Source organism: Pelobates fuscus, chromosome 6 (assembly GCF_036172605.1).
Source record: "Pelobates fuscus isolate aPelFus1 chromosome 6, aPelFus1.pri, whole genome shotgun sequence".
Classification (NCBI taxonomy): domain Eukaryota; kingdom Metazoa; phylum Chordata; class Amphibia; order Anura; family Pelobatidae; genus Pelobates; species Pelobates fuscus.
In genome coordinates this window covers 59,621,130-59,838,851 of record NC_086322.1, presented here as the reverse complement: position 1 = coordinate 59,838,851, position 217,722 = coordinate 59,621,130, and the positions used below count along the sequence as shown (strand labels likewise).

Sequence of the window (217,722 nt, the reverse complement as noted above, 5' to 3'; positions counted from 1 at the left end):
GATACAGTATTTGAGTGAGTTATATAATTTATATATTTCCATGTCGGAAATGTGACATTCTGAGGCTTAAAACAACACACATTCAGAAAGAGGGTTCAGAAATACTTTTTTATTTTTTTCTTCCTAAAATTGTATACAATATTCACTGTAATACAATGAGCAAGACTTTGCTTTATTGTCCAGTGGGCTACACAGAATATCTTGAGCCATAAAAATTGTTTCCCTCTCTACAACCTGTGATATTATAACTCGCCGTTTTTTGTTTTGTTTGTTTGTTATTCCTTTAAATGGACACTTCAGACCCCGAAAGAACTTTAGCTTGCTGAAAAGCTTTATGGGTGTTCTCATTATGTTACAAAAATAGAAATTTACACTTGTATAAGTTATATTGGTTACACCCCCCTGGCTGTCAATCAGACAACGGCTTCTGTTACTTCCTGGTTTTGTTAGTTCAGTTGAACTAAACTTAAGAGGCAGCAATTGCCCAGAGCACCTGCCTTGGAAAGACTTATTATTGAGCAGCATTAGGGAGTCTGTGATTGGACAGCCACAGACAGTCGGGGCTGGGGCATAAGGAGAGCCAGGAGTTTTGCCCAGACTGCAGGTAAGTTTAAAGCTATATTTGCTGTATTTAAAGGAGGAAGTTGGGGTGGGAAATAATCAGTAAGGCACAACAGGGCATTTCATTTTTATATGGTTGCATTTTTAAAAAGAGTTGGAGTAACCCTGTAATAAAGCATCTAACTGGCCTAAACGTTTGTGCTTTGAGCGAGAAGAATCGGTCAACATTGACAAATTTCAACCATTTAATCTGAGGATGCTTTTTAAAGTGGCACTGTCACCTATCCCATAAATTGACTGAAAACATCCATTATCACACCAACCATCTGTCAAGGGTTTTGTGTAAGTACACACTGATTGATTGAAAGAAATAGAAGTATAGCAACAAAAAATAACAAATAGCCTAGAGTCTGAAAAATTGTCCACGTATGCCCGAGTCCGCGTGGGGGCAGTTTATCCTATTCCGGTAGTAGAGATCTAGATGAGTTATATTTAAGGAAAAGAAATGCCATGGGTAATGTCAAATTATTACCTGAATTCTGGGCAGACAACCCTCCTGAGTGGCTGAATGAGGAACTGCATTATTCACCGAACTAACCAACTTACTTTAATTGGAATGTTCATAATAAAGCTAAAACTCTGTTCAGTTTAAGAGAGACTCAGTTATACTCCGTAATAAGCATTTGATGAATTCACATTGAACAGTAGAGCAACACTCAGCCCGTCCATGTTGACACCCCAATGATCTCATAAGAGTCTCTTCCCAGCACTAAATTTGACTTTGGCTTCCTCCCAGATCACTTAAGTTCACTGCTTGACGGGAAAATGATAGCAAGTTCTGGGGTACAATGGGAAGATGTTGGTACCTTCTTTACAGTGTGGGAAGTAAAATGAGAATTAAAACAAACAAATTGTTGATGGTATGTCAGCAAGATTCCAGGTACAAAGAAACTCCACTTAAAGGAACACAGGAGGACCAAATACAGCTTAATATAGTGGTTCTGGGTCATATAGCCTGTCCATGCAGATTTAGAAGCGTAAATGCTGCTGTTTCTGAGAAAATGCAGTGTTTAGTAAAGATTGCAGGAGCAATGTTCAGGGTCACCACACTCTGCACAGTCCAATACTCCCCATAGACATTCATTGAAGCAGTCAGGAGATGCTGATTGGCGCAGTGTGGTATTTTGCCGCGAATGTGCACTAATCTCCCAATGCTTCACTAGGGTAAGCATTGGATTGGCTGAAATCATCAAGACTGATAACCTCAGCCAAGGGAGGTGGGGCGACCACATGGATACTGGAACAGTGAGGACTAAGAGGTAAAGACATTTTGTTTTTTTTATCCACACTGTGAAGGGGGCACGTCATATAAATAGTAAGAATTTGATTCCTAAATCTCTAGTGTACCTTTAATTATACAGTCAAGTTGGGCTATGTGTTTTGTTTTTTAAATTGATTTCTCTGTTTGATAACTGGTTGTCATGTGATCGCCACTCTGACAAAATAACAAGTGGATTGACTGGGCAGGGTAAATACAGAGGTCAATATTTAGCTGTAGCAACACGGATCAACACGTCCAACATCAGATCTGCAGTGACACTGCACTTTACAAACCACACACACACAGACAGACAGACACAGACAAAAAAAAACTAATGCATACCATATTTGGTATTTCCAAATCTGGCATTTGGGAAAAGACAAAATGCAATTTTTTTTTTCTTTTTTTAATGTATAATATTGTATTTCCCGCCCTCCCAAGAAACCTTACAATTCATAAATATGTACATATAATATTGTTCATAATAAGATTATACAATATAAACAGACATTCCTCATTTCCTTGAAAAGAAGCTGACACGCCTGAAGCCGTGTGCAGTATGGCTGAGAATAGATGCACATGCTTATTGTGCTTCACACGTCTATATACAGCATGTCTAGAAAATAAATCGAACATACGCATTGCATGTACCTGCTTCAAAGATACACATCATATAAAAAGGTTGAGATTGCATTTGAAAGCTTCTGACGCTTTCTGAAGCGAAAATATAAAAACATGCATATTAGTAGTGGAGAGGCTTACATAATATTAGTATTTATAATGGATAATCCGTTTTAAAAAAAATAACTTTTTTTCTCATTTGTTCTGTAATGCCAAAGATCGGTTTTCTGCAGATATAGACATGGTTACATACATTGTAAACTTTTTTTCTTTTTCCTGACATTGTATTGTATTGATGTGCATTTGGGATAGTCCCCATTTAGCTGACCATATAATAACCTTAGTGGAAAATTGCAGGGATTTACAACAGCCAACGGCAATGCCATTCTAAAGAAAGTCAACTGTCTGTCCTGTTTGTAATGTCCGCGTTGTCACTAGATGATTATTTTAACTCCACAAAAAGAAAAAATTGAAAAAAAATTGGAAAAAAATAATCATTCACTTTTCAAGACATTGTGGTATTATAAATAAAAGTATGTGTGTATAAAAAAAAAACCAAAAAATTCTTATTTTCGCACAAAATATAACTGCAGCTTTTAATTTAAAAATACTCTGTCCTTTTTAGGTAATTACAGCATGCAGGAAAACCTATTTAACACACAGAAATGAAACCGAATAAAAAGAATGCGCATACTGCTTATTTTTCCCCTCGATATTAGTTTGTCAAGATGGTAACTATTGTTACCGACGCATAATTACTGAATTATTTTAAAAAATTTCCATTCTCAATTACAGTGTTTCTGCGGTGTAAGAAATATTTTACCATTTATAACTGCAAATAACTATATTCATATACAGTTGATATTTATATATTCTTTAATTTTGCTGTAAAACAATGATTATATTGTGTCAGCAGCATTTGGTGGGGAAACACAATTTAAGATTTTCTGGATTTCGGCAGGCAAAGTAACCCCATGGTTGAACTGTACACATGCACTTATTTGTTATAACTTTTACTTTTTCTTTTTTTTTCGCTCCCTAAATGACATTTATTATTAACAAATCATTTGGGAGCATCATCTGATATTATGTATATATTAACATGTGTAATTGGAATATGGGTCATGCATGATTGTATTCTCCCAGAAAGTAGTGTTGTAGAATTAATAGACATTAGAATATGATTTGGTTGACGTAAACTTATTTTTTTTTTTTTTAAGTTTCTCTTTTTTTTCTGTTTCTCTGACCTGTCACCAATAAAATGTTAAATACAGATATTACTACATTTAGTTAGATGCAAAATGTTATTGCAAAAAAAAAAAAAAAAGGCCATAAAGCCTTAAAACAAAAACAGGTATCCAAAACGTCATTTGATCCTTCTCTGCCAAAAACCGTAAGACTGACCTACTTGCATATTAATAAATCCCTCTTTGCTGCAAAGTTCTAACACTTCAAAAATAATGTATTCCTTAAACCTAGGATAGGGTAGGTCCTTACACTGTACAATGCAAGGAGTTAAGGAAGAGAAGTATAGCAATCCAACCACCAAGAACATTTCCCACATCGGTCATCGATCCCGATGCCCCTAGGGAGTTCAATGTTTTTCAAATTTGAGAAGATTAATGATAATCCCTAGTGCATGTCTGAGTTCACTTTATCCTGAAATATGTACAGATTGTTTGTCGCGGCAATCGCAATGATGTTCTCGGTTGGGTGCCAGGCAGTGTGTAAGATCTTCTTGGTAAAGTCCAAGCTGTCTACACTAATGTCATCTTTTCTTCTCTTGCCACCTACGCACACCCTTCGGGGTTTCAAGACAGCTCGTGGCTTACTGCTTTCTCTGGAGGCTTCAAGGGTTACGTCTCGTTTAGTGTTCCGGTCAAACATACGAAAGAAGTTATTATATGCCCCAGTCATGATGACACTATAAAGTGAGAAAGAAAAAAACACCATCAATGTGGCATTAAAATGAATGTATACTGAAATAGTTGTAACAAACATCACTTAATTACAGTACTATGTTTGTTTTTTCCTGTTTCAAATATTGAAACTAATGCAAGACAAAATGAATCAATAAAAATGATTAGGTCATTAAAACATTTCAAAATGTTCATATGTAGTGTTCAGTGTTTTTCCAGAGAAAACTATCCTAGCAGTGATTTTACATACTATAATATGAAGGGTCTTGCTTTTTCTTCTGTTTTGATCTGTTCCATATCCTGGAGAAAACTGAGTTTGGACCAAGAGATTAATTTCACACCCTCAAATGGGGATGGAACTGCTCAAGCGTATAAAGCTTATAAAGTAGAGCTAACTTACAGTGTTAACCTTTAACGTGCATACTCTCTTATTTATATATACAGCCTAGTAAGAACACTTTGGATTAGTTTAGTGCCCAGAATCCCACAAATTACAAACGTTATATTAACCCCTTAAGGACACTTTGGAAATTCGGTAATTTCGGAACTTCGGGACCTCGTAAATTCGGCAATTCAGACATTCGGAAGTACCCGAATGTCCGAATTTCCCGAAATTCGTCCGAAATCATATTCGGACCGAAACGAATTGCACATGTCTAGTTTATGGGTTGGTGTTTGCAGATGACAAAATTAGATGAGAAAATACAGTCTGAACATGATATAACTTCTCTACAGAGGAATTTGGATGCATTTGGGAATGGGGTAAGCAGGTGCCAGATAAATGTCATGCATTTTGGAATAAGGAGCGCAAAAGCCACTTACACATGATTGATATATAGATAAATAGATAAGCTAGCTAGAGCTAGTAAAGTACTGGCATGTATAAAAGGGGTTATTTATTTATGTGATCAAAATATAATTTTGCCTTTTTAGAAATCAGTGGTAAGACTCCACCTTGAATATGCTGAGGTGTTTTGGGCCCCAGTTTTAAAGACGAATATTGCAAAACTAGGAAAAGTGCAGAGGAGAACTGCAAGATTATAAAGGTGGATGCATAATATTAGTTAGAAGAAATGCTAAAAAATTGCATTTGTTTTCTTTCGAAAAAATGTGCCTCAGAGGGGATATTATAGCAATATATAAATATAGTGATCAGCCCCAACATTAAAACCACCTGCCTAGTATTGTGTGGGGCTTTCTTGTACTAAACAGCTGTGATGCATTGAAGCAGTGGCTAAGGCCAGTAAGGTACTGTCATGCATGAAAAAGGGCATTCATTCTCGGGATGAGAATATCATTTTGCATCTTTATAAATCACTGGTAAGACCACACATGGAATATGCTGTCCAATTTTGGGCACCTGTTCTAAAGAAGGATATTATGGCACTAGAAAAAGCGCAGAGGCAGGCTACAAAATTAATAAAAGGAATGGAACATATCAGCTATGAAGAACGGTTAACAAATTTAAACCGTTTTTTTTTTTTTTTTAATCTTATTGGATTTCTGTACATAGAGATGCAACTGTATCTTGGCATAGGAATAACATGTTACTGGATAACAAAGATATAAGCAATTGTCTGTCTATATTGTATCGGCAACAACAACATATTTCATACAACAACATATTTAATGCGTGGTACTCTTTGTGTCACTTTTATGTACCCTATAGGGATGCGTTCCGCAAAGGGACTCTTGGTCATTCTCCCCGCATGCTGTGTGGTCTGTCAGGGGGCATTGTCCCTTTGTCTACCGGTGGCTCTGGGTTATCAGTTAGAGGCACCTCAACATAGAATTGTGTGTTTAGCTCTTCTTGTGTGTCTAGTGGTGCTGGTTCATGTAATGTACTTGTCTTATGCGTCGGTCAGCAGCTAGGTAATTTGGTAGTGTGTGTCTTGGCTATTTGTGTGTGAAGTGTTGCGAGTCAGCGGTGAGTGTTGGCCTTGGCCCTGACTTTATGGGTCAGGTTCGGTTCCAGTGTTGTGCCTGTCACCTGTAGGCATTGGAGGAATGCCTCTTGGTCACCCTCTGGGGGCAGTGTGATTGTGTCTTCCCCCCTCTGCACCACCAGTGACCCGTCCGCTTCCCACCTGTACCTGATCTCTGCTTCCCGTAGCTTTCCCGCAACTGGGCATAGCTGCCGTTTTGCCGCTAGCACAGCGAACGGAAGATCTCTATAAATGGCTACCTTGCAGCCCTCAAATTGCACTATTTTTAGTTCTCTCGATCGGGACATAATAGGGGATCTGGCTGCAATGTTCTTAGTGACAGCAATAACATCTCTGGGCGCCTCCGCCGGGGCATAGGCGGCTTGTCGAATCCTGAAGGCGGACGTCAGCATCTCCGAGGCCACTCCGGTTTTGGCTCCCATGTGAGTCAGCAAGCGGTGCAGGAAGGGCAGGAGGTCATCCTCTCCAATCCGTTCCGGTATCCCTATCAGACGGATATTTTTCCTCCTGTGTCTGGACTCCAGCACTGTTACAGTCTTAGTAAGCTTTTGGACCTGTTGGGCAAGGTTTTGCATTTCCTGCTGAGTCGTCAGTAGCTGTGTGTCTCTCTTCGTTCCTGGACTCCACTGCTGTGAGTCTTTTTCCCAGGGTGCTCATCTCTGCCTGTGTCGTCCGCAGATCTGCCTTCCATACCTGCCTCATTTCCATCAGGAGGCTTTTAATGTTTCCTTTTGTAGCTGGAGATGAGTCATCCCCAGATTCGTAGTCGCTGTCAGTGCCGCTGGTTGGGTGATTCTCTGCAGCTTGCTCTCGCTCTGCCTCATGCAATATTTCTGAGGCCTCGTCCTTTAAATTTTCCGCCCCATAGTGTCAGCTGTTGGGGGGGGTGAGACTGTCGGTGCTCGTGGAAGCTGGATTAGGTAAGTTTATCTTTTTGAATTTTAGTCTCTGTTGCGGAGCTCCTCTTAAACGCGTCTTGCCTGTTGCTCCACTAGCCACGCCCCCTCAACCTCTTTAGTTTCGAAAAATGTCGCCTGAGAGATAAATCTAACTGCCATTCTGGGGTCAATAAGGATTTGTTTTCCTAGTTTGTTGCAAAATTGGAAGTGCTTCAAACTGGGTTTTTTGCCTTCTTTTGGATCAACAGCAAAAACATATGCGAGGAAGGCTGAACTTGATGGACGCAAGTCTCTTTTCAGCTATGTAGCTATGTAGCTATGTAACTATGTAACTGTAACTATCAACAATAGAAAATAAACAACATGGGGTCCCTGAAGAACCTGCATCCCCACTGACGATGGAATTTTACAACTCTGAGGAGTATCCAGCAGGCTCCAAAGGGCAGGTTTTACTCCAGTCGTTCAACAGCATGCCTTCACTCGAGCGAGCAGCCGGGCCCAATGCTAGGACTCTCAGGACTGGGCTCTGGGAAGCCACAGCGGGCATTGGCTGACCCTTGCCATAAGCTACGGAATATGCTATCTCCGACACAGAACTCTCCACAAGACCTCCGATACAAGTCTAGTTTGATCTTATTAACGTTTTCATAACTGCCTTACCCCTGATGCCTTTAACGTGTCTACTTATGCATGGTTGAACTGACCTGATCATTTTAGTATTGTTTCCCCAATCTTAAGCCTGTACAAGTTATCAAAATCTCTTTAAACATGTTTAGCTTGTGTTGATTTATTATCACATGCAATGCTATTTCTTGTATTACTCATGATTACTACTGCTGTTGTGGCACAGTGAGTTTGTTTGTTACCTGTAATCTCATGCACGACAAAAATAAAGAATTAAACAAACAAACAAACAAAAAAATCCATAGTACACAAGACTTCCTTTTCATTCCACAATGACACATGGCTCAGTTAAAAAGATAGCTGCAAAACATGATCACAGGATGGGGCTTATACACCCCAATATAGCAACAGAGTTCCCTTGCTCTTCCCTTTTATCCTTTTGTTCTCTTCTATGTTTTGTTCATTAACCATAAAAATGATTGTGCCTACAAACGTGTTGAAAATGTCTATGTCTCTGTTCTTTTTATACAACAACCTTCAATGTATAACTATGCAAACATCATTGTCTTGTCTGCAGTGTTGTGCAACTGCCCAAAATAAATAATTAAAAAAAATAAAGTAATATACCTGTCAGAACCATTCCATGCACATTCAAACTTGTCAAAGATACAGTCATTCTCATACAGTGAACACAGCTTGCTTCTAAGGTAGTCATGGACCTGTATAGAAAAAAAAATCATAAAGAAATTTTAAATTAATAAACATTTCCTTATATCATCAATACAAAATTAATATAATTCATAAACTTTATTTATCTTTTATATTGGGTCAATATTTAAAATTTTATAAGATGTGCAAGAATATATTAACCACTGATGAAATTCCAATAGATTTAATCCTTTTGCAAACATGGCTAGTACGCACTTGATTGCATAAAATTACAGTGGAACAGGAACCGTAGTTTACCTGGTACGTTTCAATGGGTTTGGTTTCCATGTTGAGATCCCAAACTTTGACGGTGAGGTAATCCCGTGTGAGCATATAACGTCCACTGTGGCTAAATTTGACATCCGAAACTGAAGAGATTATTTCAGAAAAAAACGATCTGTTGCTTGGGTCTTCTGGTTCCTCATAAACTGAGAACAGACACAAACAACGAAAAGTCAAAATCAAACAATGCAATGGTATTGATTTATACTAATTCTGCTTCGCTTCAAATAAATGTGTAATTTAGTGCAATTTTACTTCATGTATGGATTTCTCTAGCAATAAACTACCGGTACTTAACTTTATAAGTTGAATTCATATTTCTAAACAAATGGCAATTCATAAAATATTACTCCAGAACACTGTATTCAGAGAAGGATTCAGATCTCACAGGGCCCTCGACAGGTTCACGTTTGGGGCCCTTCCTTCATTCTTTATATAGAGATGGTTAATAAGGCCAAGTAAATTCATGGTTCTGGGTCCACTGTCTAACCTCTGGGCCCTAAATGGCCACCTATGGTTGCCTTATGGTTAATCCTGCTCTGAATGTATTGCTGGGATAGGGGCTGTTTAAGATACTGGAAACTTGCTATATGTAATTTAATGACACAGATGTAATATTAGCCCTGTAACAGCATTATGGTTCTAAACCTTATTTCCAATGTATGGTACCTTTTAGATGTATCTTCTTTTGTTTACTCTTCACCCTATATCAGTTAATGTAAATATGTGTCTGAACCTGCTCTATTTCTTCAGTAGCATATACATAGATTAGGTAAATCGTCTGCAAGGAAGTAATGTGTGTGTTTTCTCTTTACTATGACCTTTCTTGTATGATAGTTCTTACAGCTCTCGCCAGATGCTTTTATTTCTTGCATCGTAGGCTGTTGTATGTATATATAGAAATAGGAAAAAACATTGACCTAAGAGCCTTAAATTTAACCCATAGGTCGGTGTTTAGAAGAAACTCCCCAGTAACTCTTCCCAACGGGGAATAACCCACAAATTAAATAGTAGAAAAGTATGGAACCAAAGGTCCCTAGTGGAAGAGTTGATCAGAAATCCCTAACTTTAATAATCCTAATAGTATAGACGATAAAATAGACAGGAAAAAGGAGACCAGGGTAGAAAGGGTGAATGTGACTGGATACACATAGACCCTGCTATTCCCTTAACAGAAAAGTATGTGTGAGCCTAAAGATTAGGTAACATACAAAGACTGTAAGGAGATAGAGTTAGGTAGAGAGACCAGTAGGTAAATAGGGGAGAACTGAAAAGAGGACCCTCTAAACCAGAGGTATTTGCACACCTCCCTCCAAAACCTAATCCCCTAAGGGTCCACTCGCTAAGAGAGGATCCTATGACTGAGTACCTCGGCACTGTGACCGTCACGAGTGCCTACCTATTACCCTGCTCCCTGCTTGTCTAAGTAGCAAAAAATAAATCAAATCCAATCCATAACGTGCTACCTAATTGTGCAACCAAAATTAAATAAAATGAAACTCGACGCGCGTTTCGGCGTGCTAACACGCCGTCGTCAAGAGTAATGTACTGCAGTGTAACCTTGTTCCTTTTTATACACGTTGTAACAATCATAGTTATCAGCTGTGTGGCCCACGTGTGTAAGCTTCGTCACTTTCCCGTTCGCTGATTGGTTCAGGAAATATCATTATGCCCTGACTGGTGTCCTTCCCGGACCATGTGACCAGGGGGCGTGTTAATAGGTGGAGTGAAGCCCACGTGGGGAAACCGTCAGCTGGAATGGGGGTGGTGGAATACGTCACTAAGTGACGATACTGTCAATCTTAATAGCCGGCCCACTGAATAGGACGGCGCCTGCGTAGAAGAGTTCTGCATACCGAGAAGAGAAGGGGGAGAGGGATTTGTCATGATCCGGTTACCTTAGTGACCTGAAGATCAATCCCTTACAGTCTCCCATATTTTCGAGAGCAGCATAGATGCTCTGTTCAAAGCCTCCTCTAAATGGGTCTAGTACTGTTCTGATGGTATTACCATCCAAAGAGTATTAAGTCCTAATGGGTCTATAATATACTAGCTTTATTAAGGATGTGACATATGTAAAGTCTATGATGTTTCAAAGAAAAAAAGGAAAAATTGAGGAAAAATTCCAAATCATAAAGTGAGGCTAATGGGCCAGTCAGACTAGAGGCATTAGTCCATATTTCCTGTCTATTTTATCGTCTATACTATTAGGATTATTAAAGTTAGGGATTTCTGATCAACTAGGGACCTTTGGTTCCATACTTTTCTACTGTTGTATATATATATATATACTATAAAGCATGCTGCCCCAGTACGTATGAAAGTTCCTTAAGAGGTCTGACAGCGAATCTTTATCATTTTGATCTGTTAGTTCTTGTCAGAGGTAGGAAGACGTTCAACTACTCATAATACCTAATCAAATAAAATGACACCTTACTTGTATAAATAATTTAGCAATTTTTTGTACACTAAAATTCAGCTTTAAGTACATATTAAATATTTTCAGATTTTGGAATTTTTAAATCACAATATTCCGACTTGATATTTTTGTTCTACATTTGCATTGTAAACCCAGTTTAGGTAACACAGTCCCTGTAACAACTTGTAACTCCTTGCCTCTCCATCGAGAATCAAATGGTTCAAACATAAAGTGCGCTGTGCCTTTAAATAACTGTGCGTTCACAAATCTGTGCAAAACACAACACTCATAAAAAGTGCTAAAGTGTCAAATGTGCTAAATACCCAATATTGTGACATATATCATATATACCATCAATTATACAATTTATTTAAAGTGCAAAGAAGAAAAATTATTCTGTTTTTAAGAATAATCCTATTTTAAAAATAAGTGCTAGTTTGTGAATCAGTGTAGTTACTTAGGTATACAAACCCAAATTTGATAAAAATAACTTGATTAAACATGGAGCAGGTAAAGAGACTGCTCAGGCTATCCTCGCTTTCTCACTGTTACACAGTGTCTCCAGGAAATGAACTGCTTACAGATTCCAATGGGGAAAAAACGATTGGGCGGCCGTCAAGTATAAAATAAATTTTATTGGTAAAACATTCCGCAGACTTTTGCAGGTTAGATTTGAGATCGCTCAGACTTCCATTCAAACAAATAGTTAAACATCCGGACACCGGTATCTCTGGATATCATAAAACTTGTCCTTCAGTCTTTCGAGCGTCCAATCTCCCTCACGTCCTGCGTGCTAGCGTGATAATTGATTGATTTATCACGCTAGCACGCAGGACGTGAGGGAGATTGGACGCTCGAAAGACTGAAGGACAAGTTTTATGATATCCAGAGATACCGGTGTCCGGATGTTTAACTATTTGTTTGAATGGAAGTCTGAGCGATCTCAAATCTAACCTGCAAAAGTCTGCGGAATGTTTTACCAATAAAATTTATTTTATACTTGACGGCCGCCCGATCGTTTTTCCCCATTGGAATCTGTAAGCAGTTCATTTCCTGGAGACACTGTGTAACAGTGAGAAAGCGAGGATAGCCTGAGCAGTCTCTTTACCTGCTCCATGTTTAATCAAGTTATTTTTATCAAATTTGGGTTTGTATACCTAAGTAACTACACTGATTCACAAACTAGCACTTATTTTTAAAATAGGATTATTCTTAAAAACAGAATAATTTTTCTTCTTTGCACTTTAAATAAATTGTATAATTGATGGTATATATGATATATGTCACAATATTGGGTATTTAGCACATTTGACACTTTAGCACTTTTTATGAGTGTTGTGTTTTGCACAGATTTGTGAACGCACAGTTATTTAAAGGCACAGCGCACTTTATGTTTGAACCATTTGTATCCTAGTGTTTTATGAGCTTTTACACTTATAAGGTGCTGCTATTATTTAGTATATACAATTTTTAGTCACTTGAAATACATTGCGCCATTTTAGCTTGTTATTTGGTTCCATCGAGAATCAGCCTGATTTACATCTGTGCCGTGCCATTTATAGACTGCTGTGGGTGGATATCGCTGTAGCTAGATCATCTGCTGTAGATTTGCCGTGGATTTGCATAAATTAACTTTATTTTTATAAAATCCAATATATATATATATATATATCTATACCCAACAGTTTTACACATTATCCAATAATACACAAATTACTTTCCAGAAATCCTCCTTCCTTTAAAATCATTGTCAGTTTTTTTAGCTTGCCATCTAAAAATCCATATCCTGTTAGTGTATCAATCAGCCATGGTATCCTTCAATGGGACTGTGTCAGTGGCCTCTAGCTAGCGCTATATGTAGGGATCATATTTAGAACGGTATTAAAGGGTTACTCCAATGGCTACTCCCGCTGTAATGGTTATGATGTCAGGAGTACCTTGGCTCAGTTTCTCAGTAATAAGGCAAACAGTTGGACAAGCTAGCAAAAGGGAGAAGAAAAAGTAAAATGGGTGCTTTTGGTTTACGAAACTATATCGAGGAATTATTATTTTTTTTTAACCTGCATTAATGCAGATTGACAGACAAGCCATCAATAAAGGAGGAGACTATATGTAAAAGAAGAATAACTACCACCAGTAGAGGACACAGTCTTACATTCGAGGGGAAAATGTTTAAAAATAATATCAGGAAGTATTCATTTACTGAGAGGGTAGTGGATGCATGGAATAGCCTTCCAGCTAAAGTGGTAGAGGTTAACACAGCAAAGGAGTTTAAGCATGCGTGGGGTAGGCATAAGGCTATCTTAGCTGTAAGATAAGGCCAGGGACTAATGAAAGTATTCAGAAAAGTTTGGGCAGACTAGATGGGCCGAATGGTTCTTATCTGCCGTCACATTCTATGTTTCTATCCAGGTTTTAACAGGATATAATACTTTTTTAATGACTGATATTTTTCATGATCCAGCCAAACACACGTTCCTTTTTTAGTTAGTGGCAAAGGTTTATTTTGAATAACATATAGTGCATTTAATTTATTTACCATAGTGCTGATGAGTCAAAAGTATTTCAAAGGAACAATATTCCATCTCAACTGTATTATCTTACTCACAATGTAAGGCCACGAACATGGGAGACTGATATATTGTCTGATCTATATTGTCCTATGACTAGGACCTATATCAACTGTAATATTAGAGAGTGGGTATTGTCATTGTCACATTTGGGTAACATTTAAAAAAAAAAAAAAAAAGAGTTTTGCTAATTTTGTTTAACTTGTAGAATATGACACAATTACCAAAATAACAAATCTATTTTTCATACATTTTAAATTAGTATGGTATCTGTTTATTACTACAATGCAGTTGTCCACACTGATTCCCAGAAAATGACTCAATATGCCTCCAGCAAGTGTTGGCGTGTTACCTACATAAGATGGACTGGCACTCAAAGAGTTTAATGTTGGGAAAATTGCCTAGAAAATGAAATCAACACACAGATGTACTTTAAGTAACAATTCAATGCAAAATAGCAATCCAAAGACTATTGGCAAAGCATGTCATGCGTAGTGCGTTTCAAAAGGTCGATATTAATTAGCAAGTTGTCAGGGACATGTTGTTACTGCAGATTTGTATACGTGATTAGGATCTGTACTACATGAGGAAAAATCTATAGTCATTTAGAGATCTTCACACTTACAGATTTCCATGGCAGCGGGTTATCATATTTTTAAAGAGATCTGGTAATAATAATTACATTCTGCAGTGAAGGTCTACAGACACGGAAGCATAAATTCTTCTTTTTTTGTTGTTGTTGTTAAGGCCTCTTGTTCACAGAGCTCACACACCTGGGTATCAACAGTCCTATTCACATTAACTGTGTAAAATATTGACAACAAGAGGCTGCTGCAATCAGAACGTGTAAAATCCTATAACCCTGCAAGTTATCATCAGTATGACCAGAGTTCCATCTTGGAACATCTGCAGTGAGCTTTGCAGATTTGGCTCCTTGACACCAGTAGAAAGCCTCAAGTATTATGAATGTCTTAAACACTGTCTCGTCTTACTCAGCTAGCCACTCTAAAGTCCCCATTGCAGTTCTGCACTACTACGCATTTTGCATAAATAAAAAAGCATATTTTTTTCTGAAACATGAAATGAGTAGTGAGTACAAAACTGAAACCGCAATTTCAAGTACAGATTGCTGTTCCGGGATAGATGAACAGCATAAAGGATCCCCCTGGATACCTGGGGAAAGGGGAGCATGAGTAATGCCTATAAATTATGGGCTGGATTTGGGGGTTATACAATGTTGCAAGTTGAGAGAATCAAAGACAAGGATGAGGGTGGGGACTTACCAGTCAGCAGTTGAAGGATCCTGACTTACCTTCCTGCCCACTCACCCACCCTAGACAGCAATAGTTCGGGCTGCTAAGGACTCATGGAGAAAGGCTGTCAGATTCTTGGAATAAATGCTGGCATGCTAGTTGTGACTGTTGCCCTATCCACACAAGTTATGTCTCTGGTGTTTGTTTTGGGGACTGCAGTCTAGCGGGAATATGATTATAGGTCAATAGTCATGCAAATTTACAAAACAATTAATTTGGGATTTATTTATTAGTCTTTTAAGGAAAGGTTGTAAACCGAATACCTGGTCACGCAGTACTATAGGTTGCTTTTCTAACCCATATTACATGTGTCATATAAGGGTGACAAGAAAATATATAAGGCATACAGGTAAGTCCTCTTTAGAGGTTAATTTCTAACCCGGTGGTTGATATTTTAATTCAACATATTCAACCTTCCTTAATGTTGCACCACAACATCACTTGCTGCTGGAATTTTAATCAGTTAAAAATTACTTACATGTGCATGATCTTCTGTTTCTGCTATGTTATTGGCATATTTTGTGACTGCATTAAAAATATTGTCTGTATAAGACACAATTATGATAAGTAATTTGTCTGGTTGTCTGGTTACAACTAGGCATCTGTATTACATAGCACAATGCAGGCTGCTATTACAGCATGTGCATAATCCCTGTAGTGTGCACAGAGCCCTCCCTTCATCCTCCTCAACTGTAATTCATCAGCACTGCATTTTGGAACCCTGATGTTACCTTTTCAGAAACCTTTGACCTTCCACATGCGAAGTGTGGTGCTGGAGTGGAGAGGTGGGTAAGTGTGGTGTATTTACTGAGTATTGTTTTGCGTGTCAAACAGAATCAGAGTTTGAAGGGAATGGGTTAAACACAGCTTTTTAACATAGCATAATATGGAAGTATATAAATTGTAAATAACATTTTCCCTTTAGGTGATCAGTAGAGTTTCTTTGTAGGTGTATACATACAGGCTTCCTGATAGATCTGTGCAGAGCCCTGTAAAAATTTGATATCTCAATAACGAGTGCTCCGAATTCTAATGAAAGAGTTCTGTTTAACCCCTTAAGGACCAAACTTCTGCAATAAAAGGGAATCATGACATGTCACACATGTCATGTGTCCTTAAGGGGTTAATGATGATGAAAATAATTCCCATACGAGTTCTAGAAATATCAGCATGGTCAGTAGGTTTGTTTCAGCTTCAGCGGGAATCAGAAAGCATTTGCAATGAAATCCAATTACTTATTTTGCAAGCGCTAGACGCGTCACATCAATAGACAATCAATACAACACTCATTAACTCCATAGGGAAGAGGTACAAATCTAAATTTAGGATTTAAAATGGCTGAGCAAAAAGAGGAAAACATTCTGTCCTCCTCCAATCCTCTACAAGAAATAACTGGCAAAATCAAACTGGCCAAAGTCCCACCTTAATGTGATTAAACAAAAATGTATATAAATATAAATATTTTTTTTTCAAAATGTTGTAATTTGGTTTACAATCCAGGCAGGGCCGGACTGGGAAAAAAATTAGGCCCGGGCATTTTTCAATCAGAGCGGCCCCCTAAGAAGGGGGCGGGGCCAGAGAGGGTGTGTTTTGTCATCACTAATGACAAGCACGCCCCCTCTCAAAGTGAGCATGTTAGTTCAATGCGCAGAGCCCCACTGAAGAGCTCTGGCATTAGAAAAAGGCCCTGAATTTGTTCTGCGCAGCGCAAGCAAATTTAATAACATGCTTGCGCTGTGTTTGCTTTTAAATTGTCTCTGGTGTCTCCACAAGTGGGATACCAGTGGACAAAAGGGCCACGAAAGTGTATGGTGCATGTGTTTGGAGCCTGCGTGTGTGTAGAGTGTGGTGTGGTATTGTGTAAATAGGTCAATTTCATTTGTGTTTGTGGTGTAATATGTGTGGCTAGGGGAGCATAGTGTTATAGGGGATGTAGCGAGTGTGTGTATACGGGTTGAAGTGTGTGTGTATAGGTGACGTAGTGTGTGTAGGGGTTGTAGAGAGGGTGTGTTTAGAGAATGTTGTATGTGTTTGCTGACAAGGAATGTAGTGTGTGTGTAGGAGATCTACTGTGTAAAGGACCCAGAGTGTGTATAGGAGATTTTGTGTGTGTGTGTGTGTGTGTAGAGGATTAAGAGTGCATATAGGGTAAGGGATCTAGCGTGTATCTGGAGCGTAATGTGTGTAGTGGTGCAGTGTGAGGGGTGCTTTAGTGTGTGTATATATATATTTGGACATATTGTATGCGTGAGGGGCGCAGTGTGTGTGTATGTAACAGGGGTGCTGTGTGTGAGGGTGTTTTTATGTGCCGTCACATTCTAGGTTTCTAATTTTCTTAGTCTGTTCACTCACTGAGGGTTATTTTATATATATATATATATATATATATATATATATATATATATATATATATATATATATAAATAAAACAACCCTCAGTGAGACAAAGAAAATTAGAAAGAGCTCATATATATATATATATATATATATATATGTGTGTGGGAGTGTGCTGTATATGTGTGAGCGAGGGTGCTGTGTGTGTCTGAGGGTGCTGTGTGTGTGTCTGAGGGTGCTGTGTGTGTGTCTGAGGGTGCTGTGTGTGTGTCTGAGGGTGCTGTGTGTGTCTGGGGGTGCTGTGTGTGTCTGGGGGTGCCGTGTGTGTGTGTCTGGGGGTGCTGTGTGTGTTTGGGTGCTGTGTGTGTCTGAGGGCGCTGTGTGTGTCTGAGGGCGCTGTGTGTGTCTGAGTGCGCTGTGTGTGTTTGAGTGCGCTGTGTGTGTTTGGGTGCTGTGTGTGTCTGAGGGTACTGTGTGTGTGTCTGAGGGTGCTGTGTGTGTTTGGGTGCTGTGTGTGTGTCTGGGTGCTGTGTGTGCTGTGTGTGTGAATGTATATTTTATTTACATTTAAATATATATTTTTTATTAATAAAAAAAAAAAAAAAATGTATACCCCCCCTCCTCCCTTCTTACCTTTTAGCCTGGAAGGAGGGGGGGGTCTGTTCTGCCTGTGGGGAGAGGGGGATCCGTTCTGCCTGGGGGTGGGGGGGGGTGCCGTGCAGCTTCCTTCCCTGGTGGTCCAGTGGTGAGAGTGAACTTTAGCCTGAAGGCTATAGTTCACTCTCGCGAGATCTGAGCGTTGCCGCGGTAACCGCGGCAACGCTCAGACCTCGCGAGAGGACCCGGCGGAGCTGCTGGCTAGAGCTCCGCCGGTCCTCTCGCCTGCCTTCCTACCTCACTCCCTCTCCTGCCGGCGGCCGCCTGTCAGTGTCTCTGGGCAGGTGAGGGAGATCTTTGATCTCCCCACCGGCCCATGGAGACACACAGCAGGGCCGGCGCTCGGGTAGCGCTGGCCCTGCAGGGGCTGGCAGGGGAGATCCTGTGATCTCCCCTGCCGGCCTTGGTCCCACGGCCATCGCGGCCCACCGGGCATTTGCCCGGTATGCCCGATGGCCAGTCAGGGCCTGAATCCAGGTTTCGGAGAACAAACCCTAGAGTTAACTACAATGTTAGCTGATAGTAAGAAGATGCATTTAATACAATAACGGGAAAGGCAAGGAGAGCTAATTAATGCTATCTAATTAGCAAATAATGACACAAAGAAAACACAGTTCTAAAATAAGAAAATCCTCTGTGTGGAAAATGCATTGCTACATAGCAACATAGCAACATAGAAACATAGAATGTGACGGCAGATAAGAACCATTCGGCCCATCTAGTCTGCCCAGTTTTCTAAATACTTTCATTAGTCCCTGACATTATCTTATAGTTAGGATAGCCTTATGCTTATCCCACGCATGCTTAAACTCCTTTACTGTGTTAACCTCTACCACTTCAGCTGGAAGGCTATTCCATGCATCCACTACCCTCTCAGTAAAGTAATACTTCCTGATATTATTTTTAAACCTTTGTCCTTCTAATTTTAGACTATGTCCTCTGGTTGTGGTAGTTTTTCTTCTTTTAAATATAGTCTCCTCCTTTACTGTGTTGATTCCCTTTATGTATTTAAATGTTTCTATCATATCCCCCCTGTCTCGTCTTTCCTCCAAGCTATACATGTTAAGATCCTTTAACCTTTCCTGGTAAGTTTTATCCTGCAATCCATGAACCAGTTTAGTAGCCCTTCTTTGAACTCTCTCTAAGGTATCAATATCCTTCTGAAGATATGGTCTCCAGTACTGTGTACTGTGTATACAACCAAGCATTCTGCTAGCATTTCCTGCTGCTCTATTACATTGTCTGCCTACCTTTAAGTCCTCAGAAATAATCACCCCTAAATCCCTTTCCTCAGATGTTGAGGTTAGGACTCTATCAAATATTCTGTACTCTGCCCTTGGGTTTTTACGTCCAAGATGCATTATCTTGCACTTATCCACATTAAATGTCAGTTGCCACAACTCTGACCATTTTTCTAGTTTACCTAAATCATTTGCCATTTGGCTTATCCCTCCTGGAACATCAACCCTGTTACATATCTTAGTATCATCCGCAAAAAGACACACCTTACCATCAAGACCTTCTGCAATATCACTAATAAAAATATTAAAGAGAATGGGTCCAAGTACAGATCCCTGAGGTACCCCACTGGTGACAAGCCCAAGCTTCGAATATACTCCATTGACTACAACCCTCTGTTGCCTGTCACTCAGCCACTGCCTTACCCATTCAACAATATTGGAATCCAAACTCAAAGATTGTAGTTTATTGATAAGCCTTCTATGTGCAACAGTGTCAAAAGCCTTACTGAAATCTAGGTAAGCAATGTCTACTGCACCACCCCGATCTATAATTTTAGTTACCCAATCAAAAAAAATCAATAAGATTAGTTTGGCATGATCTCCCTGAAGTAAACCCATGTTGTCTCTGATCTTGAAATCCATGTGTTTTTAGATGTTCAACAATCCTATCCTTTAACATGGTTTCCATCACTTTCCCCACTACTGAAGTAAGGCTTACTGGCCTATAGTTGCCCGACTCCTCCCTATTACCTTTCTTGTGAATGGGCACAACATTCGCTAACTTCCAATCTTCTGGGATTACTCCTGTTAACAATGATTGGTTAAATAAATCTGTTAATGGTTTTGCTAGTACACCACTAAGCTCTTTTAATAGCTTTGGGTGTATTCCATCAGGTCCCATTGACTTATTTGTCTTTACTTTTGACAGTTGAAATAGAACCTCTTCCTCTGTAAACTCACGTGTAATAAATTACTCATTTATCCTTTTTTTTAACAGAGGTCCCTTTCCTTCATTTTCAGCTGTAAATACCGAACAAAAATATTCATTGAGGCAGTCAGCTAGACATATTATTATTATTATTGGTATTTATATAGCGCCAACTAATTCCGCAGCGCTTTCCAATATTGTGAAAGGGGGGGGGGGGGGGACATTTACAATAAATGAGACAATTACACAGTGACACAGGAATAATAGGAAGATAAGAGCCCTGCTCAAACGAGCTTACAGTCTATGAAACCCAAATCCAGTTTAAAGGAACACTCTAGGCTGCAACACGCTTGGTGAACTGCTAGGTTATAAACCTCTTCCTCAATCAACCCCTCCCTCTCAATGTTTAGATTTTCCAATTTTTCTTCAGAAATACTGTTATACCTGATGTCATATGACAGCTGTATTCAACTACTCATTTTCTACAATAGAAAGATGACATTTGAGCTACAATTCCTAGAGGCCGATGATGTGCCTAAAATGTACTGCTTAGGGTAAAGTGAACACGATTGGCTGAGTTACTTCCTGGTTTGATGAGAGCTCACTACAACATAGTTTTAATTTTTTTCCAGAAAAAGTAGGACTTTCTAATAAAGTTCCTTTTTGACTTTTAACTTTTCCTGTTTGAATGTTCTAGCCATATAATGTAATAACACATTTGAAGCAACTGAGATTTACTGTTAGGCAGTGGCATACACACAATACATGGGGCCCCGGTGAAAAACTGATCCATGCCCCACCCCCTTCCCTCCTTTGCTCAACCCCCCCTTAGTTCCCCCCTGACACACACATATACATACAGACACATACATACACAGAGACACACACATAGGCACAGACAGACAGATACACGAAGACACATACATACACACAGACACACACACACACACACATACACAAGACACACATACATACAAAGACACATACATACAGCCAGACACATACATACAGCCAGACACATACATACAGCCAGACACATACATACAGACATACACACACACAGACAAAGACACATACATACAGACAGACATACACACAGACACACAAGACACACATACGTACAAAGACACATACATACAAACAGATAGGCACACATAGAGACAGACACACACACAGATACAGACAGACACACACATACACACACACACATATACATACAAACAGACACCGGGCCCCCTCAAAAATCCATCTCCATTGGGTTGCCCTAACAGCATGGACCACCCGATGGACCCCTTGAACAGCAGCCCCAGCGGTTTGCCGCGCGGGCCGGGGTTTCGCAAAACATGGCAGCTGGTATTCGGTTGCAGGGGTCCGCAGGGTGGCCGGGCCCCCTGTAGTGACGGGCCCGATCGCAGCTGCGACCCCTATACAGCCAGTGCTGTTAAGGTATCATTTAAAACGCTGCAATAAAAACATTTAAACAATGGTAAATATACCAAATTTCACATACATGAAATTAATAATATAACATGAACATGCAATTGATGTGATGCTTAAAGAAATAGATATCTTAATCACAATATGGCTCATAGGTAGAAAAGATAATGTGCAATAGCTCCAAAGGATTAACGGCTAGTGCTCGAACACATTGTAATTTTTGATGCTAGTTTGTAGTTGTATTATTTGTAGGCAGCTGTTGGCCATGATAATTTATAATGCTGCCTTGAGAGGGACTGAATTGAACGCTTCACTCTTGAATTAACACGTTTGTAAGAAAACGTTTAGGATTGAGTGAAATTGATCATAAAAAGAATCTCTCTAACAGGAAAAGAAACCAAAATTATACAGAAAAGACATTTACGAAAGTAGATACACTTAAATGGACACTTTAGCCCAGTGGTTTCCAAATTGGTCCTCAAGGCACGCCTACCAGTCCGGTATTTAGCGGTTACCCAGTTATGTCTAAGGTGTTTTTAATAAAGAAAAAAAAAAAAACCTTGACACAACTGGGTAATGCCTAGATCCTGAACAATGCTGTATGCACCTGAATAACTTCAACTTAAGGTCCTGACCCCCCACACCACCCCGTCCAACCTCACCCAACCCCACAAAACCCAAGTAAACTAATTAGAAGGCTTGGAAGCGTGCATATGAGAGCTTGGAATCGTATTTCCTGACTTTCATATTGTAACATCCGCGCATGCGTAGAGCTGGTTGGCCATCGAGAATCATTGAATACATGCGCATGCGCCTATGTTCCCCTCTATGAGGAGGCACACCAGGGCTGTAGCGTTAGGAATACAGATATGTATTCCTAAAGCTACAGTGATCTCTAAGGGTGGAGTGAGCTATAGCAATCAATACACAGGTACCGACCTTTAACCCCTTAAGGACCAAACTTCTGGAATAAAAGGGAATCATGACATGTCACACATGTCATGTGTCCTTAAGGGGTTAAAACGCACTTTTTTTTCTGATGAAGAATATTAAATGAAAGTACCAAACTTACGTTTGCAGTGCTTATCACAGAGGGCAGAGGCTCGCATATCACAAAGTCGCAAAGATCCTTTGCTGCTGCTGTACACAAACAAGTTGCAATGATAAGGATGGAATTCGGCAGCTGTAATCACTTCAGTCAGGTCTTCCATATTTGCAGGTTTGATATCCACAATGTCTGATTTAGGCATTTATTAAGAAAAATGCTTTAATAAAATTAGATAAGTGCATGTTCTTCTGAATTTGATATGAGCCTATGTTTTAAACCCCCAATGCTACCTAAGCTTTTTCAGTATATGCAATTAGAGCCATATTTTAATATTGTTAAATATGCTTTTCCAATGATTTTATATTAAAATGTTTTAATGTTGTGAAAAATATTTTAATTTGGTAATAATAAGATTTTTATTGTTTGTTAATATTTAGTTTTTTATATATATATTTTTTTCAGATTTTGATATGTTGTAAAAAATTATTTTTAAAACTTTATCCAAACATTTTAAATAATTTGGAACTTTATCCAACAATATTAAATCTACTCTTAAGGTTCCAACCATCGCTATTAATACTATAATAGTTATGTAATGTTACTGTAATATGTGACCCTTAGGTGGTTCATTTGTTGAAACAGTTGGATTCCCCCGGTTCTCATAATCAATGTCTATTGTACATTTCTAAAAATGGTGGTTCTTGAGTATGTATATTATCATCCATGACTACAATTTTTTCTGGCTTTTGAAATTTCTGATAAAAAGAAAAAAAAAAAGTAGCAGAAAAACCTTCAAACATTTAAAAATATCTCAAAACCATTGAAAGTGCTAACAAATATTACTAATGTAATCAGAATAATTTGCAGGAAATAAACAAACTTTGCAGAAATTACTGTAATTCATTAAGCAAACATTTTCATAATTTTTTATAAGAGTTAAAACTCTATGTGAATTTTTGAGCAGTAAGTATTAGACATAATTGATGTTCCAAGGAGTGTATTCCCTGTGCCCTCTAAGGATATACTTGAAATACTGTGTGTTCTAGCAAGAATTGTAAGAGTAATTACGGAATCGGTTTGTAGCAGGTTCTAAGAAGCTATTTTGCCGGACAGATTATTCTACATGAGTTGTATCTATGACCAACTCAATGGATAGTTTGTACAGACCACTCCTGAACAGGAGACAAGTATCAAAGTCTTACAAATACAAAAGAACAAGTCCTACCCTCACTCCCATCACTCCTGGGCGGCAGCAACGACCACAGTACACATCAGCCCCAATACATACAGTAAAAACCAAAGAGAAAGTTACCTGCTCTCTCTCCCAAATCCCTATGTATATTTAAACAAATGGAGGTCATTTAGTTACTCCAATGGCCCTTGGAGGGAATGCCCGCCTGCCACGTCAAGGCAAACCCCCTCAGGTGGGTCCTACATTGACCTTTCACCTTGCTTCCTTGAGCTTCTGGCAAAGATATCTCTAATGAGACAGAGAGGGGTATTTTTTATATACACCCCTATACTTATTAACCCTTAATAGGGAACACATGGGATGGGCGGCAGCATTATAACATAGCTGTATGATACAAAAAGTGAATACAAATACAAAAGAACAAGTCCTGCGCTCACTCCCATCACTCCTGGACAAAGTACAAAGTATACCAGTCTTAGTAAACAATCTGTGAAACCAAGTTTTTTTTTTAGAGTTATCATATTTTTCAAAGTATGAAAACGTATACATTTCTAAATGTTACATAAGAGACAATAATTTAAAATAAACTTGTATATTGGCCATCATTTCTCTTTGAGTTTTTTTTCTGTTATCAAACTGTCTACTTACCTGTCATACTCTTTTTGCTCACTATGGCAATCAAGGTAAATTATCTTATATTAAATAGTATCCACTGTTTTTCCCTTTTTACGCTATTTACAAAGCATAGAGCACAATAGTAGAAACACTTCTTGTTCCCTAAGAACAAAGTATCCATTACAACTATTATCAAAAGTACAAAGTACCCTCCATCCATACCATTACACATACACTTAGCATATTTCATGGTAACAGCTACAATTTCACACCCTGCTGTTTGCAATTGTATATATTAATGTCAAGGAAATTACACTCTTTTGTTTGTTCATATCCCTCTTTCATGTTCAATGTAGCAATTAGAAAAGGGGCGAAATATTTTGCCTTTAAGTGGATACAAGAGAAAACTGTCTTTAGCTTTCCATGTTATGTACTGTGCAAATTATGTTAAATTCCCCTTTGTGTTTATTACTGTGACATAAGCTCCTATGCCACAGACTTTTGGACAGGCTTGATGGCCAGCCTCCTGCCCACAGTCAATGGACGTGGTCCCAAGAGCCCCTTAAAGGGACTATTGTCACCACAGGGAGGGATATAGAAGGCCCGGTTACTTACTATGCTTCCCAGCCAGACTTGAGGAGCTCTGTGGTTTTCCTTGGACTAGTTTTATATATTGAGCGTGTGACAGGGAGATAACCTTTTGTGAGTCTGGGACTTAGATGCATAATGCCTGGAACTCTTGGCCCGGCTCGGAAAATAGTTTCAACCCAGTAAAATTTTAACATGATGTAACTCGAGTGCAGTTTCTCCAATTAGGACACTTATTGGACAGTGAGGACACTCAGTGATGAGCTTTCCAGGAATTTATATTGTGTCTCAGTACGGTCCAGAAAAATTGGGTTCTGGCAGACATTTTGTATGTTGTGCCCCTAGAACTGTGATGGCACAACATGGAGCCAATTGCTGGTGATAATGTAATCAAGTATATACATAATATAAATATATTATGATTACAAAGGAGAGCTCTCACTGATTATTTCAGCCAACTTGAAATATTTATTGTGAATACAGTTACATTACATCAATGTTTCAGTCTATAAAAGACTTTCAGCTATGAATACAGATACACACACACATGCATAACACTCTTACAATTTAAAAGTATTGTTTTTTTAATTTAATTAAATATTTAACCTTTGTGCTGACCCATGCACATGCATGCACACAGTCAGCCCATGCAAACACCCTCAGACACTCAATGACCCATGCCGACATACAAGCACTGACCACGCAGACATACATGTACTGACCCATGCACACACACAGTGACAGTACCATACAGACACACAAACGGACCAATGCACACACACTGACCCAAGCACAAACACTGACACGTGCAGACACACTGACTAGTGCAGACACACTGACTAAACCATACAGAAAGACATTCCCTAACTCATGCAGACACACTCACTGCACAGTTCCAATAACCCCCTTGCCTTAATTTCAGATATCAACAATCAGTTGCACAGATGAACCTAATAATTTCAAAAGCAATAAAAGCGCTAAAAAGATAGCATTCAAAAGTCCAAAAAGTGGGTAAAAGACCTTCTGAAGTAATAGTGGTAATCCTTTTAAGAAACACTTAATAGTGAGCAAATATTAATATTCCGCCACGCACTTTAGTGTCTACACCCAAGGGGAAAAGCCGCTAACACACACCAAGATAAATATACATTTAAAAGTGGAGCGCAAACAAATACTTAGACTATAGTTGATCATCTGAAGGTCAAAGCGCTTGTGAGTGGCAGCACTCTATACCGCATATGCTCACCACCAATCTCTAGCAAGAGGCAGTAGTACCCATCCCTATATGCAATATATACACCAGTTTTTAATATAATTTCTTTTTAATATGTGTTAAATAAATTGTATATTCATTTATTCGTCATCTTTGGATTTTATGAATATAATTTGTATACACAAGATTCATATGTAACAGTATTACACTATTTTGCATTTTCTCTTGTTTTACATGCTTATGAAACCTAAAGTCAAGGAATCAGTCTAAGTATTTTTTTAAGTTGCACAGATGAGTTCAGATCAGCACTAGGTCTACAGGCTTTGTCATGAACAGTGTTGGCTGCCAAGATATATCATGATGTCATATCCTGTTGGCCATCAATGTGCTTGAACAGAAAGCTCTGTGTATTGCGAGGAGTGGACTAGCTCGTTGCTGCTCCATGCATATAAATGCAACACTGCCTGCAGTACCTGATGTTCTAACAGGAGAACGTGGGGAGGGGGCTTTTCTGTAGTTGCTTCCTCGTGATGTCCTTGCAATGCAGGCTCAAAGGGCTGAGGTACATGATGTTTTAGTTATGCCTAATTGCTGCATGCGTTTTTTTCATTTCCAAATCAACATAGGCTCTCACAGCCAGAGAAAGGAGGATGGATAAGGGGGGAGTTATATGTATTCATTATAGTGTCCTAAATTCAGAAGGTAGGATGGCTGAAAGTTGTTTGTCAAGAACCTGGGGTTCCTAGCGCCAAAGCCACTGCAATAAACTGAAGTGATTATGGTACTGGGACTATCCCTTTAAAGCATGTAGGATGGTACATACTTGTCTGTTCCTTCTTGTATGACACAGAAAACGAACAGCAGCGTAACTTTGAAGGTAGAAAAATATACAATGAATTTGCTGTAATATCAGTTAATAAATTACTTACTTACACTTTGATGCCCCGTAAAGGAGTGAATATAATTATAATTAGGATTACCATTTTTACTACAAACACGTTTGCTTCCTAAGCACACAAACATTGCATTTTTAGTAGCAGTAATCACACACCTTTTTTCTTAATTTAATACATAATTAAATAAAGTATCATCTCATCACAACCTGTTTGATTTTTAATGAACGCCTCCTCTTTATTCTACTTACATCCTTTCTTCTAATCGCTGAACCCTAGCACCCGTTGATTGCATTATAAAAATGATTCTCACTAAGAAATATTCTCCAAAATAACTAGACACGAGCACTGTATTAATGTAAAAAACACTGGCTGTGTCATGTACTGATAGCCGCTCACATCATGATAGTTGATCTACAACCTCATATGACAAGAGGCTCATTATGCAGCTCATCTTCCTGATTTACACGCTGTTTGCTTGATTGGACCATTTATTTTGCAACTCTTACTATCCATCATGTACCACTTAGTGATTGAACAATCATGGAACAGTCTCTGGTTTCACTGCGGTATACAAGACAACCTTTTCTTACTCCACTTTGATTTCAGTAGACTTGTGCTTTCTTTTTTGCCAGATTGTAATTTGTCTGACTTTAGTTTGATCGGCGGTTAGCCCCATTTCCATAACTCGGAAGCTCCATGTGAACGTGACACCGAACAAACAACTCATGCAATGGACGAGCATGTTTGTTTGATTCCCGATACGGAGTTCCACTCAAGGTGCCAAAAAAAAGTTCTTGATATTTTTGATCATTTTTTTTGGGCGAGTTGGGTGTTTTTATTTTTATTTTTCAATAGTTGTGTCGGGTTATAATGGATTTTATTTTGCCTTTTTTAGCGACTGAGAGAGACACTTTTTAAAGTCAGTATATTTTTTTATTTTCATGTATTGGTTTTAACTAGTTATTAGTGTGTGGTGGGGTAGGTACGTTCAATTTAGCACAAACCTATAATTATATTGTATATATTATAATTAGAGCCCCCACCATTGCGCATAGGCGTGGGTCAGGATGGAACATTCAGACCCTCCCACGGTTATATAGTGACAACCCCCACACATGCGTATTGAGGGGAACACTAGGTCCCCCCATTTAGTAAGTAGTCCCCATACACTGACCACATTTTTCTTATTTAATAGCAGTGGGGTGCTGTCCACCTCCAATATTTAATTGAAATAAATCCAGATCACATTTTTCAGTCAGAATGGTACAGTACTGGATGGTTTTTCCCCGTTGAGTACAGGGCCATTCAGACTTTACTGAATAACCCTGCAAATGTTGATTTTATCCACAGATCACTTGAGTCGACATAAAAATGTATATTATGCACGTATTTTGCAGTACACTGTATTTTTCTATGGATGATATTCAGACGAGCCAAACTGTCAAATAAATGAGGTCCTGAACTAAAAGTCATTCACACAAAAAAAAAAATAGGCAAGATTTCAATCAGCCAAGAAAAACTAAATGTACATGTTTAGTTGCTACTGAAAAAAATAAGAAAGTGGAAATTGATACAAGTAATTTTAATATGCTAAATGGCACAAATGCGAGGCAACAACCACTTGCTTTACAAAAAATTGGAGTTGCCAGATTGGCCATGTTTTCTTGGATGGGTGAAATGTCATGGCAGATCCATGATTAACTAATTCAATAGGAAACTGTAAGCACCATAACCACTACAGCTTACTGTAAGTCTATCGGCATGGTCCCTCACTTATTTCTCAAACAATTTTAGATTGGTTTGATGAAAACCAGGGCCCGTAACCTGGCAAGTTTTAAGTTGCACTGAATTATCAAGTGCAAGTCTACCACTGCAATTCCGTTTTGCCTGGCTGAGATCTATAGGAATCATAGACACAGTATCTACAATGAAGTCACTCCTAAAGCCCTCTTAGTCCTAAATCCCAACTAACCCCAAATCTGAAAATACTTAATCCTGCAATTATTACATGGAATAAATACACTCCTGTACCTCTTGTCATTAAGCATTTTTGGAATTCAACACTTAAACTGTGAAGAGTAAATGGTGTATTTGCAGGTTCTATAGTAAAGTCCGGTGACAGACATTTCAGTAAACTTGGTGGCATTGCATGGTTTAGAATGGAATTAGCAGCTCCCCTGGACCGTTTACGTAATAAACAAGGTGCCTAAAAGAACACACTATAGTATTCGGAATGCAAACCTGTATTCCTAATGCTTTAGTGTCCCTCTTCAGCAAGTTTTACTTACCTTTTTTCCAGAACTGAGGCTCTCTCTGTGCTTCTCAGGTCCAGCAATGTCATTGAAGAGGCAAGACCTCTTTCACGATGGTCGGATCCAATACTCATTATAGTACTCACTAAGGGCCTGATGCACATGTACTGCGAGCGAGCCACCCCAATATGTGTATTCAATGCCTTCCAGTGGGCTTCTGCATCATGTGACTCAGTGTCACAGAAGCACTTCTAGTGACTGTCTTCCTGACAGCCACTTGAGGTGGACTTAATGTAATGTAAGCATTGCAATTTCAAAAAAACAAAAACAAAAAAAAAAACTGCAATGTTTTACCTTGTATGGTTAAAAGGATAGGGACACTTCACCCAGATCACTTCATTGAGATATGTCCTTTAAACCAACTCATATTGCAATAGGACCAAGCTGAGAAGATGTATGTGTAAAAACTGAACATAAAACACAAACCTATTGCTTTATTCAAATATAAATCCAGGAGCAACATTATTAATTATTTAGAGATATTATCTGTAACCGGAGGGAATAGCATTATCTATTGCCCAAATGAAATAATTGAGACTTAACATGCTTCAATGACTCTCAAGTCTATCAACGCAGAGAACAAAATAGGATAGGGAGATCACAGCAATTACAATCCTGCACAGCGCAAATGTTCATGCTGACTTCCTGATTTCCTCAGGGATCTTATACCTCTATAATTAGTGCAAAACTAGCATTTACCCTGAGATAACTAAAGTAAAACCATTAACTTCCAGATCTATCTGTCTTTCTTATCTATCTATATAACCGGATTATCTGTCTATCTATTTACCTATCTAATCAGATTATATATCTGTCTCTCTTATCTGTTAATATAATCGGGTTGTTTGTTAGTCTGTCCATCTATCTATCCTGCAACACAGCCATCGGAATTAGGAAGCCTTACTAGGCTTCTGTGTACGGGATTTTACATCTGGATTTCAATACAAATGTGGATACGAGTTCTGTAACTTTTTTCTTTACATTATGTAAACGTTCAGCCTCTTTTTTACTGAATGCCAAGCAGACCTTGGACAATGTCTCTCTGGAGGTTAAAGTAAATACTGGAAAGCATTGTGTTTTCCCACTACTTGCTTACATTCTTGAAGTCTAAGGTGATGCCTGGCAGAGTCGATGATTTTTAACTTCTGCAATAATTTTATGAAAGGGTTACTCCAATCCTTATGCAAACCTATACGTTTTCTCATTTACAATGCCTATAGGGCATTACTCTTAGGTCTCTCCTCATGAAACTTGTAAAAGATGTTATATTTACCTTGAATCCAGTGCCAGGCGATGCTACCAGCGGTAAATTTCCATGCCCATCCTGACACCTCACACAGTCATGTCACAGGAGTCTCATAGAGAGAACTCATAGTTAAGTGCTAGTGTGTCCACCCACCTTTATGCAATAGTGACCTTTTCTACCTTCTCTCTAATGAGCCTCTGTGGTTATCTGGTGGGCTACGTTGCAAGTCTGCACCTCCAGTTTGGTTAAGACCCCTCTAAATGCTTCCTTCCAGTCTCTGACAGGGAGGGAACATCAGTGGTGACCTGTGTCCAGGGAGAGGTGCAGGCCTGCACAGTGAGCAGCACAGAGCTGGGCAGAGAGATCCATAGATTTCCCCATCAGTCTGTGCAGCTGCTGGCATTATAAGGCAGCACCTGTTCTGCTGTCTGGGACCCCAGAGCACTACAATTGCAAATGAAATTCATATGCATTAAATTTAATATATCTTGCAATTGTACAAATCGTGTATACAAGGTATAGGAACATACCATGGACATTTTGTATGCATAGTTTCCACAATAAAGGGGTTAACTCCTAAATGGCAGAGAATTAATCAGTGAGACTACAGGGGCATGATCTGAACACCAAAACCACTCCATTAAGCTAACGTTGTTTCAGTTCTTAGAGTGTTCCTTTAACATTACACAATATTTTTATATTATATTTTACGTATATATGAGATGTCATTATAAAATGTATTAATGCGTTCTACTGTTAGATTGTCATGTGCACAACTGATCCTCCATTAAATGAAAGACAAATCTTCTCTCTCACATTTGTCCTACTGCCCACTAACCTATTAGAGCATAACAATGAGAACAATGGGAATTCTGGCACTTTGGCTAGAACTATAGTTTGTGAAGATGCTAAACTGCATAGAACACTTCTCTGATTAAAAAGTGAGCTTTTGTAATTATTCTAAACCCCAAGGAGTCCTGTGAAGGAGGCATCCTTCATTAAAATAGGATTTAGCTATCCTAAACACACAGGACTGGAAACAAATTATTATTACAGGCAAAACCTGCCTATGGCAGAGACAGTGATAGAGTGTGTAATTGGGAATGATGTTATAAAGTCTGCTCTTTCGTCAAGAGTGAGATTTTCAGCTCTCCAAGAACAAAGGCCCAGTTCCTATTAACATAAAAAATAATTGAATTTAGATATCTGAGTACCTCTGCGCACATCAAGCGATCTCTACTTCTGATTAATACACTCAATCTGCATTCTCTAAGGGGTAAATACATATACTGAAATGGAGCAAGAAAAGATACACGTTTACCCAGCACGGAACCTTACCTGCTTTGCAAAAGTAAATCATCTATAAAAACACGGAGGGCAGAAAGTCAAAGCCATGGGGAGGTTATATATATTGCAGAGATATGGGAGTAAGGTATCCCTGCTGTATATATTGCAATAGTGGATAACTCTGCCCAAGAGGGTCTTCATAAGATACATTTCCCATGATGCGCCAATGATGTTCATACTTACAAATATTAGAGATATGTTATTTCACACTAGATCTATAAATTGTAATACAAATACAAAAAGATAAGTCCTGCGCTCACTCCCATCACTCCTGGGCGGCAGCAAGACCACATTACACATCAGCCCCAATACATACGGTAAAAACCAAAGAAAACGTTACCTGCGCTCTCTCCTAAATCCCTATGTATATTTAAACAAATGGAGGTCATTTAGTTACTCCAATGGCCATTGGAGGGAATGCCCTGCCTGTAAATTGTAATGTCAAGAAATAAATTATTATTTGTATAAATCCTTAGTGATATATTGCCTTGGAGTAGAGTCTATACTGAAGATGATCTGAGAAAAAGTCAGCATTTTGACTACTGGATCTTTTATAATGCTAATAGAGAATAGAGAATTGGGGGCACACCAAGAACATGAATTTAATAGCAGTGGTGCTGCTGTAAAGACCTAAATATTTACAAATTGCAGATTAAAGAACGCGCACACACAAGATATACAATTTTGGTGGGTTTGCTATAGGATCCTCTTCCCTCTGTGCCACTCATGTCTTAGCTTCAGCCCCTTCACCCTTTTTAGCCCAGCCCCAGCAGCTAGGGGATATGACAGCAGCAGAGGAGGATCAGCCTAATCAACTCAACTGACTAGGAGAGATAGAAAGGGTTACTTTTATTAAAACACTGTTTTTCGGTTGGAGTAGCCCTTTAAAGAAAACTGTGCTCAATGTCTAATTATGAAATACCCAAATATATATATTTGCCCTCCCCTAAAACTCACAAACAGTCACAATGGATTTAACAAAAAAATGTATATTAAAAATTGGACAGCCTGGGTGGATTTCCAGGGATGTATTGCCCATTAGGCAGAGTAAACACCAACCTATATTCACCTGACCACTAGTGGATGCCTGTGTTCTGCACTTGTAATGTGCCTTTTTGAGCTTAAAAACGCTAGTGGGGAAAATTAGTACCAGGAGCCTTGGTTAGTGTTCTATGTAGTCCACTCAGTCTCCTGTGCTTGATAGTAGAGGTGCAGGAACAGTTATAGAGGGTGTAAACCTCAATGCTGTCCCAGCTCCTCCAGTGTCTGTGTGTAAGGCTGGACAGGAATAGGAAGGGATCACTTCCCATCTGCCCACTAACAGCCTCTCACACAGGAAATGCTGTGCAGGAGGAGCAGGGGCCGCACTGAGTGTATCATAGGACAGAACTGAGTGATGCACACTGTATAACAGCTCCTGCAGCTCTAATAGCAATCATTGGAGGCTGACTGGACTACAGAAGAAATAAGAGGGTGAGTACTTTGCAAATGAACCTTTATACTCCAACACTTAAAGCCTAAACATAGCAATAAACCCTTTACCTTAATTCTGTGTTTAACTCCTCTTAAAAAAAAACTCATGTACCCCAATACTGAATTTAACCCAACTCTAATCCTAAATTCAATAAATGTAAAGAGCCTTTATACCACAACTTTAACCACTCTTGAGCTGTTAATCTAATTAGCATTAATCACCCTTGTAATATAACCCCTCTCTAACCTTAGCCCCCCTTTACCCTAACCACTTCTAACATTATTTTTAACCCTGTATGCATTCACCTTACAAGTAGAAATATGCACATACATATATATATATGTACATATACTGTTGTCAAAAATGAATGTTTTTAGATGGTTTTAGGCCTGCAATGTCCTGTTGTACCTTCCTCATTTATTAATAAAACTCTTTTAAAACAAAAAAAAAATGGACACAATAAATATATCTAATACATACCGGGGCCTGCTTCAATAGAACCACAAATGTATTTGACATTTTGTATAATCCTTTCCATATTTCAATATGTTTTGGAAGCAGGCAGCGCTTTGAACTCAGTGCTTACTTGCCCCCTTTACTTAGATTTTGATACATGCATGTTCCGTAGAAAGGATACTGAAGCTTCTGTCTGTGATTGCCAAGTGCCACAGATTAATCCTAAGGTCATCAGCCGACATGTATGTTTCACAGTCGCTGTTAACAGAAATGGAGTTGACGTGATATGTGTGTCCATTGGAAAATATTCTCCTTGGGCTAACTTCTACCATTAAATCCATGGGCTTTAGAACAGGCACCTGCAAAGAACAATGAATGCAGTTATAGTTATAAATGTACCATTCGTTAACCAATAGTCAAATCCTTTTCACCACCAAGCAGATGAAAGATTAATTTATAATGAAAACCACTGCTGGATTATGCTTCCTATAAATCACTGCCTGTGTTTGGTAAAGAATTCTGGGAAATATAGTCATACTACAGGTAGGGTGCTGATGTTGGATGCCAATGATGTAAACTGTTTGTTTGTTTGTGAGTTTATTAGGAAAAAGGAAATTATGAAATGACACCGCTAAAATGATGCCCAGAAATTAAGAAGCATTGAAGAACATGAAAAGTGATGTAATAAGTATCAGGGTAACATTTGACCGCCATCTTGAATTTATAAGCACTCTACAACCCACAGCTTTATTTCTAGGTAAATACCCCATCATTGCACAGGAGATTTATGTACTGAACATGTTCAGGAATGTTCTTAGAAAATGTGCATTTTGTGGGATGAGCAACTCCCCTTTTCTCAAAGGCAATTACTGTGATACTCAACTGAAACTTTCAACCTTGGTGATGAGGGACTTTAGTCCCTTCACAGGGTCATACCTGGGCATGTTGCCCAATTAACTCTATGGTTGGTGTACACCTAGTTGAGTGCCCAGATTTCCCAGATTCATGATTTCCAGATTCATGATTTAACCTAAGCCTAGTGACCCACAGTAAGATCTGGCAAATGTGGTATATTGCAACATCAGCACTCCTTTACCTTAGTACCTGTAATCTTTTTTGATCATCAGTAAGATAACATTACAACCAAATACACCCTACGTGTAAGTTCCTTCGAGTCACAGGTACTCTATGAAGGCACAGACTTTAGTATGAACATTTGACTGCTGAATATGACCTAGCCAAAGATAACTGATAATGTTTCAATGCTGCAGACATGACCGGCTTACCTGTAAGGAGGTTACTGTGGACAAATCTTTCAACTTGCCTTCTTCATCTTTTAAGTTGTATCCTTCAGGTCTTTTATCACGTTCACTTATCTTCCATAATTTGATTGTTTTATCTGAAAATAATTATGTATGATTATTCATTCTTTTCCACAAAGCTATGCAACTTTTTGTTCAAATTATCATAATTTTAGATGCAAATGCAGCTGGATGCCAGGGTTCCTATTTGGCCTGCAGTCAGGGCCGCCGTAGGCAAACAAAAATTTACCGCTCCCCTAGATATTCTGCCCACCATGTGACATCACAATGCCCCACCTATATGATCTGCCATATGGGCCAACACCAGTGCCACACATAGTGTATTTTATCTGAAAAGGCAGTGTGTTAAAAAGCCTGCAGGGATAGGCTATAGACACCAGAACCACTACATTAAGTGGTTCTGGTGACTAAAGTGTCCCTTTAATGTGAGGTAAATTAGGGATTAGTGCCACTAATAATATATTGGATTGCCTGCTTACCACCTGATGAGGACAAGAGGATTATGATGGGTTCAGGCTGCAGTCTGGCTCCACTGGTCTGGTATAGAAGAGGCTCTCTGGAGACTGTTTGTAACAGTGCTCACAAAAATCAACAAACAGGAAGCAGCTATTTTTTTTCTGGGCCCCCAGGGCCTGACCGTGAGTATGCCTACAAGGCCTGCCCATAAGTCCACCTACATGGCCCACACATGAGTTCGCTCACAGGGAGTGGAGTGTATGTGTATAGGGGATGTAATGTGTGTGTTTTTATGGATTGTAGTGTATAGGGATACCACATTGTGTAAGGGATGCAGTGTGTGTATAGGGTATGCAGTGTGTTTGTGTGTAAGGAATGCACGGCACTCACACCACGAGACTTGCAGTGGAGCTGACAGGGGAGCTGACCGGACCGGAGGAGAGAGAAGGGAGCTGACAGGAGCTGCAGGAAAGGTAAGTTACAGCTCGCTGCCAGACCACCAGGGAATGAGATCCCCCCTCCCTGACCATGTATCAAGCAGGGAGGGGGGACAAAAAAATATATATTTTTTTATATAATAATAAAATAAAAATAAAATATTAATAATATTAAAAAAGTAATAATAATATAAAAAATATATATTAAAATAATAATAATAATTAAAGAAAATAATAAAAATGCCCACCCCCCACCAAGGCTCTGCATCACATACACACACACACACTGCACTCATACACACACACTGCATTCATACACACACATACTGCATTCATACACACACATACTGCATTCATACACACACACACAGGGGCGGACTGACTGGTCGGGCACTTCGGACATGGTCCGAGAGCTCAGCCAGGAGGGGGGCCTGCCGCCAGTGCCGCCATCAGGGGGTCCGGCGGCAGGGCCGATTTGCCCCACCGCGGGCGTGGCATCTGGGGACTGTGCACGTAGGTGCCACCGGGTGGCCGGTCCGGTGGCACACTGAGGGGGCCGGCCGCGGTACATGCTGGAGCCGCCGGACCGGGTGGCAGCCTCGCCGGTCCGGCGGCACTCCTGTCACTAACGCTGAGGACGGAAGGAGGGAGCAGCATGTCTCTCTCATGCTCCTTTGCTGTTCCCACAATTCCCAGCACAGGATGTGGGAACTGCAAGGGAGCATGAGAGAGAGACATGCTCCTCCCTCCTTCCGTCCTCAGCATTAGTGACAGGAGTGCCGCCGGACCGGCGAGGCTGCAACCCGGCCCGGCGGCTCCAGCATGTACCGCGGCCGGCCATCCCCGGTCTTCTGTTGGTAAATGGGAGGGGGGAAATAAAACAGAGAGGGGGAACAGATAGAGGCAGGGGTAGAGGGAAGAAACAGACAGTGGGAAAATAGAGAGACAGGGGGAGGGGAAGGAAAGAGACAGAGGGGGGGAGGGAGTGACACGGAGGGAGAAAGAGACAGGGGGCAAGAGTGAGACACAGGGGAAGAAAGAGGGGGAATAGAGAGATGGTGGAGGGGGGAGAAAGAGACAGAGGGGAAGAGAGATGTGGGGTAGAGAGACACAGGGAAAGGGGGGAGAAAGAGAGAGTGGACGAGAGACACAGGGAGAAAGGAGGGAGACACACAAGGGGAGGGGGAGAAAGAGGCAGAGGGGGAAGAGAGACTGGGAAGGAGAGGGGAGACATGGACACAGAGAAGCAGTGAGGGGGAGAAAGAAACATACAGAGGGACTGGGGGAGACAAAAAGGCACACAGAGGGGCTGTATATATCATTGGTGGATCCCCCCAGCCGATCTCTCTCCGCGGTCTGCAGGCACCGTGCGGGCAGCCGGCAGGGGAGGGAAGAAGAGAGGACCCGGGAGCTTAGCCTGCAGCTCCTCTGGGTCCTTCTCACTCGAGCACAGAGCGTTGCCGTGGTTACCACGGCAACGCTCCGGCTCTCGCAAGAGTGAACTCTAGCCCTGGAGCTACGGGCTAGAGTTCACTCTCAACACTGCGACCACCAGGGATTCCTGGTGGTCGCAGTAGTGAGAGTGAATTCTAGCCCCATACACACACTGCCCCCACACACACACCATACACATTTACTCACTGCCCCCCATACACACACACTGTCCCCACACACACCATACACATTTACACACATTGCCTCACACACACACATACACTGCCCACCCATACACACACAGACCCCCATACACAGCCCCCCCATACTAACATTGCCACACACACCCTACACATTCACACACTACACCCCCCCCCACACACACACACTGAACCTTTCACACACACTGCACCCCTCACACATTGCACCACTGCTCATATACCCTACTACAGCCCCATATCCCAGCAGACCCCAGGTAAGTTTTCAAACTGTTCTTAAACGGTTTGACTACTTACTCTTTGAGGGGGTCCCGGCCCTCCTGGCACCATAACCACTACACAGAGCAGCAGTGGTTATTGTGCATGGATTATTTCTTTAAATAATCTACAAGTGCCCCCGTAGCCAGCCAGCCCACAGGCCAGCCAGCCAGCCCACAGGCCGGCCAGCCATCCCACAGGCCGGCCAGTCAGCCTACAGGCCAACCAGGCCACCAGTCAGCCCACAGGCCACCAGTTACCCAGCCCACAGGCCAGCCAGGCCAGCAGCCAGCCACAGGCCAGTAGCCAGCCCACAGACCTACAGCAAGCCACAGGCTTACAGCCAGCAAGCCCACAGCCTGCCAGTCACAGCCAGCAATCCCACAGCCTGCCAGTCGTGGCCAGCAAGCCGCAGCCAGCAAGCCAAAGCCTGCCAGCCGCAGCCAGCAAGCCCACAGCCTGCCGGCAGTAGCCAGCAAGCCCACAGCCTGCCGGCAGTAGCCAGCAAGCCCACAGCCTGCTGGCAGTAGCCAGCAAGCCCACAGCCTGCCGGCAGTAGCCAGAAAGCCCACAGCCTGCCGGCAGTAGCCAGCAAGCCCACAGCCTGCCGGCAGTAGCCAGCGAGCCCACAGCCTGCTGGGAAGCCACAGCCTGCCAGCCGGAGCCGGCAAGTCCACAGCCTTCCAGCAAGCCCACAGACTGCAAGCCAGCAACAGTAATTAAGGTAAGAGGAGCCAACTTGGCCTAGGTATCAGCAAGCTATGTTGTGTTGCTATATTGTAAATAGGAACCAGAGTGTTGGAGAGACCCCCCTCCAGGCCCCCATTAGACTCCATTGTAGTCTCTAATGGGGCCTGGAGTATATTCTTTCTAACACTCTCTAAAGGACACTGAGATAGCCTCTGCTAGAAAGACCTTCCCTCCATGGCCCATTAGCCCTCAATTGTAGTCTCTACTGGGGCCTCGAGGGGATTATTGCACTTTTGTTCCTTGTGTCTAAAGATTGTGTAGGGTGTGACTGGAGGCGGGACAAGGGTGGGGCTTGCTGCGGAGCATGGGTGGGGCCTGTAAGGGGGCCCTTGATTTATTTTGCCCATGGGCCCTGAGGGTTCTCAGTCCGCCCCTGCACACACACACTGCATTCATACACACACACACACACACACACACACTCTGCATTCATTATATACACACCACACTGTAAATAAATATTCAATTAATATCATTTTTGGGGATCTAATTTTATTTAGAAATTTACCAGTAGCTGCTGCATTTCCCACTCTAGTCTTATACTCGAGTCAATACGTTTTCCCAGTTTTTTGGGGTAAAATTAGGGGTCTCGACTTATATTTGGGTCGACTTATACTCGAGTATATAAGGTACCTTAATCCAGTGCCTGATGAAGTTCGCGGCACTGACGGAACAGAATTCTTAGCTGCCTAAGTCACGTGTGCTGGGGGTGTAATGAGCCCTCAGCACATAATTGCCAATATCTCTATGTTGAAACACTGCACATCCAGGCTCCTATCATGCTGGTTTGAGAAACCCTTTAATAGTAATTGTGAACTAAAGGTATTCTCTGAAAGTTAATTATCTAATGTACAAATATATGTTAGGTCAACTAAGAGTAAAATCACTGTTATTGGTGTTTATAAGGTTAAGGCGATAACAAGTAAAAAATAGCACATAAATAAATGCATAGCCTCTCAGGTGAGGCCAGAATACACCTTTTATGTTATTTTGCCCTCCGATCCATTTTAGGTTGCACCCTTACCCTTTTGACTATTTCATATTCACTTGCGCTTGTCAGCCCTTTTCAGTTGGTCCCCAACAATTCAACATTTGAATATCAAACCTTGTCTTTATCAACCGTCAAACTACACTCTTAATATTATCTCCTTCCTACCCCCTCTCTCCCCAATGTTCTACTCATTCTTTTGTATCTTCTATAAAGAGGCCAGGCCTTTTACTTTTCAGACTGCAACCCCTGATGGTGGCCATACGTACAACGTCTGCTATAAAAGGGACTCACTGGAATGAATTGTGAAACAGTATGACTGGGACAGATTGAGTTAAAAGTAATTCTGTGCAGAATGAAAAACACTTGTTACAGTAGATGCTAACGAACTCTTGTTTTTTTTTTCTCAGCAAAGCAGATGATCTGTTATCCTACCGTTTGTCGACAGAAGGGAGTGGGCCGCGTTCTGCTGGGGGAGCCATTTAATCTTGTTAATTTTTTCCTCTATTTCCAAGCTTTTCAGATAATCAAATTCAGGCTCGTGGCTCTGGAAAGTGCTGTAAACATTGTATTCGCCCTGATTGCAAGGTTCATTCTTACTCTGGAGATTAAAAAAGAAATAAGTAAATCAATTTTGCACATTAAACTGTTATGGTGGACTTTCAGCAGCACAACCTTTGGCCCCTGAGTTATGTTAAATAAAATCTTAAGAAACATACAATAGTTGGTTCACACCTCTATGTCGCAGTTATAAATGTGCATGCTTCCATTATGCCAGGGATTGTTCATTATCCCACAATTCTTTTGAGAGCAGTTAACTTTGGCAAGGTTTCATACCTGCCAATCAAACATTTCATATGGACACTTTAATTTTAGGGTAGTGAGTGGGAGTGTGGTCAGGGGCAGGGCTGTTCAGAAATTCTACGTGACTTACTAATAACAATTTATGCTACTAAAATGTAATTTAGAACAAAAACAATGTATTTTATTTACACAGACTGATTTCTAAAGACATTTATTGTAAAGACACATTACTCTGTGTATTAGTGCTGTGGAACTCTGTTATACACATCAACAATATGGAGCTCCTAGAAAAGAGGAACATTAGGATATAAAGGAAGAACCAAGGGATTTGTTCCCAAAATAGGAACTCTCCATCCTAAATAGGGTAACTTGGGAGGTAACTGAAGTAACATTTGTCAGGAATCTAACTTGGATTATAACTCTAATACTGGCTGAGCTGTATCATTTCCCTTACATTTCCCCAAACCATTCTTTTTTCCCACCATATTTAGAGGGCAGTTCATTCTGGATAAAAAGGCTGTGCAGAATGTGTAATTTGGGTCAATGCTACAAAAGAGTTTACTTACTAAACAGTGATTCACAGTGGCCTGAAAACCAAATAGAAAGAGATGTGACTACAGGTCTGTTGTAGATTTTGTTTTACCACAATCAGTTACTTTAGCCTCAAATTTAATTTTTTTTTTTTTTTTTTTCTTAATTCATTACACAGTTTGGTTATTTTGGTTTAAAAAGTGTAATTCACATTTTAACCCCTTAAGGACCAAACTTCTGGAATAAAAGGGAATCATGACATGTCACACATGTCATGTGTCCTTAAGGGGTTAAACTTTGACATTTCACACTGTACTGACTACGCCTGACAGGATTTGACTCTGACACCGTGTCACATAAATCCTGGCCCCTCTAATCTCTAGCACAGAGGGAATGTAATGGGACTGGTTATATGTTCGTTAAAATGCTTTTATTACTGGGCATTGTTTGTTTTCCTTACATATCTAGCGAGTATTAAATTTTGTGGGTCTTGGAACTAGGGTACCCTGCTAACAGGGGCGGACTGAGAACCCTCAGGGCCCCCGGGCGAAATAAATCAAGGGCCCCCTTACAGGCCCCACCCATACTCCGCAGCAAGCGCCACCCATGTCCCGCCTCCAGCCACACCCTACACAATCTTTAGACACAAGGAACAAAAGTGCAATAATCCCTTCAAGGCCCCGGTAGAGACTACAATTGAGGGCTAATGGGCCATGGAGGGGGGTCTTTCTAGCAGAGGCTATCTCGGTGTCCTTTAGAGAGTGTGTTAGAAAGAATCCCCTCCAGGCCCTATCAGAGACTACAATGGAGTCTAATAGGCTTGGAAGGGGGTCTTTCTAACAGAGGCAATCTCAGTGTCCCTGCTGGAAACCGTTGCCTCCAGGCCCCAGTAGAGACTACAATTGAGGGCTAATGGGCCATGGAGGGGGGGGGGGGTATTCTAGCAGAGGCTATCTCAGTGTCCTTTAGAGAGTGTGTTAGAAAGAATTTCCTCCAGGTCCCATTAGAGACTACAATGGAGTCTAATGGGGCCTGGAGGGGGGTCTCTCCAACACTCTGGTTCCTATTCACAATATAGCAACACAACATAGCTCGCTGATACCTAGGTCAAGTTGGCTCCTCTTACCTTAATTACTGTTGTTGGCTGGCAGTCTGTGGGCTTGCTGGAAGGCTGTGGGCTTACTGGCTGTGGCTGGCAGGCTGTGGGCTTGCTGGCAGGCTGTGGGCTTGCTGGCTACTGCCGGCAGGCTGTGGGCTTGCTGGCTGCGGCTAGCAGGCTGTCGGCTTGCTGGCTGGCAGGCTGTGGCTTGCTGGCTGCGGTTGGCAGACTTGCTGGCTGTAAGCCTAACTGGTGGCCTGTGGGCTGGCTGGCTTGCTGGCTACTGGGGCACTTGGAGATTATTTAAAGAAATAATCCATGCACAATAACCACTACTGCTCTGTGTAGTCGTTATGGTGCAAGGAGGGCCGGGCCCCCCTCCCAGAGTAAGTAGTCAAACCGTTTAAGAACAGTTTGACAACTTACCCCGGGTCTGCTGGGATATGAGGCTGTTGTAGGGTATAGGAGCAGTGGTGCAATGTGTAAGGGGTGCAGTGTGTGTGAAAGGTTCAGTGTGTGTGAGGGGGTGTAGTCTGTGAATGTGTAGGGTGTGTGGGGCAATGTGTGTATGGGGGGCTGTGTATGTGTGTGGCAATGTTAGTATGGGGAGCTGTGAGTGTGTGTGTGTGTGTGTGAGGCAATGTGTGTAAATGTGTATGGTGTGTGTGGGGGCAGTGTGTGTGTATGGGGGGGCAGTGTGTGTGTATGGGGGGGCAGTGTGTGAATGTGTATGGTGTGTGGGGGTAGTGTGTTTATGGGGCTAGAGTTCACTCTCACCACTGCAACCACCAGGAATCCCTGGTGGTCACAGTGTTGAGAGTGAACTCTAGCCCGTAGCTCCAGGGCTAGAGTTTACTTTCGCCAGAGCCGTAATGTTGCCGTGGTAACCGCGGCAACGATCTGTGCTCGCGCAAGAAGGACCCAGAGGAGCTGCAGGCTGAGCTCCCGGGTCCTCTCTTCCTCCCTCCCCTGCCGGCTGCACGCACGGTGCCTGCGGACAGGGGAGGGGGCAATTGCCCTCCTCTTACTCCCCCCTACCCCTCTTCTTACCCCCCTCCCCCTCTTCTTACTCCCACCTCTTCTTACTCCTCCCTCTTCTTACTCCCCCCTCTTCTTACCCCCTCCCCCTCTTCTTACTCCCCCCTCCCCCTCTTCTTACCCCCTTCTTACTTCCGCCCCCCCTCTTCTTACCCCCCTCCCCCTCTTCTTACCCCCCTCCCCCTCTTCTTACCCCCCTCCCCTCTTCTTACCCCCCCTCCCCCTCTTCTTACCCCCTCCTCTCTTCTTACGCTTCCCTCCCCCTTCTTACTCTCTCTTCCCCCTCCCCCTCTTCTTACCTCCTTCTTACTCCCCCCTCCCCCTCTTCTTACCCCCTTCTTACTCCCCCTCTCTTCTTACTCCCCCCTCCTCTCTTCTTACCCCCCTCCCTCTCTCTTCTTACCCCCCTCCCCTTACCCCCTCTCTCTTTTTACCCCCCCTTTCTTTTTACCCCCTCCCCTCCCTTTCTCTTTTTGCCCCCCCTTTTCTCTTTTTGCCCCCTCCCCTCCCTTTCTCTTTTTGCCTCCCCTCCCCTCCTTTTCTCTTTTTGCCCCCCTCCCCGCCCCTCCCTTTCTCTTTTTGCCCCCCCCGCCCCTCCCTTTCTCTTTTTGCCCCCTCCCCTCCCTTTCTCTTTTTGCCCCCCCTCCCCAACCTTTCTCTTTTTGCCTCCCCTCCCCAACCTTTCTCTTTTTGCCCCCCCTCCCCAACCTTTCTCTTTTTGCCCCCCCTCCCCAACCTTTCTCTTTTTGCCTCCCCTCCCCAACCTTTCTCTTTTTGCCCCCCCTCCCCAACCTTTCTCTTTTTGCCTCCCCTCCCCAACCTTTCTCTTTTTGCCCCCCCCTCCCCAACCTTTCTCTTTTTGCCCCCCTCCCCAACCTTTCTCTTTTTGCCCCCCTCCCCTCCCTTTCTCTTTTTGCCCCCCTCCCCTCCCTTTCTCTTTTTGCCCACCCCTCCCCTCCCTTTCTCTGATGCTCATGGGTGTGGGCCCCTTTTGGCTAATTGGCGGGTTTACACGATGCTATGTCTGAAAAGCCAAAATTCACGTCCAAATTTTAAACAATAGCGAATGTCCAAAGTAAAGTGGGCATGCGTGGGAATTTCACTGCGCTATCTAGTGTGGTCAGATGATGTGTGCCACAGGACTTTCATCTGCCCACACTAAGATGGTGGCCACAAGACCTAGGTCCTGGCATGGAATCTCAAGGTAAAAAATGGTGAAATGGGGGCCTTAAGGGCATTTGAGGGTGACTATATAGTGGAGTTGGGGGGAAGGTGGGTTAAACCAAAAATGGGTGTGGCCACGACATTGCTGCTTTAAGATCACCTTTAAATATGGGATTCAGTTCCGCAATATGACAATATCATGTTAAGCCCAACACCACAGTACCCCAATATCAGTGGGCCCTACCCGGAAGCGGAACTAATGTAGAGAGGGCCCTGGCGCGAGCACATTTTTTGGGCCCCCCTCTAGTAAGTGCATTAGTAGTTCAATGACCTACCTCAGGTTCCCTTTGGAATATTACAACACGACCTCCTTTGTCTCCGGTTGCCAGCAGTTCTCCAGTGTGGTTAAACTCAACTGTAGAAATGATATCAGCTGAAAGATAGAAAGAAAATAGAAAATCATTTCAAGGCGTAGTTCAGAAAAGCCAAGCTTATAGTGCTGAAAAAAAAAAAGAATTTTGGTACCATTGTTTCCCTATAGAGGGTTACTCCAAGCACCATGACCACTTATGTGATTTGGAACCCTGCACATACAGAGTTTAACCCATTTTTCAGCAATTGTAACTCCACCTCTGGCAGCATCATTGGGGCATCATTACCCAGCCTCAAACTATGCATAGAAATGCACTAATTGGCTGACACTCTCACACGACAAATGGCCAACAGGATTAACTTCTGGCTTATGCAGCTCTGTACATGCAGGATGCTGTCACTGGATAGAAAGCAAAATGGCTTGCCCCATTACTGGGAAATGAGTCCAGGGCACTTCTACATTGGGCTGCAGTGGTTACAATGCTTGGAATAACCTTTCAACAGAATGCACAATTATGAAGTACATTAGCCTGCTCGATCAAAGCTTTTTGTAATGGAGAGATTTGCAAAGTAGCTTACGATAATGTTCATTACATTAGGTCGGGCAAAGTGCATCAAGAAGGAAAAAAATAAAAATTGAAAAATGTACATTTTGCTTTGAAAAAAAATGCTGAGATACGATCACTGCTCGACTAATGGAGAGGCTGATGAAATATTCACGTAATTGATAGAAGAATAACACATTCATTCCCAGTCAACAATAAGGACAATAATAATGCCCAGAGATTCCTAGCATCATAGCCATAGTGGTTATGGTAGTGTTGAGTAACTATTTGAAGCATTTTTTTATATGTTTGCATGGCAGTCAATGTAAAGAAGAACTTGTAAAGGGTCATCCTGAGCACCTGCAAAAGATTTCAGGGAGGTGGCATCACCAGCTACAGCAACACCCCCCCAACACACACACACAGCAACCAGACATGTATGAACACATTGACACAAAGATACACACACCGACACATACACACACACTCAGATATATAGATACAGACATTGAAACACAAACTCAGATACACACACTGCCACATACACTCCCCCATCTCTTAGCCCATCTGACCCTAATATACATCTCTCTCCCACAGTCTGATTTTTAAACATACCCAGTCCAGCATAGAACTCAGAGCTCCATCAGCTGTTCCATGGCCATTTGAAACAGGTAGCCTTTAGAAAGACAATGCTTAATTCCTCATTTATAGATAGTCTCCCACACAACTTTCAATCTCTTGAAATGACAGGTGCAAACACGGATCAGCACACCCTTCCAAGCTCTTAACCCTATAGAACACATACCCTCTCTCCCTACAAATAGATATATCACACAACAATACTATATACTTTTTATTTAATTTTTGTTTTTCGCAATTTCTGTTTCATTTTCAACTACACACCTCATACCACTAACATGAATCCAAATATAACCATACTGATATTTTTAATAACCCTTTTTTCAATCCAATTTTGTTCACACCACTACCAGCATAAGCACACACCTCAAACTGGAACACAAATTATCATACACCATGGCCTGCTCTGCTCCTGTAACTTATCTGCTGAGTGCTGGTGGAGAGTTCTAAAAAATAGCCCTCCTACCCCCACCTCACAAAATTATAAAGTATCCCATTCACTATATGCCCAAACAAAAATGATGTCCAAATTCCTATTCCTTATGTTACTTGCCCTTGCAAATGATGTGGAGTCTAACCCTGGTCCCCCAGCTAATCCTAGTCCTAATCTCCCCACTAAAAAAGGCCTCTCTTTTGTGCACTGCAACATCCGTAGTTTACTCCCTAAACTGGGTGCACTGCAAGCATTGTGTTCCCATTACAAACCAAAAATCATTGTGCTCTCAGAATCTTGGTTAACAACTAAAATACCAGACACCGCCATTGCAATACAGGGGTATTCATGTTTTAGAAATGACAGAGCAAAGAGAGGAGGAGGCATTGTTATTTATGTTGACAATTCCATAAAGTTTACCCCTTTACAAAGTCCTCCGGCCACCTTTGATTTCCTTTCTGGCACAATTGAGATCCCGTGCAGTAAATCAATCATCGTTGCAGGAATCTACCGTCCACCTAGCTCCCCTGTGCATTCCCTTTCTGACATAGCCCATCTCCTTAGTGAAACCATAGCTCAAAACCCAAAAAGTGAACTGTTGGTCTTTGGATATTTTAGTATTGATTGGCTGAATCCTAAAAATAATAGTTCTTGCACGCTGTTTAAGACTTTGCAGCTAACGCAATTAATCTCCTCCCCAACTCGCATAAACATTAAAAGCCTTAACCATACCCTGCTAGATTGGATTCTCTCCACTTCTCCTGATAGAATCCAGGAGGCCGGTGTTCTCCCAAACACTTTCAGTGATCACTGTTTAGTGTACTGTATGCGCAAAATAAAGGCTTTTAAATCCTCTCCCAAGGTTAAAATAACTAGGTCCTTCAAAAAATGTCATCTTGAATCCTTTCTAAAGGACATCAAGAACCTCTCATGGCACAGATTAAACATTATCCCAGATCTAGACTGTGCTGTCGAATTCTTTCAGTCTGAACTCCTATAAATTTGGAATTTGCATGCTGCATAAGGTGAGGGTAAAAGGAGCACATATGAACTGGATCACAGCTGACCTCATCCAAATGTACCAGTTTCAGGATTCTTTGTGGTCAAAGTTTAAGTGTACTGGCTCTATGAATGATCACTGTGCATATAGACAATGGCGAAATATATGCACAAAACAAACAAAATTGGCCAAGGATTTCTATGAAAATCTGAACAATAACATCTCAAACCCTAGAAACTTTTGGAAAGTCATAAATAAACTACAAACTCCCCCAATCCACTCCCAACCCTCCACCGTCAAAGTGGATAACCAAACCCTGTAACTTCCCTTAGATGTAGCAAATGCCTTTAACAATTATTTTGTCAGATGCTCTACTGCCCTGATTGCCAAGCTAATAAATGGCACGCATCCTGAAACTACAAATGTGGATCAGGTCTCACTAAATTTGCAAAGTCCCAATATAGACAAGTTCATTTTAGACCTGTACCTGTTAGTGTCATTGAAAAACATCTTAATAATCTAAAAATGAAAAACCAGTCCGGACCTGACCAAATCCCAGCAATGCTGTTGAAGCTCAGTGCGCCGGCAATTGCTAAACCCGTCGCAACTCTAATTAACGAATTCCTGGTGTCTGGATACATACCCAAACTTTGGAAGACTGCGAGAGTAGTGCCTATCCATAAAAGTGGTGACACTACTTTGGTTTCTAACTATCGCCCTATATCATTGCTCCCGGTATTGTCAAAAATCTTAGAAAAATGTGTCCATAAGCAACTATGTGAGTATTACCAACAATCAAACTATCTGACCCCTGATCAATCGGGCTTTCGCCAGAATCACTCCACTACAACTGCCCTCTTAAAAGTTTGCAATGACATCCAAACTGGCATGGAACAAGGAGACCTAACTGGAGCTATTTTACTTGATTTTGCTAAGGCATTTGACACAGTAGACCACGACATTCTACTGCACAAACTCAAAAACTCAGGTATTGGTGATCATTCACTAAACTGGTTTCGATCGTATGTATCAGATCGCTCGCAATAAGTGTCCATTTCTGACAGCGACTCCCTCCCTCTCCCAGTCACGTGTGGTGTTCCCCAAGGTTCCATTCTCGGCCCCTACTATTTACACTATTTATAAATGATCTGCCTAATGTCTGCAAATCCTCAAATGTACACATGTACGCAGATGACACGGTAATCTATGCGAGCAATTCCGATCTACCGCAGCTTGAGGCTGTGCTCCAAGACCAGTTTACAGAGGTAGAAAAGTGGATCGCAAAAAACAAACTCTTCCTGAACACTGACAAAACTGTCACAATGATCTTTGGAACAGTACCTAAATTACACAAATTACACAATTCCCACCTATCCATCAAAACAATTTCAAATGGCACACTGACCGCAGTCCACTCTTTCAAATACTTGGGTATGATGTTAGACCCCAATCTATCTTTTGGCCTGCACACAGAAAAGCTTGCATCTAAACTTCATCCAAAACTAGGTGCCCTGTACAGAAACAAATCCTGCCTAAGCCCTACAGTAAATGAAAAGATTGTACAGCAAATACTGATGCCAATCATTGATTATGGGGATGTAGTATATGCATCTGCATCGCAATCACACATTAATAAACTCAACATTAATATAACTCGTTCTGCCGATTTGTGCTACAATGTAATTACAGGACCCACCATTGTGACATGCTAAAAGAACTAAACTGGCTGTCGCTGGAATCCAGACGCACCCTTCATCTTTCCAGCCTTGTGTTTAAGAGCTTTTCTGGGAAACTCCCACCCTACCTGAACACAATGCTTTCCCCAGCTGTTCCCACCTCCTATAACCTCCGATCCAGTACCAACACTTTACTTAGTCTACCTCAATACAAAAAGAAAGCAGCCCGATCCTCCTTCTCCTACAGAGCACCGCAATTGTGGAACGACCTCCCGCACAATTTAAAATCTTCCCTAAGCTTAAAGTCCTTTAAGCGATCCCTCTCTACATACCTCAAAACAGAATGCACCTGTCATGGTTGATTATATATTTCCTACCTGTTCTATGTTAAATTTTGTATATATTGTATATTAATATTGTTTTTGTATTTTATTGTACACTAACTGTAACAATGTAATGATTTGTGGACCCAGGACATACTTGAAAATGAGAGAAATCTCAATGTATCTTTCCTGGTAAAATATTTTATAAATAAATAATAAAATAAATAATACACTCAGATATATACACTTACACACTCAGATACACACACTGACACATACACTCAGATATACACACTTAGATATACACATTTACACACTTAGATACACATACTGCAACATACACTTAGATATACACACTTACACACTCAGATACATACACTGACAAACACACACTGACACACAAACTTGCACATTCACTCAGATATACACACCAGCACATACACACACACACACACTCAGATACACACTGACACATAGATACACACACTACCACACAGTCAGATACACACACTGACATACAGAAACACATTGACACAAACACACACACACACACTCAGATACACACACTGATATAGTGACATACACACACACATACATGTCATACTTATTTACTATACTATAGATTTGAAGACACCCTCCTGTTTGCTTACCTTTGTGTCCAGGAGGGGGGCTTGCTTGGTGTTCTGGTCCTGGATGAGGCTGATGCAACAGCAGCTCACTCCAGTCTCTCTTCTGCCCCATGCTGCTGTGTGCTCCAGCCTCCCACTGCCATTTCTCCCAGGCGGCTCTCTGTGAAGCAGGGAGGAAGTGACATGCTGTCACTTCCTCCCTGACAGCTATCACAGAGGCCTGGTTGGCTCTCAGAGGACATCGCCACCCGACTGGGCCCCTGTTTAGGGAGCATTAGAAGGGGGTGGGGGCAAATCATATACAATATAATGGAAATCACACACACACTATATGTTAGATGATCTGTGATTTCCAGGACATTGTGCAAGATTTGCGGGTGTTAGGGAGTCGCATTCAGAATGCATAAGACTCTCGGAAGCTCCAGGAGACTTGGGATGTCTGAGATAGACAGTGTAACCAGGTTAATTTATAAAAGTGCCAAATTCTGTTTAAATCTGGACTTTTTGTAAAATGGAAAAAATAGGACACACTCTTCACACATAAAACATTTCAGAATGCTAAAACTCTTTAGGGCTCTAAAGTGTCCCTTTAAAAGCTAATGCACAAGATATCAATGTTCATCAGATATTAAATTAAAATGTAAAAGTTTCATCCAAATTTTAATGCTTTTTTTTTTTCTCCCTTCCTCTCTCTTTTTTTATAACTAACAAAATACATAGCAGCTGGTAACATAATGGGTGCTGTTAACTACACCAAAGCAAAAAAGAACCGGTTCATGCTAATTAGAGACAATACGCAGCTTGTTGGCTCTTCGTAGATTTCAATTATCGTTCTCTGCAGGAAGAAACTTTGAAACATCTGCACAGCTAGTCTCTGCTGGGATGTCATCTCGCATTTTCTGTGTTAAACAAAGACTGAAAACCAGCCATAAAAGCCAGTCACATAAAAAGATGTAAACATACAAAGATATTTAAAGTGTTGCAATTCTCAACATCTATACATAGGATCGGTCTTTGTACAGACATAAGTTGAAATTTTCATGTCCCACTACGGCCTCCTTTTTTTTTGTGGGGAACTTTAAGTACCATAACTGCTACGGCTTATTGTACCTGTTATGGTGCAAGGAGTCTCAACATAACAACAAAATAAGCTTTATTGGTTATGATGTCAGGCTCAATATGCTAATGTCATGTAGCTAAAAACCACAAACAGTGAACTCTTTCTTTATTACAGGTTAAGAGTTACAGATAGCAAATGCATTGAGGTGATAGGTATGCACTGCAGGAGCACTCAGGCACGCGTTGAAAATCCTGTTTTTCACCACTAATGCAGGACAAGCATCATTTACCATGAGCTCACGATTGTCAGGATCGGGACAGGGATCCAACACGCAGAGTACAAAGAGTGGAAAGGTACGTATACCGGGCCTTAGAATGGCCGGACTAACGTACCGAGAGTAAAGAATAGTCAGAGACAAGCCGAGGTCGAGGGAACGAGAAGACAGATAAGCGAGAGACAAGCCGGGTCAAGGGATAACAGAGAAACAGGGTAGTACAACGAGCCGAGTCAAAACCAAAAGAGCAAACTAGAATACCAGAGCACTGAGTGACTAGACAAGCTAGAACCACGACAGGGCAATGAGCTGAAGTAAGGAGTAAGCTTAAATACCCTGGCTCTGGATGGAAATCACGCCTCTGACAAGTACCGATTGGATATCGGACACTTGAGTGACAGATTGCTCGTGCTAGCGTCATGACGTCACGTATTGAGCGTCCTGCTAGAAAAGGACGTGGATTCCTCGCGGCCGGTGTTTAAGTGACTGGATGAACCGCGAGGAACGGAGGAAACAGCTCGCCTGGACGGATATACCACCAAGTCTCTACCTCCCTTAGAGGTAGAGGCCTCAGGTACCCTGACAGTACCCCCCCTCTCAGATACGCCCACCGGGCGGAATGAACCGGGGCGAGATGGGAAGCGGAGGTGAAATGCTCTGCGAAGGCGAGAAGCATGGACGTCCTCCTGAGGTACCCAACTCCTCTCCTCAGGACCATATCCCCTCCAGTTGACCAGATATTGCAATTTTCCCCTTGAAATTCTCTGTCACCAATGTCATACCTGCTTTCAGTACCGGTCAATTTTTTAGAGAAAAATCCACATGGATGTAATGGTTTATCAACACCCAACCTTTGAGATAGAACAGCACCTAAACCAGTCTCTGATGCGTCTACCTCGAGCAAAAAAGGCAGAGAAGTGTCAGGGTGAACTAAAATTGGAGCGGAAGCGAAAAGCTCCTTGAGAGTCTTGAACGCAAGGAGAGCTTCAGTAGTCCAATTCTTAGTGTCAGCCCCCTGTTTGGTCATGTTAGTGATAGGTGCAATAATGGAAGAATAGCCCTTAATAAAGCGCCTATAATAATTGGAAAAACCAATAAATCTCTGTATGGCTTTAAGACCTGTGGGTAAAGGCCACTCTAGAATGGATTGGAGCTTATCCGGATCCATCTTAAATCCCTCCCCAGAGATCACATAGCCGAGAAAGGTTACCTGGGTTTGATCAAAGCTACATTTCTCCAACTTGCAGTACAAGCCATGCTGGAGAAGCTTGTGCAAAACCCTCCTGACTTGCTTGTGATGAATCTCAATGTCACTAGAATGAATGAGTATATCATCTAGGTATACAATGACGCACTCTTGCTGAAATTCCCTAAGAACCTCATTAATCAGATCTTGGAATACCGCTGGCGCATTGCATAACCCAAAAGGCATGACAGTATATTCATAGTGGCCATATCGAGTATTGAATGCCGTCATCCACTCATGTCCCTGCTGGATTCTCACCAAGTTATATGCCCCTCTGAGGTCTAACTTGGTGAAAATTGTAGAGCCCTTCAAACGATCGAAGAGTTCGGTGATCAAGGGAATCGGGTAGGCATTTTTAATGGTTATCTTATTCAAGCCTCGATAATCAATACAAGGTCTCAAAGAACCATCCTTCTTTTTAACAAAAAAAAATCCAGCCCCGGCAGGGGAGGAGGACCTCCTGATGAATCCCTTGTCTAAGTTCTCGTGAATATATTCCTCTAGGACTGAGTTCTCCTTTATAGATAATGGGTATACATGACCTCTGGGAGGCATGGTACCAGGGAGTAGGTTAATTTTGCAATCAAAGGACCTGTGTGGGGGTAAGGTATCGGCTTTCTTTTTGTCAAATACTGCCTTTAAATCTAAATACTGAGGCGGAATTTGTGTCTCTGTAGGATTGTCAGAGGTATTCGATGTATTAGTTAATCCAAGAGGTAAGACCTTCCGCAAGCATTTTTCTTGACAATTCTCTCCCCACGAAACTATCTCCCCTGATTCCCAATTAATAATAGGGTTGTGTCTCCTCAGCCAGGAGTACCCCAGGACAATGGGAATAGACGGAGAAGAAATGAGCATTAAGGATATATCCTCTTTATGCAGGATGCCAACAGTCAAGTTAATCGGTATGGTCTCATGGAAAATAACAGGCTCAAGTAACGGTCTACCATCGATGGCCTCGACAGCCAGAGGTGTCTCTTTTAACTGGGATGGAATAGCATGCTTGGCAGCAAAACCCTGATCTATAAAGCTCTCAGCAGCTCCAGAATCGATTAGTGCCTGTCAGGATCGGGACAGGGATCCAACACGCAGAGTACAAAGAGTGGAAAGGTACGTATACCGGGCCTTAGAATGGCCGGACTAACGTACCGAGAGTAAAGAATAGTCAGAGACAAGCCGAGGTCGAGGGAACGAGAAGACAGATAAGCGAGAGACAAGCCGGGTCAAGGGATAACAGAGAAACAGGGTAGTACAACGAGCCGAGTCAAAACCAAAAGAGCAAACTAGAATACCAGAGCACTGAGTGACTAGACAAGCTAGAACCACGACAGGGCAATGAGCTGAAGTAAGGAGTAAGCTTAAATACCCTGGCTCTGGGTGGAAATCACGCCTCTGACAAGTACCGATTGGATATCGGACACTTGAGTGACAGATTGCTCGTGCTAGCGTCATGACGTCACGTATTGAGCGTCCTGCTAGAAAAGGACGTGGATTCCTCGCGGCCGGTGTTTAAGTGACTGGATGAACCGCGAGGAACGGAGGAAACAGCTCGCCTGGACGGATACACCACCAAGTCTCTACCTCCCTTAGAGGTAGAGGCCTCAGGTACCCTGACAGTACCCCCCCTCTCAGATACGCCCACCGGGCGGAATGAACCGGGGCGAGATGGGAAGCGGAGGTGAAATGCTCTGCGAAGGCGAGAAGCATGGACGTCCTCCTGAGGTACCCAACTCCTCTCCTCAGGACCATATCCCCTCCAGTTGACCAGATATTGCAATTTTCCCCTTGAAATTCTGGAGTCAATGATGGAGCTGACCTCGTACTCCTCCCGACCCTCCACCTGAACAGGACGAGGCGAGGGGACCTTAGAGGAGAATTTGTTGCAAATGAGGGGTTTCAACAAGGAGACATGAAAAGAGTTAGGAATGCGTAAGGCAGGTGGCAGAGCAAGGCGATACGCAACCGGATTGATACGAGTGAGAACCCTGTAAGGACCTATGTAGCGAGGAGCAAATTTCATGGACGGAACTTTTAGGCGAATATTCTTAGTACTCAACCATACCCTATCCCCAGGAACAAAAACAGGAGCCGCTCTTCTATGTTTGTCAGCGTGTTTCTTGAACAGCGAGGAACTATGTAATAGAATTTGTCGAGTCTGATCCCATAATTTCTTCAGGTTGGCGACATGATCATCAACCGACGGTATCCCCTGAGAAGAGGAAACCGAAGGAAAAATCGAAGGATGAAAGCCATAGTTCATGAAGAAAGGGCTAGAGCGAGTTGAATCGCAAACAAGGTTATTGTGTGCGAACTCCGCCCAAGGAATCAGACCGACCCAATCGTCCTGGTGTTCGGAAACAAAGCAACGCAGATACTGTTCGATCTTTTGATTAGTACGTTCAGCAGCTCCGTTAGACTGAGGGTGATAGGCAGAGGAAAAGTTCAATTTGATGCCCATTTGAGAACAAAAGGATCTCCAGAAACGTGAGACAAATTGAGAACCTCTATCAGAAACAATCTCTGAAGGAATCCCATGTAGGCGAAAAACTTCTCTCGCAAAAATCTCCGCCAATTCAGGAGAAGTCGGAAGTTTAGGTAATGGCACGAAATGGGCCATCTTAGTAAATCTATCCACCACCGTGAGAATAACAGTCTGTCTTTTGGAAGCAGGCAAATCAACGATAAAGTCTATGGACAAACAGGACCAAGGTTTCTCAGGAATGTCCAAGGGGTGTAATAGGCCACATGGGGATGCATGAGGTAGTTTAGTCTTGGCACAAGTCTCACAAGCTGCGACGAACTCCTCAATATCCTTTCGAAGTGAAGGCCACCAGAAATCCTTGGATATCAGAGAGTATGTCTTGCGAATATCAGGATGACCAGCTATTTTACTTTCATGAAAACATTGTAAGAGCTCCAGTTGAAGTTCAGGAGGAACAAAGTTTCTTCCCTCAGGAGTGTTTCCGGGAGCTAGATGTTGTGACTTCAAGATCTGGTCAAGTAGCGGAGAATGAATTTTGAGACTGGTATTAGCAATAATATTGCATTTGGGTACAATGGAAGACAAAAGTGGTTCAACTGAAGCAGAGGGTTCATATTGGCGAGATAGCGCATCGGCTTTAGAATTCTTTGACCCAGGTCTGTAAGTCAGAACGTAATTGAAATGGGTAAGAAACAACGACCAACGAGCCTGCCTGGAGGACAGACGCTTGGCCTCTCCGATATAGGACAAGTTCTTGTGGTCTGTCAGGATGGTAACAGGATGTAATGTACCTTCCAATAAATGTCTCCATTCTTTCAAAGCCTTGATAACCGCTAGTAATTCTCTGTCACCAATGTCATACCTGCTTTCAGTACCGGTCAATTTTTTAGAGAAAAATCCACATGGATGTAATGGTTTATCAACACCCAACCTTTGAGATAGAACAGCACCTAAACCAGTCTCTGATGCGTCTACCTCGAGCAAAAAAGGCAGAGAAGTGTCAGGGTGAACTAAAATTGGAGCGGAAGCGAAAAGCTCCTTGAGAGTCTTGAACGCAAGGAGAGCTTCAGTAGTCCAATTCTTAGTGTCAGCCCCCTGTTTGGTCATGTTAGTGATAGGTGCAATAATGGAAGAATAGCCCTTAATAAAGCGCCTATAATAATTGGAAAAACCAATAAATCTCTGTATGGCTTTAAGACCTGTGGGTAAAGGCCACTCTAGAATGGATTGGAGCTTATCCGGATCCATCTTAAATCCCTCCCCAGAGATCACATAGCCGAGAAAGGTTACCTGGGTTTGATCAAAGCTACATTTCTCCAACTTGCAGTACAAGCCATGCTGGAGAAGCTTGTGCAAAACCCTCCTGACTTGCTTGTGATGAATCTCAATGTCACTAGAATGAATGAGTATATCATCTAGGTATACAATGACGCACTCTTGCTGAAATTCCCTAAGAACCTCATTAATCAGATCTTGGAATACCGCTGGCGCATTGCATAACCCAAAAGGCATGACAGTATATTCATAGTGGCCATATCGAGTATTGAATGCCGTCATCCACTCATGTCCCTGCTGGATTCTCACCAAGTTATATGCCCCTCTGAGGTCTAACTTGGTGAAAATTGTAGAACCCTTCAAACGATCGAAGAGTTCGGTGATCAAGGGAATCGGGTAGGCATTTTTAATGGTTATCTTATTCAAGCCTCGATAATCAATACAAGGTCTCAAAGAACCATCTTTCTTTTTAACAAAAAAAAATCCAGCCCCGGCAGGGGAGGAGGACCTCCTGATGAATCCCTTGTCTAAGTTCTCGTGAATATATTCCTCTAGGACTGAGTTCTCCTTTATAGATAATGGGTATACATGACCTCTGGGAGGCATGGTACCAGGGAGTAGGTTAATTTTGCAATCAAAGGACCTGTGTGGGGGTAGGGTATCGGCTTTCTTTTTGTCAAATACTGCCTTTAAATCTAGATACTGAGGCGGAATTTGTGTCTCTGTAGGATTGTCAGAGGTATTCGATGTATTAGTTAATCCAAGAGGTAAGACCTTCCGCAAGCATTTTTCTTGACAATTCTCTCCCCACGAAACTATCTCCCCTGATTCCCAATTAATAATAGGGTTGTGTCTCCTCAGCCAGGAGTACCCCAGAACTATGGGAATAGACGGAGAAGAAATGAGCATTAAGGATATATCCTCTTTATGCAGGATGCCAACAGTCAAGTTAATCGGTATGGTCTCATGGAAAATAACAGGCTCAAGTAACGGTCTACCATCGATGGCCTCGACAGCCAGAGGTGTCTCTTTTAACTGGGATGGAATAGCATGCTTGGCAGCAAAACCCTGATCTATAAAGCTCTCAGCAGCTCCAGAATCGATTAGTGCCATAGTCTTAACTACTCCCTTCTCCCACTTTAAAGAAACGGGTAACACAAGCCTGAGCTCCTTGTAGTTGTGAATAGAGGACAAAGTAGAAACACCCAAGACCTGTCCTCTAGAGGAACTTAGGTGCGAGCGTTTCCCGAACGATTGGGACAATTTAGGCGTAAATGACCCCTGACTCCACAATACATACATAAACCCTCCCTTCTCCTGTACTGTCTCTCCCTTTCAGTGAGATGAGTACTGCCTATCTGCATAGGTTCAGGAATACGTAAGTCTTCGAACTCAGAGATTTGAAAGGTAGGCGCTAGTTTAAAGGAGGGTCTACGGGTCCTATCTCGAGTGTTCTGCCTCTCTCTTAAGCGTTCATCAATACGAGATATAAAAGAAATTAAATCCTCCAAATTTTCAGGGAGTTCTCTAGTAGCGACCTCGTCAAGAATTACATCTGATAACCCATTCAAAAACACATCTATATAAGCCTGTTCGTTCCACTTAACTTCTGCCGCCAAGGATCTGAACTCTAGTGCATAATCCACAAGTGTTCGATTGTCCTGTTTAAGGCGCAACATTAATCTAGCTGCATTGACCTTTCTGCCAGGAGGGTCAAAAGTTCTTCTAAACGCAGCTACAAAGGCATTATAATTATAGACTAGTGGGTTATCATTCTCCCATAAAGGATTGGCCCATCTCAAAGCTTTTTCAATGAGCAGAGTAATAATAAATCCAACCTTTGCTCTATCTGTAGGATAAGAGCGGGGTTGTAATTCGAAATGGATGCTAATCTGGTTTAGAAAGCCACGACACTTCTCCGGTGACCCGCCATAACGTACTGGTGGGGTAATATGGGAAGAAGCACCTACAGTGGCTACCTCTAGACCTGAGACTGCAGGAGAGATAGAAGGAGTACGTGTCTCCTCAGGTGGATTACTAGCACGAGACAAAAGTGCCTGTAGTGCCAAAGCCATCTGATCCATCCTATGTTCCATGGCGTCAAACCTGGGATCCGAAGAACCAAGCTGACTGTTTGTACCTGCAGGATCCATTGGCCCTGTCGTAATGTCAGGATCGGGACAGGGATCCAACACGCAGAGTACAAAGAGTGGAAAGGTACGTATACCGGGCCTTAGAATGGCCGGACTAACGTACCGAGAGTAAAGAATAGTCAGAGACAAGCCGAGGTCGAGGGAACGAGAAGACAGATAAGCGAGAGACAAGCCGGGTCAAGGGATAACAGAGAAACAGGGTAGTACAACGAGCCGAGTCAAAACCAAAAGAGCAAACTAGAATACCAGAGCACTGAGTGACTAGACAAGCTAGAACCACGACAGGGCAATGAGCTGAAGTAAGGAGTAAGCTTAAATACCCTGGCTCTGGGTGGAAATCACGCCTCTGACAAGTACCGATTGGATATCGGACACTTGAGTGACAGATTGCTCGTGCTAGCGTCATGACGTCACGTATTGAGCGTCCTGCTAGAAAAGGACGTGGATTCCTCGCGGCCGGTGTTTAAGTGACTGGATGAACCGCGAGGAACGGAGGAAACAGCTCGCCTGGACGGATACACCACCAAGTCTCTACCTCCCTTAGAGGTAGAGGCCTCAGGTACCCTGACAGTGCCATAGTCTTAACTACTCCCTTCTCCCACTTTAAAGAAACGGGTAACACAAGCCTGAGCTCCTTGTAGTTGTGAATAGAGGACAAAGTAGAAACACCCAAGGCCTGTCCTCTAGAGGAACTTAGGTGCGAGCGTTTCCCGAACGATTGGGACAATTTAGGCGTAAATGACCCCTGACTCCACAATACATACATAAACCCTCCCTTCTCCTGTACTGTCTCTCCCTTTCAGTGAGATGAGTACTGCCTATCTGCATAGGTTCAGGAATACGTAAGTCTTCGAACTCAGAGATTTGAAAGGTAGGCGCTAGTTTAAAGGAGGGTCTACGGGTCCTATCTCGAGTGTTCTGCCTCTCTCTTAAGCGTTCATCAATACGAGATATAAAAGAAATTAAATCCTCCAAATTTTCAGGGAGTTCTCTAGTAGCGACCTCGTCAAGAATTACATCTGATAACCCATTCAAAAACACATCTATATAAGCCTGTTCGTTCCACTTAACTTCTGCCGCCAAGGATCTGAACTCTAGTGCATAATCCACAAGTGTTCGATTGTCCTGTTTAAGGCGCAACATTAATCTAGCTGCATTGACCTTTCTGCCAGGAGGGTCAAAAGTTCTTCTAAACGCAGCTACAAAGGCATTATAATTATAGACTAGTGGGTTATCATTCTCCCATAAAGGATTGGCCCATCTCAAAGCTTTTTCAATGAGCAGAGTAATAATAAATCCAACCTTTGCTCTATCTGTAGGATAAGAGCGGGGTTGTAATTCGAAATGGATGCTAATCTGGTTTAGAAAGCCACGACACTTCTCCGGTGACCCGCCATAACGTACTGGTGGGGTAATACGGGAAGAAGCACCTACAGTGGCTACCTCTAGACCTGAGACTGCAGGAGAGATAGAAGGAGTACGTGTCTCCTCAGGTGGATTACTAGCACGAGACAAAAGTGCCTGTAGTGCCAAAGCCATCTGATCCATCCTATGTTCCATGGCGTCAAACCTGGGATCCGAAGAACCAAGCTGACTGTTTGTACCTGCAGGATCCATTGGCCCTGTCGTAATGTCAGGATCGGGACAGGGATCCAACACGCAGAGTACAAAGAGTGGAAAGGTACGTATACCGGGCCTTAGAATGGCCGGACTAACGTACCGAGAGTAAAGAATAGTCAGAGACAAGCCGAGGTCGAGGGAACGAGAAGACAGATAAGCGAGAGACAAGCCGGGTCAAGGGATAACAGAGAAACAGGGTAGTACAACGAGCCGAGTCAAAACCAAAAGAGCAAACTAGAATACCAGAGCACTGAGTGACTAGACAAGCTAGAACCACGACAGGGCAATGAGCTGAAGTAAGGAGTAAGCTTAAATACCCTGGCTCTGGATGGAAATCACGCCTCTGACAAGTACCGATTGGATATCGGACACTTGAGTGACAGATTGCTCGTGCTAGCGTCATGACGTCACGTATTGAGCGTCCTGCTAGAAAAGGACGTGGATTCCTCGCGGCCGGTGTTTAAGTGACTGGATGAACCGCGAGGAACGGAGGAAACAGCTCGCCTGGACGGATATACCACCAAGTCTCTACCTCCCTTAGAGGTAGAGGCCTCAGGTACCCTGACAACGATGTACTTTGCGACATTCTTCCCAACATCTGGGGACAGAGTTGGTCTGTTCATTAACCAGGAGGAGTACGTGTATCTCGTATGTCACACAGTCAATTTGTGTTACTTGACGATTGTGATGTCAATACAAACCTTCCCTTTAACCCCTTAAGGGCCAAACTTCTGGAATAAAAGGGAATCATGACATGTCACACATGTCATGTGTTCTTAAGGGGTTAAAGGGACACTATAGTCACCAAAACAACTTTAGCTTAATGAAACAGTTTTGGTGTACAAATCATGCCCCTGCAGTCTCACTGCTCAATTCTCAGCCATTTAGGAGTTAAATCATATTGTTTATGCAGCCCGAGCCACACCTTTGTATTCTGGCTGAAACTCACACAATGTCAGGTCTTACTTGCAACTGAATCGTCGGAGTTACTTCCGGGTTTCCCTCATCCTCAGACTCCGCCCCTCGTTAATGACACATATCCTCTACACCTCAAAAGGGAAGCACACCTTAGGTAAGACACTTAGACAATTTTGTTGTCACCTACAGATCGTTGCAGACTAAGCTACTATATTCTTGATTACTGTGTACCGAACCAGACTGATTACTGACCTCCCTGTTCTCTCCACGCCTGTCCCAGACTCCTCTACTTACCTCGCTACTCTCTCCAACGATTTGACTCGGAAATTCTAACTGACCACACTGATCTCCCTACGCCAATGACTCAGACTGTTCATTTACCATTCTAAAGTGCCTGGTCTTCACTAAGCATTCCAAGTATTACTTAATACAAGCTACATTTAATCCTCCCTACAACTATTATATTGTTTCAATTCCCTTTCAACTTGCTGCTTGCAACCACTGTTACTTGTATCCAATTGCCTATACCATACATTTGCAGAAGTTGCTACTCCAATTCAGTAAACGGTTGTTAATTACTGCTCCAACTAGTTTTAAGAACCCTCTACTAGACATTGCATTTCTGGAATTTCAGCAAATTAATTATTTTCACTCCTGATTATTAATTGTGTATTTTATAATTTGTCTTATTATAACTAAACAAGGAAACTCAACTTTCCAAAAATTGCTAGCAAATTATTTATTTCAAAGATATACTTCCAAATTAAATCTGCAGGTGTGTTCCACTTCCACTTTCTTTACAAGTAGAACACACAGCCTCCCTACACACTTTCTCAATGAGTCTAAACTTTTTTTTAGCTTACTGTGTATTCATTTTACAGCTGTGTGCTGGGCCCCCTCTGCGGAAACAGGGAGCCGGGGGCCCCCCATGCCACCAGACCACCAGGGAATGGAATCTCCCCCATCCCTGGACACAGGTAAGAAGCAGGGAGGGGGGAGAAACATTTAATTTAATATACACTAACACAACACATGCTCTGCATACACTAACACAACACACACTCTGCATACACTAACACAACACACACTGCATACACTAACACAACACACACACTGCATACACTAACACAACACACATTACATACACTAACACAACACACACACTGCATACACTAACACAACACACACTGCATACACTAACACAACACACACTCTGCATACACTAACACAACACACACTGCATACACTAACACAACACACACACTGCATACACTGACACAACACACACTCCATACACTAACACAACACACACACTGCATACACTGACACAACACACACTGCATACACTGACACAACACACACTCCATACACTAACACAACACACACTCTGTATACACTAACACAACACACTCTGCATACACTAACACAACACACTCTGCATACACTAACACAACACACTCTGTATACACTAACACAACACACACTCTGCATACACTAACACAACACACACTCTGCATACACTAACACACTCACTGCATCCACTACACTGACACACACTCTGCATTCGCTACACTAACACACATTATGCATCTGATACACTAACACACACTCTGCATCCGCTACACACTAACACACTCTCTGCATTCGCTACACACTAACACACTCTCTGCATTCGCTACACACTAACACACTCTCTGCATTCACTACACATCTACACACACTCTGCATTCACTGCACTAACACACACACACTACTTTAATTATACTGACACTCTGCATTCACTACACACTAACACACACTCTGCATTCACTAAACTATGCACACACTCTGGATTCACTATACTGACACACACTCTGCATTCACTACACTAACATACACTCTGCATTAACTGTACACACAGCATCCACTACACAAACATCCTGTATTCACAGTACACACACTACATCCACCACAAATTGAAACACTCTGCATTCACTATACACAGACACTGCGTCTAATACACACACTACATCCACTACAGACACTGCATCCACTAAACACATTTCATCTGGTACATACAAACACTACATCCACTACACAAACACACACTACATCACTGTACACACACTACATCCACTACTCAAACACACTCTGCGTTCACTATACACACTGCATCCGCTACACAAACACACACTCTGCATTCACTGCACAAACAGTATCTAATACACACAAACACTACCTCCATTACACACATTCTAATTCACTTCCACTATACGCACCACATTCAGTCCTGCATCATTGTCAGCGGACTAGGTAGGGCGTGGGCGGGCCCGGGTGGGTGGGGGACCAGACCTTGTGCTTTGTTAGGGGCCCTGAGCAGTGAGCTTGCATGGGCTCATGATATATACACCAAAACTGCTTAATTAAGCTAAAGTTGTTTTTGTGCTTAGAGTAGCCCTTGAATGAGCTCATGCTTCAGCCATCGACTTTGTGCCAATTGTCCTGTGCACTAAACCAAACCAGGAGTCAATGAAGCACATTAAGAAACCCAACCACTCCTTGCACAACAACTATGCTCTGAAAACATAACAAAATGATGTATCCGACAAAACAAACTGTGGCTGCACACAATGGACCCAATTCTTTTTGGTGAAATGTGTGGTGTTTGCTATTATACTGCTATTTTTCTGCATTCAAATCAGAATACGTGTGATAAAGTGCATTAACACAATGCTGATAATAAGGTTTATCACATGCAATAAAGAGGATATAATATAGATTATTTTACAGATGAAAGAGTATGGAACATATCCATCACCTCCTCTGCAATATAACCCCTCACCCCCTAATGTTTCTGTGAAAAAAGCATAATTTTAGTAAGATGTATCTGGGTTTAATGACTCCCTTTCACGGCTGCTTACTTTCATGTCACTGCAGTTTTGTATTGAATGTATTCACATTTTGGTTTAATAAAGATTGTAAAAACTAGCTTTTATGGAGTTCATTTACGGTAGTATAAATCTGTGCTGTGAAAGACCAATGGAGAGTTTTGTACCTACTGCTCAAGGTGAACAGTTCTGCTTCATAGAGATTTACAGTGAATTAAAAATGACTCTGGAGATGTTGAATTAACATTAACTATCTAATAAAAAAAAATAACCACGAGTAATAATTATTACATTCGACACCTCCTATCGGGAAGCCCCAGAGAGGTGATAAACTGAAATATGTAACAACACACTGTAATATCTATTCCTTTCAACAGACAAGACAGTATTTGTTTGATGACAAAATGAGAAATATTAGTGATCAAACTGGGAGACATTTTATATGAGGCAATGCATCATGGGTAAATGGAAAATACACTGGGGGTGATGGTGAGAGGGTGGGGGTTTGTCAAATAGTTTTTATCCTTGATGAATTCTAAGTCATAATTCAAAACAATATCACTAGCACTTTACGTAGTGATTACTATAATGCCACTTGCCACTGGAATTATTGTTTTGTTTCATTTCATTTAGTCCCAATGTTTGGAAATTGGGCAGGCCTTGCTTACAATCGTATTATAGAATATTTTCTATAGCTGTACTGCTGTTATAAATGGTAAAAATATTATTAAATAATAAATGTGGCATGATATTTGTAACGGACACCTTCCGGTGACGGACGCTCCTAGCGCTTCCTGAGGACTCCCAGCACTGCAGACGACACCACAACCACCGCAGACTCTACAACCGCCGTAGCTTAACTGGAGCCGCGCCGTCTTCCGTCCACCCTGAAATCTGCCTCTGTCCTCCAGGACCGTGTGGGGGAGACCTCTCCTCCAGGAGAGCGTATCAGGAACAAGAACAAGCTCTCAAAAGAGCTAAGTGATTAAAGCTCAAGGGAGTATGCAGAGCATAGCAATCCCCAGTGTGATATAGCAGCTCCCTCCAATAACGAGACAAGGCTACGTATTGAGGGTCAAGAAGAACTCTGTTTAATGGCAGATACTCTGCTTTTATGCAGTGCTCCCCTGCAAGGGAGATGCCCACAGGCAATTAGGCATTAACCAATCACATATCGGTTACATCCCACATATAACCTCCCCTCTACTTGGGAGATAATTGAGTTTCTTACTGTATCTACTCAATTATCTCCAAGCTAAAACTTATACATTTTTATAACTCCAAAACTATACATTCAATCTTCATAATCAGCATACTTTACTTACAAACATATCCAAAATTCAGCTAATTCCATCCAGGGGTTAAAGAGTTAGCTGGAAGTCCTTTATGACCGACCGCAAGCACAATTTCATGCCCAAACCAGTTCCACAGATTCAGGCTGTGCGGTTGGTCTATTTCTGCCCTGAAAAGTTACCAAGTCCCATCCGAAGTTTTGAATTGTCAAACTCACTTCAACTTTTGTCAAAGTGGAACCGGGAGTGCGTTTTAGCAGTGTTTAATAGTCTAATGTAGGTCTATTTTACGCCAAAATGACAAAGTCCCGTTCGAACGTGTGTTCGAATCTTCAAACGGGACTTAGTCTCCAGCCACTGTGTCGAAGGGCAGGGGAAAGTACAGGTCAGCATTAAAGCATTAAAATGGCCGCCGCCACGTGTTCGACTGTCTAATGGCAGCCACTTCGACTACTTCGGCACTTCGACTGCATCCGAAGTGCCAGTTTAAAAGTACAAACCCTTTCTTTGTACAACACAGTTAAAGGGCCAGAAACAGTATACAAAAAATTAATTATGCCCAAATGCAGTTCTTAAAGGGCAATACATTCCAGGGCCATAGTTGCAGGGCAGGAGGCTAGCGATCAGTCCTCTCCAATGCCCAGTGGCAAATGGCAGTTTGTCACAATATTAAAAGTTATGAATAGTGTATTTACACAAATCTAATGCGCCACCTCAATTTTTGAAACCTGGAAGCTGAAATCTGTTTTTGCTGGCAAATGTAATGCGTATTACGATACTACTATACAACATTGTGCTACAATTAAAATGTTCATTGCCATATACTATAGTAACACTGATGGTATTTCAATTTTAGTGTTACATGTTAAGTCTATTCTTTCTTAAGCCCTTTTTCAGGAATGAAATTTGCCTGTGTGCATTCGTCTGAATGAAAAAAAAATTAGCCTGTGTGAATTCATCAGTTTTAATTCGCCTGTGTGAATTCGCCCGAATGCAATTCGTCGGAAAAGTTCAAAATTTGCCACACATGTAATGTGCCATTGAATCTAACGCGCATTCAAATTTTTATGACTTTATTTTCCAAAAAACTTGAGCATTAGATTCGAGTACATACGGTACATTCTACTTTGTGATAGTTGTAATAGTTGTAGCTATTTATTTTAAAATACGTTTGGCTTTTGGTTACCTCCCTCCGTGTGAGTTGCCGATCCTAGAGTATGCTCCAGACAGCTGTCAGCCTGTCCAGCTGTTGGCAACGCTGGCAGCAGCCTACTTACTACTTTGAGGAAATGTTTATTTCAGTAATCATGAAAGGATGGATGAGGGAATATAAATCATAAAATATGTTACTCTAAAGGACTATGAACATCACAACATTAAAAACTTACTTATACTAACCTATACTACAACATATAATTTATAGGTTATATATTCTATATAATCTGTGGCAACATTCTAAGTGTGGAACAATCAGCAGACAAAAGTGAATTCAGAGTAAATTTCAAATTTAAGGGCAAGGTAGCGGCACTGGAGGCATATGTAACTTAGAGAATATTTTCAGTTCGGCTATTTTTACCTTTGGCTTCACTTCGAATTCTCTCTTTAGTAAATAACCCTGTTAGAGATTTTCCGCCGAGCTGTTCTTCTTCGTTCAAACAAACCAAGAGCGTCATAGTGTGATAGCATGGACACAGAGATGCTCTGGAGGTAAGTGTGTCTTATGCCGCAATACCGATCCCATATTGCAGTTTAGTAAAGTTTCCTGGGGTGAGGAATTGAGGAATTGTTGTTCCCAGAGAAGTGATAGCGCCCCTTTTAAAGAGGCCCTATGTAGCTCACACATAGCTCACAGTAATGATCACAAAATTAGCCCATCCAGTCTGCTGATATGAAAACCTTGCACATTTGATCTTAAAGTTGATCCTTTATTCTGTAAGTTAGTACCACTTCCAGCAGAACATGTATTTACTAATCTTTCTGTAGAGCAATACTATTGAACATTGCCCTGCTCCTGCACACTCCAAATGCAAATCTATTCCTCTTCTATATCTATCTATGGGGTAGTTTCTATTCTAGCCGACAATTAACTTTTATAGTCTACAGCTATTATTTTAGCAATAGACTGTGAATAACAAATCACATTTGGGAAGGTCACATCCATAAAGAAATATTGCAGGGGAATAATTCACAATACAACTTCATTTGTGACTAATTACAGATGTTGTGGTGACAAAGTGGAGCCTTAATGATTGCGAAGGAGTCTCAGCCTGTGTAAGACTTAATGATCAGTGTTTATTACTGAATTTAATCCCAGACGAAAGCTGCATGACATTTGCAGGGATGCAATATTTGGCACTTTCAATGTGGACAGAAAAAAATACAATATTGAGTAATCTTTTATTTGCGCAATGCATTTTATGTATTTTCTTTTCTTTACAATCAAGTATATTGCAGTATTGTTCGCTTTTATTTGCCACCTGCAAAATATGTGGATGAAAAATCTCACTATAGACACACATCCAATTAATTGTTATTACACATTGTGCTAAAGAAAACACCAACAAATCTAAAAATTAACCCCTTGACTTCCAATGAAGCAGGAGGCATCGTGGATCTATGAATAAATCAATCAATCAATCAATCACAACTGGATAGAAAGTTGCTTAGAGGGAAGGCTTGGAGAAATTTCTAGGCAGACATCGTGGTGTATGTGAAGGCTACACTGTGCAATAATTATGCTAACATCTGTTGGCAGCTTGGGACACTGTATTCCTAAAATGCCAGCAGATTCATTATAAATATTGATACCTATAGTAAAAAATGGGAGGGACGGATCAGCGCTGTAGATATCTAACTAGAGGGAGTGAAAAGAGGCTGGTAGCTAACCCCAAGAGTAGGGTTCCCTCTTTATCTACTAATGGGAATAAAACACAGAAAAAACACAAAATGCGTTGTGGTAACTATTCTGTTTTACCTGTGTTTTATTATTGTATGAATAAAGGTACTTTGGCTTATTTTACACTTTACTAGAGTGTGCCATTTTACTCTTTTTTTCTACATTTTCATTATCACTACTATTTTATTTGGATTTTATTTTATTTTACCTCATACTGCCTGGCACCTGATTTTTATCTCCAGTGAGTACTATTCCAAAGACATCCTTGCTGGCGATTATACCACCCACGCCTGATCCATAGAGCAGTCCGTCTGCTCTGGCAAATGTGAGTACGTTTCCATTTATCCTTACTCCTGGCATTTTATTCAGTAAGCACTATTGTTGTTTCTTTTTATGGTCCACCTACTACAAAGACTTAATTCTCACGTATCCTTGCAAGTGGGGATTGTACCACTGTATGCCATTCATACTGGAGCTAGTTACAGCTCCATAAAATGTGAGTAGGTCTATATTGTTTTCCTTTTATTTTCCCCTCCAAGAACATACTACCCGATTATTCCTTTCTGTTGTTTCATACGGACTACACTGCTGAATCCACCCTTCTTCGCCCATTGAGGAAAATACACTTGGTAGAAAAATACTTTTGATAAGTGCATATGTACATTATCTCTTGGACTTTTGGTTTTACCATTTTGGACTTTTAACTAGGGATGTGCCAAAATGAAAATTCTGGGCCGAAACCGAAAATTCAGGATGCCCTTAGCCGAAAACCCCAAATGATTTTAAAATAGTTTTTTTTCTATAATTTTATTAATATTAGACTTTTTAATAATAATAATAATTTAATGAAAAAAAATTCCCTTCTCCCTTCTCTTTTAGTAGTCTTCCCTACCCCGGTGTTCCTTTTCCCTTCACTGTACCTTAGTCCCCCCCTTAATGTTCCTCTCTCCCCCCTCTAGTGTTCCTCTCCCCTCCATCTTTTTCAGTGTGTTCTTTCCTTCCTCCTCCCCAGTCCCATAGTGTTCTTTTCTCCCCCCTCCCCCCTCCCCTGTCCCATAGTGTTCTTTTCTCCCCCCCTCCCCTGTCCCATAGTGTTCTTTTCCCCCTCCCCTGTGCCATAGTGTTCTTCCCACCTGCCCTGTCCCATAGTGTTCTCCCTCCCCTGTCCCATAGTGTTCTCCCCCTCCCCCCGTCCCAAGTGCAGTATTCTTGACTTTTCATGTTATCATTACTATCTTTCATTGTGATATATAATCATCGGAATTGTCAATGCAAGCATGTCTGTTAAACTATGCACTACAAAAAAAAAAAAGAATATATATAAAAAATAAATAATAAAAAATTCGGCAACTTTTACCTGTTTTCGGGCCAAATTGACATAGGCCCATTTTCGGCCAGAAATTTCAGCAGTCGAAATTTCGGTGCATCCCTACTTTTAACTATATATTTGTTTATCTATTATATAATTCATACTGTATATATCACTGTACATATCAAAATTGTGGTGCTACCCCTAGCTCTTTCTTTTTTTCTACAGTAAAAAATACCAACATTTAAAAAACAGCACTTTCGCATATTTTCTAAACTTTTGGAATGTATATGAAGTATTGCAATCGCTTTGGTTAAATATTCAATACTTTATACACCTTAATATTTCATTGAAGAATTAACACATAAGAGAAATATAAAAATTATTTAAATCAACCATTCTATTGTTTTACCTATGCTTAAAAAACAACCTATATACAAAATTGCTGTTTTGCAATTTTATGTGCTAGCTATGCATTCCATTTTTCAAATAAATGTTACATTTAATTACTTTTAAAAAACACTTCTGCCTTCTTCAAGATATATGACGGTGGATTCACATGCAAAAACCTTTTTCTTCTAATTTTGCCTTAAAATAACCCCTTGATATGTCAGTAATTTACTTGTTCGAACAACTATAAGTTGCTCTGAAAAATGGATTAGAATTAATAAATCATAACCTGTGAATATATTTCTGTTTGTTAGACCCTATAACATGACTAGCCATGCTGAATGAATGGCTTATTTCTCCATATTGTTTGCTATCATGTCATCTATTGTAACATATTGTGACTGCAAGCCAGCTAGGAAAGTGGTGTATTCCATCCTTGCATGCTGGCACCTAGGACCTGGTACAAGTACAACACATTGCAATAATCTGCCCTGATAAGCAATGGACATTTGGGTCTGTTTATTGTCATATTGTGGCTGTTAAGCTGTTACTTAATCGAGTCATTGGTGCAAGCACTGTTATATCTCCGCACCTTCGAATGAAAAGACAACCAATTAATGTAGAAAATTATTATTAAAAATGTATACTGCAAGGTTACCGTAAAATCAATGTGTGGTCTGTTTTAAGTGACCACCTCTATATAAGTGCTTAAAGGGACACTATAGTCACCAAAACAACTTTAGCTTAACAAAGCAGTTTTGGTGTATAGATCATGCCCCTGCATTCTCACTGCTCAATTATCTGGCAGTTAGGACTTTGTTTAAAAATTGATTATTTTTTTTGGCGCTCGTTTTTTTTTTTTTTTTAATTGCGTCAGTTATTATGGTTTTTTATTTGGCCTTTTTTGGGGCTGAAAAAATAAGATTTTAGAAAAAAGAAAACATCGAATGGTAAGTTGTTTTTATCTAATTTTTATTTACAGGTTTTTAGTTAAAGGTCCCCCCCTCATTATTTTTAGGGTGAGGGGGGTAGGGAGGGGGATACGTTTTTTTGGGGGGGGAGGGGGTGACTAGGGTCCCCCCCATTTGTACTTAGGGCCGCCACCCGCCACTCAGGGGTGGGGGCCAGGGGGGGACAGTAGGTCCCCCCCTTATTGTTTTTTTTTAGGGCCCCCTGCCACCGCTCAGGGGTGGGGGCCGGGGGGGGGGACAGTAGGTCCCCCCTTATTGTTATTTTTAGGGCCCCCACCCACCGCTCAGGGGTGGGGGCGGGGGGGGACAGTAGGTCCCCCCTTATTGTTATTTTTAGGGCCCCCACCCACCGCTCAGGGGTGGGGGCCAGGGGGGGGGACAATAGGTCCCCCCCTTATTGTTTTTTTTAGGGCCCTCACCCACCGCTCAGGGGTGGGGGCCGGTGGGGGACAGTAGGTCCCCCCTTATTGTTATTTTTAGGGCCCCCACCCACCGCTCAGGGGTGGGGGCCGGGGGGGGCAGTAGGTCCCCCCTTATTGTTATTTTTAGGGCCCTCACCCACCGCTCAGGAGTGGGGGCCAGGGGGTGGACAGTAGGCCCCCCCCTTATTGTTATTTTTAGGGCCCCCACCCACCGCTCAGGGGTGGGGGCTGGGGGGGCAGTAGGTCCCCCCTTATTGTTTTTTTTAGGGCCCTCACCCGCCGCACAGGGGTGGGGGCCGGAGAGAGGAGGACAGTAGGTCCCCCCCTTCATTATCATTATGGCACCCACCTGCTGCCCAGGGGTGGGGGCCGGAGAGGGGGTGGACAGTAGGTCCCCCCCTCATTTATCTTTAAGGCCCCCACCCGCCGCCCAGGGTGGGGGCCAGGTGGGGAGGACAGTAGGTACCCCCCCTTCATTATCATTATGGCCCCCACCTGCCGCCCAGGGGTGGGGGCCGGAGAGGGGGAGGACAGTAGGTCCCCCCCTCATTATCTTTATGGCCCCCACCCGCCGCCCAGGGGTGGGGGCCGGGGGGTGAGACTTTATATATACAAAGCACAATTATCTCATTCTTAGTACATAGTTGTTTACATTTCTCAGTGATTTTATATTGCATTTAGATAAGCTTTTATGATAAGTCTTGTTCAGGATGACGTAAAAAATAAGACGATTGACACATTGTAATTATTATAATTATTACTGTTATTGCTGTTATTACAGCTATTTTTATACTTTTTTTTGTGTGTTTACTGTTTTCTGTGAGAAAATGGCTTTATTTTGTTGACGTCAGTACATGTTTTGAATTGAAATCTTCACGCCTGGGTTTACATGATGGAACTGTGTGGAAATGCTGGATCAAATCAGTCAGCGGAGACAGTGCAAGGATTTTTACTGCCCAAATCAAAGATCCATTTAGATCCATACTTGTGTGGAGAAACTCTCACTTTAATCCCTTCTTTGTAATTCTTTCTCAGTCTCCCTCTTCATCTTCTGTTCCACACAGTATTATTTTCTTTTGCTTAGACAGTCTCTTTGTTCTCCAACTTACAATCCTCCTGCCGCCATTTCCTATGTGCAATCTCGTTCAACTTTGTCTTCTCCAGTGATTGCCTTATTCTTTTGTCTATCCTCTCTGTCTCCAAACATCTTACACTTTTATTTTTTCTAGCACTCGGCCTGGGCAATTTTTAACTTCCCTAATTTTTTTCACTTATGTGCTCTCTGCGTATAGTCTAGTTTTTCTGTTTTTCTCCCCTTCATTTATTTCTGTTCATTTTGCCCTCAGATAGTCTGTATCCATATGTTCTTATTCATTATAAAAGTAAATATTTAGCCACATTTAGTTGTTTTCGTTTGGTGTGCATGGGGATCCTACAAGCTAGTCCAGTGTGGGGAGATGTTCTTAAAGGACCAATGTCATCAAATATGCACTTCTTGTTTTTTAAAAGTTTATTACGTTTAATTAAATATTGATATATTTTCTAAAAGTGATGTATATTGATTTTTTTTTCAGAAAACGTATTATTATTATTTTTTATCTGGCTGATCAGCCATGTTAGCTACTAATATCTGAACAACTGCTGCTCAACCTAACTTGCCTGCTGCTGTGATTTATCTGTGAAACTGGCCCAACATGACTGCTCAGCCAGGAAAAAAAGGGACATTTTCTCAATTAAATCAATATGCATAATTTATAAATTCAAAACAAATCCATCTGATCTCATTAGACATGGCTCATAAAAATAGCACAAGGTTATATCTTCCTAGAAGAGAAAGTCCTCGATTTAGACCTTGCTGGACAGGATATGTAATGAACACTAATGCTATCAGATAAAGACATTTGAAGTATTGTTCAGTCTGGTACAGCAATGACTGTCCCATCTCTATATTATATTATGTATTTTACATTACATTTAATGCAAATATGGGAGAGATGCCTGTCACAATGAGCTTTCTACATGTTTTACGGATGGAACTGGTGTTACACAAACAGACATTTTAGATAGATGTATTCTAACACTAGATAAGAACTGCAGTTGTGTGAACTAAATGGAAACAGTAACAAAGAGGTTAGACTGCAGACAGGGATAAAACATGTTTTGATTAGTGATGTCGCGAACATAAAATTTTCGGTTCGCAAACGCAAAATTGAGAAAGAAAAAATATCTTGAGGTTCTTGGCTCTACAGAGTGAATCCTACAGTAGCTATACGAGCTGTCTCTGGTTACTATGTAGGAGGGAAGATTGAATACATAGGAAGAGTATTAAACAAACTGTCGGAAAACCTGGGTAGGTTTAAAGACTCGTGAATGATGGATTTACATCTAGATAGTCGTTCTTTTTTAAAGAAACAGAGCTGACATGAACGTATGCATTATATTTTCTAATTACTATATTATTAAATCCATTGCTTATGATAGATTTATTTTTGACTGGAGCTTGTAAAAGTGTAGGGAGAGAGTATACATTTTGTTTATTGAATATCAAATGTACTTGATATTTGGGAGCCAAACTAATTCCTTGTTGATCAACATACTGTCCTTATTGCTTTGTGACCCTTTGCTTTGTTCTTCAATATACAGGTGACACTCGAAAAATTAGAATATCGTGCAAAAGTTAGTTTATTTCAGTAATGCAAAGTAAAAGGGGAAACTAATGCAAGATAGTTCAAGCCGTGATTTGTCATAAGTGCGATGATTATGGCTTACAGCTCATGAAAACCCCAAATCCACAATCTCAGTAAATTGGAATATCACATGCAATCAATAAAACAAGGAGTTTAAAAAAGAAAAAATTAATTAAATGAAAACTCGACGCGCGTTTCGGCGTTCTAACACGCCGTCGTCTCATTTAATACATTTTTTCTTTTATTTTGTTCACTTAGGTAGCACTTTATGGATTACTTTATTTAAATTAATTTTTTTAAGCTACTTAGTCAGGAAGGGAGCAGGGTAATAGGTAGGCACTTGTGTTCCTTCACAGTGCCGACGTATTCAGTTATAGGATCCTCTCCTAGTGAGTGGACTTATCTTGGGATTGGTTTCTTCTTCCTTTTTTTTCCTTTTTTTTGGGGGGGGGGGGAGTTTCTATCCCCTTGTTTAGGAGGTTTTCCTTCCCTTCCCCCCCCCCCTCCCCACCCACCCATTTATTCCTCCATTTACCTATTCTTGGAAATACTACAGCTTTTGATATTATTTGACCAAGGCATTAGGCTTTGGCATAACTCTCTGCTAAGTAGTTACCTGGGTCTGTATGTGCTTAGTCACATCCATCCTCTTTCACCCTTGCCTCCCTATTTTCTCCTGTCTAATTTTTACTGCTTATACCCTTAGGATTATTAAAGGTAGGGACTCCTCCCCCTTTTTTTTCATAACTCTTCTATTAGGGACCTTTGGTTCCATACTTGTCTTTTGTTTATAATTTGTGGGTTATTCCCCGGTTGGGAAGAGTTATTAGGGCTTTTTTTTAAACACTGATCCATGGGTTAAATCTATTACCCCTGGGTCAGTGTTTTCTTTATTTCTCACCTGTAGATCTATAAGCCAAATGTATCCATTTGGAGGTCTATAATAGACACATTATTGTTATATTACATTAGTGCATAATGGAATAAATGAATACGCTATTTTTACCTCAATGTTAAATCCTCACCAACATCCTATGCAAGAAAAGTTAATGCTATGAAATAGCAGGCAGCCAGGCACTGGTTCGCTGGTTACTTGTTTCTGTGGTCAAGGATGTAAAATAGATTCAAATAGAATTAAGCTACATCATTATCCAGGAGTAGCTTAATTCTATTAGATTCTATCACTAATTAGATTCACAGATACCCAGAACTGCAGTGTTCTTGATACATTCCAGTGTATTGTTTGTAGGTTTGGTCAAAATCCACACTGAGATGTATCACATTACCTGCAGTTTTAGGTATCTGTGAACCTAATTAGTGAAGATATTTTTCAATAACTTGGTCCAATAACTCTGCGTATAGTTAGCAGGGATAACTTGATCCAGGACAGATTTCTTCATACTCGACTGGAGAAGGATTTGTTAAGAAATAGATAGGATTTGATATGTGATAAAGATTCAGTGATTGTTACGGTGTCGGGGTTGCTTTGAAGAGATAAAGTATATGTTTTATTTTCCTTTCTAATGTTTGTGGAGTAAACAGACAGCTAGATTTTGAATTTGAGACTCTTTTCATGAGTGGAGTCTGGGTAGTGGGTAATCTAGAAGAGTTATGTGAGTGTGCAAAGATAACAGGATTAATCTAATGACAGTGTTAATAGTATTTCCATGATTACTTCATGAGTCTTTTGAAACATTTGAACCTGCTCTACCTCCAATGTCATTTTACATTCTACATTGTTTATTTGTTTTGCTTCTGCTCCTTAGACAAGCTTGATTTGTTGTAAGCAAGAATTGCGGTGCTGAAACCCTTTTGGGAAATCTGATCAGAAGATTTAAGCTTCATTTACAGCCTTGTTGTTATCAGGATTGTAAAATTGATGTCTTCCAAGAACACAAATTAACTACGAGAGAGATATTGCACTTGTGATAGCCTTTATGTCCACGAGTAAATTGGTTTGGGTACAGTGACCTCTGGAGTGGTAGTAAGATGAATATGAATTGGAGGACAGTACTGGTAAGGGCAGGTTTCCGGTACATACCTTACATTCTCCTAAAACTGGTATAGATACATTTCAAAATGTCATTGTGTGTTGCTGATCAGCTCTTTGTAGCCTAAAGTAAATATGGGTGAGTTAAGGTCTACACTGTGATCCAAATTTATCCCAAAATGCCGTCACTGCAGGTATTATTAGTGGGCCACTCATTCTTGTATGTGAGATAAAGGGTTGAGTGATCCAAGTGGTTCATAAAATGTTCTGATACAATGTTTTTATCTCTCTCTTTCTTGCGTTTTCTCTTGTTAAATATCATGACTCTTGTGCCATATTGCTTGATCCCTTGCACATGTTCACATTTTGCGTGTCTACAGAAAATCACTAAACACCTTCAACTTTCAAAGGGCTTCATGATTGGTGTTGTCATTCACAACATGATGACTCCGAACACTGCTTCTCATAGAGAAGCTCTGGGTTTAGTGCTTCTTCATTAGAGTGCGGCAATTGCATTCTTCTACGAAATGTGTTCAATTGGACAGAGGTTACTGCTCTCACACTAGGAGGAGTGGCTGCAGAGACACAACTGTCCCGATGCTGGATTACAGGTACATTTAATTGCTTTTTGTGTCAACTAAAAAGCAATTAAATGTATATATTACATATAAGTATAATCTCTATATGCAGACTATATACATTTCTTATTCTTATTTTTATGCCTGTCTGTTAAGTAATATTGTAAGATCATTGACTAAGGCACTTAGAATATTGTTAGAGATTATACTTATATGTAATATCTGTGGAAGAGATGTCCCATAATGATTGTGGTTTATACTTTTTTACTTGTATTTGTATTTTTATTTTTATTTATTTTTCCATTATTATTATTATTATTTATTATTATTTTTTATTATTATTTTTTGAGTTCTATTTTTATTATTATAGTATTTTTTATTATTTTAGTATTGTTGGATATAAGATTTATGCCCCTTCACTATGGGAAATTTCGATATAATTCTGTATTGGTCTGATTTTGTTCGGGAGCCTTTTTTCAGTTTTTGCGTTCCAGTATGGAACGCACAGAATATTTTATTGCCAAACCGGAACCGGAAGTGACGCCGGACGTTCGCATTGCGTTCCAGCTTGACACGCACACAACGGAATTTCTACACAGGTGGATTACATTCCGTTTTTCTGGCGGCACATTTAAATGAAGACTCCTGGAGGAGTGAAATCATAATCCCTGAAGAAGTCCTGCGGACGAAATGCGTTGGATTATACACTGGGGGACTTGCTTGTTATGCTTTTAACACCACCTTGTAGTGGATTATATGCTGTTTTACCTGGACCTTTTTTGTTAAAGAAGACTCTTCCTAATTTACCCTGAAGACCACTTCTGATTAAGGATGATGGGCCTGATATTCACTGATATTTTGTGAGTTTTATATATTCATCCTGCGTGTCTTCACATTTATACTTTTATTATACTATGTGCAATTTATATATTTTTCTGTAGATATCGTCCACTATGCTATTATAAGGTTGTATATAATAATTTTTATTTACACCTTTGTCAGGGTACCTGAGGCCTCTACCTCTAAGGGAGGTAGAGACTTGGTGGTTTATCCATCCAGGCGAGCTGTTTCCTCCGTTCCTCGCGGTTCATCCAGTCACTTAAACACCGGCCGCGAGGAATCCACGTCCTTTTCTAGCAGGACGCTCAATACGTGACGTCATGACGCTATCATGAGCGACCTGTCACTCAGGTGTCCGTTATCCAATCGGTACTTGTCAGAGGCGTGCTTACCATCCGGAGCCAGGGTATTTAAGCTTACTTCTCTCTTCAGCTCATTGCCCTGTCGTGGTTCTAGCTTGTCTAGTCACTCAGTGCTCTGGTATTCTAGTTTGCTCTATTTGGTTTTGACTCGGCTTGTTGTACTACCCTGCTTCTCTGTTATCCCTTGACCCGGCTTGTCTCTCGCTTATCTGTCTTCTCGTTCCCTCGACCTCGGCTTGTCTCTGACTATTCTCTATTACTCTCGGTACGTTAGTCCGGCCATTCTAAGGCCCGGTATACGTACCTTTCCACTCTTTGTACTCTGCGTGTTGGATCCCTGTCCCGATCCTGACATTACGACAGGGCCAATGGATCCTGCAGGTACAAACAGTCAGCTTGGTTCTTCGGATCCCAGGTTTGACGCCATGGAGCATAGGATGGATCAGATGGCTTTGGCACTACAGGCACTTTTGTCTCGTGCTAGTAATCCACCTGAGGAGACACGTACTCCTTCTATTTCTCCTGCAGACTCAGGTTTAGAGGTAGCCACTGTAGGTGCTTCTTCCCGTATTACCCCACCAGTACGTTATGGCGGGTCACCGGAGAGGTGTCGTGGCTTTCTGAACCAGATTAGCATCCATTTCGAATTACAACCCCGCTCTTATCCTACAGATAGAGCGAAGGTTGGATTTATTATTACTTTACTCATTGAAAAAGCTTTGAGATGGGCCAATCCTTTATGGGAGAATGATAATCCACTAGTCTATAATTATAATGCCTTTGTAGCTGCGTTTAGAAGAACTTTTGACCCTCCTGGTAGAAAGGTCAATGCAGCTAGATTTCTGTTGCGCCTTAGACAGGACAATCGAACACTTGTGGATTATGCACTAGAGTTCAGGTCCTTGGCGGCAGAAGTTAAGTGGAACGAACAGGCTTATATAGATGTATTTCTGAATGGGTTATCAGATGTAATTCTTGACGAGGTCGCTACTAGAGAACTCCCTGAAAATTTGGAGGATTTAATTTCTTTTATATCTCGTATTGATGAACGCTTAAGAGAGAGGCAGAACACTCGAGATAGGGACCGTAGACCCTCCTTTAAACTAGCGCCTACCTTTCAAAATTCTGAGTTCGAGGACCTACGTATTTCTGAACCTATGCAGATAGGCAGTACTCATCTCACAGAGAGGGAGAGACAGTACAGGAGAAGGGAGGGTTTATGTATGTATTGTGGAGTCAGAGGTCATTTACGCCTGAATTGCCCCAATCGTTCGGGAAACGCTCGCACCTAAGTTCCTCTAGAGGACAGGCCTTGGGTGTTTCTACTTTGTCCTCTATTCACAACTACAAAGAGCTCAGGTTTCTGTTACCCGTTTCTTTAAAGTGGGAAAAGGGAGTAGTTAAGACTATGGCACTAATCGATTCTGGAGCTGCTGAGAGCTTTATAGATCAGGGTTTTGCTGCCAAGCATGCTATTCCATCCCAGTTAAGAGAGACACCACTGGCTGTTGAGGCCATTGATGGTAGACCATTACTTGAGCCTGTTATTTTCCATGAGACCATACCGATTAACTTAACTGTTGGCATCCTACATAGAGAGGACATATCCTTACTGCTCATTTCTTCTCCGTCTATTCCCATAGTTCTGGGGTACTCCTGGTTGAGGAGACATAACCCTATTATTAATTGGGAGTCAGGGGAGATAGTTTCGTGGGGACAGAATTGTCAAGAGAAATGCTTGCGGAAGGTCTCACCTCTCGGCTTAACCAACACATCGGCTAACTCTGACAACCCTACAGAGACACAAATTCCGTCTCAGTATCTAGATTTAAAGGCTGTATTTGACAAAAAGAAAGCCGATACCTTACCCCCACACAGGTCCTTTGATTGCAAAATTAACCTACTCCCTGGTACCATGCCGCCCAGAGGTCATGTATACCCGTTATCTACGAAAGAGAACTCAGTTCTAGAGGAGTATATTCACGAAAATTTAGACAAGGGATTCATTAGGAGGTCCTCCTCTCCTGCCGGGGCGGGATTTTTTTTTGTTAAAAAGAAGGATGGTTCTTTGAGACCTTGTATTGACTATCGAGGCCTAAATAAGATAACCATTAAAAATGCCTACCCGATTCCCTTGATCACCGAACTCTTCGATCGTTTGAAGGGCTCTACAATTTTCACCAAGTTAGACCTCAGAGGGGCATATAACTTGGTGAGAATCCAGCAGGGACATGAGTGGATGACGGCATTCAATACTCGATATGGTCACTATGAATATACTGTTATGCCTTTTGGGTTATGCAATGCGCCAGCTGTATTCCAGGATCTGATAAATGAGGTTCTTAGGGAATTTCAGCAAGATTGCGTCATTGTATACCTAGATGATATACTCATTCATTCTAGTGAGATTGAGACTCATCACAAGCAAGTCAGGAGGGTTTTGCACAAGCTTCTCCAGCATGGCTTGTACTGCAAGTTGGAGAAATGTAGCTTTGATCAAACCCAGGTAACCTTTCTCGGCTATGTGATCTCTGGGGAGGGATTTAAGATGGATCCGGATAAGCTCCAATCCATTCTAGAGTGGCCTTTACCCAAAGGTCTTAAAGCCGTACAGAGATTTATTGGTTTTTCTAATTATTATAGGCGCTTTATTAAGGGCTATTCTTCCATTATCGCACCTATCACTAATATGACCAAACAGGGGGCTGATACTAAGAATTGGACTACTGAAGCTCTCCTTGCGTTCAAAACTCTCAAGGAGCTTTTCGCTTCCGCTCCAATTTTAGTTCACCCCGACACTTCTCTGCCTTTTCTACTTGAGGTAGACGCATCAGAGACTGGTTTAGGTGCTGTCCTATCTCAAAGGTTGGGTGTTGATAAACCATTACATCCATGTGGTTTTTTCTCTAAAAAATTGACCGGTACTGAAAGCAGATATGACATTGGTGACAGAGAATTACTAGCGGTTATCAAGGCTTTGAAAGAGTGGAGACATTTATTGGAAGGTACATTACATCCTGTTACCATCCTAACTGACCACAAAAATTTGTCTTATATCGGAGAGGCTAAGCGGTTGTCCTCCAGGCAGGCTCGTTGGTCGTTGTTTCTTACCCATTTCAATTACGTTCTGACTTACAGACCTGGGTCAAAGAATTCTAAAGCCGATGCGCTATCTCGCCAATATGAGCCCTCTGCTTCAGTTGAACCACTTATGTCCTCCATTGTACCCAAATGCAATATTATTGCTAATACCAGTCTCAAAATTCATTCTCCGCTACTTGACCAGATCTTGAAGTCACAACATCTAGCTCCCGGAAACACTCCTGAGGGAAGAAACTTTGTTCCTCCTGAACTTCAACTGGAGCTCTTACAATGTTTTCACGAAAGTAAAATAGCTGGTCATCCTGGTATTCGCAAGACGTACTCTCTGATATCCAAGGATTTCTGGTGGCCTTCACTTCGAAAAGATATTGAGGAGTTCGTCGCAGCTTGTGAGACTTGTGCCAAGACTAAACTACCTCATGCATCCCCATGTGGCCTGTTACACCCCTTGGACATTCCTGAGAAACCTTGGTCCTGTTTGTCCATAGACTTTATCGTTGATTTGCCTGCTTCCAAGAGACAGACTGTTATTCTCACGGTGGTGGATAGATTTACTAAGATGGTCCATTTCGTGCCATTACCTAAACTTCCGACTTCTCCTGAATTGGCGGAGATTTTTGCGAGAGAGGTTTTTCGCCTACATGGGATTCCTTCGGAGATTGTTTCTGATAGAGGCTCTCAATTTGTCTCACGTTTCTGGAGATCCTTTTGTTCTCAAATGGGCATCAAATTGAACTTCTCCTCGGCCTATCACCCTCAGTCTAACGGAGCTGCTGAACGTACCAATCAAAAGATCGAACAGTATCTGCGTTGCTTTGTTTCCGAACACCAGGACGATTGGGTCGGTCTGATTCCTTGGGCGGAGTTCGCACACAATAACCTTGTTTGCGATTCAACTCGCTCTAGCCCTTTCTTCATGAACTATGGCTTTCATCCTTCGATTTTTCCTTCGGTTTCCTCTTCTCAGGGGATACCGTCGGTTGATGATCATGTCGCCAACCTGAAGAAATTATGGGAACAGACTCGGCAAACTCTGTTACATAGTTCCTCGTTGTTCAAGAAACACGCTGACAAGCATAGAAGAGCGGCTCCTGTTTTTGTTCCTGGGGATAGGGTATGGTTGAGTACTAAGAATATTCGACTAAAAGTTCCATCTATGAAATTTGCTCCTCGCTACATAGGCCCTTACAGGGTCCTCACTCGTATCAATCCGGTTGCGTATCGCCTTGCTCTGCCACCTGCCTTACGCATTCCTAACTCTTTTCATGTCTCCTTATTGAAACCTCTTATTTGCAACAAATTCTCCTCTAAGGTCTCCTCGCCTCGTCCTGTTCAGGTGGAGGGTCGGGAGGAGTACGAGGTCAGCTCCATCGTTGATTCCAGAATTTCAAGGGGTAAATTGCAATATCTGGTCAACTGGAGGGGATATGGTCCTGAGGAGAGGAGTTGGGTACCTCAGGAGGACGTTCATGCTTCTCGCCTTCGCAGAGCATTTCACCTCCGCTTCCCATCTCGCCCCGGTTCCTTCCGCCCGGTGGGCGTATCTGAGAGGGGGGGTACTGTCAGGGTACCTGAGGCCTCTACCTCTAAGGGAGGTAGAGACTTGGTGGTTTATCCATCCAGGCGAGCTGTTTCCTCCGTTCCTCGCGGTTCATCCAGTCACTTAAACACCGGCCGCGAGGAATCCACGTCCTTTTCTAGCAGGACGCTCAATACGTGACGTCATGACGCTATCATGAGCGACCTGTCACTCAGGTGTCCGTTATCCAATCGGTACTTGTCAGAGGCGTGCTTACCATCCGGAGCCAGGGTATTTAAGCTTACTTCTCTCTTCAGCTCATTGCCCTGTCGTGGTTCTAGCTTGTCTAGTCACTCAGTGCTCTGGTATTCTAGTTTGCTCTATTTGGTTTTGACTCGGCTTGTTGTACTACCCTGCTTCTCTGTTATCCCTTGACCCGGCTTGTCTCTCGCTTATCTGTCTTCTCGTTCCCTCGACCTCGGCTTGTCTCTGACTATTCTCTATTACTCTCGGTACGTTAGTCCGGCCATTCTAAGGCCCGGTATACGTACCTTTCCACTCTTTGTACTCTGCGTGTTGGATCCCTGTCCCGATCCTGACAACCTTAGAAGTGATCATTTCGGGGGGGGGGGGGGGGGGGGGGCCGGACCGGCGAGCTGGCTGGTCGCATGCGAGACCAGCTCCTGCAGCCTAAGACCGAAATAAGCAATATATTTACATTTTTTTTGGCACAAAACCAGCCGGCAACGGTGGCCCTCACCGGGCGGAGAGCCCTGGATCCAGGGTGAGGCTGGCCCCACAGGCTTCAGTCCCCTGGAGGAGGAATCCTACCTGACTTTATCGAGGCCTACTCCGGAGGCGAGCGGGGCGGACGGCCGCTGCCCTGCCGCATACTGTTCAGCGCTCAAAGTCAGACCCGCGAGAATACCGGCCCCGTACCCCCCCTCTGGACCGGGGGGTGGATCCCGGTCTCCACCCTCGGGACCCGACCACTGACAAGTGCAACAGGTGAAGCAGAAGGGCCGCCAAGACCCACGCTCCAGGCAATGACACCAAGATGGCGGAGGCCACGTGGGATGGCATTGGGACCAGAGCCCTCACAGGCTGCTTATCCACAGCGGCAGTACAAAGAGCGGACTGTAAACACCACACGAACTTTGTACCACCAACGCATGAGATCTGCTGCCTGGTGATATACTCCATCAATGTGCTTGCCTATGGACCACACTGTGCTGCGTGCTGCCAGTTTGTGGATATGCTGTTCCCAGCCTGCATAAGCCTGAAGAAGGTCAAGTTTCAAGCCAAGCTCGCACATGAGTACATTCATAATTTTAAACTGCTGCAAGCCTCGTTTAAGAGAACTAATGTGGACAAGGTTATGCCAGTAGAGAAACTGGTTAAAGGTCGCTTCCAAGACAACCTGGATTTTATTCAGTGGTTTAAGAAGTTCTTTGATGCCAACTATGATGGCAAAGAGTATGACCCCATGGAAGCTCGACAAGGACAAGATGCCCTTCCACCACCCGACCCAGGGGAACAGATCTTCAACCTGCCAAAAAAGTCCCATCATGCAAACTCCCCCACAGCAGGTGCTGCCAAGTCAAGTCCAATAGCAAAACCAGTGATCATTTCACCTGTTTTGCATTCCTACTTATTTTTGTTGTTGTTGTACTATTTATTGGTGTTTTAGAGGGCACACTATTCAGTAGGTTTGCTGTTTTATGTATTTTTAGTGGTTTGGTACCTTTTTCTGCCTTATTAATGTAAAGACTAACCTTGTATATAGGGAGGGGGCTGTGGGCTGATATGGGGGTATTCCAAGAGAGGGGAAATGACAAGGATAAGAGTTTCCTGAGGCTGAGAGCCTAAAGACTGAGCTGGGCACAGGAGCTGACAATTATAGGGTATTACTGGGAAGTTGGTCAAGTGCCCCACTGTAGGGAATTGATAAAAAAAACTGGTAAAATGCCTCACTATAGGAACTAGACAAGTTACCTCACTATAGAATATTAATACATGAAGAATTTTGATGTTGACAAATGCCCCACTATAGGGTATTAATGAGGACCTGGGCAAGTCCCTCACTATAAGTAATTAATAAGGACCTAGTGAAGTGTATCAATGAGCAGTTGGTTAAGTTCCCCTTGTTTGCGGCAATGTTGGACAATGTAGTCCTTTCTGAGTTATCAGCATTGGAGATGTTCATTCATAAGTGACAAGCTGCTAAATGCCCCTGTGAGAGGTATCACTTATTATATGTATTACAGCTATAGCAATGTCCAGTGCCCTGCGTGCTCTGTATTAACAGGGCACCCCTTGGAAATACTGGCAATTGGAGTATCAATGGGTAGTATGGTAGGGACAGCAATAGGGTATCAATGTGTAGTAGGGTAGGGGCAGCAATGGGGTATCAATGTGTAGTATGGTAGGGACAGCAATAGGGTATCAATGTGTAGTAGGGTAGGGGCAGCAATAGGGTATCAATGTGTAGTAGGGTAGGGGCAGCAATAGGGTATCAATGTGTAGTAGGGTAGGGGCAGCAATAGGGTATCAATGTGTAGTAGGGTAGTGGCAGCAATGGATGAGGTTGTCCAAACTGTAAAAAACAAGAAACTGTCTCTTTGTTGGCCATCTAACAGTAACCAGGGCAAGTAAGGTGGAATAGTTTTATCAGCGACAGAGATGGGCATGGAGCCTGTGTAAATGTTTCTAAAGTGATCTCAATAGAGATAGAAATTTTAAGAAATCCATGTTAGTAATTTCCCCAGTACAGGGTATATATGTTAGAGATTATAATCACCAGAATGAACCCAGCTGTGTGTGATCATTACAGGCTGTTACTGTACCAGATAATGGGTATGGGAGATGGTAAGGGCAAGTGCCAGTATGGGGCATCAGATGGCATGGTAGTAATAAATAGTTCATTGATAATGGCATGGATATGAGAGTATCATTTATTTTGAGGGGTGGGGGGTTAGATCTTTGGTGAGTTCCCATACTTTTTTCCCCAGGACTCGATCCCTGCCTGTCCATACACACGCAATCCCACAAGCAGCAGCATCACCCACGCAATCACAGAAGCTGTGCCCACTCTCTACATGTAAAACCGGCAAGCCATGTCCTAACCACAAGAAGCACTTTCATATTAAAGGGTTATACTAACCAGATCTATGGCACAACCTGTCCCCTCTCTCCCCTCTCTGCCCATGAACCCTCCTTTTTTCCCACTGCTCTTTCTTTAAATACCATGCCAAATGTCTGCCCTAGTCTGGCCCGGGTCCCAAAATCACTGTCTGGTGCGGAGATGTAGGGACCTGGGCCAGTCTGGTATCTGGAGCAGTCACCAATGAATTCCTTGAAACAAGGTACATGATAAAGAAGAGACAGGTGATAACAGACACATTGCTTGCTTAATTACATTGAGAAATGTATAATTTTGAAGTCAAACACTTTTATAATAAAACTAGAAAGAACATTTCACTCCAAGGTTTCCTGACGGCTCAACTTTGCATTTCTACCTGCTGTTCCAGTTACCTCCCTATGAGGTCCTAAAGTGGTGAAGTCTATGGGGAAGAGAGGTCTTGGTGTATAGACTAGTTTGTAGTTTGTGAATATGTAAATAGTGGTGTTATTCGTAAATAATCAAATCTAGCAGCAGTTGCAGACGGCTGTCTGTTCTTGCCTGGACGTGCCAAGTTGCCAAGTGGCCTGTTGTGCAAATTTCCAGGTTAAATGTTTTGCTAAACTGTGTTTCCTGCTTGTAAGAAGCTATTGTATAGCTTTTAGAAAGACCAGCTGCTATGTCATGTAAAACTAGTTCTGCTGTGTTTAATTGAATCTACTGGATGTTTGGGCATCTAGAGGTAGTTTTAATGTGAGCCAACAAACTACTGCTATTTGTTGATTTATTGATTGATTCTGTTTATTGATTTATTTATTGATGACTAGTTTTTTGGTTTTTTTTGCTTGGGATTTAATGGTCCATTTGATGGTGACTCAGCAGACAGTGGGAGCACAATGATTGATTAAAACCAGTGCAGAACACCGATTCTTCCACCAATGGGCAAGATTCTGCTGAATTATGCAGATAGCATTGTCAATATCACCATCATTCAAAGGAATTACTTAATGGATAATGGTAACCTCCAATTTACAGCACAATAAATGGCATTTTCAGACCTCCGTATTTAAACAAAATAATAAATATTATAATAATGCACTTACAGGCTTTGACAAATTTAGTCACCTAATATTAAAATAGGAAAGCTCTTCGAAAAGCCCACCCCACCACTCCTTGAAGAGGTAGTTATATCTGGGGTAAAGTTGTAGTTATATCAGGCAGGGTTTAATGTATACATTAGCCACAGGGATAGCAACCTATGACACAAGTGCATGACTTTTATGGTGCCTGTGTATGTAATGCCAGGCTGCAAGACCCAAATGGGCCAGTTGAGGAGAGCAGAGGATCGTCTGAGAACAGATATCACAAGTAGCCCTCATGGCCAGACTCTGAATCACATAGAAGCATGTTACCATGGCAACACTCTGAATCACAGAGAAGCATTTTACCATGGCAACACTATGACTCACTGGATAAGTGCCACACTGGAGGGATAGGCACAAGTGGTCAGCACCTTTGCTGCAGACCATGAGTTCCAGCCAATGGACCACCAGAAAAAAAATAGTATTAATACCCTTCTCCATGGCAAAAGTTATGCAAGAGGGAGGGGGCATATACATCTTTATAATGCATGTTTAGTTTTGTGAAACAATATTAATACAGAAATAAAGACCCAAAACAACACCTCTGCAAACACTCCCCATGCATGATACCCACATAAAACTACAGATGGCCCACATATACACAGACAGGCAAGCAGCTCCCAACACAGAATACCACAAACAGCCCAGAATACCACAACATATTAAATCTTAGGAAGCCCACACACATACATAACACAACACAACAGGCAGCCCACGTAAACAACACAACAGGCAGCCCGTGTAAACATGCACACACTATACCAAAAGCAACCCACATATACACAACACCAAAGACAGCCCACACTATATGCACAACACCAGAAACAGCCCAGATACTCACAAGACACAGTTACCCCTATTACACACACACATAAATAATACAACTAACATACATACAAACTTATTATCACAGACAGTCCACCCAAAAACACACAGACAATTCACACACATACATAACACAACAGGCAACTCACAAACACAATACTACAAACCATCCACATACAGTCACATAATACCAAAGACAGCCCCACACAAATACATGCAAGATCATAAACAGCCTACACTGAAAACCGAAGAAGCAAATCCCTTCGCATACAATACCACATAGCATATACAACACTACACACAGCCTGCATATACACACACATAACATCACAGGCATCCCACTCACATACATAACACACATAATACATACAGTCCACATATATAAACAACACTACGCACAGCCCATATACACACATAAAACCTCACAAAGCAGCACCCATAGCATAAACAGAATTTCTCAACATACAGAAACATTACCTTAAAAAATAGGGTCAGCATCCTAAGGGACTACACAGTTTTACTTTGGCACAGCACTACCAAAGGTTGCCTGGGGTGGCTCTTTCTTCTAATTATATATAGCTAACAAATATTTGCATTTCTTTTAACACACTGTTTGTGGGAGGGTTAAGGTATTTTTGTCCATGGGGAATGTTCCTGCTCTGTTTAAACGTGGGTGGTTGGCTAGTTGTCAAGGCTGAATGTCATCTTGACACACATACATTACTCTCTCAACGACAGATCCTCCTTAACTTAAATTGGGTAGTGTTTGTTGCTTAGACTTGTAATGTTGCAAGGTGGGATATTTCATGATTTTTCATTGGGAATACCGCTTGGGGTTTTTGAAATTTGGCCGAAATCTTGGTTATCACAGCAGTAAAGTGTCTATGTAAGTCATGTTCTATATAGTACTCAGACTTATTTTTCAACAATTCAAATAAAATCGCTATTACGTATTCAAATAATTAATTTGCACAGAAAAAAAACACAAGCATTGCATTTTTCAAACAGAGCTGTGTAAATAAAAAAGGTGAAGGCACCTACCATTGCTTGTTGTTATGATGTCAAGGCAGCCTAATGGAACATGCACAAAAAAACAAAAAAAAGAAGCTTAAATTTTATTAAACGTTTATCACCCAAATCATGTCAGGTGTAGGCAACCTGTATCGTCCCAGTGGCTTTTTGAATACAACTCCCATCATCCTCAATTTTCTTGAGGATTATAAGAGTTATGCCTCAAAACCAACTAGAGAGGTAAAGATTGACAACACCTGTTCAACAACAAAACAAAATGCCGATGAGGGAGACAAAGCGTCTGGTTGACATATAATTGTGCAGTTCACCTCAGATTTGACAGGAACAGAAAAGTAAATTCAAACAAACAAAATGAAGCAAACGTGAAAAAAGCACCACAAATGGTAAATGAACATACAAACAAAAAGGGTATTTTTTCTGACCCCCCACCCCCCCACTTATATCTTACAAACATTTATTTCATAACATCTTTACCAGTTGCATATATCTAATTAATGTTCTAGACATTTACAGTTAAATACTTCTGTACTGACCTAATGTATTCACAGATTGGAACTTTCGCTTAAATACAAGCTGTTGCTATGGCTACAAATGACAAGCATGTGTAATATTGACAGCTATGTAGGAGTCGCCATATCTCAAAAGCATTTAGATACTTGATATGAAATATTTTATTATCAATAACATTTGCTAATGCCAAGATGAAATCCAGATAGCTATACATATGGAATCTATACATTGTAGTGTTAAAATTGGTAGAAACAGTCTGATTTAAAATATCTACCTGGATATAACTTCTGCTACATCTAAGATGGCCAATATAAAGATATTCGTTAGACAAATGGGATGGCAATTGTGACAGTTTGGTTTGTTCATGTACCAATAACAATGGCTGGATATTTGACTGGTAGCTATAATGGCTCACGGCATGGGAGCAAACGTGGCCTCACTTACCTCAGGATGCTTTTTTCCTGCAAGTTTAAATAACCCCACCTGTGGCCAGGTTAAAGGTCATTCAAACAAGCATGCGTTGTCGCATCATCGACGCGAACGCACATTTTGAAATCACATGACAAAGCCATGAAATAAATTTTAGGGGTATTTAAACCCCCTGTTACTGTTTTCATTGCCCTGTCATGGTTTCCACTAGCTGGTTATCCGAGAGCGCATTCTTTGAAATTGTCTTGTGGTTTTTTCATCTTGGCTCATTCCTGACTATCCGTATTTCTGGTATCCTTGACCTTTTGGCTTTGTCTATTCATTTATGCTTCTGTCTGTGATCCTGACCTCGGCTAGTCACTCACTATTCTTTCCATTCTAAGGCCCGGTAATATGTTTATTTTTATTTTGTATTGTTTTGCATGTTTTACTTAGTTCTGCGTGTTGGGCCACAGTATCGTCCTGACAGTAGCTAGTTGAGTGAATATATAAGAGAGAATACTTTAAGAGAATACTTTCAAGATAAAACGAAAAGGCAAGGAGAGAGCAAAGCATAACATTGGTCCAGAAGGTATATGAGAAGGGAAACAGGCTGCTCAGGGAAATATTCAGTTATTTGGTAAGCAGTGATATATTTTGGTCTATGCCGACAAGGGTAGCAGATTTGAGGGGGCAGCATTCTCAGAGATAGAACCACAGACACTGGCTGGTGGGAACAAGCACAGCCACAGGCCACCAGAAAACAAGGGTTTCTACAGCTCAAGTAGACCTTACATATATAATATTTCTGATTTGTCTGCAATTTTCACAGCATTATTTTACCCTCAGAGAAGATGTAATGATCTCACAGATTGGTTGCTAGTGACCAATCTCTACGCCAACTCTACAACTTACTGTCTCATTAAATAAATATTTTTTGGCACCAAATATTAACTATACTGCATCGCAATGTGATATGAAAGGCTTGCAACTTATATATCTGTTTTCCTGTGACTACATCCCTCAAATAGTCGTCACTTTCCTTAATCAAATCAGACTGTACACCACTGTAAAAATGTTAACTTTTTTTCTAAATATAAATATATAAATAAAGTCAGTGGAAAAACTATCAAATAACCATGCAAGGGAAAAATATAATCACAGAGTCACCGTCAGTTCGTATCCAATATAAAATACTCAGCAACATATAAGTCAAGCCCAAGGTATAAGTCCATTTAACAAATAAAAATTCTAAAATAAAACTATTCGGGCTTTATAACAGCAGATTCCTATAAATATGTAAACAATAAAAACAATCATGCACACACGACAGAGACTATCGCAATAATGAATAAAAGACAGAGAAACTCTTAGAGAAATAAAGATGGCATATATGCATGCTCTTGTGTTTAACCTTGTTGGCTCATATATCAGAAAATTAATTTAGCTCTATTCCTATGACTAATCTCCTGTAGATATTTTTTCAGCCGCTGTGGCCCACCATTTATTTTATTTAATTTGCAAAGATATGCAAAGAGTTTTTGAATTTTGTTTTTCTCTCTCTCTCCTATTTATATAGTTTCCAGACCTGTCAGTTTAAATGTCTTTTTATCTAGGTACATAAAACAGATGTGTGAAAACAAAACCTGTACCTTATGTACACACCCTTGTTTGATCATTTAAGGTATGCACAAAATCAATAGATGTAACTCAAGTGGATAATATCCAAATGGCATAAACACAAGATACTTAGAGTTTAACAGGATGCTGGCAACAAATTATACAAATGTTTGAGTGATTTTCTTTGGGTGTGGAACAAGAGTGGTGGTATTGTACCTCATCTTGGATTAAGGAAAACTGAATAATTGACCAGACAACTAGCATGCCTAAAATGTAAAATGGTGGACTAGACGCTTCTCTACCCTGAGAACAAGGGGTTGTTACTTTGAGAAAATATTTGGACTGGGGAAGTATGTGAAGTATAAGCCTCCAGATACCTTGAGTATAACCTCACAATGACAAAATGATAGACTTATAACAGGATTTGGAGATACAGTGGAACAAGAATGAGAGGGGTGAGGTTCGATGAGAAAGTCACAAGGCAACAAAATGGTGGAGGGAATGGAACAACCGTGATGAGTTGAGGAATGTGAAAAAGTAGGGCTTATACCAACACATGCACAAACCTCCCCTCCCCCCCAAAAACCCACTCACGTAATGGACACATACCATGAGGTCAAGACGATATGTCACTACATAATAGCACCATTGACCCAGCACTTACACTGGACAAAGACTAAACACATGAGCTGCCATGCATCTTACAAGGGTATGTTTCTTAGAAAAATTATGGCTTTACATATGTGAAAGTGTAGAGAGTAACAAGCATAATGTTACTGTGATCTAACACGTGTGGACAAAATCTTGGACTGCACATTAATGATGTACGCTTGAATTTGTTGTTATTGTGTGTCTATGTTAATCACTGTGAAACTCAAAAATAAAGATTTAAAAAAAATAAAATGCAAAATGGCTTATAAAGTAATTGTGTTATGAGGTTTTTCATTTAATTTGTGTTGGAGCCACTTAACTTCTCATGTAGTATCTAATTGATATCCACATATTTCGCTCACACTTTGTAGAGCATATCTGCAATAGCTTAGAGCAGAATTTCCCAATTGGTGTTCCGCGAGAACACAAATGGAGTTCCGCCATGATTTTCCGAAACAAAATGGCTTCAGCAATTTTATCGCAAATCAGGGGCCTGGTCAGGTGACGTGGCACTTTAAGAGCTCGACTGGGCCCCTGTAGTGTCGGCCGGCTGGGAGGAAGTGACAGTACTTCCTCCAATAGCACTTCCTCACAGCTTCACAGAGTTGCTGCCGTGTGGTACGGAGGTAGGAAAAAGGAGACGGTTAGCTTGAGAACATCCTCATTTAAGGGTAAGTTCTTGTGCACAGTACCCTTAATGATTGCACTAATCATTCATTGTTATAGTAATAGCTTTGCATATTATGTCGAAGCCCTACAAACAAAAACAAAATAATTGTAATAATTGAAACACCAGAAATGCTTTTATGATGGTGTTTTATGAATTTATTTGCCCTTATTGCTCCTTTCCCATACATTTCTGGGATATATATAGTGGTATATAGATGTATATAGTATTTATGCTTGTATACATATATGCACTTTATATATGCAGTTTATATGAATGTGTATATATATATATATATATATACTGATAATTTTTCCCACACTTATTTTACTTCCTTCTTCCATTGGTCCAACAAAAAGGTGATAAACAATGACAAAAATCTCTATTATGGTGCATATATACAAAATGTAAAACATGATCTGCCCATTGAAATAATGGTCAGATCTTATAATATTTATATTAGTTTGAAACAGCATACAGCACAGGGGGAGAATGCCACTGCGCAGTCCACAGCCTTTAATTTCAGTGTATTAGCAGGAAACAAATTTCTGACCCAAGCTCTAATAATAGGAATCCTAACCAGCCCTTGCCCCCGAGATGTTACCCTAACAATACCCCTAGCCACAACCCTAAAGAATAATATAATATAGATGCTCAAGGGTCAAAATAATAAGGGAGAATTATTCTATTGCAGAGAGAGCTAGAGAGTCAACATTTGGACTCATGGCTCCAAAACATCACCAGGATCACAGGTAAGCCACCCTCCTGGACACACAAGGTAAGTTAACAGGAAGTTGGCTCTGATGTATGTAATTTTTTATGTGTGTGTGTGTGTGTGTGTATGTGCCAGTGTGTGTGTGTGTGTATGTGCCAATGTGTGTGTGTGTGTATGTGTGCCAGTGTGTGTCTGTGTGTGTGTATGTGTATGTCAGTGTGTGTATCCGAGTGTGTGTCATTGTGTGTATATGACACTGTGTGTATGTGTCTCAACGTGTGTATGTGCCAGTGTGTGTATCTGTGGGTGCAAGTGCATGCATATATCACTGTGTGTATTTGAGTGTATGTGTATCTGTGTGTCAAGGTGTGTGTCTGTGTCTCTGTGTGTTTATCTGTGTGCCACTATGCGCCAGAGTGTGTATCTGTGTGTAAGATACACACACACACACACAGATGCACATTGACACACAGATACACACACTGGCACATACAAACACACATACACACACCTTGACACACAGACACACACTGGCACACAGAGACACACCGGGGGGAGGGGGAGGGAGGGGGAGGGAGGGGGAGGGAGGGGTTCCACGATGTTAATACACTATGTCAAATGATTCCACGGGAAAAAATAATTGGGATCCCCTGGCTTAGAGACATCTCTGACTGGTGAACAAATGCTATGACACTCAATCAGCGGTATATATCATTCTTTGCCAGAAAAAAAGTAATCTTTCCAGATATGAATTCCTGGAGTAAACTCTCCAATGATTTTGCACTGAACTTGTTATACTTAAAGATTACACTCTAGTGAGATTTAAGCCCAAAATACATACCTTCTAACATCACCATCCCATAAACCCGGTGGCTGGGTATAAAAGGGCAGTTCCTCTGTGTTCTCAACTTAGCTATTACCAAGCTCCATGCAACTTCTCTAAGCAAATGTAAACTGACCCCCTTACTTTTTTATAAAAGAAAGAAAAAAAATAACAATAAACATATCTTAAATTTCTACCAAGATCCAGGAAGGAACTCATCGTTTAGAATGATATAAACAAGGAACCTCTTATAGAAGAATCAATAAACCTTGTAACTTTACAGAAATGTGTTTTAGGACACAATGAATTATAACAACTCCTATCATAACGGGAATATAGCCAATATTGTACAAGATATTTTTGCAGCATTTTCAGAGAGATGTTTCCGGGAATCTGATGTATTAAATAATAAATAATCTTGCCTTAACCATTACTCTTTAAACAAATCTGAATAGAATAGTGTTACATTGTAAATAAAAACATGCACAAACACACACACCCTCTCTCTCTGGGAGGATTATTTACTAAAGTGAGAATTAAAAATGATTTCAAATTTGCGGTCAAAATAGCTGATCTGCAACATAATATCTCTAAATCAGTTATGCTTTCAGTTTGGCTCTGTCGTAATTAGCAATGTGAAAGGTATGATGAGGATAAAAAATAGTGACAAGAAGCTCTCCAAGTACAAAGCAGAGTCTCAATAATACTGTGGGTCCCCCTCGTGCCGCCAAAACAGCTCTGATGCATGGACTCTACAAGACTTCTGAATGTGTCCTATGGAATCTGGCACCAAGACTTTAGCAACAGATTAAGAAAACAGTTGTTGTGAGCAATAAACACCCAAGTATGTCAGGCTCGTTTTTAAAATAAAACTAAGTTTTTAAGTGCATCCCATACAGCAAATTAACCGACCAAAATAGAGCCTCATATAAGAGTCATGACTGACGTCACAATGTTATACGTTCAAGACAAGATTATACAGAATCAGCTAATTGTCACACACTATAGAAGACATGCTTAGGTAGATATGCCCTAAAGCCTACACTGTCATAGTATTAGTGCAACTAAGAGGTCACTTTGTCACTGGTCAGATATATTGATCAGTCAGCAAACTTAAAAGATCTACAACTGAATATAGAGGCTAATATATAAACAATGTCAATTCAGCTTATAGAACAACAATTGCAATATATAGGTGCACAATATTTAAAGGCATGCTAGGATAGCAAGGATATAGCATAATAGCTGGAATACCGCTGATAGATAAAACACAGTAGAAATTTAAAGAGAAGATGGACATTGTGGTTCACAAAATTTCAGCCAACTATGCAGGCAAGCATGAGATAGAGTCTTTCTCTATGCTGGAAGTACTGCTCTCCCCCTCAGCGCTCAATAGGAGATACTGACTTTCGAGGCATTGTGAACTTTGACGGCTGCAGTGCTTCAATTGCTCATATTCTTGAGCCCAGGCTTTAATTGGAGCAACTGCCCCATGTCTATGGATCCTCCTGCTGCGTGTGGTGGGATATTGTGCCCTTGGGAGCTGCAAATCCTGGAAACCCCTCTGGGTATATGGGTTGGATAAAATTCCAAAAGGGCTTCCAGTCCAGAAGAAGAAGTGGCAATCTCAGCAGCAATGTGAGTTTGAGAGTCAACGAGAGAGGTTGTACTGCTGGGTAGGTTACAACAGCCCTGACTACCAGGCTCAGGAGCCTGTTAAGGTATACCATGACAATTCAGAGGTGGGCTTGCTGCACTGCTCTCTCTTGGCAGGCTTCAGCAGACACTGGGTCAGTTTACGCCAGAACTCTTCGAAAATCGCATCCAACCTGGTAGCAAAGTTAGCTTGCTCACTGTTGTTGGTAACAGGAGATTTAGGACTTCGGAGTCGTGGAGGCTGCAATGTGACAGCCATATTTGGTCTACCTTGCAGCTGCAGGAGATTCAGCTGCGTTGCAGAGGTGAGTGTCTCCAGCAGGCAACGAGATATCCCCCGGCGGTCCAAAGAGAGAACTGCAGGGCTACGAAGGAGTCATTGGGCTGAGCATACTCCATGCCGAAGCATTAGCTGTCTCCCCAAGACATCGGGTCTCACGTAAGGGTAGGCCGCAGGGCCGAGCTGTGTGCTCCCCCGGCAGAACAACCAGAGTCAGGTATTCCCATGTGCCCGCTTTGCTGCATGTCAGGCAACCGGTCTCCAAAAGCTGTACCTGGTGCAGGTTTGGGCAGATAAAGTTTGATAGGTGAATATGCTGGAGCAGTAAGCAAGCATTTCCAGCCATCTTGGCTGGCAGGCCGCCAAGATCTAGTAATTTGGAGTCCAAGGCAACATCTTGGACTCTTTGTCATGTTCCCCAAACCATTACTGAACTATTTCTGCAGTGTGGCAGGGTGCTTTATCCTGCTGAAAGAGGCAACTGCCATCAGGAAATACCATAGCCATGAAGAGGAGTAATTTGCCTTTAACAATCTCTAGGTGGTACAGTCAAAGTAACATCCACATGAATGCCAGGACCAAAGGTTTCCCAGCAGAACATTGCCCAGAGCATAACACTGCCTCCGCCACCTTGTCTTCGTCCTGTAGTGCATGCTGCTGCCATCTCTTCCCCAGGTAAACGATGCACACGCACCCAACCATCCACCTGATTTAGAAGAAAACATGATTCATCACACCAGGCAACCTTCTTCCATTGCTCCATGGTCCAGTTCTGATGGTCTCACGTACCCACTGGAGGCGCTGACCGGTCTGCAGCTACACAGCCCCATATGCAACAAACTGCCATAAACTGTGTATTTTGACATCTTTCTATCATGGTTAACATTATGTTTTTCAGCAATTTGAGCTACAGTAGCTCTTCTGTGAGATCAGACCAAATGGGCTAGCCTTCACTCCCCCCTGGGCATCCATGAACCTGTTGCTGGTTCACGGTTGTCCTTTCTTGCACCACTTTTGGTAGGTACTAACCACTGCATACTATTTGGCCTATGTCAAAACCACTTAGATCTTTTTGCTTACCCATTTTGCTTCCAACACATGAAATTCAAGAAATTATTGTTAACTTGCTGCCCAATATAGTTCACCCCTTGACAGGTGCCTTTGTACAGGGCCGGTGCAAAGATTTTTGGGTACATAGGCGAAGATGCATTTTTCTGCTCCCTCCCCCCCCCAAAAAAATACATCTTCATCTGTGTGCCTCTTAACCTCGCTTTTGTGATTCTTATCCCCTCTTTTAAATGTCTTACCCCCTTTAGTGTATCTTATCTCCTATTTTTCACCATTGTGTGTCTTACAACTCCCTTGTGTATATCTTACAACACCCCTTGTGTGTCTCTTATCCCCCCTCTTTGTATCACTCTAACATCCTCACACATTTTGGTGTCTTACTCCTCCCAGCCCCTTTGTGTGACTCCTTCTCACCCAGCCCGTTTCCGTCTTTTGCTCTCCCCAGTGCCTTTGTGTGTGTTTCTTTCACCCCGTACAGGAGCTTAAATTTTCTGTACCCGGCTAGACTGACAGGAAGTGCTCTCTCAGTGAGCATCTCCTGTCAGTCTGGCTGGTACAGGAAACAGAAGCTCCTGTACTACGCTCCTTTCTGCCACGCTACACTCAGTGGTGTATACACACTGACAGTCACACACACTCAATGACAAAACACGCAGACGTCACTGACAGACACAGACTCACTGATTTGACAAATACTGGCAAGTAAGCACTGACAGTTACACACACACTCAATGACAAACACACAGACATCACAGACAGACTCACTCATCTGACACATACTCATTCATTGACAGACCCACACACTGACAGACACTTATTGACAAACACACTGATAGTCACACACAGACTTAATGACAAATATACTCTCACTGATTTGACAGACACTCACAAACACACACTAACAGACACACACACAGACCAACTCATACACTCATATGCACACTCATACACTCACATGCACACACATGCACACACATGCACTCAAATGCACACACATACACTCACTAATTATTAATATTGTATAATTAAACACTTTCCACCCAACCTGGAGAGCTGGCGTGGATCTGTCCCTTGGGTCCAGTGGGGCTGCTGGGAGGCATGTGGGTGTGGTAAATCAGAGGCGGCGAGGGAGCTGTGATCTCCCTGCTCTGCTCCCTCGAGCCTCCTACTGATGCCAGGAGCTGGAATGACGTCATATTCCCGCTCCCACAGCATCAGCAAGTGGCTGTGCTCCCTCGCCGCCTCTGATTTTATCACAGCCTCACGCCGGGGAAACCATAACGTGGCCTGGTAGGAGGGAGCGTTTCTCTCCTGCCGGTCACTAGAATTTTGTGATGTACGAAACCAGAGCAATACATTATTATTATTATTATCGCCATTTATATAGCACCAACAGATGCCGTAGCTCTTTACAATATTATTAGAGGGGGGATTTAACTATAAATAGGACAATTTCAAGAAAACTTACAGGAACGATAGCTTGAAGAGGACCCTGCTCAAATGAGCTCACGGTCTATAGGAGGTGGGGTATAAAACACATTAGGACAGAAAACAGCAATCAAATAAGGTGGAAGTGAAGCAGAGCTGGAGGAGAAAGTAAAGTGCTGCCCTTTTAGGAGAGAGCAAGGGACAGGTATGTGAGGTAGAGGTTACTCTGGGAGGCCATAAGCTTTCCTCAAGAGATGGGTTTTAAGGCACTTTTTAAATGATTGAAGACTAGGGGAGAGTCTGATGGCGGTAGGCAGACTATTCCATAGGAAGGGAGCCGCCTGCGAGAAGTCCTGCAAGCGTGAGTTGGCCGTTCGGGTGCGAGCAGCGGACAGGATAAGGTCACGGGCAGAGTGGAGAGACAGAGAAGGGGCATATCTATGGATCTGTGAAGAGATATAAGAGTTCGGTGCTTTTTTTAGGTATGGGTTAGGACACCTATAGGATACAGGAAGCCAATGCAAAGGCTGACAGAGGGGTTAGGTGTGAGAGAATCAACTAGAGAGTAAAACCAGTCTGGTGGCCGCATTCATTACAGACTGTAGCAGGGCAATACGGCTTTTGGGAAGACCAATCAGGAGATGGTTACAATAAACCATGCAGGAAATTACTAGAGCATGGACAAGCTCCTTGGTACCATCTTGCAATTATCTACTGAATGAATTAAAGGATAAGGTTGTGGATATAAGAGTTGTAAAGGATGCAAAGTAGGATGTAATAAAACGTAAGCTGTGTATTAAGTAAGTAAAAGCCTCTCGCCATTTCCAGGACCCTTTCCATCCACATCTCCAGTGCACGGTTTACTCTCCTCTCCCGATTTTCAGTAAAATCTCCCCATACCCACTTCAATCCTGCTTTTTCCCACTGTCTTTGCAATTCTCCATCTCCGCAAACCATCCCAAGCACAAATTAACTTATAGGACCCCTAAACAACTTTAGCTTGCTGAAATGCTTTATGTGTGAAGAGTATGTCCTCTTTTTTTCATTTTGCAAAAAATGCAGATTTCATTAAAAAAATAAATTCTTATAAACTAACCTGGTTACACCTCCTTGGCTTTCAATCAGACAACAGGTACTGTTTTGTTAGCTTAATGCAGCTGACCTCAAGAGGCAGCAATTGCCCAGATCATCTGACTTACAAAGGTTTCTCATTGAGCTGTATTGGGAAGTTTGTGATTGGACAGCCACAGAAAGTCTGGGCGGGGTTAGAAGGGGAGAGCTTGCAAAGGCAGTAGACAAGATATCTGCAGGTTTTGCAAGCTAATTTTAGATATATGCCCAATTAAAAAATACATGATTAAATACATGCAAGTTTTATTTTGGGGTATATCTACTAAACAGTGACTTGTATTTATTTTGTATTTTAGCAGTGGAGTGTCCCTTTAATGCACAAATCTTAATGCAATTCCTCCTCTCCTCTCCCAGATGCAATTCCCATTCTCTCCTCCACAGAACACTCCACCCTCTCCTGTCCCCAATACAATACCAAATACGCCATCTCCTTCCCCTTATTGCCTCATCACCAGTACAAGACTTGTACTCCACAGTGCCACGATCACCTTCATCATATTCCCCCCAGAGTACTAGGTTCCCCTCATCCACCTATTCCCAGAATAACTATTTTCTCTTACGTTTACTCCCCTTCTTCCATTCAATTACACCCTTCTCACAAATAGTTCATGTCCTCTCTATGATTTCCACAATTAAGTCAGATCAATAAGGTTTGGCTCAATATCTTTCCTAACAGGCCTCATCGGTAGACAGGTTACCTGCCAGGAACTCTCCATGGTACTTTGGCACAAATAACTCCAGAACAGTATTGATTGCAGTATAATGCAACAAACCCTGTGCTGTTACTGAAACCTGCTAATGTCAGCATGCACTGAAGGCAGGCCCACATCAGAGTAGTCACGTTAAACGATGAATGCAGATTTATGCCTAAAAGTCAAAAAGGAAGGGACAGACATCATAGAATCAAGTTAAAGCAAAGTATGCCAGTATGCTACCACTGTTTCATGTCATTGACCACTATATCTTTTGCTCTAGCACTGTGCTTCCAAATGAGTGACCACACAAGTCATAATTAAGACCAGCCTGGAGGAATTACCCCTCTGACCCAGACTCTACTATTGTCTTTCTCACGATGACCACTTAACCACTATGCTTTTTTCCCTATGTCCTTTATTACTATGTCTTCACCCATGATTCCCTAACCCTTGACATTGTCCTCAAGACTTCTTCTGCAACATGCATCTGCACACTTCTCATATGTATTACTCTATGCCTTCAACCAGTGCTGATGTTTCCAGAACCCCGAACTCTCCTTATGTGCACTCCCCAAATAATCCTAACCATGCAAATGTCCCCATACTCCTTTCCAATCTGATTATCGCCATAGTATTTGGTAATATTGCCCTTCCTAAGCCGTCTACTTATATTTCTTCCAGTGCCTCCTTAAACCTATGGATTCCTTGTGTTGTATCTACCCAACATTTCTTTATCCTGATCTCATGGAATTAAGTTCCACCCCTGATGTCATGAACTCATCTTCAACTCAACAGACTGTACCACCTGTTGCAAACCCTTCTTCCAAAAAAAGCACAAATATGGGAAAGCCAGACACTTTAAATATGGGTGAAAATGTTTTATTAACTAAAACAATTTATAACTACATTTTTTCTTTATTTCTTCATTACTTACTTCATTGCATTTTGGTTTTCAAAGGAATATTGATCATAAGAAATGAACATGCTTATTTAAAAAAAAAAAAAGAAAGATAAATTCTTCATTTCTGAAGAATGCATTCCTTTAGAACTAAAGCCAGAAGTTAAAAAGGGCAAACAAACAAAACAAGTTTACTTTGACAGCATACAAAATAGCTAACACCTCTAGTTTTCCATGAACTTTAAAAGAACACTATAGAGTTAGGAATACAAACATGCATTCCTAACACTAAAGTCCTGGAGTGTTGTTTAGCACCTTTCAGAGTGCAGTGAAAAGATGATATTACTAACCTTTACTCCCTCGTCGTAGCTGGCCCCGCTTCCAGGGCCAAAATCATCAGTCTTGATGATTTCAGCGAGTCCAATGCTTTTCCATAGTAAACCATTGGGAGGCTATTTCGCATGCACAGCTAAACGCCATGCTGCACTAATCAGCATGTTCTCATAGAGATGTATTGAATTAATAGATCTCTATGGGGAGCGTACTGTGTCTCCATGCAACAGTATTGGCTGATCTTGTCTTCAGTAAGTGAAAAAATTGTAATATTCTCTCGGTGAAGATGTTATTGAGCATCATCTTATAAAGCATCTCTTAATATGTTTTTACATAAACATTAATAGCAACAGGGAGGGCTAAGTTTTATTAATGCTCCCACAGGAAGTACCTCCAGTGGCTATCTGAGTGACTGCCACTAGAGGTGTTTCTAGACAGTAATGTAAACATTGAAAAGCCTGCAGAGATATGCTATAGACACCAGACCACTACATTATGCTCTAGTGACTCTGCTGACTATAGGGTCCCTTTAAAGCCATTATGTTCTTGTGTCTTCACCTAACTAGTTGTAGGCCAGAAGAAGACCATGAGAACAGATTGCTATGCCAGAAAGGACAACACTATTTACTTCAGAATTATTTGTGCAATTTATATTTTAAACAATTAAAATAAATAATATGTATAATATCTGTAAAATGGTGAGCTTTGAGAGAACAACATGTTTTAATTTACCTCCACAAGCACCAAGCTTAGTTTCAGCTTAGAACAGCATTGTCTGATCTTGTGTTTGGTAAGTAGAAATTAATTATTTGATTATCTTCTCTTGAAGATAAATTGAATTGTCTTCTCTTGAAGATGTTATTGAGCATCATTGTCACGGCACAGCCCGAGCCCTGCAGACAGCAAGGTGTGGCCGCCCCTTTACGAGACCTGGCTGGGTTTGAACTCACAGCTCCAGCATCCCAGTCAGGTTCTCTGCCATGACATCAACCAGGGGGCTTCAGTTTCTGTTTGCATTTTTTCTGCTTCCTGACCCTTTGCCTGGATTAAGCAGCACTGATCCACCTGCAACCCTTTTCCAATTAGGGTCAGCTGCATCTAATTAGCAGGCTGTAAAAGCCAGCCCTGCCTGAAAGCTAGTATCGGTACCTGTTTGGTGTTTTCTGCCGGATCTTTGCTACACTACTGACTGATTTCCTGGACTCTGACTGACCTCTGCCTGCTTTACCGACTACGTTACTCCGCTGCCAGCCCTGACTTCTGCTTCTCGTCTGACCCCTGTGTTTTTGGATTTTGTCTCCTCCTTGTGCCATCTCCTGCAACTGGGCTCCAACTCCTGGTAAACTGTTCCATAAGTCCCCAGGTGACTGTTACAATCCTCTAATAAAGCATCTCTTAATATGTTTTTACATAAATATTAATAGCAAAAGGGAGGGCTACGTTTTATTAATGCTTACACTAGAATTATATTGTTTGTGCTTCAATGACACAGGTAACAATGTGACTTGGCTTAGAAAAGATAGAAATTATGATGAATGCACATAGAAATGTATCTCCAATCTGAGGTGGACAATGTGACTCACCACAGCTCATATTTCAGGCCGGTGAAGTGCAATGGGATTCTGGGAGATGGTCTCTCATGGAAGTCCACAAGGTAGGAAGTACATGCCCTCCACACAGTCTGGGGTGTCTCAGAGGCAGGTCACTTTTCTCCCCTAAATTATAAGATGGAAAGTGTCTTACCATCTTTTTTTCGGAATCAGGAGACACTTCATGCATTTGGATTGAATTTATTACTATAACCCACACTAATGGTTTCCCTTCAGTGGGGAAATTAAAAGAGCACATGCCAATGGTCCGCTAATTGTGAACCAAACATTGGACTTCTCTGAAATCACACTGGTTAAAGGAATTTTGTTAGTCAAAGAATAAATAGTTAATATTACAAAATCTCCATTCATTTGAAATGGACCTGTGGTGATAATTGAAAACCGTAGAAAACTTGAGGGAAACGTACCATCCATTTTAAAGTAATTTCATGAAAAGAATGTATCTCAACACATAAATAATAAGACGTGCAAATTCACCCACAACCAAGCTCTAGGTCAAGGCAGTGACATAGGATGTTGAAAGGAACGAGTTTAATTTGCATAATGCGCCTCCTTATTTCACCTAGTTTTAACATCCAAGATTCTAATTTTAATACAACCTATAGATATATATATATTTTTTCTCTACAATATGCTTTAGGAAAAAAAAGGACCACTCCTGGTCCACGATAATAGAATGTTGCTTCGCCCACATCTGAAAAAGTCAGCATTTGGAAGATACACTGATATTTTTTTTTTTTATTATTTGAGAGCTTAGACAACCTAGTAGTCCTTCTTTTCTATAAGTTTAAATGCAGAGAAGGGTACAGGCAACAATATTTTGTTTCAGCTTGATAATCAGCTCTTTTACAGTGTTATTTCTTAAAGGGAGAGCAGTACGGGACACTTTGAATCTAAGGCGAATTCAAAGAGATTTTTTACATTTAAGATCAAAATAACTGAACTGAAAAAAAATTATTTGTCAGTTGTGCTTCTAGTTCAATTTCTCCGGCCTTACATTTAAAATTCTCACTTTAGTAAATAACTCTGTGTCAGTACGGTGCAGTAAAGAATTTGTGTTAATAATGGAATGCGGAAGTCTGTTTTTGAGTATGTATTGTACCTCTATAGGGAATTGTTTCAACTATAACCACGCTTGAAGGGACCATATAACATAACAAGCCAATGCCTTGATTTAATATTTTTGGATACACTTTTTTTCCCCCCAAGTATTAAAATATCAAAAATATTTCATATATAAAAATATCTCAATATATCAAAAAATACCAAAGTAAAATGATTTTACGTATAGTTGCAGCCACTTAACAGCAATCACTGAAAACATATTAACTGACGATACATAATCCTGAACAGCCGAACATGCTAAATGTCTAACGCAATTCATAGAATCTACTTAAAAGGGACATTCCACGCATCAAAATAACCCACTGTCTTAGAACAGGTTATGGTGCATGAAAATGATTGTAAATGTTCAACTACATGTTCCAAAAAACTCCTGTTTAGTAGAAATTCGTGCAATATGCTCAGTTCTCACTATAAAAAATGAAGGCATTTTTTTATTGGGTGAGCTACTTCCTGGTCTGGTGGGAATTCAGTGCAGATGTTGCAAACGCTATAGGTGATTTTTTTTTTTTTTTTAGCATTTAAATACATTCCATATTTTATACATTCAGCCTCCAGCCTAGGGTGTCACCTAAATTCTCTACGAAATGACATACGATTTTTATTTTTGTCATAGCAGTCCTTCTGACTTCTGCTGCAGATACTGGCACTTAAAAGTATCATGACAGATGGTGTAAAAGAAATGGATTAATAAATACAACAAAAAGTCTTAAAACATGCACGTCCTAGGAAAAAGTTTTGTTCTCATGCACAGATGGATTTTAAGATCTACTGACTAATGTAAAGTTTATTCTAAGAGAGAGTTTAATGGGAGCAATTTCCTTTGGCACATGCTCGTGAACGCACTTACTGATCACTTAAAAGATGTAAGACAAAAAAAGGAAATGACGCCGGTGCATACGAATTTTCAACATTGTTGAACTATACAAATTTCTTTATATTCCATAAATCAATTTCTTTTACACTTTTATTCATATTTGCGAAATTTGGTTATGCAAATCTATACAAACAGGACCATAATAATACAATGATGTATTGATATAAATCTCTCACATACTCCTCAAGGAATCATCATCTGGTCTGGGCAGGTGGCTGGGTGTGATGGGAGCTATTTTACACAGACGCCAACAGTATTCTGTCATGATGGGAAGCTGTGTTACCTACTTTAACATTTCTTTGAAAATACATAAATTAATAAATTAATACAATATCTGGTCCAAATTGCAAATAAATGTACTACTGATAGGATGAAAACCAATAAAAAAAAAAAATATGGGAGTTGTAATCTGTGACGGATGAGTGCCAGTGATTGTCTGCATTAAAATAAAAATTAACTGATAATAGCCAAAACACTTACCTCCAAAATGTCACAAAATTGATGGGACAGTCCTATCACAGGCTGGTACAAGTCCCCAAATAAAACAGAGTGCATCATTAAACATGCTCAGTGCATGGGTAGTGTATGCTTCCCTGGCTGGCATGCCACCCCCACCCCCACCCCCTCAGATTGTGGCTTCAACACCCGCCATCCTCATTTCAGACCAATACCTTCCAATGGGTATGAGTGAGACAAGATATTAACAGTTTGAGGCTTGTATACCTTGTTAGAGTCCAAATTCATGGGAGACAAGGGAAATGTCCCTAGAAAGGACAAGCGCATCACTAAAAACACTTAGGACACTTGGGCTGCACAGAGTACTCACAGGGCATTAAAATAAAAGTCACTCCCTGAGATGATTGTAGCATAACCAATAACTGACTATAGTTATCTAGGTAATATCTATTCAGTTGCACTAAAATTACTGAAGTGACCCTTGAAGCCCATGAGCGAGGCACTGCAGAAAAACTCTGTGTGGGCAACCTTGAGTGGCGTTGATCACTGCTGCTGTCAGACTGGCATGCATGCACACGCTAACACGCACGCACAGGCCTGCCCCCTTCACACACAGTGGCCAGCCATTTTTCACTAGATGGGCCCACCTCCCTGTTTTGAGTTCATACTTTCCAAAGTTGCAAAGTGTAAAGCCATTATATGAAGCCCAGGGAGACTTCAGTTTAAGAGGAATAAAATATGAAACACTAAAAATATCTGCGTGTGATGTTAATTTGTAAGTAACAGTAAAACAAGAATGACAAATTCCCACACAGATTAAAGATTTTTCACACCTGTGAGTTCTATTACTAGAGATAAACGAGCTCTGGCAACTCTAGAAGATTTAATTACTAATGTAAGATGCATGCAATTACAAAGATAATGCGATATAGACCCAGTTCTATAATCTAATAGACTTTCCTGGGAACTCACCTCGTAGGCTATAACCTCTCTTTGGCCAGCTTCACCTCAAAATGGGACAACCACTAAAATGGGCTAATTATAGAAAGATTCCAGATTTGTGTGTGTTAGCCTGGATCACAAACTTCTGAAATGTATCTGAAGACAATGGGATAGATCTCACAGCAGGCAGTTTCCAAACTTTCTCAGTCATTCTAAAGGCCAGGGATGCATACCCTCCAATATCAGCATTGCATTAGAAATAGGGGCTTATTTTTAACCACAGTTTCCCATCAAGAAATTATGGGAATTTTTATACAAGGGCATGTTACTTTACAGCACATCCTTTCAAAACTAACTTTTTGTACACCTTACATTTTTCTCAAAAAGAACTATTGGTTTTCACTTAACTAATGGATATCGTTTCACTACATGCAATGGAAGTGCATGAGTTAACGTAAGCAGGTCTCTGGTATAAGAAGGCTTAATTAGCTGTGATACCGGAGAAACTGACGGAAGCCAAGCACAGAGAGATGGACACAGGTTTCTTCAGGAAGGAAGAGATTCTTTATTGGATCACCGATCGGGACTCAGAGGGACTAGCGTCACCAAAATACAGCAAAGTCTGAGTACTGAATACATAGAGTACATTCCTTATATAGCACTGTAGCTCCTCCCACAATTAACTACACCCACACATACCCTTAACCTATTTAATAAATAGAGTCTAAACTCATCCATCCGGTCTAACCACGTGGCTCATCTGATACAAAGGAGAGGGACGCGTAATTCCAGTTCTTACATTCCTGCACCTGGTCAGTACAGTGATAACAGTATCTTAGCTACGTGTAATTAACTAACTGATACTACAAACACATATACATACATATGCCTTGTGGCAATCTTAGCCTGCTAAACTTGTATTTTACTGGAATTACATCACATTCCCCCCTTTGATGCCTCTGATATTTCACAATTACTTGAGGCATCACTTAACCTTGGTTTGCATATACCTCAGGTTACCATGAACCAGACCAGACTTATCTTATGATGTGAATCTTTTAACACTCATCTTCCTGCATTGGTTCTCCTTGATCTAGAGCCTTATACTTATATATCGCCATTATCTGTGCAGCAGCCTTCCTCTCTGCTATACTTCCTATCAGGCTTTGCACAGACCTAACTACTAAGGGTATAAGACACGGTAGGAGTAGACACAACAGTAAAATCAGTAGGACTCCACCTACCACTGCCTTAAGCCCTCCAAACCACTCATACCAGCTACCAAACCAACTACTTGGATTGTACCCTTTCCATACCTGAGTAGGCACATGCACTAGTTTAACCATATGGCTAGTAAGCTCAGCTATTGCTTGCCCTTCGTCATCTATTTGAAGACAGCAATTGCTCAGGTTAAACTTCCCACATACACCTCCCTCTACTGCCAAAAGGTAATCCAAGGCTAATCTATTTTGGTACACTGCTGTCCTCATCCTGGTATTATGCTTCGCTAGAAGATTGAGTGCTTGTGAGGTCTCATTAGTAATAATCTCAACCACCGCCTGTAATCTTATAATACGGTTGAGCATATAAATTGGGGTTCTATAACCAAAGGTACCATCTTCTGCCCACGTGGCTGGCCCATAATAATCTATGATACGCTGGGGAGGCCATTCATTATCTTCCCAGGTGCCTATCTCTAAGGGTCCCCTTTTCTTCCTATGATTCACATCATACACTTTAACACCTAAAGTCTCACCTGTTTCAATCGGTAACAAGAAGAAGGATGGTTTGAGCATACCCAACACACATGCCCCTTCCCAGTCCTGTGGCAACTCCGAATAGGCTTTCTTACCACAGATCCAGTACAAATTTGCTGGGGCTCTCCAGGTAGATGTGATGGATAAATCAAACCACACATCCTTTAAACTGGCATATCTAGCAAACGGGTTAGATGGTTCTGAGACATTTGAAGCCGACCACCAAGTTGTATTTTTAGTATCATCATCATAAGCTTTTTGCCCTAGACAAGTTAATTCTCCTACAGAAGTATTATACATTATTCCTTTCCTTGCTATGCAAACATAACCTATGATGGAGGTCTTTAATCTCCACTCAGATTTACCTCTAACACTCAAATGATAATCGGCTTGTGTAGATATTAGTTGGTCAACTGCCTCAGAACCGGACATTACCTCCTTTGCTTCCCAAGGCCATTGGTCTCCCATGTTAGTACCTCCACACACATAGCAGTTGGTAACATTAAGACTACCGGCAATACTTTCAGCTAGGTCAATGAACAGGTTTTTAGCGTTATGGGGGATCTTATTATCTATACTCATCTCTTCATAAAAGGAATGGTATACTTGATGAGTCTGGGAGGATACCGTATCAGTCTCTATTCCTATAAACAATAATGTCCCAGGATCTAAACCCGTCCCGTATATCTGAAACCCAAATAAATTTCCATACTTATCTAGGAGGAACTTGTCGGGGTTATTAATAAGTATATGGACTGGGTTGCATTCCATAGACTTACAATAAGGGCTAGTCGGCAACTTAGTCACTATCATGTCTTTATCTACTGTCTGTCCCCAAGTCGCCCACCCCACACAAGACCAATATGGACAAAAGTTATAGTCTTTATTTGGGCATCTAGGACTCACATATTTATTTTTACTACTGGGACAAATATATTTATCATTAGACCCATACGTCCTCTCCCATCTAAGATCCCCACATACATTCCACGGTTTTCTACCACTTGATATCGCCTTACATGCATCAAATAGCAGAACACCCGAAGAATGTACGGATTCTAACACCGTCTTATTAATTAGGGTCCCCTGAGGATCTCCATTCCTGAGAGTCAACCAAATTGTACGAGGTTGATACTCTGGACTGAAGCACTTAGGTTCTCCTACTCCTAAATGGCACACACTATAGTCTATATTTAGGTATCTACATCTTGATACCTCTCCTTTACATTCGTATTGTGAATGCCAAATTAGGGTTTGGGAAATATGGTTACCTGTTCTCGTAGTCTTAATGCATACCTCACAGCTAGGAGTGTCGGTACCTCTACCTTCCTGAATATAAAAACACATATAAATAAACACAATCAAAAGCACATCTTTCGCCGTCATCCTCAGTCTTCGTCCGTGCGATGGAACCTCAGCTTCCAGGATGTGAGGGCTGCAGGGAATGGAGTTCTGCTCGTCTTCACAGGTGTCCCTTCGAGACTTTCCTGGCTTATACACTATGTGTTGGTAAGCGGACAGGCTTTATTATGGCCTTCTCACTCACACCTGTAACAATAAAATTTGTAATCCACAATAATTCCTCGTTACTCCGACTGAGTAGTGCGTTTCAACCGGATCTTGCAGGGATTCTCTGGATCTGCTGTAATTTGCCAAGAATCGACTGCTGCTGGTTTAACCCTGGAGTGATGTATCCACGGAGTTACTTCGGCTACTTTTATCGCTGTAGGGGTAGACAAAAGAACAACATAAGGACCTCTCCACTTGGGCCCTAACGGTACATTATTCCACTCTTTAATCCACACTTGGTCTCCTGGATGATAACTATGAACAGGGGGATAAATATTCACAGGTAATCTATCTTGTACCCATTTCTGTACCTCCTCCATAGTCTTACCCAACTCTACAACCTGCTGCCGGGTAATTCCTTCTCCCAACTGACTCAAGTCCCCCCTTAAGTTACCAAGTACGGGAGGTGGTCGCCCATACATGATTTCAAAAGGAGAGAGGCCCATCCTTCTGGTAGGGGTACTGCGGATTCGCAATAAAGCTATGGGTAAGAGAACGTTCCACTTAAGTTGGGTTTCCTGACACATTTTAGCCAACTGGTTCTTTATAGTTCTATTCATTCTCTCTACCTTACCAGAACTCTGGGGTCTATATGCAGTATGAAGCCTCCACTTTATACCAAGCATATGAGTCAGTTGTTGTAGGCACTGATGAACAAAAGCTGGACCATTGTCCGATCCTATAGAACAGGGTAGTCCATATCGGGGTATTATTTCTCGTAGCAGGAATCTTACAACTTCTCCTGCTTTCTCTGTACGAGTAGGACATGCTTCTACCCAGCCTGAATAGGTGCACACAATTACCAACAGGTAACGATGTCCACCCGATTTAGGCATTACTGTAAAGTCTATTTGTAGATCGGACATGGGGAGTCCCCCCATAAACTGGACTCCTGGTGGCTTTACTGGTCCTTGTCTTGCATTATTCTTAGCACACGTTACACATCTGCGTACAATGGCCTGAGTCAAGTTGGACAATCTTGGTATGTAGAAATGTTTCCTGAGAGATTCTTCAGTACTGTCTCTCCCAGAATGTGTCCCGTTGTGATAATTTTGGACAATTTCTACCGCTAGTGATGCTGGTATGACTATTCTTCCATCTTCTAGCTGATACCACTTGTTCTCCAAATACTTTCCCGGTTCAGTCTTTAACCACTCCTCTTCTTGAGCTGTATAAACTGGAGTCCATTGGGACAGTGGAGTTGGTATAAGAGCAGCTATATGCCCCACATACTCCTGTCTTCCTGATTCAGCAGCACGCTTAGCTGCACTATCTGCCATCCGATTTCCCTTGGTTACATCACCATCTCCTCTCAGATGCGCTCGACAATGTATGATACCGACTTCTTTCGGCTCCCACACTGCTTCCAATAGTTGTAGGATTTCAGCTGCGTACTTGATTTCTTTGCCTTCTGAATTCAGTAGTCCTCTTTCTTTATACAAAGCTCCGTGGGCATGAGTGGTTAAAAACGCATACTTAGAGTCCGTATAGATATTTACTCTTAAACCTTCAGCCAATTGTAACGCTCGTGTTAGTGCTATTAATTCTGCCTTTTGTGCTGATGTTCCTTTCGCCAGTGGCCGAGCTTCTATCACCTTGTCTATTGTTGTCACTGCATATCCTGCATAGCGGATCCCTTCTTTCACATAACTACTGCCGTCGGTGTAATATTGAACATCGGGGTTCTGGATGGGAAAATCACGAAGATCTGGTCTACTTGAAAATACTTCATCCATTACTTCCAAACAATCATGTTGACTTTCAGTAGGTTGCGGCAAAAGGGTAGCTGGATTTAAGGTGTTTACAGTCTCTAAATGCACTCTTGGGTTTTCACACAACATTGCTTGATACTTGGTCATACGGCTGTTACTAAACCAATGATTTCCTTTGTAATCCAACAACGTCTGTACTGCATGTGGGACTCGTACATAAAGTTCTTGACCCAGAGTGAGTTTATCGGCTTCAGCTACTAGCAGGGCGGCTGCAGCTACGGCTCTTAGACAAGGTGGAAGTCCGCTGGCCACTGCATCCAGTTGCTTAGACATGTAGGCAACAGGTCTTTGCCATGATCCCAAGTACTGTGTCAATACTCCCACAGCCATTCTTCTTTGCTCGTGTACATATAAGTAGAATGGTCGTGTGTGATCAGGTAGACCTAATGCTGGGGCACTCATCAAAGCCTTCTTCACATCTTCAAATGCCGTTTGCTGTTCTTGGGTCCATAAGAAGGGGTCGTGCTCTGTACCTTTGATGGCTGCGTACAGAGGTTTTGCCAGTATCGCATAGCTGGGAATCCATATCCTACAGAAGCCTGCTGCCCCCAAGAATTCTCGCACTTGTCTTCTATTCTTGGGTATTGGTATTTGGCAGACAGCTTCTTTTCTCTCTGGCCCCATAATCCTTTGACCTTCAGAGATATGGAATCCCAGATACTTGACAGTTGGCAAACACAACTGAGCCTTCTTCCTGGACACCTTGTATCCTGCCTTCCAGAGAATATGTAGTAGATCGTGCGTTGCTTGCTGACATTTTTCTTTTGTAACTGCTGCTATCAACAAGTCATCTACATATTGTAACAATACACATTCTCCTGGGATAGACTCGAAATCCAGTAGATCTTGACTTAGAGCTGAACCAAATAGGGTAGGTGAATTTTTAAACCCTTGGGGCAGTCTTGTCCAAGTCATTTGGCGTTTTGAGCCCGTTACAGCGTTCTCCCATTGGAAAGCGAAAATACATTGGCTTTCTGCGGCAATTCGGAGGCAAAAGAAGGCATCTTTGAGATCTAAGACTGTGAAGTAAGTAGCCCCGCCCGGAATTAAAGCAAGCAGGTTATATGGATTGGGTACAACTGGATGTATGCTAACAACCGCATCATTGACTGCTCTTAAGTCCTGTACAGGTCGATACTCATCTGTACCGGGCTTTTGAACAGGCAGCAATGGGGTGTTCCAGGGGGAAGTACAGAATTTTAGGATACCATACCGTATGAACTTATCCAGATAGGATTGGATGTTCTTCTTAGCCTTCTGCGGAATGTGATATTGTCTTAGGCTCACTGGATAAACCCCATGTTTCAGTTCAATTTTTATTGGTGGAATATTGCGGGCCAGTCCTGGTGGGTTGTTCTCTGCCCAAACTCCTGGTATGTTAAACAATGTCTCATCACTCCTAGGGTTTTGGCTAGTCAACACTGTATAAAGTCGCCACTCTTCTTCCTTTGGTACGGATAAAGTCATAATACCTGAAGGTCCATTAAACTTTAAGGATGTTGTTCCATTTGGTAGGAACGTAATCTGCGCTTGTAATTTTGATAGCATATCACGTCCCAGCAATTGGACTGGACATTCAGGCATATAAAGGAATTGGTGTTTTACTACGTGGCCTCCCAATGTACAGAGTCGACTTTTAAGAACCGGTTTTTCAGCACTTCTTCCAGTTGCTCCTATCACAGTAATAGTCCTTCCAGATGGAGGAGCAACTAGATTAGTCACCACTGAATGTTCAGCACCAGTGTCGATCATGAACGCACTCCTTTTCCCCCCTATTGATACATCGACCATAGGCTCCGCTCGACCAAGGGGGATGGAGCCCGGTCGGTATCAATAGTCCTCCATGACAGTGTCAGCCAATCCTACAAAGTCCCTACCTTCTCTATCGCGGGACCTTTGCGCTGCTGGAATATACCTGTCTTCCCTAACACTTCCTCTGTTCCCATTACTCCCTCTATAACCATTACTCCCTCCGGGGCCTCCTCTACCTCTCGCTCTACCTCTAAAGTTTCCGTAGCCTGCCCTGGGTTGGTCTCTCTCGTACTGCTCTCTTTGCGGACATTCGTTCCTCCAATGCCCTTCTTCCTTGCAATACGCGCATTGATCCCTACTCAAAGGCTCCCTACTCCATCTATTATTGCCTCTATCTGGGCCCCGTTTATCTACGCCTGCGATCGCTACCGCTAGCATATCAGCCTTTTTACGCATCTTGCGCTCTTCCTCTTTCTTACTTTCTGTATCCCTGTTCATATAGACCTTATTTGCTACCTCCATTAGTTGGGTGATGGACATACCTGCAAACCCTTCTAACTTTTGTAGCTTGCGCTTAATATCTCCGTATGCTTGGCTGACAAAGGCGGAGTTAACCATTCGGGAATTGTCTGCGTCTTCCGGATTAAAGGGGGTATACAAGCGGTATGCCTCCAATAATCGGTCATAAAAGACACTGGGCGCTTCATCGCTTTTCTGGATCACCTCAACTGTCTTCGACATGTTAATGGCTTTCTTTCCTCCGGCTTTCATGCCAGCAATTATAGCGTCTCTATAGGCTCTGAGTTGAACCATATCAGCACCATTTACGTTCCAATCGGGATCGGTGTTGGGATAGTGTGTCGCGGCCCATGCTGCTGGATTGGCTTGGTTCAAAGCACGGGCTCTATCCTCTAATGCTTTAATGGCTGCTTGATTTATTCTTGTCCTTTCCTCATTGTTAAATAAAGTCATTAGTAACTGCTGGCAATCAGCCCATGTCGGATTATGCGTCTGTACTATTGAGGTGAACAGATCAGTCATAGCTTGTGGTTTCTCAGTATACGAGGAATTATGGGTCTTCCAGTTTAAAAGATCGGTTGTGGTAAATGGGACATATACGAAGACTGGGTCAGCGTGTGCCATTTGACCTGCGGCATCGATATAAGCTGACCCGGGATTCAGACGAAGAGGCATCTGATAGTGCTTTAATTGTTGGGCACCAGTCAACTGTCGGGTTTGGATGGGGCTACGTAGAGAGGCGTCAGTCATGGGTTCCGGTCGGGGAGAGATAGGGTATGGGGATGTGGGAGGTCGGTTTTGGGAAAAGGTCGTAAATAAAACACTTCGAGCCGAGCTAGATGAAGCTTGACCGGAAGTCTGAAGTGGCGCCAAATCAGGATATTCGTTTCTAATGGGGGTGGATTCTGGTTCCGGAAGGGGAGATTTAGTACGAGGGGGGGTGGATCCTGTACTGGAGGAGGAAGCGGAAGTGGATGAGGGTAATGAGGGGAGGGGTGCAGGACTTCCTGCGTTTGCGTCACTTCTTCTTAACGGAAAGTAAGGGGGCGGCAAAGGGATCTCGGACTCAGGGGGCGTGTCCAAAATGGGCCTAACACCAGTCCTAGTGGACGAGCAAGTCCTAGCTACCATGAGGCGACACTGCTCCTCGTGGCATGTCTGGAGCCATTTTGGCGAGTCATTTACGGCCTGTCTCCAACAGTCAATATAAGGAAACTGGCCGTAAAGTTCAGGCCTACCCGATACAGCCACGTGTAAGCGCTGTACCAGAGTTGGATCCAAACTGCCACGTGGCGGCCATGCCGCAACCAAAGTAGGCCACTCCCTAGTACACAAAGTGACCAAACGTACAGGAGACATCTTTACTCCAAAATCACAAACTTTGAATCCCTTTTTAAAATTCTTAACCATACATCCTAAGGGATCCGGAATCGTTGACTGCGACGCACCCATACTTAACAATGGAACGTCGTCGACAACGAATACTATACACGCGTACTATTCAACAGTCACACCCGTTTCCTCTGGCAACAGCACCACGTGGTACGGTTACCAAGTGAAACGTACACAATAACAATAAACACTCAGGGAATTCCCGTACACACACAGCTGTTACACCAGTCACTATATAATCAATATTATGCCCTTTGGCGTAACTATACAGTCACCCACGCTATAATTCTCTATATACGAATTACCCGTCTATAACACACCCCAGTAACATCGTCTTTTACAAATAGCGGTTACAGTACGGTTAGCATAGGTCAAAGCACAAGTTAAGGTCACAATACAATTATTAGTGGTTATGGTGTTAAACATGCAATGGACGACAATGATTAGTACTTATTATATAATGTCAGTAAATATACAGGGTTATGGTACCGTGCACTATAATACAGCAACACACTATTAACACTCTCGCTAGACGGCTGAGCTCGCGCTATCTAACAAGATATACACTTTACTAAAACAATCGTTAACACATTTACAATTCCCAACTAAACTATTGGCCAGTACCTTGAATGGACTACCTAAAACTATATACACCCGTTTTGGTTAGCCACACTGCCCAATCACCACATATATAGCGAGCTAGAGAACCGAATTTACACAGGCGCCTCTTAGTCGCACTATCAAAAGTCTAGTGGGTTCCAAATTTACACGCCTTCCCACTTAGCCCAGATAGGATGAGAACTAGCGAACCGAATTTACACAGGCGCCGCTTAGTCTCCCGGTCCCTCCGACCTAGCGAACGTAATATACACCCTAGAACGCTAGTCTAGACAAGACACCGGTGTCCGGCTAGGGCTATTTACACCAGGACCCCGCCTGACTAACCAAATCAAACGGTCTGACTAAAGAGCGTTCGATCGAGCGGTGCGCCTTCGCTCCTTCCCTCCGACAGAGGGGGCAGATACACAGATTCAAAACCCCTTTGGGCCTACCGCACAATCGGTATACCCCTAGTGGGTCCTGCCGTCTAAAACAGCAGTTGTCTTACCTCCTCGTTCCTGAACCTGAGTTCACACTCATCGACGGGGACACCCCAGCACTTCTCACGTAGAGGCCGATGATCTCCTGGACAACAGACCAGTGGCGCCGAGACGAAGGGAGGTCCACGCAGAAGTTCAGGGGTGCAGCCGTAGAGAACGTGGGCAAAGATAGACCGTCTCACGCCTCTGCCTCTCAGCTACCGTTGAACGATGAGCTTCCCGGCCAATGCACCAAATGATACCGGAGAAACTGACGGAAGCCAAGCACAGAGAGATGGACACAGGTTTCTTCAGGAAGGAAGAGATTCTTTATTGGATCACCGATCGGGACTCAGAGGGACTAGCGTCACCAAAATACAGCAAAGTCTGAGTACTGAATACATAGAGTACATTCCTTATATAGCACTGTAGCTCCTCCCACAATTAACTACACCCACACATACCCTTAACCTATTTAATAAATAGAGTCTAAACTCATCCATCCGGTCTAACCACGTGGCTCATCTGATACAAAGGAGAGGGACGCGTAATTCCAGTTCTTACATTCCTGCACCTGGTCAGTACAGTGATAACAGTATCTTAGCTACGTGTAATTAACTAACTGATACTACAAACACATATACATACATATGCCTTGTGGCAATCTTAGCCTGCTAAACTTGTATTTTACTGGAATTACATCACAGCTGTTTGTCTTCAGAACTGTGCAGATAAATAACAGGATCCTCACCACAAACCTGGCAAGACATCATGGCAGCTGTATTTCTACAACCTCTGGGATCTCTCTTTTCCCCTGCCCTGTTATCGACGGGATTTTATGAACTTCAGTGTGTGTACCGTGACAGGTACATTTAAGACACTGGGGCAGAGCCAGCACAAGTCAAACACAGCCATGGCCAATCAGCATCTCCTCATTGAATTGAATCAATGCATCTCTATGAGGAAAGTTCAATGTCTCCATGCAGAAGGAGGAGACACTGAATGACAGTGCTGCACAGTGTGTAGGACTGCCTTTAGGAAGCACCTCTAGCAGCCACCTGAGGAGTGGCCAGTGGAGTTATCACCAGGCTGTAATGTACACATTGCATTTATCTCTCTGAAAAGACAGTGTTTACTGCAAAATGCCTGAAGGGAATGATTCTACTCACCAGAACAAATACAATAATCTGTTCTTGTGACTATAGTGTCCCATTAAAGTGCCATGAATGTAACTCTAGGTGGAGCACGGGGGTGGTTAAACATGTGGAGCCAGTGATACATCCTAAGTCACTGGCGCTGCCCGATGGGGTCAACCGACCTAAGGAGGGGACCACCCACCTTAAAAAAGGAGCATTGCGCCATCGGGGTCACCCTATTAAGGACAGATCATACACAGAGACAGTGATCTCTGCGTAGTCAAAGTGCCCTTAGTGTAGTTTGAGCATTCTGGGGACAATCTTCTGGTGTCCACAAAAGCAGGTCACAATTAAACAAAGCCAGGAAGGTGAGACAAGACCCCAAAATCAAGAATTCCAAAGTGGACTAAGGATTGTTGAGAGGCCTGAGTATCTGGTTATGTTTTTACTGTTTATTTTAATGCACTATCGATGCGCTTTTAAAAGAAAAATGCATTAGTTCCAGCATTAATATTAACATTAACCAGCTTATTTCTATCAGGGGTTAGCAAAATTATACCTTTCTTATGGGTCTCATGAAAGGTTAATACAACATTACTGTTAATACAAAGACTGACATTCCTTAGTTGAGGGCTGATCTATAAAATGAAAATGATTAACACTGCAAAAACCACTACAAGTTTTGTAAAACTAGCTGATATATAGCAGGTACTAAACAATTCATTTGTGAGCAGGAAAACACCTCAAAAACGAACAGTTAAACCACATTAAAATTGACTTTTGTTTTCAACCATTTCTACTTGATAACCTTCACACTTTCATTTTCTTGTCAAGCCCACACTTTACGCTATTAAATTATGGAAAAAGCCATACTTTTCTGCTGAGTTTCATATGACAATATATTCCATCCGGAGTGTTAGCCACACTTTTAGAGTTTCATGTTGCCAATTTATATACAACTGGGTCACCATTACAATAGAGGGTACTGCATGGAGACAGTCTGTAGGATCTATATATAGATGATCACTGTAAATATAGAGTCTGGACCTTCCGAAAAGTGGACAGATCAACTGAAAATAACTTTATATTAAAGAGAAACAGCCACTTTTAAGTGACAGGCACTTTGTTATTAAATAAAAGTAGAAATGTTTTTAACCCCTTAAGGACACAGCTTCTGAAATAAAAGGGAAACATGACGGAATGTTTCCGACATGTGTCCTTAAGGGGTTAATTAAAAAAAAAAATGAAAATGATTTTGATTCGATTCAAAGCTGTATAGTGTAAATTCCAATATGTCCCATGATTCACTCGATCACAGTGGATGACATAAAATCAGAGTAAATGTAGCCAATACAATGTGTTATAGCACATCAGCTGCATGCCTTACACTAGTAAATGCATCAATGCATGCAGTGCCCAATCTTCTCAAATCCTGCGGGGCCCTGATCCAGTTGGCGCTGGCCGCATCCCTCTCTGTCAAATTGAAGGTTGCCAGTGGAGGAATCGTGCAGAATGCAGACTAGTGAACTGAAACATTTGTTGGATCTGAGGTTTATTACGGGTGTCTAAAGAGCGTATGTAGGGCTCCTAATATGTAAAGAATTGAGAGACATTGTGCTCCTTATATTAGGAGGCTCCAACCCAGTCCAACTAAAACACAGGCTAACTTAGTTAGGTACAGTGCTAGGCTTGGCTTACCAACCAAAATCAAGGCCAGTAGAATTGTCTTCCTGGGAGCTGTCAAAACCACTTAAGTAACCTGTGGTTTCATGGGGCAATGTCAGAGAAAATACCAAAACTGGCCAGTTCCAGGGACAGTGGCACAGAGAAGTGTAGGGTAGCTTTTATTTTTATAAAGAACTAAGTGTTACAGGAAGAAAATACATAGAAAATGTCTTACGACAAAGTCCTCCTGTCAATTTACCTTAATTCACAGTTCAGTAATTAAACCCCAAGTGGTTTCATCATTTGGTTTCATATAAAAAGAAGGTCTCAATTTTCTTATTAGCAGAAATAGAATATGTTTCAGCCTATTCGTGACTCACAAAGAAGAAACGCAATTGAGCCTTACGCAGTGGGAATTTTCAAAAATAGCAGGGAAGAACGTTAATGGGCTGGAGATATATAAATGGAAACGTATAAGTGCAGAGACATCTTCTAAAAATATCTGGGGGGGGGAAGGTGAATTCATGGACAATAGCGATTTTATTCTTCTTCAGTTTTAAAATAATATAATGTCAAGACAGTGTGAATGATCAGACGTGTAGACGTTGAGATCTCTCTAAAAAACCTGTTAAACTTTGATTTTTTTTTTTTTTTATTTGAAGCTGCAAGATGCCCCACTGGGTGCTCATTTCAACACCTTGTGAGTAGTTTTCTAAAGTATATGGTATTCACATTTCACACTTTATGGGGAGGGGACTGCTACATGTGTTGACCGATAGCCTGATAAACCACAGGATGGGTAAAGGGCCCCGGTGTTATGATACTTGGCCAAGCTTGATCCCATTCACTACACCAATACTAAGAGTCATGTCGTTCATTAGAGTTCATGGGGCCACATTATAATTTCATTGGCTGCCCCTCCCCAACACATGTTCTTAGACACACAGATATGTATTATCACACAGTCAATCATACATGCTCAAACACACAACTGCATGGATAGTCACCACCAGACACATACACACACACATGTACACACTTTTAGAATGACAGACACAGATACACATTTCCAGACCCACACTCACACACTACTAGACAGACGTACACACGCACATACATAAACACTGAGAGAAAAACACACTCACATTGTCAGATACAATCAGATCTAATGACACACACACTATTGCATATATCATGTGTTCCGTAACTTTCTTCTGCAGGTAGATGGTTTCTGCAAGTTCTGGGGTAGGTTGCACGGGCTATAACTGTATATCCAAGTTAGGAGAAACTACTACAATGAGTTATAATGGATATGGTGCTTAGAATGCCCCTTGATTTATAACACTTTTATCCAGTAAATGTGGCAAGATAAACTCTTTATTACCCTGGATTGCTTCAACCCAACCAGATCCTGTGGCATAACATACTTCTTCAAATATGTAAAATCTATGACCAAATTATACTTGACTTTGGTCTAATGAATTCAATATTCCACAATGCCGAAGGCTGTTCCCTCAAACATGGACACTCAAAATGAGATGGTCTGGAAGTAAAGTTAATTAAAATCTAAATTTGGGATGTACGTCTTGTAAACCACAAACATATAACTGTTCTGTGGGGTCTAGACAGCAGAGTTATGGGAAATTGTAGTAATGTAAATAAGCAACAGAATTCTCCAAACCGTATTTTAGCTTATATAGTTTCATCTCTATCTGCCAGTCTGCCCAAAACATCTAAGTAGAAGCATCCGAGGCTGACCATATGCAAAATGCATGAGTAACATAATATTTCAGGTTTAAATCAAGGATACATAAAGTGTGCCAAGAGCAAAATGACTCACATCAAGCAGGACACATACACATGGTTATTTACCAAGCCTCCCAACTGGCCCGATTTAGGCAGTACAGTCACGATTTTTGGGTCCTGTCCCACAGCCCTGACTTCAGCTATTGGGGACACCAGGGAATTGTCCCCAACAAGCATAGTGCAAGTACATCATTAAAAACATTTGTGCTGTGTTTGGGGCACTATGACACTGCAGGGTCTGCCCTCCAGGGTCTGACCTGAATGATGGACAAGAAGCCTGACATACATTCATGCCAGTTTGACCAGTCAGTACATTTTGCCACACACTATCTAAATAGACCTAGAAAGGAAGAGTCTAACAACCCAGCCAGACTCGTCAATGGCCAGACTCGTCATTGAACCCCCTTAAAAATGTTTTGAACCCAGTCAACATAATAATAATAATAATAATAACAAAGTATTTAACTAAAAATGTTATAGAAAAATTATTGAACCAAAACAATGAAGCCACATAAAAGCAGAAACCTGCAACACTCAATACAACTAGCCCATTAAATGAAACGATAGTGGCCAATTTAAATCTTTAGCACACTGGTCTTCAACCCTTACACATTCCAGAACTAACATTTCCTACCTAAATACTCCCCGACAAATTATAATAAAAAATATCAGTTAAAAAACCAAAGCATCAAAGATTGCTGTAGAAGTTTGTGTTCCCGTATTTCAAAGGGACTGTCGCCAACTGCCCACTCATTACTTGATCCTTGTTGTGCTACGCACCTTGCTCGCTCACCGATACTTTCCACACCTCCATATGGACAATTTCACATGTCCGTACTGCACCACAATAGCCTCCAACTCAACTTAAACACAATAACAGCAGGAGTTCATTACTTTAAAAAAGACAAAAAAAATACATACAATTTGAGCCTAGAGCATGGGCACTCCAGGTGTTGTGGGCAACGTCTCCTACAATGCTCTTACAGACATAATGCCATATGGCAAAGCATCATGGCAGGTGTAGTCCAAAATATCTGGAGTACCAAAAGGTTGCCTATTCCTGGCCTAGAAAGTCAAAGGTGGTAGCTCAAAACACAAAAAATAACATTTAAAAGGCAGACAGATAAAATAAAGTTATGTAAAGAATGTGCATCCTGGCAGGTCAAATCCCAGTGGCAGATAAACACATTATCTGTGTGGTATTGACATATAAAATCTATTTCACTATGTGTCAAGGGACGTCAGACTGGGTGTCTCCCGCACTTCCTAAACTCACCCTTGTAACATTAGTGCTGCTGAATTCAGCCTATTTATGAGTCTAATCTTTTGCTAGTGTTGCCACCTGGCTGGTATTTTACAGGCACAGCCGGGATTTTATGCTGTCTGTCTGGGGTCGGTACTGCACAAATAACAGCAATGCAATTGCACTTATATTTCTCTGCTGTGAGCAACAAGGCTAGGGGATCACATATGCTCAATTGTAGACCTCTACAGAGAGAGCTGAGATGCAGCAGGCAGCCAGCAGGGATTTGACAGTAAAGCGGCGCAGGGAAAGGCAGCACCTCTGCCGTAGTTTAGATCATTAACAGACAGCTCACTCGCCCCCACACATACACGCACACACATATTGCATATACATACATGGGTAGGATTCCAAGCACAGCCATGACTGCTAATTGTCTGGCAGAGCATAAGCTGGAGTGCCAGTGTTCAGCAATCACTGCTGTGGAAGGAACTCAATGATCAGTCCATCACGCTGAGAGGCGGTGTGTGAGAGATTTCATAAATCATATCCTTGAATTCCTCTCACTTTTACCATTTTCAGCTTTTTGTTGCTATTTGTCATTGGAATAGCAGAATCAAGATTAATAGGCAAGCTTTGCTTGGTGACCTTATATAGCCACACTGATGTCATATCCTACTAGAAGGAATGACTCATTAGTTCATTGTGATTCTGAATATTCATTAAAGGTAAGCATCAGTGCCAACAGCCCCGAATTTACTGGGACAGTCCTGCACATTCAGGTACTGTTGCAGCTTAGTTAGTTACTGGGGACCTGTCCCACAGTTTGGAATCTGCTAGGACTATTACCCTGAGCAGAGCACTTCAGCAGCACTCATGCTTGAAGGGGAAGGCTGTCTCTTAAGGGTTGACCCACCACTTTTACAGGTAGGTTTGCTCCCTTGGCGGCTTGCCCCCCGGAAGCTCTTTTTCCTGTCCATCTCTGTACAGTGAGGTGATCATGAAAGATATCTACCTGCCCTCTCCCAGTTGATATATTGATCCAGAACTTTTAGATCCACAGCGCCAGATTTACTGGAACATTGCACTGCACACTCTAACTATACATGTTTGTATGATGTATGTTTACTATACTTGTGCAAAAATTCATATGAAGCAGATTGGCCAAATCAAATCTACCTATCAATGACTAAGTCTCCACACATAATATAGACTGATTCATTCGGGTATGGATTATAAGTAGGGTTACCATATCCTCCATGTTTTCGGGGAGACAAGTAATTTTGTCATATTTGTGAAAACGCCTTAAAAAGGGTTGCCCTGCAGTATGTATAATGCATATTCTGCAGGATTCTTTATTGCCTAATTACTTAATCTTATACACTGTCTTCTGAATTCTACATACTACATGGCAACACTTTTCATGTGCTGCCCATCAATGTGTATACGTGATATGTGTCATGTGAAAACATGGTGGATATGATAACCCTAAATATGGTAACCCTAATTATAAGGGATATGATTCGTGGGAAACGACACAAACTATTTTTTTGCAGAAGTCTAATGTTTACAATTTAGTGCAATAAAAAAAAAAACACCCACATTTGCAACAAAAAAAATCATACGATGTTTATAAATATAAAAGCTCTATGAAGTAATTCCGAAGAATGTACAGAAATAATAAATTGTATCCTCTCTCTCGTCTATAGGTGAGAATGTGGCACAGCTCTGAGGAATGCTATCCCTCCCTGTCTTCCTACACATGCTTTGATTGATCTTTCTTAACTATTGTCTAGAGATGTTGATCAGTTAAGCAGCAAATATGCAAAGCAACATCTACTTGCATGGAATGTAGCAGCAGTAACAGATAACGATATTAATATATACTTCGGGAAAGGAGGCTTCCGCAAGAGGGTGAATAATGGATCAAAATCCAAGTTTGCTTAGCAACAGGCACAGGATCTGTGTACGTTTCTCAAGCAGGGTGGAATTATCCCCCATATATTTCATTGTCAATATACAGATAATGTAAAATTAACGCCCAACAAACCTTTAAAAAAATAAATAAACAAATCATCTTGCTGACCTGAATAAGCTTTAGTAAATTTGCAAATTGCCAAAAACTCTTTTGGCCATTTTCACTTCCATTAGGGCAAAATCCGGTGTTTAGTAAGTTACCTGATATTCATTGTTAGCTCAGTTTAGATCTGTCAAATTTTAAAAAGAAGTAATTATCCTAAAATTAATAATATGCATGCAAAATACATACACTGGGGTGTACTGGTCATCAATATAAATAAACTATATAAAAAGCAAATTAAGAAAAATAGGACATTTCCCCCCCCCCCCACCACATTTATTTATTGTGGTTAGTGGTTCTAATTTCCCAGGTCCAGGACACAAAACTGGGCCCTAATACTATTTTACTAGGTCTCCAAAGTCAGAATAAGGCACATCACATTCAAGCCCTAGGCTTGAATTGCTAAATGCAATTGAGATCTTCAAAACCTTGGGAAAAGTGTCACAAAGAATTAATTTGGTCATATATGTAAAAGTTAAAGAATGGCTAAGTGAGGTAATTAAAAAATTGAGAATTGGTCACTAAACTAACATGTATATAATTTTGTTTCCTATCAAAAAAGTCTGAGAAACAATGTTTTAGATTTAGAATTTGAACAAAATATTTTATTTACACGTGTTAATTTATCAACACACTCCCTGCTGTTTTCAGGCACGTTAGTGTTCATTTTTTTGCTGTGTTTTTTTTGTTTAGTTTTTTTGGGGGTTGGTTCAGTTTTCATTCATGTGTCATTTCAGTTGGAATTACGTCCATGCAATCATTTTGGGGGGGAAAAAGTGATTAAGACTAACCAAAATGGCGTGAAAATGGGCCAATCAGCATACTGCAAAATATATAAATAATAATGCACAGATAGGAGCAATTTCCATTCATTTGGTTCACAGAACAAGTGCGAAAAATTAACCAATACATGGAAAAAAGCGGAGGAGTAATAAGAAAATTAAAAAATCTGTATCTATATTTTTTTATATATTTGTAAAATATGAAATATAAAAATATAGATTTTTTTTTATTGCTCAACATTTTTTTTTTCCAATATTGGTCAATTCTCACTCGATCTTTGATTAAAATCAACATTTAGTGACTGTCCTCTAACCATCAATTACCTTTTTTTCCCATCACTCATCTCTTTTTGTTGGACCACAAACGGAACTCAGAATCAAGAAACAAATGAGAGAGTTTGTCGTTTGTCCGTTTTGTTTGTTTAGGGATTCCTCCATATAAGGTTTCAGAGTTCAGGTTTTCGGATGAATAGCTGATTGTCCAAAATTTGGCCAAATTGCATTTAGTTTGAAACCAAATGCTCAAGTCTTAAGCAAATAATTGTTTTTACAACTGAAAGTTCTGGGATGTACGTATAAATCTTTTACTGCTGTGAAGATCAGTGATACATTCATATATACATAATACTTAGAGTTTTATTGCTGTGGAGCTATGCAGTTCACTCGTACACACATACAGTTGTAATCAAAATTATTCAACTCCCATTAAAAATCATCCATAATTTACAGACTTTCAGCTGTTTGCAATGCACAAATCAAACAAAAGCAATTGAAATAGCTCAACACAACGAATGCTTCAAGTAGTTTCCCCAAATTCAACTGAAAATGCAACTTCTCCAGTCTCAAAATTATTCATAAGAATATAATCCCTCACAACAGCACAAAGATGCATAACATATGTTCTCTCAAGCACACCTGATGCAACTAAGCAATGGCTTCATTAGTTTCACCAGATGTGCTTGAGGTGAAACTATTAAAATACCTGAACTAGGTTGGGGTTTGTTGAGTGTCATGTTTGACCGCATGCAAGAAATATGGCTAAGTCAAAAGAATAGTCTACAAGGTTAAGAGAAGAGATCATCGCCTTTCCCAAACAAGGAACAGAATACAAATAGATAGCGAAGGCACTGAATGTTCCTAGAGACACCGCAAGAGGCATAGTTTGCAAGTTCAAAGTTGAAGGAAAAGTGGTTACACTACACTACCTTGACAGGGCAGACAAAGGAGGCTATCAAAGGCTACAACCAGATTTCTGAGAAGGCAAGTTGTGAAAAACACTTGAGTTACTGCAAAAGACGTACAGCAAGACTTTGTGTCAACAGGCACTGTGGTTTCAGTAAGCACAGTAAGGCCCATAGTTTCCATGCCAGAACTCCACACCACTACTAACCTCAAAGCATAAGAAAAGGTGTCTCTAATATGCTCAAAATCATAAATAAGACGTTTTAAGATTCTGTTTTGTGGAGCAATGAACGTATGAATGAATGTATCAGGAAATCCTAGGAGAAACGTCATGCCATCTGTGACGAAGCTGAAGCTTGGGCGTCATTGGACCTTCCAACAAGACAATGATCCCAAGCATACCTCAAATTCCACCAAGGCTTGGTTGCAGCAGAAGTCCTGGAATTTTCAATAGTGGCACAGTCACCTGAATCGAACACCATAGAAAAACTCTAGTGGAATTTGAAGAAAGTGGTTGCAGCACGCAAACCCAAGAATATTACTGAACTGGAGGCCATCGCTCATGAGCAATGGGCTAAGATTCCTCAGGAACGATTCCAGAAGCTGGTTTCTGACTATGCATGTCATTTGCAGCTGGGCAAAACAGCAAAATGGTGCTCTACTAAGTACTAAAGATGCTTGCCGTGAAGCGGTTGGATAATTTTGAGACTGGAGAAGTCATTATAAGTTGCATTTTTTGTTGAATTTGGAGAAACCACTTGACGCATTCATTGTGTTGAGCTATTTCAAATGCTTTTGTTTGATTTGTTCATTGCAAACAGCTGAAAGTCTGTAAATTTTGACAATAAACCTGATTTTCAAAGGGGGTAATAATTTTTATTACGACTGTATCATTGTGTGTTGTATAGCTGTGAAGCTCTGCTATGCACTCACGCACGGTGTACATAGCACATATACTAACAATCCAGGAAAACAACTTTTAAGACAGGAAATTGAGACCATCTGTGTAACCATTAAAAGCATCTTAGACAGATTTGAGATAATTAACTTGAAAATTTGTTATTTTTGCAAAATAACAGCAAGTCTAAATTTCAAAATAATATGTTTAGCATGCTACGGGAATAGAGAAGATACTCACTCTCTCATCGTACATGTACAGTGTCAGTGCCATCACAGGCCTACTAAATGCAGCCCATCTGAATGATGGCACAATGTTACTCTGGGTAAGCTAAGATTGATTATATTAACAGATTCTCTAGAAAGTAAGAGATAGATCTATAGATAATATGGACAGATTCGATAGACAGACAGACAGAGAGATAGATAGAATTTACACCATAATGTTACTGTAACATTCTGAGCCAGGCAGATGCACAAATGATTAAATTTCCAAGTGGTTTTAATTATGTATCACATACATGTAAATGGGTGTGCGTGCTAAATTCCGTAAACCTGTGACAAATTTTGGCCAAAGTGTCTAATGTACTTTTACCACCGAGCAATAACGTCAGCATCAGAGGATATACTTTTGACAGCATGGACTGTCTTTTCTTAAATTCTCCTATGCAGTAGATTTGTATAGCGTATCCTAGCTTTTTCTTCTGGCTTTCCAAAGTGCAAAGTGGAACACTTCAACTGTGCCCGCAGACCAGCAACACATGTTACGAAACAACTGAATTCGCACACACCTACGTTTTTTTTATAGCATAGTAGAACGGCAAACAGGGAGAAAAAAAAATGGCACTACTGCATATCTCTCAAGGCCTCCACCCTTAACTTCTCTTCAGACGCGCCTACGCTGCCACAAACATTACAGAGTAGACCAAGCAAACACGATAATCCGTGTCGTTTACCATTCACCGGTATTGTAATAAATTATATAAACAAGCAACGCTAATTCCTTGAGTGTTATGGGATGTGCAAGACGCTGCGGAACATTGTGTCACTCACCCATCGAGCAGTTAATCCCGACAAGTTTAATGCACTGCTGGGTCACTGACCATTTTTAGAATTTTGCGTATCCATCCTCTATAAACACACCAACACGAAAATAGGGAATAACAACTATAAAAATAAATAAAAGAACTAAGACATTGCACCACGTTGACTGGATCCAGTTTCATTTCTAGTTCCACTGCCTATAATCTCTTTACAGCACCCCCTCCTTTGATTGTGGCCTGCGCACATGTTCTTATTGTCTATTGGCTAAAGTGCTAAGTCTCTGCCCTTAAAGGACATTATAATTGTTTGTGTACTCAAGATGTCCTCACTTCTGCACATTAAGCAAATGCAGAAGCGCTTGTAAAGCCCTCCTGTAACACAGCAGCAATTAAATTAATTGTAAACTGGAGCTGCAGCGTTAACGATCTGTATGCCAAGCTACAGAGCAACCCAGAGCCCATCTCACTGGCATGTAACTGGTTCAAACTATAGAGGATGGAAATGCATAATCAGCAATGTAAATATTAGACATAGAGTACATGCACGGGTGAGTGCTTTCTGATCCATTGTCTGATATTTGCTTAAAAAAATATTTGCTTAAAAAAACTTGACCCAGTGCCCAATTCTACAAACTACAGGCATTGTACATAGATCAGGTTTGTTTTTTTTACATTCTCTCTTTATACCTGATCTATTTGCTTTGACAAACTTCCAGGTTTTAGTATACAGTCGAGTGATAGCCTTGTGAGAGTAACCTCATTAAACTGTTTAATCAGGGATACAGAAGACCTGACAGGGGTTTTCGCACTAGCCCTTTGCTTTTCAAACACATCACTTCTAATGGACATGCATACATTAACACGTTAGCTGCTGAATGGCCATCTTTTCGCCCTATCTTAGCATGTGTGTGATCCAGCTGAGAAGATGCATGACTGAAATGAACCATAGCAGGAAATTAAGTATATTCTAATATACAGGCAGGAGATACAATGTGTATGGTGTGTGGTTCCCCCCAGATAAATTGTCTCTAATTAATCAAATAACTTTGTAGAATGTGCTCACATTCCATCCAATACAAATCATGTCTAAATATAATAATATATGGTTACAAAACACACAGTACTTGTTATAGATGGATGGGTGTATAGATAGATATAGACAGACATATACACATAGAGATGGATTGAAAGACAGACAGATATATATATATATATATATAGAGAGAGAGAGAGAGAGAGAGAGAGAGAGAGAGAGATACAGACAGAAACACATAGAGATAGATTGAAAGACAGACATATATATATATATATATATATATATATAGAGAGAGAGAGAGAGAGAGAGAAAGATAGACAGATAGGCAGGCAGACAGACAGATAGCTAATGGTTGTTGCATTTAAAAAAATATATATATTTGATGATATGGCAGCCTACATACCAAAACTAAACCATTAGCTGAGAAAATACCCCCTGTCACTTTAAGGTGCCTCTCTCTGCAGTAATTAACCCTTCAGGCACAGGATCCACCTAACCTAGACACTTAGACCTGTGTCTCCTAATGCTCCCATACAGCCTGCTAATTCCCTCTGCTGCCCCAATACATGCACTATCCATCCTGTGTGTGTAATTAGCAGGCAGATAGGAGGATACAATGTAACATGACAAGACACAGAGGGGGTGATTTATCACTGCACAGATACAGATAGCACACAGGAGGGAGAGGAGGCGCACAGACCATCACAGGACGGGTGGCACTGGTGATGACAATAACGGGGTGTACCTTCAGTCACATAGTTGTGGTCCCTGAGAAAGCTGTGGTTAATTTTCCGTGTGTCTACGTCCTCGCCCATTGACAGCAGGGATTACTCAGCATGCCGGACCGCACTGGGTTGATGGTATCAGCAGAGGTCGTCAGAAGATCACCACCATCCATACTGCCACTGCCTTAGCAGGGGAGGGGGCCACAGCAAGCCACTGAGCACAGCTGCAGCATCATTGCATGGGCACAGCCAAAGCCAGGCAGGCAGCAATGCAGCACAGGCAGAGCCAGGCAGGCAGCAATGCAGCACAGGAAGGCAGCAATGCAGCACAGCCAGATACAGGATGCTGGCTGGGGGGGCTGGTTGGCACAATACACCCCTTCTTATTCTTCTTCTTCAGACCAGTAGCCCTCCTTCACCCCTCTCCTGCCTGCCAAAGGTGATGCTAAATGAGGCCACTGCAGCAAAGGTAGCCTGGAGACAGGGAGCAGTGTGTGACTTGTTGGGTACCACTGCTGTCATAAGCTTCTGCTGCATTAGAGCTAGCTCCTCCCTGAGAGCTTGTTCTACTCCAACCACATTAGCTCAGTGCCTGCTGCATGTGATCTGGGAAAGTGAACAGGAAATTAGACTACAGGCTAAATGCAAAGGACTCCTCCAGCCACTGTGTGTGCATGCTCCACGCAGGGAACTTTGCCCTCTTCCCCTTCTATAGATATCTTCCATCACAAGCATGTATATCCCAGACCAATGACTTAGGGATGCAAAGATAAAAAAAAAAAAAAACATTAAAAAAAACACACACAGTCTCTCTCTCTCTCTCTCTTCAGATGTCTTAAATGACTGCCTGTCATCACATGCAGCCACTAATACCTACTACAGAAGATCAGCTTCAGCACAGTCAGATACAATGTATTGCGGCTACTGTGCTGACTGTCTGGCTTGCTAGAAGTGTGCTGACTGTCTGGTTTGCTAGAAATGTGCTGACTGTCTGGCTTATTACTGTTCAACCCATCACATTATTCTTCAATATTATATCTCTTTAACTGTAATTTATCTTTTTTTCCCCAATTGCATTTTTATTGTGTTTTATATCATTCCTGATTTTTGCACACATAGCATTCTTATAGCAAGTTATCACGTCACCTGTATGACATATTACATGCTAGTTTTTTTTTTTTTTACATAATATGATTAGAAAATAATAATATCTCCATTGAAACAAAAAAGTTATTTTTCAGCTGTAAGGAGGTATTTGGAACAAATGGCATAGGAAACATGTTAAATAACTTGTATTCCTGAAAATGCAATAATATTGTGTAAGAAAACAAAACACATGTATGTACTTATCAGCCTTATATAATATATAGCCTAATATAATGCAAACCCACAGTAACTCTGAATGTGTGCAGAAGAAGTGCTCTAGATGGAGGCTATAAATGATTGGCCCAAGGATGTATGTAGTAATATGTAAAAAAAAAAAAATCATGTGAGAGGAGCCCAAGTCCCCTTTCCTTCCCTGTCTTCTTCCTACACCCACGTGTCAGAATTTCCCCAGAGCACCTACAGTCTATATAGGTAAGTAATAATGCACTGGTAACTTTAAGTTTTTGGATATATATAGGCACGGTGCATAAAAAAACTTGTAAAAAGTTTATGAAAATAAATATATTGAAATAATAGTCCTGTACTTCCAAGTAAATAAGTGAAAATTATTTTAATATATTTATAGATAGAAGGGTGGCTGCAATAAACTTTATGGTATTCACGTTCTAAACAATTCTATATTTATGTATATATGGGTAGCCTAAAGAAATACAGATAAAGCACTTAAAGGGTCACTAGAGTCACTAGGAGAACTACAGCTTATTGTATTTGTTCTGTTGAGTATTATCAAACCTTCAGGTTTTTTGCAGTAAACACTTTCAGAGAAAAGGCAGTGTTTACATTACAGCCTTGGGATAACTCCACTGGCAAGAGGTAGAGGTGCTTCCTGAGACCAGGCTGCACAGTGTACAGCACTGCCATTCAGTGTCTCCATCCTCTGCATAGAGACTCTGAACTTTCCTCATAGAGATGCATTGATTTAAAACATCTCAATGAGGAGATGCTGATTGGCCACGGCTGTGTTTGGCTTGTGTTGGCGCCTCCCCGATCTGCCTCCTTGACAGTCTCAGCCAATCCAATGGGAAAGCATTGTGATTGGCTCAGAACACCACGTGTGATGATGTCAGCCAAGCAGGCAGATCAGGGGCACAGTCAGCAGCAGCAGCAGCAAACTGAAATAAATGTATGATTTTGCTATGTTTAGTAGGGGCAAGGGGGATGGGGGGTGGGTGGGAGCAGAGGGGCTAGATGGTGGTTCTAACACTATAGGGTCAGGAATACATGTTTTGTTCCTGACCCTATAGTGTGCCTTTAAGCTTGCTTTATGTGTCTGGACTCATATTTGTGATAGTTTATATAAGTATTGGTGTCAATAGAAATTGGTACTTTTACAATTGGGGCTTAAACATATCTTTGGTTGTCATTCAGACAGCAAGGGAGGTTTTCTTCTTCCGTTAGCTCCTCAGGCAGGCTAGAGGGTGCCTGCCTCTCCCCCTTCCCAGTGTACTGTATTACAACTCATTGAGAAGCATAAGAAAGCCGCAAATGCTTGCATGTGATTATGCTTCTCTAAGTCACTGAACATAGACTTCTTATTGAGAAGCTTCTGATTGGTGTATTCCACAGCACAGCCTGAAAGTATAAGGGAAAAAGGGGAGGGATTGCAAAGGCTGCAGACAGCAAGTCTACAGTTTGTGCAATCTTATTTTTTTCATATACCCCCAAAGAAAACCTGAAGACAAAAATACATATATGTTATCTTTGTGGGTATATATCTACTAATTGCTTAAAAAAAAAAAAAAAAAACACACAAACATTTTTTAATTAGTTTTTCTCCTGTAGCAACAAGTGACCTTAAAAGAGATACAAGGAGATCCAAATAGTGTAACATTGTATATATTACAACGCATTAAAAAAAAAAAAACTCTCCCTTGAAAGGAACCCTTACCTTAAAATATTGTGATACTCGTTTCCAAAAAAACACACAATAAGCATTGGTGTACAGTAGCTGTAAAAATTTACCGCCCGGTCCTCCTTTCATACGGATTCTGGCTGTAGATACTCAAGCCGGGGAACGATAACTTTATCCAGGAGGGACGCTGGAGCTAGAAGCCGCTACTCTCGTGTCAAGCTTCAAAAATGATATGCCGCTCCCACCAACGCGTTTCACCCGTACCTGCGGGCTTTCTCAAGATAGTGCGGCGGCCACCCAGAGCGCTCTTGTATACGCTCATGTTTATCACGCTCATGTTAAGTGCCAAAAGGCCTAAAAAGTCCAACCTTGTCTTTCCATGAAAGGAACTCCTCTTTTTTTTTTTTTTTTTTTTATTTGTATTTTATTGAGTTATCATGAATAAAGCAAAACTTTTCCAATTTATATAAGTGTTTTGCAAACGACCATTTAGCAACCACTAACGTGGGGCAGGTGGATAGAGAATATACAGTGGGAATCTGTCATGAAATCTCTTTTCATGAAATCTTCAAGAGGGGCTGCACTTCACATAATTTAAATCAACTCATTAACAATACACAGTGTAATCATCAGTATAATCGTAATATAACATTAAAAAAATGAATAAATAAAACATATTTGATCAGTGAAGATAGACTCAGCTAAGAATCAGCGTTAAAGGAAGTTTCTTATGTATAGCTGCTTTTTCATATATTTATTTTTATATATACTTTTTATTTTTAACCATCTGCGTTGCGCTCTCTTGGTTATTGATATATATTACTCAATACCTACTTTATAATTAACAATTGATTTCATTATGTTTTCATTCATCTAAGTATTCAACTTCACACCTATTGATTGCATTTCCAAGTTTCACACTTCGAAGTGAAAGTTAATAAATGTTCATGTGCAGGATTAATGCTTGCTTAGTAGAATCAAATAGTTCTATGGTTTGGCTGTGAACCCTGTTTCCCAACAAGCGTCATGACTGACCAAACTGCGTTTAATCATTCTGGCATTTCTGTGAGAAACACCCATACAAGAAGACTTGCTTGAAATCACTTCTCACCACATGGTGCTGGCGTGGTTCCTGTTCACATGTCTGTTAATTATGTCCCTGGGGCAGTAATGCCAAGAATAATTAGATGCAGACATGCATTCTAATCAACAGAGCAAAAGGACAAATTATTGGTGGGTCACATTAATCTGATTGGGCCCCCTTCAAAAAAACAAAACACACACACACAGACACACACACACACACACAGACACACACGTAAAAGAAGTGTATTTTGCTATTATAAACAAAAAATACAAAATTTGGATTAATAATTTTTTTCACGTTGTAGCAAATGCCATCATTTTTTTTATTGCTACAGAATGTAAATGATAAGATATAAATTGTTACCCCTTTGCAGTGCATATCCTGACTTTCCCTTGCTCCATGGGACAGCCTTTTTACCCAGAAGCACCCCTTACCTGCTAATTCCTTGTTGCACTGCTTTGTTCTTGCACTTGATGACAGGGTTTGTGAATACTCACTAGCGCTTACATGCTATTATCAGCATGATTTTTTTTTTTTTAATAATTTCAATGCTTTCCTATGGGGAAAAATAATAATAATAATAATTATTAAAAATAATTTCAATGCTTTCCTATGGGGAAATGAGCGACGCTGGAGGTCCTCACACAGCGTGAGGACGTCCAGCGACACTCTAGCACAGATAATCTGTGCTATGAAGGAGGAAGTGACCTCTAGTGGCTGTCTGGTATACAGCCACTAGAGGTGGAGTTAACCCTGCAAGGTAATTATTGCAGTTTATGAAAAACTGCAATAATTACACTTGCAGGGTTAGGAGTAGTGGGAGTTGGCACCCAGACCACTCCAATGGGCATAAGTGGTCTGGGTGCCTGGAGTGTCCCTTTAAGTGTCTTTGAATAACTATATTTTCTAAACTCTTATACGGTTATTCGATAAATCGAGAATTGCTGGGAATTCAGATTTAATCTTAAATTGTCAGGTTTCCCAGCAATTCTCACTTTAGTGAATAACCATTTGGATGGTAATAAAAGTACATACATTTTCAGACCATTATTGTTTGGAGTCCAGATTTCTACAACCTATTTTGATAAATAAAAAAAAAGACAATATATTGCTGTTTGGCTCTTAATTGTTCATGCTCAAACCCATACACTTTAGTAAATTTTCTTCACTTGTCCTTAATAATAAATTACAAAAACAAAACCCTCAAAGGGCTGAATGGTTCCTTTTAGGAAACACCTGTAAAATCAGCTACTTGATTGGTCTATACCTCGCTTCCTTTTGATAATACATGCTTTTTGTTTTGATCATCCGATTTCACAGTAAAACATTGTATCCGGTGAACTAAAATAAGGGCTACTGAATGGACCATCACCCTTAGTAAAACTGGTGCTTTTATTGCCTGTCCTGGACCCACACACCTGCTGGCACTGGGCCCAACCATGTGCTGCCCTCTTAGGATTCTGGTATCATGCTTCTCAAGGAGACCAACACAATGGCATCTTGTAGCACCATGCCTATAGAGTTATTGAATTAGTCCTACGAGATCCGTCCACGCTCTCTACCATACTCTGTCCATGTTTCATTTCCCCAAGAGCTATTGCTTATTTTGGTATTAACCCTTGCTTGTGTTGCCGCTCCTCAGCTTGTTCTAGACTTTGCCCTTCCTTCTTGCATGTATGTTTTTGTTAATCTGTAGGCATGTGTGTTAAGCCCAGCCACCTCTAAGGACTGGTAATATACTTTACTCTTTCATTCATCATACTGATTCAGATTTTGCGGGCCGCGTACTGTATATGTAATCATAAAAATTACGCGTTGTTACATAATTTGTAGAGTCTGAATAAATAACGCAACAATTCATTTTTTTTCCTGTATTTGAAAAATGTAATCTCTTGGCCATCTCCAGGAAATATTGCTTTATCTTATGGAACTTGAGAAGAGTTACATAAGATAACTATGTTTCCTAAAAATAAGATAAAAATCAACTGAAACACACTTAAAATGGTATGTTTTAAGAAGCAGTTTCTGCTTCAAATACCAAGAGATTCTCTCAGGTGCACAGTCCATCTGTTCTTTAAGAAACCACACTCTCTAACACTAATTGTATTGACAATGAAGCAGAAATGTTGCCCAGGCAAGTTAAAACCATTTGTTCATTAGAGTGGATGTTCATTAGAGTAAATGTATTCTTTCACACTAGCATGTACGTGGCATGGTTCCTAAAGTATATGCTGGCTTCATCCATATGGATCCATATCCTGACTTTCCCTTGCTCCATGGGACAGCCATCTTTAGGCCTCTTTACCCAGAAGCACATCTTCCCTGCTAATTCCTTGTTGCCCTGTTTTGTTCTTGCACATGATGACAGGGTTTGTGAATACTCACTAGCGCTTACATGCTATTACCAGCATGATTTTTTTTTGTCAGATAAGCTGTTCTTCTGACGAAAGCGAATGTATGATGGCTGCTTGGACAGTTCACAAAACAACTCACATCCCATAAATAAAGATCATTTAACTCAATGATCAACAAATTAATGTTTCTTTTTCATAGTTTGTCGACATAGTCATGTTTTATTCTCTGTAATAGGCAAGCATTTTTCTTACAGACTTTTTTTAAAATCACTTTTATGGATTTACCAAATAAAATTTATTTATTTTCAATTTATTGATATATATGTTATATTAATATATGTTTTACTACTAGCAGACGAATTATTATTTTTTTGTTCAAAAACCAGTAAACTCATTATCACTAATATGGCAAAATATATTATATCAAATAAGTACATATATGTGCATGCCACTATAATAATATGTTTAGATACCGAAATTGCATAAATTGTAAGTATATGACGTGTATATATACCAATTGATAGAGATATCAATAAAGGTAAATTCACAATTAGAAAAATGAAACAAAATTGAAGCAAAATTATATTGTTTGGGCTATCCACATATATTGGTATATATCAGATTAACAAATAGAACTCTTATCTACCTATATTTCATCACATGCATACGTATAAAAAGAAACATGGGTATAGTCTGCAGTGGGACTTATCTTAAATTGCACCTTTTTCCATAAATCAACATGTACTATTGTCTCTGGTTGATTATAATGACAGAAAAAGAAAATACCCCCTTGCGGGGATAAGGTAAGTGTGTCCAGATCGTATCTCAATAGGGGGTAACCCTTGTATTATATACAGTAAGAGAGAAAAGATAGTGTATACCAAGGACCAAAGGTCTAGGTAACACAAGTGAGATACAGATCTCAGGTGTCTGCTAAAATTTATAATCTTTAATTAGGTATACATAACCATGAACAAATAGAAAAACATAAATTATGTTTTTCTATTTGTTCATGGTTATCTATACCTAATTAAAGATTATAAATTTTAGCAGACACCTGAGATCTGTATCTCACTTGTGTTACCTAGACCTTTGGTCCTTGGTATACACTATCTTTTCTCTCTTGATTATAATGACAGCTACCATTTAAATTACTCTAAATAGATAAAAGGGAAAAAAGGGAATATTTTTTTAAAGCTTGCTCTAAAACGTGAAATACTATAACTCTAAAACGTTAAAACGTTAAAACTAAAATGTGTGGGAAAACACGTGTGGTCTGAAAATGTCTGTATGTTTATTACCATCCAAATGGTTATTCACTAAAGTGAGAATTGCTGGGAAACCTGACAATTTAAGATTAAATCTGAATTCCCATCATTTCTCGATGTATTGAAAAACCCTATAAGAGTTTATAAAATATAGTTATTCTAAGACACCTAATGGGGCTGTGTCAAGCTGTGTAAATGTATTCTTTCACAGTAGCATGTAGGTGGCATGGTTCCTAAAGCATATGCTGGCTTCATCCATATGGATCCATTTACACCAATACGCAGAAAATATTGCTCTAGTTCTGATAACAAGTGTGTATTTTCATGATACTGTACATTGTTTAATTCAATTCAAATTGAAAACGAGAAAATACATAGCAACTTCTAATTTAAGATTCCAATTGTTATAGAAACAGATTTTTTTATGGGGAGGGGGTTTTGGGGGTAATGGATGCAGGTCCAGAGTGTCTTGAAATGTACTAAATGAAAATTACTGAATATTGATTTCTCTTTATCGTTATTAAGATCTTTAACAAGAAACTCACAATTCTTAAAGCATTCATATGTATATATATATATATTTATAAGAAAGTAATATTACAGCTGGTATTGGGAAGTATAAGGCTCGCCAATCTTGTGAAGACTATATATCTCAGATGCCAGCCCTAGCCTTAAAGGGACTCTCCAGACTATTAAAGCAATTTAGCTTGCTGAAGTGTTTTATGTATGAAGAGTGTGTCCCCTTTATTTCATTTTGCAAAAAGTGCAGATTTCAAAATAAATTTACACTTTTATAAATTAACCTGGTTAAACCCCATTGGCTGTCAAGCAGACAACAGCTCATGTTGGTGCTTTTAACACTATAGGGTCAGAAATACAGGTTTGTGTTCCTGACCCTATAGTGTTCCTTTAAATAGAACATTTTATAAAAAAAAAAGAAAGTAAGATGTAAATTTTAAAATATTAGATAACACAGCCACCACCATTACTCAGTTGTAAAAATAATATTAAAGATAAGTAGTTTTAATTTAGGAGTATAAAATGAGCTATAGAACACACACAGGGCCGGCCTTAGGGGTGTGCGACCTGTGCGGCCACACAGGGCGCCATGGAGCAGGGGGCGCCATGCGGCCGCACAGCTCACAAATGGCCGGCCAGGATTATTCTAAAAAAAAAAAAAATTAACAATAAATTGTGGCGGGGCAGAGCTTACCGAGCGGCGGAAGCGGAGCTAAACTGGCGGCGGGGGCAGAGCTAAAAGTGCCAGTTAACTGCTGCAGGGAAAGCAGGAAGTTCCTGCACTGCCTCCACTCCTCCAGAATGAACAGAGGTAACTGGGTGACTGTCTGCGTGTGTGTATGACTGTCTGCCTTTGTGTGTGTGTATGACTGTCTGCCTGTGTGTGTGTGTGTGACTGTCTGCCTGTGTGTGTGTGTGTATGATTGTCTGCCTGTGTGTGTGTCTGAATGTCTGCCTGTGTATGATTGTCTGCCTGTGTGTGTATGACTGTCTGCCTGTGTGTGTGTATATGTGTGTATGTGTATGATTGTCTGCCTGTGTGTGTGTATGACTGTCTGTGTGTATGTGTGTATGATTGTCTGCCTGTGTGTGTATGATTGTCTGCCTGTGTGTGTGTGTGTGTGTGTGTGTGTAGCTGTCTGCCTGTGTGTGCCTGTGTGTGTGTGTGTGTTGCTGTCTGCCTGTAAGTGTGTGTGAGTGTGTTTATCTACCTGTAACTGTATATGTGTGTTACTGCCTGTGCCTGTGTGTTTCTGCCTGATCCTGTGTATGTGACTATCTGCCTGTTACTATGTGCATGTGGTGGATTTGACAGTGTATATGTATAACTGTGTGCATCTGACTGTGGGACTGTGTGCACATAACTCTGCAAAAATATACACCTGCATTCACACACACGCCTTAATGCATATTTTTATCTGAATTAAATACCCATCACACACAGCCAATAAACCCAGAACAAATATCATATACAACCAATACACGCATATCATACACAGTTAATACACCCATTACAGATATCACACACAGCCAACACATAGCATACATATCACACACAGTCATCACACCTATCACATACACAGACAACACAAACATTACATCATACATGGATGATGGTGGGGGGCACTGTGAAGATTTTTCACACAGGGCGCCTAAAGGCCTAAGGCTGGCCCTGAACACACATGCATGCTAATGGGTAGTTTATGAGAAATAACCAAATTAGTAATCACATCTATTCATCCTACAGCCTTGTAACTGTGTTGCAGATTGTGCTAACGCTTCATAAAAAAAATACAAGAACTATTCATGTTTTTCTACAATTCAAGGCGTAGTTTGTTTCGGGGTTTAGCAAGTCCCAAATATGGCTGTGCACATATTACCATTAATCTTACACCAGGTACCAGTTGGGATATAACCTTGTTCTAATGTTCATGTCGAACATCTGTTCATAGTACAGAACCCGTCTCCGCAGAGTACTTCTACTTTATATCATTGCACTTTATTGGCCAAAGGGAACACAGAATGCTCTAGGGTAAATGGCTAAATTGAGTGGTTTTGTCTGATTACGATTTTAAATGGTAACGTGGGTGATTAGTGCTTTTATTTCCTGCTCATGCATGATATTTCATTTTATTCAAAACTGAAACTATAGCAAATAACAAGCCCTTATAGATCTACCTGCATGAAATCTGAGCATCACTTGTAAAATATTAACCCATGTTGTAGGTGATATTCTGTTTTATTCAATTGTAATAATTGTAATTAGCATACTGTACATATACATAGATACAATACAAACAATTAAGCAGAAACTGTATATTTTTTTTCAATGCATATGATCAAAACATTCAAATTCTGGAAATAAGTGCTGAAATCTCACCTCACCATACACTAGACGCAAAAGTGCTTCTACAGCTAATGCTATTCTGCCCTCTTATGGGCTCGGCATGAACTTCCTTGGACATAGTGGGCAGTACCCCAATCATATGTTTCTCATAGAAAAGCATTCTGGCCACGTTAGGCTATCTGCATATTTAAATGAGTATTCGGTGGGTAAGCAGTGTTATAAATATTTGTTATTTTAGAACAAATAAACACAATTTTTGATCTGAGTAACAAAAACAGAGAATATGAGAGCTCTGAGAATAGACAAAAGCTTACAGCAACCCCAGACAATCGTTTCTGCCTTCTTTGGGCCTCGTCAGCGAGGTGTAGCTGATACCTCTCTAGGTACAGGGAGCACAGGATCCACATCTGAATTACCCTTTTAACTTGGGGAGTTAATGCATTGCAACAAAAAGAGAGAGTATGAGAACTATGAGAAATGACAAACGATTAGAGAAACTATGTAGCTTGCCCTTCGGTGAATCCCCGCTCAGGTCTGAAAATAGTTTTTGCTCACTCGTGCCATTACAGAGAGAATGTATTCCTAGGCATCCCACCCCTAAGGGTGGTCCAGAACCGAAATGGTTTAAAATTCTCTGTGCATGAGAGGTACAGCAACCCTGGATGATGATTTCAGCCTTCTTTTGTCTGAGTAACCTTTACTAGCATGCCTCTATTAGAATATATTTTAAAATTATTAGACTGAAGCAAAGGGGAGACTTCTCAGGAAAAAAGCCCAACATTACAGTAGGCTTATCCAGTTATGCCCCTTTCTCTGCACTTTAATAGCTGTTGCAATCCTTGGCAGACAAAGTAACTTGCGGTTTAAACCCAGAGTTGTGAAGAAGTCAACTTGTACCCCAGGCTTCTGGCGATATCAGCTTCCAATGAGGAAGCCTCAGACATGATGTTGTTGATAGGCTTAGACCGTCAGCTGACTCTCAACTTATCACCAGCTCCCGATTCACCAAACTGTGTGGCAAAGCTTTCTCACACTGGTTTGTGAATGGGAACCTAGTGATAGGCTGAGAGTGTCAGCTGACACTCTCATCCTATTAGCAGTGCCCAGTCTGAGGCTTTTACGCTTTAAGGTATGATGATGGCAACAGAACCTCCTGGCGCCACAATTACTTCATTGAGATGAAGTTGTTAAGGTGCCCAGAGTGTTCGTTTAATACAATAAAAAAACAAATAAAAAACAGAGCAGCTCATAAGAGTGATAGCACGAGTCATAGATGATTTTTGATGTTTTACACATTGCTATAAATTGCATAGAAGTGACAGTTCCTCTTTAATGCAAGGTTAAATGGTTTTCAAGCTGTCTAACACAATATTTACAAGACCTGTATGAAAGGTTGAACATCATTAACACTATGACCATTTAGGTTGATTTAAAGGATTATGCGGTTTGGTTACTGGGGTGATATATATCCCAGGAGTATTCCATTGGTGGTAATGCAAAATGACATAATGACATTATTAAAATTATTGATAGCAGCTGATGATCTGGATATCAATACTGCAAATGATCTAATCACAATACTGTATTAACTGTATCAGTGCTGGATAGGTTAATAAGACAAAATCCTTTTTTTACTCACTGAAAAAATATGCAGTCAGATAATGGACTGGAGGAAAGAAGACACAATGTTTACACCATTTTTAAAACATACATTTTTTAAGCTTGAGATACCCTATTAGGTGTTACTGGCTCGGTCCCCTATTCAAATTTGCACAAAGGATTTGAAACTTACCTGCTTTCCACACCTCTTCTGATGTCACCAAGAATCTTGCGCATTCCAATCAAAGACTTCAAACAGAGAAGCCTTTGATTGGACCATTTCGCTAGCTCAGGGCATGCGTTTTGCTCTGAGTAGGGGAGGGACAGTGGGAGTGAGAAGGAATAGAGGAGATTTATAAAAAATAAAGAGAACACAAAGAAAGGGATGGAGGCAGTGGCAGAACTACCGCAGTCGCAGGGGTCGCAGCTGCGACTGGGCCCGCCACTCCATGGAGCCCAACCGCCCTGCAAACCCCTTCAACTAGATGCCCACCCCCATGTTTTGCGGCACCGGCCCACGCGGTAGAGCTCATGTTGTTAGGGCCACCCAATGGAAATTAGCTGTCACTGTCACCCCAGTCACTTCCGGGTGGGTGGGAGGAGGAGGGAGTCAGAGTGGGAACTCTGACTCCCATCGGGCTGAGCCACCACTGGACCCCACGGAAGTCACCCTCCTGCACCTAAAAAGTAGGAAGCAGGAGGGTGACTAAACCATTTTGTATATGTGTGTGTTTGTATGTATGTATGTATGTTTGTGTGTGTGTGTCTGTCTTTCTGTGTATCTGTATGTGTGTATGTGTGTGTTTGTATGTATGTGTGTGTGTCTGTCTATGTGTCTGTGTGTGTGTATGTGTGTTTGTATCCATGTGTCTGTATGTATATACGTGTAAGTGTGTATGTATGTCTGTGTGTGTATGTCAGTATGTATGTCTGTTTGTCTGTATGTATGTGTGTGTCTGTCTGTGGGTTTGTATGTATGTGTGTGTCTGTGTGTCTGTATGTATGTGTGTGTCTGTCTGTGTGTTTGTATGTATGTGTGTGTGTCTGTGTGTCTGCATGTATGTGTCTGTGTGTGTGTTTGTATGTATGTGTCTGCATGTATGTGTGTTTGTATGTCTGTGTGTATGTGTGTGTATGTCTGTGTGTTTGTATGTATGTGTGTGTGTCTGTGTGTCTGCATGTATGTGTCTGTGTGTGTGTTTGTATGTATGTGTCTGCATGTATGTGTGTTTGTATGTCTGTGTGTATGTGTGTGTATGTCTGTGTGTTTGTATGTATGTATGTATGTGTGTGTGTCTGTATATGTGTCACCGTGTGTGTGTTTGTATGTGTCTGTATGTATGTATGTGTGCCTGTATGTGTGTGTCTCTGTTCTCTGTATATGTGTGTGTCTATGTGTGTGTCAGCATGTGTGTGGGGGCAACATACGGGAGGGGAGGGTAGACATACAGGCGGGGTGGCGGGGGGTAGACGTATGGGGGGCCTCCAGGGCAATTTTTGCACCGGGGTCCCGTGGTTTCTAGTTACGCCTCTGGATGGAGGGGTGAGCAAAGCTTCTCCTTTTAGTTGCTCTGCCTGCAAGGGAGAATCTCCTTACATCGGTCACAAGTGCGCTTTTGCACCCTGACAACAGATGTAAAATATGCACAGAATTTACATTAGGCAGACCAGACTTCCGGGCTGCATAAGTTACATGTGCCAGGGGTGTAATTGGTAAGTGCAAATTGCTCTGAAGTGGTCATAGTGGTTAAAGAAACCCATTAAGAGCAGGGATTGCGAGTGCTGATGAATGACTGAGTTTTAGGAAATGTACAGATATCATCATATTTAAATGATTTTGTTATCTATGTTGTGGGGATGAAAGTGCTCTTCTACTTTGATGCTGGTGGTCACAATATGTTGGGATCTTAGGTTTGGACTTGATTTATGTGGAAACAATCTGATAAGCATATTGAAAAGGTATCTATGGCACAAATGAGGTAAAACTATCTTGAGACCTGAGTGAGACCCTCTGAAAGGCAAACTATGTGACTTGTTCTCTGTTCTCAATGTCTTAGCTTTGTTGGCAAGTTATGGAACGCTTTTAATCATGTTTAAAATAAAATGAAACAAGACATCAAATATCCTGTTATCCAAAGGCACCTTGGAGTGCATTGTGATAGAGAAATGTTAAATAAAAAACTATATTGATCTTTGCCTGTACTAACAATTTTATTTTTATAAATTAAACTATTTTCTGGGCAAAACCAGCCTGCCATCTTAGGTATAATATAGGTGCTTCAAACATGCATCTCAAACTCTAAATCCCCCCCCCTCCCCCCGATATTGCAGAACTAAAACTCCCATGATTCTATGCCCATCAACTGAATAACATCTGGGGGAGGAGGGGTGAGGGCAGAGTTTGAGAATGTTTTGCTAAGTGTCCTCTAGTGCTGTCCCACTAGAGTTAAAAACTGTTTTCAAACAGTCAAACAGTTTAAAACTTTCTTGGTTCCCCTAGTAGCCAATAGTCCTGCCCTGTATTCCCATATTACTTTATCAATTCCATCCATCCAAACAGTGAGATTGCTCCAGGGTGCTTCAGACAGCAAACCCTCTATAGCACACTGTTGTTTTGGTGCCTAGATAATACTGATTCATATTATGAAAAATAATATTGGCAAGACTAATTAACAAGGGTTACATTTATGGAATTGAAACATTTCCTTTTTACAGAGTGTGATGCCATTATTCTGCATTCCATGATTGGTGAATAAATTCAACATTTAGTGGCTGTTTTGCCGCAAGGGAAGGAACTCTGAAACATGAAACAAATGAGAGGGCTCATTCATTCCTTGCTTTGCTTGTTTTGTGATTCGGTCATATGGAATTTAGATGACTTGATGATCGGGCAAAATTCAGACGAATCGTAAGGAGTTTGAAACCAAATGCACAAGTCTAAATCACACATTAGTTAGAAACCCTGAGCTTTACAGGTATGTTCACTTAGCAGTGGCATTGACCTGTACAATGCATTGAATAAGGAGTAGTGATGTCCCGAACGGTTCGCTGGCGAATAGTTCCAGGGGAACATAGCATGTTCGCGTTCGCCACGGATGGCGAACATATGCGATGTTCGGTCCGCCCCCTATTCGTCATCATTGAGTAAACTTTGACCCTGTACCTCACAGTCAGCAGACACATTCCAGCCCATCAGCAGCAGACCCTCCCTCCCAGATCCTCCCACCTCCTAGACAGCATACAATTTAGCTTAATTCTGAAGCTGCATTCATTTTTTTTTTGTGTATTTTTTTTTGTGTGTGCTTATTATACATTATCCCCCATAGCCAGTAACCTGTGTTTATTATACCTTATCCCCCATAGCCAGTAACCTGTGTTTATTATACATTCTCCCTCATAGCCAGTAACCTGTGTTTATTATACATTATCCTCCCATAGCCAGTAACCTGTGTTTATTATACATTATCCACCCATAGCCAGTAACCTGTGTTTATTATACATGATCCCCCCATAGCCAGTAACCTGTGTTTATTATACATTATCCCTCCCATAGCCAGTAACCTGTGTTTATTATACATGATCCCTCCCATAGCCAGTAACCTGTGTTTATTATACATTATCCTCCCATAGCCAGTAACCTGTGCTTATTATACATTATCCCCCCCATAGCCAGTAACCTGTGTTTATTATACATTATCCCTCCCATAGCCAGTAACCTGTGTTTATTATACATTATCCTCCCATAGCCAGTAACCTGTGTTTATTATACCTTATCCCCCATAGCCAGTAACCTGTGTTTATTATACATTCTCCCTCATAGCCAGTAACCTGTGTTTATTATACATTATCCTCCCATAGCCAGTAACCTGTGTTTATTATACATTATCCCCCCATAGCCAGTAACCTGTGTTTATTATACATGATCCCCCCATAGCCAGTAACCTGTGTTTATTATACATTATCCCTCCCATAGCCAGTAACCTGTGTTTATTATACATGATCCCTCCCATACCCAGTAACCTGTGTTTATTATACATTATCCTCCCATAGCCAGTAACCTGTGCTTATTATACATTATCCCCCCCCATAGCCAGTAACCTGTGTTTATTATACATTAGCCCTCCCATAGCCAGTAACCTGTGTTTATTATACATTATCCTCCCATAGCCAGTAACCTGTGTTTATTATACATTATCCCCCCATAGCCAGTAACCTGTGTTTATTATACATTATCCCTCCCATAGCCAGTAACCTGTGTTTATTATACATTATCCTCCCATAGCCAGTAACCTGTGTTTATTATACATTATCCCCCCATAGCCAGTAACCTGTGTTTATTATACATTATCCCTCCCATAGCCAGTAACCTGTGTTTATTATACATTATCCCTCCCATAGCCAGTAACCTGTGTTTATTATACATTATCCTCCCATAGCCAGTAACCTGTGTTTATTATACATTATTCCCCCATAGCCAGTAACCTGTGTTTATTATACATTATTCCCCCCCCCCCATAGCCAGTAACTTAAAGATTACTTAGTATTAGTAAATAATATGCCCCTACTCGCTATACCGCGAGTAGGGGCATGTCTAGTAAGCAGTGAGCAGCCTCTGGCTGCTCACTGTAAAAAAAAAAACTAATAACCCCCCCCCTTGCGCGGCTGGTAGGGGCCCCATAAATAACAATAAGGGGAGGGGGGCTACTGTCCTCCCCCCCTGGCCCCAACCCCTGAGCGGTGGGTGGGGGCCCTAAATAAAGATGGGGGGGACCTACTGTCCTCCCCCCGGCCCCCACCCCTGAGCAGTGGGTCGGGGCCCTAGATAAGAATGGTGGGGGGGGACCTACCTTCTTCCCCCCCGGCCCCCATCCCTGAGCGGTGGGTGGGGGCCCTAAAAAACAATAAGGGGGACCTACTGTCCTCCCCCCTGGCCCCCACCCCTGAGCGGTGTGTGGGGGCCCTAAATAAAGATAGGGGGACGACGACCTACTGTCCTCCCCCCGGCCCCCACCCCTGAGCAGTGGGTGGGGGCCCTAGATAAGAATGGTGGGGGGGGCTACCGTCCTCCCCCCAGCCCCCACCCCTGAGCAGTGGGTGGGGGCCCTAAAAAACAATAGGGGGGGACCTACTGTCCTCCCCCCGGCCCTCACCCCTGAGCGGTGGGTGGGGGCCCTAAATAAAGAGAGGGGGAAACCTACTGTGCTCCCCCTGGCCCCCACCCCTGAGCAGTGGGTGGGGCCCTAGATAAGAATGGTGAGGGGGATCTACCGTCCTCCCCCCCGGCCCCCACCCCTGAGCGTTGGGTGGGGGCCCTAAATGAAAATTCCCCCCCCCCAATCAAGGTGACTAGGGGTCCCAAGCCCCTAGTCACCCCCCCACCCAAATCAAACTATCCCCTTCCTACCCCCCTCACCCTAAAAATAGTGAGGGGGGAATAAAATAACTAACCTGTAAAAAAAGATTAAACTTACCATTTGACGTCTTCTTTTTTCTAAAATCTTCATTTTTCAGCCCCAAAAAAGGCCAAATAAAAAACCATCATACAGGTCGAACTTGAAATAAAATTTATTTCCCACGCTGTGTAAAATGACACAGAGCACTGTGATTGGATGGCTTGAAATCCATCCAATCACAGTGCTCTGTGTCATTTTACACAGCGTGGGAAAATTCCGAAGAACTTTCCCACGCTGTGTAAAATGACACAGAGCACTGTGATTGGATGGCTTGAAATCCATCCAATCACAGTGCTCTATGTCATTTTACACAGCGTGGGAAAATTCCAAAGAACTTTCCCACGCTGTGTAAAATGACAAAGAACACTCTGATTGGCTTAAACCCACCAATCAGAGTGTTCTTAGCCTAATTACAGGGCGGGGCAAGGCTTTATTAGCCTTCCCCCGCCCTGCGTAGCTCAGTCTGCGCGGAGCCCTCCATGGGTGAAGATGAATTTTTTTTTGCGCTCAGGTTTTTTCTTTTTCGTCAGGTTTTTTTTTTGCGCTCGGGTGTTTTATTTTATTTTAAGTTCGTCGGGTATGATGGCTTTTTATTTGGCCTTTTTGGGGGCTGAAAAATGAAGATTTTAGAAAAAAGAAGACGTCAAATGGTAAGTTTATTTTTTTTTTACAGGTTAGTTATTTTATTCCCCCCTCACTATTTTTAGGGTGAGGGGGGTAGGTAGGGGATAGTTTGATTTGGGTGGGGGGGGGGTTAACAGTAGGTCCCCCCTCTTATTGTTTTTTTTAGGGGTTGGGGCCAGGGGGAGGAAGTAGGTCCTCCCCCCCTCTTTATTTAGGGCCCCCACCCACCGCTCAGGGTTGGGGGCCAGGGGGGAGGACAGTAGGTCCCCCCTCTTATTGTTTTTTTTAGGGCCCCCACCCACCGCTCAGGGGTGGGGGCCGGGGGGAGTACGGTAGGCCCCCCCACCATTTTTATGTAGGGCCCCCACCCACTGCTCAGACCTGGGGGCCGGGGGGAGGACAGTAGGTCCCCCCCCTCTCTTTATTTAGGGCCCCCACCCACCGCTCAGGGGTGGGGGCCAGGGGGGAGGACAGTTGGTCCCCCCCTTATTGTTTATTTAGGGCCCCCACCCACCGCTCAGGGGTGGGGGCCAGGGGGGACAGTAGGTCCCCCCCTTATTGTTTTTTTAGGGTCCCCCCCACCATTCTTTGTCAATCTTTCTTTTATTAGAGGCAAATAAGATGGGATACAGAAGAGAAATTGGGGGAAACGGTCAAATGAATTACAGTATAGGGTCAGTACAGCAAGATTAAATGACATTTCCTGAATTGCGGTGCCTCAATTTTTAAATTTTTGTCGTTAAAACCTTAGTTAGGAAATACAGGCTAAGGATCATAAGATCCGGTAGGTAACATGCTAACATATTAGAGGTCCTACAGTTGGTTTCACATGCGTAGACGAGAGGCTCACAGTTTAAGTATAATAGGAACAGGATAATGTTACATGCGAATAATACACTCTGTTTAAATGAATAAGCTTTGTATAGAATAAAGACGCAGGTTCAATAATTCCCTGATGCATAGGTTTAGGTCAAACAGTAGGAGTGCGCTAACACAATAAACGATGTAGGGTCAGCGATTACAGGCTACTAATTAAACAGGGTTGAGCTAGAGTGACCACCCCAGGAAATAGAGAGTCGCTAACGAGCTGCGCATACAGTAGTAACTATAGAGTACACCTCAATATTCACGCAGTTGCTAGTTAGTAAATAAAGGCAGAATCGGCATTGAAACAGCTAGCAATATGCCTATGACAGTGCATGAGAGGTGAAGTAATTAATTAGCATACAGTTAAAGCAAGGTAGACAATCTGGGGAGAGACTAGCTGACATGTTTATAACACAATATGTTATTTAGAAGTTAGTTAGCCTTAGATGATTCATACAATAGATAGTCACTGGTGTCTGGGGTTCGTTCAAGTGTCTCTCGAGTGTCCTGCTGCTCAGTACAGTCCATGTGTTTGGTGAGTGGCTTGGCAAAGTCGGTCCTGTGTAGTGCCCGGTTCTCAGCGCTGTCAGAGTGTGTCGGTTAACGTCGCTATCATCCGACGCCTTCTCTCAGGAGGCAGCTTGGGTTCGCCTGTGGGATTCCGCAAGTTGCCACGTCGCAGGTGCGAGGGGGGAAGTCCCTCCAGCCCCGGGCTTGTGTGCAGTCCGGCATCTCTCGGCCACTTACTCGGTTGCCCCTTGGGTTCGAGCAATCTCCACTTGCGGGAGGGACGGAGGGTTTGAGGGCTGCTCGACGCTTGGGAAGCTTGGTCCTCCGCCCGTGTGGGTGATGCCTCTGGGCTCTCGGCCCTGCGGTCTGCCGCCCGGGTGGGCCAGGGTGTGGGTGAAGTGGCTGGTACGGCGGGCGTGCGCCCGAGGGCCTCCCCTTCGCCTCCCGTGGCCTGCGTCTCTGCTCCCTGACTGGCTGTGGTGCGGTTGGTTCGGGACGGGACCTCAGTTGCCGGTCCCTCAGGTTGTCCCAGAACCTGGCGAAGATGGCGTCTAGGCGCTGAGAGAGGTCCGGTGGTTCCAGTGGTTCCTGCAACCGGTGCTGGGTGAGTGTGATGCTGCCAGTCGCCATTTTGCCTGAGCCACGTGGAGTTGGATCTCCGGGGACATTGTTATCGGGTGCCCCAGATATCCAGTGTGGACCGGGATGACCCCCACCGGTCCATAGGGGGGGGGGGATATGCAGGGGGTTCGCTGAGGTGTCTGTCCCAGGTCTCACCGTAATAGAGAGCGGCCGTCTCTCCTCGGTTCGATCGTGAGTAGGCCCCATCTGCTTGCTCGGGTTCCCGGGCGTCGTAAAGCGTGAGTCGGGTGTCTGTGGATGTCCCCGGGTTTCCCTGATTACGTGCCTGCCTTCTCGCTGGTGTTGCTATTGATTTTTGGGGTAAATACCCCGTTTTTCGTGGTTTGTGAGCCGGAGCTGTGTCTCGGTGCGTCTATCCAGCTTGGCGGCTAGGCTCCGCCCCCCCCCACCATTCTTATCTAGGGCCCCCACCCACCACTCAGGGGTGGGGGCTGGGGGGGAGGACAGTAGGTCCCCCCTTATCTTTATTTAGGGCCCCCACCCCCCCTTATTGTTTTTTGTAGGGCCCCCACCCACCGCTCAGGGGTGGGGGCCGGAGGGAGGACGGTAGATCCCCCCCCACCATTCTTATCTAGGGCCCCACCCACTGCTCAGGGGTGGGGGCCGGGGGGAGGACAGTAGGTCCCCCCTCTCTTTATTTAGGGCCCCCACCCACCGCTCAGGGGTGGGGGCCAGGGGGGGAGGACAGTAGGTCCCCCTATTGTTTTTTTAGGGCCCCCCACCCACCGCTCAGAGGTGGGGGCTTGGGGGAGGACGGTAGGTCCCCCCCACCATTCTTATCTAGGGCCCCCACCCACTACTCAGGGGTGGGGGCCAGGGGGGAGGACATGCATCAACTATGTAATTTTCCATGGGAGTTTTTCCATGGATCCCCCTCTGGCATGCCACAGTCCAGGTGTTAGTCCCCTTGAAACAACTTTTCCATCACTATTGTGGCCAGAAAGAGTCCCTGTGGGTTTTAAAATTCGCCTGCCTATTTAAGTCTATGGCGGTTCGGCCATTCGCGAACATTTGCGGAAATTCGCTTTCGCCGTTCGCGAACCGAAAATGTTATGTTCACGACATCACTAATAAGGAGCTACTCGCAGACAAAAATAACTATCTAAACTCATGCCAGTGTGCACATAGATACCTAAACAGGGGGGGGGACAGAGAGGGCAAGCTGTCCCTGCATTAGAGTGTTCCGGGGTACACCTGGCACAAGTCAAATTTTTAGATAAAATAGCTGAACTGGAAACATTGCAACAATACTTATTCTGAATTACAACTTGATCTCAAACAGTTTTTCCAGTCATTCCATATCCTTATAAACAAGTGCAGCATTCTAAGAGTAATCTGTATTTCATTCTGTAATCTGCAGCATTCTAAGAGTGATCTGCAAAATGAACAATGAATTGAGGCAAATTGAATACTGAATTACAACATTTAGCCCACACTAGTCAAGTTGGGAAAATTTGGTCTAAATGTTGCCATTTGTTTTTCAGTTTGCTGCAAATGCTTTTTAAGTAAACGAATCCCAGTGCATTTATGAATTTCCCCATCAATGACGGGGGCAGAGGAGGTTCTGTAGTTTGAAGGCCGTAGGCAGAACGCGAATAAGAAGGCCTGGTTATTTTGCTCACAGTGACATCATGGCTTTAGGAGGGCATGAGGCGTGACCCAAACAAGTGTGAAGCCTTGGGCCTAACTGGGCAAATAATAGAATCACTCAAGAGAATTAACAATTTAAGGTTAAAATATCCAAGCTGTAAAATGTACCTTTTTAGGTCAAAATCTATTGATTCGAGACCTAAAATATTGAATTCTCTTATTAATTCTCCTCACTTTGATATTTAGTAATATTGCAAGAAATACATGCTACATTACAGTACATTTTAGAAAGGGAGACATGTGGGTGTGAGAGTGGGTATGTCCTCGTCTAGAGAAATAGAAAAATCTGTTTTTTTTTACTGAATAACTTTAAAGACATGCTAGATATTCATGTAATTGTAGGATTGTTTAATGATTACCTTAATTTCATGAGCATTTATTAGGTGACTATTTTTACACAGTCGTTATGTTTCAGCTATATAGAAGTAATGGAAAATGAACAAAGTGCACAAAGAAATGAACCATCGACTTACCATCAAAACTCATACATAATTCAATAGATCTGTATGTCCTTTGGCTTCTTGGAAAAATGGAAACAAATCTGAATATGTTAGACCGCAGGGTTGCGCAGAAGTAGAAAACTTTTGAAGGGTGTGATAGGGTGCGAGAGTATATATTATGAGTCCTGTAAAATTATCCTTTTAATGCACAGGTGGTTTGATTTTATTGTGATTAGAGAATGAAACTACTCAGACAGATAACTGCAAAATATTTCTCGAAAGACTTATAAAGGTGGTACCTTCAAAGAAATCGTACATAGTATACGAAGACATATTGGTCATAAGGATCAGCTTCATCAATAAAACTAATCCACCTCCTTTTTCAGCAACTGTAGAATGTATTGAATTGTCCTTGTTTTGTTTGTTAGCTCTTTGACGGTGAGAAATATTCAGTACCCACGTGGGTTTTAAAAGTGTGTGTATACAGATGTCATCAAACAGCAGTGCTTCTCATGTTGGTATGTATCCTAAAACAGGAATACATTTTCATCTGGACATCACTGATGACATTTAGCTGTTGATGTGATTGGTGGGAATTCTTACATTTGAATTGAGTAACCCTAGGCTCTCCATCCTTTTCCCTAACTCTAAATACATTTAACCAAAACGTGTAATCCTTACTAACTGGTAATCCTAATGTCAACCACGTAATCCTAACTTCTAAACGTAACCATTGTGACGGACTGTCTGGTCCCCCAGCTGGGTACCTCCGCCAAGCTTGATTCCTAGCTGTAACCGGGACACTTGGAGTGTTTAAGCCCCAGTCGCTGCAGCTTGACTGGGGTCTATGCAGAACGTTCCCATCCTGGAGCAGGGTATTGTGCTATAGTTCCAAAGTGATCAAGCTCTCTTGCAGGGTGTACTAGCCGAGACTTAGTGAAGAGTGAATAAGAACTAAACTTTATTGAACAAAACACTGGTATATATAGGAGTAATCACGACAGGGGGTCGTCAAACAAAACAATACAAGTCACTCCCTGGAGTCTTGGTGTCTAGGACTTAATATTCCATAACTGAATTATCTGCCTGACACCAAGACCCATACTAAGACCCATACTAAGACCCAACTAATTATCTTCCCTTCTGTTTTACCTTTTATACATACAGACACGCTAACAAAATTATCTCCCATAGTAGAAGAAAACTCCTAAAAACACCTATAATACTGTACAGCAGACAAAAGGGGTCTCTGAAATAATGGGACAGTACCCTTCTGGGAAATCAACAAGGAAAGGGTGGGTGGAGGAGAATAACTAACAGACAAACACATTACACACCCTGTACCTATTATGGGCACAGGGGGACTGAAAATTAGGAGTAATGTGGGAACCTACATAAAGTGTCTGTCTTCAGCCCCCAGTGATGGTGATCCCCCCCCCCCCCCCCCCCCCAGCTTGTTGAATTCTTAACCCCATTAGAGGATATATCAGCGGCATCTCCAGTCATTAATACAGGGAATATGAAAACTACAGATATAATCAAGACTGACACATTATTTTTCTAATACACATTTATCAGTAGTCCGTAATATGTCAAAAAATTCTATTGTTTTTGCAACAAGAAATGGAAGGCTGTCACCCCACTTGCCCCTATGAGACAGCCTCCACTAGTAACCATTACTCTAAAGTCTAACATCAATGACTCACATTCTTATGTCTAACTCCCAAATCCCAATGTCGTTGCTTCTAATGAATAACACTTACCACTATTTAGCTAACATTCTACAAACTTCTCACCACCGATAAGTCAAAGCAAAGCCAAATTATCTGCACTATGTTGGCATAGTAAAGATGAATCAATGTAGTGGATTTAAAAAAAATATATATATCCTTTGTTGATATTATAATATATATTTTTCCAACCATAGCTTTCAAGTCTGGGGTCTATTTCCTAACTCCCTTTATGTACCCTTTCTTCATCCCATCTCTAACCTTTCTTTTCTTTTTCCTGAATTATTTTCCCACTCTTGTTGGGCATATTGACTATATCGAACAAGAACTGTGAGACACTATTCTATTCTATTCTATCTCGTCTATCGCATAATTAATGAATGATGAGTAATAATAAATGAGGTCAACCCTGTGTATGATTATGTTTCTCTTCAATCCCTTCAACACCGAACACCTTTTGATACAAAAATATTAGCATAACATTTATTTGAAGTGTAGGATGCATAGATAGCATATAAACAGATAACACAGCAATTTTGTGTGTAGATTGCTTTGCAATTTTGCAGAAAAACTTAAAAATTAAAATGATGATAATTTACACAATTATTATTTATATGCTTGAGGCAGTATGCAGTTTCCTTTATCTTGCAATATTTCACAGAGAGTCTGAAATGTTAGTATAAAAGCAAAAATGCATATTTCTAACACACAGTAGATGTGCCAAAAATAGAAAAATAAGCTCATTTGAGCAGGGTCCTCATTAACCCATTGTTCCTGTAACATGTTGTAATTCTCTCATTTATTATTACATTTCCCCCCTTATAATACATTTCCATTTACTCCTCCCCTTCCATGACTGTAGGAATCATAGGACCCAATGAAACTTCCTTAACTGTTTGAAAGCAGGTGAAATTTTCATCACCTGTACATTTATTTTATCAGTGACTAGTTCTGGCAGAAAAAAAAAACATTTTCTTTTAGGGCAGTAGTCATCACTAGAGTATAAATGAGGGTGAGTGGACTAGATTTCATACTGCAAAATACATGACAATAAAACTGTTTATACTCAAATTATGTGCCAAGAATATCAGCTGATGTAGTTTTACTTTATTTATTTGACTTACCTTTATTGCACTACAAGTACTTCAGAGGAAATAAAATGTGCTTTTAGAATGCAGAATAATTAAACCCACCTCTCATTTCACTGTTAGCTTTCTTTTGTCACATACTGATTGGATATCTCCTCGAAGTACTGAGTGATGTTAAATTTTAACCATTAACCATTTTCAATTAACAAGGTCTGTAACTCTATTCATTAGATTAGTCATTTGTTTTTGTATACCTAGAAATAGAAAATGAGTCAGTAACCTTTTTGGAGGCTATAACAACAGACAATTTCAGTCTGGCAGTTATCTCTGCTTATAAGTATAAAAGAATTAGGTGAACTAATCAAAAAAAAAAAAAAGCTTATTAATTAACACAATAATTACAAATACCAAAAAAATAATGTTATGCAAGTAAATAAGCATAACACATGCATAGACAATCACTATCTATACATACAAGAGAAACAAGACGTTGACATAACTATCAATGCATACCTATGTATTGTGTGTATAACTATCCAACATTTCACATAAGTAAATCTACAAGAATCCAAATAAATCAATACTAACCAAAACTAAAACTGGAAAAATACCGTCACCTAAAATTCAAAACCCCCAACATTTCAGCTTGAAGGCTTCTAGCTTAAAGGTTGGGAATTCTTTTACACATATTATTTGTTGTTGGTCTTGTCAGGGTCTAGACTTGTTAGAGCTTGAGTAACATACCGGTATATTGTACATATTTCCAACATATTTTATTTCATTTTGGTAAGTGTTCGTCTATGTTCTAATTGCAAAATGCTCTCTACACATGCAGTTCCACATCTCACAGAGAATTTTTGTATGCATGAATGCGCGTTGAGAATTCCTTCTAGCAGTGACGTATGCGTGCATGTGTACAGTATTGTAAGGGATAACTACTTAAAGTGGTACTGTAACCCCCACCCGAAAATTGGTATTTCATAGATAGAATCTTTATGAATTACTAATTTTAACGGTGTTGAAATTTCACTGAAATTCCAACCCAGTCAAGCGAAATACAGAGACAAAGTAGAGAAATACGTTGTCTCTGTATTTCTCTTTAGCCTTGAGTTTCTGAGACTCAAGGCAAAGTCTAAGTGTCTCGTGAGATCCTCCATAGACCTCAATGCTGTACTCTCGTGCATGCGTTGAATGAAGAGGAGCAATGCATCAAGATGGCGATATGACCTTTAACTGCCCCCGCGGCCACTGGATAAGCAGCTGCTATGCCACCTTCGGGGGACTTTGCAAATTCAGCAAGGTCCCCAGACAGTAACAGTTCTGCTTTAACTATATACTTTGTCCGGCCTTGGTCGACAAAGTATGTAAGATAAAATATAAAGAAAGAAAATACATTCTAAAAATCTTTTAGCACAACCAATAGATACTTTTCACTAGTTTATTACTTTGTGCTAAAAGTGAGGATGTCAATGTTCCTCTTCAAGGGCAAGTTGCTGAGATGATTGAAGGTTTAGTGTGAAGCAAAAATTATTGACACGTGGCACTTTTTGTTAGCAAATAAGTGAATAAGTTTAAAATTCTCCTGTCTTCTATCAAGTGAGGCACATTAAACACATCACAAAACTTTTTTTTTTGTAAAATTTATTTATTTCAACATATAAAGATCAAGATTTCCGCACACATGTCAATCTATTATTTAGCCTCTTAGATTATAAAGCAAGCAGAGCTGAGCTTATATGCTTGGGGCAGTATGCAGTGTCCTTTATCTTATCCTTTATGCAAAAATGCATATTTCTAACACACAGTAGATGTGACAAAAATAGATAAATAAGAATGCACTTGTGCTGTGTTGTTGAAAACGATAAACGTAAACGTATAACGTAATTATCGTATAACGATAAACTTAATTTTCAGGGCTACCTCAACGCAAGTATTGAATGGATGAGTGATACCCACTGTAGTACTTCCACATTGATTTAACTTGACCACAGACAGGAGTATTTAAAAAATTCCAAGCTGCAAGGAAATGTTCAGCTGAGAGAGATGAAAGTCGTTTCATATCGTTCATCTGAAATATCCACATGAAGAGACATGAGGAGGAATCTTCGGGGGATGAAAGACAATAATCAGTTTTGGCAGACTGCATGATAGTTTATACAGAGCAGGTGGCAGAATAATGGTGATCTTGTTACTAACTTACAGAGACTGACAAAATTTATTACTGAAAGCACAAGTCGAAATTCATAGCTGTATTACACTGATACACATACATGGGTACGCTAAAAAGTCAATAAACACGGGAACCAACATAAATGTTTTGGCATACAGTTTAAAATGTAACATTTTAAAAAACATTTTATCCAAGGGGAACATTTTTTATCGACATATTGCAATAAATTGTTAAATTTTTTACGCAATTAACAAAAATATAAATCTTAGAAAACACTTTTTTTTATTTTGCTCTATTTACAATGAAAAAACAGATACAAGTGGATTGCAAACTATTGTCAAATTTAGGCAAAAATAGCTGGTTTTGAAAAGAAATTGCCATCACGACTATAGTCGCTCTTTTTACCTAAATTTAGAATTTAAATTCGGTTTTCACTTGACTACAATTCACATGGTTATTTACGAAAGTAAATTCAAATTACATTTCCCATATAAGGTTAAATAGCTCAAGTGGAGTTGGGTAGAAGGGGGGGAAGGTTAAAGACTTTTGGGTTTGCGATGCTAAAATGTCAATCTATGTGTTAAACTGAATTGATAGCCATAACTGTTTGTTTACTTGTATTCATCATACACTGTTTTTCGGTCATACAAAGCTAGTGTATCCGTTCACCTCTATTGTTTTATCTTCTTGACATGATAAACATTTATTGCACACAAATTAGCCAAAGTGACTCAAACCGGGCCAGCTATGTTCCCAGTTTGGCTACTTTAGCTTTAAATTTGACATTCAATTAGAAAACTGATCGCACTAACATTTAATAACTGTTAGACAAAGTTTAGAAGTTAAATCTACCTCTAGTGGCTGTCTTGCTCCTCCAAAACTCAGTCTGGGAATCAAATGCTGCTAATAGCAACATTCGATGGTAGGAGTACAGTGTTTGGCTGCCTAGGTGTATGAGGAGCAATGGATTGAAAGAGAACACAAAAACATCACCAGGCATGTTGTGACGTCTTCAATAATGGAGTGGATGGCTGCAGCAGGGGAGTACCACCACTGGACACAAACTAAGTAATCTCTTTTAAAACTTAATTTTGTATCAGCAAAGGGGGGTGAACAGAAGTAAACCTATAGTCCTGAAATATTATTTGTTCTTTGTGGTACTATAGGTTCCCTTCAATAGGCAACTTTAAAAGTTTATGATATAAACATTTAAATACATAAAGGAAATCAACACAGTAAAGGAGGAGACTATATTTAACCCGTTAACGCCGTTACGGCGTTCCATGCCGTCCCGCATTTAGTGGGCTTTAAAGCCATTGCGGCGGCATGGAACGCCGTAACGGCTTTGAGCCCTGGAGGTCCAGCGGTACTCACCTCCGCCACGATCCTCTTCTGGGGGGCTGTCTGAGAGCCGAGGCATCCCCCCTCCGGCAAATGAGGCCCCCGGGGGCCATGTGATCGCTCTCAAAGAGCGATCACATGGCCCCCTATAGCTGGCTGTGGATCTGCCAGCAGGGGGACTGTCTAAAATATTAGACAGTCCCCCTGCTGGTAGGTAGTGTAAAAAAAAAAAAATATTAGACAGGTTATAAAATAAAATTATTATATTTATATATATAATATATGTATATATATATATATATATATATATATATATATATAATATATACATATTATATATATTTAACGCCATACATAGTGTATTTTAATACTAATGTAAGTACATATATTAGTGTAACGGAGCTCCGTGTACTCCGACCGAGTACCCTCCGTTGATGGATGCTCCTAGCGCTCTCAGAGGACTCCAAGCACTGCAGACGACACCACAACCACCGCAGGCTCCACAACCGCCGTAGCTTAACTGGAGCCGCGCCGTCTTCCTTCCACCCTGGATCGGCTTCTGTCCTCCAGGACCGTGTGGGGAAGACCTCTCCTCCAGGAGAGCGTAACAGGAACAAGCTCTTAAAAGAGCTAAGTGATTAAGAGCTCAGGGGAATATGCAGCGCATAGCAATCCCCAGTGTGATATAGCAGTTCCCTCCAATAACGAGACACGGCTACGTATTGAGGGTCAGAAGAGGTCTGAGGTGCTGGAACACCCAGCCTGGTTTTTATTACCATTTTGAAAATACAGGACCACCCACAGGGCGGGACAAAACAACCAATCATACACGTACATCATTAAAACCACTCCCAGTAATTACACACAAAATCCTCCCCTATGTCTGTGATATAATTATGCTACACAAGGGATTAACATAATTATCACAGACAGTAAAAATACAGTTTTTACACAACATTCATAACTCCCAAAATATACATCACATTCGCATAAAAATACATATTCACAATCAATCCATTCAGGGGAACAACATACTCAAAAATCATACGAATTGGACCAGGGGTTCAGAAGTTAGTACAAATGTGCATTTGACCTTCTGGAAGCATGGTTTTACAGGGCCCTCTATCCTGGAGACAATGGGGGGAAGTAATTCAATTATCCAGGACTAGAGGCAGACTCCATTAACCACATGGTTGCAAAACAACATAAAACACTTTAAAATACATAAAGTCACATTTTACACATAACACACAGACATTTCACATATCCCCAGATAGCTGGGATCTGAGCGCACAAAACTACCGAATAGCGCGCAGATCCTATTCACACAGTTCAATTGCCATGGAGCTAAAGTCTTTCCCATAGTCTTTCATTATATGAATAGGCTCCATGGCATAGCCATCTGGGGTATCACCGCTCACACAGGGCCATAGTCATAAGGAAGGAGGCTGGCAAATAGGCTTCTCCACAATCCAGGGAAGCAGGGCAATTTCTCATTTAAAGGGCCAGTTACAAATAGCGATTTGTAACACATCTCCCCTTTGGGGGGAAGACTAACCAGGCATCTGACCTTCTGTCGGTCAGTGCCTCCGTTAGTCGATCCACCAACCCACAATAAACAGATGTCCGAGTAGCCCCCCCACAACATCAAAGTACAGGAACAGCCCACCCACAACACACAGTCACTGCACCTGGGTATTTGGCTGTGGTAATGAGGCCACATGCCGAGGGTACTTGAAGGGCAGAGGCCAACTGCACTCTGCCCAGATGCCAGCTCTTCTGCTGGGGTAGCCTGCAGGACATCAGGCTCTGGACCAGGGAAAAAGGTAGGGCAGAGGCCGACTGCAATCTGCCCAGCTGCCAGCTCTTCTGCTGGGGTAGCCTGCAGGACATCAGGCTCTGGACCAGGGACAAAGGTAGGGCAGAGGCCGACTGCACTCTGCCCAGCTGCCAGCTCTTCGGCTGGGGTAGCCTGCGGGACATCCGGCTCTGGACCAGGGACAAAGGTAGGGCAGAGGCCGACTGCACTCTGCCCAGCTGCCAGCTCGTCTGCTGGGATGCTTGGGACATAGTCCGGCTCAGTAGCCAAGGGAACATGGACGTCAGTAGGGGTTAACATTGCCTCTGTTAACTCTGGTGCCACGCTAGGAGTTACCTGGGGAGGGGAATTTGTACTTACCCCCTCCTCTGGGTGTCCCGGTGAGGGTAGTTGGGGATCTGGAAAGGCTGTCCAGCATCCCTGTAGGTCAGGCACAGAGACCACGGTCCCATCTGCGCCGTCTGGGGGATTGGTGTCTCCCCTTGTTAGGGTAAGCTGCCGCTGGGGAGAGGGTGTGCTGTGCTCCTTTCCCGGAAACACAGGCTGCCGCTGGAGAGGGAGACCGCCTGTCTCCACTCCCGTAACATTGTCCTGTTGCTGTAGAGAGGGACCAACTGTCTCTGCTCTCTGTAGGACACACTGCTGCTGGGGGGGAAGGTCGGCACCTTCGGCCCCCTGGGGTACACACTGCCGCTGGAGAGGGAGACCGCCTGTCTCCACTCCCTTACCATTGTCCTGTTGCTGTAGAGAGGGACCAACTGTCTCTGCTCTCTGTAGGACACACTGCTGCTGGGGGGGAAGGACGGCACCTTCGGCTCCCTGACACTCACTCTGGGGTTGGGGATCTTCCCAGTAAACCTCTACGATATCCTTCCAGCTGAAGGGCTCTAGACCTGGTTCTGCTTGTCGGGTAGGTTGGGGCTGCACGGAGCTGAGCAGGTGTAGGTAGTCTTGCTCCAGCTCCCACTCCCTTGTTACCAGGTGGGTCATGTCTTCTCTCACCTTGCGTTCGTCAGCCCAGACATACATGCCCATCCGGTAGTCGTAGATGTCCCAAAACCTAGACTCCTCCGTGCTGCCGAAATCAAGATCCTCCTCCATGGCATCCTGAAGTAGACCAGGACCATCATAATCATCCCCCTCCGGTAGGTCGTGCTCGGCCGTCCAGGGAGTAAGTCGAATGGTATGCCACCAGAGGGCCTGGTATGCGTTGTCTAGCCCGATCTCTCGCCATACCAGGGTCTCCAGTCTTGCCACCCACTCATCTAGGGGCTGCTCCCCCAATAGACATATTCGCATTGCCACACGCTTCTGTAGCCGCTGCTCATCACTGGGGAGGCCCTCACCTCGCCGCCACTGGGCCTCTTCCAGGGCATCATACCAGAGTTCCCTTCTGGCTGCATCCCTGTAATCTGCGGCCTCCTTCTCCTCCTCATCATGGAACGCTGTCCGCAAACCAGCTGATTCCATCCTGTTGTAGCCAGGGGCGCTGCCCAATGGCTAGCGTTGCCCTCAATTGTAACTCCAAACGTTACCAGTGTCTCTGAGCTGCTTCTCCTCGCACTAGGACGCCATCCCACCGCTGCCACCAATGTAACGGAGCTCCGTGTACTCCGACCGAGTACCCTCCGTTGATGGATGCTCCTAGCGCTCTCAGAGGACTCCAAGCACTGCAGACGACACCACAACCACCGCAGGCTCCACAACCGCCGTAGCTTAACTGGAGCCGCGCCGTCTTCCTTCCACCCTGGATCGGCTTCTGTCCTCCAGGACCGTGTGGGGAAGACCTCTCCTCCAGGAGAGCGTAACAGGAACAAGCTCTTAAAAGAGCTAAGTGATTAAGAGCTCAGGGGAATATGCAGCGCATAGCAATCCCCAGTGTGATATAGCAGTTCCCTCCAATAACGAGACATGGCTACGTATTGAGGGTCAGAAGAGGTCTGAGGTGCTGGAACACCCAGCCTGGTTTTTATTACCATTTTGAAAATACAGGACCACCCACAGGGCGGGACAAAACAACCAATCATACACGTACATCATTAAAACCACTCCCAGTAATTACACACAAAATCCTCCCCTATGTCTGTGATATAATTATGCTACACAAGGGATTAACATAATTATCACAGACAGTAAAAATACAGTTTTTACACAACATTCATAACTCCCAAAATATACATCACATTCGCATAAAAATACATATTCACAATCAATCCATTCAGGGGAACAACATACTCAAAAATCATACGAATTGGACCAGGGGTTCAGAAGTTAGTACAAATGTGCATTTGACCTTCTGGAAGCATGGTTTTACAGGGCCCTCTATCCTGGAGACAATGGGGGGAAGTAATTCAATTATCCAGGACTAGAGGCAGACTCCATTAACCACATGGTTGCAAAACAACATAAAACACTTTAAAATACATAAAGTCACATTTTACACATAACACACAGACATTTCACATATCCCCAGATAGCTGGGATCTGAGCGCACAAAACTACCGAATAGCGCGCAGATCCTATTCACACAGTTCAATTGCCATGGAGCTAAAGTCTTTCCCATAGTCTTTCATTATATGAATAGGCTCCATGGCATAGCCATCTGGGGTATCACCGCTCACACAGGGCCATAGTCATAAGGAAGGAGGCTGGCAAATAGGCTTCTCCACAATCCAGGGAAGCAGGGCAATTTCTCATTTAAAGGGCCAGTTACAAATAGCGATTTGTAACAATTAGTATTAAAATACACTTAGAATGACGTTACATATATATAATATGTATATATATATTATATATATAATAGATCTACATATATATATATATTATATATATATACGTATAATTACAATAATAAATAAATAAAATAATAAAATTAATAAATAAAATATTGAAACAAAATGTAATATAAATTATATATACATATGTAATTTCATTCTAACTGTATTTTGTTATTAATATATATATATATCGGTAACAAAATACACTTAGAATGACATTCTATATATATCTATCTATAAATAAAATACAAATAACCGCAAATATATATATATATATAGATAAATACATATAATTACATAAAAGATTTGCAAGCACTATATTTGACCCTGTAACTCTCCAAGACACCATAAAACTTGTACATGGGGGGTACTGTTTTACTCGGGAGACTTCGCTGAACTCAAATATTAGTGTTTCAAACTGGTAAATTGTATTACAACGATGATATTTTAAGTAAAAGTGTTTGTTTTTTGCATTTTTTACAAATGAACGGCACTTTTATGGACTATATTATTGTTGTAATATGTTTTACTGTTTTAAAACACTAATATTTGTGTTTAGTGAAGTCTCCCGATAATAACAGTACCCCCCATGTACAGGTTTCATGGTGTTTTGGAAAGTTAGAGAGTTACATATAAGGCTTGCATTTCATTTTTTTGACATTGAAATTTGCCAGATTGATTATGTTGCCTTTGAGAGCGTATGGTAGCCCAGGAATGAGAATTACCCCCATGATGGCATAGCATTTGCAAAAGTAGACAACCCAAGGTATTGCAAGTGGGGTATGTTTAGTCTTTTTTAGTAGCCACTTAGTCACAAACACTGGCCAAATATTTGTTTTTTGCTTTTTTAACACAGAAACAAATATGAACGCTAACTTTGGCCAGTGTTTGTGACTAAGTGGCTACTAAAAAAGACTAAACATACCCCACTTTCAATACCTTTGGTTGTCTACTTTTTCAAATGGTATGCCATTATGGGGGTAATTCTCATTCCTGGGCTACCATACCGTCTCAAAGGTAACATTACCAATCTGGCAAATTTCTATTTGAAAATGGAACGTTCTATATTTGACCCTGTAACTTTCCAAAACACCATAAAACCTGTTAATGGGGGTACTGTTGTACTCGTGAGACATGGCTGATTACAAATATGTGCATTTTTGTGCAGTAAAACCTAACAGTATTATGACATTCACAGCTAAAATGTCAGACGGAAATACAAATTTAAAAAAAAATATTATTTTCTCACATTTTTTTTACATTTTATTCATAACGAATTATGTTCCATATATGAATCGTTAATGATAAATTAAAGCCCTGTTTCTCCTGAACAAAATGATATATAATAAGTGTGGGTGCATATAATATGAAAGAGGGGAACTACGGGTGAACAGACATATAGCGGGAATTCCAGTTTTTGTTTACGTTTTGTTTTGATCAGAACGTGCACTATTGACTCTGTCCTGAAGGGGTTAAAAGAAGAAAATCTACCACTAAAAGAGGACATAGTCTTAAATTAGAGGGACAAAGGTTTAAAAATAATATCAGGAAGTATTACTTTACTGAAAGGGTAGTGGATGCATGGAATAGCCTTCCAGCTGAAGTGGTAGAGGTTAACACAGTAAAGGAGTTTAAGCATGAGTGGGATAGGCATAAGGCTATCCTAACTATAAGATAAGGCCAGGGACTAATGAAAGTATTTAGAAAATTGGGCAGACTAGATGGGCCGAATGGTTCTTATCTGCCGTCACATTCTATGTTTCTATGTTTCTATTCAATGCTGTAAGATTTAATGATCATTCTAATAATTGTAAATCACTGCAGAAACATGAAATGTGCTATGTAAAAGCTAATAATGATAATTGCCCTGCCCTACAAAACAGATGTAGAATATATAAAGATGCAGCTTGATTGACATGCATTAGTTCCCTATGATGGAGGGTTAACGTATGTCTCCAATAATAGACCAAGTACCATGTGGCATCGTGGGAGCCAGATAAATGTCTTGGCACTCATTGTGTAATTTGGCTTGAGTTCTTGTGCACACAGTCATTCACGGGGCTCCTGAACAACATGATGGAACATTTATATAATGGATAAAAAAAAAGGAAGGTTACTATTTGCAAATGCCACTTACACAGAAATATGCATATTCATTGTGAACAGATTTAATCAGTAGTGCTTTCTGTGAGAGGGAAGAGATTAAATTGAAACTGTCACTCCCCAGACCTGGGTGCTGTGCCCCTGTCTGTTTAACCCTGCAACTGAAAACATTGCCTTTTTGAAAGAACGGCATTGTTTTCTTTGCATGGTTAACACACCTCTAGTGAACGTCAGGAAGACAGCCACGGGGGCGTGTCTGCAGGTATAACCATAGATAAACTCCGAAACCAAGCTAAACTCCTAGAGAACATTTGATTAACACTGTATGCCGTGCATGCACGCTAGCCTCCCAATGCTTCCCTATGGCGAAATAAGGGTACTTTGCAGCATTATATATACATGTTGGCAACAAGTTTATTATTCCATGTTCAAGCCACGCCTCCAAGCCCTCGAAGTATGAGAGCCGTGACTTTTGCTTCCTGAGTTTCATACCATAACATACCGTGACGTCATGCACCTCTATGAGGAGCACTGAATTGCGGTGTCACCCTGTAGCACACCTCCAGGATGACGTTAACAAAGAAGGAGGTCCCAGCAGCACTGAGGGAGACTTGGTGTTGGAGAAAAGGTTCTTTTTTTTGTTTATTTCATTTTTTAAAATTTAAAACAGTTTAGTGGAGGACCTGAATGACAATGGGTAACAGGGCTGTTGCGTTAGGAATACAGATATATATTCCTAACACCTCAGTGTTCCTTTATATAGTCCTTTCCCTTAATTCAGTTAATCTAGGGTTAGTTGGAGCAAAGACACAAAAGTAAGAAAGGACCAAAAAAAAAAAAGAATTACAATACACAAAAATAAAATTTACACCATTAATCCCAACTTATTGGTTTCGTGAAAAAAGGGAATTGTTATAAAATTTCCAAATTTCAAACATGTCATTGCAATTTAAAAAAGAAAAGTGCACGAAGAGAAACCAAGAATAAACCAAACAAAGAAAAGCGAAAAAGATAACAAATGAGTGAAATTTTAAAAATCAAAAAAGGTAATGGAAAAGACTAACAAAGTTTATACCAAATTATTAAACAGGAACAAAATACAATGCCCTAATATTGTATATTTAGAAACAACGGGAATTCATTATCAACTTATCAGTAACTTGTCTAAATTAAAAATGAATATTCAATTAACAAACTGCTTTGTGGGGGCAGGACGTGTCTTGCATGAGCTGGAGCCTAAACTATCTACCTCACCGTGTACCCGGCACCCAAGCGATCTAACAGCCACTATCAATGACTTACCTGACCCTGGAGACTGTTGAGGTACCTCGGATATTTGATATCTAGCAATCCTGAAGGATGTTCCAGTGGGCCAAGCACTCTAGATGGACGGGTCAGGTGGTTGACAACCTGGATACGGTGCTGACGATCCACCTTGACCTCCCATCTCACCCTTATAGTAAGGACTTGGCCCACGAAAGCCCGCAGGTCTGTGGCTTCAGGTTGTAGGCCTGCACACTGACTCAGGGCGGGAGGATGGCCATACATTGCATTTCCAGGACTGCTTCCTTTCTAACCCCTAATGCTATAGACTCATGCTTCCCCACCTTGGGAGTAGGATGAAAATCACTTACTACCAAGGACACAAGCATAGCTCATCATATGGGACTTTCCTACATGGTCAACTCCCGTGGCCCTATGAGCTCTTATAAGCCTGATGTCATAATGCTCTAACATTTTTGGTTAATGCATTTGTTAGCTCCTTTCCAACCGCAGTGACTTTTTTTTTTTCAATTTGACAATTTTTATTGAGTCAGTGAAAAGGCAGTTGGGTACAAAAAGAAAGAGGGTAGTCATATTCAAACATCTTTCAGCAATTAATACATACATGGATGCTATACAATGCTTCAAACTTTTGAGGTAGACTAGGTATCGTCTTAGGCCTATTTGCTGCGTGTGCATCGACATGTCATTGTAGAAGGTACATACCCCCGGTGAAAACTAAGTCCCAGCCCTAACGACCCGTTTATACCTGTATTGTGCCTTGCCTAGGAGGTCCTTTCTCAACAGGTTGCTACGTAAAGGCAGATAGGCGGCAAGCTAAATAGGCTCCTGATAGTAGCTACTTATCCCAGGAATAAGACAGCTCTTATCAGTACTAGATGTATAGACTACATTTTTTAACAAATGAATGCCTCTGTGTCCCCCGTTCGGTAATGAGTGTGCTAGAAGTTCTAAGTTACCCTTACTAGTTCGGTAAGACTGCCAAACCACTGTGACCCTATTTTTTTATTTTTTTTAAAACAGGGGAAAAGGTAAAGTGGAGGAGTGGAGGAGGAGGGAAAAAAAAAGGGGGAGGATTAAACTACTTACAATGTGGGTTTATATCACCTGTCTCTCATAGGATAGACTCATCCCTTATGGTGAAGGCCCATAGTGCCCAGTGCCTCCTGCGTTTGCCGTTGTCGATCTTGTAGTGCTGCTATTTATGAATCCTGAGTCAGGAAAATCGAGCCCAGCCCAGATGACAGTCGCCGTTATCCTCTCATTGCGCCGCTCTCCTACTCCTCTGCCTATAGGGGTAAAGCTGCTATACTAGTTAATTTGTTTTTATATTTTTTTATATATTTTTAAAAAATATAATAGTGGAACTAAAAATGTGTCCATGGGCTATCGCTTGTTCCCCTCCTCACCTTGCCATCCGAATTCTCATGGGGTATGGATGTTATGTGTGTTTGTATAGGCGGCAATGTATGTGTCCCATATGGCATCAGCTGCCTGTGCATGTTTTTTTGGATTAATATGTTTTAGGGCTATGGATTCGATGTCCAGATTTAAGGAAATCTGAGCTAAAAGGGCACAGCGTGCTGGCACTTCTGTCGTTTTCCATGCTCTGGCTATCAGCAAATTTGCTGCCATAAGAATGTGGAAAAGTAAAGAAGAGGCCAGGCGTGGAAAATTGTCTAGTGATATAAATAGTAAACACAGGTCAGGTGCGAGCGCGATATCTTCCCCCAAAGTGTCGGATATTATATCTCTGACTATGCGCCAGTATCCCTCCATCTTGGGACATGTCCACCATATGTATTACATTGTCCCCACATGTTGTAAGCATCTCCAAAATATATCAGATGTGCTATTGTTTCTGGCACCATATACCCTCTATACTGAATTTTTCTCATAAGTTCTAGGTGTGACACACAGCTTGATCTTCTCTTGTGGGCTATCATTGCTTTTTTCCAGACATTCATGTCAAATGTCTTATCTAAGTCACATTGCCAGTCCAGCATAAACGTTTTCATAAGTGTGTGCTGCCGTGTCTGTCAGGACACGATATATTGAGGATTGTAATTTTTTAGGTGTGGCAGGGGCTAGGAATGCTCTTGTTGGAGGTAGGAGAACACTGCCCTCATTGGTAAGTTGAATCTATGTTGAAGGTCAGGGAATTGCATCATACCGTTTCCTTCAAACAGCTGGCCAATGGAGGTGCAGCTTCCTATCTGCCAAGGCCTGTAATCAAAGGATGGGTTGACAGTATGTAAGCAATATATAGGAGTAGCGTGACCCCATATATGTTCCCAACCCAATTGTTTTTTGAGTCTGTCCCATAAGTGGAGGAGTAAATCTGTAGTACGTAATACAGATGGCATGTTCGGGCATTTATGTTTGGGTATCCAGAAAAGATGTTTCAGGCCCTTGGGGCAAGACCATTGCGACTCAATTTCAATCCTTTGTGTGGAGGGGAGGGGGGTTAATCGTAGCAAGTTTTGGGGAAAAATATTTGCAGCATTCTGATTAGGTATTGGAATTTAGGGAGGATGGATATTTTCACTGCTGCTAGTCTGCCAAGCCAAGTTAAGAATTTATTTCTCCACCCTTTTAGAGTTTCAGTTATATCGCGTAGAAGGTTTTCATGATTATATTTCAGAAGTTCGGCTAGGTTTTTCGTGAGGTTGAGTCCTAAAAAAGTGATGTAGTTAGATCTCCGATTGAATGAGAAAGACGCCTGTAGAGTATGCATCATATTGTCTGGAATCCCTATGCCTAGGGCCTGGGTCTTGGCTACATTTAGTTTATAGTAGGAATGAGTGCCATGGTCCTCTATTACTTTCAGGAGGTTGGGGAGGGAGACCTGTGGCTGAGTGAGGGTGAGCAGAATATCATCCGCGAATAGATTTGCTTTGCATTCCCATCGACCTACCGTAGTGCAATGTATAGAGGCATGGTCTCTAATGTTCTGCGGCAGGGGTTCTAATGCCAAAACGTACAACAGAGGGGAGAGTGGTCAACCCTGCCTCGTCCCATTTGTGATCACGAAGGGGGTCAAACAGGAACCCCGCATTGAGCACATGCGCCGTGGGCTTGCTACATAAGGCCTTCACCGCTGACAGGAACCCATCAGGTATTCCAAATTTCAGCAATACCACCTCAGAGAAGTAGAGGGGCAAAGGCCTTTCCCGCATATAAGGATATCAGCAAGCCTCCCTTCCATGACGTTTTGTAGCTGTGCATTATGCTCAATACTTTTCGCATGCTTTCCAATCCCTGCCTGCCCGCCCCGAATCCTACCTGATTAGTGTCAATGATGTGACTTTATTTTTTAGTTTCTTTTTATTTGTAATTCATGCAGTGTAGTCACATGCTAGTGAGTCGAGTTCAGCAGTTTTTCTTGCTTGAATTTTTAGCGTTCCTGCATTATCATTGTTATGTTATCACCATGTCTAGCCAGTCAGCATAGTAATGTACAAAACAACATTGGTTCCACGTAGGGATTATTTAGTTTAGCTTGTACATGCTTGATCTTATTATGCACTTGTCCTATTATTTCTTCACTGGTAGAATACCCTACCTTTTTTACACCTAGACATGACTGCCTAACCAGCTTATTATGATATGTTCACAAAAAAAGAGATGTATTTCTTCTTCAGAGTTTTGTATAACTTGTATTGCCTATTATTATGATGGCATGTTTTGCTCTCTCATGATATTTCCCATCTCAATAAAAGAAAGGTTGACAAAAAAACTATCCTTTATTTTTTTTTCTCTTTTAATTAGGAAATGTAGCTCATTATCTTTCCTCTGAGAGTTGGAGGGACACCTATCTTCTCTAAATGGAAAATGTTTCAATCACACCACATTTAACAAAATGGGTTTTGACAGGTGTGTTAGACGTGGTACTAAATACATCAAGGAGATGCTCTCTAATTCTCTTTTTAAGGTAAACATAGTGGGCACCATAGATTACACTCAATAATATGTATATCATAACAAATGGAATTACAACGTATTTTTATTTGAAACTGTAGACGTAAATTCAATACTTTTCTCCACAAACGGACAACATTTGTATCTCGTTGAACCACATCTGTCTAAGCCATTACAGTTAATCCATGTATCTTAAGGTTTAGGGGAAATATCCACAAGATGACTGGGGGAAAAGAGGTTTTATGTCTCAACCCAGGTTATGACGAAGTATTATGTTCAGAGATTAATTAAAATACATGATCCTAATGTCTGAGTCATTTCAGACCTATAGGATGTCAGATAGAATGAACCAGGGTGATGAGCTGAATGGGTGTGTAAGTCTTCAAGAACTCAGTACCAAAGCAAATGAAGATGCAGCACCCTTTTGTAAATATGAATGGGATGATCAATCTCTACAGTGGTTGATTTTGCAGGAAGACTCTTCGAGGGAGAATTATTGACACAAAAACCAGTGCTCTTCTGGGTGCAAACAGCTAAAGTGAATATTGAGAGACATGTTGGTTTCCATGGTTACAGTTGCCCAGAAGTAGCTCCTGTATTTGTCTTGATAAATCTCCCCCTTCGTGCTATAAGCAAGAAAAATATGCAGTTTTAAATTAGATTAATTTATACAGTCAAGACTTTCAATTTGGCCAAAGCATCAAGCACTTTTTGGAAGCTGGTTTAGTTCCTTATCCTGAAAATGCTCCCATGGTTGTTCAGTTCCTGGAGTTTGATAAGTCTCACTGGAATGGAAACAAGTTGATTGAGTGAGTGCACTGGCAATGGATGGTTGGGTGCACTGGCACTGGAATGCAAATGTCTCAATAAGGAAGAAGTACGGTATATGTGATTCCAGGAAATAATAAAAAGGAAAAAAAAAGATGAAAACAAAATATTTAAAGCAGTTAAAAGAGATGCATGTTCCATTTAGTTTGATATTTAGTTACTGTTCTGAGATGCTATATTTTTTCATTCTCAAGAACCCGATATCCTTGTTTGATGCAGAGGTTTTGACAGTGAATTAGAAAGTCACATTGAGATGTTGCAAGATAAATACAGTATAGGTTGGATATCACTATTGAACAACATGAAGGTGCTTTTACATTATTTCATACATAACGCATTTGTATATGTTTCTGTGTAATGGACGCTTACTGGGTTATTCAGTAAAATAAAAACTGTCAGAAATTCAATGTGAATTTCACTGTATGCTGGACCATGAGAGAGCTCTTAAAGTCATCTGCACCAGATATTGGTGCAGACCACAATGCTTCCCCACCGGATCACCAGGGATCCTGTTCCTCATCTCACGCTCCGCAGACCAATAAAGGCCCCTGCCTGCAAGAAGGTAAGCAAGAGAGGGGCAAAAGAACAACCTACACACACTCTAAATGCACAGAACACTCAGCCAAACACAGACACCTCTAAACACACAACACTTAGACTTCTTCACACTCAACATTCAACCATCACACAAACACAACATTCAACCATGGGCAGGATCGTCTATAACTTTGGTATTGGTTTGTTTATACTGTACTGTACTATTTACTGTCTGTTTTCCTCCAGAGTACAGTGCTGTTGAATATGTTGGCACTTTATTAATACCAGTAATGACAATAATAAAAAAATAACAACCAACACACACAGACACGATCATTCTTCTCCCCCACTTACAGCCTCCTCCATATAGGGTATCCAAATTTACGTTCCTTCATATAGACAACACTCAGGCACTATACACACATATCACTCAGTCTCACCCATACACTCAGAGACCAGAACTCAGGGCTCTAGGAGGGGACCCCAATGTGGCATCCTACCTAGGGCTTAATTCTGCTCTGCCACCAGATGTAACAACCCCATCCTACCAAAATCAAAAGAGGGGCAAAAGAACAACACACAAAACACTTAACCAGCACACACAGGCACACTCAATCCTTCCCACACATACATAGAGTTCTCAGCCTCCTCCACACATACACAACACTCAGCTCCTATACACACGCAACACACAGTCCCCCACACAACACTCATTGAACAGAACACATGACTCTTGGAGGTTGCCCCAATCTAGCTTGCTGCCTTGTGCCCTGGGCAATCTTAATCTGGCTCTGCTCACAAATCCTGGACTGATAGTGTGCCTTGAACCCTAAACAGACACATGATTATGGTGTTCAGAGGCTATTGTTGTAGTGGTTAGGTGCAGTTTATCTTGTTTATTTTATGTCAAACTTTTGTTAAAGGGACACTCCACTGCGCAAGTAAAAAATAACTGTTTAGTAGATATACCCCATATGAAAACTTGCGTGCATTTAAATATGTATTTTTTCATTGGTTGTACATCTAAAGTCAGCTTGCAAAACCTGCAGTTCTCTTGTCTGCTGCCTTTGCAAGCTCTCCCCTTCCAACCCCGCCTAGACTTTCGGTTTCTGTCCAATCATAGACTACAAAATACAGCTCAATGAGAAGTCTTTGTAGGGCAGGTGCTCAGGGCAATTGCTGCCTCTTGAGGTTGGTTGTATTGAGCTAATGAAACCAGGAAGTAACATTACCTGTTGTCTGCTTGAGAGCCAAGCGGGTGTAACCAGATTAATTAATTTCTATTAAAATTTACACTTTTTGCAAAATGGAAAAAAAAAGGACACACTCTTCACAAATAAAGCTTTTCAGAAAGCTAAAGTTGCTTAGGGGTCTGGAGTGACCATTTAAGGGATTTCATGTCTTAATGACACACAAAGCCCACTCCCTCTGCCAAGGACATACTAATGAAAAAGAAATCCAGCCAAAATATTTGTACTTGTTATCAGGATCTAGTGAATGCAAATTATCATTAACCTCATTGGTGTAGATGAATTTATAGAGACTAACTCAATACGTTGTAGTAGTTATGGTGCCTGGAGTTACCCTTGAAGACAAATGTTATTCTGTAACAAAAACAGAGAATATGAGAACTCTGAGAATGGACACAAGCTTAGAGAAACTCAGTAGCTTGCCCTTTGGTAAATCCCTGCTCAGGTCTCAAAATAGTTTTTGCTCACTTGTGCCATTACAAAGATAACCTATACCATTAAACATCTGAATGACCCCACTCATAAGGGCAGTCCAGAACCAAAATGCCAGCAAGTTCTCTCTGTACGATAGATACAGCAACCCCAAGCATCGTTTTTGCCTCCTTTGGGCCCTTTTCAGCAAGGTGTAACTGATACCCCTCTTGGCACAGTGAGCACCATTCTTGATTACCTCTTTAACTTGGGGAGAGCCATGTTAATGCATTGCAACAAAACCAGCGAATATGAGAACTCTGAGAATGGACAAAAACATCAAGAAACACGGTAGCTTGTCCTGTAAATCCCTGCTCTGATGTGCAATGGTATAGGTTCACTTTGTAATGAGACAAGTGAGCAAAACTATTTTGAGACCTGAGTGTGGATTAACCGAAGAGAAAGCTACAGCGTTTCTCTAAGCTTTTGTCTGTTCATAATTCTTATATTCTCTGCTTTTTGTTGAAATGTTATTCTGTGTATTTACATTTTCCCAAAAGCAAATGAAACTATTTACTTGTTACATACCTGCTCCAAGAAAATCATTAGTTTTTAATTTTCTAATTTCCAGACTATTTAAATTCATTTGCCAAGTGATAGGATCTGCTTCTGCCTGTACTACGTGACCCAGCTGGCGGGATAAATTGTAATTTGGCACCGTGGAGCAACAGCTGACGTCCTAATTACCGACTGAGCTCTGACATAACATAGCACCGTTATAGAGGAAAACGTGCTAGTTACAGTTAGATTAATGGAAAATACTGCTTAAGGAAAAATGTAACTGCTTCTATCTGCAGCATTGATTACTTACAAGGAACCTAATGATTACTGAACAATTATTAGTCAATAATTAGCCAGAACATGGATAATTATTTCTGGTGGTAAGCATTTTATAGTAAGCTCAAACTGGGCTTAATTGTGGCATTTTTCAAATGAAAAAATACTTTTGTTTCTAGCCTCCATAAATTTCTTTGTATTATTGTGTTGATTAATATATAGGAATATTTGATACCACAAAGTAAGATTCTTTTAGCTCTTGGATGGCCAAAAGTTAGATCCTCAGCTTGAACAAGAATCCTCAAAATGCTTTGCTGTGCTGCAGGGCCGCCATCAGAAATTTTGGGGCCCCTAACACAGCTCAAGGTCTGGGCCCCCCTTCAAGCCCGCCCACAGGGCCTGCCTCCAAATCCCGCCCACAGGAATACACACACACTAACATATACAAATACTGAAACAGACATACACACATGCATAGGGAGATACTGACACACACATATACATGCAGACATACATACTGACAAACATACATATACATACTGCATACTGATATATACATACATACACACACACAGTGGCATACACACACAGTGACATACACACACTGACATACACACATACATACACTGGCATACATACATACATACATACATACACTGGCATACACACATACATACACTGGCACACTGGCATACATACATACACTGGCATACATACATACACTGGCATACTGGCATACATACACTGGCATACATACACTGGCCCACTGGCATACATACACTGGCATACATACACTGGCATACATACATACACTGGCACACTGGCATACATACACTGGCACCCTCGCATACATACATACACTGGCATACATACATACATACACTGGCATACATACATACACTGGCACACTGGCATACATACATACATACACTTACATACATACACTGGCATACATTGGCACACTGGCATACATACATCCACTGGCATACATACACTGGCATACATACATACACTGGCACACTGGCATACATACACGGGCATACATACATCAACTGGCATACATACATAGGCACACTGGCATACATACACTGGCATACATACATACACTGGCATACATTGGCACAGTGGCGTACATACACTGGCACACTGGCATACATACACTGGCATGCATACATACACTGGCATACATACACTGGCACACTGGCATACATACACTGGCATACATACATACACTGGCATACATACACTGACACACTGGCATACATACATATACTGGCATACATACATACACTGGCACACTGGCATAAATACATACTGGCATAAATACATACTGGCATACATACACACACCTCATTTTCAGCCACCCTCCTCTCTTCCTTACCATTTCGCAGGAGGGTGGCTGGGGATGATGTGCGTCGGCTGCCTCTCCTCGCGGCCTTTCTCTCCTCCTTCCCGCGCGGAGTAAACAGGGAGGAAGTGACCGGACGTCACTCCCTCCCAGCAGCACTTGCTTTCCGGCTGCATTTTTTTTTAACACCTTAAGGACCAAACTTCTGGAATAAAAGGGAATCATGACATGTCACACATGTCATGTGTCCTTATTAAAGGGTCCCGGTCGCGCTATTACAGCGCTGACTGGGCCCCTGAAGATAATAGGGCCCGTTGGGTGGCCCTAAATGCTTGGGCCACCTGATGGGTCCCATCAGCATGTGGGCCCCGGTGCAGATGCACCGGCGGCAGTTAAGCTGATACACGTGGGTCCCGTAACTTGACAAAACATCACGTAAGTTCTAATTCTACAACATCTGGGTGCTTACCTTTTGGCCATCAATTTCTGATTATTTGTTTATAGTGCAGGTAATAATCAGCAGTTAGTCATTTAAGGAATTTGGTCATACCATATATAGTTTTGTGTCTTTTTAGATTTTGGTAATATATGGTTTTGCAATTTACACATATTGCGCCTTATATTGTCCATGTAGTTTTTTGATTTGGAGATTTTTAATGTATTACAATAGTGCAAATGCCATGACAAATATTTTCCTTTTATGGTTTGTTTTCTACAGTGTCTGAGAAAATATCTTATCGTTTCCAAAGAGATGTCTAGATTTTCACTTCAATATGCACGGTGAGCAGTTTTTCCACTGTGGAGTTATTTATGTATTTAATATATGCACTGCATTACATTATTGCCATACATTATTTGATTGCAGCTGTTCGTTCCTGAGAGTCATAGATACATGAAAGAGATATAATTGGAGTCTATTTCACACAGGCTTTTGGAATAGTGTTTAGTTCTCTGGAACTAATAATTGGGAGGAAGAAGAAAACCCCTTTTGAATGTTAATTATTTCCTAACAATGCTTAGACCATCTGTCTCTTGCAAAAATATTGTGATAATATCTTGAAATATTCATTTTTAAAAATGTTATATATTATGTTTAACATAAATTAATAGATGAAAATGCAAATATGAAGGAGCAAAATTAAAATTTTATAACATATATGTATATACACACACATACATACATACATACATACATACATATATACACACATACACACACACACACAAAATCAGAACCCAGAATGGCTATACTTTTTGTAAGCTAATCATCATTATATATGTAATCATCGTTAACGTAATGCAAGATTTGCCAGATTTTTTTTTACATAATTTTGATACAAGCTTTAAAATTACCTATGGAAATAATGGAGATGAGTAAAAACAATTAATAAAACATCTAGAAAAAAACATTGTGAAACAAAAAACAAAAAGATTTACCTGCAAAGATAAATTTCTTTGTTTTAGAAGTTTATATCTCCTGCTCTGTAAATTGAACTTTAATCACACACAGAAGGCTCCTGTAGGGTCTGGAAGGCTATTATCAGAGCAAGAGATAAAAAATTCTACATTTAAACAGAATATGCAATATAAGAAGTATAAACATTAGATTACTCTTTACAGGAAGTGCTTAGAAAGCCTATGTAAGTCACATGTGGCTAGAACTGCATAAACAGCCTAAGAGAATTGAGCAGTGAGACTGCAGGGGCATGATCTATACTCCAAAACTGCTTCATTAAGTTAAAGTTATTTTGGTGACCATAGTGTCCTTTTAAAGAAATCAACGTGTTTTTTGTTACCTCACTGCCAGTCAGGGCCGGCGCTACCTGTAAGGCGGACTAGGCAGCCGCCTAGGGCGCCCCTTGGGAAGGGGCGCCGCCAGGAGCGCCGGCCCCCCTAATGCTGCAGCCGCCCGAGCGCTCTGTAGAGAGCCTCAGGCGGCTGCAGCTTTGCCCGGGCTGGTGCGTCCATGAGGGCGCACCGCCCGGGCACAGCATGAGGAGAGGGAGGGGGCTGACAGGAGGGAAGCGCTCAGCGCTCCCTCCTGTCACTCCCTCTCTGTAGCGTGACCGAGCGCAGTATAGTCCGCCGGTACAGGGATCTGTCTCCTGTACTCGGACGGACTAACAGGAAGTGAACACTGGTGTTCACTTCCTGTCAGTCCGCCGGGTACAGGAAACAAAAGCTCCCTGTACCCGCGGACCATGATACAGAGCTCGGCCACGCTACTATAGAGGATGGGGAGGGTGGGCGGAATAAATAGAGAGGGGGGGGGAGATAAATACATGGAGAGGGAGGGGAGGAGGAGAAATCAATGAAGAGGGAGGGGGGGGAGAAATAAATGGAGAGGGGGGGAGGAGAAATAAATGGAGAGGGAGGGGAGGAGGAGAAATCAATGAAGGGGGGGGAGAAATAAATGGACAGGGAGGGGAGGAGGAGAAATCAATGAAGAGGGAGGGGGGGGGAGAAATAAATGGACAGGGAGGGGGGAGAAATAAATGGACAGGGAGGGGGGGAGAAATAAATGGACAGGGAGGGGGGGATAAATGGACAGGGAGGGGGGGATAAATGGACAGGGAGGGGGGGGATAAATGGACAGGGAGGGGGGGAAATAAATGGACAGGGAGGGGGGGAAATAAATGGACAGGGAGGGGGGGAAATAAATGGACGGGGGGGGAGGACAGGGAGGGGGAAATAAATGGACAGACAGGGAGGGGGGAATAAATGGACAGACAGGGAAGGGGGAATAAATGGACAGGGGGGGTAAATAAATGGACAGGGAGGGGGAGGGAATAAATGGACAGGAGGGGGAGGGAATAAATGGACAGGGAGGGGGGGGATAAATGGACAGGGAGGGGGGGGATAAATGGACAGGGAGGGGGGGAAATGGACAGGCAGGGTGGGGGAATAAATGGACAGGCAGGGTGGGGGGAATAAATTGAAAGGGGGGGGATAAATTGACAGGGAGGGGAATTGACGGGATTAGGAGGGGGAATGAGAGTGGGGAGGGGAGAAGAGAGTGACAACGGGGGAGACGAGAGTGACAAGGGAGGGGGAGAAGAGAGGGACACGCAGGGGAGAAGAGAGTGACAAGGGAGGAGGGGGGAGAAGAGAGGGACAAGAGGGGGGAGAAGAGAGGGACATGGGGGGGAGAAGAGAGGGACAAGGGGGGTTGAGAAGAGAGTGACGAGGGAGGGAGAGGGGGAGAAGAGAGTGACAAGGGAGGGGGGAGAGATTGACATCCATCACACACACACAATGCACCCCTTGCACACAGAAAAACACACAATGCATTACACACAGACACACACACACAAGCAATTCAACCCTTACACACAATGCATCCCTTACACACACAGAAACACACAATGCATTCCTTACACACACTCAATGCACCCCTTACAGACGCACACACTGCATCCCGTACATACACAGAAACACTCATTGCAGCCCTTACACATACAAACACAGATTCACACAATGCATTCCTTACACACATATCAGGACATCCCCTACTCCTGTGAACAAACTAATTGGTGGAACATTAAGGTGGACCCTGGGGCCCAGACCTTGAGCTGTGCAAAGGGCCTTAAAAAAAATGGAGCCTTCTTCCTGTTCTCCCAGAACACAAACAGCCTCCAGAGAGCCTGTTCTACACCAGACCAGTGGAGCCAGACTGCAGGTAGAGCCCATCACCATCCTCATCTGATTGTAAGTAGGCAATCTAGTATATTATTCGTGGCACTAATCTCTAATTTACCTCACATTAAAGGGACACTTTAGTCCCCAGAACCACTGCAGCTTAATGTAGTGGTTCTGGTGTCTATAGCCTGTCCCTGCAGGCCTTTTAATGTAAATACGGTGGCACTGCAGCACTTGCGTTAGTTAACATGGGGCATTGTGATGTCATATCGGGGGGGGGATGGGGGGCGGCAAACTTTACTTTTGCCTAGGGCGGCAAAAATCCTTGCACCGGCCCTGCTGCCAGTCTGAATCATGTGTAAGATTTAAAAACATTAGCATACGTGTTGAGATTCATGATTGCCATGATTGTGCAACTTAAAAGACCTGGCTACTTATACTATCAAATACTGGACCTCTGGTGGGACCATACTTATCTCACCAGACAAACCTCTTACCTTTGAAGGGAATGGAAAGGCGTGCGTGCATGCATGTGACCAGTGGCGGATCAAGAGCCTGATCTCGGGAGGGACACTTGTAGATTATTTAAAGAAATAATCCAGGCACAATAACCACTACAGCTCACTGTAGTAGTTATGGTGCCAGTAGTGCCAGTATCCCATCCCAGAGAACAGTTTGACAACTTACCTGGGGTCTGCTGGGATATAGGGCATAGGAGCATGGTATGTGTGAGGGGTGAAGTGTGTGTGTGCTCCTTGGTCCTCTCTCACTCCCCTGCCAGGGGAGAATCCTGTTGCCCCTCCCCCCTAATAGAAATATAAAAAAGTATACTATAAAAATACTTTAATATATATAACAAACAAGTATAATAACAGGTATAAAAAGTCCACTTTACGCGTTTCGCCTCACAGGGCTTCTTCATTTTACATTTGAACACTCCCAGTTACTGTACACAAATGGCAATTCTGACGCTCCCAGTAGCCAGCCCACAGCAACAGCCCTGCCGCACATTTCTGCAAGTAAAGTTCCCACTGAAGTTCCAACACGCAAAGCTAATAATCTCAGAGTGCCAGGATTTCAGTGGGAAACTTTCATAACCCTGAGGACCCGGCCAGCCCCAGATCAGCCTCCCTCTTCAGACACCTCTGATTTTTTTTTTTTAGTTTTGGGCGGCCTCAGGGAAGACTGGGCTTTCCTGGCACTCTGACAGGGCCGTCAAAATGCCACCCCTGTCATAGTGCCACCTGGAGCCATGGTTACTGAGATCTATGGACGGGTCGGCCCTGCTACTATACTTCTATTAATTATTCATAGTGCATCTGGTGTGAGTAACTTGGTTTACAGCTTAATAAAAGTTCTGCTAACCACTAGGATTTGAAGCTTCTTCAGGTTCCTCTTATCAGACTAAGGGTGTGGGCTACTAGCAATTTCTAGAGATAGCCACAGTTTTAAGCAACAGAATGAATGAAAAAAGCAGAACAGATGCCCATAGGGCCTAGTGTTGCTTTAAAGGACCACTATAGTGCCAGGAAAACATATTCGTTTTCCTGACACTATAGTGCCCTGAGGGTGCACCCCACCCTCAGGGACCCCCTCCCGTCGGGCTGGATGGAGAGTAAAGGGTTAATACTTACCTTTATTCCAGGGCCGGGCGGGGAGCTCTCCTCCTCCGATCCTCCCATTCGGCTGAATGCGCACGCGCGGCAAGAGCTGCGCGCGCATTCAGCCGGTCTCATAGGAAAGCATTTACAATGCTTTCCTATGGATGCTTGCGTGCTCTCACTGTGATTTTCACAGTGAGAATCACGCAAGCGCCTCTAGCGGCTGTCAATGAGACAGCCACTAGAGGATTTGGAGGCTGGATTAACCCATTTATAAACATAGCAGTTTCTCTGAAACTGCTATGTTTATAAAAAAAATGGGTTAACCCTAGCTGGACCTGGCACCCAGACCACTTCATTAAGCTGAAGTGGTCTGGGTGCCTAGAGTGGTCCTTTAATGTTTTCTCTAAGTCGTTCTGATCTTTCATTAACAAGGCTCATACAGCGCGACTGCTTGTTTAAAACAAGCTTGTTTGAGATAAAAAAAAAAACAAAATCCAGCCAGATAATCCAGCCAAATAAAGTTTTATTTTCACTAAAAACAAACAAACAAATCTAGTTTTTGATTACCAAGCTAGGGCAAATTAAAATAATGTGTTTGCATTTGCATATGGTTTGAATATAGGTACAGACTAATTTAAAACTTGGTAATAACTGCACAACGTGGCAGAATCTGTCATAGGCTACATCGAAATGCTCTGATCGCCATATGTCCTGATTGAAATATAGCTTTATATAGAGGTTGACATTTGGAATGTGAATGTACATTGGCAACACTTTCCATGGGTGTGTGGTGGCAGAGAATGATCGTGGTGGTTGTGTACTTATGATGATTTACTGAGTATGACATGTATGTGTATCGGGCCAGCTGAATGTAATTGTGTGTGAGAGCTGGCTGAGTATGATTGAGTGTGTTGGGCTATTAACTATTGTTAAATGTGAGGAGTAAATGTGATTGTGTAGGGAGTTGTCCAAGTGTATTTGTGTGTGGGGTTGGCTGAATGTGATTGTCTGACTGAGTGCAGTTGTGTGATGTTGTCTGAGTGTGATTATGTGTGGAATTGTCTAAGTGTGATGCAGTGTTGAGTTCAGGTATTATGCTCAAGTTTGGCAATTTGCATAGGAGTTAGTTAGTCATGGGTGTAGCCATGCAGAAGCAGAATCTCCCTAATCTCCATAAAGAGCACTGTTAAAATTATTGCACTCTAATAAGTGGTCTGAAGTACTAACGTAGGGGTAATAACTGCTGATACCAGTGGGACCAGCAAACACATTCTATTAGTGATTATGTCACTGTTGTATCTTTGCACCACTTTTCAAAACACAACACAATTTTTATTATACATAACCTCAAAGTCTGTGACATCCCTTTCACACAGGCTCCATGTTGCTTACCATGTCCATTGTCAGAATATACAGTGGTAGGAAACCCCCACCCCCCCACCCTCCATCCCTGCACCTGTATAGAAACATCGAAACATCGAAACATAGAATGTGACGGCAGATAAGAACCATTCGGCCCATCTAGTCTGCCCAATTTTCTAAATACTTTCATTAGTCTTATCTTCATTAGGCCTTATCTTATAGTTAGGATAGCCTTATGCCTATCCCACGCATGCTTAAACTCCTTTACTGTGTTAACCTCTACCACTTCAGCTGGAAGGCTATTCCATGCATCCACTACCCTCTCAGTAAAGTAACACTTCCTGATATTATTTTTAAACCTTTGTCCCTCTAATTTAAGACTATGTCCTCTTGTTATGGTAGTTTTGTTTCTTTTAAATATAGTCTCCTCCTTTACTGTGTTGATTCCCTTTATGTATTTAAATGTTTCTATCATATCCCCCCTGTCCCGTCTTTCCTCCAAGCTATACATGTTAAGATCCTTTAACCTTTCCTGGTAAGTTTATCCTGCAATCCATGAACCAGTTTAGTAGCCCTTCTCTGAACTCTCTCTAAGTTATCAATATCCTTCTGAAGATACGGTCTCCAGTACTGTGTACAATACTCCAAGTGAGGTCTCACCAGTATTCTGTACAATGGCATGAGCACTTCCCTCTTTCTACTGCTAATACCTCTCCCTATACAACCAAGCATTCTGCTAGCATTTCCTGCAGCTCTATTACATTGTCTGCCTACCTTTAAATCCTCAGAAATAATCACCCCTAAATCCCTTTCCTCAGATGTTGAGGTTAGGACTCTATCAAATATTCTGTACTCTGCCCTTGGGTTTTTACGTCCAAGATGCATTATCTTGCACATATCCACATTAAATGTCAGTTGCCACAACTCTGACCATTTTTCTAGTTTACCTAAATCATTTGCCATTTGGCTTATCCCTCCTGGAACATCAACCCTGTTACATAACTTAGTATCATCAGCAAAAAGACATACCTTACCATCAAGACCTTCTGCAATATCACTAATAAAAATATTAAAGAGAATGGGTCCAAGTACAGATCCCTGAGGTACCCCACTGGTGACAAGTCCAAGCTTCGAATATACTCCATTGACTACAACCCTCTGTTGCCTGTCACTCAGCCACTGCCTCACCCATTTAACAATATTGGAATCCAAACTTAAAGATTGCAGTTTATTGATAAGCCTTCTATGTGTTGCCCGACTCCTCCCTATTACCTTTCTTGTAAATGGGCACAACATTCGCCAACTTCCAATTTTCTGGGACTACTCCTGTTATCAATGATTGGTTAAATAAATCTGTTAATGGTTTTGCTAGTACACCACTAAGCTCTTTTAATAGCTTTGGGTGTATTCCATCAGGTCCCATTGACTTATTTGTCTTTACTTTTGACAGTTGAAATATAACCTCTTCCTCTGTAAACTCACATGTAATAAATAACTCATTTATTCTTTTTCTTAACTGAGGTCACTCTCCTTCATTTTCATCTGTAAATACCAAACAAATATATTAATTGAGGCAGTCAGCTAGACCTTTATCCTCTTCTACTTACCTTCCTTCTTTTGTTTTTAATCTAACTAATCATTGTTTAACTTTTCTTTTCTCATTTATGTATCTAAAAAAAGTTTTGTCCCCCCTTTTTACTGACTGTGCTATTTTCTCTTGTGTGTGTGATTTGGAAGCTCTTATAACTTGCTTAGCCTCTTTCTGCCTAATCTTATAGATCATTCTGTCTTCCTTTTTACTATTTTGGCCACATCTGCGGAGTACCACAGTGGTTTCTTGAATTTTTTGCTTTTACTGACAAGCCTAATGCAATTTTCTGTTGCCTTGAGTAGTGCAACTTTTAAATAATCCCATTTCTCTTGGACGCCATTTAAATTGCTCCAGTCTGATAATGACTCCTTTACACATATTCTAATTTTAGAAAAGTCTGTTTTTCTAAAGTCTAAAACTTTTGTTTTAGTGTGGTGTGACTCAGTCACTGTTCTTATATTAAACCACACTGATTGATGATCACTGGATCCTAAACTTTCACCTACAGTACTATCGGATTCCAAATCTCCATTTGTTAACACTAAATCTAGTATGGCCTCTTTACGAGTTGGCTCCTCAACGACTTGTTTTAGAGACAATCCCAGTAGGGAGTTTAGAATATGTGTGCTCCTGGCACAAGCAGCTATTTTTGTTTTCCAATTCACATCAGGAAGATTAAAGTCACCCATGATGATAACTTCCCCCTTCATTGTCATTTTAGCTATTTCCTCAGCTAGTAGATTATCTAACTCTTCAATTTGGCCTGGGGGCCTATAAATCACACCTACACGAATTACTGTGTGATTACCAAATTCTAACGTAACCCAAAAGGACTCTATGTTCACCTCACTAACTTTTATTAGGCTAGATTGTATGCTATCCTTCACATACAGGGTCACCCCTCCCCCTTTCCTGCCTTCCCTGTCGTATTCTATATAAAGAGTACCATGTGTCAGTAACAGCGACTAAATCTACACTATCAGTTGCCATTATTGCCACAAGTTCATGGATCTTATTCCCTAAACTGCAAGCATTTGTAGACATGATTCTAAGCTTATAATTTTTTAACACACTTGCTACAGGCACCTTCTGTCCTCATTTTGGGGGACAATTGGATTGATGTTTTATCACCCTTTTGCCCCCCTCCTAGTTTAAATACATCCTAGCAAAACCTCTGAACTGCTCACTGGGAACATTTGTTCCCTTTTGAGAAAGATGCAAACCATCTTTTTTGTACAGTTTATTTCCATTCCAAACAGAGCTACCTTGAGAAATAAAGCCAAATAGCAGTCCAGACTGGAGGGACAGGTAAAACAATCAGTGTAAATGTATCTGTTGACAGGTTAAATACACCTCTTTAAGTCATTTATGTTTTAATTACCATCTATGTCAAGGGTAGGCATACTTTTAGTAGTACTGTGCCAAAACGAGTTCTTGAAGTCTCTTGTTGTGCCGTTCCTATTTTTTTTTTAAATTGAGTCGTGTATATTGCCGTTTTGTGCTTGGGTTATTTATAGGTGCTGCAGTTGCTTTCTAGCATTGTATTTGTGCTAGGCATGTGCACGGGAAAAATTTTCGGTTCGGCATTCCGAAATTCGGGACTTCGGCACTTCAACACTTCGGAACTTCGGAATTTCGGAACTTCTCATGCAGCCGCTTGGTAGATAACTCCCTAATTCCCACGGTATTAGGGAGTTATATACCAAAAGGCTGAAAGACCTACATTTCAGCCAAATCTACTAATACTAAGTAAAGATTACTTAGTATTAGTAAATTATACCGCGAGTAGGGGCATGTCTAGTAAACAGTGAGCAGCCTGTGGCTGCTCACTGTTAAAAAAAAAAAATGTAAAAAAAAAAAGGGTCCCCCCCTCCCGAGCCCACACCCACAACGCACGAGTGGGGACTTTTAATCTAAAGGGGGGGCCTATTGCCCACCCCCGGCCTCCACCCCTGAGCGGTGGGTGGGGGCCCTAAAGTAAAATAATGGGGGGGTCCTATTGTCCTCTCCCCGGCCACCACCCATGGGCGGTGGGTTGGGGCCCTACATTAGAATGAGGGGGGGGACCTAATGTCCTCCCCCTGGCCCCCACCCCTGAGCAGGTAAATACTAATTAGGGGGGACCTAATGTCCTCCCCCTAGCCCCCACCCCTGAGCAGTGGGTGGGGGCCCTAAATTAGAATGAGGGGGGGGACCTAATGTCCTCCACCTGGCCCCCACCCCTGAGCTGTGGGTGGGGGCCCTAAATTAGAATGAGGAGGGGACCTAATGTCCTCCACCCTGGCCCCCACCCCTGAGCGGTGGGTGGGGGCCCTAAATACTAATTAGGGGGGACCTAATGTCCTCCCTCCTGGCCCCCACCCCTGAGCGGTGGGTGGGGGCCCTAAAGAGAATGGGGGGACCTAATGCCATCCCCCTTGCCCCCACCCCTGAGCGGTGGGTGGGGGCCCTAAATTAGAATGAGGGGGGGACCTTATGTCCTCCCCCCGGCCCCCACCGCTGATCAGTGGGTGGGGGCCCTAAATACTAATTAGGAGGGGGGACCTAATGTTCTCCCCCTTTGCCCCCACCCCTGAGTGGCAGTTGGGGGCCCTAAATAAAAAAATGAATCCCCCCTCCCCCAGGTGACTAGGGGTCCCCAAACCACTAGTCACCCCTCTCCCCCAAAAAATGAACCCCTACCTACCCCTCTCACCCTAAAATAATGAGGGGGGACCATTAGCTAAGTACCTGTGAAAAAATAAAACCATGGGGGTGGAGCTAGCGGCGCAATGAAGAGGTCGCCATTCCTAGCAGCTCCGAGTCTTCGGAGCCAAACAAAGCGGCTAACGCAAAAGCAGAAGCCCATCCGCTGACAATAACAACGTGTACTTACCCCCGACGGAACCGGCAGATGCCTTTTATGCAAAAATCGGGCACGAAACGCCGCGTCAAAGGACCTGGGGCCTACCGCACACGCGACCAGACCCTAACAAGGGAGCTAACGTCGTGGCTCGGGGCGAGCCCATGCTACACGGAGGCAGACTTTTATACCCCAGAAGAAATGGGACGGAGATCCCCCATAGAGAAAAGACGGAGGCCCCGCACCCGGAAAGCGGATACCTCCCCCCCCCCTCAATGCCCTTGGGTTATAGGGCATAGTACAAACACGGAGCACCCACTTACGCCAATAAAATAGTCAAGGGGCATGGACAGCCCACATAAGCAACTAAACCAGGCTCAGATAGCCGGGCTCCGCACCTTAAATAGTCTACACATAGACCGATTATAGGAACCCACCTCTCACACTACCACCGCACCTAACTTAACTCACACCACGCAAAGGGATGGGGAAATAGCAAGCCTAAACCCTGTGCCTATGTCGAATTAATGCCCAAGTACCCCACGTGGCAGCAAGAATGCTAAATATTACCCTCACCATAGGCATAGAAAACACCACCGATATGACGACCAGCCCATTATATAAAAATGTGCAGAATATGCTTCAGCCTAACTTACATGAAAAATGCAATATTCTTGTACCTCTCGCTAATGCTGTTGTGGCATCTACACAAATGCTTGTACCATTTTCAATGCACCAAAAATAAAGAATAAAAAATAAAACAAATAACCCAACCTCTCCCTCAGGGGATGAAAATGGTCCACTGTATGCCAGGGTTCAGCCTCTTATGCCTGAAGACCCAGCAACAGGCCAGCTTGGGTACCCCCTCAGGGGATGAATGTGATATACTGCCTACATGAACCCAGGCCAGGGTTCAGCCTCTTATCCCTGAAGACCCAGCAAACAGCACATCTGTAAAAGTTGCCAGCCTGGGTACCTACTTCAGCAACCAGGGGTCTGACCTATCTCTCTCTCTGAAGTGATGACAGTAGTCCACTGCATACATGAGGCCCAGCCGAGTCTAAACCTTTATCCCTGAAGACCCAGCAAACAGCACATCGGTAAGAGATGCCAGCCTGGGTACCTCCTTGAGCTATCAGGAGTCTAACCTATCTCTCTCCCTGAGGGGATGACAGCGGTACACTGCATACATGAGGCCCAGCCGAGTCTAAGCCTTTATCCCTGAAGACCCAATATACAGCACTTCCATAAGGTGACTACCTGGGTATACCTATTCTATGTATTCCACCTCGTCTGGGGTTTGGTTAAACCTTCTTCCACTGGTGATGATAAATGACATATGGGGTACAGATGGAAGCCTATAGTTTAAACAGTTTAGGCTGTCCGTTGTTCAAATCCCCATTTTGCCACTGAAACACAGGCCTGCAGCTGTTCAGGTAAGTGTATTAGCAATTTAGATTTAAACTAGTATAGGCACCTGGGTCTCTGTTCTTTCGGTCCCTCACAGCTGCTTACATTAGGCTTCCTTCTAACAAATAGGTCACATTTAGGAGGTTTGTGTGGTGAGCATTTAGGTAAGTTTATACGTGCTTGGTGCAAAAGAGTGCTGATAATGCAAGGAGGCATTGTGAAAAAAGAGTGCTAATAATGGATATCCTGGCTGTATAAAGTCTGCTGGAATCCACAGATCTGAAGACAGAGAAATATCCAAGGTAAGAGAACTTTCCTGGATAACTGATTGAAGTACTCACATGTATACAGGGCCGGCGCGTCCATAAGGCGGCACAGGCGGCCGCCTTAGGGCGCACGGGCTCTGGGGGCGCAAGATTTCAGTGACCGGCAGGAGGGAAGCTCTCGTCATATTGACGTCATATTCCGGCTCCCGCGGTATCAGCAGACAGGCAGCGCGCGAGGGAGCAGAGCAGAGAGGTTAGAGCTCCCTCGCCGCGTCTGATCGCAGCACAGCCGCACGCCGCCCAGCAGCCCCACTGGACCCCAGGGAAGGATTCATCATCCACACCAGCTCTCCAGGTAGGGAGGCTGGGTGGGAAATATTTATTTATAAAATAAATAGTGATTGTATGTGTGTTAGTGTGTGTGAGTGTATGTGTGTTAGTGTGTGAGTGTATGTGTGTGAGTGTGTGTGTGTGAGTGTATGTGTGTGTGTGAGTGTATGTGTGTGTGTGAGTGTATGTGTCTGTGTGAGTGTATGTGTCTGTGTGAGTGTATGTGTCTGTGTGAGTGTATGTGTCTGTGTGAGTGTATGTGTCTGTGTGAGTGTATGTGTCTGTGTGAGTGTATGTGTCTGTGTGAGTGTATGTGTCTGTGTGAGTGTATGTGTCTGTGTGAGTGTATGTGTCTGTGTGAGTGTATGTGTCTGTGTGTGAGTGTGTGCGTCTGTGAGTGACAGAGTGTGTGCGTCTGTGAGTGACAGAGTGTGTGCGTCTGTGAGTGACAGAGTGTGTGCGTCTGTGAGTGACAGTGTGTGCGTCTGTGAGTGACAGAGTGTGTGTCTGTGAGTGACAGTATGTGTCTGTGAGTGACAGAGTGTGTGCGTCTGTGAGTGACAGCGTGTGTGTGTGAGTGCGTCTGTGTGTGTGCATGTGAGTGTATGAGTGTGTCTGTCAGTGTATGATGAGTGTGTTTGTCAGTGTATGAGTGTGTGTCTGTCAAATCAGTGAGAGTATGTTTGTCATTGAGTCTGTGTGTGACTATCAGTGTGTCTGTCAATGAGTGTCAATCAGTGTGGGTCTGTCAGTGTCAATGAATGAGTGTGTGTCAGATCAATGAGTCTGTGTCTGTCAGTGACGTCTGTGTGATTGTCATTGAGTGTGTGACTGTCAGTGTGTACAGAGTGTAGCGGAGCGCGGTACAGCAGAGGCGGCTCTCTAATTAGGCGGTTTAGGCGGCCGCCTAAGGCCTCGCGCTAGAAGGGGCCTCGCGGCCGCCTAAACCGTATAATTAGAGAGCCGCTGCAGGGCTCTCTTTCCCAGTAAAAAAAAATAATTAATAAACACTTTAAAGCCGGCCGGCGGCCGCATTAAGATTGCCGCGGCGCCGGCGCTATTAAAAGATGAAACCCTCTCACATGGGTTTCATCCGTGCAGGAGTGAGTCCCCTCCCCTCCTCCTGCACACTTCCTGGTAATCGGCCAATCCGCGATGCCGATGACGTCACGACGCGACGACGTCATGACGTAACTCCTCCCTGCATTCCCCCGCCTGCGGTACCAAGAAGAAGAGAGAAGAGTAGCTGCTGCTGAAGAAATCAGAGCAGAGGAGAAGAGAGAGAACGGAGAAAACGGACGGACTCAGGAGAGCAGAGAAGAAGAGAGAAAAAGGTAAGGAGAGCAAAGGAAAATACATTAAAGGGGAAGGGAAGGAGTGCAAAGGAAAATTAAATTAAAGGGAAAGGAAAGGAGACCAAAGAAAATAAATTAAAGGGGAAGGGAAGGAAAGCAAATTAAAATAAATTAAAGGGAAAGGGTAGGAGAGCAAAGGAAAATAAATTAAAGGGAAAGGGTAGGAGAGCAAAGGAAAATAAATTAAAGGGAAAGGGTAGGAGAGCAAAGGAAATAAATTAAAGGGAAAGGGTAGGAGAGCAAAAGAAAATTAAATTAAAGGGAAAGGAAAGGAGAGCAAAAGAAAATGAAATTAAAGGGAAAGGGAAGGAGAGCAAAAGAAAATTAAATTAAAGGGAAAGGAAAGGAGAGCAAAAGAAAATTAAATTAAAGGGGAACGGAAGGCGAGCAAAAGAAAATTAAATTAAAGGGAAAGGAAAGGAGAGCAAAAGAAAATAAATTAAAGGCAAAGAGAGCACATTGAAAATAAATTAAAGGGGAAGGGAAAGAGAGCAAAGGAAAATAAAGAAAAGGGAAGGAGAGCAGAGCAGAAGAGAGAAAAAAAGCAGGAGAGCTGTACCCCTCCCCCCCCCCCATCTTTACACAGAATAATGGTGGTATATCATGACAATATTACTTAACAATTTTAAATATTATTAATATAATAATTCATTATAATATATTATCATAATTATATAAATTATTATCATTAAAGGAAAACTCCAGTGCCAGGAAAACAATCAGTTTTCCTGGCACTGGAGGTACCCTCTCCCTCCCACCCCCCAATACCCGGTTACTGAAGGGGTGAAAACCCCTTCAGTCACTTACCTGAGGCAGCGACGATGTCCCTCGTCGCTGTCTCCTCCTCCGCGCCGCTCCTCCTACTGTCTTCGTCGGACGGTGGGCGAGACTGATCCCGCCCACCGGCCGAGGAGACCTAATGCGCATGCGCGGCAATGCCACGCATGCGCATTAGCGCTCCCCATAGGAAAGCATTGAAAAATATTTTCAATGCTTTCCTATGAGGAAATGAGTGACGCTGGAGGTCCTCACACAGCATGAGGACGTCCAGCGACGCTCTAGCACAGATAATCTGTGCTATGAAGGAGGAAGTGACCTCTAGTGGCTGTCTTGGAGACAGCCACTAGAGGTGGAGTTAACCCTGCAAGGTAATTATTGCAGTTTATAAAAAACTGCAATAATTACACTTGCAGGGTTAAGAGTAGTGGGAGTTGGCACCCAGACCACTCCAATGAGCAGTGGTCTGGGTGCCTGGAGTGTCCCTTTAATAATATATTAACTCCTTGGCTGACATCAAAATTGAAGATCTCAGCCAATCCGATGCTTTCCTATGGGAAAGCATTGTGATTGACTGAGATCATCAGTTTAGATTATGTTAGCCAATTGGGCGGATCCAGCGCTGACGGACTTGTGCAGCTATAGAAATTAGGTACGTTTTTACTTAATTGGGGGGGTGGGGGCTAAATAGTTAAACACAATAGGGTCAGGAATACACATTTGTGCTCCTGATACTGTAGTGTTCTTTTAATACACTGTTGACAACTTTATTTCAGTTTTAGGAGACATCAACAAGAATAACTAAGTAGTAGGCCACAAACCTTTTATCTATACCCAATGTTTGTATATAGGTATTTTGTAGAATAATTTATTAACAAAAATAGGTTTGTTAATAGTGAGATTATGAGGTTTATTAATGTTTGCCTTAAAATATGCAATTTATACAGTTAATTTTAATATCAGCTGCTTATTTTTTATTTTTAGCGCGTGTGGCGGGGGGCCTCATATTTGATTTTCGCCTAAGGCCTCAAAAAGTCTAGAGCCGCCTCTGCGGTACAGGAGCTTCTGTTTCCTGTACCTGGCCAGACTGACAGGAGGTGCTCACAGAGAGAGCACTCCCTGTCAGTTCGGCCGGGTACAGAAAACTGAAGCTCCTGTACCGCGCTCCGCTCCGCTACACTCTGTACACACTGACACACCAGGAAGGGGAGTGTGACCACTAAAGGGGTGTGGGGTGCACCAAGGAACAGGGAGGGAATGGGAGAGAAACACCAAGAGACAGGGAAAAGAGGGGGTAGGGGAGAAGAACACTAAGGGACAGAGAAAGGGACCATTAATGGTCAGGGAGGGGAGAGGGGCTGGTTAAGAGGCACATAGGTGAAGATGTTTTTTTGGGGGGGGAGGGGGGGGCGGAAAAATGCATCTTCGCCTATGTACCTAAAAATCCAAGCACCCGCCCTGCATGTATATGACCGGTTTTAAAACCTAACTCCACACACACTTGTTTCTATCAAAGCACGTGGCATTGATTGCTGTTATCTGTGCATTATTGCAAATAAGCAGGCTTTTGCAGACAGTGGAAGAATATACTGCACAGGAGACCAGTGGGTCTCAGTATCTGTACATGAACTGGTTTCTGTTACAGCATCAGTATGTTTCCAATATATGCTCCATATATGAATTGGTCTGAAGACTCTGCCTCAGTGTGTGTCCAGTATATGCTCTATGTATGAGTTACTATGAGGACACGGCCTCAGTATATATATCCACTATATGCTCTATGTATGAATTGGTCTGAAGACTCCGTCTCAGTGTGTGTCCAGTATATGCTCTATGTAAGAGTTACTATGAGGACACAGCCTCAGTATATGTATCCACTATATGCTGTATGTAAGAGTTACTGTGTGAACACTGCCTCAGTATATGCTGTATGTATGAGTTATGAGGACATCACCTCAGTATAGGTATCCCCTATAGGCTCTATGTATGAGTTGCAATGAGGTCGCTGCCTCAGTATATGTATGCACTATATGCTCTATGTATGAATTCTATGAGGACACAGCCTCAGTATATGTATCCACTATATTGTGTATGTATGAGTTGATCTGAAGACTCTGCCTCAGTTTGTGTGAATACACAGCCTCAGTATATGTACTCTACATGCTTTATGTGTAAGTTGGAGACATTGCTTTAGTCTATCTGTTCACTATATGCTTGATGTATTAGTGGAAACACAATATAGGTGAATGAAATAAGACACATCCTCTATATGAATTCCATCTAATACAAGTTCTATGTTTGGTTGTTAGTCACAACCTCAGTATATGTGAGTGGTATAATATGTGCATGAAGTTCTGTTAAAACACAGCCTCAATTTATCTCACTCATATAATCTTAAAATGGGTGCAGGCATAGTGTCACTGTATATAGCAGATGTAGGCTATGTATGATTACTGTTTATTCAGACTCAGTATATGTGACGATATCTCTGTGCATAAGGTGCTGTTAGAAACATCCACAATGTATGTGATTCTTATATTCTGTATGCAGGTTGGTATTAATATATAACCAATTTATACACAGCCTTGGTAGATTTAACCACTTAATGACGAGTGACAGACAAGGTCCATCACTCAGGGGAAACCCTTAACGACGAGTGACGGAACTTGTCCGTCACGTGGTAAAATTAACCCCGGATCGCCGCAATTGTGGCGATTGCGGGGTTAATGGTGCTCCGGTCTGCCTCTGTATTAGAGGCAGACCAGGAGCACCCGATCGGGCTGCCCCAGCAGCAGTGCTTGCTCTGACAGCCTGTCAGAGAGAGCACATGTGCTCCTTATACTCACCTTCCGCCTCCCTGCACTTCCGGGTTCTGAGACGGATCTTCACTGATCTGCTTCCTTGTTTAAAAAAGAAAATAAAGTTTCATTCAAATCCCACCCCCCTTTGCCTATTTTAATAAAAAATTAACCCCTTCCCTGACAATTGATCACTGACTACAGTGATCAATTGGCAGGGATTGCATTTTACTATGATCTGAATTTTTTTTTTTTAACCCCTGAGGGTTAATTCCTTTTTTTAACCCTCAGGGGTTACATTTATTTTATTAATTAATTTAAAGGAACACTATAAATTACTTTAGCTAAATAAAGCAGTTTTAGTGTATAGATCATTCCCCTGCTATTGCACTGCTCAATTCACTGTCATTTAGGAGTTAAATCACTTTGTTTCTGTTTATGCAGCCCTAGCCCCACCTCCCTTGGCTATAATTGGCAGAGCTTGCATGAAAAAAAAAAACTGGTTTCACTTTCAAACAGATGTAATTTACCTTAAATAATTGTATCTCAATCTCTAAATTGAACTTTAATCACATACAGGAGGCTCTTGCAGGGTCTAGCAAGCTATTAACATAGCAGGGGATAAGAAAATCTTAATTAAACAGAACTTGCAATAAAGAAAACCTAAACAGGGCTCTCTTTACAGGAAGTGTTTATGGAAGGCTGTGCAAGTCACATGCAGGGAGGTGTGACTAGGGTTCATAAACAAAGGGATTTAACTCCTAAATGGCAGAGGATTGAGCAGTGAGGCTGCAGGGGCATGTTCTATACACCAAAACTGCTTCATTAAGCTAAAGTTGTTCAGATGGCTATAGTGTCCCTTTAAGTATTTTAAAATTATATATTTAGCTAGCTGGGGAGGGTGGAAGTTAGTGGGGAATTGGGGGATTTGGTGTTAGGCTAACTAGGGGTTAACGCTAAAAGTTTTAAAATAAGCTTTAAAAAGTTAAAAATTAACTTAAAGAAAAAGTTTTAATAACGTTTAAGTAAAAAATTAAAAAAAAAAACCCTTTACCCAGTCCAAATAAAAATTAACCCCTTCCCTGCCTACAGTGATCAAAATACAGATCACAGTATTATACTGTGATCTAATTTTTTTAACCCCTGATGATTAACCTTTATTTATTTTTTAACCCTCAGGGGTTCAATTTATTTATTTAACTAATTTAAATATTGTATAATTAAATATTTTGCTAGCTGGGGTGGGTGGGAGTTATGGGAAAATGGGGAATTTACTGTTAGTGCTGCTTACTGCTAGTTAGGGGTTAACGGTAAAAAAAAAAAAGCTTAGACAAATTAATAAGCAAAACAAAAGTTTAAAAAATAGTTTTAAAAAGTAAAAAAAGTTTAAAAAAGTTAAAAAAAATATATTTAAAAACGCTCATTACCACTACACCTGGAACAAACTAGAGAAAAAATGATCCCACGCTAAGGTTCAAAATATGCATTTTGAATTACCCCAGGGTGTATTCTTTAATAAATAGTATGTGTTTGTGGGGAAGTTTCAATAACCAACCATCTAAACTACTCCAAATTGGAACATGGACACAGCGTAAAACTTCAAAGTTAGAAAAAAACTGAATGGCTGCGTCTCAAATGTGCCCCTTCAACATCCACATATACCTGGCAAAGGTACATACGGGGGTATTGCTGTACTCAGACCACATAGCTGAGCAACATATGAAGTATTATACAGTCGTAGCACACATAAGGTTTGCAAAATATACTGTGCAAACTCACTTTGTGTGTCAAAAAGGCAGAGCAAACGCTTATTACCACTACACCTGGTACAAGCTAGCGGAAAAATGATCCCACGCTAAGGTTCAAAATATGCCTTTTGAAATACCCTGGGATGTCTTCTTTAAGAAATGGTATGGCTTTATGGGGTATTTGGATTATATAGCCTGGTAAAATATTCTAAAATGGGACATGGGCACAGCGTAAAATTAAAAGTTTGAAAAAACTGGAATGGCTGTGTCCCAAATGTGCCCCTCCGATGTCCACTGTAACGGATCAACTGGCACCCCGACTGGGTACCTCCGTTGAAAGATGCTCCTAGCGCTTCCAGAGGACTCCAAGCACTCCACCAGACACCATAAGCACCGCAGTCTGCAGCTATCTCCCTTCAGAACAAAGCAGGAACAAGCTCTTAAAAGAGCTTAGGAGTGATTATAGCAAGGGAATATGCAGAGCATAGCACTCCCTTGTAGCAGATTCCCCCAATAAGAGACAGGACTCCAAATTGAGGGTGAAGTAGAACTGACAAAATCTTTATTTTACTTGGGACTAGCCCATTTGGTCATTACATTAACATTGCTGTGAAAACTCAATAAAATTACAAACAGTCAAATCATAGCAGGCAACATTCAGTGACTTATTATAACATAATTACATATTTATAAATAGGTGGGGAAAACCATAATTAACACAAATGTCTCTCCTGCATGCAGAATTAGCGATATGCAAATCTACCCGAATATGCAAATTACCAGTCTTGCTATTCAGGTAGTGCATATTACTGTTGCTACCAACAGAGGGCACTACACAAGCTCCATAGCCAAATCCACCTAAGGGGTAGCAATCCTCAGCAGTACAGGAGAGCAGGCAATACATCTCAGGGGCCATAGTCACATGGCAGGAGGCTGGCAATCAGTCTTCTCCAATGCCCAGTGGCAAGGCTGGTACCGCCACATCCACATATACCTGGCAAAGGTACATACGGGGGTATTTTTGTACTCAGCAGACATAGCTGAGCAACATATGACGTATTATACAGTGGTAGTACACATAAGGTTTGCAAAATATACTGTGAAAACTCACTTTATGTGTCAAAAAGGCAGAAAAAACGCTTATTACCACTACACTTGGTACAAGCTAGCGGAAAAATGATCCCACGCTAAGGTTCAAAATATGCCTTTTGAAATACCCTGTGGTGTCTACTTTAAGAAATGGTAGGCCTTTGTGGGGTAGTTTGAATTTAAAACCTGCGAAGATGCTTGGAAATTCCACATAGGCCCAGTGTCAAAATTCAAAGTGCGGTAAAAACTGATATGGCTTGGTCTCCTATATGGCACTGTAGCTTCACGAAATAGTACCAAAGACATTCATTGGGTGTGTCTTTTTACTCAGACGACTTAGCTGAGCATAATTTGGGGGTTTTTAGTGGCACATATGAAATATACAAAATGCCCAGCAAAAATGCAATCCGTATGTAAAAAAATGCACAAAATAATTTTTTACCACATACATTGGCATATATTGGTGAAAAAATGGGGGCATGTTAAGGCACAATATGCACCTTATGAGATACCCTGGAGTGTCTACTTTTACAAATGGTAGGCCATTGTGGTTTTTTTTTTGAACAGTCAAACTACTATAATACCCCAAATGGAAGCATAGGCTCATTAAATCTGTCTCTCAAAATTCTACTGTGAATACTGAAAAGGACAGGTCTCCTATATGGCACTGTAGCTTCACGAAATAGTGCCAAAGACATACAATGGGGGTGTCATTTTACTCAGCAGATGTAACTGAAAACGAAATAAAACCTTGTACAGGAATAGCACACACCAACTTTACAAAATACACATGAGAAGTTCTTTGTTATAAGTTTGTGTGCCAAAACCCCCCAAAAACACAATTTTACTCCAATATTTAGCAGAGGTTGGCGGTGAAATGGCTACGTAGAAAGTGTCAAAACAACCTTGGGTAAATAGCCTGTGATGTCTACTTTTGTGTGGCAATTTTGTTTTCTTTTATGGCTATTAAGCTTACAAGACAAACATACCAAATTCTAAAATCGCTCCACATTAAAATTTTATTTTACTCCTTGTGCTTTGTGACCTGTAACTACCAAAAAAAACTTAAAATCCCAGACACATTATATATTCTGTAATTCAGAACAACTAAATGAATTTATTTTTAATTACTTTCTTTAACCTGCACTAATTGTGCACACATTATTATTGCAAAAACTGTAAAATAAACCACAAAATTTTCCTTTTTTTCTCCATTTTCGGTATTTTTTTTTTATAATAAATAAGCATTTATATATATATATATATATATATATATATATATATATATATATATATATATATGTGTGTGTGTGTTACATCAAATTAAAGCCCTTTCTGTCCTTTTAAAAACGAATAATATGCATCGGTGCAATAAATTAGTAAAATGCAAATTGCAGTTAAAGGAACACTAGTCACCTAAATTACTTTAGCTAAATAAAGCAGTTTTAGTGCATAGATCATTCCCCTGCAATTTCACTGCTCAATTCACTGTCATTTAGGAGTTAAATCACTTTGTTTCTGTTTATGCAGCCCTAGCCACACCTCCCCTGGCTATGATTGACAGAGCCTGCATGAAAAAAAAAAACTGGTTTCACTTTCAAACAGATGTAATTTACCTTAAATAATTGTATCTCAATCTCTAAATTGAACTTTAATCACATACAGGAGGCTCTTGTATGGTCTAGCAAGCTATTAACATAGCAGGGGATAAGAAAATCTTAATTAAACAGAACTTGCAATAAAGAAAGCCTAAATAGGGCTCTCTTTACAGGAAGTGTTTATGGAAGGCTGTGCAAGTCACATGCAGGGAGGTGTGACTAGGGTTCATAAACAAAGGGATTTAACTCCTAAATGGCAGAGAGTCTCTCTCTCTCTCTCTCTCTCTCGGAAGACTTTGCTGAATATTAGTGTTTTAAACAGTGAAATGCATTACAACGACGATATCGTCAGTGACAGTGAAATATTTTGCATTTTTCACACACAAATGGCACTTACACTGATGATATAATTGTTGTGATACGTTTTACTGTTTTGAAACACTAATATATGTGTTCAGCGAAGTCTTCCGAGTATAACAGTACCCCTCATGTACAGGTTTTTATGGTGTTTTCAAAAGTTACAGAGTCAAATATAAGGCTTGCAAGGAAACACTGGCCAAAATTTGCATTCAAATTAGTTTTTTGCATTTTCAAATATTAACACTAACTTTGACCAGTGTTTGTGACCAAGTGGCTACTAAAAAACACTGGACATACTCCATTTGCAATACCTTGGGTTGTCTACTTTTGCAAATGGTATGCCATCATGGGGGTAATTCTTATTCCTGGGCTACCATATGGTCTCAAAGGCAACGTAATCTGGCGAATTTCAATGTGAAAAAACTGAAATATGTAACACGCTATATTTGACCCTGTAACTTCCCAAAACACCATAAAACCTGTACATAGGGGGTACTGTTTTACACGTGAGACATCGCTGAATACAAATGTGTATGTTACTGCAGTAAAAGCAAACAATATTTTGACATTCACAGTTAAAATGTCATGTAGAACTAAAAAAAAAAAAAATAATTCTTGTTTTCTCCCATTTGTTTTATATTTTTTTCATATTAAATTATGTTCCATACCTAAATATATGATGTTAAACGAAAGCCCTGTTTCCCCTGAATAAAATGATATATAATAAGTGTGGGTCCATTTAATTTGAGAGAGGTGAATTACGGTTGGACAGATATATAGAGCAAATGCCAGGTTTTGTTTACGTTTTGTTTTGATCACAACTTGTACATTTGGCTGCGGTCTCAAGGGGTTAACAGAATTAATGTGTTTTTTTTTTGTGTGCACACCTATGTATCTATTCATGAGACCATTCTACAAAAGTGTTTCTATTGCCAGGTATCATCTCCTCTCTGATCAAGATAGGAATGTTTTTTTTTTTTTTTCAAGTTTGGTGGCAGTTTTAACCCCTTAAGGACAGAGCTTCAGAAGCTTGACTTACGCTTAATGACACAAGCAATTTTTGCATTTTCTTGCTGTTTGCGTTCAACTGCAATTTGCATCTCTCTCATTTATTGCACCGACACAACATATTATATACTGTTTTTTAAAGGACAGAAAGGGCTTTAATTTGATATAACATATATATATATATAAATGCTTACTTATTATAAAAAAAATACAGAAAAATGCAAAAAAAAAGAAAAATATTGGTGTTTTTTTTACAGTTTTTGCAATCATAATGTGTGCATAATTAGTGCAGGTTAAGGAAAGTAATTAAAAATAAATTCATTTATTTGTTCTGATTTACAGAATATATAATGTGTCTGGGATTTTAAGTTTTTTTTGGTAGTTACAGGTCACAAAGCACAAGGAGTAAAATAAAATTTTAATGTGGAGCGATTTTAGAATTTGGTATGTTTGTCTTGTAAGCCTAATAGCCATAAAATAAAACAAAATTGCCACACAAAAGTATATATTTATATAAAGTAGACATCACAGGCTATTTACCTAAGGTTGTTTTGACACTTTCTACGTAGCCATTTTACCGCCAACCTCTGCTAAATATTGGAGTAAAATTGTGTTTTTGGGGGGTTTTCGCACACAAACGTATAACAAAGAACTTCTCATGTGTATTTTGTAAAGTTGGTGTGTGCTATTCCTGTACAAAGTTTTATTATGTGTTCAGTTACTTCTGCTGAGTACAACGGTACCCCCATTGTATGTCTTTGGCACTATTTCGTGAAGCTACAGTGCCATATAGGAGACCTGTCCTTTTCAGTATTCACAGTAGAATTTTGAGAGACGGATTTAATGAGCCTATGCTTCCATTTGGGGTATTATAACAGTTTGACTGTTCAAAAACCCCCACAAAGGCCTACCATTTGTAAAAGTAGACACTCCACGGTATCTCATAAGGTGCATATTGTGCCTTAACATGCCCCCATTTTTTTACCATTACATGCCAAAGTATGTGGTAAAAAATAATTTTGTGCATTTTTTACATACGGATTGCATTTTTTCTGGGCATTTTGTATATTTCATATGTGCCACTAAGTTCAAAACCTCCAAATTATGCTCAGCTAAGTCTTCTGAGTAAAAAGACATCCCCAATGAATGTCTTTGGCACTATTTTGTGAAGCTACAGTGGCATATTGGAGACCAAGCCATATCAGTTTTTACAGAACTTTGAATTTTGACGCTGGGCCTATGTGCAATTTCCAAGCATCTTCGTAAGTTTTGAATTCAAACTACCCCACAAAGGCCTACCATTTCTTAAAGTAGACACCCCAGGGTATTTCAAAAGGCATATTTTGAACCTTAGTGTGGGATCATTTTTCCGCTAGCTTGTACCAGGTGTAGTGGTAATGAGCGTTATTAAATTAATTTTTTAACTTTTTCAAACTTTACTTTTTAAAACTATTTTTTCAACTTTTGTTTTGCTTATTCATTTTTTTAAAGTTTCCTAAACTTTCGTAAAACTTTTTTTTACAGATTTAACATTTTTCTAAGCTTTTTCTTTTACCGTTAACCCCTAACTAGCAGTAAGCAGCACTAACAGTAAATTCCCCATTTTCCCATAACTCCCACCCACCCCAGCTAGCAAAATATTTAATTATACAATATTTAAATTAGTTAATTAAATTAATTTAACCCCTGAGGGTTAAAAAATAAATAAAAGTTAATCGTCAGGGGTTAAAAAAAAATTAGATCACAGTATAATACTGTGATCTGTATTTTGATCACTGTAGGTAGTGATAGACTGGCAGGGAAGGGGTTAATTTTTATTTGGACTGGGTAAAGGTTTTTTTTATTTTTTATTTTTTACTTAAACGTTATTAAAACTTTTTTTAACTTAATTTTTTAACTTTTTAAAGCTTATTTTAAAACTTTTTTTTAACGTTAACCCCTAGTTAGCCTAACACTAAATCCCCCAATTCCCCACTAACTTCCACCCTCCCCAGCTAGCTAAATTTATAATTTTAAAATATTTAAATTAATTAATAAAATAAATTTAACCCCTGAGGGTTAAAAAAAAAAAGAATTAACCCTCAGGGGTTAAAAAAAAAAATCAGATCATATTAAAATGTAATCCCTGCCAATTGATCACTGTAGTCAGTGATCAATTGGCAGGGAAGGGGTTAATTTTTTATTAAAATGGTAAAGGGGGGGTAAAGGGGGGTGGGATTTTAAATAAACTTTATTTTTTGAACACCAGGGGGCAGGATCAGCACTGATCCGTCTCCCTGCACTTCACACTGAACCCGGAAGTGCAGGGAGGCGGAGGTGAGTATGCAGAGCACATGTGCCCGCTCAGACATGCTGTCAGAGCGGGCACATGTACTGGGACAGCCCGATCCGGTGCTCCCGGTCTGCCTCTAATGCAGAGGCAGACCGGAGCACCATTAACCCCACGATCGCCGCGATTGCGGCGATCTGGGGTTAATTTTACCGCGTGACGGACGAGGTCCGTCACCCGTCGTTAAGGGTATCCCCTGGATGACGGACCTCGTCCGTCACCCGTCGTGAAGGGGTTAATCTTCAGATATATGCTGATTACTGATGCACAGCTTAGTAGATCTTGCTGGTTGCAGGAGCACAAATTGGGCTATTAATTGATCTCATAAGTAGGTAACGCTGAAGCCATTACCTGACTGTTTTCTCTCGTCTATTTCTTTTCTTTCTAAAATCTAATTGAACTGATTTAAAAGCTGTTAATATTGGCTTTTTCTTTCACCTGGTCATAACTTTAGTATCATTTTATTTTTCTGCAAGCTTCTATTCTGAAAAATTCACTACTCCTGGTCTGGTTTATACTTTTTATTCAGTATTCTCTTTTATTCCTTGGGGACCTGAAAGTTTGGCAATCCCTTAAGTATATGTCAGGGGTGGCATGCTTTTGGTTCTTAAGGAGTTAATGTTCAGAATGTTCTCACAGATTCCCCTGTTGTGAAGGGGACCATTATATTTTCCTTTCTGCAATAAAATGTATTCTTTTAGGCTCATATGCTCCAGGTAACTTTGATACTGTGTATTGCAAGTATTTTAATTGACATTGGAAGGTCTTTCCAGTCCCCAGACCATTCTACCAGGTTTACTATTTCAGGTAAAATTCACCTGCTGCCTGAACAATAGAGGAAATCCCTAAACAGGTAGTTCCATTATGGACCTCTCTTCTGATATTCATGGGGATTCTTCTAGGTGTCCTTATATCTGGAATTTGCAACCAATGTGTGACTTTAAGTGGTTGATTCATCCTGCATAATATAATGTAATGCAGCTTGTTGATGACAAACATTTGACTGATATGTTTTACATGGTCCCTGTACCTAGATCTGTATAAGTTAGGAACACTCCTAACATTGCATTGATTTAATACTTGTGATTTATATGTTTGGATTGGTGTTGATATCTTGCAGATATAACAAGCCGCTTATTATCACCATAGGCTCTGCCATAAGTCCTTCATCACTATCTGAAGATAAGGTAAGGTTCTACTATCCTGCTTATTATGTCTGTTGCCATAATGTATCATGTGCCTCTGGTTACCACCTTCCCATCAGTATCTTGCCTATAATATATATATATATATATATATATATATATAAACGAAAAATAATACCGGCACTCTAGGTCTTCCAAAGATCGTTGGCTTATTGTAAATCAATCCAGAGGGTCAACGTTTCAGCTCCCGTTTGGAGCTTTCCTCAGGACAATAATGGAAAATTCCTTCATACTTACCGTAATTTTCATTTCCTGATAATTATACATGGCAGCATTTACTCTTGGGTAGCTCCTCCCCTCACAGCAGAAAGGACAGGAAACAGAACTCTGAAACTGGTATATATAGATCCTCCCCCTACCCATCAGGCAGTCTTTGTAACTAGCTTCACCTCCTATAGTATATGGGTGGGACCGTAATGCTGCCATGTATAATTATCAGGAAATGAAAATTACGGTAAGTATGAAGGAATTTTCCATTTTCCTGACCAATTCTACATGGCAGCATTTACTCTTGGGGAATACCCAAGCAATACATAGAGGGAGGGACAGAGTTCAAAAACAGCCAATAGCTATAAAACCATTATTGAGCTGTATAAATCGTAGAAGACTTTACAAAGCCAAACAAGAATCAATAGGAAATTGTCATAAAAATCTGCTCAGACAAGACAAATTTCCCCTAGAGGCTGCAAGGTCAGCAACCTCCTGGCATTCAATACCAGAAATATCCTGAATAGATATAGAGTCAGATAGGAATTAAGGCCATAAAAGCATAAACTAGAGAAGAAAAATGTTACTGATATAAAACCGAATTGATATCATCAAATCAAAACCTCAACAAAGGCATAACTTCCAGTGATCATACTGTAACACGCAGATAAATGTTGGATGAGAACGGAGACCCCATGCTATTAAACATGGGGAGAATAACATTGAGAATCTTACTACTTTCTGGATGTATTTAATAAAGACGATTCACACCGCTTCCTCTTGCCTTGTGAACTACTTACCTGAAGCAACAGGAACAAATCAATACCTGCCTGTCAGAAAGGGGCAGAGCCTAGTAGAGAAATAAGAGTCGGTCATTAAAACACTGCTACAATTACCCGATGTTGCTAAATTCAGATTCACAACCTCACACAGTGGACGAATTGATACAGCAATGATCAGCCACAGGAGATAAACTAATCACATTACTAGGCAAAAGGCAAGAAGAACCATATACAGATTAGTTGAGGAAAATAAAGAAATATCGGTATGAACCATAGAATTTGTGGCAACTAATAATCAATAAGGAGGCTAACCATGTCAGTACCTATATTTGTAAAATAGTACAGGTTATGCCAAACAGTTTAATCACATTTACTAGAGACTGTTGTGCAACATAAGTAAGATATACATGGTAATAGAAAATATACACACACATATTAGGCAAGATACTGATGGGAAGGTGGTAACCAGAGGCACATTATACATTGTGGCAACAGACACACAATAAGCAGGGCAGTAGAAGATATTCAATTATCCCTAGGAGAACAACCACATACTTCCTCTTACCTTATCCTCAGACAGTGAAGAAGGACTTATGGCAGAGCCTATGGTGATAATAAGCAGCTTGTTATATCTGCAAGATATCAACCCCAATCCAAACATATAATCCACAGGTTGGTCGCAATTACAGAACCTGTTTAGGGATTTCCACTATTGTTCAGGTAGCAGGTGAATTTTTACCTAAAATAGAAAACCTGGTAGGAAGGACTGGGGACTGGAAAGACCTTAAAATACGTGCAATCCACAGCATCAAAGTTACCTGAGCATATGAGCCTAAAATAATACCATTATTGCAGAAAGGAATTTATAATGTTCCCCTTCACAACAGGGGAATTGGTCAGAAGATTCTGATCATTAACACATTAAGAACCAGAAGCATGACACTCCTGACATATACGAAAGGGATTGCCAATCTTTCAGGACCCCAAGGGATAAAAGATAATAAGATTTATGCTTTAAGGAAATGAATTCAGATTTAAAGACTAAAAGGTTATGACCAGGTGAGAGAAAAAAACAATATTAACAGCTTTTAAATCAGGTAATGGCTTCAGCGTTACCTACTTGTGAGATCAATTATTAGCCCAATTTGTACTCTTGCAACTAGTATGATCTACTTAGCTGTGAATTAGTAATCAGCATATATCTAAAGGTAAAACACTGTCACCAATTAAAAAAAACATTCCCTATCTTGGACAGAGAGGAGAGGATACCTGGTAATAGAAAGTCTATTGTCTCATGAATAATTACATAGATGTGCACCCATAAAAATAATTAACATTGATTCTGTGAAACAGTACCATGCTTCATTTTGGAAAATCAGGTCTCCTTCTCTCCTGGGAGAGGCACTCAGACAGGTTCAGTAACACCTGCACTCTACCTGAAGTGATAAAAATGTGTTAATTGCTTATCCTGAAACACCTGTGGGAGAAGGAATCTAATACAAAGCAAACAGCAGTATGTTCCCTTATTTACTTCATTTAAAAAATTGAAATAGAAAATCCACAGTAGGCAATAATTACTTATCCAGTTACTAGTGCATTAGTATTTGCTAGAACTGGGCAGTGCTACATTTCAGCGCAAAACAGACCTTAGATCATTCGTATATACTAAATCTACCAATGCCGTATATAAATTGGGGTTATATAATAATACCAACCTGCATACAGATTATATGAATCACATACATTGTGAGAGTTACTAACAGCACCTTATGCACAGATATATCAGTTACATATACGGAGTCTGTTTAAACAGAAATCATACATAGCCTACCTCTGCTATATATAGTGACACTATGCCTGTACACATATTAAGATTATATGAATGAGCTAAATTGAGGCTGTGTTCTAACCGAACTTCATGCACATATTACACCAGTCATATATACTGAGGTTGCGACTCACAACCGACATAGAACCAGTATTAGCTTGGATTCATATAGCGGATGTGCCCTTTATCATTCACACATATTGTGTTTCCACTAATACATCAATCACATAGGGAACAGATACACTGAAGCAATGTCTCATATAGAGCATGTAGAGGACATATACTGAGGCTGAGTTTTCACAGCGACTCAGAGCATATAAAGAACACACACTGAGGCAGAGTCTTCAGATCAACTCATACACAGCCAATATAGTGGGTACAAATACTAAGGCTGTGTCCCCACAGCAACTCACACACAGAGCATCTTTATAGTAACTCACACAGAGCCTATAGTGGGTACATATACCTAGGCTGTGCTCGCACAGCAACTAACACATAGAGCAGGCATAGGCAACCCTCGGCACCCCAGCCATCCCGGACCACACCCTCCACGATGCTCTGCCAGCATTATGGGTGTAAGAGCACTATGGGGGATGCAGTCCACAACACCCGGAGCGCCGAAGGCCGCCTACCCCTGACAGAGCATATAGTGGATACATACACTGATGCCGTGCCTATACTGAGGCTGTGTACACACAGTAACTCATACATAGAGCATATAGTGGATACATATACTTAGGCTGTGTTCTACTAGTAACTCATACATAGAGCATATAGAGGATACATACACTGAGGCCGTGTTCTCATAGTAACTCATACATAGAGCATATAGTGGATACATACACTGAGGCCGTGTTCTCATAGTAACTCATACATAGAGCATATAGTGGATACATACACTGAGGCTGTGTTCTCACAGTAACTCATACATAGAGCATATAGTGGATACATACACTGAGGCTGTGTTCTCATAGTAACTCCTATAGAGAGCATATAGTGGATAAATATACTGAGAGTGTCCTCACAGTAACTCATACATAGAGCATATAGTGGATAAATATACTGAGGCAGTGTCCTCACAGTAACTCATACATAGAGCATATAGTGGATAAACTGTTCATACATTAGAGCATGTAGTGGAAACATACCGATGCTGTATCACCACCAGTTCATGTACAGATACTGAGGCCCGGTGGTCTCCTGTGCAGCATATTCTTCCAATGTCTGCAAAAGCCTGCTTATTTGTGATAATGCACAGATAACAGCAATCAATGCCACATACCTTGATAGAAACAAGTGTGTGTGTGGCCTTGGAGCTAGGTTTTTCAAAACCTGTCATATACATATGTGTACTTCAAACAGACACCCAGGAAGGTTCTCTTACCTTGGATATTCCTCTGTCACCAGGCTGTGGAATTCCAGCAGACTTTATACAGCCAGGATATCCATTATTAGCACTCTTTTTCATAGCGTCTCATTGCATTATCAGCACTCCTTTGCACAATGCCTCCTTGTATTATCAGCACTCTTTTTGCATTATCAGCACTACTTTGCCCAATGCATACTTGTATCATCAGCACTCTTTTGGGTACATATACCTGCACCAAACAATATAAACTTACCTAAAATGCTCACCACACAAATCTCCTAAATGTGACCTATTTGTTAGAAGGAAGCCTAAAATAAGCAGCTGGGAGGGACTGAAAGAACAGAGACCCAGGTGCCTATACTAGTTTTAATCCAAACTACTAATGCACTCACCTGAACCGTTGCAGGACTGAGTTTCAGCGGAAAAAATGGGGATTTGAACAACTGACAGCCTAAACTGTTTAAACTACAGGCTTCCATCTGTACCCCATATGCCATTCATCATCACCATACAAGGTGGAACACAAATAATAGGTATACCCCGGCAGTCACAACTCTGTTGGGCCTCATGTAAGCAGTGTACCGCTGTCAACCCTTCAGGGAGAGTTATGGGTTAGACTCCTGATTGCTGAAGGAGGTACCCAGGCTGGTAACTCCTACACATGTACCGTTTGCTGGGTCTTCAGGGATAAAGTCTTAGACTCAACTGGGCCTCATATATGCAGTGGACAACTGTCATTACTTCCAAGAGAGATAGGACAGACCCCTGGATGCTGAAGCAAGTACCCAGGCTGGAAACTCTTACCGGTATGCTGTTTGCTGGGCTTCATGTATACAGTAGATCACATACATCCCTTTAGGGGGTACCCAAGCTGGCCTGTTGCTGGTTCTTCAGGGATAAGAGGCTGAACCCTGGCATGCAGTGGACCATTTTCATCCCCTTCAGGGAGAGTTTGGGTCCAACCCCCGGTCACTAAAGGGGGTACCCAGGGTAGCAGCTTTTCATCTTAGTGCGTATTGCTGGGTCTTCAGGGCTTAGAGGCTGAACCCTGGCATGGCTACAAAAATATAGCCTGGTGAGCATAAAAGAAAACCTTGGCCTGCATAAGCAGACTCCTTCCAAACTGCTTGTGAAGGACAGGAAAAAGGACTGCCTGATGGGTAGGGGGAGGATCTATATATACCAGTTTCAGAGTTCTGTTTCCTGTCCTTTCTGCTGTGAGGGGAGGAGCTACCCAAGAGTAAATGCTGCCATGTAGAATTGGTCAGGAAATATATATTTGTGGTCGGTTAATATCGATACTGTGAAATACCTTGTGATTGGAATAAGTCGGTGTGGTGTGCCGGAACCGACGTAGGGGTAGGCCTGTAAAAGGGGGCAAAAGGAAATGCAAAAAAAAAAAAAAAACAACACACTTATTGCAATCATATAACATTTGTTTGCTTACCTCTTATCCGTTGTGGAATGTTCTGTATAACATATCTGATTCCCAGTGAACCTAATTTATTATGTGTACCGGCGTACCACTACTGGATGCGGTACTTCATTTGAATGGATGTTCTAAATAGGAGTAGGGTCCCAACCAAATCTAACGCAAGGAGTACGAATGTATAAGTGAGTGAATAATATAATATATATGTTCATGCAAAGAGGGTGAAAAGGTATTAAAGAAAAACACACTTATTGCATCAAATTTACAAAGCCACACTTTTAAAAGCTTTACTCATTTCTTTCTCACGATGAGGAATATATCGGTTGTAGACTGAGGATTTCCATCTGCCCAATCTTTTAATAATATGCACTGGAGTGTCAGTGTTGAAGGAGACCGAAGCTGCCCCTATTCTAAATGAAAGACCCGAGACATGGATACAACCCAATCTTAGGAGTAGTGTGACTGTTCCCCGTCCTCAAAGCCCCTGATACACACTGACACAGAGCAGAATAGAGACTGTTCCCCGTCCTCAGAGACCATGATACACACTGACACAGAGCAGAATAGAAACTGTTCCCCGTCCTCAAAGCCCCTGATACACACTGACACAGAGCAGAATAGAGACTGTTCCCCGTCCTCAAAGCCCCTGATACACACTGACACAGAGCAGAATAGGGACTGTTCCCCCTACATAGGGTCACTTGGCAGATCTGGATTGACACCTGTCCTCAGAGACCCTGATACACACTGACACAGAGCAGAATGGGGAATATTCACTAAATGCCAAACATTGTTATACAGGGGAATATTCAGTAAATAAGGATAAGGTGGGGGACCTACTGTCCTCCCCCCCGGCCCCCACCCCTGCGCGGTGGGCATAAATCACAATGGGGGGACCTACTGTTTTCCCCCCCGCCCCCACCCGAGAGCGGTGGGTGGGGGCCATAAAAATAATAAGGTGTGTTAACTCAGTAGTACTATTCTTATCAGTTTAATACCTGTTGCGTCTCCTATCAGTGGACGTGTATATGGCAGCGATTTTTGGAACAGGGAGATGGAAGAAGATGCTTGGTCGGTCCTCCTACTTCAAATTTGGGGCACTGCGCGTGCAATCTAATGTGCCACCAGATAGGAGTGGTGTGTTTAGTACTATTCTTATCAGTTTAATACCTGTTGCGTCTCCTATCAGTGGACGTGTATATGGCAGCGATTTTTGGAACCGCACACCTGGGTCCCGAGCAAGGTCACCTCGTTCAACAGGCTACAACATTTGTCCCTGGAAACCTAGCCTGGACATCATGCACAACTTGAATGGAAAACGGGACTAACAGGTCAACCCTGCTTACCTAGACTCTCAGGTCATTGATCGTGTCAAGAGGAGGGGAACAACTTCAAAAAAAGATTACTGGCAAATTCTTAAAAAAAAAAAAAAGTGGAAACTGCTGCTGCCGAAAATTCCAATACCTGACTAGAACGCTACAGATCCCATTACCCAATGCGTACTTGCGACGTCTACAAAGGACTCTCACTAGCTTCGTGTGGGCACACAAAAAAATCAGGGTAGCCACTAGCATACTCACCAAACACCTAGAGCAGGGAGTGCTAGGACTACCAGAGGTGAGAACCTACTATAGGGCAGCGCTGATGACCACCGCCCTGCAGGCATACACAGCCCACAACCAGTGGCGTCTCTAGGATTCATTTTTAGGGGGGGCACATGGTGGGCCAGGGACAAAAGTAGGGGAGCACATTTAACCCCGCCCTCGCCGCAGTTTGACCCCGCCCCTGCCGCATGTTAAGCCCCGCCCCCGACACAATGTGTTTTTTTTTTTATAATCCCTGGTGGAGGATTCATTATTTTCCACCAGGGATTATTAAAAATATAGTGCCATAGTTGCCAACATTTGAGAAATTGGGACATTCAGCGCTCCCTGTACAGTGCTGCTCTCTGTATAATACATGGCTGTGTGTATAATATCCTGGGACAGTCAGTGCTCCCTGTATAGTGTTGCTCTCTGTATAATACATTGCTGTGTGTATAATATCCTGGGACAGTCAGTGCTCCCTGTATAGTGCTGCTCTCTGTAAATACAGATCTGTTTGTGTATAATATCCCAAGACAGAGAGCAGCACTATACAGGGAACAATGATTGTCCCAGGATATTATACAGACACAGACCTGTATTATACAGAGAACAGCACTATAGTATTATACAGATAGCTGAGCATATACCCCATGTCCCAATCTCTAGACTACAAGTACCTGTCAACAGCAGCTCCCAGATGCGTGTAACAGGGCTAAAGTGTGCGGCAGCTCACACAGATGATTCAGCGGTAAAGCGCAGTCGCTGGCAGAGCCAAACTGGAAAGCAGCCCTGGAAAAAAAAATGTATGCCATTCCTACAGCACACAAGCTCACTGACATGCGCAAATAGGCTCACTGACAGACAAAAAACTCTCTGACTCGCACACAGGCTTACTACAGACAAACTCACTTGTATAAACACAAGGCTCATTACAAAGAAGTTCAGGGACACACACATGCTCAATAAATAGAAGCTCACTGACACACACAAGCAGTACCATCTTAACAGTGTCAAGGGCAAAGCAACAACTCACAGGAATAAAATTTTTAATTATTGATAGACTGCTGAGTACATACACACAGTACACAAATACGAACACCGAGAAACTTCTAAATACACACACACAGACGTTGCTGAATGCACACAGGCTGATTTTTACACTTACACACAGACTGCTGAATCCAACACACACACACACAGCTGAGTCCATACACACACACACACACACACACACACACACACACACACACAGACATACAGACTGCTGAGTCCATACACACACAGACTGCTGAGTCCATATACACACAGACTGCTGAGTCCATATACACACAGACTGCTGAGTCCATATACACACAGACTGCTAAGTCCATATACACACAGACAGACACACAGACTGCTGAGTCCATACACACACACACACACACACACACAGAGTGCTGAGTCCATACACACACAGACTGCTGAGTCCTAGATACAGACACACACAGACTGCTGAGTCCATACACACACACACTGACTGCTGAGTCCATACACACACACACAGATTGCTGAGTCCATACACACATACAGACTGCTGAGTCCATACACACATACAGACTGCTGAGTCCATACACACATACAGACTGCTGAGTCCATACACACATACAGACTGCTGAGTCCATACACACACAGACTGATGAGTCCATACACACACAGACTGATGAGTCCATACACACACAGACTGATGAGTCCATACACACACACACACACACACACACTGCTGAGTCCATACACACACACAGATACACAGACTGCTAAGTCCATACACACACACACATACACAGACTGCTGAGTCCATACACACACACAGACTGCTGAGTCCATACACACACACACAGACTGCTGAGTCCATACACACACACAGACTGCTGAGTCCATACACACACACAGACTGCTGAGTCCATACACACACACACACAGACTGCTGAGTCCATACACACACAGACTGCTGAGTCCATACACACACAGACTGCTGAGTGCATACACACACAGACTTCTGAGTGCATACACACACAGACTGCTGAGTGCATACACACACAGACTGCTGAGTCCATACACACACAGACTGCTGAGTCCATACACACACAGACTGCTGAGTCCATACACACACACACAGACACATACTGCTGAGTCCACACACACACAGACACACAGACTGCTGAGTCCATACACACACACACACAGAGACACAGACACAGACTGCTGAGTCCATACACACACAGACTGCTGAGTCCATACACACACAGACTGCTGAGTCCATACACACACAGACTGCTGAGTCCATACACACACAGACTGCTGAGTCCATACACACACACACTGCTGAGTCCATACACACACACACTGCTGAGTCCATACACACACACACAGACACAGACTGCTGAGTCCATACACACACAGACACACAGACTGCTGAGTCCATACACACACCGACTGCTGAGTCCCTACACACACCGACTGCTGAGTCCATACACACACAGACTGCTGAGTCCATACACACACACAGACACAGACACAGACTGCTGAGTCCATACACACACAGACTGCTGAGCAGAGGCGGCTCTAGACTTTATGAGGCCTTAGGCGTAACTCAAACATGAGGCCCCACTAACAAAAAAGTGTCACATATACACAGTTTACCACATAGAGTGTGTCTGACAGAGAGTATCCTTGTGTGTGAGAATGTATGTCTCTGTGAGCATGTTTGCGTTTTTGTCTGAGACTGAAGTGTGTTGTGTGTATGGCGGGTGATTGTGTGAGGGGCGTGATGGTTAGAGGGAAAGGGGGAGTGATGGTGAGAGGGAGAGCAGGATGATGGTGAGAGGGAGAGCGGGATGATGGTGAGAGGGAGAGCGGGATGATGGTGAGAGGGAGAGCGGGATGATGGTAAGAGGGAGAGCGGGGTGATGTGAGAAGGAAGGGAGGTGATGTGAGAAGGAGGGGGGTGATGTGAGAGTGAGGGGGGGTTGATGTGAGAGTGGAGGGGGGGGATGTGAGAGTGGAGGGGGGATGTGAGAGTGGAGGGGGGTGATGTGAGAGTGGAGGGGGGGTGATGTGAGAGTGGAGGGGGGGGTGATGTGAGAGTGGAGGGGGGGTTGATGTGAGAGTGGAGGGGGGGTTGATGTGAGAGTGGAGGGGGGGTTGATGTGAGAGTGGAGGGGGGGTTGATGTGAGAGTGGAGGGGGGTTGATGTGAGAGTGGAGGGGGGGGGTTGATGTGAGAGTGCGGGGGGGTTGATGTGAGAGTGAGGGGGGTTGATGTGAGAGTGAGGGGGGTTGATGTGAGAGTGAGGGGGTGATGTGAGAGTGAGGGGGGTGATGTGATGTGAGAAGGAGGGGGTCATGTGAGAAGGAGGGGGGTTGATGGTGAGGGGGTGAGGGGGTGAGGCTGAGGGTGGTGAGGGGGTGAGGCTGAGGGTGGTGAGGCTGAGGGTGGTGATGCTGAAGGGGGTGAGGCTGACGGGGGTGGGGAGTGAGGCTGAGGGGGATGGGGGGTGATGCTGAGGATGGTGAGGGGGTGATGCTGCGGGTGGTGAGGGAGGGTGATGCTGAGGGTGGTGGGGTGGTGAGGCTGAGGGTGGTGGGGGTGGTGAGGCTGAGGGTGCTGAGGCTTAGGGTGGTGGGGGTGGTAAGCCTGAGGGTGCTGAGGCTGAGGGTGGTGGGGGGTGCTGAGGCTGAGGGTGGTGGGGGGTGCTGAGGCTGGTGGGGTGGTGAGGCTGAGGGTATTGGGAAGGGTGGGGAGGCTGAGGTTATTGGGGAGGGTGGGGAGGCTGAGGGTGGTGGGGGTGCTGAGGGTGGTGGGGGGTGCTGAGGCTGAGGGGTGTGGGGTGCTGAGGGTGGTGGGGGTGGTGAGGCTTAGGGTGGTGGGGAGGGTGGGGAGGCTGAAGGTGGTTGGGAGGGTGGTGAGGCTGAAGTTGGTAGGGAGGCTGAGGGTGGTGAGGCTGAGGGTGGTGGGGAGGGTGGGGAGGCTGAAGGTGGTGGGGAGGGTGGTAAGGCTGAAGTTGGTAGGGAGGCTGAGGGTGGTGAGGCTGAGGGTGGTCGGGAGGGTGGGGAGGCTGAAGGTGGTGGGGAGGGTGGTGAGGCTGAGGGTGGTGAGGCTGAGGGTGGTGGTGAGGGTGGGGAGGCTGAAGGTGGTGGGGAGGGTGGTGAGGCTGAAGTTGGTAGGGAGGCTGAGGGTGGGGAGGCTGAGGGTGGTGGGGAGGGTGGGGAGGCTGAAGGTGGTGGGGAGGGTGGTGAGGCTGAAGTTGGTAGGGAGGCTGAGGGTGGTGAGGCTGAGGGTGGTGGGGAGGGTGGTAGGGAGGGTGAGGGGGCTGAGGGTGGTAGGGAGGGTGGTGAGGCTGGCTGAGGGTGGTAGGGAGGGTGAGGCTGGCTGAGGGTGGTATGGAGTCCATACATACAGACACACAAACTTCCTCACTAGCAAGCAGACAGACAGACAGACACACACACACACACACAGACACAAGCACATTAAGCCTACCTGTCACTGGAGGCCGTTGCTGGGGGTCAGCCATCTTCTATCCTTTCCAGCAGCAGCATGGGCTGCTGCTTAACGGCGGGGGCGGGGCTTGTGTGCGGGAGGCGGGGCTTCCTTTTGGGGCGGGGCCTGTGCCTGGGAGCCTGTCAGTGCTCCCTCCGGCCCCAGACAGCACCTGACCCAGCTGCTCTGCCCTGCATTCCCTCGGGCTGTAACAGGCTGTTACAGCCCGAGGGAATATAATTTAAACACATAGCCAGAAGGTTGCTGGCATTTGGGGGGGGGCCCAAAGGGGGGAACAGCATGATGTAGGGGGGGCCATGGCCCCCTCTGGCCCCCCCCTAGCGACGCCACTGCCCACAACACACCACAATGGGTGGACATGGAATCAACATGGGCTTGCCCCAAGGGCCTTAGGTACTTATTCTGGGTCCCACATAGACATCACCCTAAACTACCAGACACACCGGCCACTACCGCAATCCTGCTGAAAACCTGGGATACGATTAAACCACAATTAGGTTATACATATAAATGGGCTCTGGCCACACCACTATACTGCATACACATGATGAATCCCACATTTGACCATCGACTATGGACCGAGCGACGATGCACGTTGGTTAGACACCTCTATAATCAAGGACAGCTGAGACAATTCCCCGACCTGCAACAGAGTTACGATTTGCCACAAAGAGCAATATTCTCCTACCTACAACTAAAGGGAGCACTGACAAACTCCACTATCCTGACAACCCCGACCCACACGCGTTGTATAGAGAAAGCATGCGAATCTAGAACAATGCCCAAGAAACCGCTTTCACTCATGTATGCAATTCTAAATAATCCTACCCAACAGCCACCACTGCAGCTAGACAAATTCAGAGAGGCATGGCATAAGGATTTGAGTACAGTCTTCTCAGAAGAACAATGGAACCAAGCCTTCATAGCCCATAAAGGTAGATCCAGATGCGCATCCCACCTAGAGCTAATGCGCAATATACAATATAGGAGGTACTTGGTACCGACTAGACTAGCGACCATATTTCCCAACACCTCGAGACTTTGCTGGAGATGTTTAATAGAGTAGGGCACAATACTCCACATCTGGTGGGCCTGCTCGGCCATCAGAGGATACTGGAAGGCAGTTGAGGGGGTGATACAAGAGGCACTGGTCACGAGAACCAACCTGAGACCAAAAAATGCCCTACTCTTCATCTCGATTGACCCATTCCCAAAAGCACATGCCGACCTAACATATCATATTTTGATTGCTGCCAACTTATTAATAGCCAGAGGGTGGAAACAACAACAGCCACCGGAGAGATCTAGCCTTCTCCAACAGATCTCCCTAAACCTAGCATATGAAACAAAAACCTGCCAGCGGCTACACCCCCCACACCACATAGTGGAAGCCAGGAACATATGGGAGGCGTATCTGAGGAAGGAGGAGGAGGGGGTCGTGTTAGAACAATAACATATCACATATATATATATACACGAAGGATGAATAGTACCATTCCTAAGACCTAACTGCTCTGATGCAGAGAGACAACGACTCGAAACACCATGGTACAACAGCCAACATTGAGGTATACCAAGCTGAGGTTAAACAATCTACAGGGCATAACGGAACAAACACCCACATTGTACATAGATAAGTAGTTAGATAAGGGAATAGACCCGGTGACCGCACACAGCGTGCTAACTAAGAAGGAGACAAAAGGAGATGAGGGGCTTCCGACGTCTATTTCCCCCATTCTTCTTCCCCTATCGTAGCCTGTCCCCAGGTTTCCCCCTTCCCATACCCCGGACCAAACCCAGGTTTAGGAGAGAAAGACAACCATGACATGGTACTAGACCAAAGGCACAAGGGCAGCGGAAAAACTCCCACGAGAATGAATAACCAGTTTGCTCTTGAATGTATAAGATGTGAATAAGATCGATGTACCTTAACCGCTTACCCTCCCTTTTTTCCTTTCTGTATCCCGAACAAGTTCTCTGATAAAATAAAAATTGTCAGATTCAAGTTATTGTGCCCCACAATTCAAATTAACATTCAAATGACAATTCATGACAGATCACACAAGTGAATAGCCCTGCCAACGTCGTCTCAGATTTTTTTTGTTATCTAAGAAGAAATAGAAATGCAAGAGCAGAATAGAGACTGTTCCCCATCCTCAGAGACCATGATACACACTGACACTGAGCAGAATAGAGACTGTTCCCCGTCCTCAGAGACCATGATACACACTGACACAGAGCAGAATAGAGACTGTTCCCCCTACATAGGGTCACTTGGCAGATATGGATTGACATCTATCCTAAGGATCCCTGAAACACACTGACACAGAGCAGAATAGAGACTGTTCCCCGTCCTCAAAGCCCCTGATACACACTGACAAAGAGCAGAATTCACGTTGTTTCTATGATGTGCATAACATGTTCTTGTAAATGTTTGTTACATTTTTCCTGGAATTGTAATTTTGGAATCTGAATAAAGATAGTCAAATCCCTGATACACACTGACACAGAGCAGAATAGGGACTGTTCCCCCTACATAGGGTCACTATGTGCCTTTTTTTTGGTTTGGTTTTTGAAGCCACAGTGCAGCACCAGAGGGCCTAAAAATTAGGCATGTACACATGCCTGAAAAAATTGTTATTGTTGCAGTCGCTGTAGCAGCGGCAAGAAAAAATGGTGTTTGTTTCACAGGCAGAAAATGCCCTAAAACATGGCGGCTTGAACCCTAGTTGGTGGCGGATAAGTCACGCAAGTCAACCGGCATTCAGAGCTAAAATACAGCAGCGTGTGGACCATTTTTAGCCCAATGCAGCTCATCTCATCAGGCCTTTTTTAATCGAATGTATCGCCCAGTATCAGTCCCT

At 41.8% G+C, this 217,722-nt stretch overlaps 2 protein-coding genes across 4 annotated transcripts; one reads left to right on the top strand and one right to left on the bottom strand.

Annotated features, from left to right (window-relative positions):
- Positions 1 to 2,314: 2,314 nt before the first annotated feature.
- On the bottom strand, positions 2,315 to 130,522 carry PPP2R2C (protein phosphatase 2 regulatory subunit Bgamma). 3 transcript variants are annotated; one of them, XM_063457767.1, is made up of 11 exons: positions 130,002 to 130,522; positions 103,123 to 103,254; positions 88,666 to 88,695; positions 45,002 to 45,099; positions 40,466 to 40,631; positions 35,454 to 35,566; positions 34,349 to 34,526; positions 22,853 to 23,017; positions 8,858 to 9,027; positions 8,519 to 8,610; positions 2,315 to 4,427 (listed from the first exon to the last, which is right to left on the bottom strand). In XM_063457767.1, the coding sequence occupies exons 2-11, from the start codon at positions 103,130 to 103,132 to the stop codon at positions 4,136 to 4,138; spliced, it is 1,314 nt and encodes a 437-aa protein (XP_063313837.1). In that variant the 5' UTR covers positions 103,133 to 103,254; positions 130,002 to 130,522; the 3' UTR covers positions 2,315 to 4,135. The 3 variants fall into 3 exon arrangements, with proteins under 3 accessions (XP_063313837.1, XP_063313834.1, XP_063313836.1); XM_063457764.1 differs by lacking the exon at positions 103,123 to 103,254; XM_063457766.1 differs by lacking the exons at positions 88,666 to 88,695; positions 103,123 to 103,254.
- On the top strand, positions 83,594 to 84,226 carry LOC134615224 (microtubule-associated protein RP/EB family member 2-like). Its single transcript, XM_063459716.1, has one exon. The coding sequence runs from the start codon at positions 83,594 to 83,596 to the stop codon at positions 84,224 to 84,226; it is 633 nt and encodes a 210-aa protein (XP_063315786.1).
- Positions 130,523 to 217,722: the final 87,200 nt, after the last annotated feature.

Coding starts and splice junctions, on each gene's coding strand:
- LOC134615224 (XM_063459716.1), top strand. CDS start 83,594: ATGGCGGAGGCCACGTGGGATGGCATTGGGACCAGAGCCCTCACAGGC.
- PPP2R2C (XM_063457764.1), bottom strand. CDS start 130,071: ATGGGCGAGGACGTAGACACACGGAAAATTAACCACAGCTTTCTCAGG. Junction 88,696..130,001: donor CCACAACTATGTGACTGAAG/GTACACCCCGTT, acceptor ATGTTCCATTAG/GCTGCCTTGACATCATAACA. Junction 8,611..8,857: donor AACCCATTGAAACGTACCAG/GTAAACTACGGT, acceptor TTTTCTATACAG/GTCCATGACTACCTTAGAAG.